General features: G+C 46.7%; 4 protein-coding genes, 1 long non-coding RNA gene and 1 pseudogene across 7 annotated transcripts; 3 read left to right on the top strand and 3 right to left on the bottom strand.

Moving 5' to 3' along the window:
* Positions 1 to 10,254: 10,254 nt before the first annotated feature.
* VAPB (VAMP associated protein B and C) lies at positions 10,255 to 56,641 on the bottom strand. The gene is made up of 6 exons (XM_032461435.1): positions 56,342 to 56,641; positions 32,442 to 32,594; positions 19,752 to 19,855; positions 16,199 to 16,279; positions 14,105 to 14,281; positions 10,255 to 11,687 (listed from the first exon to the last, which is right to left on the bottom strand). Exons 1-6 carry the CDS (start codon positions 56,397 to 56,399, stop codon positions 11,529 to 11,531), a joined length of 732 nt encoding a protein of 243 aa, XP_032317326.1. The 5' UTR covers positions 56,400 to 56,641; the 3' UTR covers positions 10,255 to 11,528.
* Positions 56,642 to 70,950: 14,309 nt separating this feature from the next.
* Positions 70,951 to 120,944, bottom strand: RAB22A (RAB22A, member RAS oncogene family). 2 transcript variants are annotated; one of them, XM_032461433.1, is made up of 7 exons: positions 120,620 to 120,939; positions 119,544 to 119,623; positions 91,474 to 91,555; positions 83,239 to 83,310; positions 83,041 to 83,147; positions 82,312 to 82,421; positions 70,951 to 78,026 (listed from the first exon to the last, which is right to left on the bottom strand). In XM_032461433.1, the coding sequence occupies exons 1-7, from the start codon at positions 120,653 to 120,655 to the stop codon at positions 77,929 to 77,931; spliced, it is 585 nt and encodes a 194-aa protein (XP_032317324.1). In that variant the 5' UTR covers positions 120,656 to 120,939; the 3' UTR covers positions 70,951 to 77,928. The 2 variants fall into 2 exon arrangements, with proteins under 2 accessions (XP_032317324.1, XP_032317325.1); XM_032461434.1 differs by lacking the exon at positions 83,239 to 83,310 and having other exon boundaries at positions 120,620 to 120,944.
* A 137-nt stretch (positions 120,945 to 121,081) lies between these two features.
* Positions 121,082 to 185,234, top strand: LOC102517392 (annotated as a pseudogene).
* Positions 152,238 to 161,585, top strand: LOC116657859. 2 transcript variants are annotated; one of them, XR_004313010.1, is made up of 6 exons: positions 152,238 to 153,314; positions 153,794 to 153,997; positions 154,702 to 154,848; positions 155,061 to 155,192; positions 155,287 to 155,428; positions 158,819 to 161,585. It is a non-coding gene; the product is annotated as an uncharacterized LOC116657859 (long non-coding RNA). The 2 variants fall into 2 exon arrangements; XR_004313009.1 differs by lacking the exon at positions 158,819 to 161,585 and having other exon boundaries at positions 155,287 to 158,804.
* Positions 185,235 to 185,623: 389 nt separating the features above from the next.
* On the top strand, positions 185,624 to 196,437 carry ANKRD60 (ankyrin repeat domain 60). The gene is made up of 4 exons (XM_006186154.3): positions 185,624 to 185,777; positions 190,343 to 190,473; positions 192,033 to 192,198; positions 194,429 to 196,437. The coding sequence occupies exons 1-4, from the start codon at positions 185,633 to 185,635 to the stop codon at positions 194,731 to 194,733; spliced, it is 747 nt and encodes a 248-aa protein (XP_006186216.1). The 5' UTR covers positions 185,624 to 185,632; the 3' UTR covers positions 194,734 to 196,437.
* Positions 196,438 to 227,772: 31,335 nt separating this feature from the next.
* On the bottom strand, positions 227,773 to 235,454 carry C19H20orf85 (chromosome 19 C20orf85 homolog). Its single transcript, XM_006186129.3, has 4 exons — positions 235,330 to 235,454; positions 233,274 to 233,355; positions 231,762 to 231,863; positions 227,773 to 228,178 (listed from the first exon to the last, which is right to left on the bottom strand). The coding sequence occupies exons 1-4, from the start codon at positions 235,395 to 235,397 to the stop codon at positions 228,017 to 228,019; spliced, it is 414 nt and encodes a 137-aa protein (XP_006186191.1). The 5' UTR covers positions 235,398 to 235,454; the 3' UTR covers positions 227,773 to 228,016.
* Between the last annotated feature and the right edge of the window lie 9,299 nt (positions 235,455 to 244,753).

Here is a 244,753-nt window from a genome sequence, read left to right as displayed (position 1 = left end):
GAGTCTCGCCCAGAGTAAGGGGCCCCGTAAACACTGATTAAATGAATACATGCTCTGCGGACTGGTTGGAGGCTCTGAATTCAAGCATCATGATGATAACCACATACTCGAAATACCAGCTAGGAATTTTGATGTGCCCCTTTCTTTCCCCCAGTAAAATGGGCAGAGCAGAACCTTGGACGTCTGTGAACCAGCCAGGCATTCTCCAGGGAGAACACTGGGGACAACGCTGTCCCAGGTTAGGGGGACACAGGGCCCAACATGGGGGCCCCTGAGAGCCCATGTCAGCTTTCTCATACTTCCCGAGGTCAGGGAGACTGGGAGACCCTCAGCCTCATACAGGCACCTGGGACTTTTCGTCTTCTAGCTGTGGGAGCCCCACCTGCAGTTTCCTCACCAGCAAAGTGAGCTGAAGCCTGATGATTCCTGGGGACTTCCAGACTCCACACCTGGGAGGACTGTAACTGGCAAGTGATTCAGGAGGAATCAGCAATGTATTCCAAGAGGAAGGGCTTTAAACCAGGAAACTCTCGGTGAGGGAGGGGCTCTCCTCAGTGAGGTCACATTTATTTCCTAAGGGTCATTAATTAATAGCCTACTACTCTTCCTCCTACTTTTTTTTTAATTCTAATCCTTCAGGAGGAGAAAAATTAACAAAAACTGATATCACTCTTGTTTCTGTTAAAATCAACCACATCAGTTTAGTAAGACCTCCACATGTTGACTTATCACCACCATGAGCTGGGTACTACACTGGGGGCCTTGGAAGGAAGCCTTCCAACCTTCTGGCTAAAGCGACCAAGTGGAACACATGCTATTACCTCCACATCCTTCTGAAGTCCCAATAAATTACGGGAAAAGAATTTAAAAAGCACAAAATCACATGGATAAACAAAAAAGGAAAAGAGAACACAGCCAGCAAGAGATGTCAGCAAAATCCTAGAATCTGGAAAACTGGTGGGTGTCTTACCATCGACAGCAGGCTACAGAAAGCAGAAAGAGAAGGGCTGGCAGGCTGGTCCAGGGGCAGAGCTCAGAAGCAAGCCCACTCATGCCTGGAAGGCTCAGGAATTGGTGGCCCACGGCCCCTCAGAGGCAGGAGAGCAGTGAGGCTGAAAACAGGAGAGCCATTTGAGAGTCTATAAAAGGAATCTTACCCCCAAATCCTCTCCCTACCCCTATAACAGCCGGCGGTTTAATCGGCATCTTTGGCTGTGGAGACGGTCTAGGGCAAGGTTATCAAGACGGAAATAGAGGCAGTAAAGACAGCTCTGCACATGAAACAGTCTCTTCTTTCTTGAGAGATGATGGCCAGGCTACCATCATCATTTAGAGAAATGAACCCAAGCTAAACCAACTAGACACTGACAGCTCGAAATTCGCTTGGGAGATGTCTGTTAGGCCCCTACCCAGTTAGTTTCCAGGGAGACTCACCGTTCAGCAAATCCCACCTACACCCACACTTCCCATCAGCTTTCTAGTGCTTCTCTAGTAAATACCCAAGGACAGTCAAGAGTCACCCGGCATTTGAGGAAAGCCTCCTAGATGATGCAGACACACACCTAGTCCAAAGAGACGAGGAGGCAGCAGGTAATGCAGGAGATGGAGCAACAACAACAAAACTGGACTAGCCTCAGTGAAAAGAACATTAACCTTTCCAAGACCACCACTATTTCTTAGTCCCTCTCGCAAAACAAAAAAAGAACTTGTAGAACAACAACCAAAGAACTGTAACATCCTCAGTGAAAATATTATCTACATCTTCCAAGAGCAAGTTGCTATAAACCAATAATAGTAACTGGAAAAGAAAGAATTCTTGAAAATTACAAATATGTTTACAGGAAAAAAAATCGAAAGGAAGTTGGAAATGAAAGTTCAAGAGTTTCCCCAGAAACAGAAAAAGGGTCCAGAATTAAAATGACCTTTGACTTCTTACAGGCAACACTGGAGACTGGCCACAGGTGAATCTTGATTTTCAGTCTGATTTTTATACCCAGGACAACTATCAACCAAGTGGGAGGGCAGAAGGGAACATTTTCAGGTATGTAAAGTTCTCAGAAAAATTATCTCCCACTGACTCCTTGGTCAGAAACCTGCTAAAGGATGTGCTCCACCAAAATGAGGTAGTAAAACCAGAAAGAGAAATCTAGAGATCTAGAAAACAAGAAATCTAACCCAAAAGAGAACGAAGGGAGCTCCCAAGATGAAAGTGAACGGAGGGCCCTCCTGGGAGGACAGCTGTGCAGAAGGTCTGGGGAGCAGCCAGTCCAGAAAATGCGGTGCGCTTTCTAAGAAAAAAACATAAAAATCACAGACTGCCTGGCGTGTGAGTGCATTGAGGAGAGTTACACTTCCGTCAGAGCCTGGGGCTGAGTTTGTAACAGATCCGTGGCAAACTAAGCAAACAAAACACCGAGATTTAGTTACTCCAGGGGGGAAAAGGGTTACGGACAAAAGCAAAATGTAATCACGGAACATACCCGGCACAGCTGTGACCAATATTTTAAGTAGTCTTAATCATGCAAAAGGGGACCAACATAGCCGGAAACTGACATAACTCTGAGAGGGAGGGGCAGACACACTGTGCTTCAGGGAGGGGCGGAGAGAAAGGCTATTGGGAGCTAAATCCTTATCTTCCTTAGCAGGAAATCAATAGATAATATAGAGATGTGAAAAATCAAGAAAAAGTAATATAGGCACATTATTCAGAAATATAGAGGTTAGAACCCAGAAGACATTAGTGCTAAAACGCATGCCTGTAGGCGTGGAAGCTGGGAGTGATGGGGGTCTGCTGGGCTTCGCCACGTGCCTGTCGATACTGTTTGGTTTTTTATACCGTGCACATGAAATGCTTCAGTAGAAAATAAAATGTAAAATACCACAAAACCAAATCCAGCAACAAAACCTAGAACTTCCCCGCAAATTGCATTTAGTCCAGTAAAGGGCGGGCTGCGGTTAGTTTCACACACACTAGGGGGCACGGGGCAGGGGTGGTGGAGAAGGGAGGGTGTCTTGGAGCAGGGGATCCTGGCTGGTGGGGGCAGCTAACCTCTGAGAGTCCTCGATGTCTGAGACTGAGGGAAAACACGCAAAGTGTGACGGGGCTGTGGGGACTGGATGCAATTCTCTGATGGGTTTATTGTTGCTGATGAAACATGCACCCTATGTTTCGGAGTCACATTTAGGGATGGCAACGTGCCTGCAAGGAGGGGCTTCAAATATAACAGTGGGTCTTGGCTTGACTTTAAAAAGCCTACTGCCTTCCATACACATTTACACGTTTTAAAAAAATAATTTTTAAAGATTTATTTATCATTTTTGTTTTAGTGGAGGTACTGGGGATCGAACCCAGGATCTGAGGCATACAAGGCATGTGCTCAACCACTGAGCTGCTCCTCACCCCAATCTTGACATGTTTGAGTAGCATTAAGGGTACATTTTTCAGAAAGTCCATAACACTGATTTTGTGTTTCTCCAGAGTTTTTCTATTTCTTTCCTTCTTTGAAGGGATCTTAGATTCCTAGTTGTCCATTCATAAATGTGTGAATCCTCAGAATCTTCACTTTTGCTGTTCTGTCATCAGCCCTCTGTGGGTATGCCTTTGTTTCTTTTGACCCTACTTCCCTGCAGACCTGGGTGTGTTCAAATGGCCTTTGCCACACGAAAAGTTGCTCAACCTCAAGCAGAGAAACCGAAATTAAAACTAGGAAAGCGAGTGTACTTTTCAGATGAGCAAAGATCAAAGAGCTGGACAATCCAACGTGCTGGTGGAGGAGCGGGGAGGTGGGCGGTGCCGGGGCCACGTGTCGCTCTGTCCTCTGGAAGACGGTGCCAGAGTCACATGACCGTGTTTTACGTGCAGGCACCCCTTCCTCTTCTGGGAACTGACTTGGGCTCTTCTTGCTCACTTTCAACGGTGTCGGCTGTAGCTGTGTGTGCAGCAGCAAGACCGTAAATGACTTCAGGGCACCTCAACAGAGGGCTAGGTGGGCAGAGCATGGGCGCGTCACAGAGGAAAACCACACAGCCACTGAGGTGTGTGCGGACACGACATGATCTCCAAGACACAGGACAGAGTCAGACAGCAACACTCAGGGCAGGCAGGGAGCACGCACTGCGGTGTGCGTGCGGGAAAGCACGAGGGCCAAGCAGACAGACCCATGGGCGGAGGGCATCCCTGGAGAGTCAGACGGGAAATGGGACACCAGGAGTCTCAGGAGCAGAGAAGTGGGTTTGGGGCCAGAGGAAAACTGACTTTTGAGTTGTCTATCCTTTGGTCTCATATGAAGTCTTAACTGTTGCATGTATAACTTTTCCAAAAGAAGTTAAACTTTTTTCATTAATGTTTTAAGAAGACATCATAAAATTGTAAGACGGGGACTGTCAGCCACTGCTTGAGGACAGAAGCCACCTCACCCTGTGGACCTGGAGGCCCTTTACAGCGGTGAGCACCCTGTCAACCTAGGACAAGTGCCTCCCCCAACAGGAAAACACATGGATGCAGGCCCAGCCCCTGTGCCGAAGGTCTGTGGGCAAAGTTCCCTCATCAGTAAAATGAGGAGGTTGACCTAAGTCATCCCGTAAGTCTGTTTTCCGGGCATAAAATATCTATGATTGTTCATTTAAACCAATTTTATGTTCCTAAGAAGCAGTGAAAGGGCTGGAGGGATGGGATCTACTGTGTTCTCTACAGCACAGCTAAATGCTCTTAAGCCATCCATCGAAAATAATTTTAGACTGAAGCATCCTTTAAATACATATTTGCACAGAATTTATTGAACATAGTATGGAGACAGCCAGTACAAGAGTTCATGCCTCGGCAAGGCGGGCTTCATCAGGCTGACATGGGAACACGTGAGTGAGAACACGCTGTGACTGGCTGGCTCTGTCGACGCGGACGCCGCAGAAACACACCTCCCTCCTTCCGGGAAATGTCAAGTCAGCCACAAACCCGCAAATTTATTACGTATCCGATAACTAGAACGCACGACGCTGGAGTCCCTTCCTGGGCCCACTTTTTAAGTGAACTCCATGTCAGAACAGGGAAGACAACTTAAATGCATAGAAGAAAAATTACAAAAACAAAAGCACTCTGAGACATCCCTTAAAATACTCAGTTCCCAAAATGTTAACGTACACTGAGGTCAGAATAAGAACACGCATCGCAAACTGCAGGGATCTTTTCTCACGACGGGGAGTGAGGTGTGCAGCGTGGGAGGACCAGCATGTGCTGCTGCAGCCACTTCTCAAAGAGGAGAGAGGAGGTGAAGGGAACACTTAAACAAAAACAGGTCATTTTGAGTTTCTTATACGAAGTTCCAAATGACAGTTTATAAATTGTCTTAAAAAAAAAAAAAAAAAGGAAATGCCAGCAACAGAACTGAGAAGCAACTGTATTTTGCATCTTTCTCTCTAGGTAGAAACTTGAACCCCCTTACTGAGGCTGCTTACGAAAAACACAAAAACACAGTCACGCCCACTGATTCATTTCTCAGCAGCTCGTCGAGCATCTAACACGCAGAAGGTAGGCTGATGAACGTTTGCTAATTGCAGAAGTGGTGAAAACCAAGAAGTCATTCTTGTACAGGTGGTCTCAGTATCACACACAATAAACTCGGACCTTGGAAGCCAAGAAAAATTGTCGATGGAAAAAAATTTTTTTTAATGGATGCAGCATTAGAGAGTAACAACTGAATTTAGTTCATTTCTAAAATGCAAAAGAAAGATGGGAATGCAGACAGCCGGTTCATGAAAGGAAGCAGACCTTTTCGTACTACGTGGAGAACTGTTGAGCTGATGTGAGAAGCACACCCACTAACTTATCATCTTCTTAAATCACAAAAAGCTACGTGTTCTCGTTAGCACTAAGCCTTAATGAAATTGGGCTAAGATATCTGATTTGTCTCCCCTACTTGGCAGTTGTGAAGGGAAACAAACAAACAGAAGGTAACCTGTTCTGTTCCGGCCAGGCTCGGCTTGGCGTATCAGGGAGACGAAACCCTCCGGGCCGCAGCTTCACCTGTGGAAGCCCCGGCCGTCTCAGGATGCTGTGGTGAGTGGGACAGGCAGCGAGCATCAGACCTGCACCCACATCCATTAGCCAAATGATTATACATCAACCCTGCGGTATAATAAAGTCATGGTGATAGGGCACTGTCACAGGATCAGTGTTTCCTGGTCTAAAAATAAACATTAGCATTTATCGAGCAGCAGAAAGCTGCTACCCCACGGTGCTGTTTTATTCAGCTGACGTCTTTTAATCAAAGCAATCCATTTCGTGGCAACATTCCAAGGTATCGTAATTGCAAATATTCATGGCAAGTTAGATAATAGCTATATTTTTGTTGCTTTTTCTCCCTCTTCTACTGACTGGATGCAAACACTTCCTAATGAATTATTTCCATTAAGGAAACAACCTGCAGTCATTATATGAATTGAGACAACTTCTCATCCACCGCCACCAGTTTCACTTCTAACTGTTACACACAACTGCTTATGTGCGCTCACATCTTCTAAATTTTTCCAAAGGCCTCTGTCATGAAAATAGATGAATACAAAACCTTGTTTTTCAGTGGAGTAGACAAAGCTAACAGGGGAAGTTCTGGGCCCCTCGGCACGGGGGTACGTGGCCTTGTGCACCCTGACTAGTGTTAATGTTGTCAGAGTGGGATTCGGACGCAGGAGTAAAGGGTCTGTGACTCTCGCTGGAGACCCATCTTCATAGCAGCCCAAGTCTGCCTCGGCGGGCGCTCCTTATCGGGGTCTGCTGCCACCTGCTCTCTTCGGAGATTTCCTGGGCAGTCCGGTGTTAATTCGGGGAGAGGTCCGAGGCCAGCAGCCCAGGCAGGCTACTTCTGTGACAGCAGTTTTAATGAACTGCCGTCGCCTCACATTTAATTTACAAGTTATGTGAAGCCTGCACGGGACGCGTTCCCATCACCACCTCGTTGAGACAGGCTGGTCCTTTTCTACCTCAAGCCCCCAAATTCACTCCCCAGGAGCATGGGGCAGAGATCTTCAGGCAATGAGAAAATGGAAAATGCACACTTTTTCACTGTCTGAAGTGTGTTTAGTTTCAACAAAGAAAAAGAATCTGAGTGAGAGTCCTGATTCCATCTACTTCATCTTTAAAATAACCACGGAAGGGATGAAGGCAGAAGCCGCGAGATGTGAGATTGGTCACCGTGATGAACCCCTCGCCGCCTCCCTCACTGCTCCTCTGGGTGGTTCTGGCGGCAGAAACAGGGTCCTAGAGATTTAGGCCCTCACAGCAGGCTTTCCAGAGGCTGATTTCGTTCCGAACAAGAGGTTCTAGAAAGTTGCCCAATTTAACCTCTTGGAGGCTTCATTTCCTCATGAGCAAACCAGAGCCCTTACCCCCAGGTCATAGGTGTCGTGAGGGTGAAGTTCAATGAGCGAACGTATCGGAAACGCTCTGCACGTGGTTGTGACTCTGGAAGGTTACTGTCAAGCAGCTCTGCAGAAGGTTAAAAAAAAAAAAAGCCTTCTCCAAATCCAGTCAGGCTGGGAAACCCTGAGGGCCCCCACGGCCCCAAGCTGCCCTTTACAAAGGGCAGTGATCTCGGGCCTCATCAGACCTGTGCACTGGAGTCACCCCTCGACTCCGTGGGGGACGCTCTCAACACAACCCCGTTCCTGCTCGTCTTTGAAGTTGCCCACTGTCAGTGACTGCAAATGTGGCCCGAGCGCCGCTGAGGGAGGACTCCTCGGAGCGGGAACTCTGATGACTCGCCAGTGTCACCCTGGGCTCCTCCTACGTGAGCCCTGCCACTTCACTAGGTCCCGAGCCCAGTAACATGTGTCAGGTGGCAGCCGCCACCAGCAGGGGCAACGGTGGCCTCTTTGCCTGAGAGGGTCTCAGAGGTTGTTACTCACGTGTAAAGCGACTTCGAAGCCCAGTCTCAGCTCTCATTTCTTTCTTTTAAATCAAGAATTTCATAAACAAACCATAACCAGAAACGTGTAAATGGTCTAGCTCTTTAGGAAAGGAATGGAAAATGACAAATGGCATTCTGTTTTGGCATGGATTCTGAGTTCGCAAAAAGAAAGACTTGTGTGTGCAAAAAGTATTGGCACCATTTGAAAAATGTTAAGCTACTTACACACGGTACACGCGCGCGCGCGCACACACACACACAGCTCGTTCCCAAGTTAATTTGCAAGGCTACTGCGCTCTGAGCTATCGCCGCACTCGGGCCTATCTGACTCAGCACAGCCTGCGAGTCCGGCACGGACGTCTCCCGATAGCGGTTCTGCTCCTGGGATTTGTTTGGAACCGTTTAGGTTTTCACGGATCACTGGAGGCGCTTCGTTTTTCTCCCTTCTGTGTTATGCAGGTGTAAGCCGTCTCTCTAGGCGTGAACTGTCCACTGGTAAAAATCAATTTTGATTTTATCGGCACTTATTAACGCTGGTGCCAGCAGTTTAGAAGACTCGAGAGGGGAAAACATGCAAATGAGGAGAAAAAAAAATTCCAAGCCAGGTCCTCATACCTCAACAATACAGCCTGCTGCCTTTAAAAGGCATTTTGTCTAAATGATCAGTTTAAAAATTCAATCAGTAAAAAGTTACAGGACTCTCTTACTGCTCCCATCTCCTCCATCTTTGTGGGTGTGGCAGCGGGAGTGTCTAAGACAAGGGCAGCGCTCCCAAGGGGTGCTGCAGACCAGCAACCAAGGGCACCAGGGCAGCCTGGCCGTGCCTGTTCACACTGCCTGCTGGCCGGCAGCCCAACCACTCCAGCCTGGCTCGTTCTAAGCCAGTTTATTCCAATGACTCAACTCTAACCCTCTCAGGACGGAACAGACCATGTGGCGGGACCGCACGTCCACCTCTCCGCCTTACTCTCATTTCCTCCTCTTCTGTCATTCCAGGAAGGACACCTGAAATGTGCTTGCCTCTCCAGGTTCAAGATCTTGAGTGCTTGTGGCCCTTAAAATGGTCCCTGAACCTGAGCAGCGCCTGCTCCACACGTTTCCTTATCCTGACATGCATTTTGGCGACTAGAGTCACCTGTGCGACCTCTGCCACCATCACCTCCTCCTCTTCCTGGGGGTTCCTTCTGCCACGCAGTCAGAAAGCCCATGTGCTCACCCAGTCCTAACCCCTAAAACGGAAGGAGACTTTACAGCATGTGAGTTAGAAAGAAGAGACAACGTTGGACTCAAAACTTTGACTTTGCGGAACATCCTTCAGATGCACACAGAACACGAAGTCACTTTCAAAGACCGAAGACACAAGGTTCCCGGGCACTCTTGTCTGGTACAGGCACCAGCAACTCCAGCCTCCCAGGCCACCCCCTCAGCCGTTTCTGTGAGCAGTGTCACTGGCACACACCACCACATCCTTTAAGAAGTCTGCCAACCCCTGCTCCAGAGGAATGGGACTGTCTGCACTATCTCAGACCTTCCCAGTCGCTCTCCTTTCAAGGCCCTGAGGTATTGGAAGCTATTTAGAGGTTAATCTGCTGCAACTCCTACACTGAAGTAAACTTTAGTCCACTTCCAGAAAACCAGCAGCAGAAAGCACACGCTTCCCAGCCCAGGCTTTTCACTCCCTTTCCTAAGTACCTGGGTCCACACGGAACAGACACCGGAGGCTAACTCACAACCGGGTGGCCTTCTATGTCTTCAAGCTCAACGAAGTTTGAGCAACAGGTGTCTGGCCGGGAACTAGGTCTACTCAGCATTCACCCCTGGTACTTGGGATGTAAACTTCTTTTCGTGAGAGCAGAAAGTCACGCGCTGAGTGCAGCCAGAGGCTTCCACCCTCCCCGCACCAAGTCTCCGGGTCCCTGAGCAGATCACCAGCACCAGGACCTAAGGCGGCTGCGCCCCAGCCAGGCTCAGGAGGAGTGTGACTGCTAACAACTGGCTTCCTCGGGATGAATTTGTCTCCTAAAGCTGCCCACACATGGGAGCCACGCTCGGCGTAACTTTCACTAGTCTTTTCTGCACAGCTCCTTGACTCAAGAGGAGAGGTTTCTTTTTACTGAAGGGCAAAGCGACGGCAGGGCAAGGGTGACCAGCGACTTAAGATTTTCAGTAGTTTTGTTTTTATACTCTCAGCTGAAGCCAACCAAAAAAGAAAAAAAATTTGTATGTTCATATCATTAAACATACATATTTCTCATTGATAGGGCTCATTTTTAAATCAAACTTCCAATGACGAAATAGTAAGGATAAAAATAATAATCCCCTCCCATATTGCAAAAGTGACAAAATGACAAAAGAACTCTTAATTCTGGGGCTTTATTTTAATTTTCCTCTTTTTAAGATGCTACATAGTCAAACAGAATTGGATTGGTCTTTTACGGCATCAACTTAATTCACAGTCAAACTCTCAATCGCTACTTGACGGATTATCTAAGTTTCTCACACCCCGTCCCCACCCCTCCCCAGCTGGTTCCCTCTCTCCGACCCCTCTGCTGCCTGGCTCGCTTGCCGTGACCCCCAGCTAGGGCCACAGGATCACACCTGGGGCGTGTGGGCTGGAAGTGTGAGTGGTGGTTACGGGGCAGAGAAAGGAGGAAGAGGAGAGGAGGGCTGCTCTCCTCCACTTACAGGAGCCACACAGAGTTGACGGCGCTACTGAGAACCCCCTGCCCCCTGGTGGCTGTCACTTACTCACACGGAAGACCCCTTCTGGCAGCTGCTCTCCGTCACTCAGAGAAGCCACACCTCGGCCATGTGGAGCCCGGAAACTCGGGCAGCGCGGCCTGCCCCACCCAGCACTGTCAGGTAGCACAGGCGAGCTTTAGGCCACAGCATTAATTATAGTCTTGTGACGAGAAAACATGAGATGAAATACATTAAATAAGTTAAATATGCATTAAACATCTCTGAGTAACAATTCAACCTCACTACATGAACCGACAGGAATCTAGCTTGGTCCCTGAAGGAGAACAAAGCCTTGACTCGGATTTGCAGAGCACTGGGCAGTTGGCCAACGCGCGCCTCCCTCTCTGGGCGCACGCACCCGACGCGCCGTTCTTTTCGGCTTCAGACTCTGTTCGTCAGTCCCAAAGAACTGATGGCCTGGACAGACCGCGGGAAAGCAGCCTGGGTGAGTGAGCAGCACAGGGGACGACGACGACGGGAGTGCGGCCCTCCCCTCCGCGCTGGGCCGGCGCCCCGAGGACAGCACCCCCAGGCAAGGAAGAGAGTCGTGTTCTAAGAGAGGTAATCCAGCAACAGGGACCAAGGCGACAAACGTTTAGAATGACACGGACAACATGCCATTATCGTTTAATCATGGTTTCCCTTGTCATTAATAAGGATCATTCTTTTCCCCATTTACTATGCATTTTAACTTTCTAAAAGATTGTTATATTATGTTCTACCTGTGTGTTGGGGTGTGTGCGCACACGCGCGCGGGGAGGGGTAATTTAAAGGCAAGACTTGTGAGATGTCATCATACATTAATTCTGTTTACACGTGGTTATGATAAATTTAGACCCCATGACGTGGCGGATCCTCAATCCAACGAGCCGTCGCCAGCATGCTGCCCTACAAGGCGATCTTCCCTATGATCACGCCGACGATGAAGAACAGGACCACCAGCGCCAGCAGCCGGGTGCTGAGGCCCTCCTCCTTCCCAGCCGCGGCTAATGCAGGAACAGGGCTGTTGCTCTGCACTGTCTTCCTCATCCGAAGTCCATCTTCTTCCTACGGGAGCAAACATACATTTGAAAGACGGTACAAGGCACCAGAAGCAGAAGTTAACAGGGCCACTTCGCAGGGCGGGCTTTCGTACCCAGGCTCCATCACATGATATGGCCCAACCTCCTCATTTTGCAAATGGAGAAACTGAAGCCTACCGAGGGGAAGAGACTGGCTTGGGGCCACTGAGAAGGTACTGCCAGAGCCCTTCGTCTCCCTTCTCGTCCATCCGCCCTGCACAACGCTGCTGGGCACCTTTTTATACCACACATCTCAGCAGGGCACTCCTTAGTTCCCCATGAGTTACAGAAAAAAAGCTCTTCAGAGAGAAGAATCACAGGAAACTCCCAAGTGGGAGGCCTGGGAGCTCTGCACACAGCTGACGCCTGATGGGCCACGTGCAGACTGCTGGGTTGAAGACGCTGTCTGGAATGTTAAAAAAACGGAGCTGAACTCGATACAAGCATCTCAGACAGTGTTTCCCTAATGCATGCAGTCCCTACCAGAGACGCAACAATCTCCTTCCTGCACATAAAGCTACTTGGCCACTATTTCCCCCACCGACACAGACCTGTAAGGCTGTAAGTGAAAATTTCTCTTCCTTCACTGCCCCCAAGGCCCAGCCCACATCCCGGAACAGGGCATGCATCAGGGCCCTTCTTCTCTGGATAATTGCCCTCTACTCATCCCTAACACCCCGAGCAACAGCTGCACTTTCATTTCTTCTCCTTCAGCTCCTCTGAATTCACCAAGGGCCTAGTAAGTCCTGGAGACAACAGGCAGCCAGCCCATCGGGCCAACTCTCTACAGCATCATGGCCACCTCTGCGGGACCGCACCACACTGGTTGTCAGTACTCATGTCTGGGTCTCCCCTGCCAGTCTGGTTAACAGGGAGCCATTAAGGGCAGCGGCTGCCCATGTTTGTATCCACAGTGCAGGGTACATGGTAGGGTCTTGGGAAATGTGCTGGCCAAATGAAAGAATGAAACAACACAAAACAAGAGATCAGTGTTTGGCAGGATAAAGAATCTTCTAATGTCAAGATTGGTCTAATAATATTTTAAAGATACTCTGCTCACGGGGCATGGCCAATATCGCTGCACGGTGATAAATGACTGGTGCTATTCGATTAACTTCCCCAAAAAAATGGCCGCAGCAAAATACAGCATTTATTTTATTAGGTTTATATAGAAGCTATTTCTACCTATTTATCACTATAAATGGCACAGAACTCTTTCTGAAGAGAAATACATTCAAGGAGAAGCTTTAGGCATATGTTAGATTTTAGCCAAAGAGCAGAGTGTCAGCTTCATAATTTACTCTGTGCGAAAAGAAGTTACTGCACGAGACAAATCCAGATTACTGCAGAGAAGGAAGAGGATGCCATTCCCCAACCCCGTCAGGCCTCCTACATCTGCGACAGTGTCAGAATAAACGAAAAGTCAAGTGAAATGAATTTATTACATGTACCTGGTGCTATGCAGTTAAACAGTGAAAGCTTATTACACGGCTGGGGACGTGATCAAGATGAAGAGAACAGACTGGCCTCAAAATTTAAGTTGTAACAAAAAGTTCCTATGATCGGATGTTCAGAAATGCTCTTTAATATCATGTAAGAAACAGACATGCTTTTGACACGGGAAGGGGCCTTGGAGGCGTTCTGCACACAGAGGCCGGAGGAACGCTGTGATTAACATAGATTCAAAGCGACTTCAAGTGTGGCCAGTTGTCTTCACAGCTCGCAGCACCCCGGGGCCAAGAGCAGCGCACCGGCCTCCCTCCACTGCCCCCTGCTGCTGCCTGACCCTCCAATGTCGGTGCCAACTGCCTGGTCACGGCCACAGGCTGGAGACCCTGGTTTCTCCCATCAGCACCCATCTACTGTGACAGCCACCTGTCTCCAGTCTCATCACAATGTTAACAGTGTGATGAGACCCTACCACCTAGACCTATTTAGAAGCCTCAAAAATCCAAATTACATCTGTGTTCAAACAGAGTACTGGTCAGTATTTACCCTCTTAAGAAAGATTCTCAACCAGTGGAGATGGGATGGGGTTTGAAAATGTGAATTCCAGAGAACTGTTGCTGTTTTTAGTCTCAGAATCGATTTTCAGTTTACACTAACGGAAGATGGGAGGGATTTTTTGTTTTGTTTTCTTTTACAAGGGGTAAGAGTTTAAATAGTTGAGAAACTTCTGCTCAAGAGACACCAGTTCTTAATCTGGGGTATGTGTGGGAGGTGGGGTGTTCAAGGACTCTTTTGAGAACCTGAGGAGAGCTATGGAAATTTCTGCCTGGAGGAAAAAAATGCACAAATAGAAAGCAGCTCTACAAATTCAGTGGCCCATCAACGTCTCCACCCAAGATGACAGCACAAAAGCCCCTGTTCTCTGCAGAGTATCAGGAAGTGAGATGCTGTTACCTTGAACTGCTTGTTCTCCTCCCGTAGCCTCTGAACTTCACCTTGCAGCCTCTTACACTCCTCCATCACCTTCTTAACTTCAGTGTCATCCAAAGAAGAACTCAGAGCTTTAGACGCCGTTGGTGTTTCTGTCTTTGATGCAGTTGTGGATATAATTTTATTTATCTCTACATCATGCTGTTCAGAGACAAACGAAAGCCCAAGTGTCACCAACTACGTATTAAAGGACTTTTTTACGCAAAGCAGTTCTCAGCAACCACCACACGTGGTAGCGTTTCATCCACACTGTAAAATGTTACATTTGTTTTAAAAATGGATCACTTTCTCTAGTATCTTAATAATCTAAAGCAACTGGGCCCCCAAACTTATGGATAAGGGCAGATGACAAAGTTCGGCTGAGACTAACAATTCAAAGGAAAAGAAAAGGGGCCGTGCACACCGCACTGCTATGCAAAGATTCGCACAGTGTAGCTGTGCAAGCTCAGGGATTATAGCCACAGTTAACGTCACCACGAAGATCTGAATGTCCCCAGGACTGGCTGAGTGGGGGTGGGAGCCGAGGGGGGAAGTGACACTGAGGGCTATTTATTTCATGAACTTAGAGCTCTGAAGATGGGATGAAGGTGCAACAAGCTTAGTGTCCACAGTATTTCAGTCTGGGGCAGCGATACACTCCCCCGTTTCCTCTGCCAAGCCTGTGCTGGGAAACCCTCTGGAGACTGGCTGGGGCCGAATCAGGACCTGGGTGCAGGGCATGGAAGCATGTTGGGGAAAATAAAATAACTGGGGAATCACTGCCCTGGGGGCTCCGTGCAGCAAACAGAAAACTACAAGTTCTACCCTTCGCTTTCCGGGTGAGAAGAGTGAGGCCCTGACAGGCAAGGCCCTGGCCCATGGAAATAATCACCTAGCAGAGAGCCAGGGCCAGAACACAGACGGCACACCGTCCACAACTGCCCTCACCAGGACAGCACGTACCCTGGGAAGAGGGAGAGGAGGGAAAAAAAGAAGAAGAACAGTGCCCACAAGAAACAGGATAATGATAGTGGCCCAGTATTGAGCAGAAGGAAAATACCAATGAGTTTTGACACAAGGCAACAGCATTCCTGGAGATCATTATGGGTAACGTTAAGAGAATGTGAGCATTTCTAGTTCCCAACCCCAGCCACTAACAGCCAGGTAGTTGAATATTCTTCATGTGTTTAAACTGTGTTTTTAATATAATTTTTCTTTTTTTTTCTTTTTTAATAGGTTGAAGGGGGTCCAAATTAGCGTTTCAGATACAGTCTGCTCTCTGGTCACAAGTGAGGGCCACAGCAGGCTCATACCTTGGTTTCACCCAAAGAAAAGTGGGCTTGACAGGCTGGAGGAAGTCACTCCTCGACCTCACCCACTCAGGCAGCAAAGGGGGTGACTCTCAATGGGGAATGATCTTGCGCCCGGGAGGGCATATCTGACAATGTCTGGAGACATTTTTGGTTGTCACAACTCGGAGTGCTACTGGTATCTAGTGGGTAGAGGTCAGGGATGCTGCCAAACGTCCTTCAAGGCACAGGACCCCCTACAGCAAAGAGCTATCCAGCCCAAAAGTTAATGGTGCTGAGGTTGAGAAATCTTAATCTAAAAGCAGACGTTGAGGACAAGGCAGATGGAGGGTCAAGGAGTAGAGAGGTGGTGCTGAGGGAAAGCGCAGACAGGCAGCACTCTGTAAAACAACAGAACCTAAGAGTTCACCAGCACCTGTCCATCAAGCATGTGGTAAATGGCAAATTATTCTGTTTTAGTCTTTCCCACTGTTTAACAGCAACTTTTAACTTTGTCAAGGCAAGGAAGCTCTTTGGAATTTATAACATTTCAATAGCCAACAGGTTGCACTTTTCAAGGGAAAAAAATGTTTCAATTAGCTTTCTGCAAATCTTTCAAAGGTAGATTTCACGAAGGCTCACTTATTTGTCGACTTCAGCTTATTTTTTTCTTCATACATCAGAAGAAGGAAAATAATTTGCCAACTTAAATCTTGGTTTTGCAGGAGATGGTATGCAAATCAGTATCAGCTTGCAACATTCAATTATTGTTAACTATAAATATACTTACTGGTTTATCATTTTCTGCTGGCAATTCAAACACACATCTAAGTTTTGAATCCATAAGGTCTTCCGGTTTTGCCTCCTTCCACTAAAACAATTTAAATTTAATAATCAGGATATTATAAAGCTGCTGGAAGAATAATTTTCTTCCTATAACTGACAATTTCAGAAAAATACTCTTAATGAGAAAGCCCTAATGTATATCAAATAAAGAACTTAAGTCTGCTGAGATTTCAATATTTTTAACATGACAAGATTAAATACACCAGCTCTCCTGAATATTTATACTTCATAAACCCCAGTCTTGCCTGACCCCTCCTGTTGCCGGCCTGCCGGAAGTCATGGGACAGAGAAGACCACCACTGAACCAAGAGGAATCTTCTAAATTGCACCTGGATGGCCAGAGGATATATTGGCTCTCCTTGAGAAAATAAAACTTACTTTGCAGGGCGCATCCTTCTTAGAGAGCGTAAGCACCTACTATCTACTCCCTGGGGGCAGTTCTAGAACAGTGCCAACTGCCAGCGGGGCACGTGAACTAGCAGCCACGCTCTGTGACTGCCATGTCTGGGCAGACAATCCCCTCCCCATCCCCGCCATCTGTTGGTAGGAATATCTTCCTGACTAAATCCATGCTCTGGGATGATGCACTCCTGGCTTACTCCTCCGTATACTCCTCACTCCTTTTGGCAGTGGAGGACAGGAATTCCAGGTGTTCTGAGCGTTATAGATCAGCATAGCAGGAAGATTACAATACAGAAAAAGGAGTGAACTCCCCCACCCCTCACCCCAGGACCATGCAGGAGGCAGTGAGAGAGCACAGGTACCAAGAGCCAAAAATGGGAAATAATCTTTATGTCGAACAATAGGGGACTCCCAAATAAATCATGGCAGATACAGTCAAGGAATAGCATGCCATTCAAGTGATATTGAAGACAATTAATTATATGGGGAAAATTCACAAGAGTATTAAGTGAAGATACCACAAACAATATTTTAAGCCTGTTCCTCTGTACAGACACACACACGAGTGTACGTGTGCCCGTGTGCGGGACGCTGAAAACCTCGAGGGGAAGACTGCTGGCAAGCAGGAAGTTCACACGGTCTCCAAGTATCTGATTACTCTGAGCATCGTAGATTACCCATTAGCCACAGGGGACAAATGTGCTTTGACACCAGAGAGAGCTGGCAGTCACCACCTTAACCAAGTAACGAAAAGTACTGTCACCAAAAGAGGGACAACCTGTCATTAAATGCCTGCTGATCTGATGCATATACGACATCACTGAGGACCACTGAGAGAATATTCTTGCCCCCAAAAAACCAAACCTGAATTTAATCATGAGGAAATAACTGGACAAATCCAGAATATGGGACATTCTCCAAGTCAGCTGGCCCAGACTCTAAAAAGGTTGAGGGCGCTCTACTAGAATCAGAACAACTAAAGGCCATTCTTGGAAGAACTGGAAAATGCTGAATATGGGTTTCTCTAGTGAACAAGACTGAGTTCATGTTACCGTCCTTAGCTGTGATGACGCAGTGTGGCTGTGAAGGGACAGTCCTTGCTCTGAGGCACTTAAGAGGGAAGTGTCACGGACTGCATCTTACAGCCAAGTGGTTCAACAAAACAGAAGGTTTGTAATAGAAATGAAGCAAATGCGGCAAAATGTTAAAAGGTGAATCTACGTAAAGGTTAGATGAGTGGTCACTGTACTGTTTTTTCAACTTTCTGTTCATCCAAATATAAAGAAAAATACTTTAAAGTGAAGTACACACACAAGGCTCTCATTAACAGTGGCCAGTCTAGTAAAGAAATTACAGGTCACTTTTAGTTTTATTTTTGCTCATTTGTATGCTTTTAACAACGTACATTTCACATAACTTTTTTTAACTGTTATAAAAATTTTCACAGAAGGCAGTGAAATTCACCTTTATTGCATCCAGAGTGCCCGGCCTGTAACAGCACTTGGATACAACAGCTGCCAGACACTGTGCCAAGTGTTCTACACACACAGCACATTTAATCGCACAGCAACCCTGTGAACTAGGCTTTTATCCCCATTTTACATGTGACCAAACCCTCAAGAGAGTTAATGCAAATTGCCCAAGGCCAAAAATGTTAGTAAAAGGCAGAACTCAGCTTCACACCCAAGACACCCAAGCTCATGCTCTTTTCAGTAAGCCATGCAGCAGAAGCCAACAGAACACACTCCTGGGTATTCCATGTTTTGCATTTGTGGCACGTTTCCTTGACCACACAAAGTAACATGAAGTGACACGCCATGTTCCCGGAAATAAAAGAGGAAGCAGTGAATGCCTCAACAATCATTCCTATTAGCCTGTTATCACTGATCTCTCTTGAAACCCCAAAATATCTGGCTCACCCTCATTTCCTGCCCCAAAGTTAAACATGCATGAGGTTGAGCAGTTAGACTTTTTCAAGATGAAAAGAAATGGCTGTGTGGTGACAGAGGGACACGAGGCAGGCTGTGCATGAGACAGCAGAGTACAGAACTGTGAAAGAGAAGAAACACAGCGCGGTGTGGATCCTGGCTCACGCAAACCTGCAGGCGCCCCTCGGATGACTTCACTCTCTTACTTTGGGTAGGCAAACTGGAAAGTGATAAAAATGCTGAGGTGATCCTGCCTTTCTTTTTCCAAACCGTGCAGACTAGACAGTCCACCCTCCCTGGTGCCGTGGGTTTTACGTTCATCAGTGTGTGTGGTTCACACTCACAGCACCAGCATGCCTCCTCATTTACTCAGATGTGGGAAAAGCTTGGGGGAGAACTGCCATTATAATCGGCTTCCAGAGAAACCAATACAGTCGTCCCTCGGTGTCCACGCAGGAGTGGCCGCAGGGCCCCAGCCCCACGGACACCAAAATCCGCGGATGCTCAAGACTTCTACCTAAAATGGTGTATACAGTCAGCTTTCCAGGTTCACGGATGTGGCGCCTACAGAGAGGAAGGGCCAACTGTAATATATCCTTTATTTATGAAAATGAAGTCATCTTATTTTTACCAAAATTAGAGATGGAGTTAGACATGTATGTAAGCAGGAGAAAAAATATGAAAGAATCTAGGGGAAAACTGCAAAAAAAAAAAAAAAACCCAAGAATCATGCTTCTGGGGGAAAAGCCTAAAGCGTGGAAGGATATTTAGTATTCAACTCTCACGCCCCTTTAGGTTCTGGGGGGATGGGGAAGACACGGTAGGAAACGGTCTCCATAATGAAAAGTGCCCTTTTCAGGAGAATGGGGTGGGGGGAGACTGGAAGGGAGGTGAAGGGAGAGAATCCTCCGACCATTCAAGACACAATCCATCAGAGCAAGGAACTGAAGGAAACCAGACATACCAGTCAGAAAAGAGGAGAATCCTACAAAGTTACATAAAAATGTTAAAAATCAAAGTTCTAGAAAAACCATAAAGGCAAACCTCCTTGAAAACACCATTCCCTTTAAAATCAGTTCTGACCCATTTTGAAATGCATGCACCCACAATTCTGCGCCTCGTCATTGCTTTAATTACTGAAAAAAAGAAGAAGCATTCAGTACTTACTACCGCTTCCATATCAGAAGTGTCAGTCGGAGCAAACATAGACTGAACCATAAACTTGTGTTTGCTTTTCTCATTGGGGTCATAATCGAAAGGCTGCAACATCACTGAGAAAGAAAATATTTCATTAGGAGGGTCAGAGCTTGGTTACCAGCAGCCACTTGTTAAGTTAATACTTATATTTTGGTCGTAAAGCAGTTTACCAGGATCCCCTCATCCGAGCCTTACGAAGCCCCCGGTGAAGTGACAGCCCAAGATGACCGGCCTCTTCTCCACTCCACAGCGCTCAAGCCTGAGGTCCAGAAAAGTGAAAGGACCTGCCCAAGGTCAAACAGCAGGTGTGGCAGAGCTGGGACTGGGGCTTAGGACCCAGGTCTTCTGATTCCTAGTCCAAGGACCTTCCACGACCGTGCACCCACACACCTGAGCTACAGGCCTAACAGCACAGGCAAACCAGGGAGAACCACCTCGTGCCTGTTTTGGGAAAACACATCCAAATGGTCTCTTCAGGAACCAAGACACCTAAGGCACTGTTTCAGCTTCTCTCTGTCCCATTTCCCATGTCAAGGTCATCAAGGTAATTTTGCCAGTAGAAATGTCAGAGAATGGAGAAGACAATGGAGAGGGCACCACCCGGTTACACCCCACCTCCCCTCTGAGAATCTAGAGGAATCCCACAGAAAGGCTCCCCTGACTGAGCACACCCACTGCCCTGAGGGAGGTGCCGTCCTGCTGTGACTCGCTTCCTTAGGACCTAGCCCCCTGTGAAATGACCGCTGCTTTAAAATATGGTATTTGCCACAAGGCTTTGGCTGAACCACACTAGTTAAGTTCCCTGAAATGTAACTTCCCACATGCAGGAAGGGCCCGCTGTAGCCCTGCCTGTGATGAGAACTTCCTAGGACTCAGGGTTTCCTTTGTGCCTGAAGCTAAACTCTGTACTTCAGGTCTATTATGTCTCAGTTAATCCTTAAGAGGCAGATATTGTTGTAGAAGTTATTTTAATGCCTATTTTCAAATGAAAAATCTGAAGCACAGAAAGGTTAACTAACGTGCCCAAAGTCACACAGCAGAGGCGCGAACACCAATGCAGGTGGAGAGCCAACGCTCTCGGCCACCGTGAGGGACTGTCTCTGTCCTCTGACAGTGCAAGTCCTGTCCTTTTCCATCACCCCTTTTCTGCTGGGCACACATCAGTGTTCTCTTGCCTCTGAACCCCACTTAGGACTTCCCAGGTGCTTAAAGCCTCACAATCAACCGCCTCCTGCAGCAGGTAAAGGGCACCTGTCATGAGCCTGAACTTATAAATGAGTCTGGGACTCAACAAAGCCAAGTGACCTGCTCAAGGTCACAATGTTAGGAAGCAGCAAAACTCTGACAAAGAGCCAAGTGCAGCCCAGCGCCCCCTCTGCCAACCTGGTCACTCCGATCCGAGACAGGTTCACATCCTGCACCCCAGGCCCATCACCGCGTGTCTCAGAGACCCACACACGATGGGGAAAAGAAATACAACACCCCTTCACCCTGGGGATGCATGGGTCCATTCTGTCCTGGGGACAGAGAAAGCCTATTAAAATCAACAATGCCTCTGATGTCAATGCTCTGGTGCGCGCAGCTGCCCAGGAAGCTTTCTGCCCCCATCACCCATCTGAGTGCTCCCAGCTTCAGGGGACCTTACCTGGGAGACTTCTTCAGGACAAAAATCAATAAACATGAAAATCTTTTTTTTTTTTAATTCATGACACCAAGTCTAGTTCCCAATAAAGGTTATCAATAAAAATGTTCAGTCTAAGTACCCAAAATCCAGATTGTGACCATCAGCAGAGAGAACAAAAAGTTACTTAAAACACAGGGCCAGTCTACCAGGAGCTTTACTTCCGTGGGTGCAGAGGCATGACACCATCCTGGAAAGGCAGTCCTTGCTGGTGGTTGTGGGAGCTGGACTGCAGACGGCTCTTCCTCTGGCACCACTGAGCCAGCAGGAGCTCTCCGGCGGACAGACCCGGAGCACCACTGCACACCTGGGCCTGACATTTCACCTTGGGGACAGACAACCGGACTCGGGCAAAACCACAGACTCTTATTCTGAAAGCTAAATTCTCACTGTGCTTTTTCCACCCCCAAGATTGCAATAAGGAAGATGCATACGATAAACTAAGGAGCCGGTGTCTTCACGTGCACTGTGATCTTTCTTGGACAGGGACTGGAGTTGGGTCAAGGTCTTCAAAGTATTGTCAGATTAATGTTCATTTTAAAAAATTAAAGTGAATTAGGTTTTGAGAATTTCGGGTCTTGACTGGCTGTGACAAAATCATGCTTTAGTATTTTTTAGAATGGGAGGGAAGAGAACTTTGTCCTAGACTACACTTGGGTCTGCAGCAGGGCACAGCTGCAGAAGAAAAACGACCTCATCTTTGAGACTGCCTTCCCAGCTGTGAACGGCTCCTAGTTTTCCACCGGGAGGGGGGGGGCCTCTGAGACTGAACCAGGATTATTTGTAGAGAACTACAATACTCAGAATATAAGAGCAATCAGAAGACATGACTAATTTTCACAGAAGTTGGCTCTTTAGCTCAAACTACACTGGATCACACAGAGAACTGACAGGTCCAGAGACCCTGAGACAAGCCCACATCAACAGCCCCAGGAAGACCCGCTGTTCCTTCCGCTCTCCCACTTCCTCCAGGGGTGCGGCCAGAGAAGGGCTTGGGCTCCAGGCATGGCGAAGGCAAAGTGACCCCTCATTTTCATCTCTCCACCTCACCCAATGTTCCCATCCCCAATACCTTCACAATTTCCCAAGAAAGAAAAGGAAAGTAACTTCTATTAGCGCCTGGTATGTACTAGGCACCAGAGAAGGCACATTTTCGTTAGTTCTCCCATTCAGTCCTCACAACAATCATCAAGATGGCCATGTATTCATTTTCTAGATGAGAAGACAAGGGCTTAGAAAGGCTGCGTGGCCTCACGCGGGCCCACAGCCAGCTAGGTACTAAAGGATGGAGCCAGAGCGCGCTACTGGCTCTGCTTCTAGTCAGACTCCCACACCAAGGGATGTCAAAACGTTCTTCACAGACTCAGAGAGGTCCCCCCCATCCATCAGGTGATCCATAAACTCAAAATCGTCGTCATGATAAGATCAAGACATTATACGTCACCTGCCTCATCAGTGGCACAGAAGCAGCGGTGCCAACGGTGCTGGTGTCTTTGAATTAGGCACCGCCACACACTGTCAGGTTTTTTTTTTAAAGGCCGGTCTCACTTAAGAATATCCCCAATAAAGTAATAAAAGCTACTAACTTTACTAAATTCCAACCCTTGACAACGCATCTCTGCACTCTGATGAAACGGCAAGTTCACGTCAAGCGTTTCCGCTGTCCTGAGACAGGCATGTGTGCAGCTGTCTGGGGCTGAGCTGAGCCAGACACCTTCTCACGGAACCATTTACCTGAAAGAACAACCGACTTCAAAACTACATTTATTCACACCTGGGTATACAGCAGATATTTTCTTGAAAATTCCAGGCTTTCAAACAAAAATTAGAATCTTGGAAAAACCTCCATATGCCACCAAAAGCATCACAGTTTCCCAAATGGTTAAAAAGACTTTCCCAATGAGATCAGTGGGAATAGTAATGAATATACTTCTTTGATATTGTACAACAGAAAACACAGTTGTATAATGGAATATTGTCAACAGCTGGACAACCTGTATGACTCAGTTAACATAGAACTACCAAAGCCATTCAAGTGCAAGAGATGTATTTTAGTGAAACAAAGTTGAAACAGTTCACTGACATAGTGTCAGATTCCACATCATAATAAACTTCAAGACAGTGTCATTTGTCAAGTTTTAGGGCAGTACCAAAGAATAATATCTATAATTATTTGAAAGGGCTATTAAAAATACTCTTCCCTTTTCCAACTACACATCTGTGGAAAAATTGGTTTCCCACCAAAACAACACATTATGACAGACTGAATGCAAAAGCATGAGAATCCAACTTACCTTCTATTAAGCCAGAAATCAAGATTTGCAAAACACGTCAAATAATGCCAATCTTCTCACCAAATTTTTTGAAAAGTTATTTTTCATTAAAAACATTACTGTTTACATATAATTGCATTTACTAATGTTGTTATTAAAGAATTAATGCTCTTCAAATTTCTTAGTTTAATTTGTAGTATGATAAATGTTGATACAGCCCACAAACAGCAAAGCCCTGCTGGCCTTTAATTTCTCAGAGCGAAAAGGGGTCCTGAGACCAAAAGGTCTGCACACCATTCTCCGACATCAAGCTGCCTCGCAGGCCCCTCCAGGAGGAAGATGACCTGGTTAAATATTCATGTGAAGGCCCTGGTGGCTTTGTGTAGTAGCCTCCCTGGGAGAACCCACCCCTCCTGTGCACTTTAAAAGAGAAGCCTTGGGTTTCAGTGTGCACCCAGGCGCTGGGAGGGGACAGAGGCACACATGCATGTGTCCCTTACAGGGAGGGGACTGGGGCTCCCGGTGTTCCTCTAACCAAACCACCTGGCAGCCGCTTGCTCCACCTGGCAGAAGGGTGCTGTCTGAGACGCCCTGCTACCCTGGGGCCTTACAGATGTCATCAGCCCAACTGCAGGCCTAGAGCACCTGGCCTGTTGAGGCGCCACAGCACAGAGCTGGAAGAACCTCAGAGAGACGTCACTTACATTTGGCCCTCCGAGCTGACGAGAATGAAAGTGCCCAAAGAAGTGGGTCCTGGTTGTAACCAATCGCCTTAAAGGAGCGCCGGAGACGGCCCAAGGCGGCAGGACGCATGAGACACACACCGAGAACCCGAGCACTGGCGAGGCTGCCGAGCTGGGAGTCGTGGCCTGCCGGTGGCCTTCAGGAAGCGCGGGACATGCAGGGGCGCCTGCCACACTGCAGCAGCTCCCCTTCCACCAAGAGCAGCAGGTGGGAAAGGCGTCTGCCTCCGACCAGCTCTTCTTTCCTTGGGGGCTCCCCAGTCAGTGGGCAGGAGGGAGGAGGCCAAGTGGCCACCCAGACTCTGTGAAACGACAGACTCCTGCTGAGCCTCAGTGTCTCCATCCTGCTCAGCACAGCCCCCAACTACGTCCAGAAGTTTGTATTCTCAGCTACCACCGTCTCACGTCGGATTCAGTTTGCTACTCCCTGCTAGCTGGAGCTTTATGAGAACGTGACAGAACAAATGCTGCTAGCCGCTTGCTCTTTCAGCTCCACGCATGCAAACTGCGACAGAAATGACGTACTTTTTTCATGACAGGCCATAAAAGAGCTTCCCATTAACTTAATTTATTTCACTTGAATACCCGAGACACTGATGATAAAACCCTCTTAGACGAACCATCTATCCTACTTTTAAAATGTATCGCTGATACTACATTAAAAAGAAGCCCGTCACCAGGAGACGGCCCAGAGACCAGGTCACGGCTCAGCCACACGGGCCCTCCGCGACACAGGCCTGCAGTGCTGCCCACGGCGCAGGCGGGGGCCTGTCGGCAAAGGACTCCCGGGGTCAGAGAGCACTGGAGCAGTAAGACCAGACTCTCTTCAGAGGAAATGCAGAATATACACCATTTAACGCACACACACCTCAGAGAAATGACTTGATTAAATGCAGCATAAAAGCCTCCTACGAGAAGCCAAGCAAGCCACAGATCACTTTCGTGTGCATCATAACGGCCACAAAGCAGATGAATAAAGTCTAACAAGCACCACAGCACGTGCTTTATTATTTTTCAATCTCAGAATTTTATCTTCAAAATGCCTCTCTCTCCCTTTTATTTGACCACAATCTCAGCTCAGGCCTCCCCTCATCAAAGTTTCTCCAACTAGATCTTCCTGCCCCCTCCCCCAAACAAGCTTCCCTGCCCAGCTCCTATAACCCTGCAAATTTAGTCTCCCCTGACACTCTATTCACCATAATGATGTTCCTCGGATTAAAAATCTCCTACAAAAAAAAAGTCTATTTCCCAAGTAAAAGACAATCAATTCAACTCCACAGTCTGGATCTCTCAGATTTCCTGGTATGATCCAACAACAGACCTCCCTGCTGGTCCAACAGGTGTGCACATTGTGCTGGCCAACACCCCCATGCCCAGGTGTTCCTTTGTCATTACCAAAGTCTCCTCTTATCACGTTGGCCCTAGGAGGCTGGCACATCCCTTCCGGTCCCCCAGCCCTGCTCACATCTCAGCATCCCACAACTTCCAGGGCTTAATCTGCCTCAACCTCCCACTAGTCTGACTCTGTCACGAGGGGTCTCAAGCCATAGCATGCATCAGAACCACCAGGGGTGCTTTTGTTAAACCACAGGTGGTGGAGTCCCAGCTCCAGTTTCAGATTCAACAGGTCTGGGGTGGGGCTGAGAACAAGTATTCCCAATACGGTCCTGGCTGATGGTGCTGGTCCAGGAATCACACCTGAGAACACGTGCCGCCTCGGTCTGCTAACACTGCCCACCCCTCCCATAACGCTGTTTCACAGCCTCGGTCTTGCTGGGGTCCTTACTCTATCAGCAGGCAGTACTGATACAAAGCTCTCCCTGCATGCCTGCCTTTTCTACACAGTTAAACTGAGACTGGACTTCACGTTCTGGGAGCTTGTATTCTGGGAACTAGTTTGCAGCTCTTCACCGGTTGGAGAGTGTGCACCCTCTTCCCTTCCAGCACTCAAGGGACTCCCTCCAGGATTCTCCCCGGGGCAGCACACACAGGAGGAGCTCTCCTTAACCCTCACCCAGCTGCTTCCTCTTCTGTCCCACCTCCCAGAGCCACGCACTGTTCTCTGCGGGGCTTAAGACACTGGTTTCCAATCTCCTCATCACCACTGCCCTCTCACTGTCTCTCTCGGCTTTCATGCCTGGATGAAAAGACTGCTCCCTACTAAACTGCATTTATGGTGTAGTAATGAAGTCATTGCTCCACTTTTTTGAAAACCAGTCAAAGACAAACCAGGGCTCTGTCACCAGCTGAAGATAAGTAGCGCTACCACAAGGCAAGAGAATCCCAGCCTCAAGCAAAGCAACACGAGCATTCAGTCAGACTGCGCACCCTCAGCACAAGCAAATTTGTTATTTTCTTTAGATTCTCAAAAGGCTGAAAACACGACTACTTTCCTAGAACTCTGCCTATTCAGGGACCCATGCATGGAACTATGAGTCTAGCAGGTAAATAATTAATTTTGTCTACTTATAAATACATGAAATTGAGTTGTCTTTGCGTTCTCCACAGGATTTTCCAGTTCTTTACAGTGCAAGACGTGCCGCACCATCACCGTGAACTGAGGGATACCACACACAGGCACTGGCCAAAGAACAAGGCTCACTCACTCTTTTTCATAAACATCTTAAGAAATATACATCTTTTTTCCAAAACTCCAACATACTTTCCTGTCTCCATGAACACTTTGTAACAGAGCACCACACGGCCTTTCCCGGGTGCTTCCGTGTTCTGCTCATGAACACCCATCACGTCACACACCACCTTAAGACCTACAAGCCAGGGCTCTTGGGACAGATCAACTGAACAAGAAAGGTCTGCCCTGGGGCTTCAGTGAGTTCAGACCCCATGTCACTCCTGAGCTCTCCCATCCCTGTCCTCTGCGGTTCCCGTCCAGCCCTTCACCGCCACCTCCTCTTGCAGCCTGTTCCCTTCACTCTGGCCTGTGATGAGCTGGATACCAGGACAGGGTTAACAGGGAGTCTAAAGGGAGAGTATATACAGGGGAGTCAAGATTAGGGAGCCCGCGTGTGTGAGTGTGCAAGGAACTCTCCCGAGTGAGAAGAACATGACTGTCAGCTACTCCAAAGCTGTGCTTGGTTTTGCTCCTCAGTCCTGCTGCAGAGAGCTGAAGTTGCCTTCAGCTAAGTGAGGTGGACTGAATGTACTTGGTAAGTCCTCCTGGTCATGATCTTTGAAAATGTAAAAACAAGGAAACTGTGTTATAATCATAAAAAAATGAAACAGGATTCTTCGTAAGAAACTTAAATATTACAGTAAACTTTTTAAAAGTCTTTAAAAGCACAATTAAGCTGAATTTTTGTTGATAATGTTCCCCCCCACTTTTTTAAACCAGAATCTCATGTGGTGAAAAAAATTAAGACATCTGTTAAGTGTGAACGTTAAGTTGTTCTTATCTGAGAGTAATAAAACTGGTTCACGAAAACAATTTATAAAAAGGTTTCGTTTATCACAGACTTTCAAAGCAAATGATCAAACGAAGAAGAATGTTGCTGTTAAGATGCCCAAACCTCCCAAATTTAGCTCCCACTATCAGCGCTTGACAGATGAAGGCCTGGCTTCTTTCTCTAAGGACAGCACACTTACGCTCCGGTGCTAATCACCTAAAAGCTGGAGCCCAAGGTTGGCTGGCCCAGGGCAAGCAAGCAGCTCCACTACACTGAGTCAGCAAAATCCTAAAAGGATTAATTACCAATTCCAGTGCTACCCACTGACATTAACTGACCAATGTTTCCATCCAAGAAGAGCTGCTGATATTCATCCCCTGTCTCACGATTTTACTGGAAGAACTTTGTGCTTTACATGTGACTGAAATGCTGAAAAGGGCTGTATGTCAGGAATGAACACTGCTCCTTGATTCTTTGACTTTTAATTTAAAATACAGATTCAGACACTAGAAGATTTATATTTGTTTGTCTTTAATCCATTTTCAACTCCCAGGGTACACTTAGTTAAGAATATCTGTACCTAAATGTTGGTGTCTTTAATGATTCTTTCCAATGCCCCCCCAACACAGATATTTTGCATTTCTAATTCGCTTGGTACACAGGCAACCAATGCGCATAACTGAACTGCAAATGGAAGTGTGCTTGCTACTTCAGTCAAATTAGAATTCAGTGAAGGTTATGAAAATATTAAACTTAATAACGTATTACAGGAAGCGTCAGTATTTTTGATGGGCCCATAATTTTACCACTTCACCTGCTATATCTGCTGGCAAACATGGTTTGGAATATTAATGGAAAATTCCCTCATTATTAATCTGCAGTATTAAAAAAAAAAAAAACACAACCGTTACCACAACAGCTTACCACAAAGACATTTTCAGAAATTATCTACCTTAAAAATATTTCCCCACCAGACAGTTCAGAAAATAGATTTGATTTTGTAAAGCTAGAACAAATGGGGAGACCCCTCACTGCTTCAAACAATTCATTAATTCAAAAAGTTCTATTTTCCTTGCATTTAAAATCTCTGGGGAAAAAAATCCAATCTCCTCTTCTCCAATCTCCATTTAAGTGTGCCTATTTTGCTGAGGTCCAGATTTGAATACTTCAAAATCATCTCTAGTAGACGGTGTGTAACTAGGAGCAAGGGGCCAAAGCCATGGCATGCTGGGCCAATTAATGCAAACACAAAGCAGCCCGCTTCACCCACTGCACTGGCTCGTCCAACAGGCACAGATCCCAGAAGGGGCTATCAGAACGAGATAAATGAGCACCTATCCAGAGGACAAAGAAAAGGACTCAGAGACCCGAGTGACCAGATCCCAAAGCACCCCTTTGGGAAGTTCACACGTTCTCACACACACAAAGTTAAGGTTACACCTGTTTCCAACTGTAACTTTACCACTTGAGTTTATAAAATGGAACTTTTTCTTTCGTGAAGGATCCAACAAGTGGTTTGCCATCTTCTGAAGAAAATGACATGACAGGTCAGAGTCTGGACTTTTGATGTATAAGGTCCTGTGAGTATCAGATTAAGCTGACAGCTGAGAAGACCTTTACAGGGTGTGTCTGAAAGACACCTGACAGCTAGAAAGTCTCAGTCCCCCATCATAACCCTGATTTGTGTGCCTTCAAAACCTCAGTCTCTGGCCAGCTCCATGTGTAGGTACCATCCTCCTCCTCCTCTTTTCCTCCCTCCCTGCCCTTCTATCTCAAAGAATGATTTATAACCTTCTCTAATAGCTAGCACATCCCAAGGGATTTCACAAATGGGAGAACAATGTACTAGTCATGTCCTTTTCAGGTATGCTGTGACATTCACGGTGGTAGGCAGGGCAATGCTAGTATTTTAAGTTGATTTGATGGCCACCTTTTTATAGATTATACTTGAAAATTTACCAGTGACTTTTCACTATAAAACAAATGCATATTATAGAAAGAAGAAAATACAAATTTCTTTAAATGAGAATTAGAAAAATTCCATAAACTAGTAAAATGTATGGAATTAATTTGTTTCCATAAAGGCAACTGAAATATGTACAATCTACCTTTAACAAAAACTAGCCAGTTTTTGTCAATGATGGTGGAAGAAGAATGCAACCCCACTCTCGTATCATGCTTTCAGTTACAATTTCTCAGCACTGGTAAATACTCTGTGAGGGAAATACCATTCTCTCCACTTTACAGGTGAGAGAACTAGAACCCAGAGAGGTCAAGGTATCCGCCAAAGATCAGCCCACAGGTTAAACAGCAGAGTGGCTTCCTGTTTAGGTTTCTGAATCCAGTGGTTCAGAAATCCAGTGATCTCCAAGTGGGCGAAACCAAGCTCGGCCATGTGCGCAGGTGGGGAGAAGGGAAAGCTGCTGGCCTTGGAACCAGCCACACTGCCTGTGTGCTGCTCTCCTCCTCCTGAGGACAGTCTCTCTCCCGAAGGAACCTCTACATACTCACCACGATGTCATCATGTAGCTGCATTTCAAGAGGACTCTTGGAAAAGTGCACCAAGACACGAATGTCTAACAAGTGATATCATGGCCCCTGAGCACAGAAAACTGCTGCAAATGCAGGCTGGCCTCCTCTGCCAACTGGTGAGGCTGTTCTAGAAATGCAATGAAACCTGGCTTCACCCAGGTGCACCTCAAGCATTGAGACCAATACACACCAAACAAAAACAAAGGAGCCCTCTTGTAAATCCACTACACTTCAATAAAAAATAAAATTATAAAAAATCAGAAGAGTCTTTTCTCATGTGTAAACATAACCCTGTCTCATTTAGGAGGACGACCTGCAGACACATGGACATTTTATTATTCAACTGTTTTTTTCCCCAAGCACCCTACATTTTGAGAACCAAGGTATTTTGTTTTATATTCATTTGTAAGTGGGGCCATCCCCTAGCACTGTTGAGGCAGCTCAGTATCACAGAAGAACCACTGGATCAGGACAGACACATGGCTTCAAATATCAGCTCTGACACTAATCACCCACGTGACTCGATGGTCATGATCACACTCTGTACTTTACCTTCCTACCTACAAAGGAAGGCCACCACCTCAAAAATCCCAGTCCCTGTTAAGTAGACAATCATAAATCAAAACAAATGCCCAATATTAAAAAACATTCCTATGATGGGGAAAAACAGAAACCAAATGATACAATCAAGGGGCACAGAAATGCCAACAACCTGGGTCCCTTCCCTTCTCCAGCACGCTGCTGTTCAGAGTCTGGGCTTCAGAGCCAAACGAAACAACTCACGTCTCGGCTCTGTCACCTGCCAGCTTCATGAGCCTATGGCCACTGGTCTCCTCAGTATGACGGGGGCATCCCTCATAGGGCAGAGAACAGAAATTACACAAGATACTAGCAGCAGCAGTGTGGACCCTCTATACATGTTGGCTCCCACCCTCCTGATTTCTCCTGAATAGTAACTCAATTTGAGAGTCCAGACCAGGTCTTGCAGCCTCAGAGAGAGGCACACAAGGGACAGCTGGTGTGGGCACACCACAATGAGAGACCAGTGGACGGAGGGGATGAGAGTTTGCAGAAATGATCAGATAATGAAACACCTTGTATCTTCCCAAAGAGGTGAGTCATTTTCTTTTAGGTGTCAAATGAATAGCCAAATGTATCACAATCAAAATCTGTCATGAAAAAAGCCAGCCAGGTACCCATTTCAAATGAGTCGCAGCTTCTAGCGATGCAGAACCCTCAGTGGGCGACAGCATCTCCTGACCCTTAGAGGATAAGCACACACTCCCTGACTGCTCCTCCACAAATACAGAAGGCACTGCTGGATCCAGAAGTTCTAACGAGCTGAAAGTTTATTCCATTTCTAAAATACGTTTAGACTCAAACCCATCAGTTACATCTCCTTAATTCTGAAATCCAATTCTCAATTTGGGCACTTTACCAGCATCTTTTCAAAAGTTGGACTTTGGAAAATATATGCACTCTCAGACAAGAGGGGAAAAAACCCATCAGACATGCACAAAACTTGCACCCTTGAATATATTCCAATTTCCTCAGCCTTCATCTCCCTTAGCTTTTCACAATCAGTAAAGTGCAGTTACCAATCATTGGAAATGACATGAGCTTAATGTCAGAAATCATTTAGCTTAAATAAGAAAATAACTTCATTTAGCTTTCTCCCACAAAGTAAAATTAAGTTTGTTTAGCCCTGTTTTATTTATTGCCAAAGGGCAGATTTAATTTCAAGGGAGTGAAAACCAAACTCATTCCGAAGTCAAGTCTGAAGCTACCACTGTAATTTTGCTCTAACTCTTGAGGCACAACGGCTGTAAGCATTAAACCAAAGAGGCACTGATTACGGAAAAACCACAGGTGAGTGGGACCCACTAAACTTTTTAATCAGAGGGTGGAGGGTTGGGGAGAGACATGTACCACCTTCTTGGCTCCACTGCAAAAACAAGCTGTGAGAAACCCCACTGCGTCTAGGCGCCTTTTCAGCCACCCTGTTGGCCTTCATCCTCAGGACTTACCAGACACATTGATGGAGGTTCCCGCATCGATGATCCCACTGTTGGGCCTCACACAGTACCTCCGCGGTGCCGTGGTCTTTACTTTAAAGCACACATTTCGGTCTGTCGGGTTGCCCAGCTTCAGGTTGGTGGTGACAACGTCGGTGAAGGGGCCTGTGGAATGACATGAAGACTGACTGGGACCTCATCAGGACACTGAGAAGATCGAGTCATTTATGGTCTGGGGTCAGGAGGGATGTGGAAGATGGTTAAGGGAAGATTCAAGACCCCAAACCAGCTCTGACAGAAGGAGCGATGAGCTGCAGCCGACGCAGCAGCAGGGACAGCCGAGACTCCCCGAGTTCCCCCTTGCCACCGGCACCTCCCCCAGGCAGGGTGCCAGCACACAGTGTCTCACTGAGACCTCACAGCTTCACACCTCCTGCCGGAGGAGACGACTGAGGCTCAGAAGGACACACTGCTTGTCTAGTTTTCATGCTGGTTAGTGGTAGTTAGGATCTGTAACTGGGCAGCGCGAATCCAAGGCCAGTTCTTAACCTATGCTGAACACTGATTTCCACAGTGACAAAGTGAAACCTACCAGGGAGAACGTAAAGGATGAGACCTGGGACCAAAATGATTATCAAAGGCAGAGCGTGCCAAGAGTAGCAGATGTAAGAAAGACTTTAAAGCATTAATGATCTATAAACACCCCCCCCCCAGCAATACAGTGTTGCTGCAGAAAAGTTACTATCACCTTAGGCAGCAGGTTCAGAGCCCTGCTGGGCAGCCCACACCTGAGACGTCACATTCAGTTTTAACTACACAGGCTACTGGGAAGACTGAAACAAAGCTCGGTGCCTTAAGGGTATTTTTTATTATTATTTATTCATTTTCTACTTTATTAGATTTTTTAATTAAAAAAGTAAAACATGCTTCTTAAAACAAGCCAAACAATGAAAGATGTATAAAGAGGAAGTTAATAAGCTTTCCCTGGTCCCCTGAGGTAACCAGTATTAACAGTATGGGGGATCCTCCCACACCATCTATGTGCACAAACAGTACTTACATACGTGCGTGGGGAGGAGGGATTAACATAAATGACTCATACTATTCACTCGCTCTGAAACCTGCTCTTTTTCCACTTACCAGTCTACCTCCAACCCTTGACCACGAGGGCTTATTTAAGGAGTCAGGTGGAAGGGCTGAAGTACAAGGCCTCTTAGGGTCCTTTTTAACCCCTTTCAAACGTACATCTTTTCACTAGGTAAATAGTGATATCTTTGTGCTTCCTCCAGACAAGCTCTTTACTCTTTGTATCAAAAGTAAGAGATGAGTTGGGGGGGTGTATGTGCTTGTGTGTTCACAAACTAAGAAATACAAAAAAATACCTAAAGTTGGTTCATCTGCTCCCTAAGAAGACCCAAAACAAAGACATTTAAGTCTGTGCCTTGAAAAATTTTCAATGAGATTCTAGGTTCTGTAGGACAAGGATGATACCTTACTGGTTTCTGTATCTCCAGCGCTGTGCCTGGCATCTGGTAAAAGTGTGTGTGTGTGTCCAGACAGACAGAGAGATGGAGACTGACTCAGATACATTCACCAAGGAGGAAACCACCTCGTGGGTTACCACTAGCAAAATTAAAATCTCAGGCTGCTTTCTCACCTCTGGAAGTACTCAGGGTATGAAAAATCAATTTGATATGGGCTTAACTTAAATATAAATTAAGAAATCAATAACAGTGAAAAGGAAGAAAGGAAAAGGGACTCAATTTCAAAATAAAATAAACTACAGCCAGTTCTGCTTGAAAGCTTATTTTGAAAATGTGCGTTTGTTCCAGTGTGATTGATGTGCGTATTAGGGGGACAATCTGAGCATAAAACGAATTTCACATTTGCTTATGTGTGATTTTGTCTGCAGGAAATGCTAAGCGAACAGAGAAAACCGCATCCAGCTGAACTGAGCTGCACAGAAACACACAAAACACACAACTGCGCAAGTCTCAGCCACCTAGCAGCTCCCTCAGTGCACACGCGGGGCAGGAGCGCTCCCAGCCACACCTGGAGTACAACGCCCTGTGATTTCAGGTAACCCTCCTTCCTCCACTTCATTAACTCACAGACTGCAACTCTCCCACGGCCACTTCCACAGGCCAATGTCAGGTCTCTGTCAAGGCAAAGTGCCACATCTACGATGGTACTGATGTACTTCCTACCCATTTAACGTGTGCACAACTGTGCTGCTGCTTCCATTAGGTTCCTATCTTTGTGTGCGTGAGACCAACGAAGTCTTTTGGCGTTAATGCACCTAATCTCATTTTCTCCTGGTAAATCCTATGGTTTTATTGTGTTATTTTGTATAGGATGGTGATTTTTAGGAATGCATATGTCAAATTATAGTGGAACCGACTAGACTACTGGATTACCTATTGTTTTGTAGTTACTAATACTAAAAGCTATTCTCATTCTATGAGCAATGACACCTTCAAGAATGAAATGCCCAAGGAGGATTTCTCCACTTGCCTACCTTTCCAGTAAGCCCTGCCTCTGGCCCTCTGGCAGTCAAGCTGGAAGTCTCGACAGGGAGGCATTTTGTAGATGCAGCTGTGGCCAGATGTGGGGAGAAGCAAAGTCTCCGGTATTTCAACTCACCTACGGACTCCATCACACACAACCCCCTCTCTAAACTCTACATCATCTCCATATTGAGAACGAGAAGCTGACACAGGAGCCTGGGTACCCTATGACCCAAGAGGATTTTCAGCTACAGTGAGGGAGAGCCAGATGCTGACCACGTTCCATTCTTGTATCAAGTTTACAGCCTCAAGGGAGAAACAGGACACTCGGTGCTGAGGCAGTCTTTGTGGGATTACCCAGGCAGCAGCTCTCCATGACTACCCTCTTCCACCCTCCAACACATGCCCTTTGACTCACGGTGAAGATGAAGAAAGTCCGAGCTCCCATTAAGTCTCTGCTTGCTTAGGGCAGTGGTTAAAGAAAAATAAGAACTAAACACAACTCTGGTTTTGTGGAGTCACAGAAAGCAATTACACACACACACGCACACAAGCTCAGACAGATCTACACAGGCACAATCCCCATGTGCACACATTCCCCGAAACTCACATAAAAGGTGCCAATCACAAGAACGCCACATAAGCACAGCTCCAGCTCAAACGGCCCCACAACGCTGGGGGAAGAGAGGAGAAAACAGACAAAAAATGTGAGACACCTGAGAAGGAGTAAGCTTTCAAATGTAAAGCCCACGGGGCAACTATACTTCCATAAAAAAAAAAAGAATCAATTAAAAGCAGAGTTTTAAAAAGTAAAAATAAATAAACAATAAAGCCTGCAGGGGAAAACAATATTCTCACGGATAATCTGACAGTGATTTATAAACTTATCAGGCCTTATAGCTTTCCAGTACGTGCTTAAAGTTATTCACTTCAACAAAATTCTGCCTCAAGAACATGGAAACATCTTCATATCAGAATGCCAAGAATTCATAATAGCCCACAAACACATGCAAAAAAACACAGATTTTCTAAGGTGGTGTGAAGCACACTGAGAGCAGAGCACACGGACACTGGCAGGGCCTCACTGTGACGGAATGAAGAGCACGTTTCCAACTCAGCTTCTCATGTCTCTTCCTCCTCACCCTGCCTCATAAAGTGAGGAGTGCGGGGGTGGAGGTAAGTTTAAGTGTGTTTATCCTTTACATCGACCTTTTCTTCTAGGTACTCCACAAAAATAAACCAAATTTAACTGTAAACACTAAGTTGTTTTTAGAAAGTCTACCAGTTAATTTATTACAAAGCAATCTAAATAGTATTTCGATCTACATGATTCACCTAAAAGGTAGCTTAAATTATTAAAAGGCAAATAATATTTGTAGTAATAAGCAAGATAAAATAAATATCCCAGAATTCTATCTACCTCAAAATGCAATCCTGAGCTTTTAAGTGTTAGAGACTTTTTTTGGACTTATGTGGGCTTTTGTTTGTAAAAAATCTGGAGGAAACCATACTAAAAATATTTGAAAGTGAACATCATTGATAAGGCAGCAAAGAGTCATGAATAAAACTCAAAAGGTATTTTATATAAACAGGCCAACCCATTTTTCCCCACCCTGGGCAATTTACTCTAATTTTACTGAAAATAAATTCTATTCAATTTGAGTACTTATAGGAAATAAACCATGTTAGTGGTCTCCTTTTCCCCTGTATTAATGAATCAGAATACACAAAAACCTCAATAAAAATGATGTAAGGGCTTATGAGCATCATTCAGATTTTTACTAGTCAGTTGTATTTCATAAAACTGCCATTTGCATTAAAGCATTATGTAAAAAGTGGGATTTTACTATACCAACATGCATATTTATCACCAACGAATTTAAACATTGCTTATGTAGTACAGAGTCAATTTCACAAATGAAATCTTCAAAAGTAGACTTTTCTCTTTGAAGAGATGAAAAAAATGATTTGGTATCTCTAGATCTGAAGCACATCCTTTTAATCATTTTTTCTTTCTAATCTTCCATTTCTTATTTCAGACATTTATATTGATACTTATTTTAGGAATAAACATCTAAAATGTGAAATAGGTCAAAAAATGAAGCAACATGAATGTGGGAGAAATTAGGAATATTCCTTAAAATTTTAATTTTTCTTCTTTTAAACAATTTGAATAATGTTCTTTATGCCCTATATTATGCATAGTCACCTGTGAAAATTCTTGTGAATTTGACAGATGTTCATGAATAGCATTAACTAATTTGAATTTGAATTCCTTGACATGCTCTAAAATGTATTTAGATAAAGCTAAGCACAGTATAAACTACTTTCTCCACCCAGGTTTGGCTTCCTGTCATTTTAAAGTGTGTATTTTAAGACAGTTAGAAGATCTAGAATTGACCTGTCTTAGAAAGCAAATAATACAATGCCAGCAGAAATACGCACAGCATTAAAAGTAAAAGCAGGAACAGTTAATTATTCAGTCTTACTGACAAAAATGGAGTCTTGGAATTAAAAAGTGCTGGTTTAAAGGTCAAGGAAAGAAGGTCACAATCCAGCAAACTTCTCAACAGTAAGACATCAGGTTCCAGATATTGAAAATTTCATAAAAAATGGCTGGATAAACGTATTAATCAACACAAGAGCATTTTGTAGAAAAAGTATTCCATTAAATGTTTAAATATTTTACCAATCTATGCATGGTTTAAGTACTTCTTTCCTGTAATTATTCATTTAGAGATCCATGCAGGAAAAGACTATAACAAAACTCTACCTTTCACAAATAACCATTTTCACAAAAGGATAACTTAAGGGTTCAGGTCCCAATGACTACAAAAGGTAACAGTGAAAACTCCAACTGAACTCAAAACTCAGTCTTGACCTTACTTATCTATGTAACCTCAAGCATATCTTATCACCCTATCTGTAAACAGCAGGACAGAACTTAAGGGGTATTATTTTATTTTTACTCGGTAGTTCAATTTAACTAGAAAATAAAGATATAGATGGGTAGATAGATAGACAGACAGACAGACAGACAGATTTAAAAAACACACAAAACTATAAAACTCCTAGAAGATAACATACGAAAGTCTAGATAACCTTGGGTTTGGCAATGACTTTTCAGATACAACACAGAAGGCACAATCCACGGAAGAAATAATTGATAAGCTGGACTTCCTTAAAACTAAAAATGCTTGCTCTGCAATGGACAGCGTTAAAGAGAACGAGAAGACAAGCAAGCTGCAGACTGGGTGAAAATGTCTGCGAAAGACACATTCAAAATACGTCATCCAAAATATACAAAAAACTTAAAAAACTCAACACTAAGAAAATGAACAACTCAGCTTAAAAAATGGGCAAAGGATCTGAACAGATGCCTCAGCAAAGAAGATACACAAGTGGAAAATAAGATCTCGCCAACTAAAAGCTGGCACTTGCCATCCACCTCTGCTTGGATTAAATCAGCAGCTGGCCTCCAACACTCCCTGAAGAGTTGAGGATGGAGATCAGGAATGAGGCTGTCTGTGCTCTGGGAAAACTGGCAGAACAGGCCTTTTGATAATTAGGTATTTTCAGAAGATTTTATGAGCCCAAATTCTTGCATCTTCTCATATCTAGAAAAGCACTAAAATCATTAACAGTGACATCTGCTCCTCGTGGCCAGCAGCAAGCCTCTGCCTAAACATGTGCTTGACAGCACGTCCCCCGCTTCACTGAAATCATATATACACTGAGTTTCCCCCCTCCTCTTTCAGAGCAGTTCCTCAGAGTTCTCTGAGATGCTGTCTCCCAGGCTATCGTCCTCATTTTGCCCCAAATAAAACTTAACCCACAACTCTCACACTGTGTGATTTTATTTCAGTCAACAATATACAGATGAAAAAAATACACAAATGAAAAATGTTCAACATACGTCATTAAGAAATTGCAAATTAAAACAACAACGAGATACTGATACACACTTAGTAGAATGGCCAAAATCTAAAACACTGACAACAGCAATAAGCTGACAAGGATGTAGAGCAAAAGGAATTCTCATTCATCGCTGGGGGGAATACAAAATGGTATGGAACTTTGGAAGACAGTTTTCTTAAAAAAACTCAACATACTCTGTCTCCTATCACATTATCCAGCAATCACATGCCTTGGTATTTACCCAAAGGAGCTGAAAACTCATGTCCACGCAAAAACCTGCACACACGTTTATAGCAACTTTATTCATACTGCCAAAACTTGAAAGAAATCAAGATGTCCTTTAGTAGGTGAATAAACTGTGGTACATACAGACAATGGAGTATCATTCAGCACGAAAATGAGCTATCACACCATGAAAATTCAGACAGAAGAATCGTAAATGCTTATTAGTAAGTTAAGGAGACGAATCTGAAAAGGCTATATCTTGTATAATTCCAATTATATAACATTCTGGAAAAGGCAAAACTAGAGAGACAGTGGTTACCAGGGGTTAAGTGGGAAGGGAGGGATAAACAGGCTGAGCACAGAGGACTGTTGAGGCAGGGAAGCTGTTCTGTATGGAGCTATAATGGCACACATCATCATACACTTATCACAACTCACAGAATGTACCACACCAAGACTGCACCCTGAGGTAGACGACAGGCTCTGGGTGATACTGATGTGTCAGTGCAGGTTTATCAGGTGTAACAAATGTACCACTCCAGTGCTGGATGTCAATAGTGGAGGTGACTGTGCGTGTGTGGGGCCAGGGGTATATGGGAACTCTGTATTTTCTGCTCAGTTTTACTGTGGACCTAAAACTGCTCTAAAAAAAATAAAGCTTTTTTTTTTTAAAAAAAAAAAAAGGAAAAAAAGTTATTTGACCTTTATATTAATTCACTTTTGGTGGAACCCCCCCCAACATTTTTGGTATTAAATATTATTGAGTTTTAAACACATTTTTATATTTATATTATATATACATATGAATAAAGATGCTTTTTTTTTTTTTTTTTGCTTTTCTTCCTTTTTCTGGAGTTCATTAAATTCTGGTATTGCAAATACACATCCTTCCTTTGTAATATGTCTCCCAATGTAGCTACAGTACTTTGAAACTCAAACTATATGTGTTACCAAGTTATATACCAATTTGATATATAATCTATCAGGTCTCAGCTTTCCAGATATAAATTTAAAGTTATTAGCTTCACAACAGGTTTTTTTTCACTCTGCATAAAAAGGGCTATATTATTTTATACGCTTGCAAACACAATTTAGGTACATACAATATCTCTCTTTTCTTCAACCCTTCCAAAAAACAAGTTACCATATTTCACTTCAACTCTGAAAAGATTACCTTCTGGGAAGGTAATAATCTGTCTCCAGAAGCCTAGGACTGATGATAGATTTTATTAAGACAATAAAATTATGCTTGAGGTTTCAATACAGTAGACTCTGTGTATGGGAAAAGTATATTAAAATGTGAGGAAATGGACACTATAAAGTAAAAATCTGTTGGATATCTCACAGATGTCTTTAAAATTTATCCTTTGATAGTCTGTTTTCATTACAGGTATCCTATTGCCTCCTGCTTTCCCTACCCATCTGCAATGCACCAATCTTCACATTATTTTTCTTGTTTACGTTAAGTCTTCCACTTTCAGAAGGGAAACTCCATGAACACAGACACTTTTCTGACCCTCTTGTTCACTACTGAGCGTCAGCTTCCAGAACACTTTCAGACATAGTGCAGTCAGTAAATAAATCTGCTGAATGAATGAGTGGACGGCCAGGCATGCTTCTATCTGTTTTAAACAACACTTCCCCTCTTTCTGCCCGCGTTGTCCTGTGCGCACACCGGGCTCCGGATGAACGTCAAGACACCCGCTGCGCCCTCTGCAGCACTTCACCCTTCTTGTCCTCTGCATCTTAGACTTATTATAAGCTGATGGTATTTCATTTGTTCCTTTCCTGACTGCTTCCCACCTACAGCGAACCTCCACTTGATTCATCACTGGATACCCGGCGCCTAAAACAGTGCAACACACGTAGTAAAGGGACCACTGAGTGAGTGTAGTACGAATGAACACCAGGCTTCCTTAGTGGCAACTCACCTCTAATTCTGACCCATACTCCATGTAAATGGACCCATACTCCTTAACTTGGATCTGAAGTCATGATGTTTTTACTGTTCATATACAGGTTGAAGGAACTGAAAATTGTTCACTTGTGTCAATAATGCTCTCATCATTATTATTCTATGATAATATTGTTTAAAGTTGCCCCTCTAAAATATCAAAGAAAGATTTCACAGTAAAAGATATTCAAAGAGAGTTAGCTCTTGAATAACCATGAATTCAAGAGTAAGGACATCAGGACATGTTTTTTAAAAACTATTTTCATGATTTAATTCTTAGCTCACACATTAAATCAATGCTTAAGAAACAAAAATAAAGCTTTGCAACCAACGTGTCTTTAATGGCAGACGCTAGATTCCAATATTTCAGCAGAATGCCTAGTTGTGTATCTCCTCTTTTGAAATAACCACACATAAAGAACTCTACACATACACAAGACTTTCCCAAAGAAATCTCAGAATGCAATGTGTTCTAAGCTAATAAAGTAACCTTCCTGATATCCTCAGGAGACGCCAGTTACTGAGAAACATCACATCCATTATTACAGCAAGAGAAATAAAAACCAAGAATACTCACTAATGATGCCATCAAAAACACACAAGAAGCCAGCTCAACTGAAACAGACTATACCAACCTTAAGGCTGGGCTTATTCAACTCACTAGTTTCCTAGCTCCTTTGAGGCAAAGAGAGAGAAAACTCAGTCCCCCCATCAACTCCACAGGTGGGAAAACTAGACCCCAAGCCACCCTCCTCTAGTAATAAGAACTCAATAGATAAAAGTGCTATGGACGCCCACGATCAAACTCAGGAAAGCTACCTGCAGAAGACATAAAGCTAGACAGCAAGGAGCAGCCTAGGAAGCTGAAGGATATTTGCAGCTTATGTCAACAGATAAGCAATTATTATTCAGAATGCATAAAGTACTCTTATTAACGACAGACTGCTGAATTCTCATGCAGGAATACTACACAACAGTTGAAAAGAATGCACTAGACCTGTACTTCAACAAGAGACAGGTCTCGGAGACATGTTAGTGACATACACAGCGTGATACCACATTAACTAGCACAGAAAAACATGGGAACAGTTCACACTAAATTCCTCTGGACAGTAAAGAAGAGAGGAACACGAATGGACAGATGTGGGGGGCAGACATGTCTTCAAATTCTGAAGTTTATTTATTAAAGAAACATTTAAAACAAGTCTAACAAATTAACATTTAGCTATTCTGTATTTGGGTGTTTATTACATTATCTGTATTTTTCTGTATTTACATTTTCTTCCACATAAAGAAAGCTGTACTTCATGTAAGATCCAAACAACGTTTTGAGATAATTTCCTTCCCACCCAGAATGCCTCGTATGTATAAAAAATACTAGAATCCTGACTTGTGGAGTTGTTGAAAACCAACATATCTATATCAATAGGCATCCTTGTGTACTTTTTATAAAAATCAAGGTTATTATTTAAAATATGTTTAAGGTAGCAGTGCTCTCATTAATTCAAGACAAAGATCCAAACCTAAAACTTTTGACAAAATTAATTTTAAGAATTTTGAAGACCAGAAGCTGTTACCCATCTAGAGATAAATACTATGACTACTTTTTGTGAATGCAACACTTTTTTTCTAAATAGAAAAATGGCTAAAAGTTTATATGAGCGCTGAAGCTGCACACACCGTATTTATGCCCAGCACTAAGGCAGGTCATAGCACACCCATGAAGACCATTTTAAGGTAAGGGCACACCTGACTGGTATCAATTTTGTATCAGTTCTAAAAGGATCTTAGCCTATTTTAAAAACTAAATTTTTTTCAATGCACAATCTTTATTCCATTGACTAACAAACATCAAGTAATTTTTCCCTACTTAGAAGACCAAAATTTGTGATTAGAGTGATCATGAAAATAAAAAGATAAGCAATATTCTACTTCAAAAAAAAAAATCTACCTAAACAGGAGAGTAAAACATGAAGTACTGTTTTCACACAAAGCAGGAGGAAACAAGGCATACCTTATGTCCCGGTGAGGAACATGAGCAATCAGAGAGCAAGGGATCCCCACTTCTCATGGCTGGAGTTAGAATGTGACTGAGTTATAAATGAACAGTTCAGGTCAGGTGCCTAAAGTCAGTATCAGAAGAAGTAAAAACTTATCCCAAATGTTCAGTCTTTAGTGGAGATGACAGATAGCGTATGAAAAGCCTCCACACCAAAATCAACACATTTCAATTCACAGCAGACACAGAGGAGTGAAGCAAAAACACACTTAGCATTCTGCACTTCGGTGGTCCAACTTGAATTTTCAATTAGTGAACACTGAGAAGTAGCAGGATGTGTTTATCAGTTAGTATGTAATCTGCCCTGGTCTCCTTTCCAATAGAGAACCTAAGTTGCTGTACCAGTGAGGCGAGATGATCAACCAGGTCAGCAGCTTCTTAAACAAACTGAACAGGAGGCCAGGAGAAAGGCTGGGAGACTTGGATGAAAACTGTCTTCTATTTTCCCCTTTCTCTGCCTTTGGAAATCATACTCATTCTTCAAAGTTTTGCTCAAATGCCTTCTCTTTTGGAAAGGCTTACCTAATCTCTCAGTTGGAAAAAATTATTCCTTCTAATACTGTGTTCTAACGATAAGCTGATGATTGCCAAATTTATATCCACAGCCTGACCCTCTCCCCTGATCTCTACTTGCAGGTGTACCGAGCATCTCAGGTTTATCATGGCCAAACAGCAGAGTCTCCTCCCCCAAATCTACAGCTTCCCATCTCAGGAAAAGAAACCACCGTGCACCAAAACGCCTCGGCCACAGGCAGTTACCTACGTTTCCTCCCTCCCCCTCCTCCACGTTTACCCTCTCAGCCAGCTCTAGCTTCAAAACAGATCTGGAATTGAGCACTTCCCATCACATCCTCTCCACTGCGACTGCCCTGGGGTCCAAGCCACGGTCTCTCCCACACACTTGGCCTGGACTGAGGGTAACTGTATGGATTATGGATAAAACTGTAGCAGCCATATGGCTTCCACTCATACCACCACCCACACATCTCCCACAGCCTACTCTTCCCACACCAGCCCTAGTCTTTTAAAAACAGACTCCCGCTCAGAATCCACCATAACTTCCCATTTCACCACAAAATCCAAAGTCCCTCCTGTGGTCTGCCGACCAGGAAGGCTCCTTTCTCTCCCTGAGCCCCGTTCCCAGCGCAGCTCCAGCAGGCTGCTGCCAGCACAGTGCCTCCGCTGCTCCCCAAACGCACCAAACTTACCGCCACCTTGGGGCCTTGCACCCTCTGTCTGGAGTGCTCTGCCCCCTAATGAGTGCACAGCTCACACACTCATTTTATACAGGTCTCAGTTCAGAGACCACCTTCTCAGAAACATGACCTTCCCCAATTACTCCCTTTAAAACAGAACCCACCCTTTATCCCACTTAGCCCACCACCACCCCCGCTTAGCACCTACCACCGTCTGGGGCCAGATTATACATATTTCCTGTTCTTTTACTTAGTGCCCATCTCCTCACTAGAAGATGCGTTCCATAAAGCAAAAATTCTGTCAGTCTTTTCATCTTGTCTCTCAAGTACCCAGAACAGTACCTGGCAAGTTGCAGGCATGCAGTAAGTAATGGAGAATGCACAGTCCAGGTACTGTGCGAGGCCCCCAAGCCAGAGAGATGACACCGCGGCTCCTGCTCAGAACTCTGAAAAGACAGAGTGAATATACCCGGAGAACGAACCCAGGACCCTCCCAGAACTAATGAGTAAGAATCTCTGGGATTGAGGCTTTGGAATGACGTATCTTGAAAAAAAAATCATCAGATGACAGTGACACTAGTTAACATTTAACAGGTCTATTCTAAGCATTTTACATGTGTAACTCACTTAATCCCCTAACATACCCCATGGTGAAGAATCTGAGGCACAGAGATGTTAAACACCTTATCCACCGTCATGTGACTTTTAGGTGATAGACCCAGGATTCACATCCAAGCAGTATGGCCCCAGAGTTCACACTCATAACTGCTGGGCTGTACACTGCCTCTGGATGCACTGACTACTGGCTGAAAGGTAACATATAAAGTCTCGTGTAAACACAGGAGGGCGGGGAGGGCGGGGAGTTGAACATCAAGGGGAAGTTCATCTTTGAAAAGATGAAGGAATGTACATTCTGAGCTGTAGGAAAAGCCCTGGTGTCAGCACGGTGACCACCAGGCTACAGGAGAAGGGGAACGAGGGACGAGAACGAAGCCGAGACATGAGGGGAGTCGTGTCTGCCTGTGCTTTTTAAAGCTTACAGTTTAAGTGAAAATAAACTGTAGAAACCTTAAACCTATACAAGTCTGGAAACGAGCTCTGCTTGAGGAAATGAAAGGAAGAATATGAAGAATGAAAAATGATTCTAGGAGGGTAGGTATGAGGAAGGAAATGGGGTTCCATTTTCTCCTCCTGGGCTCTGAAAAGTATTCACTGCCCCTACCCGCTTTCCAGCAGAAACCAGGTTAAGACTGGATGTCCTCACAGATGTCTGTGTGTGTGTCTGAGTGTCTGTCATCCTAAACATAAATATAAAGCTTATAAATATTGCAGTTGTTTAAAATGGAAAATAAAAGCTGAGACTGTTTTAAAAACAAAAAACTGTGGCCCGATTTTGAAAGGTTCTGATGCTGGCCTAAGAATTTTGAACACTAACCTGTAGGATTGAGGGAGTCAAGTAACGTTTTAAAATAAATAAATAACATGATCAATTTTAATTTTTGAAAAACAACTCTGAAAACTATACCCAGGATAGCCTGGAGGGTGAGGGAAGTAGGAATTAAATTAGGGACAGAGAGCTGGGACATGGGGCAACAGTCCTGAAGAGAGAGGCCTACACTCAGGAAACAGCGGGGGGTAAAAAAGCAGAGGGTGCAGAAGATGTCGCTGATTAAAATGGACTGACAGATGTGGGGGGTGTGGCAGAAGGGACAGGGGAAGACGAATTTAGGACTCCTGGTTACCCAACTGGGTGCAAGGGGCATTCCCAAGATGTGGAAGGCACAGTCAATGGGAATGAGAGTACACATCACGAACACAGGGGGATCCGCTGAGTACGAGGTGCTTTCACGACAACCAGATAGGCAGGGAAGTCTGGTGGGCAGACAGCCTCGAGATCAAAAGATCTGCGTGGAGACAGAGACTTGAAATTTACTGCGTAGAAGTGAGAGCTGAAGGGATTACGAGTGAGAAAACATACAGAGAGTGGTTAAATGGAGAAGACTGAAGACAGACACTTGGGAAATGTCAATATTCAGTAAGAGAGACGATAAAGGGGAGGGCAATTCACCAGAAAACTCAAAGACAAATGTGGCAGAGAGAAACCTGGTGAACTGAGACAGGTTTCAGGGGAGGGGTATGGTCTGAGAATTGAAAGGAAAGTGAAGGCGTAAACAAACCAGTCATTGAGATTCACTGCTTCCAAAGCTTCAGTTGTGATGTAAGACCAGGCGCTTGCCTAAGTGCGGGAAGATCTGGAGGATGTGATTTCTCTTTAGGAAGGGGAAACTTCAGCATGTCTGCAGGCACTGGGAAGGCATCAAGTGGAAGAGAAATCTGAGACGCAGAAACAGAGAGGCTGACTAGCAGAGCAAGACACCACAAGCGACGGAAAAGGAATGGGCCCGAGAGCACTGGGTGAGGAGGGGTGCTGACTCTGCGAGATCTCTCTTCCACATACTTACAAGTTTGCAGGAGAGAGAGAGGAGACCAGCACGGCATAGAACATCTTTAAATATTTTCTGAGTGAAACACATGGTGTCCACACAGATCAGCTGCACACAGCAGGGCTTTTCAATGGGTTTCACCATTTCTTACCACACAAAGCTTTCTTCTTTTTCCCCTCTCTCCTTAGACCCGGACACCATTAACCCCCTGAGAGCGTGCCATGTGCCACGCACTGTACTAAGCACTGGGCTGGGGGATAAAAGACCGTCCAAAGAAGGCAAAGGGCTTGCTGATTAATAGGGAAGAAAGTCAAGGAACCCAACACAGCTCACTGTGACAAGTGCAGGCGCACAGGGGACAGGCACAACACTGAGCGGGCAGCGTCAGGAAGACGACCTCACAGCAGTGAAGGAGGGTGCAGTGAACAGGAGGAGGAATGAACTCATCCTGTGTGATGGAAGCACACACAGCAGCTCTGTGACCAGGGGGACCCAAAGGCTGGAGCACAGGCATGAGGAAAAATGACACTGGGGAGACCAGGGGTGACAGGCACAAATGATTTCCCACGTCTTGTTAAAGAGTTTACACTTTTTTTTATTTTGGCAGTGGGCACACACTTAGAGATTTTAAGCAAGCACGAGATAAGCTCAGATCTGCATATCTGAAAGTGCTTTCAGTATGGAAAAGAAAGAGGACTCAGAGAGACCAGTTCAAAAGCTACTACAGTCATCCGGGGGGGAAATGGGGAGGCAGCCACAGAGGGGACAAGGAAGAAGGGACAGATGTGAGCCACGGGCCTTCTGAGTTCGAGTTGCCTAACCGTGTGGATGTGAATACCATTCAAGGAGATGACTGCAGGAAGAGGGCGTTAGGAGAAAAAAGGAAGAGGGAGCGGTGAAGAGTACATCTGGGGTGCGCTGCACTGGGAGTACCTGCAGCCCTACACACGGGGTGGGGCGGGCCTGGGGTCACTCGTGAGTGCTGTCAGAAGCCAAGGGTGCTGGCAGAAGAGCCCCCAGCAGGGAGGGGGGGAACTGAGAGACAGAGAGAGGAGAGGAGCAAGAAGAGGGCGAGAAGGAAAACCTGTACCCCTCAACATGACCAACAGGACTCCACGAGGAGTGGGCAAAAGTGGCCACAAGGGTGGAGAAAACCAAGAGGGTAATCAGGGTGGGGAAGGGAAGAGCGTCCAGCAGCACAGTGGCGGCAGGTGTCAAACGCTACAGCAGGCACACCTGAGGGGAAGGAGACAGCGCAACAACAGGTGGGGGAATGAAGTGATAATGAGGCTCCCAGGCAATGACTTCAGGACTGAATGGGTGGTGAGAAAATGGGGACCACAGCGACTTCTAGAAGCTTGCTAGGATAAGAAGGAACGTGAAGGGAGCAGCTAGAGGGGGCAGACACACTGAGAAAGCAGCTGTTCTTTTTTAAAGATGGACAAGTCAACACTCAGATGTTTACTGAAGAGGACTAACTGCCAAGCACGGTGCTCAGGCATGCAAGGGGGAAAAAAAACCCAAAAAACGATCTTGCTTTGGAGGGCAAAGGCAACAAAGGCATTCATTGAAAAAAAAATACAAATAAAATAAAGACACCCAAATGAACTGACTAAGTCCTCTCTGCACCTCCCTAGATGACCCCTCATGTTTCTCCCACCTCTGCGTTCTCTGAGCAGGACCAGAGGTCAGCGAGGCACCCACAGGAAACTGTGATCCTCCTGTCCCCAAATTACTTGAGAAGTTTTGAATGAGTGCTTCTGCAGATTCTCTGAGGAGTGATTCATGGCTTTCCTTCATCTAATTAGTAAAGCAGTGTCTGACTTTAAAAAGGTCAAAAAGCACGGATTTAGATTTTCAGGGCAGTCCATCAGGATACATTTATATGCCAACAAATCAATTTAACCAACAGAATGAGAATTCAAATAAGCCTCCACAAGGACAAACCTTTGGTTTTTCAGCAAATTCCTCTTTTTATTCTTGTGTATGCTTCTATTTCAAATGAGCATACCAAACACTGAAAAGATGACCAAGTCCAGGGTTGTAGCCCTTCTTTGGGGTTACGAGAAGAAAACAATCGTAAGAGAAGAATATATTCTATGAGTTACTAACAGAGGAAACTAAAGAAACAAAACCTGTCGAAGCCTGCATTCTAGCACAGAAGACAAAGCAGCCAGCAAATAAAGCACACGCAGAGGAGAACATAAGCAGCATGCAAGTGACACACAACCTGTACCGTCGGAGGTGATGCAGGAAAACTAGATGAGAACATCTCCAAGAATACGCAGGGAAAGTTAACAGAATAGTAGAGCTTTTAAAAAGGAACAAGACAGCTCATTAATTAAAGACTGGAGAGCCCACTAGTGCACAGCAGGGACAGGGGCTAAGAGAAATACAAACCCCAGTTTCTGCCCTCCAGGGGTTTTCCATCTTTCCTCTTCAGCTAAAATAAACTTTAATCTCATGTTCTTAAGATCAGAGCTGGAAGGAACACCAAGGATGCCGAGTTCATGCCTCCTCATCCAACAGAAGAGGAAATCGAAGCTGGGTAGGGAGGTGAGCTGGGTGCCCAAGGACAGCAAGGTTAGGAACAGAAGCCTCCCTCTGTACAAAGCACACAGCTTCAACCCTGCATCAGTCACGTTATGTTCCTTCAGACAACAAGGGGTCATCTGTCCATGAGAGAAAACCTCAAAGACTGAGTTGTGGAAAAGGAAGAAACCCAAAATACTCCCAGTTGGACAATCATTTATTACACACACAAGCATCACATCTATGCACGCCTCTAAGCCCTCTCCCTCCTGATTCGTATCATCAGATGTCACCATCTGGGGGAATGATGGCTTCCCAAAGTACACCTTGTACAGGACAAAACAGCACTTTCGGTTATTCACCTTGAATTTATGCCTTTCAACATCTGAGAAATCTCTAGTTATATACTAACTTACCCATATTTGTTCCTCTCCCTGGTAGGAGCAGTCGGGACCACAGGCTTTGCAGCCCCACTTGTAAAGTTTAAGGTAGCACCTCTGGAGGTCATTTATTTCAGACATTCTTATCTTAATAAGCACCCTTCTGGGCCGCTCTAAATCCCCACTTTACAAATCTGCAAACCTGAGAAGTCTCTACCACTCACAAGTTTCACCCAATCTTCCAAAGACACAACAGCAGACTTGCAAATTACTTGAAAGTTAATGTGCTCTAAATACACAGAATCATTAAACACCAACAAAATCTGTTATAGAAAGTGAATATTCACAAGGTAAATCAAAGAATGCTTCAAAGTCACCAGTATAAACATAAAAAAAAAGTATGGTAAGAAATCTCTCCTAAAGTTCCACAAAGAATTATTCTTAATTTATTAATGTTCTTAAGAAATTATCCTGACAGCTCCTAACACTTCCTTAATGGTTAGAAATTCACTGCCTCTCTCCCTCCAAAATGAACCCCTTTATAAGTTCATGCTAGAGTCAACGTGGTATACTGGGAAGAAATGGGCTCTGGCGCTAGACAAACCTGGGTTCCGTCCCTGCACCACCATTCACCGCTGTGGCCTCATCGGGGGCAGGCTCCCGAACCACTGAGTAACGCATGTCACAGGGCTGGGCTGCAGGCTAAGTAGTAAGATGAGGGACAGAAAGCAGCTCCTGCAGTCCCTGGACTTTGCGGACTACCTTCTGGAAATTAAGCACTTACCTTCTAGAAATGTTCACTCTTCCCCTACCTTTTCTTTCCCCTCAAATTGCAAAATGAATATCAGTACCACTACGGCCACTGCTTTTAACTCCAGACTCAACCCACTGCGTGTGTGCAGAGGAAGTCCACCACTTCACCCCTTACTAACACGCCCTCTGGTCCCAGCTCCCTAATGTTTTCCATTCCATTCCTCTCCAATCTAAGCGCCCTCTGGCCTTTAAAGTCAACCCAAGGAACTCAGAGTCATAAAGGTTACAAGCCACATCACAAGCAATTCAAACCTAGGTCAACAGTCCAGGGGTCCATTACACTGTCTTAAAGTACAATCCAAAAGACACAACAGTCTCAAGCTCTCTCTCCCCAAAAATGCCTATTTCCCTACCCCCTTCCCAGGGGCATGTGTGCCCTCCAGCAACACTCCAGGTGCCCACCTGGGCACGCACATGCACACACATGCACACACACACACACACACACACACACAGCCAAAGGCCTGACTGAGGACACCACCTGATACAGATGGAGAAAAATACTAACTTGTTAGTCAAAAACTGGTAACAACCCTTCTGAAAGGATGAAGGAAAATTCTAGAAGGTATTTCTAAGCTTTATAGTTTGGTGCCATTAATGCTAAAATGTGATTAAAAGAAAGCACTTCAAACACGATTTTTCCCAGGGGACCAAGGCATTTTCTCAATGTTTTTGCATGCAAGAGGGGAAAACTCAAAAGCACATTAAGGCGTTGTTTCTAGATGTCAACAGCTTTTGTTAAAAGAACATGTTTAACATTTTGAAAAATAGATATTCTAGAGATACTATTTTGCCATATTGATTTTTTTTTAAATAATCTTAAAATGACTTGCCAAGTACAGTAACTTTGTTTCCATAACAAAGCTCTTTAAACAACTCTTGTTTTTGAAAAGCCAGCAGCCTAGGTCTACTAGGTAAAAACTTCAAGAGTGCACATATCCACTGAGCAAGGGAGCAATCCTTGATATGCTATGCTGTTGACAGCCTGAAAGGGCCTAAAATGACAAAAAATGAAGAAGTGAGCCTGGAAACCACAATGCAACTTTGTTTTTAACACAATCCCCAGTGCAAAATAACTGTGCAGAGGCTTTTATTTTATTTTATTAAAGACACTCAATGGCAACCTTGTCTTGACTAATGGAACGCAGCATTCTTTGTGTCTTTCTTGTCCTCTTGCTGAAAGCTGTGCTCATATGTTCCAAATCATGGTCATCCTTCAGATGGCAAATTTTTTCAAATATAAACGGCTGATGTATGAAGCAACCTTGGAGATAATTCCTTATGTAAAAATTCAAGTTTCAGGTTCTAAAAATAGAGCTGAAGGGTAGTATTTGAGTATAACCAATACAGTTTACTCCCTTGATCCCTGCCCTAATTTTCAACTACTTAGTGGTAATATTGTAGGGTCAGGGTTCTTAGCATTTTAGCTTCAGCACTAGAAGGAAAGATGCTACATAATTTTAATAAATAAAAGATAATGTTAATAATGTTTAAGAGTTCATTTCTTTAATAAGCATCAATTCATACTAATTATTTTAATAAATCCACACTTGGATGCAAAGCTACCAGGTAATTATGAAGATAACTGTACTCATGTTACAACCACACACAACAAGGAACTATCACCATTTTCCAAATATAAGCTCACAGCCAAAACTATCCATTTCTTCCCTAAAGATTTAACTGTGAAGAAAAGAACTAATAAGGGTAAAAGTAAGTTACCTTCTAGTTCACATTTTTCTCCCAGGAACAAAAATTCAGCAGTAAATAACACAATCTATAAAGATTTAAGTTTGACTAAAGCTAGGTAAGTTTAATGCCACTTGCCTCTGATGAGCAAGCTGGTTAATAATTAAATAAATGAAGATAATCTATTCAGGATGGAGTTAAACTACTATCATAAAGAATCTTAAGCACACTGCTGACATTTTGTTGTGCTGTAAAACACAGTCTGCTCTCTGTGATCATGAAATGTTAAGGAAATCAGTGCTATACTAAAGCTAAAGAATTAATGCTGTAATTAGCATCTGAAAGATAATTACTGCATTGAACTGACTATATCTACAGGGTTTTATATTTTTTAGCTTCCTAAACAATATTAAATTACACATTAACTTAAGAGGGTGAACTAATGATTCTAAGTATGCTTTCCTTATACAAAAGAGAGTGTCCCTAACCTGTCTACCTAAGTTCCTATTTTCCCCCCAAAGTCATAACCAAGCATGCCAGTCCCACAGTGCCATCCCACCTGTGATCCATACTGACCAACAGCAGGACCATCTGAGACTTCTTGAAGGCCACTGGTCTAGTCTCAGAATAAAGCAAAGATAAATGGGCCCACGTGGGTTTAAACCTTAACTAATCAGCTTATGAGGATGGTTAACTGACCATTCTCACATGACCGTGTCATGGGGGGGGAAAGGTGCCAGAATATGAAGGATTAAAAGTGTTGGGCAATGACCAAGAAAATGCAAGACATACTGCTTACCACGGATGGGAGGAGAAAGAAGAGCTACATAACACCTGACAGTAACCCTCCTTCAGGAAGGTCTCTGAGCTGGGCAACAAGGGGACCTCAGAGTGAGGAGATGGAAAGAAAAGGATGTGGCCTTGGAAGAAGTGAGCTCAACAGAAAGAGCAATAATGCAAAGCACACATTTCACAGGTTTTAAAAACCCTTAACTGTTACAGAAAGGTCCCCCCAGTCCAAAAGAGATTCTACCATTTCACCGTGGCGAACGTTTCAGGGTCATGCTTGCAGAAGGCCAGGAGTCTTTCCCCTTCTGATACTTAACACGACGCAGCATGACATCTTCCGTAAAGCAGGTCCTGTAAGTCTGTGTTCCCAGTTTTCTTCTGTAACACCCTTAATGTTGACATAACCACACAAAATACCCAAGGCGAAAAGGAACCCAACACAGGCAATCCACACCATCTTAGGCTGCACTTAAAACATGATTAATTTTTTTTCCTTTGGATGACACAGATCATAATTATTATCTTCTCAAGCAAAATTAGCTGAGTTTGATTCCTGTAAGTGAACCACCCGAAGTCAGAGTTACTCCCCTGAGTAACCTGGAGGAGACCAGTTACACATGCCAGTTCTCATCCTGAAATGAGCGATCTCCATCCAGTAGGCCAGGGTGTTGAGATTCTATTCTAATTTTACTAACTTGGTGCTCAGATCAAAACAAACCAACAAAAAAAAATCTCATAAAGTGGTTTACACATGCCTGCCTGCAGATGCCTTTTCAGAAGCCATAAGCTAACAGCCTTCAACAATTTGACACCATGACTTTCCTGGACCACTTTCCTAGCAAAAATATCCACTGACCTTGGCCGTCCTCACTTCAGCCAATCCAGGGGCAGATAGGTCACTGTTCTCTGCCATTCCTTTCAGGTAATGAAGTTGAAATGATGGAACCAGTTGTCTAAATACAACCACCAATCGCTGTGTAATACTATATATTTACAAAGCAGCTGAACGGCCAAAATACAAACAGAACTTTCTACAGGAGGAAGACAGATATGAGCACCCTTTCATGGACTGAAGAGTGATCCCAGGCTTTGGGGAGTGAAGTGGCCAGCTCAAGGTCAAACATCTTTAAGTAAAAGACCTGGGCCAAAAACTTTAATTTTCTCCAATTGGTGCCTCTTTCTAAAACATCACATTAGAGGAGAGTATGTGTACGAGGGGTGGGGTGAAGACTGCAGGGGATCAATCAACAAAGAACGAGCTGAGGAGACACACAGTGTGAACCTGGTCACTGGCTGCACCTGCGCACAGAGGCCTTGGAAGACCTGACTCCTGTCTGCTAGCCAGCCTCAGCTCCTCCTTTGCTCTGTGACCCCAACACACGCTCATTACCACTGTTATTCAGAACTACAAGCAGCATCCCACAGGAGCTCAATCACCTCAGCCTTGGTGCCTCTACAGTTGCCTCCCCCTGACACGCTCCCCACCTATTTCTTCTTTTAGCCTGCTTCCACTCAACCTTTAAACTCAGCTCACATGACACCTCCTTCAGGTCTTGACCACCTCAGTGCTCTTGGAGCACTCTGATATTAAGGTATCATTGCACTGTCCTGGCTGATTCTGTCGTCTGCCCCCTTCCCTAGGCTCGACTTCCTGGGTGGAGGTGGGGGGGAGAACAGGGGCACACACGTGATGTGACCAATCTCCTCCTAGTACCTGACACACACAGTGGGCACTCAGTAAATGTCTGCGGACCAAATGAATGAACATGCCAGTTCCCAGGAGTAGCTAAGCCAGGCTTCCAGGGTAGAGAACTTCAAACGACTCAGGTGGAAACCATCACCCTCCACATTCACTTTAGCTACATGGATTCCTTTCCTAGCCTGGCTCCTAATAAGGCAGCCATGAAAACATCACGCAAGCTAAAGAACTCTCTTGGAATTATAACCCACATTAGGTTCTTGTGGTGGTTGTGTTTGTTTCCACTGAAAAATTTTTGGTCGTTTATACATTTGGAGTCACTTCAAGTTGTGAACCTGAGGGGCAGAGTGACAGGCACAGTTCTGGAATATTTCCCAGGGATCAGACTGGGACCAACAGCCTAGTTGTTAAAGAATGTGAGTTCTGAAGTCTGGGTTCAAATGTGCCATCTGCTGACAGGTAACTCTGGGCACATGACCCTACACAACCTCCTGCTGGTACCTATGGACTGGGGTGCATGTGGCCAGCATACCTTCCAAATCCACAAATATCTACCGGGTACCTACCGTGGGCCAAATGCCCGTGATACAGTGGTGACCCGGCTGTCCAATCGAAAGCACACTCCCCTCACGCCAGCCTGTTCTGTTTCTTCACAGCACTCACCCCTGTCTGAAATACTGTGTGCTAGTGTGTCGGCCCTCGTTAGAAGGTAAGCTTTACGAGAGCCCGGGACTCGTCGGTCTTGTTCGTTCGTATCTGTCACATGCCAAGCTTACGTTCACCACAGTTACTCAACACGTTTGAACAGAAAGAATGGGCGAGTCAGACGAGGTCCCTCTTGTCCCACTGCACTTATATTTCAGTGGAGAAAGTAGTGGGGAAAAAATAAAAAAGGTACACATCACAAACACACGCGGCCCACTGGGCTTTCTCTGCCTCCAGTTCCAGGCTGCTCTGGGGAGAAAAAGGCTCTCACCGCCCTGGCAGCCCCGCCCAGCGGCACAGACCTGAGCAGTGGGCACAAGGAAGGCAGAAGGAAAGCCGGGCCACGTCACCTCAGAACTTCTGCGGAGGTTCCTTTCATTCATTGGCTCAACGTGTATTTATTAGGCTCCTAATACGTGCGGGGAATAAAGCAGAGACATGACAAGGTCCTGTCCTCATGGAGTTTCCCTTCCAGTGTAGAAACACAGTAAACCGGCGGGTGAACGGTCCTTTTCGAGCTGACCACCGACAGGGATGTGACAGGTGTCCACGGTGGGGTGGCCGGTCAGAGGGGGCCTCTCTGGGGGAGGTGACGTCTGACCTAAGACCTGACCAGGCCAAGCTTGCAGAGAGCAGGGGAAGAACCTTCTAGGCCACAGCGGCCGCCGCGCTCGCACTCAAGGGCGGAGACCGCACACTGGACGGCAACAGTTAAGCCGGCCACTGTGCGAGTGTCTCGAGGGCGAGGGCGCGGGAGGCTGTGGAGGAGCAGGCCCTGGACTCCCGCACACGGACGCCGGGGCCCTCGGGTCCCCGCGGCCCTCCGCAGCCCCGGGGGCGCGGGGCGGGCGCGCCGTCGGGCGGGGGCGGGGCGGGGGCCGCGGGCTGGTGGGGGCCGACGTCACCGCCGCGCCCGCCGGTCCCTCTGGAGCGCGGGCGGCGGCGCGGCGCGGCGCGGCCGGGCCGGGCCCGCGGCCGAAGATGGCGGGCCTCCGGGCTTACCTCGGAATTTGAGCTCGTGCTGCGGCTCGAGGCTCAGGACCTGCTCCACCTTCGCCATGTTCCTCGGCGGCAGGGCACCTCTGGCGGGGAGACCCCTGAGGTCACCTGGGGCGGGAGGCGTTAATGCTGCGCCCCCTTTAAATCTGGGAAAGGGGGGGCCGGCCGGGGCGCGGGCGGGGGTCGTCTACTGGGTGCGCGCGGGGGGGCGGCCTACGCGGTACAGGCGCAGGGGCGGAGGGTGAGGGCGAGGCCGCGGTGCCCGGCGAGCGCACGGCACGCACGCAAGCACGCACGCACGCAGCGACGCACGCACGCAGCGGGCTGGCCGACTCGGCCGGGCGCGCGCTCGAGCGCTGGGGAGCTGAGCGCGCGGAGCCCCTGTCGGGCACTGCGCAGGCGCGGCGCTGGCCGCGGGGGCGGGGCGTCGCGCAGGTCCGGGGGAGTGGCGGGACTGGGACGCCCATAGTTGAGGACTTTCTCTGCCAAGGTTGTTTATTCAGGGCCGTGGGGGCCGGGCTTTGTGTTGACTGCTTTATTCAATAATAGTAATTAATCAGAATGAACTTCCACTTTCCCTTGCTTATGTACTGCCAGGAAACTAAGAGACTGAATAATAATGAATGACTATTCTTACTATAAGCGTAATATTTATGGGTGAAGAACGAAAATGGTGAGCCATGTGTGCTAGGCACTGTGACGTATGGTAAGCAATAAATATAAATTCAGTCAGCTACCAATGATCGCTTGCTTATTTTGTGCCACTCTGGTGAACGCTTTGGATAACAGCATCAATTATAATAAATAAAAGCTACTCTACAGTAAACGTTTATTATGTAAGAAGCACTGTGCTGAATCCTGTAAGACTAAATGCAACAAATATTTAGAAATACAATAATCAGAAAAGTGGACCTAGTTCCTGCCCTCTCACTAGAGCTCACTGGGGAGAGAGCCTTTGATTAAGTAAGCACACACAAAAAATACATGATTAAAAATTACTGGGAACCCAGATCTGCTTGGCCTCAAAAGTGAACACTCCACCTCATTTTTGACCTTTAAATTTTATTTTATTATGCAATGTTAACTACATGAAATATGTTATTAATAGTCTCCTTTTAGTGTTTATAGGTGAAACGCAGCAAATAGCAACTTTGACTCTACATGGCAGGCATATGGGGAATTTTTGTACTATTCTTCCCACTTGTCAGTATACTTGAATTCTTCATAATAAAAAAGGTTTTTGAAGATCATCTTTGTCTTTTAACTAGAACATTTGGTCCATTTATACTTATTATATTTACGATATATCTGGATTTATTCCTACCATCTTATTTTGTGTCTTCTCTTTGTCGTGCCTGTCTTTTCTTTTTCCTCTCCTTTCATGCTGCTTCAGGGCTGATTTTTTTCCCCTCATTCCATTTTTCTTCCTCTTATATTCTTTGTTTCTATTGTTTTGGTGATTACTCTTTACCTTGCTCCCTGAAGATAAAAGGCCTTAACAGATACTTTAACTTGAATCACCCATCCCCTAACTTATATGCCTTAATTGTGGTATATTTTAAATTGAATCTTTTCCTTTTTCACCCCGTGAGTCATTACTAAAGTGTTTTATACAGTCAGTGTTAGTTTAGACTCAAGCGCACAGTTAAACCAATTTCTTTCCTCAACTTTCCTTCTTGCCTCTCAGATTTTACCACTAGGATCACTTTCCCTGTACGTGAAGTACAGGCTTTAAACTCTGTTTCAGTGAGGGTTTGTTGGAGCACACGCAGTCGGTTTTTGTTTGTTTGAAAATGACTTTATTTTGCCCTTGTTCTTGCCAGATATTTTGGCTGGTTTACTAGAGGGACAATTGTTCTCTCTCAGCGCTGTGAAGATGCCACCACTGGTTTCCAGCTCCTATTGTTACTGCTGAGGTTTCAGATGACAATCTCCTCATTATTCCTTCAAAAATATTCTGGTTTTTTTTCACATACTGAGGTTCTGCAGTCTTACCACAATGTATCTTTTTATTGTCTTAGCCTATTTAGCCGCTGTAACCAACCACCATATAGACTGGATGGCTTAAAGAACAACATTTATTTCTCACAGTTCTGGAGCCCGGGGAGTTCAAGGTCAAAGTACCAGCAAATTCCGTGCCTGGCGCCAGTCCACTTTCTGGTTCATAGTCAGCTGTTCTCTTGCTCTCTGGGGTCTCTTTTTTAAGGGCACTAATCTTATTCATGAGGGCTCCCCCACCATGACCTAATCAACCCCAAAGGCTCCAGCTCCTAATACCATCATTCAGAGACTGGCTTTCAATATATGAATTTGGGGGAGGATACCTTGGTTCAGTCTACAGAATTTATCGTGCTTAAATTCTCAAGGGTTTCTGAATGTGTTGATTGGTATCTTGCATCATTCTGGAGAATTCTCAGGCAGCATTTAAAATGTTTTTTTTATTTTTAAAAAATACACATAACATATGATTTGCTATCTTAATGATTTCAAGTGTACAGTCCAGTGATGTTGAATACCTTCTTTCATCCTATGAAACCCAAAAGACTGAGCAAATCAAAACGACTTCAGCAGTTTCCCAGGACAAAATCCAGCTCCAGGATTCGGCTTATCTCTAAGGGTTTCATCTTCTCCTTCCTTTTTGGCACCAGAGCACTCCTTGTACCAGCTCCTCGTGCTTCCGAAACAGGAGTTGTCTTGGTTGGGAGAGTCACTCAGAAGACTTGGTCCTCTGTACTGCCAGAAATAGGAGTCTCATGAAGAGAGTTAGAAACATTATCCTTGTTAAAAACATTTTCATTGCACCCAGCTCTCAGATCTTCCTTTCTTGTATCATTCCTCATAAAAGGAACCATGACTCCAGGGAAACACGGCTGATTCTAGGTCGGGAGCAGGGAATATACAAGAAATAAATGTGGAGCATCTTAGAGCACCAGGAAGTGAGGACAGGCTTGAAGACAAAACTCAGTGCTGTGTCACAGGGACACAGGACCCAGTGGGAGAGTCCCCAACTTGAGTCACAGCAATAAATAGCAATAGTACTGGATTATAACACAAAGAATAAAATAAATATCCATGAGTCCACACTCATATAAATGCCTTATTGAATAAATAGATTGTAAAATATAGAAGAATTTCAAATAGTTTATGTTAGCTATTCTTCCCTCAAGGAGGGAGGACGTAACCCCCTGCCCCCGAGCAAGGGTTATGCTTAGAGATTTCCTTCCAGAGAAATAGTAACTCTTCAAGGAGAGACAATACCTCAGACAGGTGACCAGGGACAAGTCACACTGAGAGTATGGACCTTGATACGACATTCTGAGAAGGGCACTTCACCTCTGGGGTCTTCCCCCCAGAAGCCACAATCCCAGGCTAATCATAAGAAAAACATCAGAAAAATCCAAACTGAAGGATATCCTACAAAATACCTGCGCCAGACTCTTCAAATGGTCAAGGTCATCAAAATCAAGGCAAGTCTGAGACGCCGTCACAGCCCAGATGAACCTCAGGAGACATGAAGACTGGAAGTCACGGGGTGTCCTGGGTGGGGTCTTGGAACAGAAAAAGGGCATCAGGGGCAAACCAAGGAAATCAGTATAAAATAAGGGCTTCAGTGAACAGGAGCGTATTAACCACCTGAACAGCGGTTCATTCGTTGTAACAAACGCACCAGACTAATGGAAGACAGGAACCACAGGGGAGACGGGGCTGGGCACACAGAAACTCTCTTTCCTGTCTTCACAACTTTTCTGTAACTCCAAAGCTATTCTAAATTTGAAAAGTTATTTAAAATATTTTTATTGGACTTTCAACCTCCTAAGTTGGCGTTCTCTGTAGCACATCCTGGGACTGTTGCTCTCCGGTCCTCAGATCTTTTGACAACGAGAATTCACTAGGCTGAGAACCACACTGAGAAAACGGGTGGCTTTGCTGATTGGTTGTCTCGCCCCATTTCCTGCTTTGGAAATGCCCCGATCCTGGCTGTCCAAATCCCAGCCATCCTTCATGGCCTCTCTCCCTCCCTCCCTCCCTCATTCTCTACTTCCTTCCTTCACTCATCCAAGCAGCATTTCCCAAGAATCCACTGCCTCAGCATCCTGCAGTGGAGAGTTTTAGCCTTGGCTACGAAGGACCTCACTGTCTAGTGAGGGGAGATGAAAAAAAAAAAAAAAAAGCCCACCAAAATACTTACGATCTGTGATAAATGAGAAGTAAGCTACCAAGAGACAATGAACTTTACTCTAGGGGCTGGGAGAAAACTTAAAATCTCATAGTGTCTTAGAGAATAATCTTTGAAAAATAGAAAGATCTTGCCAGAAAAAAAGAGAAGGAAGAATTCTCCAAGTGGAGGAGCAGCACATGCAAAGGCCCTGGGGTATACGGCCTGTCCAGGCCTATTTGGGGAAAGGCAAGGAATCATATAATACTTTGGCAAAATTTTTTAAGCTCCTGCTGTGTCAGACAGTAGATTGGCATATTAGCATCCTTAAAATCACCACAAAAGCGTGGCTTAAAACAACACACATTTATTATCTTATGGTTTGGGAGGTCAGAAGTCCGAAATTGGGGCTTACAAGGCTAAAATCCATTTGCATTCCATCAGCAGGCTCCCTGCCTTCTCCTGCTTCTGAAAGTTGTCCACATTCCTTGGCTCCTTGCTCCTTCTTCCGTCTTCAAAGCCAGCAACACAGCATCTTTGATCTTCATCTCCCTTGGGCCTCTACTTGCTTCGCATTGAGTGTGTACCTGTGGGCCAGATACTGCGCCAAGTTCTTTGTGTATGTTAACTTATTCCATCCTCACCCTGTCAAAAGGGGTCATTTATCCCCACTTTACAGATGAGGAGCCTAAGGCACAGAGAAGTGTACCAGCAAGGGCCAAGGGTGGTGTTGTTCTGTTGTGCAATAGAGTCTGGATGTCACCCTTGGTTATCCTCAGCTATACCAGAGGATGTCCTATCCCAAGGAGTCACATGATCAAATGCATGGATTCTTTTTTATTTTTTAAGTTTTTTGTTTCTGTTTTGTTTTGTTGGATTGTTTTGTTTAAAAATTTTTTCCATTTTTTTAAAATGTACTGTTATTATTTATTTTTTTAAAATTGAAGTGTAGTTGATTTACAATGTTGTGTTAATTTCTGGTGTCCAGGAGTGATTCATTTATATATATATATATATATATATATATATATATATATTCCTTTATTCCTTTTCATTTTCTTTTTCACTATAGGCCATTACAAGATATTGATTATAGTTCCCTGTGCAGTACAGTATAGGACCTTGTTGTTTATTTTATATATAGAAGTTACTATCTACAAATCCCAAACTCTCAATTTATCTCTTCCTATACCCTTTTTCTCCTAGTAACTGTGAGTTTGTTTTCTATGTCTGTGAGTCTGTCTCTGTTTTGTAAATAAGTTCATTTGTGTTATTTTTTTAAGATTTCACATATAAATGACATTATATGGTATATTTTTCTCTTTCTGACTTATCTCACTTAGTATGATGATCTCTAGGTCCATCCATGTTACTGCAAATGGCATTATTCTGTTCTTTTTTATGGCTGAGTAGTATTCCATTGTGTATATATACTATATCTTCTTTATCCAGTCATCTGTTGATGGACATTCAGGTTGCTTCCCTGTCTTGGCTATTGTAAATAATGTTGCTATGAACATTAGGGTGCTTGTATCTTTTCAAATTAAAGTTTTCTCCGGATATATGCCCAGGAGAGGGATTGCTGGATTGATCATAGGATAAGTATAGTTTTAGTTTTTTAAGGACTTTCCACACTGTTTTCCATAATGGCTACACCAAATAAATGTATTGTTGTAAAATAAACTTTGTATTTTGCAATAATTTTAGACCAACAGAGACGTTGCAGGGGTGGTATAGAGAGGTCTCTCTGTCCTATACCAAGTTTCCCCAGTGTTATCATTTTACATCATTTTACACAACCATGGTAACAATGTTGGAACATTATTGTTATAAACCCCAGACTGGGGGTTTTGGATGTCACCAGTGTCTCCACAAATGTCCTTTTTCTTTTCCAGGACCCGGGCCAGGCTATCACATTGCATTTAGCCGATTTATTTTTCACAGGGAAGCTCTGGAAGCTGACTAGGGGAGGGACTGACGTGAGGAATGACAGTTATCCCCACGGGCCAAGTGCCACGTGCCCGCATCATCCTGAGAATCACGTGTGTTTCTCATACATTCTCACAACAGTCAGTAATGACGTTATTTTCTCTGGTTCGAAGCTGAGGAAACCAAGGCACAGGGAGGTTTAGAAACTTGCCCAAGAGGAGTGAGATACTGGAGATGGAGGACAAGGACTTGGGTGAAAGAGACCACAGGGGCAGGGGAAGGGGTGTATTTCTCAAAAGTGGGGGCCGTGGTGAGGCATGGGGGTGGGGGCTGACCCACAGAATCCCAGTGGCCCTGCCACAGGCCTTTTGCACTGGCTGTTCCCTCTCCTATAGTGGCCTTCCCATGGCTGCCTCTTCCTTGTCAATGAAAAATTACCTATTTATTTATCTGTGATCTGTCTCCGTACTAGGATGCACACTTCACGAGTGACCCGTCTCTGATTTAAGCGCCTAGCAAAGGTCTGAAGCACAGCAGTCAATAGAGGAGTGAGTGATGAAATGATGAATGAATGAAAGAATGAATGAAGACCGGGGGTCACCAGGCGCTGGGGTTTCAGGACTAGCTTGCACAGGGGATTTGTTAAAACCCACGCAGACCCAGCAGCTCAGAACCAGCCTGGGTGGAGGTGGGGGTCATAGAGTCAGAGCCACCACACCTTTTTGCAAGCAGGGGTGCAGTCACATGGACTGATATGGCCTAACCCTTGTTCAAAGAGGGGGGCCCTCCAGGCTCAAGCAGGAGGACTTGGGAGGGGCCGCCTACTCAGTTGAGGGGCTCAGTGAAGGATGTGGACATGGGGAGGCTTGGGGGGCAGAGGAAGGAGACCCATGCTTGCCCCTCTCCCCGCAGAAGCAAGCTCTCCCCGCCACCCCAAACTCCTTTGGTTCCTCATTCCTGACTGTGAGCGACCTGGGGTTGGGGGATGGATTCGTGGTCCCCATCTCTGTGCCTGGCATGTAAAAGGTGCTCAATAAATGTCTGATGAATGATCAAAATAATGTAATTAAGAATTTGAGAGTAGGGGTAGGAGGGGGAAGAGTCTTTTCAATCCTTCAGGCCTTGTCCCCAAGCACCCAGAAGGCCACATTTGCATACAAATAATTGATATTCTAATTACAAATCATTCGTATTGATTTATTAAGCAGATCCCCAAAGGATCTCTAGAAGATAATTAGATTCCAAGCTCCGTAGGGGTAAGGAAGGCATATTTACCTTGCCGTTCCCCCCCACCCGCGGCAGCATCGTGAGGCAGAAGAGCCACAAGATAAATATTTGATGAGGCAGGAGTGAGCAGGTCCTGCTGAGGGGAGAGCCCACAGCGGCCTCGCAGACCCCTTCCAGTGTGTCTGGGGTTCGGGGACAGGGGAGGCAGCCATTCGTGTGTTTGTACGTTCATGTGCATGTAAAATCTGCAAACCTCTCTTTTGCCCAAGCCCTAGTGATTTTCCACTGTGTGAGTGTCCTTCATTCATGCAGGGGACACGCTGCCTGAGAGCTGGGGATGGAGACAGAAGACACGCAGACCCCTCTTCCTCTGTCCAGCAGGGAGAGAGAGAAAAGCGAACCAGTACCTCCAGCGGCCCAGCCGGTGGGGGCAGGGCAGGAGGCGGGGCGTTAGACCTCTCCCCAAGCCACCCCAATACAGTGACATTAGTATATTTAAGGGAAAAAAAGCAACTGGTGAAGGAAGACATCAATAGAAAACTTTGTTGTTTTCACTGATCTGATTAAAACCTGTGCTTGCTGTGTGAACGCAGCTTCGTGCCCCCCACCCCTGTCTTACCTACCCCTCGGCCATCCCCAGGGCCCCCCGAGGATAGAGACTGTGCAGCGGCAGCCACAGGACAGATGTCAGCGTCAGAAGAAGAGGAGGAATGCCTGACCTTGGAACCCAGGGGCAGAGGCACTATGTGCAGGGGCTGGGAGGGCTCAGGGAGGGAGGGAGGTGTTGGGAGGAGAGAGGGAGGGAGGCAGGCAGGCAGGGAGAAGTGATGGGCTGGAGGTGTTTTAAGGTTCAATTTCTCCATTTCCATTTTCCCGCATCCGCTCCCAGGAATGCTTAGGGCCACGGATTCTCAAGTGAGTGTCACGACTCTGCCCTTCTATCTGGGGGGAAAAACAAAAACAAGCGATTACAATATGCAAAGTGAAGGCAGTGTTCTCATGAAATCCAAATTGTTGCAGCAAACTCCATCATTTCACGCTGGGAGAGGCGTGATCCTATCTGGGCAGGGGAGCCTGCTGCCTGGCTCACATCCCAACTCAGCAGCTCTGTGATTTACTGGATGTGTTAGCTCCACAGGTTACTAAGCTGTGGGCAACGTGCTCCAGCCAAAGCCCCCCTCCCCCTCCCCGAACACACACACACACACACACACACACACACACACACACTTGCAGTTGAGAGGAGGGAACTTGCAGAGCACCTGGGGGAAGTGATTTGGGGGAAGGTTTAAGGAAGTGGGGTTCTGCTCTGGGTTAGATGCTGCCAGGACCAGGACTGAGCAGTCCTTTGATCGGGTGGGTACGCAGGGAGGGCAGACGAGGGCCAGCTGACAGCTGTAATTGACAAAGCAGCAGCCTAACCGCGGCTCAGATTAGCTGGGAGAGGTCAATTTGGGGGAAGGGGGTCTGGACAATGTTCTGGTTTTTGTCTGGGCTCACAATGACTACAAGGGGGCTTACTGTCTTGACCCATCCTGGTCATGGAGTGGCTGTGTGATGCTGGTGTCCTTTGGAATTGTTTGTTCAACAGGAGAGAGGCCCCAAGACCAGCTGAGTGCCAGGCCAGCTCCTGGCTGCCGGGAGCTGCCTTTCCCCGACCCTCTATGCCTCACCTGTAAGGAGGAGAATAAAGAAGTTTCTCTCTCTAAGGTTTGGGGAGGATTCAGTGAGTGAACCTGAGTGAAGTTCTCAGTTCCATGTGGCAGGCACACAGTGCCTGCCAATAAAACATTAGCTATTATGATGAGGGCAGCATTTCTCAGAGCTCCCCGTCTTTCGTGTTCCAGCTAGGAGACTGGCATGGTGTGTGGGCTTGGAAGCTGCAATATTCCTGGAGATTGTAGTTACTGCAGGGCGAGTTTTTTTGGTACTCTGGGAAGGAGACAAGTTCATCCCACAGATGAATCCCTCTCACCCCAAATACAGCACATCAAGGAACCAGGGCATGAAAAACTGGCTCCTCCTCATCAGCTTGTAACCTGGGGAAGACATCGCCTCTGCCCGTCTTTCCTTCAATAAAAGCAAACGCAGCGATTAGAAAAAGGGGTGTGGAGTAAATACCTTCTGTTCTTTCCTCCCATGGGAAAGGTATCACCAAGAACCAGCTCTGTCTCTCAGAAGATTAATTCCCCCCCGGGGTCCTAATGTACTTGTGCTGATAATGTATGGTGTGTGATCGGAGTCATAAAACCCTGTTGTGATTTTTCATCTGTTTATTCCTCTATGTCTGAGATGTAGGGCTTTGCTGTGGCAGGAGTGTTTTAACATTTGACGATACAGATAATAAATGATGATGGATCAGCCTCTGAAAGCAGGTACCTGGAAGGGAGGGGGTAACATCTGTCTGGCCATGGTCCTGGGCTGCAGTGCCCACGGGCACAGGCACTCCGCCTCTTCAGCTGTCCTGGTCCATCTCTACCTTCTCTGTGCTCGCTGCTCTCAGCCTCAAGAGTTCTCCTGTTCAACCCCTTCTGATCTCAGGCTACAAGAAGCCTTTTGTCTTTTTCTCATTTTACTTTGCAATTTAAGTCATTGCCTTTTCTTCATTTGGGGTTTGTGTATGTGCTCACAGGCATGTGTGGGTGTGATTTTATTTAAACTACAGCATTATGAAAAACAAAGACAAAACTGTTATCACTTTTAGGCTGTAATATAGAAACAATAAAGAAGTCCCTAAGGGAACCATGGTGAAAAAAACCAAGGCACTAAATGTGTGTGGTTTTGTAACAGGCAGTAGGATGCTAGGGCTAATAATGGAATTTGTATGTTTATCACTGATGCAATTAATAATATTGATTTATAGAGCCTGAGTGCTTGCCATCATTAGCTATTCACAGTAGCCCCATGAAGTCTGCATCATTATCATTTAGGAAATAAAATCACACACCGACTCACAGAGGAGGTAGCCCAAGTTGAAGTGCAGTCACTGAGTCGGCAAAATAGTAAATGTCTTCTGGTTGGCCTTAGAGCCCCCTTTGAAAAATGGGCCCCGAGTCATTCATTTCAAAGAATATCTCAAGTGAGCGTCATTTTATTCCCCTTCGTGAAAGGCTGTTTTCAAGATTACTGGATCACTTAAACCAGCACATCATTTTAACGCAGCCAATGCCAAAGAGCCTTTCCGTGCTGGTCTTCCCCTCAAGGTGGCCGAGGTTTTTTGTGGGGGAGGGGGTCATTCGATACACACGGCAATCATCTCCATATTTGTACTGTAAGAGGCTGTCCTTTCAGCACCACAAGGTCGTTAACCGGCCATTTATAAAAAGGGCCACTTGGCCACCCACGGTCCCATCTCCGATTACATTCAGAAGATTTGTTTCTGGAGAAGTAATTTAAGACCAGGGAAAGAAAACCCACAGGGATCCTACTTTTCTAACATGGGGTGATGACACTGGAAATAAGACATGTAAAGATAAACTTTTTAAAAATTCAAGCAAAACATTCTTGGTGCAGTGTTTTATGATTTGACAGCCCGGGTATTCGTAACTGATGATTCAGACCTCTTGTCACCCTGTTGGTAAGGCGGTCCCATGTCATTACTGTAGTGTCTGCTCAGTTTTTTGTTTTTTGTTTTTTTTTGCCTTTTTTCAAAAAACTCTTGTGTGTTCTCATTTATATGCAGAGAAGACGTGACCTGACCCCATCGCTGGAGCGGCTGATTGAAATTCTAATGTTGATGATGGTATGCCTCGGGCATGGATTCTGTGCCCTAATACTGTGCATTAGTCTCACATTTACATTCAAAACCCTACAATTTTCTTCTTAAAAATGACCTTTCTCTAATGGAGTGGAGTCTTGGTAGCTTCGCCATCACATTTCCCATATATTTTATGTAACAGAGGCCCGGAGGTAACATTCTACCCAGAGTATCCATAAAGAGGGTTCTGACCCTCTCATCCTGTTTACCGCCCCTCCAGCAGTGATACCTGTGGTTCTACCAGCTTTATGCACACTTCTTAAAAGGTGATCTCTGCATTCTTGTGTTGTTTCCTGGAAGATGCTGAAAGGTTAGGCTGAAAATAAAAACTCGAAGTGACCAGAGGTCTGATTAAAATCATTATTAACACAGTGATTCATTTTGACAAGGTGTTAGCTGTAAACTCTTTTTTTTCTTTTCTTCTCTCTTACAAGCTGCAGCAGGGGTCCCTCAGAAAGGGTATAAAGAAAGAGAAGTGAGGGAGAGGGTCCAGCTCAGTGGTAGAGCACGTGCTTAGTATGCACGAGGTCCTGGGTTCAATCCCCAGCACCTCCGTTAAATAAATAACCTAACTACCTCCCCCACCAAAAAATTAAAAATTGAAAAAAAAAATTTTAAAAACTGAAAAAAAAGGAAAGAGAAGTGACACTTGAATATTGGTAAATTCTGGAAGGCCGATGATGCTTGACTTCCCAACCAACAGTGACATTTTCAGTGGAGAATCATGTTTTTGGCTGGTATTATTGTAAGACAAACAACTGAAAATTTTAAAAGGCTTTGCATATTATTTCATAATTTACCACCTTAATGGAAATCTAGTTCTTAAATTCTAACGGGAAAAAAATCTGCAGTAAACATTAAGGTTGCTTAGAAACCTGGGTCCATGATTTAGTTCTTCTGTGCTCTAAGGCAAGCAGCCAGTTGCTTGTGGGAAAATAAAGCACAGTTGTTCCGTGCGTGCACGTGAAACACCCCTGTTTGTTTCGGCTGTGTGCTAATTTGTTTCTTCCCTTTTGGCACAGAATCTTCTCTTCTTCTTGGCATCTGTAAACCAGGCTGGCTTCCACAGTGGTACTATTTTGACAGGTTATAGACTAATATTCTTCTTCTTAACATGTATTTATTTACAGTCGTCTCACCAGCCTTTCTTCTAGGAGGATTTAGGGCCGCTTGAAAAGATGTATATCAACATCAAAATAAAATCAACGTGGACTGTAATCTTCTATACACTTTTGCTCCACATCTGGCTCTGAGCTTTTTACTGGCCAAATTGAAGGAGGGTGTGTGTGTGCGTACGTGTATTTTAAAAAGGAAAAATAAGACAAAGGCAATTTCAGTCCATCTACTGAGCCAGTGTTTGTGAAGGACCTGAAGACAAGATGAGAGTGTGGGAGTTCCTGGTTTTTTTTTTAATTAAAGTATAGTTGATTTACAATGTTGTGTTGATTTCTGGTGTATAGCAAAGAGATTCAGTTGTATATATATTTCTTTTTCACATTCTCCCTCATTATAAGTTATTATAAATTACTGAATATAGCTCCCTGTGCTATACAGTAGGACCTTACCGTTTATCTATTTTATATACAGTAGTTTGACTAATTTATCCCTCTGCCACCTCCCCTTTGGGAACCATAAATTTGTTTTCTATGTCTATGAGTCTGTCTCTGTTTTGTAAATAAATTCATTTGTGCCTGAGTTTTTCTTTTCAATAAGAGAAAATCCACACCTACACACAGTGAAAAAATTTTAAAAGTACAGAAGTACAGGTAAAGTGGAAAGTGAAGAAAAGGCGACAGTCCTGTCTGCGAGCGTCTCTCCTCAGAGGTCCACAACTGCTGCTAACAGCTCAGAGTGCGCACGTCCCGGTTCCGCAAGCAGGTGCACGTACGAGTGTGTGGATGTGCAAACTCTGTTTTGCAGAAATGGAGGCATCCGATTCTGCCCACATCCGGATCTTCCACTCCGCGGTGCGCTGGGCGCGTGCTCCACGTTACTGCGGACGTGACGGCTCGGTTCCCTTGTGCCCCTTTCCCAGAAGGTACAACCAAGGCTTCGTGTTCACGTGTGAGGTTCTCTACAGGGTCTCCGGAGGGCGGTGCTTTCAGACGGGATGGAGGAGGCGGGGAGGGGCTCGTACCCAAAGGGCTGGGTGTGCCTCCCCCACCCGCAGGCCACACACCAGCTCACCGGCCTGGCTGTGCGTCAGCGCGGCTTATCCTCTTGTAGCTGTTACTCTGCTGTCTGTGTTTTCTTTCTTGTGAACTGTCTTTTCATGGAATGGGTCCTTCTGTTTCCCTTTTGGAGGGTTGTTCTTTTTGCTTCCTATAGATGGTAGATGGTAGCCCTCTCTGTCAGAGGTGCGGCTAATGCTTCCCCCCAGCTTGTGGTTCGCTTTTCAGGTTTATGGCCTTTTCTGGTCTATCCTCTCCAGGAGCCAGATTGAGGGCCTGGGAGTTGACCCCGGGTCTGGGGCGCCCAACACCTGGCAGCGGCCTCCTTCTCCTCCCCACATACACAGCTCTCGCCGTCTGCAACACTAGAGGACGCGCACCAGAAACAGACCCCCTTTCAGGAACAATTACAAAGCCCTGCAGGGGAGGGTCCAGCTCAGCGGTAGAGCGCATGCTTAGCATGCACAAGGTCCTGGGTTCAATACCCAGTACCTCCATTAAAAATAAATAAATAAAAACCTAATTACCCCTCCCAAAGCAACCAAAAAAAAAAAAATTAAAAGTTAAAAACAAGTGGAAAATGTTACAAAACAAAACCAGATTGCATGCGAGGACTTATTCTCGTTGATGCTGTGCTGAAAGCCGGTTTATACAGGCATCTCCCCGAAGAGCCACATGTGGCTGACTCTCTGTTATCGTCCCATTTTACAAATGAAGGCAACAAAACTCAGAGAGGTGAAGAACTCTGTCCGGGGCCACACAGCCTAGAAAGGGGCTAAGCTGAAGCTCAAACTCAAGCCTGTCCTCAAGCCCTCTCCGCTCTGTCTGGTTCGCCGCTGGAAGACATCTGTCCTGTCAACACGACCACAGCACGTGGACAGATGCGCCCGGAGGGACAGCAAAGGGAAGACGAGCCTGTGAAGGTGGGCTTCCGCAGGTAAGGAACGGCGCCAGGGGCTCTGGGGTTGAAGTCCTCATGAGAATGGAAATGAAATGCCGGCACCTTTGATGAAATCCCCTCAATGACAGAAGACCCCATACACCTTTTTGCCCACCTACCTTATTCGAGGGGGGAAGCGACATTCCCGCCAAGTGCTCGTTGGAGGCTTTGCAGGCTGGCCTCCGGCATCGTCCCCATCTTAACTCTGGAAGGACACGGACAGGGGAGGGAGCTGTCTAAGAGAAAGAGGCAGGAAGCTGGGAACCAGATCAATGGACATGAAAACTGCAGGGCTCGCCGGACCCTCCAACCACCCAAGTTCCGGCGCTGCGGTTTTCAAATATCACTTTAAATGACTTCTGGATATTTGGTTAAGAAAAACGTGTGATGAAAACTTTCACAAAGAGAAACCAATTGAAAGGCAAATACATGTATCTGTAAACATAGCATTTTATTAACAAAACGCTTACACCCTCCTTACAGTAACAACAAATGCTGTAGTGACTTGTCACGTCATACTCTATAAAAGTTCAGTATCGGATATTCAAGCTAAAACAAGATAGTTTAAAAGTATGCCAAATCGAACACCATTTGCAAACTATCTACTACCAGCCTAAGTACAAAAAGAAAAATCTTACAACAAAAATCAAAAGATCTAGTTTTCTTTCGTCAGCATCTACAACAGTACAGACATCATATGGTTTATATATACACTTAGGTCCAGCCCAAGGTTAAGACTGCAAAAATAAGGTCTTCAAACATCCATATAAGCTTGGCAAACCATCATTACAATATTTCACCACAGGTAATCAAGCGACGCTTCATGCAGGGAAGCCACGGCTATAAATCTGGGCTGTTTATAGTGCTACAAGCCGGCCTAAACTGTAAGCAACTTAATTTTTTTTCCATAATAGACGCTATTATACAAAGGCACAAATACTCCTTGCATCAGGTGTTGAAAAGGTATGACATTCTTAGAAGAAATAACTGCTGGTACAACAGCTTAGCTTTTTTTTTTTTTTTTTTGAAATGTCAATGCTCATCTCAGCTGTTTCTCTTTAAGACTTTAGACTTGGAATTTTACACACTGTAACAAATGCTCTATTACAAAGGAAGTGAAGTTCTGACACTAAAACTGTCTCATCACCAACTGGTAAAAACCACGTTGTTAGGCAGTTGGGTTGCCGCTGTAAGCTAGTGCTTGCTGCCTCTCCCCACTTTGGAAATACCGGATTCTTCACCTAAAATTAGCCTTTGTGTTTTCTGACAGTACTGGTTGTCTCGGGCCTCCCTTGCCGGACGTGGTGGGCAAACCCTACTGCTGCCACCAGGTGAGGCGGCACGGGGAGGAATGTCACGTGTGCCGACGAGGCGGCTGGTGCCGTGTGTCTTTAAGGGAGTGCCTGCCGCAAAGTGAGGAGGAGCGGGAAGTAAGGCAAGAGGTTGGCTTTGATCACCGAGAAGGCCAGACGTCAATTCTTAAGAAGGTCAGAAGCATGACTGACAATTATGTGAGTGACTCATAAAGAGAGATGACAGTATGAGCTGGGTGAGAGTGAAAAAAAAATCTCTTCCAGGGCAATAAAGCTCTGTCTACACAATACAACAAATGGTTTAAAAACAGAGCCACCGGTCCGTTGCTCTGACGAGCCAGCTGCCGGTAACATTCCTCGCACTGCACGGGCCGGTCACTCCGACATCACATGCATGATCTGAATTAAGAAAAAGTTCCACGAACTGTGTAATAACCTCATTCACAAAGTAAGCGAAGGTGCACAAATTCAAGCCCTGCTTATGACATTTTCCAGGGGGTGAAACTGATTATTCAAGGACAAAGTTAGTGAAAAAATGAATGAAGACTGAGGAAGGGTTAAGCCTCAAGGTGAAGCCACGTGCCGCTGGGGGCTGGCGACGTTCTAAGTGGGAGTGGACTCGCCGCACACCCGCAGGTGCTCAGCGGACTCTGGGCTTGCCTCGGGGAAGAAGGGAGGCCCAGCTTCTCCACAAGACGTAAGACAGGGGAGTTTCCTGGACAGTTTCTCAACTCTGAGTGAAGATTATCAGCCCTACCTGTGAAATGCTATTTTAAAGACGATTTCCTCTGAAGTACTGCATTCAACAATATGCTTCCAGAAACACGAAAAAGTTCCTGACTCAAGAAGTTGCATCAAAACAAGCATGTTTTGTTTCTTTTGCAGAATTAAGGAGATCACCAAGGGCTACAGTTTAAAACTGCCAACTAGGGAAGGCTCTTTCAAAAAATCATTACTATCTCCGGATTTCCCATTACTTGGCTGAATTCTTGGCACCTGAATTCCTGTTCATGGAAAGCTACCCAGAATTTTGTTTGTTTCAATTATGAAGCATTTGATGAGGGACTGGACACCAGGACCACACAGGTCTGAAAATGAACTGGCGATAAATGTTCAAGTTTTTGTTAAGACCCCATGGTTGTAATTCTGGTATCTACTGATGACAGATCCTAATCTTACTATCTATCTAAAATGTTCGAGGTAATGAAAGGAAATGATGGATGATTTAAGATTTTCCTTTTTATTAAATGTCTGAATCCATTTGTTTTGAAGCTAAAACTATTCTAGCATGTCTATAATGGATTATACTCTCAAAGGAAAGAACACAGATATTAGTTCTTTCTGAGGGGACAGACCATCAAATTAAAGCTGACCTTATGCTACTGGAAATCCTTCCTTCTAGATTTGGAAAGTAAATCATTTTCCCATAGACTAAGAGAATCCTGAAGGACAAACGGAGACATATGGAGATTCCTGGTTCTACGCATTCACTTTCTTCATTATGTCTAACGAAACTTGATCACAACAGGTCTGTCTCCCTTTTCATTCTCTTAGACTGAAAAAGGGGAGGCTCCTGAAAAATGTCATACCTGCCTAATATTTTTTACACTTTCATTTGCATATAAAACAGGATGAATGCCCCAGAATTCCATTAATGTTTCTTGCAAATCAGATAATCACACTGCCTGGATGTGTATCACTGGAAGTCAAGACAAGTAACTCTGCTGTCAGGGGAAATTGCCAGAGGTTGTTTCTTTCAGTCTGAGGCTAAACTGCACCCCCACGTCCCTCTTCTAAAATTACACAGTATAATGCTTATCTCCTGGATATATCTGTTGCTTGGACTATTTTTTTTTTTTTTTTGGAAGGGGAGGTAATTAGGTTTATTTATTTAGTTATTTTAATGGAGGTACTGGGGGTTGAATCCAGGACCTCGTGCAAGCTAAGCATGTGCTCTAACCACTGAGTTATACCCTCCCCCCAGACTGTTTTTTATCATAGTACCACAGGAGTTAAAACACATCCCTTAAATGTTCCCTCGAATTATTTGAACAGTTTTGATGGTCCAAGCTAATTGAGGGCAGGTATATAGTAACAGCTTGACCCTTGAAGGTACCTTCCGTTTCTTCCTTTAAAAATTACTGTTAAGAGGCAGACTACCTCTTGCAGTCACACCATCAACAGATGTCATGCGGCTAGTCCCTTTAAAACAAATTCAAATAACGAAGACGTTTTACAGCTTTCCACCAACTAGCTTATCACTGTCATTTAACTTTCATTACGGAGACAGGAGGAACATTTGCAGCCTAATGAGTTTAGGGAGGAGAGCCAGCCTGAGTTTGTGGGCTGTCATTTCCCCCCAGATGTTCTAAAGCAGGAACCTGGTACAGATCAGAGTTAAGGGAATTCCAGTAACTTTTCCCCAGAAGGAAAGGATTCTCTCATGACTTATACAGGGTCTTGCTAAGACACCTGAATGTGTGGGAGGCGCATATAAAACATACTGTGTACGTATTTCTTATACACCAAGGTGCCATGAATCACATTCTTAGTGTATTCTGAAAAAGAAATGAGTGAAAAAATGCTTATAAGAATTTATATAACCTCTTTTGCAACTTGCTTTCAGACTATAGAAGATGCGTGTAACAATGAACTGATGCCTTTTTGAGCTCTGAGGCTGATATGCCAGTTGGTGCAGGGTAGCCTGCATCACACCTGCCCCACCTTAACGCAGCGCTGTAACGGCACAGACGTTCTGGCCTGGTGACTCCAGGAAAGCCCCGGGCCGCCCATTGAAGGACATTTTCATTACTCTCTCTCCCAGAGCTTAATTCAGGAGGTCTTCTAGGCCTCTTTTCCTTCTTAAGAAAAGAAAGAAATACAAAACTTTAAGAGAAGTCCTGAAATTAAGTGTGGTTTTCTATCCCTTTTTATATACTTAAAAATAATAAAAAAAGACCTCAAGAAGGACACCAGCCCACAGAGAGGAGGAGATGAAGCCTTCAGTACAAAAGGCTCAGTCCTTTCGGATGTGGGGAGGCATTCGGGAGGGGCGTATCAGGGGAGGTGGGCACTTCAAACAAAATCATAAACAGGCGACAAGGAAGTGTGTTATTTTAAAGGAACCAAATCTTTCAGTTGCTGTGTGTTGAACTTATCCTGACTACGGCTGAAAAGCAGGTGATAGGGGTTTCATCTGGAATCAGAAGGGCTTGCGATAGGTACTTCTCCCTAATCACTTCTTAAAGAGAGTTTAAGATGAAGGGCACTTAATCATACTCACACTTTATGATCTTTAATCACCAAATGATAGTTAATTAGTTATCACAGAATCAGAAAAACCCTTGTGTGAAAGAAGAGTTCTAGAGACCAATGGTTACTAGGATTGGACACCTGCAAAGAGCTCATTTCAATTTCTCTGAGAGGAATCAATATACACTTGCAGCTAATTAATGATCTTTCTCTTTTTCAGTCCCCAAAGTTTTAAAAAATGGCCCTGCGTTGTAAGAGAACCAAAAGGAGATTTTTATGGATGGGCTATGTCTCAATTCCTTTAAAATCTAGCCTTTTCTCGTAAGAAATAAGAATGAAGAATATATAAAATATGTATCAGATCACTGTTTAGCCAGGTTAATAATCCGAAATGTGTTTAAAACACTGCTTCTGATTTTAATATTCATCTTTGCATTTTAGAAGCAAAGAAAATCACTGGAAAGCAACCCCCCACCCCGCTCTCTCTCGAGTATGGATTACGGATCTGAGACAGCAAGCTGCAGTTGCTGCTGAGCGTCAGAAACGACATGAGAAACAGGACCACGTCAGCTCCCGAGACAGACGGAGGGAACCGGGAGAAGAGGCCCTGGGGGGGGGACCCGGGAAGGGGAGCGAGAAGTCAGAAGAGAGAGCAGCTGCAGAGGGTGGAGAGACGGGCCGTGCAGGGCCACAGGCAGCAGATGCCACAAGGGGATCAGAGGCATTCGGAGGCCGCACCAGTAAGATGAGGCACGAAGCACCCTGCCTTTCCCTGTGCACCCAGATACCGTGAGATCGTCCACACTGACCAACAGGTTTGATGGAAAAAGCGTGAAGGTCATAGATCTGCGTCATGTTTTGGGGAAATAAGACAGAAAGGGCCACACAAGCACTGCCTCTTCGGTAACGAGTCCAGCAACCTTTGTTTTTATTTTGTTGTCATGGAGATAGAGGCCCAGCAGTGGGAACTTTAGGGACAAACCAGGGCAGTGGCCTGATGCCCTGATCCATTTGGATGCACATGAAATAAAGTTAAACCACCTTCGGGGTAAAGAGCCCAGCCTCAAAGCTCGCTGATTTCACGCCGGGAAGGGAGTACAATGCCAGGGGAGTACAGAGTCCACATATATTTTAAACAAAGCAATGTCAGAATTTTTGCAACCTATGTTCCTTCTGTATGATTTCAGTAAGAGGATAAACAATTCCAAATGCTTAAGAGACACACCAAGGAAAAGGGAGTTGTTACTTAATTTGGATTATAATTTTCCCATTAAAATCTATCCGTATCAAGTGGGGGGCACAAAGAAATAACCATTATTTTTTAAAGTTTCGACTGTTCAGTTTAAGGATAGCTCAGAAAACACAATTTAGTTCAAAATTCAAGCTGTTTCATTTCCTATTTAATCTTGTAAATTTCCTTCTCTTACAACACTCAGGTTGGAAGGGTGCCAGATTAGACCAGGAACAAATTTTCACCAACTTCACTTCAGTGCTTTATTTTTATATTATATTAAAAACCTCATTAGGCTCCCTGAGGGAAAAGAATGTTAACCACTAACAGAGGCGGGGAAGTAAGGGAAAGGGAAAGACACGCTGAATTGTTAACAAGGAAAGCTCCCTTAAAACCGCCAGTCTGAGGTCTGAGGTCGCTGTAAAAGCTCAAAGAAACTTAGTACCAAGACCAGGTAAATGATGACCTTGATCTTTTACCCCAAGGCTAGGGAGGGCTGGTCTGGCTTGTCATAGTGGCATCTGTCTTTCCAAGGACTTCCAGCTGGGTGTGGAGGGGGTGGAAGGGAAGGCGGGACTGCAAGCCACGGGCACTTCCAAGAGCCTCCTGTGGGCAGGCTGAGAAACGGGTGGGCATGCGCGAGGCTGGGTGCAAGACTAAATGAAGTGTTGAATGAAACATAGAATTTATTAATGTATTTACATAATTTATAACCTTTAAGCAATGGTCTCATAAATACAGACTACAACTTTACATATGCTAAGCAACAGGTAATTGTTTTCCCCACCAAAATATTTCGGTTAAATAAAAATGGACAGCATTTACACCACTTCCTCTTCCCTCTTCTTTTTTTAAACCATTGCTCGTCAACTTAAACATATGTGGTTCCACTTATTCCAGGCAGCTCCTCCACCATCACCATCTTGATCATCAGAGCTTATTTTTAAAAAGGTGCCAATCGTATGCCTGGTGACACACACATGACCGTGTCAGGCGGCAAACCCAGGGCAAGCCGCGCACTTGCTGCCGTGCGTTTCCTGTGCGGGTCCGGGGCTGATGCGAGCAGTGGAAAGTGCTTTAGAGATGGTGGGGGTGAAACCATCTCCTCAGCACTATAAACAACACACTTTTGCTGCAAATAGTAACTGCCACCCCTCCGCTGATGGTGCCCACATCTTAAGTGACACAGCTCCCTCCAACAGTGGTCACGGGAAACCAAGAAAACGGTCATCTCCACAAGGGTCTTTTTTCCCTCAAGAACCACCAAAGTGCGAATCTTCCCTTTACAAATGTTACATAAAATCTGGGTTATAAAACTACGCAACAATTAAGCCCACCGTCCATAAGATTATACGCTCCTTCTGAGCAAGGTCAAAAGCCAAGGATGGAGCAGTCCCTTTGTACACCAGAGAGTCTTTACATGATCCAAGTCCACAGACTGAAATATTATTGCTGCGGTCTCCAAAGAGGAAACAGAACCGGCCAATATCTGGGAATCCTTTTTGCCCGAAGAAGATCCAAGACTGGCGAGGCGACACCTGGCGACAGGGCCCCACCCTCCTGCTAACTTTCAGGACCACCTACTTCATCATCAGCCTGGAGGCCGAGGCTCGGTCAGCAGCAGCTCCGCTTCGGCTCTGAAGGCTGTCTTCGGAGTTTGAAGCCCTTCCCGCCAGACGGCGGGTTGGCATCAGTGGATGGAATTCTTCGACCTAAATCGACAGGAGAGAAGGGAATGAGCTTTAACTTTCCAAACCTGTTCATTCTCAGACACAACCACTTTGCAGATTCAATTTGATGGGTTTCATTAAAATTTAAAAAATTTAAAATTTTGGAATAATTTTAGATTTACAGGGAAGTTGCAACAGTAACGTGGAAAATGGCTATACCGCTCACGCAGTCTCCCCTGATTTTAGCATCTCACATTATTACCTTGGGAGCTGTCAAAATGAACTCAACACTGGAACATCACTCGTAACCCCACTCTAGACTTTTTCAGATGCCACTTATTTCCTATTTCTGTTCCAGGGTCCAAATAAAGGTAGCACATGGCATTTAGTAAAAAAAATTTAATTAAAAAAAATTCCACCAGAACATGCCTGTCTGTCTGTCTGGTGGCAGAGGCCACCTTCCAGACACATGTGCACAGACATGCACAGCACACACCCCCTCGACCTGTCCCTCTTCATAAAACCCAGATGGGGGTAGATACTGTTCCTTCACGGCATTCTTTTCAACAGCTCTGAGGCTGCACTGTGTGGATGTACCACATCTAACCGTTCCCCTATTGATAGGTATTTAGTTTGTTTCCAATATTTTGATATTATTAACAATACAAAGAGTATCTCCGTGAACCCATGAGCTCCTGTGCAGGATAAACGAACAGGCTGTCCCCCTCTTCTACTCCTGGGTATTTATGTGACATGTACACTGCACTCCCACGGTCTGTCCTGCACAAATGCAAGAAGGATGAGCGATTTAAATTTTGACAGATGCTGCCAAATTGCTCTCTGAAGAGGCTGTGCCACTTTATTCTCCTACCAACAATGCAGGAGAACGAACAGGCTTCACTTTACTGCTCTGTGAAGCACAATGTCAATTCTGAGAGAAACCTTAAATCTCCCATCCACCCACCGAGGCCATAACTCAAAGGCTGCTTCCTGTATGCTTTCTGGACACCTTCCCACTTCCTAACACCGTACAACGCCTCAGACACTAAAATCGGCCAGAAGCACGTTATCACCTATTTGTTTATGCAAGTGTCTCCCTGAGCTCTTCGATGGATGGATCCTGTTTCTTCATTTTTATGTCTCCAGTATCTACTTAGCATGCTACCTGGCACTGAGGTGTTCTGAAAATACGGAATGAACTGATACAAAGCTCTTCTGGCATTAACAAGGCCAAGCTGGAGTCCATCAACTCCCAGGTCCTTGGTCGCCAAGCGTGGAGTCTCCGGCACGTGCAGCAGCCTGCAAACCTGGGGCTGGAGGGTGGGGGTGTACACAGCATGGTGCCTGCAGGGCTAGAAAGTGTCCCCCCAGTGTGTCCTGCAACCACTTTCCAAATGCCCAGAGATGCTGTTGTGAATAAACTGCAAATTTATTTAAAAGTTTTACAGAAGCCTCTTGTCATTCTGTATTTCTCAATATATGGATACTAAAAACATAGCTGGTATCAGAGCGCCATCTCTGAAACACTTTTAGGAGAAAGCAGAGAACACCTTCATGACCTGGGAATAGGCAAGGAGTTCTTAAACAGGAGCCCCAAAGTGCTAACCAAAAGGGAAAATAAGGATAAACTGGATTATATTAAGATTAAAAGCTCCAATTCATTAAAAGAATTGATTCCAAAGTGAAAGTCAAGCCAGAGCAGAAGGTCTTTCCAACAGGCATAGTCAGCAGCAGACTCATGCCCAAAACAAGCTATGAACAGGAAGAAAAAGGCTGATAAACCCAACAGGAAAACAGGCAAAACTTCACCAAAGAGGATAGCTGGGTACTATAAAAATATAAACAAACATCCAGAAAAGTGCTCAACTTCAGGAACCGCAGTGAGTGCAGACCACTGCCCTACCCACCCAGGCCGGACTCCGGGCATCCTCAGCCACCACCAGCGTGACTGTGGCCGGCAGAGCCCCTCGGGGGCTGCTTGGCGGGAGACTGTTCTGAACGCGTGCCTACGCAGTGACTCAGCAATTCTCCCGAGTATAAACACACCTAACAAAAGTGCGTTCATGCTGTGCACATACTGGACACGAAGCAGAATGTCCACAGAGGTTCTGCTCATAACAGCTCTAAACTGGAAGCGACCACCTAAACACCTCTCGACATCATAGGTAACCACACCGTGGTCTTCTCCCTCCCGCCCACCTCGGACACACTCCAAAGTGATGAGAATGAATCACCCGCTGATGTGGACACACCTACCAAATACAATGGTGCGCTAAAGAAGCCAGACACAAAGGAGTAAATCCACTATGTTTTAAAAAGCAAAAAAGTATAAAACCCGGCAAAACAAGAGGAGTTAGCAGTTGGGATGGCAAGGCTCCTGGCCTGGGTGCTGGTTATAGGGGTGCACTCGGTCTGTGAAAATCCCTTGAGCTTTATACTTCTGATATGAGCACTTTTTTGTTTTATTTTGTTTTGGTGGAGGGGAGGTAGCCAGGTTTATTTATTTATGTTTAGAGGAGGTGCTGGGGCTTGAACCCAGGACCTGTGCACGCCAAGCATGCGCTCTACCCCTGAGCTCGGCCCTCCCCCTGATGTGAGCGTTTTTCTGTGTGTGGCTTATGCTTCAACAGAGCGTCAGTGATTTCACAACACCTAGTAAATAATAAACTCATTTTACATCTCTCTAAACTTTCCTAATCTTTTTGAACATATATTTTTTATTTTTCACAGTTAAAGTGAGTATGTAAGGGCTAGTTTTTATATAAGAATTTTCATTGTTGGTAGAGTTCACTATCTTCCAGTTTTTAATGCTGCTAAAGAGAACTTTAAAAAAATAGTGAGAACTTTAGTACTCATGACACCACACACTTAGATATTTTAGCTTGAACTGTGAAAAATTCCTGACTGGCTTCGTGTTGCTTTTCAAAAATGCATCTGGGTAACTGCTATTTACAATCTAGGAAGACAATGAATATCATGACTTTTTAACGTTGAAAGGAAGGGGCTGGACTTGAGCTTGCAAACCAGCCGTCCAGTGGCCACCCTGGAGGCAGATGGGCTTGGGAGGCCTGCACGTTACTCTGAAAATATTTGAATTAGTGGCCATTCTAAACAATGTGACGTGTTACATAAAATTCAGATCTCTGGTTCTCTGAACAAACTAAAAACATCACAAAATAAAAATAAAAGCAAAAATAACCCCAGCAACTGAGCAACCAGGAGCCTACATTCTAGGGTGTCCAACTGCTGGGGCCGGGCCTGCGCTTGCCGGCCATCAGGGTCACCCGGACTCGCTGCAGCCCCCACGTCTCAGCGCTCGCCCCGCGCCTGCTCCACCGGTGGGTCCCTGCCTGGCCCTGCAGAGCGCCAGGAGTTCACATTGGCCAAGTGCCCTTCCAGCTTCAGTCACCTCGGATCCCACCTAGACGGCGGCTCTCAATGAGCAAGGTCATGGTGCCTTGCTGGCTCTCTCCTGTTCTCCAGCCAGAAGTCTCATGTGTTCAGTTAACATGGATCCCAGGTCTTTGCACACATGCTCCATCAGATCTCAGCTCCAGTATCACCTCCTCAGAGAAGCCTTCTGATTGCCTGCAGAAACTCTTTCACTTCGCCCTGTGTTAGTTTCTTCCTGCAACTGCTCATCACCTGAGAGGATCTCACTCATCTTTGTGTTCACTGTCTACCTCCCACAACAGAATGTGCGCTCCGGGGCAGCGGGGGCCGCGCTGGTCTCATTCACCGCTGTCTCCCCTGAGCCCGGCACAGCTCTCAATAAATATTTTGATGAATTTGAATGAAATGAATAAACATAGATACAATCTGTAGAGGATCCCAAAGGTACCCAGCAGCCGCTCTCCCATCTAATGCCATCATAGCAACACTTCTGGAAGGGGGGAGCCGTCTTACCTTCATGAGCGAGTGCCTAGTATTAATTTTTGAGGGTTTTCTTACAGTGGAATTACACACGCATTTCATTTCCCTTTACTTATTTTGTTCATTTTAAATGGCTTTGGATGACTAATAGAAACACATTTAAAGAGAGAAAGACGGAGAGGTGACAGCTTCCAGGACCTCGAGGCCCTGCACGTTATTTATTCAGCAGCAAGATTCTTTCTAGAAGGGCCACAGCCATCAGCAGCGGCTCTCCAGCAATTACAGCGTGATGTGAAAACCCGCCGTCACTCTTAAATTCTCAAATCTCATTCCACTGGGAACAATATCAGAGACCAGAAACTACTCCACATATGGGGAAAATTCTACCCAGCAAGCTAATTCTGTTTTAAGCCGCTCTGCACAGAGGAAACCCATAAAGCACAGAGATACTCACTAATTTCTATAAAGAGTTCATTTATGTTTATCGCATTTTTCGCGCTGGTCTCTACAAAAATTGCATGGATGGAGTCGGCGTAGTCCTTAGCGTCTCTCTCCATGACTTCTCTGCAAGGCAACAAATTGCAAATCAGAAATCCTACCCATCAAGAGCTTACTGTTATCCCATCGACCCAGTAAGGAACCAGATTATGATGACAAAGGCAGTCATGAATGGCTGGCGAATGCGTCTTGACACGTGGTTCTCCCAAATGTACCGTTTCTGTTAAACAGAACAGAACTCGGGACTGTAAGCAAGGCATCTAATGAAATGATCAGAGAATGACCGAGGTGTTCCTCCCCTCAAAAGTAAAGCCCTTGCTCTGGAAATCATGGAAGTGGTCCAGAGAAATTGCCAATAAATGTGCTTTTCTGAAAACATGCTTTCCCCATTCAAGTATCCTATGTCACGGGAGCTGAGGGGTACACTGATCTCAGATAATGTCAAGTATGATGCAACCGACATTGAAATAAATTACACACCTGTCTTGATATATAATATAACCTAATTAGCTCCAAATGTCTAAACTCTTAATTTGAGTTTGAAACTTCAGGACTCCAACCAAACAACAAAAAGGAATTTTTCAATGTCAGAGATAAAATAAAAGCAAGATTCTTATATTGGATACTGCTCTGCCAGAAAAGGAACACATAATCAGCGCTGTAATCTCCCGTCCTGGGGACTTACCTTACATCGATAAGATCGCACTTATTTCCTGCAATGGCAACTACAATATTAGGCGGGCCGTGCTGTCGAAGCTCTTTTACCCAGTTCTTTAGTGTTGAAAACGTCTCCTGCAACACAAAGGAGGACAGCAACTGGAGACCGACGCCACCAGAACAGAGCTTTCAAAATAATCTAAAGAAAACGGCATGCAGGTCTTACTTCTTTTGTGATATCATAAACAATTATAGCCGCGGCCGACCCTCGATAGTACATGGGTGCTAAGGCACGAAACTGCAGGGGAGAGGGAAAAACAGACAACAAAATTGGGAAAACTGGTTAAATATGTTTTCTTACTAGACTTTTAAGCCCATTATCCCTACGCAAAAGGTAATCTTTCTCTTAAGCCAAAGAAGATGACATGATGCTTTAAAGCAAATGAACCAGTAATTACCAAAAGGCAAAAACTTTCAATGTAACACTGAAATGCCTCTCAGAAGGTAGTTTAGAATACAGTTTTATAGGAATTAAATATGGTGCTACAAACAATTGTTTCAGCTAAAAAGGCTTTTTAATTGAACTCAATGTTATAATTCCCAAATTCATTTGTTCAATAGTCCTTTAAACTTTGTCTTCCCAAACTATCAAGGAGATAAAAATGATGTGGTAAATAGTTCTCCAGAGAAGTGGCTGCATTTGGGTGTCATAAAGACAGCCCTGCAATCTAAATGCTGATTGTGCTACAGAATTGAGGACACATTTACATGCACGACTCGGATGAGCTTGTAATTCGCTTTTTTGATATCTCTACGCATGTGGCAATTCCCAAGTGCAGGCCCATATCTCATCTCATTTACATGAATCTAACTTCGTACGCCGGGCGCCTTCCCACCAATTGCCCCCCACCCCATCCACGTCCACGTACAATAGGGAGGGAGGCGAAGGAACGTGAGAGGAGGCACCATTTGAACAGCGAGGCTGACTTAGCAGGCCGTTTCCCTCGATGAGTGCGGGGTGGAAAGTGGGAGGCTCTTCCCAGCCAAGCTCGGCTCCCGGGCACGTGCACGTGGGGAGGGAGCATCCTGCTCAGTGAATGCGACGCCCGTGTTTACAGACAGGAGTTTCACCTCCGCCTGATCGCTGTCTTACACTCGACCTTGACACTTCAACCCTACGTACGATGTGACAGATACCACTGGACTCCCCTCCTGCTCTCTGTTCTGTGTCTTCCCCACCAAAACACAGGGAGGAGCTGCCATCAGAAGTGAGCTCAGGACAATCCACATACAGAATTACAGATTCTGCAACTTCTTATCCAATAAGCTTAACTTCTGGCTTTTAAACTTTCCTATTAATCTGAATTTTATGAATGAAAGTGAAATTATGACTGTGAACTCCAGGAGGGAAAAGCGCATGTCTATTCAGTACACTGTTTTATCTCTAGGCCAAGGGCCTGGCACAGTGTAGATAAGCAAGAAGTGGTGAGGAAGTGAGTAAGAACTGTTTAGGGACAGGGTGACGTCAATCTAAATGCGAGACCCAGACATCCACACATAGGGAGTTTTACTCGTCTCAGTGAGGAAGATCCCTGCCTCTGGCATGAAAGCCTGGTGACTTTCAACAAAATGTTACATTTCAGAGAGGAAAAAATAATAATAAAGGTTGTGAGCAACTTTAAAAAAAAAACTAGATTATTGGGGGAGAGGGTACAGCTCAAGTGGTGGAGTGCATGCTTAGTATGCACAAGGTCCTGGGTTCAATCCCCAGTACCTCCTCTAAAATAAGTAATAAAACCTAATTACTTTCCCCCTGCCAAAAAAAAAAATACAATAATAAATAAATAAAAATTCAAAAAAAACCTAGATTATTAGGTGGAAAAGACTTTGGATTGCCTTCCACGGGGTAAGAGCACCAGGAGCCCACGGATGGAGCAAAGGAAGTGATGTCAGCCTTCACTTCCGATGCATTATGCTGGCAACACTGTTTACAGGGTGACTGGTTGGTTGGTCTGTCTGTTTGGTATTCAAATTTGTAAGTTAAAATTCAAGCAAAAAAGTGCAAAGATCTTAAGTTTGATAAAAGGCCTTACATTTTGGTAAAATGACAAATGTGTATGTATACATCCATGTAAGCACCACCCCATTGCGACCTAAAACATTTCTGTCAACACAGAAAGTTCCTGGGGATGGGGAAAAGCTCCGTGGTACAGGGCATGCTTAGCATGTGCAAGGTCTTAGGTTCAACCCCAGTGTCACCATTAAAATAATTAAAAAAAATAAATAAAATAAAGATGAAAAAATTATTTAAAAAAAGTAAAAAAGGGGGAAGTTCCCTAATGCCTCTCTTTTCATGCCCCTTGTTTATCCTTGATAATAACTCTTGTCTTCAAGTCTATTTTATTGGTATTTATTGATATTGATATAACCACAATGGTTTTCTTTTGCTTACAGTCTGCATTCAATATCCTCTTCCTCTCTCTTATTCTCAAGCCACCTCTGGCTTTATATGTAAGGTAATCTTCATAACCAGCACGTTGCTGGATCCTGGTGTTTGATGCAACCTGACAACCTCCGCTCTTTAAGTGGAATGTTCAGTCCCTTCACATTAAATGGACTCTCTAATATATTTGGTTTTTACTGATATTAGGCATACCATTTTGCTATTTGTTCCATTAAAAAAGCAAAAGCAAAAGCAAAAACAAAAACAAACCTTTGTTCTTCCTTTCTTTTTGCATTAACTGAATACATTTTAGTACTTGACTCTAATGTATTAATTTGTCCACTGGCTTTTTAGCTATACTTTCTTTTATTACTTTTTAAGTGTCTGCTCCTGTACATATAATATACTTTTCTCACAGTTGACTCAGAATTTAAAATGCACCACCTCACGTAAAAGACCCAGAACCTTGCGAGGGGCTAGCTCTCTTTATTCCACTGTGCTGCTGTCAGATATTTTATGTCTACATATTACACCTATATATCTATACTACAAGCCATACAATCCAGTATCACAATTTTCGCATTAAATAGCCTGTAGCCGTTGAATTAAGAAGAAAAAAGACGGCTATTTGTATTTACCATTTCTAGTGGTTATTCCTCGCTCTGGATCTGACTGACCATCTGGTGTCATTTCCCTTCAGCCTGGACAACTTTCTGGGATTGTGGCTGCTAAATCCTCTCAATTTTTGTTCTTCTAAAAGTGTCATTTCTTTGACTTTGTATTTGAAAGAATTTTGGCAGACTTTTTTTCTTTTTTTTTGCTTTCGGCACTTTAAAGACACCCCCCCCGCCCCCCCCCCCCCCATCCTGGCGGCCTGGAGGGCCTGGAGGCCGCAGCTGCGCTCGCTGGTGGTCCCTGTGTGCGATGTGTCTATGCGCTCAGCTCTGATTTCAAAACTCTTCTCCCTAACTTTGGCTTTCAGCAGTTTGACTATGATGGACCCAGATAAGGTTTTCTCCGTACTTATGGGTTTGCTAAACTCTTAGATTTGAGTTGATACATTCCTTCAAATTTGGGAAATTTTCAGCCATATTTCTAGAAGCATCTTTTTTCCTGTCCCCCATCCCCCTTCATAGCTGCTGGGTCTCCAGCTACACGTTAGACTGCTTGACTTCGTCCCTATGCTACTAAGACTATGTTCGTAGTTTTCCACGCTTCCTCTGTCCTTCTGATTGGTTAAGTTGTTTTGTCACCTATCCAGTGGATTTTTCTCTTTAAGTATTACAGTTTTGAGTTTCAGCATTTCCATCTGATTATTAGTTGCCATCCTGTGCGAGATTCCCCATCTGTACTTAAGTAGAGGAGACTACTTTTCCTTTAAATCTCTGAACATATTTAAACTGTCTAGTTTCGGTCATCTTCGCTGAATTCAGTGTTAAAATCCTGGCTAATCACCCTGAGGCTGGTTTTACTTGTGGTTAGGGTGGGCGGACTCAGGTCTGCCTGTAGTCCTAGGACGTGGTCTCTCCTCCTAAGACACAGCCCTTCTGAAGTTTCAAGGGAAGCCCAAGGTGAGTGTCAACCCCTCCCCACGTCGGGACTGAACTCCACAGCCTCCCCAGCCGGTGAGGGTCTCCGCTCGGCCTTGTACCGCCTCCAGCTGTGCCTTCTGCTGGGCTCAGCACCTCTCCTGTGCAGCCATAATTTGGGGTGTTGAGCAAAGCCTTGAAGAGAATTTATAGGCAGATTTTGGGGGCTTCCTTCCTTGTTGGATCCATCTTCTCTGGGATTTGCCTCCTCTTTTTCCGGCTGCTCTCGCAACCTTAAACTCTGTCCTCAGGTTCCGCAAGCTGTGAAGTCCCAGCTACCCTGCACTGCGAGGACGAGGGAGAGGCCTCCGGGGAAAAGCCACAAAATGCGAGCCTCACCCAGTGCTCTTGTCTTTTCCATCTCTGACTGCATCTGGTTTCTTGGCAGTGCCTTCAGACAGTTATCTTTTAATGTTTTACCCAGAGTTTATATATAACTGTTAGCCTGTTACAAGCCATTCCACCATTACGAATCTCTTTCCATGTCCTTTTGGTGTAAAGAAAGAAGGTGGCAGCTTAAAAAGACACTCAAAGGGTGTCAGCACATTTCTGTTCCCACTCTGGCTCTAGATCAGGGGTTGGCAAACTTTTTCTGGAAGGGACCAGACAGTAAATATTTTACGCTTTGTGGATTATGTATCTCTGTCGCAACTACTCAGCTCTACCATGAAGGAGTAAACGTAGCCATAGACAATATGTAAACAAATAAGCATGGCTGTGTTCCAATAAAACTTTATTTATGAAAACAGGCAGCAAGCTGGGTTTGCCCTGCAGGCCACAGTGTTGACTCAGGCTCTAGACATTAAGCTACTTCTTCCTGATTTCAAACGTGAGAACCACTCCTTACATGGCCACTATGACAATGAACAAGTCCATGTCTTCCTGGTGCTCTGACCTCTAGAAACAGCCATCAGGAAAAACCACATTAAGATTCAGGGACATAAATCTTCAAGGACTGGATGCAGTGTCTAATAGACTTTGGTTAAGAAGCTTTCTCTTACACGATCACAGACAGCTGGCACGTATCTGAGATGCTGCTGCTACACTCCTTGTGTATTAATGACACGGACCCGAGGTGCTTGTTTGTGCACGAGGCTGGGTCTGTCTCCATACTACCACAGGGGTCCCTGTTAGTGAAGGATGACTGGTGGGCAAAGGTCACTTAAAATGAATTCATTTAGGATAGCCAACAGGGATGAAGAGGTCTGACAAAGGCTCTATCTAAACAAAAAAACTATGAAAACAGTTTCATTTTATCTGATGTTAGAAAAAAATTTAGGTTTAATATTGCAACCAGGAGCTAGCTTCCTGAGTGAACATGGAATCAAAGGTGATTGATCACTTGACTGTGATTCTTCTGATAAAACCATATGCCAGCACAATGTGATATCTATCTTTCATTTCACGTTTGCCTCTCCTAGTCCTATCACAAAAAGGGAACTTTTACAAAATATTTGAGGACTCCATCGGTTTTCCCTAGGCCTCACAATCTTTTGATACACAAATCATTATCTTCTGAAGCACGTGTATCATCATCCTGATCAGTAGCTTTCCCTTCGTTTAATTTAACAGGATCCCTACCATCAGTGGCCTTGTGTGACATCTGTGAAGCTCTCCTAAGTTATTTTCATGGGCTTAACGAAATCGCTTTACAATCAATGTGACTGGACCATAGGAAAGACAACCCACATGTGAAAACTACACACAGCAACAAATGCCAGGGTCAAATGGGGATAAGGTCTGAACAGCCAGTTCATCATAAGGGTTGTCATTTTGTGATGACTTTTGGTGTCGTAATAAACCTTATTACTATAGAGAACTGAATAATGAATATGCAAATACCAGAAATGTTTAACTTGAGGCATGCAATACTCACATGGTAAAAGCAGGCGGAGGATCTGGCCCTCCTTACCTGTGCCAAAGTAGGGCTGGCCGTCAACTGACATATATCCGCTGGCAATAATATTGTGCGCCAGGGGCTAGGAGCACAGACATGAAGACAGTCCCTGCCCCCAAGGAGCTCACAGTCTAACAAGATAAACAAAGAAGGGGACAGATGACAAGCCCGTGGGTGAGGCAACCACAAGGCTGTTCAGGATACAAAAAATATGCTAATTGGTCCAACCAGTATCTGAGCAGCAGCTCTGGGCCAGGCCCTGTGCTGGTCCTGGCTCCTACAGTGGACTGTCCCTGGGGAGAGCGTCAGAAGGGGTATTCCCAACTACGACTTGGAAGGAGGGTCCCGAGGAGACTGAATAAGGGGCAGTGGAATCAAAGAGGAGTCCAGGCTCTGGTCTGAGCAAGGTAGGCGTATGGCCCATGGTGACTTGTCTGAGAAAAGCAGGGCTGGTGAGGAAAGCCCCCGAGGAGACATCTGCCCATGTGTTTTCTAGGCTGACGGTGGGAGGGAGGGCACTCCAAGCAAAGGGGACAACAGGACGTGGTGTGAGGGTGGGGCTTGCACGGCGCATTGGAGAACTCTAAGCAGTTTGGTCCTAGAGGATAAACTGGTGGGAGAAGGAGGGATGGAGGGCCTGGCCGAGGTTGGCACAGCCAGGGCCCATTTTAAAGGCCTTACCCAGGACAAACCGGCAGGACGAGCTCACAGATGCGCCTGCCATGACCCTCACAGTGTTTCAAACAGTTTGTGAGTAGCTGTCAGATGTTTAGCTCTCCTTAAACACTGATCTGGCAATCTTGGACGTGAACTTTTGTCTGGCACCGACCAGCTGGAGCGAGGGCTCGCCGCTGGCGCCCTCTCCTGACTGTCCACGATGCGGGGTCCTGCCGGGCAGTTCTCGGGAACCTGGCCAGCCTCGTGTGCATTCCCCGGGCGAGCCCCTGGGGGGTTAAGGGATGAGCTTCAAGTTGGGGTGAGGCAGATCTGCGTCTCCGAGCAACTGTTCCTGGTACAGAACCAATTAGGAGCGGGGAAAGAAACAACAGGCAGGCAAACCAGCTAATTACAAACCTTCACAGAATCCTGCTATTATGGTAGCAGGTAAGGGAGAGGCATAAGCCTCTGTTATTCTTTTTTTATGTTCCAGAAAAAAGAGATGTTACACCTCACGTGTCTACCAGGAGGGACAGACTCTCATTCAAGCATAATGGAATCTATATCAGAGCATGACTCTTTATGATGAGGGTTTTACTGCATCATCAAATATATGGGAGGGATTCAGTGAAAGGGCACAGATATTACCAGTGTGAAGCGCCACGAGTTCGTGGCTAACAGGACAGACGCCAGGGCTGGGTCTGCAGATAAATTCAGGAAGACTCTGGGAAGCAGCCCTCCTGAGGGATGGAGGAGTGATGGGCAGCAAAGGCCCAGCCCCACTGGAGAAGCACGTCCAACGACGCAGGGGCAGTGGGGAGCTAAGCGGACGCACGGCAGGTGAGGAACTGGATGCAGGGCATGACCTCAGGCATTTTAAAAAAAACAGAAGAAACTAAACAGAGCAAACGTAAGAGATTAAGTCTGTACAGATACACGCTGTCCGTCTAGGACAGCAGTAATGGCTTGTTCTGTTTTCCTCCCTTTGTCGATGATTCTTGTCAAACTTTACACCGTACACAGCAGCTACGCTGTCTTAGATAAGACCGTGATGACAGACGGTCTCTCCTGATCACTCCTGCTATACTTCTAAGAGCTTAAGATAGTGCCATGCATCCATCAGATGTTCTGTTCTGATAGCACTGCTTGAAAACGAAATTAAACAGCAGCTGAGTAATGGGGTAGCTGCCAGACACACCTCGACAGGGAAGTCAGACTGAGGACCCAGAGGGATAATGAGGTAGCAGGCAAGTGTCTGGTTCCTTTCCCGCCTTCCCAGCCCGTCTGACTTGGGTGGGCGTCCCCAAACCCCAATCTGCGTGGTGCTGCAGTGGCCTGGGTCCCACTTCTGGTCCAGGCCCTTCCTCAGGCAGATAGCTGTCACGGACAACTTTATCATCAGGCAATTATTAGGTATCCATTGCACGGCACTGTGTTCGCTCATTCGTTTTACTTAAATCTCAAACTTTATATGCTGTAAAGTTCCCTCTTTAGCTTTTAAACGGCAGCTATAAATGAGATGTGCTTAACTCTTCCTTTTTACCACTAATTCTTTTCTATCTTTGCTCGAGGGTGGAGCCCTGAAGTACAAACACAATGCTCTGAGCAGGGTTTTATCAGGCCTATTGGTCAGCATTTACTTGAAGACACTGGAAAGTATAAAGATGCCCTCAGCGCCCATTTTCACTTTCCTCATCAGTGGATTTTGTGGCTCTGACGGAAAAGATAAGGGCTGGCCGACGCAAATGGGAATCAACGTGCCTCTGGCGCAGAGAAGAGCCGCGAGCGATGTAGAGTGACAGGAGTGTCGGCAGTTTCACTGGAGCTGCAATTTGGGCCTCAGAAAAACACACAGCAAATGAAAGAGTGACTTACTCGTTCTTGTCCAGCTGTATCCCAGATTAGGAATTTATGTAGCTCATTTTGGTACTGGACAGTCTTGGTCATAAAAGATGCCCTATAAAGAGAGACCTAAATGATCAGAATACAGTTATTTAAAGCACGTCACCAGCCCCCATCGGAAACACCAGTTAGACTTTATGCTCCAACCCCGACTCCACACTCTATCCTACTTGTGGTCCTCCCTGGAGTATTTAGGAGATGCTCAGATGCTGGCTGCATGTTCTGTGTCAAAATTCAGCATTGGGCACATCTGTCCAGCACCAAGAAGGAAGGGTTCTTTGGCTTGTGATTGCCTATGTGCCATAGCAAGGGACCAAGAGATGATCTGACCCAGACATCAGCCTCCTTTGTAATATACAGAAGCCGTTATTTAAAAAGATGGCACCACGGGAAAACTTTCTAAAAAAAACTGTGTGTTCAGGAAATGAGTGCACTAGTAACAAGTATTAGGCCATCTGGGTTTGTCCTCACCCCATTCCCAAGCCACATGACCACAAAAAGAGCTAGTGTAATACCAGACTTCTGCCAAACAAGAAGCAGGAGACAGCTGGAGAAGCGACCCCCCCCCACCCCCACTCACCACCTCTGTATTCCAGGAACAGAGCAGCCCCTCAGCTGAGCTGTCCCCATCAGTCCTCAGGGCCTGTCCCGCCCTCAACGGGGGCAGGAACAATGACACGCAGGGCTTACTGCTCACTCTGAGGGACCACTCTACTCGGGGGCCTTTGAAGGCAGGGGTTCCTATTATTTTTTGGGGGGTGGGGGTCTGGAGACTCTCTGAGGAGCCAAGTTGACCCGGAATACGTGCCTGGACATTCTAGGGGCTCCTGCGCCCGGCTCCAACACTATCTTCTATTTCTCATCCTACCCACAAAGTGCTCTCCCGGAAGTCCTTTGTCTCTCAGTCTCCTCAACGCATTCCAGTCTGGCTCAAGAACCCGGAGATGATTATGTCTTCTTTTCCACTGAATAAGTGTCCTGGGGCCAAGGGTTAAATTGTACTCTTGGAATCAGACCCTAATCATCCTAATCATGACAATGAACTCAAAGGATAGACATTTTCAAATATGCTGGATATGAAATATTTTCGAGAGTCAAGTGACAGATACATAATTTTCAAGAAAGTGCAAGTAGAAAATGACTTTCTGAAGTACTACTGAGCTTAGAAAAGTATCAGAATCCTCAGTTTAAAAAGCAAACTCTGATACAATAAATTCCTATTAATACTTATATAAATTTGTGGGTGACTGTGATAAAGAAGAGGAAGTGAAGTAGGAAGCAAGATCACAGTTATCAGATAGCAACTACTTATTGGATATTTATTTACTGGGAACTTACCCCTTGGTATCCTTAGCAAAGTGCTTTATGCACAGAAGGTGCTCAATAAATGGTTACCGCATCAAGAACTTTTGGCGACTCATTATGATTAAATCAGGATGAGCAATATAATTTCTCACTTAGGAAAGACTGAAGCATTTCAAAAAGTCTTGTTTATTTTGGAGATTAAATGATATGATGTACGTGAAAGTGCTCTGCAAACTGTAAAGCACTAACTCTATGCAAGGTATTATGATTATTTTTTTAAAGCAGCTTCAGGAAATGTTTTAATTTAGACTTTGCAATTAGTCCTAAAAGCTTGCAACTCAAACCTCCGTCAAGTACGGCTGTGGTGTTAGATTTAAGAGTGACAACGGGCATCTGACAGAGACCTATTAACTGAGCCAACGCATCCAACACGTCTGTTTTGGCTGCTCAAAGAACAAGAGAAGAAATATGCTTCAAGTAGACAAAAAGCTGACAAACCTATAGGCAACAATGAAAAGGGAACGCTTCATTACTGGATCAGAATTCACTGAAGTTCAGTCTACCTGCTAACCGTTTCCCCTTTAATGCAAGCACAAATTCATTACTCAAGAGAAAAGACAAAATGGCAGCTGTAAAGTAATGAAAGTATCTTAAAGGATTAAACCCAACTTCTTATCTCTGACCCTAGAGCATCCTTCCACCTCCCCTCCATGGTCACTCTCAACACAACTCCTTGCTGTCAACGCTGAGGTCCTGTTGTGTCCAAAGCTCTCCACGTGGGTCTCCTGGCACCAGCGTCTGTTGGCCGCTTGTCCTTTTATCCCCAACACCACTTGCCCACGCTACCAGTTCCGTAGGAATCTCGTCTGTCCTGTCTCAACCACCCAGAAAAAACTCTACCGCCTTCTTCTGCACACAGGTGGGGTGGCTACTTTGCTGGAGGAACGTCACAAAGCTACGTGGACCAGTGTGAAGACTGCTTCAGCTGGACCTGCCTCAGACCTCGTATTCCACACAGCAATTAGTCCACATTCTTACGACTTTTTTCCAGCTCCCTGCTGCCTCCTGCTACCCCTCTTTTCCGGGCAACAGCTCTTTTCAGCCTTCTCAGAGAAAACAGAGGTTATAAGCCCTAAGTCCCCCAAAATATCCCCCAGTCACCCCTCCCAACTTGAGAATAAACCAATTTCTACTCATACCAACTGTGATTTCCACTTTCTTGACTCTGCTGAGTCAGAGATGTCTTTTCTCTGATTCACCCATTGCCACTGCCCTGCTCATGATCCCAGCACAACCTCCCTGGGCCACTGCAGTCATCAAATTGGTCTCTGCCTCCCAGACTCAAATCCTTCCAACTGTTCCTGTTTCTACCTCCATGCCGACTGTCCCATCTCCTTGAATACTCTTCCCTTGGCTAAATGCTTCTCATTCTTTAGGTCTTAGCTCAACCGCCAACCATCACGGAAACCCAAGCTGGGCAGCCCTGCACCCCAACTTCACTCTGCAACACACACACACACACACACACACATTTTGACTTTAGGGCCCCCGCTGCGAGGTCTGTACCATGTCTGAATGGCTTATTTATTTTAATATTCACCTGTTCTATGCCTGACTCACCCATGAGGAACGCACGCTCCCTGAAAGCAGAGGCCTCGCTGCCCCGCTCCTCATCTCCCTGCCTGCTACCCTGCAGTTCTGACAAGACGTTCCCACGCCGCCATGAGCTACTCTGTGTCCTTTCCCTGGTCCCAGGGTGCCCCGGCTGAGCGCTCCTGCAGGGCAAGGTGAGAAGTGCTCTGAAGCGCAGAGCTGAGGTTCCCGGGGCTCCAGCTCTTTATCGGCAGCCAGGGTGTGAGGGGTGCGGTTCAGCCTGTAGGGCCGACGATGTCCGACGTCCCGGGAGTCCCTGCTCCCAGCTCCTGCACAGCCACCAGCTCTAACCCAACGCGAGCCAACATAACAGGCAAAGTCTGGAGCGGCAGTGAAGAGCTCCCGGGTCCCTCCATCGCCCAGACCTCTGCGCCCCTGCCGGGGCAGGGCTCTCTGCCACTGGCTTCCCGACCTCCGGGCCCCAGCTCAGGCGGCCACAGCGAGACGTGCACACGCCTCCCTCACCTCTCCTCTCTGAGCCCTGTGATGCCTCCTTACTGCGACAAGCATCCCTGCTGATTTTTTTTTAATGGAAGTAGTACTGGGGATAGAATCCAAGACATCATGCGTGCTAAGCATGTGTGCTACCCCTGAGCTGTAACTGCCACCCTCACCCCCCAGCACTGAGAACCTGAGGCCTTGGGCCATCACATCTGCGAGAACCATCCTCCCTCAGCCCTCTTCAGCTGCTGGATTCGGCCAGTGTACACAGCGGTGATACCTGGACTCAGGGATAACACGGGAGGGGGTGTTGCCCTCGTCTCTCCCAGGCAGCTCCTACGGCGCCCTGGCCCTGGCCAGCCCTGGGCAGAGGCCTCCTCCATCACTCACCGGGATGAATCCCGTCCCATAGTTTCAGGTTTCGATCTGAGGAGGACAGCTCTCTCCTAAACTGGACCGACCTCAGCACGAGTGTATAATCTCGACACTTCATCACCATCTCACTCGGAACATGGTAAAGACAGGGCTTACTTCCACTCCATCCCCACAACAGTTCTCCGTCAGAGCGCTGTGCCTGCCTTCCACAGAACGGAAACTGGCCTGCGACCACTCTTCGTCCTTTGTTACTTCCATCTGACTTGACAGAACTGTCTGATTCTTCATTTTGTATTTAATCTACACTTGAACCACAACCTCTGAAATAAACTCATAAATTAGACCCTATTCTTTGGGCAGGAAGACTACAATTTTCCATCCTGCTGTCACTCCAACTCCAGGATCACTCCTTTAAAGTTCACGTTAAATGATGCGGAGGGTATGATAACTTCAACATCTTGCTTTTTGAAAAACAGGCGACGGCTTCCTGCCATCCAAATGATACATTTTTATTTCCCAGCCTGCCATTCACTTGTCTGATAACCTTATTTTTCACCCCTAAACCATCTCTCTTCACTGCCTAGGCAGCTCCTATTGCCTCTTTAATCTGAAATCCCTACTAGCATTACTTCCTAAAGCTAGAATGCCTTTCATATACTTCTCCATTTTTCATGACACTCTAAAAATACGACTTTCCTGCACACCAAGTAGTCATGATCCTTGGTCAGAGTATGGGTTCCCAATGAGAGTCATGGCTACAAGGGGTTTTAAAATTCTCGTTCCTTCAACTGCAATAGACTTGTTTAGTGCTCCCAGAGCATCGGTGTGCCCGGCCATCACACTCCACAACCTCCAAGCCCTTTTCCCGGAGTGACACGTGGGACAGTCATCCCCATCATAGTATGTGGTTCCTTTTGAGGAAGTCTCTGAGGGTCCACAAATCCAGTTACTCATGTGGCTTCCACAGTCACGCATATCTTTAAACTTTCTCAGACTAACAAGATGTAAGGGTTAAGGTGCCATGAATGGGCCACTCTGCACAGCTCCTGCCCGCTTCGCGGAGAAGGGTGCACACTAGATGGTTTGCTCCACAGGTTCATGGTCCCTCTAAGCAAATCCTTTAGTGCTTTCTACATCTTTGTCATTCTAAAAACTTCTCCAAAAATATTTAAAGTTGAGGAGAACATTACTTTAAACTTAAAGATAATTAAATTTAATAAGAGTTTAGCCTTTCCTAAGTTTGTCAAGAATAACTTATGTAATGGAAAAGCCTTTCCCATCATTCACAGTAAAAGCAACCTTCACACGACGGGGCTGGCCGCCCGACCGCGCTCCTTATCAGCAGGTGCTCTCCCGCTTTACCCCTGTGCCCCACAGCCCTTACTGTGGGCCTCCAGGTTGGGTTCGATTCTTCATCACCACTTGGACCACAAGACATGGAGGGAACAGAGGAGTGGGTGGCACAGCTAGGATCCACACCAGCGGCCGGGCCCCAGAGCCTGTCCCTGAAATGCAGCACCCCAGGCCATCTGGTCCTGGGCGGCATACTCCCACAAACGCCTCCTGCTGTAGAGACAAGACGAGTGCAACCCCACCCCTGCCCCCAGGGAGGCTCACAGTGGGAGGACGGGTCAGGTGAACAGATGATTTCAGGGCAGACACTCAATGAGATACGAGGAGGAGCAGAGAGCTGCAGGAGCAGAGGTAAAGCCAAATCAAAGCGCCCATGAGGGTGGCGGCGCCAGGTGCGGGGGGGGGGGCTGGGTGATGCCTGGCCCTCCCTCCCAGCAGGATGTCCACACCCCAAGCCAAGAACCTGTGAATATGTCACCTTCCACAGCAGATGGGACCTCACGGATGCAATCAGGTTAGGACTCCTGTGACGGGGTAAGGCTTCTGAACTATCCAGGTGGGCCCAATGTAATCACAAGGGTCCTATAAGAAGACCAAGGGAAGTCAGAGCCAGATAAGAAGGTGGTATAAGATAGAAGTGGAGACCAGAATGACATGTCCTGAAGATGAAAGAAAGGCATCTTCCAGGGTGCTGCTCCCTTCCTTCCTCTGTGTTGTGAGGAGCCCTCCTGCTGGGGAGCTTGTTCTCCAGAGGGTGCTGGGCCCAAAGTGGCCAAGGACAAGTGCTCCCACTCTACTGGCTTAGTTTCAGGGCCGTCACATGGGGAGGGAGCGCCTTCCCCATCCCTCTGGATTTGTTACTATTTTGCACTTTTAATGCCTGCCAATAGAGACCGTCTACACTGGGGGGAAAAAAGTACCCGGGAGAGTGGTAATGCCAGGGGCCAGGTGTGGGAGGCTGGATGAAAGACAGCCCTGAGAAGCTGAAAAGGGCAAGGAAGCCTATTCCTTGCTCAGAGCCCCTGGGGAGAACCAGCCCGGCCAATACCTTGACTTTAGACCAGTGACACTGATTCCAGACTTCGGACTTCCAGAACCATTAAACAATAAATTTGTGCTCTTCCAAGTGACTAAGTTTGCTGTAATTTGTTGCAGCAACAACAGAAAACTAGTACCCTAGGGAGGACTTAATGAGAAGCGGTGAACTTTGAGCTGAACCCAGAAGTTTAAGGAGGGAATCTGCCCAGCAGATGCTCAGCAACAGGACTGAGGTAGGAGTGGGTCACAGGCCACAAAGAGAACCAGCAGCAATCAAAACACAGAACGGTGAATGGCGAACACGCAAGGAGAATCTCTGGTCTGCAGAGTGAGACTGGGCGCGGTGGGGCGGGGCCGGAGCGCAGGCAGGTAACCACAGAGAAGGCTCCAGGCAGGCCGGACAGCCGGTGGGGAAGAAGGTCAGTGCAAGGCTGCGTCTTCACACTTATGAGTGTGTGCTCGGGGCGGGGCCCCGTTTCCTGTAAGTCAGCATCTCCTGGGAGGCTGGGCCTCACTGTCACCAGTTCTGCCTTATCCATCTCTCATTTCTGTTACTGCTGAATACTGTAAAAATTCACTCTTCTATATTTTTTAACTTCAACTTCTGTAAGCAATAATATCGGTTAATATAAAAACCCACAGGGTTCACATGGACTACTTTTATTTTACCTAACAGATAATAAAATACTTCACAATTTAAATGTAAAATGTTCATCTGGACACCATCTAAAGTCATCTCACAGACGACGTTTTGGGAAAGACAGCTGAAATGAAGGGGAGCCCCTGAGGGGGGGGAAGGGATTGTGTCATCAGCCTTGTTTCACAGGCGTATTCTGGAGGCACACAGGCCTTCAGGGGCCTCCTGCCAGACACTAAGCCCTTAATAACCCAGGGATGAGTGAGATGAATGTCTGTCTGAAGGACCTTACAGGGCAGAAGTGGAAATGGATTTTGAGGCAAAACCTGCGGAATGCTAAGTGCTGTGAGAGCTCGGACAAGATGGAACAGGAGAGAAAAAAGAACTGGGGAAGGGAGCGAGCTCGGAGGCCCTGAGGTGATCATGGAGAAAGACAGGCAGGCCTGACACGTGGGAAGGGACACTCTGAGGCTGACACACCCAAGCCACAGGCTGTCGACCGGTGACAGGGCGGTTCTAAGAAGTCTGAGGCAGGCTTCTGTCAGCTCAGGCAACCGTGTGTGTGATGTGCTACTTCAGTCATTTCCACATTGTAACTGTAGTCATTACTTCTCTGAATAGACAACACGTTCATATGCTGCGTTACCCACAATGCACGGGACAGGTATGCTGCACTGAACGTCTCCTCCCCACCCCTGCCCCGGCCACTCAACTCCTCTTCCCGGAAACCATCCCATCTGTGGCTTAGGTCTCCTCTCAGACACACGTGAGGTTTCTACAAGCGTATGTGTATAGTTTCCCCTACAACCTCCTTTATTTATTTTTAACACAGATGGTAGACTATGGTACATAGCTCTGAGTTTTTTCATTCTGTACCCCATGAGGTCATCCAATGTAAGTATATAAAGTTTTCTCAAGCGGGTCCTTTCCCCTGTATTGTAGTGTATTGAGAGGCTGCACTATGATACAATCAGACCCCTACTAATCCCCAGTGCTGCATTACTGACCTCGTACAGTTACTAACCTTGCTGCTTGGATCTTATGTGAGCGTATCAGAAGAATAAAGCCCTAGAAGTAGAATTTCTGGGCAAGGATATGAGACAACAGCACACTCACTAAGACTGAAGACTTCTAAGCCAGACTACCCAGGTCTGTTTATTAGTTTTGCCACCAACTGGGCAAATCAATTAACCTCTCTTTGCCTCAGTTCTCACTTGAAAACCAGGAATAACTTCAGTACCTGTAACACAGGGCTTTAAAATGTCATATATAGATGCATATAATATTGCATATATATAAATGCATACACATATATTTTACTGAAGTATAATTAACAAATAACAAAATGCAGTATAGGGTTTTGATGTTTCATATGCTCGTGTAACTACTGCCCAAAACAAGATAAAGAACATTTCCATAACCCCAGAAAGTTCCCTTATGCCCATTTCTAGTTACGTCTTAAACCCACCCCAGGCAAGCCATTTCTGACTTGTACTTCATAGGTTAATTTTGCTTGTTCTTGGATTTCATATAAATGGAGTAATAAAATATGTGCTCTTGTATCTAGCTATTTTCACTTAACCATGTTTTTGAAACTAAACTATGTTATTTGGTAGCTAATCCTTTTCTACTGCTGTATGGTGCTCCACCGTGTGACCACAGCACACTTTGCCCACTGCTATGCTGAGTGGTATCTGGGTTGTTTCAAGTTCTTGGCTATTATTAATACAGCATTTTTGTACAAGTTTTCTCTAAACATATATTTTAATTTCTCTTGGGTGAATACCTAAGGGTGGAACTGCTGAGTTACAAGGCAGATGTGTGTTTAACTTAATATGGAAATACAAAAGAGTCCTCCAAAACAGTTACCCCATTTTCTCCTCTCACCAGAAATGTGTACAGTTCTAGCCGCTTCAGTCTCACCAACACTTTGGTTGTTATTCTTTCATTTTAGCCATGCCTGAAGAACTCTTACCACTTCCATTCCACACCGTACTGGAGGGTCCAGCCAGCATAATACGGCAAACAAAACCAGAAACTAAAACCAACAAAAACCCCCCACAAAGACTGTACAACAGTAAAACTGTCACGGAGACCATACTCAGAGATATCAAGACAGTGTATGACCTATGGAGTCTGTAAAATATGTGACCACTAGAGATAAGAAAACTGGCATTCAATGCAGTTACTCACATGGCTGGTTTTAAGTTTCCCATTTTGTTATTTGTTGCTTCTTTGCTCCTCCGTGTCTGCATTCTTTTGGATAAACCACGCTTACTTTAGTATTCTGTTTTTCTCTCTAGCGTTGACTTTTTAGCTATACCTCTTTGTGTTATGTCTATTTTTCCCAGGGTTTCTCTAGAGATTACAGCACGTGTCTTTAAATGTCCACGTACTAGGATGCTATTTCATGAATGCTGTAAGGCAGATGACAGTCGAACTCCACGTGCTCCTCTCGCACCCACTGTACTCCAGCTGCCTTATAGCTAACTTCTTCATATGTAATAAACACAATAATCCGATTGTTATTTTTGTTTTAAAAGCCAACAGTCTTTTTAGAATGTCTTGTAGTATTTCTTATGACATGGGTCTGCTGTAGGCAAATTCTCTTAAACTTTTGTCTGAGAATGTCTTTAATTCACCTTCATTTTTTTAAATTTAAAAATTCTTTTTAAATGGAGGCACTGGGGACTGAGTGCTAAACATGCACTCTACCACCGAGCTATACCCACCCCTTCACCTTCATTTTGAAGAAAATTTTTGCCTGATACAGAGTTCTTGCCTGGCAGTTCTGCTTTCTCCCTGCTTGTATCTACTACGTTGAAAATGCCGTATTGGCTTCCGGACTCCAGTGTTTCTGCTGAGAAGTCAGTGGTCGTTCTTACTACGGTTCTTCTGTATACAAGTATTTTTTAATAGCCTTCTGATTGCATTTAAGACTTGCTCTTTATTTTTGGTTTCCAGCAATCTGACTACAGCACATCTAGGCTACAGTTTGTTCTGTATTTATCCTGACTAGAGTTTGGAGATATTCTTGGATTTGCGTCTTGATCACTTTTATTAGTTTTGGGAAGCTCTTGTCCTTTATCTCTTGAATTATTTATTTTGTTCCATTCTTTTTCTCCTTTCTTCCTGGGATGCCAATGATGAGCATGTAGGTGTGGCATAATAAAAAATACATACTTGCCCTTTGTTCCCAGGTCCTGACACAGAGCTCCTAAATCTCCTAGAATTCCTGAGTGAGAGGAGTGGTTTTTGCTCAGACGAGGTGACTCCTGGCAGGCTCCTAGATAGTTCCAGAACGGGGGGTGGGAGGGCCAGTTACCAGGAAGACCAAATCTGATTAGAGGGTTGGAACTTTCAGCCCTACCCTCCTCCTCCAGGGAGAGATGAGTTATTCAGTCAGCCAACAGTAATCAAGCCTCTATAAAAAGGCCTTAACGATGGGGTGTGAAGTTTCTGGGTTGGTGGCATACCCCGATGTCACGAGACAGAAGCTCCCTGGGACCCTTCTACCTCTATGGACCTCTTCACCTGGATGTTCATTTGTATCCTGTATCATAAGCCAGTAAATGTAAGCAAAGCATGTTCCTGAGTTCTGTGAACTATTCTCGGAAATTACTGAACCTCAAAAGGGCACTGGGGTAGGTGTGTCTGGGAACTGTCAACTTTATAGCCACATCAGACAGAAGTGTGGGTACCCTGGTTCTCAACACTGGTGACCATCATTGGAAGAGCTGACAGGCTCGTGGGACTGAGCCCTGAACCTGTGAAGTCTGATATAACTGGGAAGTTAGTGTCAAAACTGAACTGAATTGAAGGACGCCCAGTGGTTTTCTGGAGCATTGGAGAGCTGACTGCTAATGTGGAAAAAACCCTCACTTTTGGTGGAAGAAGTGTCAGAAGTGAAACCAGTTACAGTGAGCCTGCCTTGATAATGCCCTCCAGGTCTCACGCGTCCTCTCGCTGCTGTTGGTAACTCTTCTCTTCCCTTTGTGTTTCGGTTTGGATACTTTCCACTGACCTGACCTGAAATACAAATTTTATCAGATGAGCTTCACGGCTGACTGGACACAGAAGAGGGAGGATCAGCAAATATGATCAAGACTCTGCGGCACTCTCCGGGCTTGCCAGGTCCCACCCTGGACCCTGTGTGCTGGCTGCTGTCGCCCCATGTCCAGTGAAGGCGGGGACTCCCTCAGAGAGGGTCTCCTGAGTCACCTGCTGCCTTGAGCATCCACAGCTGACAGCCTGAGGGCCCCACCATGGCGGTGTCTCCCGATCCCGACTCCGCAGGGAAGGAGGGCGGCCGAGGATCACTCCTCTCCTGTGAGTGGCTTGTCACCCACTGACGTTCAGTGCGTTTAGGTTTCTCTGTGAGTGCAGATGTCCAACGGGCTTTTAAAACCTTAGCTTGCTTGTTTTGCTTTTTTGGATGAGGATCTTGTGACTTTCTACATCCGAATTGAAAGTACACAGAGTTGTTTTAGGGATTAGATGATATACTTAAAGCATAAAAGATGAACAACACTATTACCACTCCCCGAACCTCACAGTGGTTGTACCAATGCACGCTCAGTGGTGGACCTATTGACGAGAAAGGATGGGGTCTCTGGGGATGGGAGGAGTCAGTGGCAGGTGTGTGGATTCCCAAGGGTCTCTCAGTGACACAGCAGTCATCTGCAGTCACTGCAGAAGATGGCCCTCAAGGCTGTGAGCATGAATGAAATCACCTGGGAAGACACAGGGCTGTGGAAGAAATTCTCACTGCTTCAATATTTTAGGGGCAGGCTTTGCAGGAAAAAAAAGAACATCAAAATAATGCCAGAAACTTGTAGAGAGAACAAATATAATAAAATGGATTACACTTGGTCACTCACAAGTTGATGTTAAACCCTATGACTGGTTTCAGTGGAACAGTAGGGCAGAAGCTGATGAGAGGAGGATCTGAAATGAATGAGAGACTGGTACACAGAGACAATGATGTTTACAACTGGAAACATCTCCTAATTAAAGAACAATTTTTTATTGAGCACATAACCATGGGCTAGCACTGGGATATGTCTGTGGTCATTTCAGATAAGGTTCCCTTTCTCACAGAACTTAGAGTGGTGGTGGGGACAGACAGTAAGTAAATAAATAAATAGATAAATGATTATCAATTTTAATACTTAGTATGAAGATAAAAAACACTGCGTGGTAATAGTGACTGGAGTGGTAATCTTAGCAGAGAAAAGGAATCCAAACCAAACAAAACCAAATGGATATTCCAGAACTTCAGAAAAATAATAACTAGAATAAAGAACTTAATGGATAGGTTTAAAATAAGGTTAGAATTAGTTGAAAAAAGTGATTAAAGAACTGGATGAAGGGCTACAAGAAAATGCCTAGTCTAAAGCATGGAGGAAGAAATGATGGGAAAGAGTGTAAGAGATACAGAAAATGTAAAACTTCTAACGTGTATGTAACAGCAGCCTGAGAATGCGAGAGAGAAAATGGAGCAAGAGCAGTATTGAAGAGACAACGGCTGAGAATTTTCCAACCTGAAAGACATCAAACTACAGGTTCAAGAAATACAAGCAACCCAAGCGGGATGAATACAACAAAAATCTCACCCAGGCACATCACAGTAAGGCTGCTGAGATCCAATGATGAAAAAGAAATCTTGAAGGCCCTCAGAGGGAAACACGACATACTAACATCAAGAGAGCAAGACCGACACCTGACTTCAATAAAAACAGATGAAGTCATAAAAAAATGGCATACATATTTTCAAAGGTTTGAAAGACAATAACTGAAAACCAAGAATTCTAGGTCCAATGAAAACAGACCTCAAAAATGATTATGACCTGCCAAAACAGCTAAAATTAAAAACAGCTGTTGACGACGTGGAGCAAAGGGACACTTCATGGATTGCTGGTAGGAATGGAAAAGTGTGTGCAGCTCCTTCAGAAAACAGCAAGTTCTCGTAAGGATAAACACGCCTTAAAACGTATGCTGGCAGCCAGCATCCAAGATGGCCCTAAGGATCCTCACTCCTGGCATTTATGTCCTCGTGCAGTCCCCTCCCACAGTGAAGAGAGCTGACCCGTGTAACCAGGAGGAGATTATGGAAATGAGAAGTGAGGTCATAAAGACACTGTGGCTTCCATCTTGGGCTCCCATGGATAGATTATCCGTGATGAGGCAGACGGCTCCCATGTTGTGAGGACACTCAAGCAGCCCTAGGGAGAGGTCAACAGGGCAGCAGCCAGAATCGCCTAGTTAAGCTGCTTCTGAATTCGTGACCCACAAAAAACTGTGTGAGACAATACGTGTTCATTGTTGTTTTAAGCTGCTAAGTTTTGGGGTAACCTGTCACACGAGAGACAACAAACATGCCTGTCAGCCAGAAACTCCACGCGCAGGTACATGCTCAAGAGTAACGTGTGCACATGTGCACACAGCAGTTTTATTCACGACAGCTCCAAACTGGGCTCTAGCAATAGAAGACTAGATAAACAAACTGTGGTATATGCATACAACACGATATTGCTCTGTAATAAAAACGAACAAAGATATATGCAAAAACACAGATGAATCTCGAAAACCAGTATTTTGAGCAAAAGAACGCAGCATAAATGAGTACATATAAGACGACTCCATTTACATGAAGTTTAAAACCACACATAACTAGGGGCAGGGTATAGCTCAGAGGTAGAGCAATAGCCTAGCCTCCACAAGGTCCTGGGTTCATCCCAGTACTTCCCTCTAAATAAATAAATAAACCTAATCACCCCCCCAATCATTTAAAAAAGCCCCCCAAACCCACACATATCTACTCTCTGGTGATAGAAGTCAGAATGTGATTGGGTGGATACACAAGGAAGGGGCTTTCTGGGGAATGGAAATGTTCTGTGACTTAATGGTACTTAAACAAGAACAAGTAAATATTCACTGAACCACACATTGTACTGTATATAAATAAAAGCTCAACATTAAATAAAAAAGATAAAGTTAAGACATTTTTCAGACAGATAGTCCAGCACCAGAAGAGTATACAAAAGGAAATAAGAAACAGTGTTCTTCAGAATGAGGTAAATAATCCCAGATGGAAGGTCAGAAATGGGGGCAGGAATGTAAAGCAATGGGAGGAGTAAACACGTGGAGAAAACTGACAGGAATGTTGACTGTGTAACAGTAATAAATGTCCTGCGAGGTCTAGAATGAAAATGCACTGTGAGAGCATAAAATGCAGGAAACAACTGGATCTTGAGAGCCTCGCGTTGTTGGAATGTGGTGAAAGTTAGACTTGAATAAGTCAAGGATGCATAAGGTAATTTCTAGAGTAAACACTTAAAGAACAATTAAGAATGCATAATTACCAAGATAACAAAGGGGGAAATATAGCATTAAAAACAAAACAAAATTCAAACACACAGAACAAAGAGGGTAAATAAAAAGCAAAGTGTAAAATTCTAGTGTTTAAACATAAAGACATCAGTAATTATATTACACGTGAAATAATGAAATACTCAAAGGGAAAGTCAAAGCTGGGGAGCTCCGGGCCCAGCCCAGCGGCGGGAGCCCGCACCGGAAGGAACTCACAAACTCAAGCCGCAAAGCAGCGCCGCTGGCCGGAGGATGAGGTTCCGGGCTGCCCGCGTGGCCGGAGACAGTGAGGGAATGTCTGGACAGGAAAGAGCTGGAGAAGGAGCCTCAAATCTATGCATAAAGTCCTCTCAACCCACGGTGACTTCGAGACCACACATGCACGAGGGAGACTCCCAGGACAGCAACACTGGAAGGCTGAAAAAAGCTGAGTGGAGATTTCAGCTGCTGCTAACTGCAGGAAAGGGAGCTGGAAGTCTGAATCCTGCCAAGTTACAGGGCCCCGGGAACATCTTGAATGAAAACCCAGAGAGGTCTTTAGAAGTAAAGACCGTGTTCTAGGAATAAGGATTTGCCACGAGGCTAAAGGAAACACTCTAACAGAGTGTAAAAGCAAGCTTCCACAAGTTCAAGGTATTAGCCCATCGTTTAACTGTCTGCTAAAACAAAACTTAGTGCTCCTCAGAACGTAAAGAGAATCTCAAATCTCTACAATGTATCTTCTGCAGTATCCAATATACAATAATAATTAAAAACTATTAGATACACAAAGAAATGTGACCCAAGATCAAGAGAAAAAAGAGTAAACAGCAACAGACCCTGAGCTGATTCACACGTTGGCATTAGCAGATAGGTCAGACCGGGAGTTCAAAATGTGTAGATACTGACAGGCATATGCAGAACAGATAAACAAGATTATACTGTATAGCACAGGGAAATATATACAAGATCTTGTGGTAGCTCACAGTGAAACAGAATGTGACAATGAATATATGTATGTTCATGTATAACTGAAAAATTGTGCTCTACACTGGAATTTGACACAACATTGTAAACTGACTATAATTCAATAAAAAATGTTTAAAAAATAAAATAAAAGCTATTATAAATATAATCAGGACTTAAAGGGTCATATTGAGTGAACAGATAAGCATGTAAAATATAAAAAAACAACCAAACAAAAATTCTAGAATTAAAGATAGTATCTGAAGTGAAAAAAAATACACTAGATGTGCTGAACAGGAGAGGAAAGGGTCAGTAGGAAAGTCAAGGATCAATTGTAAAGACATCAGTAGAAATAATATGATCCTAAGTAAAGAGAAAAGGATGGAAAAACCAAACCAAATCCAGGCCTCTGTCACCTGTGAGATAATATCTGAGAGTATCAATACACGTGCACCTGGAATCCTGCAGGTAGAGGAAGAGAATAGGGTAGACAAAATATTTAAATGGCTGAAAATGTCCCAAACATCCTATTTCTAACCAAGCAACTAAGTGAACCCAAAGTATATTAAGCACCGAGCATATTACAGTGCATTGCTGAAGACAAAAGACAGCCCTCAAAAGCAGCCAGATAATAAAAAGTTACCTTATATCTAGGGGAACAATGTTAAGGATGACAACAGACCACTCAGCAGGAGCCATGGAGACTGGAACAGAACAATGTATTTCAAATGCCTAAAGAAAGAAAGTGTGCCTGTACACCACTCCTCCAAGTCATAACTGGAAGGATGTACCTTTGGTCACCTTCGCCAGCTTCATGTACAACATGGTGATTATAGTTAATACTACTACGTATTTGAAAGCTGCTAAGAGAGCAAGTCTTAAATGTTCTCATCACAAGAAAAAAACTGTGTGCGGTGATGCATGTTAACTACACCTGTTGTGTACTCATGTCCGAATGTGTTCAAACATCAAATCATTTGTTGCGCAAAACAAACAAAAAACAAGAAGAAAAAATCCAGAAAACTTTATCTAGCAAAAATATCCTTCGGAAGTACGGATGCAATACTGTCCTTTTCAGATAAGCAGAACCCGAGGGCATCGGCACCCGCAGCCGGGAGTTCACGGACCGCTGAGGCGGTTCTCAGGCTGAAGGGAATGACGTCAGACGAGGACTCAATTCCACAGGAAGGACTGAAGAGCAGTGGAAATGGTAATACGTGTGTAAAATAAAAAGAAGTGATTTTTGCACTTCCTCCTTTTTTTCCTGCTCTGAATAATTATTCAATCTCATGTCAGCCACTAGGTGGGCCAAGCAGGTGGGTACACATGGCTGGGGGATGGGGTGGCCCAGAGTGAGGTATCAGAGGCTGACCAAGACAAGGAGTCCCCACGCCAGGAAAGCAGGGCGGCCCAGGCTCACAGAGGCGGGGTGACGGGCAGAGGGCGTCAGTGCTCAGTGCTGCAGTGTTCTGCACCCAACAGCCAGCTGTCTTTTAATGACATTAGCGGGGGAAAGTTGGTTGTCTTTTACTGTGTTTCCTTACAGTAAAATAGCCATCGTTAAAAACAATTGTTTTGGAAGCAGTCTTTTATTTAGAGAAAAGTTACAAGTAGAGAATTTATTTATCCTGACCCATTTGAGAGTAAGCCGCCTCATTACCTCTGAATATTGTGGACATTTCCTCCTGCACACACAGAATAAGACAACGGAATCTGTGAAATTAACACCGACACATTAATATCATCCATTCCTCAGAAGCCATCTGAGTTTTGCCAATTGTCCCAATGATACCCTTTTTGGTAAAACATCCAGCTCAGAACACATGCTGTATTTAGCTGTCATGATTCTTCCTTCTCCTTCAACCTAGATCAGCCTCCCAGTCTATCCTTGACTTTTTAGACCTTGAGACTTTTGAAGACTATCAGCCCATCATTCTGTAAAATGTTTCTCAGTTTGAGTTTGATGTTTATCTACGATTAGATACAGTAAGGATGATTAAACTTTTGGAATTCAATTGGTGTAACTGTGGTTATAGAACAAGTTCATTTTTTTGTTTTCTGATATTCTTCCCTTCAAGAGTGAAGCTTAATTCCATACCCTGCATATTTGGGATGGGCTTAGTAACTCCCTTCTAAGGGTCATAAAAGATACTGCAGATTCTTCCTTGCTCTCCCTCAGATCACTTGCCCTAGGGAAAGTCAGCTGCCTTGTTGTGAGGACACTCACACAGCGCTGTGGAGAGGCCCATCCGGTGAAGATGTAAGGAAATGAGGCCTCCAGCCAACAGCCATGTGAGTGCACCATCTCGGAAGCAGATCCTTCAGCCCCAGTCAAGCCTTCAAATGACTGCAGCCCCAGGGACACCTTAACTGCAACACCACAAGACCCTGAGCCACAATCATACCAGCTAAGGCACTCTGACTCCTGGCCCATAGGAAATGTGAGAACAAATGTTTGTTGTTTCAAGCAGCTAAGTATTGAGATGATTTATTACTCAGCAATTTATAAAGAATACAGTTATCCACAATATTAACCAAAAAAGGAGATAAACTTTATTATCAATCTAAATAGATGCAGGAAAGAATTAAGACAAAATTCAAGGACCATTCTTGATTTTAAAAACTTTCAGCAAATGAGAAAAAAGCAGCTTTCTTATCTTAATAATGGGTAACCTATGACTAGCATCATACTTGATAGTATAATGTTGAATGTTTTTCCACTAAGAGTGGGAAAAGGCAAGGACATTGGTCACCACTTTTATTCAATAGTACTGGAGGTCCTACCCAACGAAGCAAGGTATGGAAAAAACCAAAAGGAAGGGAAGAAATCAAACTGACTTTATTCTCAGACAACATAATCATGTATATAAAAAACCCTAAAGTCTCTACAAGATAGCTGTTAGAATAAATTTAACAGGGTTAAAGTATACAAGGTCAATATACAAAAATCAATGGTATATCTATTACACGTAACAATTAACTGTAAATAAACTTAAAAATTACAACTCCATTTACAATAGACAAATATTGGGAGATTTTTAACTCCCAAGTCTCTAGTAACTCATGGATCTGAGTAGGCCAAAAAGCCAGCGAGGATAACAGAAGAAATGAATACCACAATTAATTAACTTGACCTAATTCCTTTCACAGAACATGGAACCTCAGAGTCGCAGAGTGCACAATCTTTTCAAACACTTATGAAACATTTACCCAAATCAACATATGCTGGGCCACAGAGCAAACTGTATCAGATTTTAAAGGATTTAAATCATACAAAATGTTCTCTCACCTCAATATTGTTATGCCAGTAATCATTAACAAAAAGTTAACTAGAAAATTTCCCTAACTTTGGAAACTGAGAAACACATCTAAACAACACTTGGATCAAAGATAAAATAATAAGAGAAATTGGAAAATATTTTGAAATGAATGATCATGAAATGATGATATATAAAAACTTGTTGGATCCAGCAAAAGCCATGGTCAAAGTTTTAAAATAAAGGGAATATAACTGAAAAGAAGGACTGAAAATCAGTGATATAATCACCTATTTCAAGAAGGTAGAAAAAGAACAGCACATTGAACAGGACAGAAACTAAAGATAAGAGCAGGAATTAATGAAATAAAGTAGAAATACTGTAGAGCTGATCAAAGGCAAAACTAATAGTAGAAATGTAAAAGGGATATATTGTAAAATGTAAAAAGCATAAAGTCTTAACATCTTGCCAATAAATCAGGAAAAGTATATGAAAAAGTCAAAATGTTTAAAAAAAACAAACCCACAATCTATCAAAATCAATACAAGAAACAGAAAATCTGAAAATGAATAAACTATGAAAGAAATTGACTCCTTAAACTGTAATACACAGGGTCAACTTGAAGCCCAGATGGCATCAATGATGAATTTCACTAATCATTTAAAGAAGAAATGAGAGCAATTTTATACAAACTCTTCCACAGAAGAGTATCTCAACTAGTTTCATAAGGGAAGCAAAACCTTGACACCAAACCTGACATGCACATTATAAAATGGAGTATTACTTAACAATCTTACTTATAAACATACACAGAAGTCCTGAAAAGTAACAGTAAAGCAAAGCCAGTGATCTATAAAAAGAATCATGTATCACGATCTCAGTGCATTTATTCCATGAAAATTCAACATTGTTATCTACCACATTGACAGCATAAAAGAGAAAAACTACATGATCAAGCCAATAGATGTAGAAAAATCTTTCGGTAAATTTCACTTATTCATGTTAAAAAAAAAATCCCAGCAAATGATGAAAAGGAGGACACTCTGCAATGTGATAAGGGGTATGTACAGAATACCTACAGCAAACATATTTAGTGGTACGACAGTAACAGCTTTTCTGCTAAGATCAGAATAAGTAAGAATACCCAGTACCATTATTTCTATTCAACATTATACTGGTGATCCTATGCAATTCAATAAAGCACATAAAAGGTTTAAGAATTATAAGTAGAGATATTTCAAAGCAATACCATTTAGCACATTAACAGCATAAAACTGCACTGAAACATCAAACCCTTTCTATTAAATCTAACGAAAGACGTACAAGTCCACTACACAGAAAAGCAGAAAAAAATACTGAGATAAAATAAAGAAGCTAACAAATGGAAGAATAATCTATGTTCATATATTAGAAGATTCAATATTATACAGATGTCACTTCTCTCCAAACCAATCTGTAAATTCCATGGAATGCCAATCAAAAACACAGTGGGCATTAGTGGGTTGGTGTGTGTGTAAATGGAAAGATGATATTTAATGTTTATATGGAAATGTAACAGGCCAAGAACAGACAAGGAATTCTTGAAGAATAACAGAAGCCCTCACATCACTGGACATTAAGACTTATTACAAAGATGCAGGAATTAAGAAGCTGTGACACCAGCACAAGAACCCAGAAAAAAAGACTCTTTAAAAGATCACTGACTAAGGCACAAAATAGTAAGTGCACTGTAGATTTTATAAGATGTAGAAGTAAAATATGTGACAATAATAACAAAGGATGAGAGAGGGGAAATGAAAATATACTCTTGTAAGGTTCTTAGGCTACATGTGAAATTGCATATTGTTTGAAAGTAAGCTGGTAAGTTAAAGAAAGACACTGTAAATTTTAGCACAACCACTAAAATAATAAAATGAAGACGTACAGCTAACAAGTCAACAGTGGAGACAAAATGGAACCATTAATATGGGGCAAGTAGAAAAATACAGCAAGATGGTAGATTTAAGCCAAACCATATGGATAGTTATAATAAATAAAAATGGCCTAATCAATACTATACAATGGAGCTTTCTACCATGAGGACTTGAAAGGTAGCTAGCGTGACTGAGGAACTGAATTTTGATTTTCACTGAAATTCAGATAGCCACATGTGGCTACTGGCAACTGCACTGGACAGCACAGGTGTAAACACTCCAGTTAAAAGGCAGGACCCATGATGTTGTCTGTAAGAAACCCACTTAAATATATGGATATAAACTGGTTAAACGTAAATGGATGGGACATTATATGCAAACACCAACCAACAGAGCTGAGGAATCCGGATTCATACAAGACCAAGTAGAATTCAGAATTGGGACTGTTGCCAGGGGGAAAAGAGGGACATTTCACGATGGCGAAGGGGTCAAGTTATCAAGAAAAATAACAATGCAACATGAAGATACAGCCAATAATAAGAGCTTCAAAATACAACAAACACTGATTAAACTAAACACAGAAAGAGACAAATCTTCAATTAGGGTTGGATTTCAGACATCTTTTTCACTTCAAATGAAAAGGGTGAAAAATCAGTAAGGATACAGAGGACATGAACAGTGCTACTGGCCAAGCTGATTTCTTTAACATTTACAGAACATACCACACAACAATAACAGAACACATTCTTCTCTGGCACACGTGGAACATTCCTGAAGACCATATCCTGGGCCATGACACAAATGTTAAATGTAAAACGTTTGAAATAATAAGTGAATATGCTCTCTGACCACAATGGATTTAAATTAGAAATCAACACTAACTGAAAATTTCTGGAAAATCGCTGAATAAGTGGAAGTTAGAAAACATACTTCTAAACAACCAACAGGTCAAATAAGTCACAAGCGAAACAAATACTTTGAACTAAACAAATATGAAAACACACTATGTCAAAACCTGTGGGATTCATTCAAACCAGTACTCACAGGAAAATTTATAGTTCTAATTGCCCCCCCATATACACACACACACACACAGAAATTAAAGGCATTAAAAAATACCCCAATATTATAAGCTTCCACCTTAAAAAACTAAAAAAAGAAATTAAGCCAAAATAAGCAAAGGAAGGAAAAAAATGAAGATAAAAGCAAAAATTATGAAAAAGAAAATAGTGAAATATTAACGAAATAGAAAAACTGGTTCTTTGCGAAGACCATTGGTAAACTTATAGCTGGACAGATCCAAATGACATTAAAAGGATACTAAAGGAATATTATGAACAACTTTATACCCATAAATTAGAAAACAGCTACAATGGACAAATTCCTTGAAAAACACAAACTATCAAAAGCTTATTCAGGAAGAAACGAATAGCCCATTTCTATTAAAGATACTGAATCTGTAGTTAAAATTTTTCTGACAAAGAAAACTCTTTGCTCATACGGCTTCATTTGTGAATTACACCAAAACTTTAAGGAAGAAATGCCAGTTCTACCTGAATTCTTCCCCAAAAGTAGAAGAGAAAACACTTCCCAACTTATTTTATGAGGCTCTGATACCAAAACTAGAAAAAGATATTACAGAAAACTACAGATATCAATGTCCATCATGAACATGGAGGCAAAAATCCTTAGCAAAATTTTAGTAAATCAAATTCAGTAACGTATTAAAAAATGCACAATAAGCAAGTGAAATTTATCTGAGGAATGCAACATTGGTTTAATTATTTTAGTACTGACTGTTGTAATTCACTATTTTAAGACTGAGAAAGAAAAAGTGTAAGAACAGCTTAAAAGATGAAAAAAAACCACTTGGCAAAATTCAACACAATTTCTTGATTTAAAAAAAACAACAAAAACTCATTGATTTAGAGAAAGACAAGAACATTCTCATCCTGGAGGGGGCACCTACAAAAAACACCAAGAGCCTAACCAGCCATCCATCTTAATGGAAAAGACAGGCTGCTTTCCCTCACAATACTGGGAATAAGGTACAGATGACTGGCCTTACCACTGCTCAAAGTGCTGGAGGTCCTAGCTCATGTGATAAGAAAAAAAAGGCATACAGAGTAGAGAGAAGAAATAAAACTGTCTATTACAGATGACATGATTGTGCACCGAAGAAAATCCCAAAGAATCTATTCAAAAGGTGCCTGAACTAGCCAAATTTAGCAGAGTCATAAGACACAAGGTCAGTATGTAAAAGTCAACTTCATGTCTATATATAAGTAACAACTGAAATTTTTAAATTCCACTTAAAATCATCAAAACCCATAAAATACTTTGGGATAAATTTAATAAAACCTGTACAAAGACTGCACAGTGACAACTGAAAAACTGTGTTGACAGAAGTCAAACATCTCAAATAGTGGAGAAATACAGCATGTTTACGGGTAAGAAGAGGCAACACTGTTAAGATGTCAATTCTCCCCAGATTAATCAATAGCTTCAATATATTTCGAATCAAAATTTCAGCTGGTTCTTTCAGGAATTAGACATTGTGACTCTAAAATTTAAACAAATGCAAAGGACCTAGAGGAGTCGAACAGTTCTGAAAAACACGAACACAATGAGATGACTTACACTACCTGATATCAAGACTTGCTATGAATCTAAAGCAACCATATATTGTACTGGCACAAGGATAAACAAATAGATGAATGGAACAGAAATAAACCCACACATATATATCAATTTATTTCGGAAAAAGGTACCAAGGTAATTTAATTAAATGAATGCCGAATTCAACATTAACCAATGTTGCCATAATGACTGGATTGATAGATGAAAAAAAAAGAGCCCGAACTCTTCTCTCACATGGTGAACAAAAGCTAGTAGAAACATCATAAAAACAAAATTTAAAACATAAAGCTATAAAAATTTTAGAAGAAATACAAAAGAAAATTTTTGTGACCTTGGATGTATGGGACTCAAAAAACATGAACCACAAAAATAATCGGTAAATTGGATTTGATTGAAATTAAACATCTTTGCTCTTCAAAAGATACTCCAAAATAAAAAGGTGTAGACTGGGAGAAGTGATAAACAACCCAATTAAAAATGGGGAAAAGATTTGAACAGACACAAATAAGCACATGAAGAAGATCCACAACATTATTAGTTATCAGGGAAACACAAATTAAACCTAGTGAGACACCACCAAGCACTTGGTAGAAAGGCTAAGATGCAAGGCTGACAATGCAAAGCATCAGCAAGGATGGAGAGCAACTAGAACTTTCATACATCACCAGAGGGAACGTAAAATGGCCCAACCAATTTGGAAACCAGTTTGACAGTTTCTTACAGAATTAAACATATACTTAGCAGATGACCTAGCAATTTCAGAAGAAAATATACGTTCATAGAAAGATGTGCACATAAATGTTTACAGCAGCTTTACTCATAATAGTAAAAAGTTGTAGACAACTCAAATGTTCATTAAATGGTGAATAAATAAAAAAATTGTGGTATACCAATGGAATACCACTCAGTAATTAAAAAGGAATGAACTACTAGTGTACACAATCATATAGATTAATCTCAAGAAATTATCTAGATACAGGAAAGTACGTAAGTGGTAGCTGCATTTATATGAAAACTCTAGAAAAGACAAACAGAATCTATAGTGACAGAAAGCTCACCAGCGGGCCTGGAGCCAGAGGTGGGGCAGGCATGAACACAGGACGGGGCAAAGGCGAACAGACTGAGTGAGGAAGTGTTCTGTATCTTGATCATGGTGGTGATCTCACAAATGTCTAAATTTGTCAGAATTCATCAAAATGTTCACTAAAATTGAGTGCATTTTATTGCATGTAAACTAAACTTCAGTTAAGTCAATTAAAAACACAGATCAATGGAATATAATAAAAAAAAATCCATAAAAAGGGCACTATAAATACAGATGCTCAATTTATGACAATCGTGGCTCAGTATAGAGCAGTGGGTTGCAGGCGGTCTTTTAAAAAAAAAAAAGGGCACGAGGGCTATTGATATCCCTGTTGGAATTTTAAAAAAGCCCAAACCCCTCCCCCACAATTTAATCTTTTTTTACGTCTCATCCAGAACTCAATTCCAGGTAAAATTTAAATCTAAATCTGAGAAGTGAAACAAAATCTCTACAAGATAACAGGACAGTATTTCCATGACCTTGGTAAATCAAAGTTTCTTAAACAGGATATAAAAAGCACTAACCATAAAGGGAAAGATTGATCAAATGGACTACATTAAACATAACAACAGTTCCTTAACAGATCCTTTCAGAGAGTGCAAAGATCAGTCACAGAGTGCAAGAAAGGACCTGCAATCCCCAGAAGCAATGAATGACTGGCGTCCAGAACACATACACAACACCTACATATCGCTAAGAATATGACTGGCAACCCAACAGAAAAGTGAACAGACACTTTTACAAGCTGATATCCAAATGACCAATAAACATATGGAAAAGTGTTCAACAGCTTCAGTCATACGGGAAACAAATTAAAACCACAATGAGATACCACCATCCACCCTCCAACACAGCTAAGATGAAAAGACTGATAACACCAGGTGATGCAGAGGATATGAAGCAACTAGAACTCCTGTGCACGGCTGGCAGGGATATAAACTGGCACAATACTTCAGAAGACACCTACTAGAGTTAAGATGCATATTCCTTCTGACCCAGGAATTCCACTGCCAACATCCCCAAGAAATTTCATGCATATGGGCACAAAAGACACATACACAAATGTTCTTGGCAGAATCATCTGTAAGAGCCCCAAACTAGAAACAACCACAATGTTCAACAGCAGAAGAAATTTACCCAATGGGATGCCTACTATACAGAGATGAAAAAGTATAAACGAGTACGACATGAAACAACATGGATGACTCTCACAATGTTTGAACAAAAGCAGCAGACACAAAACAATATACACTAATTTGATTAGGTAAACGTAATACATAAAAGAAACCATAGTGTTCAAAGTTTACCAAAAAAATAACTGCTAAGAAACAGCAAATGCTTACACATGCCAAGTATCATCCTAGGTAATTTTTATGTGCTTTAACTTGATTTTCGTAACTCTAGAATAAGCTGCAACTTTATGCAAATTTAGTCACAAAGAGGTTAAACAATTTGCTTAGGGCCTTGGGCAACTGAGCGCTGGACCTGGGAGGCAGAGGCAGCCAGCCAGGCTTAAGAGCCTGCACTCTAAACGCTACCTTAGCGATAGAGGCTGCGTGGAAAGCTGGAGGGAGAGCAGACGTGCAGAGGGAGGTGGGAGAACAGGATGAGTGAATTCCCATTTTCCAAAGAAAATAAGCAGCAGATAATGTCTAAAATTGGAGGGAGGGGGCGAAGAAGAGAAAGGGATCAAGAATTAGCAGTATATGCATGTTATGAAAAAATCTGGAAGAAGGATCAGAGAAAACAGTTAAACGCCATCACAACGGTAAGGTGAGCAGTGGACACGGGACAATCATGGACTCAGGAAGAGAACTAGGGAAGACAGGGGTTTCGCTCCAAGATGTCCTGCAGTAGCGATGTCAGAGCCTCCCTAAGATCTCCAGGGCCTGGCCCTACTGCCTCACCAGCCTCCCGGCCACCCCTCCAACATGCCAGGTCCCCTAATCTATATTACCGAAATATAACCCATTCATCTTTCAGAACTTAAATGTCAGGGCTGCCAAGTGCCTTGTACCTTCACAGTTTCCCTGAGGAATCAGTCAATCCTCTGAGGCCTAGGCCAGGCCCCGGTTACACGCTCTCCACATTTCTCCTTTGCAGCACAGAAAATGGTCAAATACATCACTTCCTGTATGTTAGTTACAGAATGGCTCTCTCTTCCTTCCAGGTGAGACCCATGAGGGCAGGAACAGAGTTTATCTACATCAGGGATTGGCAAGCTTTTTCTGAAAAGGTCCAAATAGGAAATAGTTTTGGCTTTGCGGGCCACAAAGGGGTCTTGGTCACAACTCTTCAACTCCGCCACTGCAGCCTGCAGGCAGTGGAGATGGTATGTGAAGGAAAGGGTGTGACTGTTTCAATAACACTTTATCAAAACAGGAGGCGGGCCAAAGGGCCAGGGCTTGCTGAGCCCTGGACTAAATTACCAGCACCCAGTCTAGCATCTGGCAGACAGTCGGCACACAATGAGCGAACGAATAAAGAAAAAAGCTGCTGGCTTTAGCAATGAGATGGAAACAGGTGCCGAGGGACGGTGGTTTCAGTGGAATGGCGGGGGTGGGATGCAGACAGCAGTGGGTCCAGGAGAGTGGGTTAGTAGAGGAAGTGGTAACTTCTCTTTTGAGAGCTCCACAATGTGCCCTTAAGGCGGGCCTGGGGGACAGACCTGCCTTAGTGGAGCCGGGAGACTGGGAGCAGGTTTGCAAGTTCCGACAAGAAGGCAGGGCTGGGGGAGAAAGGGGAGACCTGACGAAGGGGGGTCTTCAGAGCTCAGCTGTGGGTGTGGGTGGTCAGGAAGGAGGAAGACACCTGATAAGGAAAGAGAAACCAGGCAGGGCGGAGGTGATGGGAAAGCCCGTGTTCCTCCTTCCTGTGAAATGTCAGCCTAGACTAGTTGGGAAGAGAGCGAGACTCACTCGAGCAGGTTAAGAACCCCAGCACCTGCCAGGCTGGGAGGGCTGGACGCCCAGGAAAGGGCCACAAGCCTCTCAGCATGACTGCCGGAGCCGGACCGCCTCCCCCTTCCCCTCATCTTCCCCTCTTCTTCTCCGAGCGAGCACTTCTAACCACGAGCGAGCACTTCTAACCACCGTGGCATGTGGGTTTTCAACACTGGCTCAGGGTGAGGCATGTCAGTCACTGAGTCACCAACACTACTTGCTGTCACTTCCTGTCCTGTCACCTCACGCAGGTAATAACAGGCAGGCCCTGAGGAGGATGAGTTCACACTTTAAACATGTAGACAGACCCAGTTCTTTCTTGAAGGCTACTGAAAGGCATTTAATTTCACAAAGTAAGTGACTGTTCCATCTTGATGCCTTCAAATGTGCATGTGGCTACTGTAAAATATTTCCCTATTAGGCAGAATCTTTCTTTAAATGGAAGAAACTATTTGGGGGTTTGCAATATAAATAGCATAGCAGCTATTTAGTTTTACAAATGTAACAAAGTATTAAAACCTATAAAACACAACTTCTCACAGACAAAGTGTTAATATTATGATATTTAAATACCCTGAAAAGTTTTCTCACAGAGTCAAAAACCTACAGTCTGTCACTTACCCTAAGAACCAGATACCCCCCCAAATCTTACATCTTGACATTAATTTCTTAATTCATTATTATTACCAGCGCAGGAATGTGGGAGAAGAGTTCAGACCCCAACCTACTTTTCAAGAAGAACTAAAACCATCTAAAACATCTGTCAGTTGACATTCTGGGGAAAAAAAAGTATTAAAACCTGTTTTCTTCCGTCTTATTTCAAGGTCTAACTAGGTATCTTCTAATAAGTAAAACTTTAATTCATACTTTCATTTTGAAGTTTTTCCTCCTCACAAATCAAGAGAGAATTTTCCTAAAACACTTCCAGTTCTCACTGTCTTGTTTCAAGTCCTTCCAGAGATGATGGGAACCACTGTCTTCAAATTCACTAGCATTTAACATGGCGACGCCTACCCCATACCACACTTTTTATTTGAAAGAACTTTCAATACACCTTTAGATATATATTCAATAAACTTAACCTCTTACCCTATTGTTGGGTTGATGTTCGGATCAAAACTGTCTTCCACGAATCGCCATACAATACTTGATTTACCTACACCTGTATCCTGAAAGAGAATGAGACAGGGAAATAAGAAAAAAAAATTACCTGCTTGCAGACACCAAAAACTACCTTGTGCCATTCCTTAAGAATTTTAGAAAAATCATCCTAGATAAGTAAACTTTAAAAGTTAAGGAACATGAAAGAGGTTTTCATAAAAATTCAGTGGAGGAGATTTCAACATGTATCGTAGGAGAGGGGTTTTGAGTTTTTAAGAGATCTTAGCACCTTTTGAAAGACCCAAACTTTCTGCTTAGTGTGAAAAGTGACACTCACTTGCTTTCTAACATGTTTAAGTAAACTATGAACTCTTGAATTACTTCTGAGTAACCCCTGATAAATCTCAGCCCCACCCTATCTGAGAAGGGGAAGGGCTAGTTATGGAAATCTTTTTCAGTATTTAAAGCAGCGACTCGGGCAAGAGTCAACTTCAGAAAGTATGCTTCCAAACAGCAAAGCTGCCTGGACAGGACAGGAAGCTGAAGCTTCATACTAGTCTTGGCGCTTCCTGATTTGAACGTCGCCCCCAGGAAAGTAACTCTGCTTTAAGTGTCAGGAGTATCCCACAAGTTCAAAAACACCACGCAGACAGGAAAGAAGACTAATGCTGCTTGTAAAACCTAAAGACCTGTTACTGTATTTACTTTGGAACACTTGGCCAACTCCTAACTAGTACCTGGATAGGAATCTATTTGAGAGTTGCTCTTAACCTAGATGCAATGGAGAGGCAGGTAGGGCTCTTCACCCTTTAGGGGACAGGCAGAGTCCTTGAATCCAGGGAGGGACAAGGGGGAGGGCCCCTGGGTCCCACCTGCCCGGAAAACCTTCGGGAGGGTGCGGTAAGGTGAGCAGGACGACCCGGGGTCTAGAGGGAGGGTCCCGGGGCAGGTACGCGGTGTCCCGAACCGACGCTGGGGGAAGGGGCGGAGGGGACGTGGGCACGCCTGGGTCCCCGGCCCGCCCGGCCTCCCGCGGCCCTCCCGGCCGGCGCGCGGCCACTCACCCCCAGCAGACACACTTTGAGCTCCCTCAGCGCCATGGCCCGGGAGCCAGGGGCGCGGGCCCGCCGCCGCCCTAAGTTGAGGAGGGAGAGGCCCGGCCCAGCACCAGCATCCCCCGGCGCTGCCGCCGCCGCCGCACGGCCTAGTCCCGGCTGCGGGGACCGTAGAGGCGGCGGCCGCCCGTTCGCCGGCTCTCGGCCCGGCCCGTCCGTCGCCAGACGCGAGGGGTCCGCCTCAGCAGCCGGGACGGTGCAGCGGATTCCCGGGCGCCACCGCTGCCGCCATCTTGGGACGACGATCCGGTCACCTGACCTCCCCGCCCACCTCGGCAGCCACCTTCGCCGCGAGGGCGGGGCCGGCCGGCGCCGCTAGGCTCGCGAGGAGGCAGGGCCTACGGGGCGGGACCGGAGGCGAGGGGCGGGACCCGGAGCCCCAGGCCCCGCCCCTATGCATCAGGCCCCGCCCCTCACGCGCCGGCCCCGCCTCCAGGCCCATCCCAAGATGGCGGGTGAGTGGGGCCGAGCTCCCGGGGCGCCCCCCACCCCCCTAAGCCGGGACCACCCCGAGAGCCCCGGTCTCCCCCCCCTGCCACACCCCTGAGCCCGTCTGCCGCAGCCCCCTCGTAACTTCTTGTGTGTCTCTTGGTTTTCAGAGATCCCCCTGTACTTTGTGGACTTGCAGGATGACTTAGAAGATTGTAAGTAACAGTTGGGGCGTCCCCTCCCCTCCCTGGGAGCCGCTTACAGAATTCGGGTGCACGGTACGCGGGGGTAGGAGCTACAGGTTGGGCTTTCCCTGTTGGGACCAGAATAGTGGGACCCCCCCAACTGCCTTGATCACTTGTGGCGGCCCCTCCTCATTGGGAGGGGCGGCCGAGGATGGGGAGCTGTCCCCACCGCAGGGAGGATTTTTGTTGTTGGGATACTTATGACTTCCTGTCACTTTCTTTATCGTCGTCGTCGTCCTCCTCCTCCTCCTGTGGAGGCCCAGGAGGAGGAGGAGGACCAGTCTCAAGTCCTAGTGATTCTGGGCAAGTGGAGGCGTGGCCACATTGAGGTGGGGGGTTTTCCACCTAGGGTCTCCACTTTTTCCCTGGGACTTTTCAGAGTGCTGAAGAGTTTGAAAGATCCTACTCTCTCTGCGTGTGGCCGACCACAGAGCTGCACAGACTTCTCAAGTGTCCTGGCCACAAGCCCAGCTCCGTCTCATCCCAAGGAGCCCACTGGCACCTGCATTTCCCGGGTGGGGCTCCTTCCCCTGACCCTTCCTGCCCTCTCCTTTAGAATCACTTTAAAGACTGATGGCTAAGGGAGAGGTTCCTGGAAATGCAAGTTCGCATTCGTGGTGAATGAAGTATTTCCTTTCCATCCAACAAACATTTCTTGAGCACCTGCTTATTACGGAGCACCTGCTTATTGTGGGCGGGGCCACGTGTGGAGCCCTGGACCTACAAAGATGAATCGGAAACGAGGACCCGCTCTCAGGGAGCTCATGGTTCAGGGAGAAAGCAGACTTGTAAACAGAAAATCACCAAACCCCAGGATGCCTGCTGGTGAAGGAGGCCTGTACAAACCATCAAAATAACTACCCTTAATCAGGGGCTTACTGTTACCCTTACCCATCACAAGTTTCCTACTGATGGGAGCTGGTGTTTGCTGAAAATGCCAGAGGTCAGGCACAGTTTAAACCCGTTACACACATTATCTCTAGGAGGAGACAATTTTATTAAAGGAGAATGACACTTGAAGGGGTCAGTGGTTAAGAGCCTGGGTTCTGGAGTCAGATGGCCAGAGGGTGAAGTCCTGAGCAACTCTTTACCTGCTGTGTGATCCTGGCCAAGTCACTGAGCCTCAGTGGCCTGATCTGTAAAATGCACATATAGTGGTCCACCTCAAAAGGCCTTGGCGAAGGTTAAATAATAAAAGATTTAGTGTGAAGCCTTGGACATAAGAAACATTTGGTAAAGATTAGCTGCCATTATTGTTATTAATGTGATCATTATTCATAACATTCTTTTAACACTGTGGAGCAAGGTACAGTGTAGGCTTGGGGTTTACAGAACTGACTGTTTTAGCCAATGGTGTCTTTGACTGGAAGGAATGTAGCATTTCTCTTGATAAACAGCAGTGAGCTGCTGTTAAGGCACCTCTCATTCATCGATTCGATATTGGCCTGGCTGGAAAAGCTGACTTCTGGCTACTTCAGTTACCTAACAAACCACCCCCAACCTTAGTGGCTTAAATCAACAGCATTTTGTTATTTCTAACAATTCTGTGCATTGACTGTGTGATACAGAAGCTTCGTGTGTTGTCATTGAACTCTGGGGAGGTGAGAAGGTCCAAAATAGCTTTACTCATGTGGCTGTTGGCCAAGAAGTCTGCTGGGTTGGGGCCTCAGTCCTCCTCCTCGTCCTCACCCACTTGGCTACGTCGGGCTTGTCCATGCATGGCGGCTGCAGGCCATTGGACTGCTCTCCTGGTGGCTAGCTTCCTTTTGTCTTTTTTGCATTCCTGTTCGAAAAAGGAAAGGAAATTATGTAGGAAAAAATATTTCTGATTTTACTTTGGTCCTATTTGTACAAATGTTTGAGACTTGTAATAAAGAATGCCTTAAATACTCTTTAGCAGACGGCTGTCCCTATAAGGAGGGAAACCAGCATTTTGGCCCTGAACATCCCCATGCCGTGCATGGGGCAACTCTGGGAGTCTCCTGAGGCTTCCTTTGTGAGCACGGATGGGGGCTTCCAGACGCTGTACCTGTGGCTTTTAAATATAATTGTTCTAATTAATAACTGTAATAGGAGGCCCCCCCCAATTATTTATGCTGCCCTGGGTCCCACTTGTGCATTTATCCAAATATGTATTTGGGAGGCATCGTCATGCCATGATTGACAGCAAGAACCACGAGGTCCTATGACCCACTTCCTGCCTTTAGCTGTGTCAGCGTGAGCAGATCACTTGCTCTCTCTTTTCACCTTCTTTATCTGGAAAATGACATAAGGATTGTGATACTTCATAGGACTAATACGAGGATTAGATGGAACAGTACCCACGAAACATCTTAGCCCAGTGCCTGGCATAATGAGTGTTACATTCAGTGATTTTATTATTACTGTTTTAACCATCATCATTATTGCTAGGCGTTCGTACAAGGTTTCCTGATTCTGTGTTGAGGGTTGCTTCTCTGTAAAGGGAGGTGGGATTATTCCTATTTCACAAATGATAAAACTGAGATTCAGAGAGGTGAAGAAAATTATCTAGCGTGGTACAGGTCGGAAATGGCAGAACTAGCAATCAAACGCCGTTGCTTCTGACTTCTGTTCTTTTTATTCTGCCGCACAGGTCGACCTCACAGGTATTCCTAACCTGATGGTGGAGGCGTCAAGGTGATTCGGTTGGTTCTGAGTCTATTGTACTTCTGGGGCATTTTTGTCTAGATAATGGAGTAACCACTCCATTTAAACTTTACGTCGCTTTGGGCAGGGACACAGGTCATCCTTCTATAACCCAGAGACCTGCATGATCTAGGTGTTCCGTTAATATCATTACTGGTGACAATAGTGGATTATGAGGCTTGTCTGATTTACTTTGTGATTCTTGATCAAATTTAGCTAACTTCAAAAAGAAGCCACGATGAATGGATGCCTTGATTTATAAAATCAGTCAGAGACTTGGGGCCATCACAGCACAGAGAAGATTTAATTTTCAAGAATTAGCTCACTGAAGCAATTGAAATTCCTTCTCTTGAGAGTAGAAAGTGTGTGGGATGGCCCCGCGCGGGGTCCCGGTGCTGGACTGCACGTGCAGTTGGATGCGTCTGTGCTGCAGGGGTTGGAAGGCCTCTAAATGTCTGGGTCGCTTAAAGCACGTGGAGGCTGAAGAGGCTGAACTCCTCGTAAGGTTTGCTTGACCAATTAGAATTTAAGTGTGTGCCAGTGATGGGTGAAAAAAAAATGAGGGCAATCTTTTGCAGATATTAAGAGACCTAAGAGACCTATCAACAGAATACAATATGTGGTCATATTTGGATCCTTAGTTGAACAAATCAGCTATAAAAAGACATTACTGAGGCAGTTGGGGAAAATTAAACTTGAACTCGGTATTAGATTATATTAAGAATTATTACTAATTTCTTCAGATGTGACAGTGGGTGTCACAGTTTTGTTCAAAGGAGAAGGGCCTTATCTAACAGAAACAAAAAGCATTTACGGGTGAGATGATCTGATGTGCGAGGTCTGCTTTCAAATACTGCAGCAAACAGTAAACAAAAAGTCGGGAAGAAGGGCGAGGGGGAAACATGGCAGAGTATTGATCCTTGTTCAAGCTGGTTGCTAGGCGTGTGGGGGTTTATTGTACCATCCTATTTTTGTGTATGTTTGAAAATTTCCCTAATCAAAAGTTTTTAAAAATTAGACGAATGTTTCGTATTTCGTATATGGTACCATCTACATGAAGAGTTGGTGAGCTGGATTTCAGTTCTGAAGTTGGCTGCAGTGCTGTTGTGAGATGCATTTAGCTTCAAAAAACAGACTCAGAGAATCTATTAGATTTGGGGGGGACTGTGTATTTCTTTTCAAATGTTTCATTCTTAAGAGGTGTCTATGAAAGAAGTTGGAAGAAGGTGCACTTCTGTTGCTGAAAAGAGCTAGGTGCCAACAAATGATGTCTGGACCTTGGTTGAAAATTGGATTAGCTAAGTCAGAGGCATATAGAGAGACTCCTCAAATCTTAATGCTCGAAGAAATGGTGTCCAAGCTTGAATAAAAGACATTCTCCAGAGCAAAATGCATTTCATCTCACTTGCCCACTTTATTCCCGGTTTGTGAAAATGTTGTGCTTGAGGACCACAGCTGAGTTGTCTGCCCCCCAAAACAGAGAAACTATATTAATTGGAGCCCAAAGCCAAACCAGTGAACTTTTCCTCTGAACTATAATATTAACTTGAAGCGAAGATTGTCAGTTTCTTAAAAAAAACATAACTGAAAACCTCCCTGTTGAGTGGTTTGACCAGGAGTAGAAACTTGAGTGTGCTGACACTTGGGAGATGGAGCAAAATCCGGGCATCAGACTCATCTCTAAATCAGAGATGGGCAAACTTTCTGTAAAGGAACGGGTAGTAAATTTATGGGCCCAAAGACGACCACTCAAGCCTGCCCTTGTAGCCTGGTAGCCCACACAGACAGATGTAAACAAGGGAGCATCACTGTTTTCTAATAAAACTTTATTTACAAACACAGGCAGTGAGCTGGATCTGGCCCTTGCGCCATAGTTTGCCAACCCCTGCTCTAAATCAAAGTTGATTTCATGCTCTCAGAGCCCAGAAGTCGGCCGATGAGCTGAGCCACCCTGAGAGGCTGTCTTTCCCACTAGGCTCAACTTGAAGAGCTGAGCTTTTTCCAGGACAAGCTCTGCTTTGTTGAGTGACCCCTGAGAAGCAGCTCGAACTTCATGTCTCATTTTTCCTGTTGGTGTGTTGGGAATTAAAAACACATACCTGTCTCCTCCCAACAGGATGAGGGTGGCAAGGATCAAAAGAGTCAGAGTGATGGAAGCAGAATCAACTGTGCTTCCCCTCTGACATCGTAACGCATTTTACTTTTGTTGTTTTGTATTTTCCATTTCCTGTGAGACAAACAGATGAGCCTCAGAGATTCCCTGAAATTGTCTCTGCTTAAAAAGAGAGTTTTGTATGGCTTTCTACATCACAGGTTAGGATCTTTTAAACAGAAATTTTGCAACAAAACCTAGCTGATGAGAGAAAGTGGTTAAAATTTTTTTTAATTTTATTTTTTTCCTATCTTTTGTGGGGGAGGCGGGTAATAGGCTATTTATTTATTTTAATGGAGACACTGGGGATTGATCCCAGGACCTCATGCATGCTAAGCACACCCTCTGCCATTCAGCTATACCCACGGCCCAAGAAAGTGGTGCTGAGTTTCAAAACATCACTTAGCCTTAACTCTGATGGGGAGAAAATAAGAGATGAGGGCAGGTGGTTGCTTTCCCCATTTGGGAAATTATTCATCCATGTAACAGGTGTTTCCCCAGCTCCTCCAAGGCACCAGCCTGGGGGGAGACGCTGGGGACAGAGGGATGAATAAGCCTTGGGCTCTGCCCCGGAGCTGCTGCCACCTTGAGGTGGCACAGGCTCGGGCAGAAGAGCGAGCAGAGTTGGGCGTGAAGAAGATGGAATGACTGCATCTGCCGGGACCAGGAGGGGAGGGGCCGGCTGAGGTGGGTCTGGCCAAGGAGGGCGATGGGGATTCCAGGCAGAGGGACCTGCGTGTGCAATGGGAGAGCTATAGTGAAAGGTCAGAGACTTGGGAACTTGGGAACAGAGTCATGGGGTGGAAGTGTGGGCTGAGACGGGGAACGTAGGGTTGGGGTCTGTCAGTGAAGAATCTGCCTCACCAGCTGTGGGGTTTAGACTTAACCCAAGAGGAAGTAGGGCATCTCTAGGTGTCTTACTGGGACTTACATCTTAGGAAGGCAATCTAGGCAGTGGTACAAATCTACCATTTATTTAAGGCTGATAATGTGCTAAGCTTTGTTGTGAGTGCTTCTAGTATTTTGACTTAACTATGAAACCCTATGAGGCAGGTGTTTTCAAATCCCTTTTATTGCCAAACAAGGCTCACAAGGGGCACAGAAAGGCTAAGCGACTTGTCGAGAACAACATAGCTAGTGAGTGGCAGAGACGGAATTCAAACCAGGACGTCTGACTGCCACATTTAGGCTCTTAGCCACTGCACCTTGGAGGACTTGCCTGCCACCTGTCCATCCGTGTGGCTAGTGTTTGTTAAGGACCTATTAAGTCCCAGGCACGACGCTAGTCCTGGTGAACACAGCAGTGAGTAGAGCAGACCTGATTTCTGCTCTGCTGGAGCTTCCAGTCCAGCATCAGAGATAGCCAGTCACATCAGCACATGTGAGCGAGGTACCTTCAGGTGTGGCAGGCGCAGTGCAGGGCACCTGTAACAGGTGTGATGAGTAGTGCCAGGACAGGGCTGCTGGGTGGGTGGAAGTGCTGCTTCACCTCGGGTGGCTGGAGGATGCTTCTCTGGAGCTCTGAGAAGTGTGCTAGAGTTAAGCTTTGAATAATGTAATGGAGCTGTTCCCATGAAGAGCCAAAGAAAGCATCCCAGGTACAGTGAATGGCAGGGGTGAAGGTTCGGAGGCAGGATGAGCTGGTCATTGTCAAGGACTTGTGGGTCTGCAGTGTGGTGAGTGATGGACACGGTGGGGAGAGAAGCAGGTGGGGCCACATCACGTGTGGCCGTAAGTCCATCGCCAGATGGAGAGCTTGCCTTCCATTCAGTCATGGGGAGCCACTGGAGAGTTTCAGCCAGGGGAGTGACGAGAGCAGAGTTGCATTTTAAAGAAAGGACAGTCTGCGGAGGAACAAGCCAGAGCTGGGAAAACCAGTGTGTCCCAGGGATCCAGGCAAGGGCGGTGGGGTCTCAGGGAAGGCAGTGGGTGTGAGCGCAGGGAACGATGTTGATAGGTATTTCTGACGGTCAGGGGAGAGTCAACTCAGAGACAGCTCCTGTGGGCAGCGTCCCTGGTCCCCTCCCAGCGGGCTGGGCTGGGCACCCCACCTGTGTGTTCCGGGCCCCTGAGTCTCCCTGTGTCAGCATTTAACACCAGCCTGGCCCGATGTCTGTTCTTGTCCTCCAGACTGGGTCTTACTTGTCTTTGGATCACTGTGGCCTAGCGTCGCGAATGGCACCTAACAGATGTGCAGAAATGTGTATTGAGTGAATGAACCCGTGTTACCTGAGGAATGTGCTTTGGGAGGTGGGGTGGAGTGGGCGGAGTTCATACTTTCCATGTGAGACAGTTACTTTTGGGACACTTACAGTAGAGCCTGGGGCACGACCTAGGAGGCTAAAAAGCCCCTTCTGTAGGGCTCTGGAGCAGAGTTAAGACCAGAGATTAGATCTGAGCATTGTGAGTGGTGGATCGGATCTGGAGGCAGAGGCATAGATGAGAGTGGCAGGAGGAAAGAAAGGGAAGGGGGGAGAGGCCTGGAGGATAAACATCCCAGAGGGAAGAAGCCAGGAGACCCTGGAAGCCAAGGTTTTGTTCGGATTGATTGTTCACGCCACCCAGTGCAGAAGGGTCAGGTAAGAAGAGGACAAAAGATAGGCTTTGGTGTTAGGAGGTCTTCAGTGACCTCGGCGAGAGCTTTACCAGTGCAGCCAAGGAGCAGAAGCCAGACCAGAATGAGTTGTGAAGGCACTGGGAGTTGAGGCAATGTTGCCTGTAGTCCAGTAGCTCAGTGGTCATGCATTGAGCGCCCATGGGATTCCAGTCCCTGACTTGCCATTGGGCATCTTGGGGAATGGTGGTTGTGCTTGGGAGCTCACAGTCTAGCAGGGAAAGCAGACCCTTTCAAGAAGAAGCAGCTGGAGGGGTTCAAGGGGTTGAGGTCAGTTGATTTTCTTCTTGAACAGAAGATCCCAGAACATATATGCATTACTTATATCTACTCTGTAAACCTTAAAGGAAAGGGGGAGAGGATCTGAATGGTCCAACAGTTCCACTCCTGGTTATTTGCCCAACCAAATGTGAACACATGTTTTCAAAAAGACATGGTTGTGGTGGCACTGTTCTTAACAGTTGAAAGCTAGAACCCATCCAAATGTCCATGAGGAGTACAGTGGATTATAAATTGTGGTTATGTTCACACAATGGAAAATTATGCAGCTGGAAAAATGAATGATCTACAACTCTACTCAACAGTGTGGATGAACGTCACAGACACAGTCGTGAGTGAAAGGAGCCAGACGCAACGGAGGACAGGCACGTGATTCTGTTTATGCAAAGGACAGAAACAAGCCAAGCTGATCTGGGCTGTTAGAAGGCAGGGAGAGTCGTCCCCTGTGGGTAAGGTAGTAAGCGGGAGGGAGCGTGGGGGGCTTTTGGAGATGCAGGTAAAATCGTCTTTCGTGAGCAGAGTGCTGGTTTCACAGGCATGTTCAGTTTAAAATTTCACAGAGTGGAACACTTAATATTTGTACACTTTGCTGTGTGAATAGCATACTTCAATTGTTTAAAAAAAAGCATTGCTTTTTAAGATCAGGACCCAGGGGAGAGCATAACCACGGACTGGGGAGGACTTGGTGCACAGGGGAAGAGGGCGGAGAGCAGAGAGAGGGGGTGACAGTGGGGTTGGACCGTGGAAGGCAGGAATGGAACTCGGTGCATCCACGGAGGACTTTGCTTCTTTCCAGAAGGAGGAAGGTGACCTGTCTAGGGTTTTGGCCAAGGTGGTCATTAGAAAAGTGACTTAATGTTGGTCAGCATGGCTTGATTGTCCCAAATATTTTAATAGTAACCTACGCTCACCCCAGAGGTTGTTGGTGTTCTCTCGCAACCTTTTTTTCTTTTGAATCTGCGTCAAGTCTGCCTAGAGAAGTTGCTGAATTTTTAAGTGGTATTATTCTGTTCATTAATGTTGTGTGGAGTCTGGCACCTCCTCGCCTCCCTCCTCCAACTCTGTCCCCAACCAGGTGGGTCGGCAGGAAAGTGGAGATATGGAATGTCACCACAGAGCACACGAACAGCTGGGAGCTGCAGAGTTCTTGCCTCTCAAGTAACCTGAGTAAATGTTTCCCATTGACCGTCAGTGTAAAAGTCAGAGTCATAAATAATGACAGGTTTTGGAAGCTGTGATTAAAGCCACAAATCAAAGAGGAATCTCCATGTATGCATGGTGTAGAGAGGACGGCTGCTGATGAATTAGGTTGGTCTTTGCAGCCAGCCCATCGTGTAGTGCTAGTAAAAGCCATCAGCAGCCCGCAAAGATTTGCGATAGAAAACATTATGCATTGGATGGATCTGCTCATACAAGAGCTAATAAATCAATGTGGGTCTCGTTAGAGAATGGCATTTATAGAGAGAAAGTTTGCCTGGCAACCTGCTTTTGAAATTTAGTGAAGTCAGCGAGGACCTGTGGTGTGTGGGGGTCAGTTTCTCCCCAAAAGGCAGTGAAGAATCACGAATGTTCTTTATCTTTCGGAGGGGTCAGGTTTGTCCTGTCTGTCTTTTAGAAGTAGTCCCAATTTCAGAGTCTGCATTAGTATTTATTAGCCTGTTAGCAAGAAGGATGAAACCACTTTAAATAATACATTAATGGATGGTTTGCTCCAGTTTTCCCCCAAATCACTTAAGGCCTTATGAAGACTTAGTTATTGTTCACCGAAGAGTGGCTAATGAGAAGCGCTAAGAGTGATGAATTATGTAAGTTCTACATTAACATGTTGTTCTATTTTTTAAAGTACACATTTTGCAAATAAGGCTAGACTCCTCCTCAGCCACCATCAACCAATCTCCTAACATTTTGAGACGGACACGGAGGAGGCCACGTCCACCATGTTCTCCCAACCGATGTCCCTAGTGCTGTGTTAGAGACAGAACATTGGCTCGTATGGATAACTGGACTGGCCCAGGGTGACATATCTCACATGGAGTTACAGTGACAGGATGACACGTTGAATGGAGCATCGTAAATATTGGGAATGCCTGGGGAACGGATTCTTAATGAAAACACTTGCCAGGATAAACGTGCTGTAACATTCTCTGCCTCCGTCTCTACCTCCGTCCATGTCTGGGCCAATAAAGGTATCTCATTGGGCATGCTATGTTGTGTTTATTTTTTCTCACCTCCCCACATACAGCCAGTTCTGGTGTGGCTGCTCAGTCGGGGCTTGGCGGCTTCCCGTGAAATCTCAGGTTTCCTGAAGCACTCGCAGGCAGCAGGCACCAGTGCACTTTGCTGGGCTCTTCCCTCCCTCTGGAATGTGCTTTCCCCCTTTCCCAGATCCTCTCTCTCTTCCCATGTGGTGAATTCCGCCTTGGTCGTCAAGGCCCGACTCAAGTATGTATCGCTCCTGTTCCCAGGAAGCGTCTCCCATCACCTCCTCCCTCCTCCGGGCAGAGCTGGTCCCCTCCCCGGTTTGTTTATACCCGTATCCCGTGGCTCTTGCCACCGGATAGTGCGGGTGGTTATGTGTGGGAGGCTCTTTGTTCTCTTGGGAGCTTTTGGAGTCTGGGGACCATGCCTTTCTCACCTCTGAAACACCAGTACTCTGTCAAATGTTGAATGTTGGTGTGCTGTTGTCACCTGGCATTAACCACGGTGGTGAGTGGGTATTTGGCATGTGTTTGCTGTTAACATGCCTTCTGTTTCTGTACTAGATCTTTTGATCCTTTTCTGGATGCAAAATGACCTGTAAAATTTCTCTTCTTTCTCTTTTTATTAGATTATATCTACTGTGCTTTGAACCCATAAAGAGCATTCACCTAACATTGTGCTTAAAATGTTAATTGGTCATCAGTCTGTTTTAATACAGATTGGTGTCTTGTGAAAAGCACTGACACACAGGCACGTCCTCAGGGGTCCATCGTGTGTTTTCTCCGGTTTATTTCACGCCCCAGCCTGTTTTAAATGACAAGTATACTGAGTGTCCGTTATTTTTGGTAGATAACCCTTGAGTAACCAGCATAGAGGAGGCTAAATCCTCCCCTCCTCCCAGAGTTGTAGCTTCCAGGAATATATGTAATGAGAGAAGAGTTCTTCTTCTTCTTCTTCTTTTTTTTGGGAAGAGTTCTTTTTTTCCCTCATTTTTTACTTAGTTACCTAGCATCAGGGTTAAAGGATAATAATTCTGTTTTACTTTGCAAACTGATCATGGCCTCACTGAAGAGGAGCCAGCCTCACCTCTGGTTGAGTGAGCTCAAGGTTACTGCTTCAGAACCACTCTGCTTTTGTTTGGATGGTGAGGTGAGCTTTATACCTCTTGGTTGTTTGCTGGGTTTTTAAACTTGGACTGTCCCCCTGGAGGGCAGGTAGCAGCCACCACTGTCGACTGAGATGCAACAGAGCCACCGGGACATGGACCCTCCAGTTCAGGGAAGCCTGTCTGCACGTGGGTGTGCGGCACGGGGGTTGGGTGCTGAGCAGGAGGTGTGGTGGGAGGGGCCACCCCCCCATCACATTAGCACTTCTCCTGAGCCCATCCCCTATTGGCCTTTGTTAGCTTTAACCTATTAGTCATTGTTGGTAAAGGGCCAGTGATGCCCCGTGTAAACTTGCCCGTGAAACTCGCACATGAAACACGTTGCAGAGACTTCAGGAGCAGCTGCTGCTCGAGCATGCATCATCACGTGCAAGGCAGCCATGATGAGTGCTGTTCTTAGATGTTTTGGTGGCGCCAAGGAGGCTTGAAGGTATCAGAAACTATTTTCTTAAGAAGGCTTTGCTTTTCTGTATGACATTAAGCTTTCATGAATGCAGTAGGTCACTTTTTTTTTTCCTGATGTAAGAAAATATAATGAAAACGTTTAAACAAGGAATTCTCTGTTGCCTACTTCCTACTTCATTTCTAACTCGAATGCTTAAGGCTCCTGATGCTTCTGGGGGACCTGGGCTTTGTGGGGTCTCAGGATAATCGACCGCTCCTGACATCACCACGTCAGTAGACCTTTACTCCTTCTTCCCGGGGACGGTTGCCAGACAATATGCCCCTTTAGCAGTGGCTAGAAATGTGAATTCTAGAAAATTCTTTTTTGAGAGCAAGAGTCACTTTATGTGTTACTGCCACTGTCGGGAGGTGCAGCAAGCTAGCTGGACAGATCTTATTCATTCATTCATTCATTCAGCAGCTTTTACTGATGGCCTGCTGTGTGCCAGGTACATCAAGGAGTCAGTAAAAGAGTTTTGCCGTGGGCCTGGCGGTGGGGGTGTGGGAGTGGACCAGCTGCTAAACAGTGAACGTAGGAAGTAAACGTTTTGTGTGTCGGAAGGTGATAAATTCTCTGGAAAAATGGAAAAGTCCATCAGGGTCAGTTGGGGTGTCGGTGGGAGGCCTGCAGTTTCAAAATAAGGTGGTTGGGGGGACCTCTTTGTGAGGATGAATGAGCAAAGATTTCAGAGAGAAGAAGGGAGTTTTCAGAGAGGACATCTTGGGGAGCAGAGTTCTAGGCAGAGGGAACCGCCAGGCAGTGCGGTGGCCCCGAGCCAGGGAAGTGACCAGGGTGTTTGGGAAACAGTCAGGAGCTGTGTGGCTGGAGGAGAGGGGAGAGGGAGTCATGGGAGATGAGGTCAGAGAGGCCAGGGTGGGCCCGGCCATTCCTGCTGATCTGAAACCCCCTCATGCGTGGGGCCGTCCCCTCAGCAGGGGCTGCCCAGGTAACGACACGTGCTGCGTCATCGTGTTTCACGGCGGCGCTCACCTGGGGCACGCGGAAGTTTCTGGGGACGGCTTTGATTTTCCCAGGTCGGGGAGAGGATGCTCCTGGCATCCAGTGAGTTGAGGCCAGGAGCGCTGTGGTGCTTGGCCCGCACGACAGAAGATGAGCCCGTCAGTGGTGCCAAGGGGAGAGCCCCGGCTCTGTGATCACGTGCTGCAGCAGCTCTGCGCGGATCTAGCTTGTCTTTGAATACTTAATAAAAAAAGCCCCAACAGTAAAATGTCACGGGAAGAGGTTACTGATCACGGCGTCTGGTCTGAATGCCCTTGCAACTGACAAGGGGGATAGTGCTGGCAGCTCTCGCTCGCTTTGTGGGACGGGGTTCCAGATCTTCCTGGCATGTACATTTTAGTAAACTGGCACTTTTAGGGAGCAGTTCAAAAATTTTAATACACCGTTTACAAGTAAATAGTAATAATCTCACTGATAATCTCATTAATTTGGATTCAGGTAGGATTTTGAAAGGGGACAGGATGGTGACCTACACAAGGGATAATGTTTATGTATGTATGTATGTTTATATATTTCAGTATTTATTCAAAAGTATTCAAGATACTTTGAGTATTTGGAATAAAAGACACCATTATTTGCATATAAATGTGATGCTGCTAATGGGAGTATTTTCCTTGGCTTACACCAATCCAGTATTTCTCAGAACTCAGTCATTTGTGTTCTACTTTTCCTATTTTTGCTTTGTCTATATACCACCTGCATTTTTCTTTATATCAAATAATTTCTTTTATTTAAAAGCATTTTGGGAAACTTGTATGCGTTGCTGGGCGTGAAACGTAACTGAAATATCATAAGACAAAGAGTAAAATAGCGTTATAAAATTCTAGTTAGACACCGTGGTCTGCTCAAGACTGAGTGTGAGAGCTGCTCTGTATTCCAAAGCAAGAGTAAGTAGCTTTAGAGAAGGGTTCAGGCACACTAGTGCCAAAAGGAAACTTATCTGATTAATTAGAGAATTAAGAAGGGAATAAATAATCTTCCCATTCTGTGGCTTAGTGATATTTGATGTCCCTTCCTTGTGTCATACTGGGAGGCACCCTGTCCCAAGCTGTCCGCACTGAGGCCAGGTGACAGCTGTGCCTTTGCAGCCGAGCTGCTGGGGTCAGAGCTGCAGCCTGAGATGTGGGACCAACCTGTGATACAAAGGTGGCCGCTTCTCTTTGGCTCTGATTGGCCATCAGCATTCTGTTAATGCAGAACTCCCAGAGGGTAGCCTTCAGATAACCTGGGTCTTTGCTCTGTACGGGACTAAAATTGTAATTCTATTTCTTAAAACGAAACAAAACAAAGCAAAAATCCCTGTAATTCAGATTTCTTATTCTTTCCAGTGAGTTTTATACATATTCCTTCCTTCCGCCCCTGTTTCCATACTTAATAGGAATTACCAAAATTTAATTTTAGTGTATCCATCACTGGGATCCATCACTGAAATTCCTGTATTTTGTTTTAGTCATTCTGTGATAGTTTTTGACCTGCATCTTTTCTTGAAACTAAGATCTCTTCATTTTTGCAGGCAGAGGTGAATGGATTAATGTCTCAGTTTCTTTTTTGGGGGGATAATTAGGTTTGTTTGTTTAATGGAGGTATCAGGGATTGAACTCAGGACCTCGTGCGTGCTAAGCAAGTGCTCTACCCCTGAGCTCTACCCTCCCCACAAAATGTGTCCGTGTCTTCATAACTCATGTTGTAGGTACAGCTCCAGGTGGCTTGAGGTGAGCCACTGCACCTCACGTTTGTTTGTGTGGAAACTGGATTTTCTCAGTTTTCTCAGGGGCTGTTGGACTCTCATGAATTGAATCCAGGTAATCAAAGTCTCAGGAGACTGATTTCTACAGAAACGGATATTTATTAAGTACCTGCTGTTTGCCAGCCGCTATGTGACACGGTCCCAGGGTTGCAAGGGCCTCCAAGTCTAGCTGTGGAGACAGAAACAGTCCACGTAAAGTTAATAATGTGCTGCGTCATGGAAAATGTTGAAAGCTGACACCTGTGTCGTTCCATTTATTGCCCTCCTATTTGATGTTACAGTTTTTACTGTATCGTCCGTCTGCACGGACTGATGCAAAGTCTGGCGCATGTGAATCTGTGGACACCGTCAGGGCCCAGAGTTAAACTCAGTGCTTTCAAGCCCGCGCTAGGCAGGGCCTGCAGTGTTCTGTAAATGTCTATGGGATGGAGGCCTCGTGTTCCTCCTGGGCCCTGAAATGCTGTGAGAATAGCTCGTACCAGGTGACTGTGGGTGGGGGCCTCTTCATCCCCGGCAGGGACCCTGCAGAGAAATGATGGATTTGATTGGCCACACACATTTTTTCTACAAATATAGAATTCTTTATTTAAAGTGTCTGGGTAACTTATACAGTGTACATTTTTAAAACTCAAATTACTAGCCTAAAAGAATTAGTTGAGAAAAAAATGCAGTTAGTGTTTCAAAGAAAAGTGAGCACCTGGGCATAAACTTGCCATCTCTTGTTTTCAGCCCTTGTCAGTTACTGCCGGGAGGAACCGTGGTTTTCCTGTCTGCCAGGTAGGACCCCTCTGCTCTTTTGCACCAGTAGTGCTTCTGGCACAGCTGTGTCAGTGCAGGGAGAAGGAGGGAAGCCTGGATGCCCCTGAAGCTTGGGTGCATAGAGGGTGGTCTCCAGGGTCAAGGCCAGAACACGAGGGGCCAGATCCCGCCAGTCAATGTGCACAAACTCACTTCTTCCAACATCTGGACAGAACAAGGGGAGGGTTTCATATCCGTCCTATGGATTAGAACATGGGAGGAGGGAGGGTGTAGCTCAGTGGTAGAGTGGGTGCTTAGCGTGCACCAGGTCCTGGGTTCAACCCCCAGCACCTCCATTACAAAACACAACAAAACGAAAAAACATGGCAGTATAGACAGGTCAAGTCACTTACTTTGGTCACACAGCTAATAAGTAGTAGTTGGGGGATTCATTCCATTCTGGTGACTCCAGAGCCCCTGGGCTCAGCCACCCTGCTCCATCAGAGAGAAGGGGATGCCTGCTTCAGTGGGGGTACAGGGAAGAGCAGCCTTAAGGAGGGAGAGTCAGCAGGCCTGCTGGCTCACCTGTCCAGAGTGAGTTGGAGGACCTTGGGATGGGAAGGATGCCGTGGAGTGGGGAAAGCTCTGTGATGAGGGCACGGAGGTCAAGACAAGATAATGGGGTGGACTTTCCATCAGATTCTGGCTTAGAGGTCAAAGTTTTTTGCTTTTAACTGTTTTAAATCTGTTGGCATGGAGCTCCCTGGCCATTTTTCAGAGGAGTGAGTGTCTGTTCTCTTGCTTCTGTGTCCCCAGTAGTGGGAAGGTCCTGTCCACGGTGGTGAGAGACGACTCAGGCATCAGACCAACAACACTCAAAGGAGAGGGTTCTTCTTGATGGCTCTGGTCTTAACCCCCTCCCCTTGGGTTATAAACATGCCCACTTCATTTTCATGAACGATCAAGCCTGCAGCACTCGGAGGAGGCCTCAGCTGGAGAGGGCGGCCCAGTAGAAAGCATGCGACCCGTCAGAGGTGATGTGCACTTACGAGTGTGGTTTCCCCTCTCCCCCTTAGATGGATTTGAGGACTACGGTCCAGACTGCGACAGCATGAGGGTAACAGCCTTCTTGGACGCCCTGCACCAGAACAACCTGCCTCCACTCACTTGCCTGGAAAAGCACGCTTTCAGCGGTCACGTCTTCAGCCGGTAAGCCCAGCCCGCCCCTTGCGTGGGTACAGCTCTCTGCTGGGACCAGCTAAGCAGACACTGGTGGCCACGTGTCTGTGACAGCTTTGCAGGGACTGGAGGAGGGGTTGGAATGGGACTGTCTCCAGGATGCCGGGAGCCTGTCTGAACAGCACTGCGTTACCAGGCTTTTCCAGTATTCTGGTTACTGTTTTACTGACCGCCCGGTAAGCCAGGAAAGAAGCGGCGATGAAATTTAATGGTGCTTAAAGAATTAGGGTTGCTGCCTGGGCTTCCTTCACACGGGGAGTAAGGATTCGAAGCACCGCGCGTCCCCATCATTGGGAAGCATCGGTTGGCGCCTTGCTCGCTTGTTTTGTGTCCTGACCATGCCGGGCTTCAGGGACGTTGATGCCACATGTCCTGCACATACCATTTTCACTCCTTACGGTGCTGGCGGGACCCTCCTCCAGGCTCAGACCATGCCCCTTACCTTCAGCAGATGACCTGGACTCTATTTCACGAAGAACATAGAATCTAAGGCATCTCTTTCAGTCCACCATCCGCCCAGACCTGCGTCTGCCACTTCTTCCCCCCGTCTCAGCGCCTCCCTCGTGCCATCAGATCTGCCTTCTGTCTCTTCTTCCCACCTCGTACATGCCCTTCCCTTCTGCTTACAAACCCCTGCATGTCTCTCCCTCTGAAGGGTCCTCAGGGCTCTACCTGCCGCCTCCCCTCATCTCTTCCCTGAAGGACACGGTTCTGTCAAGACTGGCTCATCCTCACCAAGTGTCTTTTCTTACTTCCACTACTCTTTTAAAAAATTATCCTCTGTGCTTTTACATCTATTAAATCATAGAGGGCTCGCAGCAGTTGCTGCTGAATGAGCCCAGTTATTATCCCAATTCTACAGATGGGGAAATGATGGTACTCTGAGCAGCGTCTTTGATGAGCAGTTTTTCATTGAAATGTAGTTCACGAGTTATCAACTTTCTCTTTTATGGTTGGTACTTTTTTGTGTCGTGTGTAAGAAACATCTGCCTTCCCCAAGGCCGCCGGGATATTTTCTGACATCGTCTTCTTGAGGTTTTATTGTTTACCTTTCCCATTTGGACCCACAGTTTACCTGGAACTGTGTTTCTTGTTTGTATATGATGTGAGGGAGGAATCAGATTTCATTCCTCCCATACGGTATCCGGTCGATCCAGGGCCATTGACTGAAAATGGCATCCTTTATCCATCCATTGTCTTCAGTCAGGTGCCCATTTCTGGACTTCCTAGTCTACTGCTTCGGTCAGTTGGTCTGTCATTGCACCATTACTACAGCTTTGTCATCAGATTGGTATCAGGGAGAGTGAGTCCTCCCACTTTGTTCCTTAAGATGGTCCTGGCGGTTCTTGGCCCTTTGCATTTCCAAATGTATTTCAGTACCTGTTTATCAACTTCTAGAGAAAAGAAACCTGTTGAATTTTCATTGGAATTGCATTGCATCTATAGATCAAGAGATAAAGAATTGACATCTTTACAGTATTTAGTTTTCTACTCCTTCCATTTTTTAAAGATTTTCTTCAGCTTCCTTGTGTATATGTATATCTGTGTACACACACACGTAAATAACTAAAACTGTAATACGTTATAATGCAGAGTTTTCTGTCGTAGAGATCTTCTGTATCTTGTTAGATTTAATTCTAGGTATGTGATTTTTATGCTACTGTAGATTATATCTTTTCTTAAGATTTATATTCTAATTGTTGTTGACATATGACAATGGGATGGATTTTTAGATTTTGATTTTGTCTCCATGGATTATGCCAAGTTCACTTATTAATTTTGATATCTTTTCTGTATCTGGATTCTTTGGTTACTACAGCGATGCTGTCTGTGAAAAGTGATAGTTTTATTTCTTTCTTTCCTATCTTGTTTTGTTTTTTTTAGTAGTGCCTCTTACCAGCTTAAGAAAATTTATGTATCTATTTTGCTAGTAGATTATTTTTAAACTTTAAAAAAATTCCACACTTTTAGGAAAATTTCAAGAATAATATAAAGAATTCTTGTATATCTTTCACTGAGATCTGTCAATTTGTTAACACTTTGCCACATTTGATTTATATCTCTATTTTAATTTTTCCTTTTTTCCTCCAACCATTTGAGAGTTGGAGACTTTCTGTTGCTTTTCCTTTAAATACTTCAGTGTGCACTTTTCTAAGAACGAGGACATTCATTATTCACTTACATAATCACAGTACAATGATTAAAATAAGGAAACTTAACTTATACAGTACTGTTACCCAATATATAGACTTTAATTGGATTTTACCAATTGTGCTAATAGTGTCCTTTAAATTAGGTTTTTTGTTTGTTTGACTTTTATGTCCAGAATCAAAGCCAGCATCACATATCGCATTTAAGTTTCGTGTTTTTTTAAGTTTCCTTTAATCTCTGACATTTTCTTGGCCTTTCTTTGCCTTTCTTGATAACGTTGGCATTTTTGAAGAGTACAGGTCATTTATTTTATAGCATAAAATCACTAAGAGGTTTAAAAATCCCTCAGTGAGGTCTGAATTTTATGTAATGCTTCTTCATTATCTGTTGAGATTATCAGATGGTTGGTCTTTATCCTTTCATCTCTCTTCCAACTTTCTTTAAAACTTCTTCTATTGTGAAATATAACACATACAAATAATTGGATAAAACAAACATGTGAAGTCTAAGGAATTTTTATGAAGCAAATGCCTACATGCCATTGCTCAAGTCATCCCAGAAGTCTGGACTCCCCCAGTTCCCGAGGGTAACCATCATCTGATTTTTATGCTCCTTACATCCTCCATTTTCTCCCGAGTTTTAACACCAAAGTATCTACTTCCAAATAATATAATTTAATTTTATTGTTTCTAAACTTGAAATTTATGAAATCATTTAGGATACGTTACTTTGTGGTTTGCACGTCGTTTTGAGTTTGTTCCTTTTGTAACACTGTTCTGTTGCTTATCGACCTTTACCTGCTGCTGTTAGAGGAGTTGAGGTTTTCTCACTGTCATGAACCATTTTGCTGGGAACAATCTTGTATGTGTTTCTGGGTGCACATGAGGATGCATTTCCTTAAGGCACGTATCCGGGAAAGGATCACTGTGTAATGGGCTATGCTTATTTCCGACTTTAGTAGGTGGGGCCAGTTTTCCAAAATGCTGGCCACAGTTAACACTCCCCCCTTTGCCCTACATTTTATCTGCCAATTGGTATGGCCAGATTTTAAACTTTTAGCCCCTCTGATAGTGCAGTAGTGTGTATAACGATACCGATTCATTATTTTAATTTACATTTTCCTTGTTTATGAGTTTGAACTCCTTTTCACATATTTGCTGGACACCTGACTTTTTCTTTTCAGTGAAGTGCCTGTTTAAGTCTTCTGTTGGGATGTAGGGGGGAAGATGGACTGTCTATCTTTTTCCTATTGATTTGTAGGCGTTTTTTGTAAATTCTGGATTTCAGCCCTTTGTCAACCATGTGTGGTAAACACCCTCCCTCTTTCTTTTTTGGCTCTCTGTGGTGTTCTTTTGGTGACTGGAAGCTCTTCACTTTAATGGAGTTAAATTTACCCACATTTTCTTTTATCCTTAGTGCATTTTGAAGTTTCTCTAAAATGTCTTTCTCTACCCCAAGATCATAAACATGGTCTTTTATATTGCTTTAAAGCTTTAAAAGCTTTAGTTTAGATTTTTGTTGTTGTTTTTTTTTTTGTTTGTCTGTTTACATTTAAGTCTACAATCCATTTGAAATTGATTTTTGTTCATTGTGTGGAAGAGGAGTCCAGTTTCATTTCCCTGACTGTCACGATACCACTCACCAAAAACACGTCCTTTCCCCGTGCTGGGGGAATGCCCCCTCTGTCATAATCCAGTGTCTGTTTGTGACTGGACTGGCTCCTCTTCCCGTGGTCGGTTTGTCTTTCCCTCCGCTGCTACCACACTGCCGTGATCACTGTAGTTTTGTAGTGAGCCTTGATATTTGGTAGAGTAAGAATTCTCACTTGGCTTTTTTTTTTTTTTTAACGTGGCTTGTTATTCTTGGTCCTTTGCATTTCCATATAAATTTCAAAATCAGCTCTTCAGGTTCTAATACAACAAAACAAAAACAACACCTATTAGACTTTTGATTGGCTTTGCATTGAATCTGTAGGTCAGTTTGGAAAGAATTGCCCTCTTCATAGTATTTAGACTTCCAGTCCATAAACATGGTGTATCTTTCCATTTATTTCGGTTTTCTTTAATGTCCCAATACAATTTGATCATTTTCTCTGTAGAAGTTTTGTGCTTTTTTTGCCCGTGTATTTTAAAGGTAGATATTACATCATTTTATCCAGCTAAAGACTTAACTCTTAACTGCAGTATCGTTATCACACTCTACAAAATGAACAAAATTGCCTTCCAGCCTACCAATCTATGTTCAATTTTCCCTGATTGTCTCAAAATGCCTTTTTATGGTTGGTTGGTTTGAATCATGATCCAAATAAGATCCACACATTTCATTAGTAGATGTGTCTCTTAAGTCTTTTTTTTTGTTTATTGTTTTTTTCCTTTTGATCTTAAATCCCTTTTGCTCTCTAATTGATTCTCAATCTCATCTTTCCCCCACATCATTTATTTGTTGACGGGGTCATTAGTCTTGTAGAATTTTCCACATTCTGAATTTGGTGGTCATTACTCTCATGGTGTAATTTAACATGTTCCTTTGTTCTCTGTATTTTCTATACACTAAAAATTATACTTGGAGACTTGATTAGATTTTGCTTCAATTTTTTTTTAAGAATACTTAATATGTTGTTTTATATACTTGTTACAAAACATCAGGAAACAATGTTTGGTTGTCCCAGTTTTAGAGCTGTTAATATTGAGCAGTGGGCACAGGTGTTCGATGTTTTCATTATAAAATTCCTCACCAACCTTTCCTTTAATCATTTTAGTGGTCACAAATAATCAACACTTAGATCTGTTATTTCATTGTGTGTTGGAAAATGGTAATTTTCTTTTTATTGTCTGTGAAATCTGTAGTATGGCTGCATTTTCCATCCTGTTTTTGGTTATTGTTGCCTTTTTTTTCCCCTAGATGATTCTTACTAGAGGATGATCAATTGCATTAGTTATTTTGAAGACCCAAGCTTTCCCTTTGAATTTCTCTATTGTATAATTATTTTCTAGTTCAATAATTTCTGCTCTAATCTGTACTATTTTCTTCCTTGGAGTTTTTTTGGGGGGGAAGATTTAATTGCTATTCTTTTTCTTACTTTTTGTGAGGGATGCTTAACATTTTATTTTTTGGCCTTTCTTTTATAATATTTGCATTTTACATTTTAAGATGGCTATCAAGTACTGTATTAAGTATTATAAATACTGAAGTATTATATTAGCTGCATCCTCACGTTCTGATATGTGATATTTTCATCACCTTTCAGTATAAAGTATTTTTAATGTCCATAATCGTTTCTCCTTTGACCAATGAGTTATTAGAAGTGTGTTATTCAATTTCCAAATATTTGGGGGTTTTTCAGATATCTTTCTGTTATTTTTATTTTAAGTCTTTCATGGTCAGAGAACACATTTTTTTTTCTTTTTTATTGTGATTTCTTTTTTGAGGGGGAAGATAATTAGGTTTGTTTGTTTGTTTGTTTAACGGAGGTACTGGGGATTGAACCCAGGACCTCGTACATGCTAAGTATGCACTCAATCACTGAGCTATACCCTCCCCTAGAGAACATACTTTGTATTATTTCTCTTCTTTAAAAGTTGTTGAGATTTATTTTGTGGCTCTGAATCGGCTCTAACTTGTTGGATGTCTCATGTGCACTTGAAAAGAATGTGCATCCCAGTATTTTGAGGTAGAGTATCTTATAAATGTCAGTTTGGAAAATTAGTTGAAAACATTGTTCGCGTCTTCTATATTTTTATCTATTTTCTGTCTTCTTGTTCCGCCAGTTACCAAGAGAGGAACATTGGAATCTGCAGCTACAATTATGGATTATCTGTTTTTCTTTCAGTTCCAACAGTTTTTATTTTGTGTGTTTCTAAGCTTTGTTCTTGGGTGCATGCACATTTAGTGTTGTTCTGTTTTCTAGAATAAATTGGCCTCTTTATCACTGCGTAATGTCCCTCTCTATCCCTACTAACAGTCCTTTTTCTGAAGCTTGCTATGTTTAATATTAGTATATATACTCCCGCTTTCTTTTGATTAGTGCTTTGTGGTATAGTTTTGCCCATACTTTTATTTTAAACTTATCTGTGTCTTATAGTTAAAGTGTAGTTATTGCAGAAAACATATAGTAGGGCCTTGCTTTCTCATCTAGTTTATCAGTCTGTCTTTTAATTTGAATGTGTCAAGTGTTTACACTTGATGTTATTAATGATATGGTTTGGTTTAAATCTACTGTCTTGCTGTTTGTTTTCTATTTGTTTCAACTCTTCTTGCCAGTTTCCTCTTTTCCTGTCTTTTTAAGAAAAACTGGATGAGTTTTTTAATAATTCCAATTTATCTCCACTATTGGCATATTAGTTATGCGTCTTTAAAAAATGTTATTGGTTAGTCTAGGGATTGTGGTATATTTCTTTGACTTATTACAACATAAGTTCAAATAAAATGATCCCACTCTGAGTCTAGTGCAGGGCGTCGTGTGAGAGCCTGACGTCAGTGCCCGTCTGTTCCCTCACCCCGTCTTCCGGGCTGCTGTTTCCCCGTATTTTACTTCTATACGTGTTATAGACCCGACAAAACCATGTTCCTGTATTTGCTTTAGACCATCAGCTACCTTCTACAGCAACAGAAACAAGAAAAATATTTTTTGTGTTTGCTGTCATTTTTACCGTTTTTGTGCCTTTTCTTTCTTTCTGTAAAATGTCCATTTCTGTCAGGTATTTTTTCACCTCAAGAACTTCCTTTAACAGTTATCATTAGTACAAGACTGCTGTCAGTGAGTTCTCCCAGCTTTCGTCTGTTGGAAAGTTTTTATTTCACTTTAATTTTTTTCTTTACTTAAGAGGCTTTATTTTTGAGAGCAATTTTAGTTTTGCAGAGAACTTGAGCAAAGTGCAGACAGCTCCTGTCTTCCTTAACTGTCCGAGCACGTCCAGCTCTTCCAATGGACCTGTGATTTGTGAATCATACTCATTTTAAAGTCCTCATCTGATTGTTCCCACATCCGAGGCCGATGTCCTCACTCCTCCCCGTCTCCCTGCCTGGCGCCCGCTCATCCTCCCACCCATCTCCCTCCTTGTTCCTCCACGCCCTTCTTCTCTGGCTTAAGGATCTCATTGCTGTTCGTCATCATTGATTTTCCTGCCTCCTCAGCCTGGACTGAGCTCCCTCGGGGCAGGGTCTGGAACCTGCCCAGCTCTGGCCCCGGCTGCTTGCCCGGTGTCTAGGGCTCGCGGGCTAAACTGTAATCGACGAGAGGGTGAGGGAGGACGGGGCAGGAAACAAGGGCTCCCTCCGAGGTTCCATTTCCAGGGAACGTCACTGTGCAAAACTGAGCCATCCTCTTTCTTTATATTTTAAAACATCCGCAAAAATAATAACAAGCTCTTTGAAACATTTAGCACTGTCAGGAGTTAGTGAGATTTTCCTTCCCTTTCCCACTACAATCTCCGACAGTGACTGTGAGCCGCTCAGGGTGTGTCCTTCCAGACTTTTCCTAAGCGAGTGTGTGTATATATGAGTGTACTTTTGTGCACGTGTGCTGCACAAATATGCACAGACATAATTTGTGTTAAGAAATGGGCTTGTATTATAGGTAAAATTCTTCACCTTGCTTTTTCCAGTTAATGTATCACAGAATCTTTCCTACTCAGTGCACATCGATAGGTTCCTTTAAAATGGTCGTCTAGTGAGCCGGTATATAGATCTATCATAATTTATTTTCTTCTTTTGAGAGACATTTCTTTTAAAATGGAGGTGCTGGGGATTGAGCCCGGGACCTCATGCATGCTAAGCATGCACTCTACCCTGAGCTGTTCCCTCCCGCCTTGATAGGCATTTGGATTGGCAGTTCTTTGCTTATATCAGGACACTGATGGCTGACGTGCTGGAGGGCCTCCTACCTGTGCCTGGGTACCGCGCCCTGAACTTCCTGGGCACCACCTCACAGAGCCTCAGTTCCACTGCTCTGAGCCACCTGGTCATTCTCTCGTCTTTCATCTTGTCCTCTCTTTCATCTTGTTCGCATGGCTGACAGTGAGAAGTACCAGGGCCGATGCTTCTGGACTCTGCACACCCACCGTGACCTCCCCAGGTCATTCCAGTGTCAGGCAGCCAGGTTCTCCAAGGTGTCGGTGCCACAGTACTGGAGTGGGTTACCTCGCTCCCATTCCGCATTCACAGTGGTGGATTCGCGCTGCCTGCGGGCCCTCTCACCCCATTCCTCACTTTCCTTAGGAGGGCGGGCCCCCTGTGAGCACGTGACGCTGGATGCAGCTCTGTCTCTCTGTTCTATGGCCCGACCAGCAGACTGGGGATCTTAGTTGCTTGATTTCCCAGGGGAGGTTGACATGAATGTGGTCCAGGGAAATGTAATCAGGGACTTTACCGTGTCTGTTCCAACTTCCCCAAACCTCCTGGCCGCCAGGTCGTGACCCTTCATCCCGGGGCGGGGTCAGCCCCTCCGTGGACGGGCCTGAGCTGATAGATTTCTCCCCTGTAGCACGCCGGGCCAGCACTGCCTCTTTGAATTCCACATTTCTAGTCATCTTTTCCTGAAAGGCAAGGTGGGTTTTCGACTTCAGCTTTTCCTCCTGCTGCGTAGCCAGAAGTGCCGTGTACACAAGTATTGTTCCTGGACTGTCAGGTGCTCAGAGGACCAGGCAGAGGCCGGCAGGGTCTCTTTCCCATTGGCTCAGAGAAAACTTTCCGGGGGGCCAGTCCCTTGTCCCGGGCACACTGAGGCCTCCAGGCCACCGTAAGCCTCTGCTGATCAAGTTTCCCCTCATCAGTGTCTTTGCTTAAAATAGCTTTATTGAGGCATCCTTTTCATGCAATAAAATCCACCCACTTAAAGCATCCAGTGAGATGAGTTTGGGTAAATTGAATACACTCAGCCAACCCCACCGTCAAGTTTGAACATTTCCGTCATCCCTTTGTTTCCTCGTTTGTCCCTTTGTAATCAGTCTCCCCCCTCTCCCGCCACCACTGGTCCAGGCAGCCACTGATCTGTCTTTTGATACTTTTACCTTCTTAAGAATTTCATATAAATGGAATCATCTGGTATGTAGTCTTTTCTCTCTGGCTTCTTTTACTTAGCAAAATGCACTTGAAATTCCTCCCTCTTGTTACCAGTAGTTCTCCCCTTTTTATTGCTGAATTGTATTCCATGCACTCCCCAGGTGACAAACACTGAGATTTTTGCATTTGGTGGCCATTATGAATAATGCTAATATGAACATATGTGTACAAGTCTTTGTGTGGACATATGTTTTCATTTCATTTGGGCAAATACCTTAGAGGGAATTGCTGGGTTGAATGATAAGTGTGTACTTCACTTTTCGAGAAACTGCCAAATTGTTTTCCAAATCCCCTGGGCTATTTTCCATTCCCACAAACAAAGTCCGTGAGTTCCTGTTGCTCCGCATCTTTGCCGGCACTGTGTGTACAAATTCAGTTCGTCTAGTGGGGGCGATGTTACCTCATTGTGGCTCTTTTTGGTCTTTGTGTTCATGCTGTCTTTAAACTTGATTTTGAGGTACCTTTAGACTTGTAGGAGGGTTGTAAAGCCAGTGCAGAGAGTTCTATTACAACTTTTTCCCAGTATCCTGTACCGCAGTGGTTTTTGATCTGGGGTGATTTTGTCCCAGGTGACTTTTGGCAATATGTGGAGACGTTTTTGATTGTCACATCACGGGGATGGGGTAGCCAGGGCAGTGCTACTAACACGGAGCAGGTAGAGGCCAGTCGAGATTGAGATGGCTGTCGGCTGTGCCTTTGGACCTTTTCCTTCTGCATTTGTTGGTCACTTCGTCTCTTCCCAGTGTAACGGGGCCTCTTCCAAGTCTACCTAGGCCTTAAGAATCAGTCAGAAAAGGGGAGAATGGTTTTCTTCTGTCCAAGTGGACAGTTTCCACCTCCAGTGACTGCCAGGCTGAAGAACATGGGTCCCTTTCCTATAGGATGTTGGTCCACATTGGAATGACCATCTTTGGACGTTCCTTGAGGATCTCTCCTCCCTCTGGTTGGAGGGGGCTGACTTTCCTTTGCCCCCGATTGTATTACCTGCTTGTAGCACATGCCGGAATCAGCACACGTGGCTCTGTGGGTCCTTTCTTGTCTCCACAGTTAGATTATTGCCAGGGGGCTACTTGATAGCTTCCGAGGCTTCAGCAACAATGAAGAAGACTTCACAATGGTAATGGAAATCATGGTCCGATTGTCAGAAAATGCAGGTTCTTAAAAGGATCGTATACTTTTATTTTTCACTTGTGCATTTTCAAGAAACTGCATATAAGCTTTGATAGCTAATTGCAGTAAAACTTGTTTATTAATCGGTCAGTTTTAAGCAGTGTCTAACCATGAATGGATTTTGTCATGAAGAATGGGCATGTTACTTGACATCAAATTATCCTTGTTTTTAGAAAATTAGAATGACTCAGGGCTGTGAATGCTATTTGCCCTGGCAGTTAGGCCCTTTGTATTTTGTGTTTTTCCAGACTATTGGTTGCTAAGAAATACCAAATCAGAAGAAGTCCTTTGGATTAGAACAGTCCCAGTCGTTAGTTGTCCTCACCTGTGATCTCTGTGGGCTAATCTTGATTTCTCTTTCTCTTTCTGCCTCTCCAGGCTTGTTCTCTTGGAAGAAAAGCACACACTGCCTTACGGTAGCCACTAAGGTGCTGTCCGTCCCCCCGCCCCCCACCACACACAGAGTCAAGGTGGGTAAGGTGAGTGACTAGCGGGGGTGCCAGTACCGACGGCCGCTCTGCACCCCCCACACCCCGCATTTACAGCGACCGGTGAACAGCTTCAGACAGTTTCTGAAATCTTAGGCTTGCTTTAGCTTTTGGTCATTTTTAACTGAAAATAGAAAAATAAGCCTTCCACATAGCTCCCTTATTCGTTTAAAATATTCATATGACTATGACACACCGCTTTTAAAAAGGCCCAAGTGGATGCTTTGAGCCCTTAAATGGATTCTCTTGGTAAATGAGTCACCATTTACAGCGCTGAAGCAATTATATATTTGTGTTAAATTTAATGTGGTCTATTGGAGCCCGAGCTGCTCTTTTGTTTAATGCTTTGCCTCAGAAATAATTGGGGTGCGTGGATTGTGGGGGAGTGCATTTATGAAAGGATTGTTTATAATGTATACATTCTGGCTGGAATTTAAATAAACACAGCCCATAGGTCTGGCATATATGCCGTTAGTTGTAATGGCTTTTGGACGCTGGCCCAGCGTGGAGACCTCTTGCCCCCTCCTGGATTTATGTATGGCTTGTTATAATAGAGTTGTCGTTCTCTCTTCTTTTTATGTTTTTATATTGCTGTATAGCTTATTAGCTTTTTAAGCTTGTCTGTAGCATAAATACTCTAAATGGGAAATGATTTTTAAACTGCGTTTGTGTAATTTCCTTGATGAAGTATTTTAGTAAGGAAAGCTAGAAACTTTCAATACATGCTATAGAAGATGCTTGGCTTATTCTTATATAATTCTTTTCTTCCTTTTTTGTTGCTGCAGCGACCACAGTGCGGACTGAACTGACGGAGCAGATCCCTCCCATTGGCATTTTTTTTTTTTTTTTTTACAAGAAAATAGATCCTAATTTCCAATATGCTCTCCGAATCTCTCCCACCCATCGTGGTGGGGTACCTCACAGATCCAAACAATCAGGTGTGAAAAACGGTAACTTTAAAGATCTCTGGAGCCAATCCTCTTTTGTCGTATTTTAGCTAGTATTCATAATGCAGAAGACAGCTTCTTAGAGTTAAGTGATTCAAGAACAAAAGGTCTGTTTGTGCCCAGTTTCTCTAATCACAGAGGATGGTAGCCCACACTCATTCTTCTTATCATGAGATATTTCTTTTTTGAAAAAAAACCTTTCTATTATGGAAATTTTCAAGCACACCTAGCAGTAGACAGAATATTAATATGAATGTTCATGTACTCTTCACCCAGCTTCAACTATCATTAACACTTGACCAGTCTTCTCCCATTTATCTTGCCTAGATAAATCAAAGCCAGATAAAAGCATTTCCCAGACATTTCAGCTATAAATGCTTTAGCATTGCTCCCTAAGAAATATAGGCACTTAAAACAAAAACCTATAATGACAGTACCATTATCACAAGTATAAAAATTATCAGTAGTTCCTTAATGTCGCCTAATATCTCTGGTCACTGTTCACATTTTCCCAGTTTTCTCAGAAATCTTTTTTTTTTTTTTTTTTTTTTTTTTGCGAAAAGTCTGTTCAAATCAGAATACGCACAAGGTCCACACGTTGCCTTTGGTTGACGTGTCTTTCACATCTCTTTTAATTTCTCACAGTTCTTCCCCCTTTTCTATCCTGCTATTTGTTGAGGAAACGGGGTCACTCATCCTGTAGGATCCCCCACATTTGGGATTCGGCTAGTGGCGTGTCCAGCATTGTTTGAGATGTCCCTCTGTTCCCAGTATTTCCTCCAAACTGCTGAAGTCCAGAGGCTCTGTCAGACTCAGATTTTTGTATAGTATAGCGAGAACGCTTTTTCGGTGCTGCTGGGTTTCCCTGCTGCATCAAGTCAGGAGGCACAAAAGCAGTGTGGTCACTGACTTAGGGACTGTCAGCCTTACCTGTTTACTATGAAGTCCCTCCTCAGCCTGTGAGCAACCACTGGTGATCAGCACCTGCATGCAGGACTTTGATGGAGGTTGCAAAACTGGGATACCCTAATTCCATCATCCCTTCTTAATTTAGTAGCTGGAATTCTTCCATAAAGAACTTCCCCCTCAGCTATTTGGTAACCCCGAAAAACTTTGTCTGGGGAAGAGAGCTTAAATGCTTTACTTTTCCCCTTTATTCATCAGTTGCTGGAATAATTAGTTGGTATCCGAATAATCTACAGTGTTACCGTTAGGTTTCAAAAATTTGTTTGAGTGTGATTGTGAACTCCTGAATTTTAGCATATTAGATATGTTTCAATCCACTGTAGTTGTTATTCTTCTTTGGGGTGGGGAGGGGTGGTAATTATGTATTTATTTACTTGTAACAGAGGTACCAGGGGTTGAACCCACGACCTCATACATGCTGAGCACACACTCTACCGCTGAGCTGTACCCTCCCCTCCATGTAGTTGTTAATCTTTGTGATATCAAATTGTTCCAGCTTTGACCGGTGGGAGCCCTTCAGGTTGGCTCCTGAATCTTCTTCATGTGACTGGGTAGACTGATAGCTCACCTCTACCTGAAATCAGCCATTTCTCCAAGGAGCCTCCATTCCTTTATGAGAGAAATGATAATAAGAAACCAGAATGTGGGTAGCAGGGGTGCTTATTGCTACGAGATTGGTCATGGCTTCTATCCACAGAGCAATTTCTTTTCTTAAAAAAAAAAATTCCTCATGTGTTTATATTGATTTTTCTAACTCAAATTTAGGATTATAGGGCTTTTAGTTACTTGATTTTATATTTGTATCTTTTTTTTTTTTTTAACACAGTACAAATCTTCCTTCTTAACGGTATTGATGTGTGTGGTGTGTGTGTGTGTTTATCTAAAACAAAAATACCAGTGTTACACTAACAGCATGGTAGGGTTACTGAGTCTAGTTCAAGATTTCTTGGCAGTTCTTTTTGTTTTAGGCTGTCTCCCACCAGAGACGCACAGTCATGGTAATATTACTGTGTTTCAAAGTCACTTACATTAACTCTTCTTTCTGTGGTTAAGCTGCCAACTTGATACACAGTTGGGCACATTTGTTTTAATTTATTTTTCATTTTTAGGAATTGCTTTCGCTTTTGCATTTTGATTTAATTTAGACTCATAATTGTTTAAAATGTTTTTACATGATGCTAAAGTCAAAACTGTAAGAGAGAGTACATTGAGAGAAATCTGACTGCTGCTCAGGTCTCCCCCACTGCTCTCTCCTGCCCCCACCGCTGACCCTTTTTATTGGGTTTGGGTTTGTTCTTACCTTTACAAAAAACGCATGCACGAATAACTCCAAGCGAGCACATGTGTCTTTGTATCCTGGAAGCTGAGCTGCGAGGGGGCGTGCTGTACCCGATGCTCGGTCCCTTGCTTTTTCTGTTGTCCAGGGTGTCCTGGAGATGAGTCCATAGCAGTGAAGGGAAGGCACACTCGTTTCTTTTTCCAGCATCCTACTGTCCACTTGGCAGAGGCAGCACTGTTTATCCAGAGACCTGAGGCTGACGTCTACTCTTTGCCATGTTAAAAATTTTTTTTAAAGGATTCAGTCACTCCCACTCATTCATTTGTTCAGCTGTCTCTTTCTTTTTTAATTTTTATTTTACTTACTTATATATTATTTTAATTTTGGGGGGAGGTAATTAGGTTTACTTATTTTTTTTTTTTAGAGGAAGGACTGGGGATTGAACCCAGGGCCTCGTGCGTGCTGACGTGCGCGCTGCCGCCGAGCTGCCCACTCCCGCGGTCGGGCGGCTTCTGAGCGCCCGCGCGGACCTGAGAGCGGGGCTTCGCGCCGGGGTGAGGAGGTGCGCAGGGCCGGGTTTCCGTCCCCGAAGCTCGTCTCTGCGTCGTGCGTGCCGTGTGCCTTCGTCGTCGGTGTGTTTTCGGTTTTCCTGAACGCTTAGGTTTCTTTCTGGTTTTTTGTGCGGTAGGTGCAGTGAGTCTCACAAAGGATGCGGTTTTTACCTTTCCACTGGCTTTTCTTTTTTCCTCTGGATGTGTTCTGAGAAATGAGATTCTGCTGGGTGGGGGGCTGTGACATTTCCTTGACCTTTGCCATGTATCATTGTCATATGCTTGATTCCAGAAGCAGAGAGGCAGGAACGGTGGTTCTGCTCCCAGGCTGTCGCATGGTTCCTGACAGTCAGCCTGCGTGGCCCCGGCCGAGAGCAGGCCCTCCCTGCCGTCAGCCTGTGCAGCTTATGCACCCCCGCCGCCCCCCAATCCTGACACCCCCGCCACCTCGCCGTGTCACGGTCACTCCTCTCCTGGTGTCTCCAGAACTGAAGTCCGAGAGTTGGCCTTCCATTCTCTCACCACGGTTTGCCCTCCTGTCCTCGCTCCCACTGTCCGGAGCTTGCCCCTGGAGATCTCTGGTTCCCTGACTCCTGTGCTCCCTCCACTTCACTTCTCTTGCTTCCTTAGGTCCTCCCTGTCTCATCCTGTGGGCCCCACTGTCACTCTCCATTTTTTTCCTTTTAATGGCCCTTCCATCATCCTGACGGCCCACCCGTCCCCAGCCTAGCCACTTCCTCCATCCCGGGTGGCCGAGCTTGGGAGGGCTGCCCCGTCTTGCACTGACTGGTGCCATTGCCAACGTGTGGATCCCAGTCGCAGTGCTGCCTGGCAGTCGTTTACTTGTCCCTCATCAGCTGCTTTTCACATTATCCTTGGCAGCTCTTTGAGACCTTTGCTACTTTCATCGAGCTTCTTCACCTCGCCCGGCCTCACGCCTAGCTGGTGACCTTGACTTTTACTTCGCTGAGAAAATGGAGGCCTTCCATCTTCATCCCCTCCCTCAGTGAAGGGAACCAGCGTCCACTTGATTTAACCCCACAGAGCCACACCCTGGGGACCATCCAGAGCCTTCCTTCTCTCACCTCCCACATGTACGTGGACCCATGCCTCCTTTGTTTCCATAACAAATAAATGACCCTTTGGGGACACCCCCTCTTCTCCCTTCCTGTCATCTTTAAACACAAAAATGTGATGAAGTCACATCTTACTGGACAGTCTTCAGACTTCTTTAAGGCCTTTAAGGCCCAGATGCCTACATGGGCCACCTATCCCCATCCCGCCATTGACACCCTGGCTCCTGCCCCGTCCCTTTCGTTCTGCTTACACCTACCTCCCTGCGTCTTCCAAATGCCCCACCTCTGTCACTCCTGTCCGCCCCCACTTTGCTCTGCTTGATGCCCACCCTCCCAGAGATCCACAGTGTGGGCTGCAGGGAATGCCGGCGGGTCCCCAGTCAGTTAGGACTCGTACTTTGGCAGAGATGGGGATTTTGTCGCGTGTGAGTGTGAGTGGGCCACGTCCCCCAGCATCTGTATTTCAGGCCAGCCTGTCTCTCTCTGTTCATCCTCAGGTACTTTTCATGGCCATCGAACACATACCTGTGATTTTCCTTGAACACCTTCAGTGATGCGCTCGGCTCCCTGCAAGGCAGCGTCTCTCAAACCTGCCCTCTCCTCTCTGTCCCCTGCCTTGAGTCCGTGCCTGGGTCAAAGCCGGAAGCGTCCCTGCCCAGGAGCCCTGTGCCTGCTCTTGGAGCTTTTCAGAAACACTGGAGGTTTCTCAACTGTCACCCTTACCAAAGCCGAGACAATCTTGTCACTCCTCTGCTTTTCAGCCCTGACAATGGGGGTTTCCTGGGCCCTCACTTCCCCAAAATGGACTGAGGAGCCTGCGTTCCTGGGTCCCGCCTTGGAGGGCTCTTCCTTCGCGGCTGAGAATTCCCGCTGGGGCTTTACGAGGGGGTGGGAGGATGGACCTGCTTTTCCCATCCCTGTGCCTACGGAGGGGAACTCGCATTCCAGGCCCTGCACTGGCTGCCGGGCCCTGTGGGTGTGCTGGAGGATGAAGGGTAAACCAGACATGGTACCCACCCTCCAGGCTCACTCTCTGCAGCAGGGAAGACCACCAGAAATGTTCAGTCATACAGGGAAACGGTGCACGCGCGTGTGTGTGGGAATCTGGAATATGAGTTGCAAAGGAAAGTCCAGGGCTCTGTTACGCTATCAAAGTACAGATGGGGAGCCTGACCCGAAATGGGGAAGGGGATGTTCGGCTCAAGAGCAAGGGAACAGTACACGTCCATCAGCGGTATAATCTCGGGGAGGACATGTGACTGACCCAAGTCCCAGAAGATCTGAGTGATTCTGGCGCCACCAGGGACAGGAGACAGGGGTCGGCTTGGCACTCGGCCTAGGGGGTTTGGTCTTGATCCTGAAAGCACTTTGGCTCATTGTGTGTTTCACCTTTGGCCTCTTCCAGGTTAGAAAATCAAGTCAGGAGGTGCTGTGGATTCTCCTGGAACAAGGTCTCATTTCCCAGCAAGATAATGAAAACAAAGTGTGTCCAGTCCTGCTGGCGCCATCCGCCCCCGACAGTGGTGACGAGCAGAAAGCAGAAGCCGTGAACGTAAGTCTGTTTGGGAAGGGCAGCCCCATGCCTGGGTGGCCTGCCCCTTACTGTGGCGTGTGCGTGACTTGAAGTGTCACGTGCGCTGGGTGTTGACCAGCACTGTTCCCGTAAATGAGGTGGCCGGAGATGTGGACTCGGTCAGAGAAGGCTCACAGCTCAGATGTGAGCTGGTGTCGCAAGTGGTTATCCTTACACCTGCTTGTCTCAAGAAAGTGCAGCCTGGAAAATCCGAGCCGTGTGCGCAGAGTTGAGACAGCGGGCCTGGACTTCTGCTGGGCAGGCCGCGGAGATCTATAGGTGAATCCTGGAGCCACCTTGGAACACGGACTCTGTTTCCCAAAGTAAGGAATTGTGTGTGGTAGGGGAGGTGATTTTCAGAGGTACTTGGACAATTAAAAAAACCTAATAGATGCATATGTCTGTTTTATAAATTAGGACAAGACTAAACTAGGTCTGTGAGCAGATAAGAAAGAGTCACTATGAAGAACTCGGCCATCATGCTTACGGCCGCTTGGGAAATGCTGTGTTCAAGTGTTTGTGCTCTTATCAGTTAAAGGTGTACAGTGAAAGGAACAGTGTAAGGACTGAGTTTCTTCTACTTTTAGTACTTAATTTTGGGGTATCCTTGGGTTGGTAGGATTTTGTACCCACTGGAAGTGGTCATATAATCAGGGCCTTTCTACCTGCTTCTGGGACCCTTGTTCACAGGGTAGCTGTGGATGAGCCAGTGCAGGCCTCAGCGTGTCGCCCTTAAACCAAGACCCCCAACTTGTCCCCATGCTTGTTCTTCATGGTTCAAGGGAAGTTCATCCAAGGCCACCTTGTGTTCCGTGCCTGCTGCCCCCTCTCCCCGCCCCCACGCCAGTGGTGCTGCACAGCCGGGCCCTTTGTGTCGGCGTTAGAGAGGTAAATAGCTCCAGGACTGTTCTAGCAGTTTATTATTTGAGGAAAATAATAAGGATTTAAAAAATCTAAGGCCTCATTTATGAGTACAGTAAGATAGAGCAGACAGTTGTTTTCTTGGTTGGAAAAAGATGACGTTCGAGAAAGAACTTCTTTTCTTTTTCAAAGTGTGGAAACATTTTGCACCATGGAGCTAAAACTGTGTAATGCAGCACCAGAACACTGGGCAATTATTCTTCATTTATGTGAACGTTATCCTCAACTATGAGTTAAAGGCTTGGCTTTTTAAACTAATTTAATTTTTTGCATATTCCATATGTTTATAAGATGAATCAGACTGAAGAATAATTGATTATTAAAATTCAAATTCTCCAGGGTTCTTTTATAAATTTCAGGTTTCCCTATAAGAAATTAAATTTATTTTGCAAAATGAACCTGGATAATATCATTTGGTTGGAATATTTGGCAGATGAGCAGTGAACTTTGCCAACTGGATCTTCTTTTTTGTTGGAAAGTTGGTTTGGTGAGTTTCCAAGGCTGGAGCTGACAACCCAACAGCTTATCCCGAAAGCCTGAGAGTAGCTGTGAAAGATAATGCTAACGGCATTTTTGCATGATTTCTGTTTTGTTTTGTTTTGCTTCCAACCACTCCATTCTTGTCAGCAATATTGTTCTTCGTCTTTTTTTTTTTTTGGTGGTGAAAATATTTGGAAAATACAAGTCTTCCAAAACCTCTGTCTACATTATCACTTGCAGAACAAATTAGTTCACGTAAATTGTATTTTTCACGCAAAGCGGGTTGCCGGTATCATTACTTGAAATGTATAAGCTTCCACGTGTGGCTGCAGTGAGCAAAAATGGTCCTGTGCCTTCCCAGGTGGAGGCACATCCATGTTTTGGGGGTTTCTGGAGGAGGGCCACGTCTCCTCCCAGGGAACCCCGAGGGAAGCAGCAATTGGTGTGCCTCTCCTGGCCCATGCATGCTTGGGTCACGTTCAGGAGCTCTTCTGTCCTTCTTCCCTGGTGACCTGGAGGCCAAGGAGTCTGGGAGGGGTCTCCCTCCTTGGGCCACCAGAGCCCTGGAGCACAGAGGGCGCTGTTTTCTCTTTAGCTAAGAAACGACTGTGTGGGTAGAGTGTGGATTTCACACTTCAAGAAACAGGGGCCACGTGTGTGATTGGCAGAGCTCCCGCGGGAGGTTGGGGTTCTCTTTTAGCTCGTCTGTGACGCCCCAGACACCGTGGCCACCAACGTGTATTTGCGAGGAGGTGTGATGGGGAGAAAAGAAGCCAGCCACCCTGTTCCGATGCCCTCGTGTTTGGGGCTTCTTTGCAGCCCGTGTTGTGTGGTTGTTGCTTTGTCTATATGTAAGTAAACACACACACTCCAAACAGTGCAATTTAAAAGGAATTGCTTCTTGCTCCGAGGAAGTGGCGAGCCTCTGGAGACAAAATGTGTGTCTGTTCATTAGATTTCTCATTCTCCCTGAAAGTTGCAATCAGTTGATTTCTGCCGCCAGCAACCAAATCAAAGCCGGCCAACTGGACATGTCCTGGGCATTTTGAAATTGAGTTACGCAGGCTGGATTGTGTGTAGTATGTGTTGGTTTCTCACATCCTGGTTTCTCACATCAATGCGCTTTGTTTCGTGAAGTCTGGCTAATATGCCAGGTGACACTAGTGACTCCCTCCTTCATGCGGCCAGAAGGCCCGGTTCGTATCTGTCTGCTGTCACTTAGCACTTGAATAGCGAACTTCATTTGTGTGTCTATTTCTCCTTCAGAATGGTGAGCTCCCTAAACACAGGTGTCTTTCCACCGTTGGCGCAGCACAGTGCCAGGCCCAGAGTCAGTACTAAATAAACGATAGTTTTTCAATGAATGAATCGGTAAAACCTGGAAGCGCTGTATCCTGTAATTATATCTAGACAGCATAAACAGGCCACCGGAGACCAATTATAATTCCTCTTGCTTGCAGGAAGGCCATTAGCATTCTGAGATTATAACTAATTGTCAGAAGCCTATTTTTCTCTCCCAACACGTTTTCACATTAAGGCTTCCTCATTTTTTGTTGTCATTCCTATTTTTAAGCTCATTTTTATTTGTGCATTTATTTAAAAAGAAGGTTGTGGTTATGTGCTATGAAGAATAGTTGGCTCTCAGCAGCTCAGTGAAGACCATCATCCCACACAAGTGGCTGCCAGGGCCACGAGAATATCATTTCTTGTCACTCAGTATGCCGACTTCTAATGATTCTGGATTTGTTCTATATGGGTAGTAATAAGGTCAGGTGGGTGTGGCAGATGGAGAGGGTCGATGGAGATGCGGGGCACTCTGTAGTTGCCCGTTGCCCTGGATACGGAAGCTTCACATCCTCATTTATTGTGGCTGTCACTCTGTGCAGCTCTGCCTAGCATCAGATCAGAAATCTGTGTCCTCTGAGTTCGGAAGACACAAGCCTTTCCATTCTTCGTGTTGTGGGGCTGGTATCCCCTCCCTTCACCCCAACTGTTCTCTTTCCCCTCTTGTCTGCTGTTTGCAGATTCCAAATAGAATAGTGGGTGAGCTGCTAACTGGGAGCTTACTCTGCTCTGAAGAAGAGGCAGTGCTGGGCAGTGGGCAGGACAGGCTTGAGAGATAGGAAGTCCTTCCTTCTTTCCTTTCCTTTTTCAGTTGTGGGGGTAATGGATGGGTTCTTTCAACATTTTGGGGGGGGGTAATTTTTCATTCTGTCTTCATTTCAAAGTTGTAGAAAAGTTGTGGCAATGAACTCCTGTGCACTCTTTATCCAGCATCTCCAGTGGTTTATATTTACCTCTGTGTGTTTAATGACCTCCTCTTGTTCTTTGCACACGTGCACATGTGTGTGCACACGGATGTACAGATACACGTGTATGTATTTTTCTGAACCATTTGAGAGTAAATTAGATACACTGTGCTCCTTTATCCTTCACCCTTAAATGCTTCGGTGCCTATTTCCTAAATACAAGGGAATTTTCTCTTAAACAAGCATGATACATTGATCACAATCAGGAAACTGATGCAATGCCGCTATCTCATCCACAGCTCGTGGTCAAATGTCGTCATCCGTCCAGGATCTCATGTGGCAACGAATGGTCACATCTCCTTGGCCTCCTTTAACCTGGAACAGATCTTGCTTTTTTCTCTGAATTTCATAACATTAACATATTGGAAGAGGACAGGCCAGTTCTTTGGTGGAAATTCAGGTTTGTCTCCCAATTTAGGTTTGTCTGATGTTTCCTCATGGCTGGATTCATGTTCTGCGTTTCTGGAGGGATGTCATGGAAGTGATGTCACGTTCTCACATTTCACATCAGGAGGCCCAAGGCTGCAGTTTGTCCTGCTGTTGGTGACAGCTCTGGTGACTGAACAGATATCGGTGGTCTCCGCACTCCTTTCCCTCTGGAGCTAACCAGGAGGGTTACTTTGCAGCCACACAAGTTTGCTTTTCATCAAACTTTCATCCTCCAGTGTTAGCGTCCAGGGCTGATTCCAGTTGGCATTTGGCTGTAATGAGTGTCCCCTTCTCCATTATAGGCTATCATTTCGTTGAGATTTTCACATCTGTATTCAAGAGGACTATTGTAGGCAATTTTCTTTTCCATTATGTTTTTGTCAGGTTGTAGAATCAGAGTCATTCTGGCCCCACAAAAATGAGTTGGGAAGTATTCCCTGCTCTTCTATTTTCTGAAAGATTTTAAGATTGGTGTTATTTTTCCCTTAAATATTTGTTCGAATTCACCAGTAAAATCTTTGGTTCTAGGGTTTTCTTAGTGAGGTGGTTTTTGATAACAGATTCAACACAGATATGGGGCTCGTTCAGATTTGTTATTTCATCTGGGTCATTGGGTAAGTTGTGTATTTTAGGTGATTTATTAATTTCATCTCAGTTGTTAACTTATTGGGGTCAAGTTGCTTTCAGTATTCCCTTACCCTATAATAGAATCTGTGATGCCTGTAAGATCTGTGGTGTTATCCCTTTCATTTATTATGTTGGTAATTTATATTTTCTCTCTCTCTCTTTCTGTCTTTATCAGTCTTGATAGTGACTTACCAATATTAGCAATATTTTCAAAGAACCAGTTTTTGGCTTCGTTGATTTATTGTTTGTTTTCTTTTTCACTGATTTCTATTGCTCATTATTTCCTTCCTTCTACTTACTTGAGTTCAGTTTGCTTGTATTTTTCTAGCTTCTTAAGGAGGAAACAGTATTTTTCAGCCTACCTTTTCTTCCACTTCAGGTATTTAAAGGTGCACAGTTAGTGTTTGTATCTTTGTGACGTATCAACTCTTTTACCGAGAAGTGACTTTCTTTATCTCTGGTGGTGATCTGTATCTTGCAGTCTGCTGTGATGTTACTGTAACCACTCCATCATTCTTATGTTTACTGTCTGTCATTGTATATTTGTTTATATCTCTTTACTCAAAACCTTCTATGTCTTTACGCTTAAAATGTTCTTGCTTCGTTAGTGTAGAGTTGGGTCTTGCTTTTATATCCGATCTGATAGTTTCTGCCTTTTAATTGGAGTGTTTGGTCCATTTATGTTTAATGTAATTATTGATGTATTTGAATTTGATTCTGCCGGTTTGTTATTTGTTTTCCATTTGTCTCATTTGTTCTTTGGTTAATTCTTTCCTACCTTCTCCTGGGCTAATTGAATTGTTTTGTAATATTGCATTGTAATTTCTCTATTGAAGATTTTCAAGAAATATAGTACCTTGCAATAGTGTAGTTCCATTCACCCCCCCTCCTCCTCTGTGCTATTGTTTCATATGCATTATGACATATACATTACATTATGAACCTGATGATACAGTATTATAATTTTCTATTTAAACAATTACATCTTTTGAAAAAAGTAAGAAAAGAGAAAAAGTACGTAGCCTTTTATACACACATTTTTACCATTTTTGGTGCTCTTGCTTCCTTTCCTGAATCTGTTATCTGCAAGAGGATAGATCTGACCAAGCTACTGTGCTAGTACCGGAAGTCTTGATTCTTTTTTATAATTTCCATTTTTAAAAAATTATTTTTTAGGCAAGGGAGGTCATTAGGTTCCTATTTATTTATTTGTTTATTCATTTATTTATTTAAATCCCCAGGACCTCGTGCATACTAGGCAGGCACTCTACCACCAAGCTATGCCCTCCCCTTAGTTTCCATTTCTTTGATGAGATTTCCTATCTGTTCATTTGGTATGACCTTATCTTTCTTTTAGTTCCTGAGCATATGCATAATAACAGCTTTTAAGTCCTTCTAACATCTGGATCTTCTGTGGGTTTGTTTCTACTGATTCGTATTTTTCTTGAATGTAAGTCACATTTCCCCATTTCTTCTCATGTCTGTGAATTTTTGTCGTCTAATGTCTTGTCTTGCTAATATTTTTTTATTAATAGAGGGACTGCGGATTGAACCTGGGAGCATGTTCTCTACCTCTGAGCTACTGCCCTCCCCACCATGTATCTTCTTGATGAAACATTGCAGAAACTCTGGCTTCTGTTTGTCTCCTCTGAAGAGTGGTTGGCTTTGTTCTAGCAAACAGTTCAGATTCTGTTTCCTCTGCAGTCCCCTGAGGTGAAACCATGTGGTTCCTTCTGCCTTCAAACTATTGCTTTCCTCCAGGAACCTCACCCCCTCCCCTGTGCCCACACAGTGCCAAGATCAGCCAAGGATTACAATAGGATTTAATCACAGTTTGGGGCTGTGTCTTCTTTAGCTCCCTCCTTCCTCTTTCCCTCCCAGGAGTTCTTTCCTCATTTATTTTCTTTCTTTCTTTCTTTCTTTCTTTCTTTCTTTCTTTCTTTCTTTCTTTCTTTCTCTTTCTTTCCCTTTCTTTCTTTCTTTCTTTCTTCCTTCCTTCCTTCCTTCCTTCCTTCCTTCCTTTCTTTCTTTCTTTCTTTCTTTCTTTCTTTCTTTCTTTCTTTCTTTCTTTCTTTCTTTCTTTCTTTCTTTCTTTCCTTCCTTCCTTCCTTCCTTCCTTCCTTCCTTCCTTCCTTCCTTCCTCCCTCCCTGCCTCCCTCCCTGCCTCCCTTCCTTCCTTTCTTTGTTTCTTGAAATAGTCAGTTACAATGTGTCAATTTCTGGTGTACAGCACAATGTCCCAGTTATGCATATACATACATATATTCATTTTCATATTCTTTTTCATTAAAGGTTGTTACAAGATATTGAATATAGTTCCCTGTGCTATATGGAATAAATTTATTTTTCATCTATTTTTATATATAGTGGTTAACCTTTGCAAATCTCAAACTCCCAAATTTATCCCTTCCCACTCCCTTTCCCCTGGTAACTGTAAAACAGTTTCTGTTTTGTAGATGAGTTTATTAGTGTCCTCTTTTCTTCTTCTTCTTCTTTTTGTTTTATATTCCACATATGAGTGATATCATATGATATTTTTCTTTCTCTATCTGGCTTACTTCACTTAGAATGACGATCTGCAGGTCTATCCATGTTGCTGCAAATGGCATTATTTTATTCTTTTTTTTTTATCACTGAGTAGTATTCCATTATATAAATATACCACAGTTTCTTTATCCAGTCATCTGTCAATGGACATTTAGGTTGCTTCCATGTCTTGGTTATTGTAAATAGTGCTGCTATGAACATTGCGGTGCATGTATCTTTTTGAATCGGAGTCCCCTCCGGATATATGCCCAGGAATGGGATTGCTGGATCACAGCATAAGTCTATTTTTAGTTTTTTGAGGAATCTCCATACTGTTTTCCATAATGGCTGCCTTCCCTCACTTTCCAGCTGCCCTGGCCACCTCAGTCTCTGCTCTTTGACTTCTCAAGCCAGCACAATGGTAGCTTCTGCTGGAGATCCAGCTTTCCTGCCTAGCCGTGCTGAATGAGGGGTGCCCAGGGCAGAAAGGCAGCAGCAAGCTTGTGGTACCCGGTGTGGTGCACCCTCTCGGGGATCTGTCCCTCTTGACTTCCACCAGTGCTTAGTCCCTCTCCAGGGACCACCTGCAGGCTGACTTTGGTGACTTGTCCAGCTCCTGCTGTGTGTCCCACCTCAACTGCTGTTTGGTTTTAGCAACACTGAGCATTAGTTTCCTCACCCGGAAAAATGAAGATGATGAATCCTCATATCATAGGGTTTGGAGAAGGGAAGAATGCACACAGATTGTTCATTTACATGTTGGGCACGCTGGGCAAATGGTACCCTTGAGCTTTAGACAAACCGTATCTGAATACAACTTGAAATGTATTGCCCTTCTATTGATATAACTTGACAGAACTCAAAAAAAAAGGTATTCTCTGTTTTGACCTCTTGGGTGTCTTGGCAATATGTTGAATATTAGCTTTTGGAATCTAGTTAGTGATATGTGCAACATCTACGCTTTGGTATTTCAAGTGACCCTAGTTTTCTGGCCGTTTATAGATGATCTACAGGCTGGTTTCGGTGCTGAGCTAAAGCCCCAGCGAACGCCTGCTGCTCCCTCGCTTCTGCGAATCATGCGGTGATGGGGAGTTCTTTCAGGCTCAGAAGGTGGGAATGGACAGTTTCAAAACTCGAAACATTCAAAAAGTTAAAAAAAAGTTTAGAGTCGATTCCTTTAAAGTTTCCAGACTTCCTTAGGAGACGCAGTCTGGGAGGAAAATGTGGCCGGCGTGAACCGTGCGAGGGAAACAGTGAACAGGCTGCCAGTTGTCCCTGCAGTTTGGGCATTTGTGGAGATGTGGAGAGAGGCTGATGAGAGCTCTCAGGCGCAGGAGGAGGAGGTGTGGGACCTTGTGCATTGATGCTGTTGCCCAGACATGCAAGGCCTTTCATTACCCAGCTGATGGGCTCTCGGTCCCTCTTACCTTTGCTGTCTTGTCTTGCTTATCTCACCTTCCAACTGTAGCCCCTCCCCCACTCTCCCCTTTCAGTCATTTGTCCCTCGGTTGTCAGATTTTTCCTTCTGAAGGCCGTTCCCACCCCTCCCCAAACACCTTCCACCTTGCTGCGCAACTGCCCATCTCCCCTCTGGTCTCTCCTGGTGACGCAGAGACAAGGAGGTGGGTCTCATTTACCAGGCAGAAAATATTGAGAGTCTCTTTTCCTCTATGGCTAACCAAATGCATTATGTATTGAGATAATTAGGAGCCAGAAAGTCCGAGAGTGTGGTCCTCTACTGTAAATCTCCCGTTTCCAACGCAGCGGACGCACCTGGGCGGTGCTGCGTGGGCACTGGGCTCGGTTAGTGCTTGTTAGCTGCCTGACTAGAGGAGTAATTGCTCTCCAGGTTCCCACTTGTTAGTTTTCACAGTTTGTTAACACAAAAAGAAAGCTGAGAAGAATGTATGTGCCTTTTGCCTTTTTAAGGTATGTGCCACCAATTTTGACGAAATTTGTCGCACGGTCGGACAAGAAGCCACTGAGAAATTTTTGGTACGTGAAATTTTGCCAGCCGTCTTGCTGATGCGCTTCTTAGGGCACTTTGGAAATTAGCTGTGAAGTTTTGTATTTATGAGCCTGTTATGTTGGAGTGGCAGCTCGATTTTGCATGCAGCAGTTTCAGATTTCTTGACTTCTGCAGCAAATGTTTCTCATCAGCATTCGGCAGCTGGTCTGTGGGCCAGAGCAGAAGCAGCCCCAGCCCTTCTTCCTGTGGACTGATTAATTTTTGGGGGGCGGGAGTAATTAGGTGTTTATTAATTACTTGTTTTTAATGGAGGTGCTGGGGATGGAACCCAGGACCTCGTGCACACTAGGCATGTGCTCTACCACTGAGTTAGACCCTCCCCTCAAGTCCTGTGGATTTTTCTGTCGTTTCCTCACCGATCGCTTTCCCAGTCTTTTCTCAATTCCCAAGTCACCCTGTCCTTTCTCAGCTGCTTTTTCTCGAACTCAGCTCTGCCGCCTCGATCCTGGGCTTCAAGCCAGTGGGATTTTTTTCTTGGTGACAGATTAAAATCCAGACCCTTGTTGGCCTCTCAGGCCCCTTTATAAGTACCTTTCCTACCTCACCTCTGGTCACCTCCCTCAGGTCCCAGTGCTGCCCTGACCATTGGTCGTGCATCTGCATCATGGGGAGGGGAGGGGGCAGGGCCCGGGGCCTGTATTTTTGATAAAGTCCCTGGTGATTCTGTGCACAGCAAGGTGGAGAACCACGGCACTAGCCAGCTGGGGGCTTTCAGCTCTTGGGCACCTCCACGCCCCTGCTCATTCCTTCCGGCATCTCCCCTTCCCCGGGGGTCCCTGCTCACACGTCAGACTCGGCTCTTGCCTATGCATTTGTCTCTGTCAAGTTCTCTGCTTGTCTAGACTCACCTCCCTACTGTGTCAGTGAGGAATCGTCTCTCTCTTTTCAGCATTCCATAGCATTCTGGTCCTAGTGCTTGTATGTCCCTGAGCACACCTCGCTCGTCCCGGTGCTGCTGATGGGGCGCGGGGGGGGGGGGGTGTGTCTTCACATAATCGTGTCCACCTCTGTTTCTCTGCAGCCCACCCAGTCCCTGACACCCAGACAACTGTGCTGAGGAAGCACTTGCCTCTTTTACGTGACAGGATGTGCTACCTGTGTGGTTGGAATTTAACCTCAAAAAGTATATTCTTTAAGTTGACTTTTAGATTTCAGTTCAGAAGCTCATTTCAATTCTATTTAAAATCTAAGCTATTCAACAGAGTTCTAATCCCAAAACAATTTGTAGTGGGCTGTTGCTTTGAACACACAGTGTTACCCTCTACTTAACGTGTCTGAATGAAGAACAGCAGTGACCAACATGCTAATCTCTCCGTAGGTGGATATTTCCACGATCAGATATTTCTGTTTGTGAAGCATTTTGGCTGATTCTTTTCTGTTAGGACATTAAAAACAAAGCCTTATTTTTAAAGGATAAATTTGAAAAGAGGACATAATCACGACCTTCATACAGAAGTAAAATGAACACAGGTCAAAGATTTCATTTAACACATTAATTAATGAGGGAACCAGTAAGACGCAGCAACTGGCTTAACTAAAGCACCACACGTTCACGGTCACACCGGGGAGAACTGACGTGAACTTGTAAGTGGATTCCAAACTGTCGACATCCAGGGTGAGGATCAATCGCGTTCCACCGCACATTTTGCATTCTGTGGACAGGAATTACTTGTGTTACTATCAATTTTTAATAGTCTGCTTTCCTTTGCCAAAATACCCTAGTCAAAGGCCTGATACCTGGGTTGGTGTGCTAGCTGGGAAATCCAGAATCTCTCACAATAGTTCACATAACGAGTATCAGTCATTCAGAATCCTTTGGGGGTTTCTCTATAATCTTGTTAAATTTAACCAGGTTACTTCCCAGAATTAAGAGGTGAAGAAAATTACCTCTAAATTCTGCCTGTTTCAGATGATTCCTTTTGGACTCATATAGATTTCTCTCTTCTGTGTCATTAATTTATGGAAATGCCTTAACTCCACCATGGAAACAGGTCCGCGGGGCGACCACGTGTGAGTAACACGATGTTGTTTGCTCTGGTAGCTCCTGAAGTTTTTTGAGCTCTGCGCGGATAGCGTGAGGGGGGTGAGGAAGGCCTGTGGGGGGTGCTTCCTGGCGCTGTCCCACAGCGCACCCCCGGAGGTCCGCAGGGCCAGGCTGCCCCCCGCTCTTCATCAGGCTGATCAGCGTCCCCTGTCGGTGGGTGAGTGCAGCAGCCTGTGGGCCTCAGCTCAGCCCCTGGACTAGTGACTTTCAGTGTATTTTGTCTTTTCGGTAACTGCCCGGTGTATTTAGACTTCGTGAGGGTGGTTAGGGCACCTATAATAGAAGCCTGTTGCTTCTTAAGGGGGTGGCACCCACCTCAACATTGGTGGCAGATGAATATTAACAGAAATGAGAACTGGGAAGAAGAAACTAACTGAATTGTTCTCTTTTCTGTTCCTGTCATAAACATGCCTGTAGTGATTAATAAGGTCTGCTCAGATGCTTTACAAAGCCCGGAATTGTTTGATATAGAATTAATATTCTGGACGAATACAAACTGTATGACATATATGACAGTACTAAATTTTTCCTGATTTTTCTATTGAAAAATTGTTTATTTGGAATTTAGGGACTGCTTTAGAAAGCGATACGTCTGCTTAGACATAATTTGGCGGACAGTGAATTGTCTGGTCACCAGCCATCTGTTTAGCCCTGGATTAGATCTGGCCGATACCTCATTCACTGCGATGTTCCCTCTGGTTTCAGGTGCGCCAGGCTGCCTTCCTGTCCCTCGGCCCCTTCATTTCCACCTTTGCAAACCCCTCTAGGGCTGGCCTGTATGTACAAGACGATGGCGTTCTGGGCACTGACCACCGGCTCCAGATTTGGACCCTGATTTCACCTCCGAGTCACCCAGTGCAGGCAGCTGTGGAAATGTGTCCTCAGCCTGGTAGGTTCCGGCCAGGATAATTAACAGGATCCCCGCTTTACCTCAAGCGTCCACCGAAAATTCTAGCAATTATCTTGTCTGGAGTTTTAGTTACAGTGACCTTCTGGGCAAGATGGAATATTAGAGCTTTAATTATGTAAAGAAGCAAAAAGTAATTGCAATAATGATTTTGAAACATGACTACTGGGTTATAAATAATGAAGCTACCATGTCTCCTAAATTTAGATAAAATATTCATTGAGAGTAGTGATTAAATAACCTATAAAGAAAATTTTCTCTTACTTTTTGATTAATGAAGTCCTTTGATAATTTACATAGGGAGAATGTGAAGTCTCCCCAATAGACTTTTGGGCCATCGGATTTTACATGCATGTCAAGTGGGACATCCCTGGCCCACTGTTAGTAGACCCTGGGTTGTTTTTCTGGTAAGTGCTGGTGACTGAGCTGGGAGTTTTTCATATCCTTCCCCGAAGATGATGGGTGCACACTAACCAGACCATTGGGGGTCGCTCACCAGCCTCTCTCCATTGTCACTGTTATTCAGGAGTGTGAGAGGAGGTAATTTACTTTGCAGAGGGTACGAGTCCTTTTAAAGATTGGGGCATCCTTCCCTCCATCTTTCTCTGTCAAAATTCATTGAGTTCTTGCTGAACGTCAGGCCTGTGTGCAACGTCTTCCTCATGTGGACCTTGCAGGTGATTCACGAGGAGCCGGCACTCACCAGCTGCGGCATCTTCTGTTTTCTAATGCCCGCCCCCTGGTGGAGGCACTGATGCGCAGTAAGTGCCTGGCATCTTGCCCCGGATGGTGTGTGAGCAGCAGCCTGCGCTGTCGCACCACTTGAGTATAATGGGCTGAACCTTCACCTGGCATCTCAGTGCACAGGGTGCTCCCCATGGGGCAGAGGGGACAGACTGCACCTCTTACCCTCCCGCGACGTCACTGTCTCCTGGCCTGGCAGACACAGGCAGTTGGGTGGCCGGGGAGAGAGGAGGACCGGGCTTACGGAGCTGTGGGTTCGCGTGTTCCCATTTTTCTGCCCGTCTATCGCCTGATGGTAAAAAGTTGCTTCCCTCAGTTTAAGCTGGTTGTGCAGTAGAGACAGAGCCAGATTTACCCAGGAAAGGCACATTCCACGGACTCCAGCAAGTTCCTGCACGCCGGCGCTTCTCCAGGGGCCTAATGGAAAGCCCAGTGGAAGACTCTGTCGTGGCTGGAGCCGAGATGACCAGGCTTTCCCCAGAGGCCAGGGCCTTCGCGCAGCTCCCCAGTATCGGTGCCCTCCCCACCCACAGCCGTCCCGGACACAAGCAAGGCCTTGGAGCTGCTCCTGAGCGAGGCGGGGCCGCGGGAGGAAGGCTGCCGCACACTGAGACGGTGCTCGGGAGCGGTGTGGCCAGCGGCAGGATTCAGAGAGTCCTGGGTAGTTCGCAGGAGCACGTGATGCATGACCCAGATGTCCAAGGTAACTGCCGTCCATGGTGATGGAAGGGAAGACGGGGTCCTTCTGGGTTGTACCTCGCACGGGCCTGTGTGTTGCTGCCTGTGTTACGTCCCTTTCCTGATGCTGAGGGGAGAGCCTTGCCCAGTCTCCCCACGGCCAGAACAGCAGCGATCCCACCCTGCAGGTGCCTGCCAGGATTTTCAGCCGTGTAGGTCTGCAGTCGGTCCCCAGATAAAAGCAGGTAGTTCTTGGGCGTGTCTGCAGCAGTGGAAATTTTATTAGCTCCGTGGACACTGTTATATCATTTCCCATTTTTTTTGGTGGGGGGGGAGGCAATTAGGTTTGTATTTATTTATTTATTCATTTATTAATTTAATGGAGGTACTGGGGATTGAACCCAGGACCTCGTGCATGCTAAGCACGCACTCCATCACTGAGCTATACCCTCCCCCCACTTCTCATGTTTCAGTGCCCCTTGCTGGTCACAGCTGAGGACAGCGCTGGTTTTGGAGCCTCTTATCTCAGCCCTCACCTCAGCTGTAAGGGTTTTGCCTCCCTACAGCCAGGAAAAGCACATCTTCTTCTTTGAGGTGTTTTTCCTTTTGCGGCTGGTGTTCCCACTGAGCCAGGCCTGGCAATCCATATCCATCATCACGCCTCTTCTTTCTCCAACCAGGGCTCTATTTGTATTCTTCCCTGAGTTGGGGAAATTGGAAAAAAACAACACTTGCTGCTGTTGCCGGGCAAAGATTTGTGACGCTTTCGGGAAAGGAAACGTGAAAATCCAGCTAGCCCTGTGATTATTCTTTGTCTTTACATTTATAAAGGAAATTAAGCCAGCGTTTGCTGAAGGAACGGGCGCATGTAACATGTTGCTTCTAAAAGTTATAGACAAAGGTCTGTTTTTGGAAAACACGTTTCTCAAGCAGCATTAATTCCAGCTCTTGGACCTGGGCTGGGTGCTGGGCCAGCGATGACCACACGCGAAGCCCTTGTGCTCTGGTTGAGGGGACTGGGGGACAACCACCCGGCACCGGGAGTGGCAGGGCTGGGGCTCAGGGCAGGAAGCCGCTCACGCCCGGGGGCAGGGGAAGTGCCTGGGAGAAGCCCTCGCAGAGCAGTTGGCAGCTGATGTGGGCTCTCGCACTCCATCACCTGGAGAAGTCAAGGGTTGGTTTCAGGGGTTCTTTCAGTTTCCTGAAACCGCTTTTTGTAAAATCTTGTGTCCCTTAATTTGTCAGAAAGGGCCCACAGCTTTCATCAGAGTTTAAAGGGATCTGTGACCCCAAAAGATTCAGCAGTAAACTGCACGTTGGGTATCTGTGAACTGGCCGTGACTGGAAATGGCACTCAGACCCCTGGAAAGGTGTCATGTGCTGCCCGAAGCAGGTGGCACCTTGCCCTGGGCACAGGATGGGGCCGTTACGAGCTCTAAGCATTTTAATGAATCTTGTTGAATTTAACTAGTAGAAAACAGGACGCAGGAGGTATTGTGTGTGCCTGTGTTTGGAGGTTGGGGACATGGAAACATCGGTTTGTTTTTACAGAAAGGCATGGAAAATATGTCATCTTTACCGTCAGGAGGGTCTAAAATAGCCGTGCTGTGGGCAGAAAGAACAAGGAGCCCTTGGGGCTCGGTGAGCGAGATCTTCCCTCATCTGTGCGGACGTAGATGGATTGATTCTGGCTCCCACGTGCACACGTACGTGTGTGACAGGGAAGGCAGCCGCTGTGCTTTGTAACTGGGGGATCAGGCCCCTCCCCACGTTGCTGGGCCTCCCAAGCAGCGGCGTTCAGGCACATCGTGTTGTCTTTCCGTGGAAGATGTTGGCATTGAACCCCGCTTTTCCTAATTGAGGCTTTTCAAGTTCAGATTTGATGCCCTGTGCACGCCTGGTGTTTAGTTGGAACAGTTAAGGTTAATGGCTGTAGACATCCCCCACCTTGTGGGGGCGTGCTCCGGAGGGGCCGCCGGGCGGATGCTCGTGTGGTGCATCCACGTCCAGGCTGTCTTGTTATGACGTCGGTCCCCACGGTCCAAAGACAGTTATTAAAATTCTTGAAGCTTCTCTTCCCGCAGCTCAAGTTCAGGTTTTATCCGCTGCCCTGAGAGCCGCACAGCTTGACTCTGTGAGTCAGCCCCAGCGCCAGCAGGCAGCAGGTCTATACCGACTGTGCGCTCCAGACTCCTGCCCCTCCTCTAACGGTCAGGCGGCCCCGCCGGCCCCGTCATCCCAGGCCCAGCTCCCCTGGGCCAGGAGATTACGAAGCATGGTGAGTGTTTGCCCCCTCCCTCAGCCACGGAGGGTGTGACAGAAATCACAGAGCTGCATTTTCTTGTATTAATATATCCTGGCAGAGATGATAAATGGCAAATTTAATTTTCTTCTTAAGGTCATGTTTTGGATAACTGGACAACCAATCAATCCGGTGATTGATAACCCTGAGTCTCCTCCACCAAAACAAAGGCGGGGAGACCAAAAAGCACCTTCCTCCTCTCTGAAGACCACAAGGCCTGTTTCTTTGGGGGGCGAACCGTGTCAGCGCTCTTTCCCCGCTAACCGACGTGGACATCTTTCAGTAACAGGGGAAGGTGAATCGCACAGCTCCCAGGATGTAAAGGTGACAAAGGGGACCAAGCACCACAGCCAGCCCTCATCCTGTGTGTGCTCTTTGGGCACGTGCCTGCTCCAGGAGTGGCCCTGGAGGCCTTTTCTTGGAGGAGAGCATTGGAGAAGCTGACAGCTCACGACTTTTTATCCTGCAGTCCAGAGCCAGCCCCGTGAGGCTGGGACTCTGCCTCTGGGGCGAGGAGAAAGCCAGACACTTATTTCTTACTTTGAGTTTCTCCAGAAGCTTTTTAGTGCCCTTGTGTTTGGAAGCTCTGATACCTTCCTGATTTCTCCTGAACCTGCATGTGGGCCATTTTGAGCTGGGGTCCTTCCCAGGTAGGGGTAAGACTAGCAAATTAAAATCAGAGAGAGATCCAGGATCGTAAAGGCGTGGGAGTGTTGGCACCCTCTCATTTCCACGTGCCACAGGGGAGACTCACTTCAAACTTGTGGTCCCTGGAGCCAGAATACCAATTGTTTCTTCATTCACACAGTTTATGTTTTGATTTTCATGATTAAATGATCACCTCCTTTTACCCCCTTGGTCTGCTCCAGTAAAGCAAAAGATGAATTTCAAAAGCCTGAATATAAAATGTTTAAGAGTTAGTTAAGGTTGCCTTTGGTTAGTAAGGAGTGAGATGATAGCCTGTTTTGCTGATTTGTTTCAAAAAATAGGCCAGAAAACATGCGTTGTTACTCTGGAGTACAGCTGTCGTCTGTGTGAAGTGGGAAGGTGGGGCCTCGTTTACTGTGACGGGAGGTGTAATGGTATTCAGTTTCCTTTGTCGTCTACAGAAGTGAAAAAAGAGAGAGAGAGAGAGAGAGAGAGAGAGAGAAGAGAGGCCCCCAAGCTGGCTCTCTTGAGCAAAAGCTCCGGAAGGGCCTGTGCCATTGGGCTTTTGGTTTGTGGCGAGGGACGTCGGGGCTCTTGAGTGTGACTCTGAGGTCCCTCTGGGATCAGTCAGGATGCTCCTACTTGCAAAAGAAGGAAAAAGAAACAAAAAACTCGAAAAGGCTTAAGCAATGAGGACAGAAGAGGAGGTGAGGCTGGGAGGCTGATGCCTCAGCCCTTGCGTCGACCTGGGTCCAGCTTCCACTGCGCCGTCCTGATTAGTGTGCCGTCTCGGCCCTGGAAGGCCCGGGGCACGGGGGGACCCCTTTCTTACTTGTCTCTCTTGACTGCCAGGTGCTTTTTGCGGGGAGTGACCTCCCAGTTGCTGCTGGGCTAGTCTTGACTTGGGGTGGTTTACTTAACCTTAGCTTGGCTCCTGAGCCAAAGACTCTGGAATAAAATTAATTCCCGAAAGAAGAATAATGATTCATTATTTATTAATATATGTGAATGTATTAACTTGGAGAAATGGAGGTCCTAGGTTACCATACCAAAATATTTCTGTTTTGTCATGTCTGCTATTAAAATACATTTCAGTGAAAACCTTGGGAATGGAAGGTTCTGGTCATGTGCCTCAGTGCAAACAAAGCGTCTGTCAGTGTGCTAATCGACTTTCCTGGATCGTGTATTGAGCTGATTTGTCAGAATCCATTAAGCTGGGAGACAGTATGGCATTTCAAGTGCGAGGAGGAAAATCCGTGTTTTGTTTGAAGGAGAAGCTCAGATCCATCTCAGTTAACGCTGATCAATGATCAGAGGCCAGTATGTCACCACAGGATAGTCTGGCTCGTTTTAATTGTTAACCTAATGGAAAGGTTCGGCAGCAAACGTTAAAAGTATTTGTACGCGTGAAAATGGAGAATAATTTTCCAAGGAAACACTCCGTTATCAGCCACGTGTTCGCACTCAAGTTAAATGAGCCCCCCCTGCCCCTCCCGCCTCCCCTCTGGAGTCCAGCGTCGCCATGATCCCCAGTCACCCAGAAACGCTGGAGGAGCTGGTTCGCCACTTCTTGCAAACCTCAGCCTGCCTTCTGGAGTGGCCTGTGCTTTAAGTGTGTGACTAGTACTTGCGGGCATTAACCATAGAGGGGCCCTGGACCCTGGGGCTTCAAGAATGGTAAATGCAGACTCGGGTTGTTGGTCCTCACCAATGTTAGTCTATCTTTTGTGAGGGCCTCAAGCAGTCTTGAAATTCAAATGTATGAAATCTGTTTGCCTCAGCACTTAAAATGACTGACCTATATACAATGTCATAAATAACTGCAAATGTATTTTTTTTTCACATCTGGAGAGAGACCATTGACTTCAAGGGAAGCTCTGGTCTTGGTTTGCAGAAGTCATTTCTGGCCCTGAAAGAGGATTTTCTGAAGGGGGTGCGATAGGACAGCTTCCTCCTTCAGACTAAGTTGGTAATGTGCCAGATCAACCCTGCAGGACCCAGGCCAACCCTGCCGTGGAACCTGCGACCATTTGAGAAGACTGAACAGAGGCAGGACCCCACCCCACTTGAAGAGAATAAATCTAAGTTACTGGTTTGTTCCTTGAAAAGAAAAGCAACTCAAAACTTTACATTTTCTGGAGGTTAAGTTTAAGAATGCCTGTTGGAGCCAAATGTTTTCCTTCCATCAATATTAATGACATATCTTAGTTCATAATCTGTGTTGATAATATTTCCTCTCTAACTTAAGAAGAGTAAATTCTAAAGTAGTGTTTGAAGTCTTCTGAACAGTCTCGAATGGTATTTTAATAAATCAAATAAGAGAAAAGAATTTGACAAGTACACATTAATATTTAGTGTCTATTTATACAAGTCATTTAGTTTCTTTTCGTCTGGGAAGTTTTTGACAGCTTCTTTGGTTGAATCGTGTTTAGTTTTGTTCCTTCTCATGGCTTAGCTTCTTGTGCTCTGTAAGTTCCCTTAAATGTTTTTAATTATTGTATCCCCTTGTCCTTGCAGTGAAAAAGGTAAGTGGGTGATGTTTGTGAAGGCAGTATCCCGTTAGTTAAAGACAGTTACGATGAGAGCGTGGGGCTCCGGCCGCGGGTGCTGGGGGTAGTTGTAAGAAAAGCTAGTTTGCGTTCTCCAGAGCTGTGTGTGCCAGACTCACCAAACACTGTTCTAGACTGTTCTCTGTGGGATCGAGTGTTGGCCCAGTTCAGAAAAGATCAGTGTGGACATTGCTTTAATGTTAGTCCAGGCTGAAGGCTCACTCCCTGCAGAGCAGAGGTCGCCAGTCTAGAGCCGGAGCTTTAAGAAGGCCCTTTGCTCCTCGTATGTTTCTCCTTTGCTGTTTTCAGCTCCCAGTCCCAACCTCCTTGTTTTTCGTGACTGTTCTTCTCCCCTGCGAGCATGATGGTTTCCCTTCTCTCCTGTTTCCCAGGATATAATACCCCAGCCCCGGCTAGATCAGGACGTGTCGATGCCCGACCCAGCTCGAGCCCAGACTGTCAATACCGACAGAGCCAAACACCACGCCTGCAGCCTCCTGGGCGTGGCTGGCCCTGGGCAGGCAGAATTGGCGCTGTCTGAGAGAGATGTTCAAAACCCTGGCTTCCCACGTGCAGGTAAAAGGAGCCTTTTCAGAGGCCTGCCCAGGATAGGATGGGCCCTCTCATTAGGAAGAAAGGGGAACTGCAGGAAGGCTCATTGACCCGTGTTTTATGTGGCCGCAATTGGCATGTTTACTGGCCTCTGGTGAAATAAAGCTGTAAGTGGCCAACACCTGGCAACATCAGTGTTGCTCCAGAAATGCCACTCACGCTCTCGATAACACTGGACTATGCTTGCCTTTTGCAGTTTGTGTGTGTGCTGTGCGCAGTGGAAGGTACGTCGGACCCTAGTCTTCTCTATTGGTGAGCTGGCCGTGATCCTTGGGCACCAGTTAACAGCAGCTGACCTGGTGTCCGTCTTCAATGGCTTTTTAAAAGACCTGGACGAAGTATGAATAGGAGTCCTTAAACGCCTGTGTGATTTTCTAAAGGTAGAAAGAAGGATTAAAAACAAAACAAAACAAAAAAGACAAACCTCTTCTCTTCCAAACAAATTTTTAAAACCCTAGATTGTAAAGTATCAGTGGGAAAAAAAAAGCAGCTGTCTGGATTTCTTCCGGGAAAACATACCATCCAAAATCTTAAAGTGGGTATTCTTTCAGGGATGGTTAAATATTTTTGTATCTTTCCTCCTAATCTTCCTGTCCCTTAGAGCTCAAATTCTCTGGAGGATGGTAGACAGATGGCCCAGCATGCTCCGGGAGAAAGAAGGAACCAGGGTCCTGGGCTGTGCGTGACTTGCCTGGGGTCACCTAAGGGAAGAGCCCAGCTGAAATCCAATCTCAGTTCTGCACGAAGGGCTTTTTCTTTCAAGATGTGGCTGCTTCCCTTTTTCCCCTCCCCAGAGGTATGATGAGCATAAAAAAATAAGAGTTTAAAAATGACCTCGAGAAACTAATTACTCGCATACAAGAGCTGCCCTTGGCGGAATCTGGCGCGTGCTGCTCGGGGGATGGGGGAGAGATTTTCCTCTCGTGGCGCAGGGGCACCGAGCATGAGGGGGCCGGCTCCCTGGGAAACAGCCGTGGCATCATCTTCCCAACACACGTGCCTGTTTGTTTGTTTGTTTTTTTTCAGGCAGGAAATTATGAAAGAAGGCAGAGTAGGGGGCATATAGAAACAGACAGGCACATACACTGGCCAGGGGAGAAGGTTCGAAGCAGTCAGTGATGCATTTGACGTCTGTTAACAGCAAAGCTAATTCACAGCCACACTGGGTAATGGAGAATCAGACGCCAGGGAATGCACGGTTTTGCCGGTGACAAATGTATAATCTGGAGTGTAATAAAACACTGTGTTTGGGGACCTTTTGAAGGATTATATGTTTTTTATTGATGTATACAATTTTAAAAAATAGTTGCTTCATGAAGACCAGAGGAGAGAATAACTTTATCAGCTTCAGGAATTTGTAGTGACTGCTAACAGCAGGAATTGGAGGTTTCCATATGAACTAGCCGACTAACACCTGTCTGGGGAGATGAGAAGGCAAATTAGATGGAATAATTCTTAATTTTCCTGCCTCCTAATTGATTTCTAAACCAGCAGTAATAGTGTTCTTTTGGTTAAAGAGATTATGTTTTTATTAAGGGATAAACTGAATTCCAAAGCTCGAAGTTACAAATGCCTCATTCTCCGGGGAGACATTCATTTTCAGAGGCAGACAGGGCGCGAGTCACTGTGGAACGAGAGTGCTGTGCTGTTCTGTAAGGCAATTTATTCGAACCAAACAAAAGATGAATCACCCGCTCTGCAATGTTTTCCTATTAATCGGAGCAGTTTTTGCCCGAGCTTTCTTGAACATTCTGCGTGTAGCCTGCTCCGTAAGGGCACAGCGTGGTTTATGCACTTCAGCTCCTGAAGAAAATTATGCTCCAGCGAGAGAGATGAAAAGGTCTCACCCGGCCGAGACGTTTATTAAATAAAAACGTCCCCCAAGGTGGCTCAGATCTGTACATCATTTTGTGCGTGAAGGAGTTATTTAATTCCATTTTGTGCCGGTAAAAGGAATGTTAAAAGATGTTAGTGATTCTAAGAGTGAAAGCGTCACGTTAAGTAATCCTCCTTCCTGGGGAGGTGCACAATGTGCTTTCCGCGGCACGGAGCGGGTTTGTTTGTGGTGGTGGTGTTTGGGTTTTGGTTTTCACCTTGAGATTTATTTCAGTATCTGTAGTTTTCATTTTTTCTCGCTCTCAACTAGAAATCTCGCAAATTATTGTCTTCCCTGTAGAAATCCATCAGGCTTTTGCAGCTATTCAGGATATGATTTGGCCGATGCCAGGAGCAAACTAAAAGATTTTCTCTTTGCTGTGATCTTTAATCATTACGCTTAATTTGAGAAATTGAGGTTTCAGTCATTATGCCATGTTCCGGCGTATATTCTAAGAGAACAGAGAAAAACAGGCCCACGTTTTTTCCATGAAGGCATCGCGCCCTCTAGCGGCAGAGTGCGGGAACTCGGCGAGGTCCGCCTTGGGCGGGTTGACCCGCTTCCCAGGGCCAGGGCTGGGGCTGGGGACTGGGATGGAGACGGGGATGGGGTCGGGACCGGGGGTGGGCATGGAACCGGGGGTCCGGGACCCGGGTGGGGACGGGGCCGGAGACCGGGGATGGAGTCGGCGCTGGGGACAGGCCGACCCGCTTCCCGGGGCCGGTTACGGGGATGCGGACGGCGCCGCTGACGGTGTGGAGCTGGAGCCGGTGCCGGGCTGGGATGACCCGCTTCCCGGGGCCGGGCCGGGCCGGTCCAGCTCGCTTCGCCCGACGGCGTTATCTCCGAGCTCGGGCTATCTAGGTTATTGAAGCCAAAGCCGCTGATACGAATTCTGTGCTTCCGTGCCCATGATACTGGTATCATTTTTCTGAAAACAGTGCTTTTTGATATCAAAGTGTTACCGGCACTCCTGGCTTCTGGTTCTAACTTCCTTCTAATCTCTTTTTCATTTCCTTTCTTGGTCAGTGTGGAAATAACGCCATTTATTTTCCTACCCTTCTCCCCATCCCCAGTTAGAAAATAGTGAAAGCTTTGGCGGTAGGTTTTTCCAACCAGCCATCTTACGAATTTTTTCCCCGGAGTAAAGGGCTAGCGCTCCGAGTGCTCTCCAGGCCGACCTGGCTGGGTTTGAAAAGCCTCGTGCGCCGTGCGTGAGCCGCCAGCGAAAGCAGAAAATGTGATTTGCAGCGTCGGGAGCACCGCGGAGACCGGGAAGTCGCATCTGTGTTCCCTTGATCTCTTGATCTTTGGGAACTTAAATGTTCTGGCTATTTTTATGTTATCTGATTTTTAAAGTTTTATGTGCTTTCGAACTGATAACCTAAAGTTGAAATATTAAATCCCTATTCATAAATTTTTCAGCCTCTGTTTTACAAAGTTTATTTCCTTTTTGTTTGATTTGTGTGTGTGTGAGAGAGATGAGGAATTAAGATTTTTTTCTTTTTTCCCACTTTTCTTTGTGTGACCATTTTCACTCAGCTTTCTGCTTGTGAAATGAGAGTAAAGAAAAACTAATAATGTGTTTTTCACCCCAGAACAATGTCTTTTTAAAAACTTTCAGACAGCTGATGCTGATTTTGGAACTCTATAATCCCAGTGGTGTTTACGATTACTTAATGCAGATTCCTTAGAGTTGTGTGCAGATCCAGCTTCTGAAGTTCGGCGGATCTCCTTCAAACTAGTAAGGAATCCTGGCCTTTTCTGTATATGATTTTTAGAAAAAGAAATATTTATATTTCTTCCATTTTTAACTCCTTTAATTTTTCTGGGCTTAATTTATTAATTTACCCATGAGAGCAACTTTTAAATTGTGAAAATAGGAACTGAATTTTAGCTTTATCAATGTGCAAGATAGCTCTTTTGTTCAGCTGTATGCTTGAGTGACGCAAATTGTGGGTAAATCACTTTATGTATGAAACCCTGTAAACGATGGCTGAGTGTTTCTTTTAAACTCAGATTGGGTTTACCCTCCAGCAGAGCTTTGTAGAAAGGTAGCTACCAAGCAAAGACTCCAGCACAGAAAAACCAATCCCGTTTTATGTGGGCTTATACCAGCTGAATACCGAGGGGAAAAAAAAAATCTCATTTGAAAATACTGATTTAGTGAGGTACTCTGATGAGTTAAAATTGTATAAAAGTGACATGTTCTGAAAGGTAATGAGTTAGTTACTCTGCGAGGGGGCATTTTCTAAAATTTGGAATCTTAAGATTAATGTATTTTTCTAACGCCAGTCCCTTGTAAAATTTCATTTTTTATGAAGGCATTTTATGTGTATGAGTATGTATGGCCGTTTATTTAAACATCTTTTTTTCTCTGTGTTCTAATGATGACTGTGACAAAAATGACTTTCTCCTGTGCTTATAAATTCATTTTAAAGATGGAAGGGTGCATACAAATGTCTCGTTTCCAGGTAGAGTCGTATTCGTAATTCAAAGAGATGGCAGCATTTAAAATTTGCTCTTTTGATATTTTTCCCAGGTTGTGGCAACTCTGCAGAAATTCTGTTCCAACAGCAAAAGTGCACTGGGTTTAAATTTCATCAGTGAACTCATCCTGAGGCTCTGGCACTGTTCTAAGTGGGTCGGAAGGCGAGCTTTTGCTTTCCTCGGTCAGGGTAGCTTGGCTGGGGGGAGCATCTCCCCTGAGCCTGTGTGTGCCATGTGCTGCTGTCAGGTGCGCCTGGCAGAGAGTCGCAGCCCTGGAGGACTGACTCGCCGGGAACTGGGGGGCCAGGTGACCAAACCCCCTTATCTCACAGGAGATCGGGTCCAACCCAGTCGGGTAGAGTGACTTGCTCAGAGTTCCCCAATCCTTCCAGGCTTTCATCCTCTGGATCGGATTAGGCGCGCAGTGCGTACCGTGTGCCCAGTATGCTCTAGGTGTTGGAGACAGAAAGTGAACCGCCGCTCTCTTGGCACCTTCCATCTGGTGGGGTGAGGGCCAGGCCCAGACCCTGCTTCTGTCAGGGCTGGTCAGCACTGCGCCTCAGTGAAGCCGGGAGGAAGGTGGGGTGAAGGACAGAGCAACAGACTAGGGCAGAGACCGTTTCATCTCTTTAAGGTGAAGTTCATGTCAGCAAAACTTTACCTGTTTAGCAACTCGGGTCACCCTCTCTCCCTGGCATCTCGGAAATGAGGGTGTGATGTGTTTGGCTGGGGACCATGGTTGTCATTTCTTGAACACCTCTCAGTACCAGGCATCCTATCCTGTCTCTGATCCTCAGGAACAAGGCCTGCCAGCATAAAATGTCAACCTCACAAACCACAGGCCCAACACTACAGACTTCTATGAAGAAGAATTCAGTGCTCTGAATTCTTTTGTGGAGAAAGGGTAAGTGAGCTATTTTTGCTTGTATTTTAAAATTCTCTTTCTCATAGATTAGAAAGAGAATCTTCTGAACAATCTGAAAGATTGTTCAGAAGATTTGAACAATCCATGGTGAAACAAAAGGAAAAGGCACCAATTAATTTTGGCCAAGAAAAATCATTTTTTTAATGTTTTCACTGATTATTAAAGATTTAGAAAAGCCACAGTAACTAACAGAAGGAGGGGCTAAGGACGCATGCCAAGGGGCATATGGGTTATTTAAATACAGGGGGAGGTTATAACCTGGACGTTCGGGGCCTGATTTTAGAGTCAAACCGGCTAGTTTGAAGCCTGAGTCTACTGCTTCCCTGCTGAGTCGCCTTGGGCAAAGCACCCTCTCTGCACTGCCTTTCCATCCTCTGTGAACGGAGCACCAGTGGTACAGGCCTGCCTCCTAGTGTGGTCGAGAGGCTTTGATGACATGATGCAGCCAGGTCACCTAGCGCGGCACCCGGCACCTGGAAGACACTTAGTAAATACCAGTGGCTGTTGTTAGTCACCCTGTAGTGGGAGGGTCCACAGTCCTGACTAGGAGTCTCCACCCCGCTGTGGCTTCCTGATCATGAGATCTTTGGGTGTCACTACCACATGGGACTCACCTGTAGAGCCGGGCTCATTCTGATTTCCACGGCTGGTGGTGAGGATTAAATGAGTGAACACGTGAGACTCTGTAAGCAGAGAAGCGCTGGGCAGATGCTGGTGGTCATTACAGAAGCAGTGTTTCTACTTTGTTTGCAGAGCGCCAGGCACTGGCTTGGGGTCTGGGCTTCGGCTGCCGCATGACAGGCACGGCCCCCGCCCTCAGAACCTGAGTTCTGGTGAGTAACAGAGCTGAGGGTTCCTAACCTGTATTGGTGGGCACTCTGCTCAACTGCAAAAATGATCTGCCATCCCTGTCACTTCTCCACTGCATAGATGAGGAAACTAAAGCTCAGAAAGTTGAAGCCACTTACCCACGGCCACACAGCTAGTAAATGACCAGGTTTAGGTTGTGAATGTAGACCTCTCTGGCTCAGAAGCCTTTGCCTTCTCCATCGAATGTTATCCCAGTGCTTGGTAATGAATTGTAACATGTTCACTGCATTTTTAACCAGATCCAGTGGTTGAGATTTTCAAATTCAGACACACGAGGTGGGGAGGGGGTAGCTCAGTGGTAGAGCACGTGCCTGGCATGCACGAGGTCCTGGGTTCCATCCCCAGTATCTCCATTAAAAATCATAATAATTTTAAAAACCTAATTACCTCCCTCCCAAAAAACAAACAGAAACCCAAAAACAATTAAAAAAAAAGTTCCTTAAAATTCAGACACACACACTCCTCAGACCAAAAGATCCTGAAATTACTTCTCTGGAATTACAGAAGTGTATGCTGTTAGAAAAACCATGCTGATCACTATGGAAAAATGTCCCTTTTTGGGCTGTGGCTTTCTCTTCATCACAGGCAGTGGTGAGTGAGGAGTGTATCCCTGTGGACCAGTTTGTCGAAAACTTACTCCCCAGCCTCTTAAGCTTTGCATCAAACCCTGTGCCAAACATAAGGGTTTTGCTAGCCATAGCTCTAAGGCAGATGCTACCCTTGGAAAAGGGAACATGGACCATTTTTCTGAGCGTACAGATTTTAAACTTCATCAGGTGGCAACTCGATTTTCTCTTTAGGAAATTGTGGCAAATCATGTGAGAGCACATTTCAGATTTGCTATATAAATTGACCTATTAATTTTTATGCATAAACCTTATTTATAAAATGACAAAAGAAATTAATATAGTTCACTTTTATATTTAATAAACATAGACTAAAATGTAAAATGTTAATAGTCTTCTAGAAATGAGGGACACTTTTATAAATTTTGTTATGACATAGAGATTATGAAACAGCAAATTTAAGCCTTAATGGTGAGTATATCTTAATGGTATTAATTTTGTAGTCAGTCAGAAAAAGTTTATGGCCCAACCATGTCACTTACTTTAAACCTGCACAGGACTTAACGTGAGACTGTGCCAGTCGGACCGCTCACTTCTGCATCACATGTGTAGGAAAGCATCTTAAATCCTGACCTGCGCATACCTTTCTTGCCACTGCCCTCCCATCCTTCACCCCATCTTGCCAGCAACTTGCTCCCCATTTCCTGTGTTCTCCATGTTGCCAATTCTTTTGTATCAGAGGGAGGAAAAAATAGTATTAGAAGATTTTTAGTTAGAGTTTTAAAAACATACATACCTATTCTTGGAAGTCTGTCTTTAAGATTTAGGAAATACTCTTTTATTAAAGCAATTTTATCATTTTAAAGGAATTTTGTATATGATTATTATATGAAAAATGGCTTATTGTCCCTGAGATGTGGTTTTAAAAAAAAAAACCCTGAACCAGAGTATGTTTCAGAACACAGTTCATGGCTCATGTGATTCAATGTCGTGTTTTTTCCCTTCAGCATAGTTTAGAAATGCTGGTAACCCTCATCTTGAAGTCGTTGAAGAGACCATCTTAGCTTTGCAGTCAGACCAAGATGTGTCTTTTTTCGCCACTTTGGAGCCAAAGTGGCAGACTATTATAGACACTTCTGTGCTAGAAAAACAGAGTTCACCACTCTATGGTCACTCACATTCTGCCCGTTTCACGTTTGGCACATGTTCCTTCCTGTGGCTTGAAGGGAAGCTGCTTGTGTCATACCTGCCAAGGGAGAAAAGATGTCTGGAACTTTGTCGGGCACTCAGGTGACTGGCTCCATTTGCAGCCACAGGGACCCCTCCCAGGATGGGCACCAGCTCTGGGTGGCCGGGCCTGTGCTGCACCCCTGCGCCCCTACCTGCCTGATCAGGAGGTCTGAGAAGAGGCTGTAGGAACCAGGTGGCTAACAGGGTCTGGGGACTTCCGCGGCGTCAGAGTGCCTGGGAGCGATGTGTTTTCTCTACTGCAGGCTCTATTATTTGGTCCCAACCCACCCCCAAAATAAAGTACTTTGTTAGAAGTCTTTTAAGTCTTTAACAGACTTGCGTATTTGACTTCCCTTATGCTTTCCTACAAAATACAACTCATGGTATAATATTTCATTTTTAACTGAAATACTGTATGTGTGTAAATAACTCTTGACAGGAAGAAAATATATTAATGTCCTGTTAGCCTCCTATCAGTGAATCGAACAAATACATCATTTAAATTTATGCTCCACTTTGAGTTGCTGCAAATATAGCTCAGTTTGTTTACTTTTGAAAAATGTGATAAAGAAATCTACTAAACAGTGATTTATGGTAGTCTTTCTAATATTGTACTTTGTTATAAACTGTACTTGGAACTTTTCCTCAAGCCGTCATGCCTCCTCTTCCTGCCGGAACTGTTTCTATAAAGATGTGTATTGGCCTTTGAGAGAGGCATAGAGCAGAAAGATTTTTCATTCTTCTATGGTTATATTATCATTTGTTTAAGAACTTGGGAGGGAAATTGATCACTGAGACATGCGGATAGTGACTTTACATCTAATGCTTTAGAATCTTAACAAAAAACAGGAAGCCATAGTTCTGATCAGCCCATATAATTGCCCACAAATACGAGTGGTTTGGGGGCTTAAATGATGATGCGCTTCAAATTGATCCAAGTACACAGAACTTCTATGTCATGCTTTTAAAATTTAGGTTAAGAGAAAGAGACTCTAGAATTTAAATAGGTTTTACATTAATCAATAACTCAAGGCTCTATCAACATTTGATTAAATTCTGCATACATGTATGCTGATGTTATTTTTCTTGTTTCTATTTTTATCTTCTCAAAGGCAAGCATAAGGGAAGGAAGGAGCAGCCTCTTTGGGGTCCAGGAGCCAGCTGCAGAGGGCACGCTGGCTGTTTCCAGTCTTCCCCTGCATCTTTTCCTTATCTTTCTTTTTTTATAAATAAAATTTCTGGAGCTATATATTGAATTTCCTGGTATACAGGATGTCCCCCCACCCCCAAATTCCATTTGGCTGAGTCTTTCAAAAATAAAGGAAGGAGTCCATACTGTGCCAAGGAAAATAAGGCACATGTATGAGAATTTCAGTTGTAACTCAGGACAGCATTTTGGCAACTTCAGCAAGGAGTGAGTTGATACATCGGAGGCTACGTATTAAGAAAAAAAAATCAGTCCGTCTTGCATTCAGTCCTTGCCAAAAGTCAATAGAGATATTGTTTTGCTTCAGTAACAAGCAAATTTTTTTTATTGTTGTTGTTGTCTTGAAATTGAGATTGTCATGTTGTTAAAATCAGTTGATCTAGCAGCGATAGAATTATTCAACTGGAATCTTGTATCCTGAGCAGAGCTTAATTTTCCGTTAAGGGGGAAAAATTAGCTTCTGTTTGTGTTGTGATGTGTGAGATTTGCTGCCGAATCAGATGTGCTGGTAAAGACTGTCGAGACTTTTTGGTAAATAATCACCTTTAAAATATCAGTTTATGTCTTAAGATTTTTCTGTCATATACTGTGGATGCCTTTCCAGTGCGGAGATATTTTTATGACTGTAACTTCTCTGCAAAAAGTATGTTTAAAGTTCCCATTTTATTCCTTTTTTTTGGTAACAACTGGGATTTCTCTAAGACTGTCCTGGTTCCCTTTGCTATTCCCTCCTGCAGCTTTGCCTTCACTTTGGCTCTTGGTCACAGGTAACGGAGGTGAGCGTTTGTGATGGACCCCCGCACCTCTGCTGCCTGTTTACTTGAGCCCTCCGCCTCCTCCGGTGAATTAGTGGAGAAGCACAAGACGCCCTGTCACAGACAGCGCTCCTTGGAAGGACCTCAAGGACTGCGTTTTGATGCAGCTTTGCACGTGTTCACAATGGTCTCTCTCCTGCTTCCGGAGTGGCCCAGTACTGGGGTTTTTTTCTGTCAAGTTGGGCCCAGATCTGCTTGAAAAAAGTCATATTTCTGCAATGTTGGTTTTCTCATTCACGCTAGCAATACGATTTTTAAGCATGACTAAAGACTGTGCTTGACAACAGCTCTCTGTAGACGATGCATGCAGGGTGATTTAGAGCTGTTATTCACGCATAATTCGTCCAGGTAGTTGGCCCTGAATTGTGCGATGAATGTATTTTAAACTGACATGGAGAAGAGGGCAGTTTTCCTAACCACGGCCACAAGCCGCCTCGTTCTCCAGGTTCAAGGCGCTAACATTAAGAGCAGCTTGGAAGCTGCCAGGAGTTGGGGGTGTGGCCGGAGCCGGGCCTGCGGGGACGCGCGGCCTCTCAGCGATGCCAATTGTATCGATCGCAATAAACTGACGCAGCGCCTGGGTCCTTTCCTATTACTTAACGCGCGTCACCTGCGTCCACGAGGAGCGGCGCCTTGGTTAGCTGCGGGGCCGGTGGGCGCCAGGGGCGGGGCGCGGGGCGCGGGGGCGGCGGGGGCGCGCGGCCGCCGCGTGGAGGGGATGACGCGCGGCGGGGGCCGGCCGGCCGGCCGGCCGGCCATGCGGAGGGCGGCGGCGGGCGGCGAGGCGCGGGCGGCCAGGCAGCCCGGGGGCGCCCTTGCCCCGGGCCCTGCTTCTGGCCGGCGCGAGGGGCAGGGGGCGGGCTCGGCGGGCCCGCGACCCCTCCCCGCGCAGCCCCGGCCCCGCACCCGCGGCCGGACCCGCTTCGGGGACCCGCAGGCCACGAGTCTGGCGCTCAGCGTGACCCCAGACGTCTTCGCCATGCGGGTGCTGCTGGAGGATTCCGAGGAGATGTTCCGAGTGACAAACTGCCGCAGCGACATGACCGTGCGGGAGCTCAAAGAGGAGCTGGACCTGATGGCTGGCATTCCCTTCAACCTCCAGCGGCTCCAGTTCCTTGACCAAGGTGGCCCCTGCCCAACCCGTTTCCCGGCCACGTGCGCTCCCTACGCGCGGGGTGCCCAGTCCCTTTCTGAACCCAGACGAGGACCCTCAGATGTCAGAACAAACCCCAAGCCCCTGAAACCCCAAGTGGAAAAGCGAACCCTGGCCACACAGGGACTTCCCAACTCCAGACAAACCAGGTTCACATTAGACCTCAGATCTCAAGCAGACCCTGCCCACAGCAAGACCCTAATCCACAAGACATTCTGCCTGTGCTGGCGCTCTGATCCCAAAGCAAGCTGTCCAGTCCCACCTGCCAGCCTGAGCAAACCCTGCCTGTGACAGGACCCCAAGTCCCAAGACAGATGGTGTCTGAGGGTCTTAGCAGGACTCTCAAATTCCCATGTCTTCATCAGGGACCCAAGTCACCAAACCAGCCTCACAAGACCTCGAGCCTGAAACACCTGTCCTCAATGGGACCCCACAACCTAGGACAACCTTGCTGGTGTCAGGACCCCAAATGGAGGCAAACTTCAAGTCCCGGTGCTGGGCTGTGGGACATCAGAACCCTCAGTTCTCCAGCCAGCCATGTCCATGCAAGGACCTCAAGCCCAGAACAAACCTGCCCAAGATGGAACCCCAAATCTCCAGGGTTACCATGACTACCTCAGAATCCCAAATCCTCAGGCAACTGTGTCCACGCAAAGGACTCTAGAGTTCAGAACAGGCCCTGCCCACTTCAGGAACCCCAAACCAAGGACAAACCTGCCCAAGACTGAACCCCAAGTCCCCAGGCTAACCATGTGACCATCAGAATTCTGTGTCCTCCATAGCCGTGTAGACTCGAGGACTCTAAAGCCCTAAACTAACTCTGCCCTTCTCAGGACCGTGTGTCTGTCCACAAACCATACCGATGTCTGAACCTCAAACCCTATCCCTAGGCAAGCCCCGCTTACAGCAGAAACCTAAATCCCAGAGCAGACTACCCGGATCATGACCCTGAATCCCAGAGCAGACGACACCCAGTTCTGAGCCCCCAATCTCTACCCAACCAGCCGTGCATCTGAACCCCAACTCATCAGCCATCTCTGTCTACATAACGATGCCAGCGCAATGAACACTTCCCACACTGGACCCCATAATTCAGAGCTAACTCTGCTCACATCTGAAAGCTACCATGACTACCCCGGAACCCCAAGCCAAGTGTCTTCACAAGGGCTCCAAAGTATGAGAGAAACTCTGCCCACAGTAGAACCCCAGAACTCAAGTCCAATCTACCCATATCTGAGCTGCAAACCTCCACAGAACCCATGTCTACACAAGCACTCTAAGGTCTGAGCCAGCCATATTCATGTAAGGAAAAGTTCAAAACAAGCCTTGCCTGCGTGAGGACCCCGAAACTTAGAGCAAACTCTGCTTGTATTTGAAACCGAAATCCCTCATCAAACTTATCCACACTGAACCCCCAATTCTAGACCAAACCCTGCCTACATCAGGACTCTAAATCTCAGAGCCATCAAGACCCCCACATTCCAGGGCAGACCTGTCTGATTCCTCACCCCCAGTTGCCACACTACCCAGGACTCCATCAGAGCCCCCAGTCCCGCAGCAAATCCTGCCCACAGAAGGACTCCGCATCCCAGAACAGACCCTCCCCCACCAGGACCCCCAGGCAGAAAGCGAACCTTGCTTTCACCAGAACCCAAAATCCAGGGCAGAGTGCCCTAATCGGGACCCCAAATCTCAAAGCAGGCACTGTTCACGTTAGAATCCCGAATACTGGCACTGACCCAGATCATATCAGGACCTCGAATCTCAAGCTGTGTCCTTGTCCACGTCAGGAACTCAAAGCTAGCCCAGCCGGAATCGGAACCCAGAGCCTGAAGCTCACGGTGGCTGAATCAGGACCCCAGCGCCCCTTTATCCAGACAGATCCCACACGAGAGGCACCCAGTGGCAGGCCAGGGCCTTAGGGCCCCACCTCTCCCTCCGTCAGTCCCCTTCCCTCAGCCAGAGGACCTGGGGTGTCCCGATCCCTGCAATATTTAGGATATGAGGACAGAATGAAAGCCCCTGGCTTTGTGAAATTAACACAAAAACACTTCAAGAGAATGAAGATATTAAAAGCTCTCTAGGCTGCTGTACAGAGAAAGTGAACAGCCGATATTGCAGAGAGGCTGGTCATCCTGCCAGGGCCGGGGAGTGATGGGGGCAGGTCTGAAAGCAGCCTGTCTCCGGGAGCTCTGTTCTCCCAGGCCCTGCCCTTTCCTGACCTGTGAGACAGAGCCCTGTTAACGCTAAAATTCTCAGCGCCATTCCACTCCAGGCAGGAATGACTTGGGAAGCTCAGAATGTATACTGAAGGCCGAAATCCTTCCCTTTGCCGTCCTGGAAACGAGTTCAGCATTTTTCATGATGTATTTGCTTTGCTATGGGGGGATTTGGAAGAAGTGTGGGGGGCATTTTTGAGGCTGTCTTTGGAAAGAAATGTGCCTGAATTGAATGTGTTAAGAGTGAAGTGAGCTGGGCAAAGAAAGACTTAGATTTCAAAACAAGAGATCTGAAAATTACCTATCCTGAACTACCAATGCCTGGCATGCCTTCTGTTAATTTATTTTCACTGGTGAGTTATGCTGAGCAGTAAATTTGAGAAAGCTAGGAGGGAAGGGAAGAGCTGGGACAACTTAACACTGATGTCACAATCCTATCACTCAGCAAGCACTTAGCAACTGTTAGAAGCTTGACCTCTCTCGGGATTGCCATCCTTCCTGCTGATGGCAAACAAGAAGGAGACAAGGGGCCCTCTGCTGATAGAAGAAATTTGGGCTTCTGCCGATAAAGAATCAGTCTGACGCCTTTTTCCCCACCTCCAAGGTTGCCAGGGAGGTTGAAATGAGATAATGTGTGTGAAAACCTTGAGTGAGGCAAATCTGAAAGGGAGTGAGCGTGTTCACGGATGGGGTCGCCTTTCCCCTGCTGTCGTCAACTCTTATAATTTATTTAGCTGGTGATAATTAGTATTTGTCTAAGCTGAAGGCAGTTGCTGCCTGGCTGCAAAAAGAGAATTGCTCTGATTTCTCTAAGAGCTGTTTAGCATGTGTGAACTGTACCCTTGTCTTTCTTGGGGAAACACAGCCTGACTCCGTTTTTTCAAAGTTGTTAGGAAGTCAAGCTGCCTTACTTAGACTAATTACTGATTATCCTCTGTGTTAGAACCACAAATAAGACCTTAATTAACAGATTTTTCTAATCACTATACCGAGTTTACATCCACCACCCGGAACTGCGGGGAACCATCGGGGGGGCAAGGAAGTCAGGACTGAGAAGCGCGCGGTGCTGGCGGGAAGGCGCATCTGCCCAGCTCTGCCGTCCCCTGGCCTCGAGAGCCTCTGTTTGCTCCTGCGGCAGTCAGAAGTGACCAGCCCGGCTTGTTGTGAGGGTTAAAGAACGCAGGAGCTGAGTAAAGGCACTTAGCAATCACTCACTCAGGAAACCAAAAAAACTCATGAATTCTACTCGGAATAAATGATAATCCAACCTGGGCAGCGCTGAGACATGATGTTTTGGGCACTGCTTATTGGAGAGAGCAAATTAGTCCCCTTATCCCTAAGCAAGATTACAGGTGGCCGGGTAAGAGGGGGTGTGTGTGCATTTAAAAAGGTAAGCCCAAAACAACTTCGTTTTCTTAAAATGTTCTATAGTCCTAATCTACTAATGCTGACGGTCTTCCCCCAAAAGTCTGAATTTAAGAAGGGTGAATAGATTCACCCACCCCTTTTTTTTCATGTGAGTCAGGGGCTGTTTTGGGTGATGACACAGAAAAGGAATTTTCCCATCCAGAGTCCAAATTCTGGTGGATGTCAATGTTACGATGCGTGCATTTCCAGAGGTTCTCCTCTGGGGACAGTTTTGTCCCCCAGGGGCCATTTGGCACCATCTAGACATTTTAGTGATCCCGACTAGGTGGGTAGGCTACTGGCATCTGGTGGATAGAGGCCAAGGATGCAGCTAAACACCCTACCGTACGTAGGACAGACCCAAAGCAGAGACTCAGCCAGTCCTGCATGTCAGTAGCACCAGGGTTAAGAAATGTTGCCATGGATCAGAGTTTAAAACATCCAACAGATTTTTGTCATCATTACCTCTTTAAGCTAACTGATGACAGCATTAACCAGAATTAGTTACTGTTTCAGCTTAACGTATATAAGTTGTATAACCACGTTGCGTCATGTCTGTAATATACAGTTACTTCAAGCTCAGGTAGTTCTACTTAGAGTTTGTCTCCTAAATTGACTTTATTTCACTCATGTACTTTTTTTTGCAATAGGACAAGTTATAAGTACAGAGTTTATAAATCGTTGCCTTTTTTTTTTTTTTTTGGTTTGGCTTCTATTTGAGCTAACCCAAATTAATTTTCTAAAAAGCATTAACAACCACAGACTGAGGCGGAGTTGTCAAATGAGATTAGTGCTTGAGGTTCTAAAATGATCTTTGTGATATCCAAGGTCAGATCATCTCCTTAACTAATGTAATAGTTTATCTTTAATATTCAATTTTTCTTTTTAAAGAAAAAATGACTCCCCGCAGGAATTTCGATGGATGACGCTCCACTGAAGTTCTATGGTGTTGTTCCCGGTGGAATTATTTCATTATGTGTCTGGCACTATGATGGATGGATGGACCTCGTTCTGGCGGCTGTGGAAGGAGATTCCAGTAAGGTGTCTTCACGCTTCTTTAAATGGACCTTCTACTTCGTGAAGCAACTGTAAATTGTGTGTGTGTGTGTGTGTGTGTGTGTGTGTGTGTGCGTGTGCGCGTGCGCGGGGGTGGGGTGGGGGGCGGGAATCGCTTAGTCTTTCATGTGAATATTTGAGCAAAATTTTCTGAGTAGAGAGAAAAGATAACAAGGACTCGTGTTACCACAACCAGATACTACAGTGAGTGTTTCCATTTGCTCTTTGGGTTTGCGATTTTACCGCGTTTGCCTAGTTGTGATTTATAACCCACTCTCCCCCACCCCAAAAAGAATCAGGGCAGCACGTTTTCTATTCGCATGTATATTTTGTAAAGTTGAAAACCTAGTGTAACAGTGGAGAACCCCAGATAACTTGCAAGTGCGCGGCCCAGAGCATGGGATGCTGCAGACCCCCTCCCGGGGGCTGCCCCTGCCAGAGGGGGAGAGACCTCATACTGCCTGGAGACAGAGCGGGCGTCTCCACTCGTGGCCAGACCTCGAGCTGGGCTCTGATCAGGATGTCCACCCCACAGTGAGGATGAATCACTCGGACACGAGGGGGCAAGTGCTTGTTCTTTCTGGAAAATAAATTTGGATGAAAAACTGAGCTTGCGGAGAAGAGGAGACGGAGTTTACTTCTGGTGGGGATGGGGATCAGGTTGGGGGAGAGAGAGGGCTGGGATTAGGTCTGGGGAGGGCAGGTGGGCTCTGGGAGGCAGGGAACCCCACTGCCTGTCCTGTGTGCCTGAGCCTTGGAAGGATGGTTGGGTTCCATCCCAGCTGTTGGCATAACCCTTTGGTCCCTTCTCCGATTTTCTCCCCCGCCCCTTCCTTGCTTCCCCTCTGCCTGGGGCAGTCGGGTCTGTGCCTGGGCTCCCACCCTGGACATGGGGTGATCCCCTCCTGTCTCGAGCCAGAGTTTTGCCATCACCCTCCCTGGGGGCCCTCACTTCTTTCACCGCCCTGTCCGGGATGCCCCGCGTCTGGGACAGGGCTCCTCTCTGCTGGAGCCCGCGGTCTCTCTCCTGTGCTCAGAGCCTTAATTCACCATGAGATGATGACATCGCGAGGCTATCATTCATCTGGGAGCAGAGTTCAGAGTGTTCCAAAAGTTAGTGGAGACAATGGGCCCCAAAATAGCCCGGAAGACCAGAATTCATCAAGTCTCTAGGGAAGCCTGCGCCCCTCTGGGGAGGCTGTTCTGTGCCGGCCGGGGTCTTCCTTGTGCTCGCAACCACCTTCCTCTGGACACCCAGAAAAGCTATTTTCTCTCTTCAAAACATGGACAGGAAGAATTTCCTGCCTCCCCAGCCTGCCTGATGGTAAATTCGTATTTCCTGACCATGTATAGAGCGTTACACAATGTCACCCTCTGGGCGGCTTCCAGCTGCGCCGTCCGGGGCTGCCCCTCTCTGATCCCAGCGTGAATCTGGCGTCTGAGCGAACTTTTCCTCGGGAACGTCAGTCGCCCCCCAGCCAGGTGTGTCTGCGCTCCTGCCGCCACTCAGGCTCACGGGGCTGGTCTCTGTTTCTCTTGCCCAGCTGTCTTTCCTCGGTGTTACTGAAGATTCTTTCTACCAGACTGCAAATTCGCAGCGTTTTAACAACCAGCAGTGGAAGACATGGGTGTCTCAGAGAGCATTCGTGGCTTTGTACATCGCCTCGCACCGAGGTCATGTGGAGGTGGTGCAGTACCTTCTAGAACACGGTAATTCTGATTGAAGCTGAGTATGTTCAAGAGTGGGGGGAGCCTTTTGCAGGGAAAGGGGACAGCGTGGCTCGTCCTCCTGGACCTTCAGCAGTGGCTTCCCTGGACCCAGGTTTGTCAAGCACCATTACGGGCCACTCAGTCCCTGTCTCAGGGGACTTAGGACCTGTTAATCGGAGGCTGTGTCCCCCCTCTTGGCCAGGTCTCAGGAAGATGCATTCTGTTGTGGGGCGACGGAGCTTTCAGGACACCAAGACCAAGGAGCAGCCGAAAGCGTTTCCTGGCTTGTTATGTCCAAGCAGACACACTGCTGGGGAGATCCCCAAACCGCCTGTGTTCTTCCTTCCCTACTTGAAGTTCCATGTCTGCAGTGACCCGAGGGGCCTAACCCCAGGCCGGCATCCCTCTCTTGGTGGTTGATAGGCTGGCCGATCTCCTTTTTCTCCAAGCCTTCGAAATATTTGCCCCAAAGTCTCTTTTTCTCTCTCCTCCACCAAAAGGCAATTTCTCTCTCTCTCTCTCTCTCCATCCATAGATAGAAGCCTTAGCCCACCTGGTGTCTGAATTAAAGGGCTGTGCCTGAGGTTTTTGGGTGTATACTTTATCTTCCTTGGATGGAAGATATTTTGGGGGGAAAGAGGCCACTGATTGAGATGTAGACCCTTCACGAGCCATAAGCAATAGTTGCCGACAGCCCAGGTTTCCTGGGGAAAAGGGAGAACGTAGCATTCGGTCAACAGTTTGAGGCTTAGGAGGGAGCCTCCTCTGAGGGTCTCCCATATCAACTTGTCTCCGAAAGAGACCCCCCTCTTCCCAGGCTTTGGGTTTGACCCCAGGCTCTCTGTGCTAGTTCCCCCACTTCCACCAGCCAAGCTGGGAAAACATCTCAGAAGCCCGGGCAGGATGATGGGACCACGTGTCTGTGATGGGTGAAGGTTCTCCCGACTGTCCTCCCCTCTTCCTCCCCTGCTTCCTGGACTTTGCCTGTTGTACGATGAAATATGGGCTTTTCACAGCCCAGCAGTCCTTTAAGCTCGTAAGAAGTCATTTTCACTCTGATGGAACTGGGATGTATTTGGAAGCACCAGTTAAAAAATTGCAGCCAGCTTTGCAAAGTTTTCTGTCCTTTGCAGACAGTGGCTGCAAAGAGGCGCCAGGGCCGAGGCTGGGCGTTGTGAGAACCTATTTAAAACTCTACCTCACAGACCAGCCATAGCTCATAAAAACTGGCTACCAAAATGTCAGCTGCCTGTAATTGAATTGCCTTGTTTTCTGTGTCATGATATTTGTTACCCAGAATTTGATTCAATTCAACAAGTCCATATTGGACAACTGTCATTAGTCCATCCATCTGCAGAAGGCAGGGAGGAATTCAATCGAAGTGAAATCTGTCCATGAGACAGGCTGCTGGTCGTCTGTCATATTCCAGGCGGCTGTCCTTGCTGGGCATTGTGCTACGTGCTGAGGGTGAAAACAGCCGTGATCAAAACAAGTGTGTTTTCTGCCCTTGTGGAGTTTATGAAGGGAAGTCAGCAAATTATTACAAATAATTAATTCCATGGTCAATGGTGCGTGGCGTGTTCTGGAGACACAGAATGTCTACTGAGCAAAGGCAGGGGATTCGTGGAGAAGGGGGGTGGCTAAGGAAGGTTTTCCAGGGGAAGTGAATGAAATCTCAAGAAGTTAGAGTTAGCCCAGAAAACAAAATACAAACAGAAGGATATGAGAGTGGTGTTAGCAATGGGAACAGCATGTGCAAAGATCCTGGGGCAGGATCAGGGAGCGGGTATACTGAAGGGATAAAGCCAGAAGGCTGGTGTGAGTGGAGCATGGAGGAAGGGAGGAAGAGCACTGGGGAGGGGGCTAAACCTGGAGTGATAAGGGGAGGTGGGGTGAGACGGCGCAGTAAACACCTAGAATATGGCCCCAAGTGTTGTGGATGCCAACAAGGGAATTTGAGCAGCAGAGGGAGTGATAAGGGCATTGTAGGAAGATCACTGGCTGGCATCAGAGGGACACGGGAGGTGAGGCAGTGCTGGATGCTGAGGGGAGCAGCAGTGCCCCCCTCTGCTGCATTGGGTGCCAGGGGTGGGGGGCAGTTGTTAATTCTCCCAGGCATTCTGTTCCCAGCCTTGGCCCCTCCTGTGCTTCTCTTCTTGGATAGGTTTCTGAAGGTGTGGCTCACAGCCAGCATGGTGGTCCTCCCTCAGCCAACTTTCTTATTTCACAGGAGCCAGCTGTCGCGGCAGGACCCCCGTGGGCAGGACCCCCCTGCACGTGGCCGCAGCCATGGGCCAGCTGGACTGTATAAGCCTCCTGCTCAACCATGGGGCCTCCATCAATGCCAGGGATGCCAAGGGCGAGACGCCCATGTCCGTCGCCCGCCGCCTGAGCGGCAGCCAGAGCGAGCGGCGGATGTTCCTCTTCTACTGGATGATGAAGCTGGGGACCAAGGGCCTGACCGACCCCACCATGAACAAGGGTTTTCAGAGAGTTAAGACCGGGTTTGGCTCCAAGAAGGAGAGCAAGAAGTAGCTCCCGCTGGGAATGTCTGGGTGTCGGCACTTACTCGGGGCTGCTCTCCAGAGTTCACGTCCCCCGCGGAGCAGGATGGCAGGGAAACATGGCAATTAATCTGCATCAGATACGAGATGACCTGTCCTGTTGGCAAATGACTTGGGGAGGGGACTGACGGAAGGGGGTGAATTTGTGTTCATTTCCTCATCCATTACAGACTGAACAGGCTCCCATGCCAGCCTTTAATTCATTGTAGCCAGCTATTTGTTCATTGTAGCCAGGAACGCTGCTTGGGGTGATGGGAACCAATTACCTCCCCTCCCGTCTGGACACCGTCTAATGCATTGGCGTAACAGGGGTAATAGCGATAATGACAATGGCCCTGTTGTTCCGGACAAAACGAGGACGGGCAGATGTCGAGAGGTCAGTGTGCAGGGTGACCTGAGAATTTCAGTTTGTAAAACTCATGGAACTAGGTGCTCTCACAGCTAGCAACGTTCTGGAAGTTTTCCTGAGCCTTCCTGGACGGGTCTGCTGCCTGAGTCAGTGGCAGGACTGGGGGAGACATGAGGCTGGCGGGGTCGGGGGTGCTGAGAGCTTGGTTCTCCACGAGGGGTGCCTGATAGCTCTTGGTTTCAAGGTGGTGAGTCAGCACTGGATTTGGAGGACATGGCATAAAAGAAGAAGATGAGCTCGTAGGGGAGGGAATCAGAGCTGGCAGCTGCTTTTTGCCTTTCTTTCCAACCCCAAAGTTCCAAGCACCCTCCTCTCACTAGCTCCCGCCTTTCCTGCCAGAAGTAGGGTGGCTTCACCATCCTTACTGCAGGGCAGTGTCTATGCTTAACTTGAGGCTCCATGCCCCACAAAAGCTGTAGACCTCCGGGTGGCCTGCCCTGTGGGTGAGTGAGCTGGTTGTGGGAGACAAGAGGGAGAGGTGAGGACTGGGGCAGACTGACATGCGCACCCTTGTCTGACCAGGGTGCCATGACTCAGCTCCAGCAGAAAAGTGAGCCAAAGGCAGCTAGATCTTTCCAGAGCTTTCCAGAGCTGGAAATCCGGCTTTTTGATATGATAAGTTCTGCTTTTTTAAAGCATTGGCTTGAATTTTTTGAAGATCAGCCCAGGGTACAGAAGGAGTAGGAGATCTGAGGCACACGAATGGGACTGTCTGCCGTTAACAGACTAACTTGTCTCACTGAGAAAGGAGGTGGAAACAACCTGAGGCTCGCTGGAACATTCCATGGCTCTGAAGCCACAGGGTGGGAATGGGTGTTGCTGGGTGACACGCTTTGCCCACCCTCCCACCCCGCAGCCACGATGCTTCCCTAAAGCCGTCCATCCTGACCCAACTTCCAGAATCAGTCTGCGTGGCCACAGTCTCTCCACTGTTGAAGTTCTGTTTTTTTAAGGTGCTGGAAAATGGGACTGTCTGCTGACCGCCCTTCTTTCAGACTTGCATCCCAACCACTGGATTCTGCTTTCACATTAATTGGCTGCATTTCCTGCTGTCAGTGCGAGTGAGATCCGCGTTGATGACACGGCTTGACACTCGGTGGACTGGCTGCACCCAGCTCAGCAATCTGTTTGACAAAGAATAGTCAGGAAAAAAAAATACAGCTCAGTATCAACTGTGTCACAACAGAGAGCATGTGTTTGGCAGACGTTCTCCAAAGTCAATAGGCAGATATTAAATCACTTCGACCAGTGGGGTCAGTTCATTTAGCTAATGAGGTGTGTTTGGCAGGGGGACCTGGGCACCCTTTTAACTTAACAAGTGGCATGACTCAAAGTCCTGTGTTTTCCGAGAGCTTTGCTCTGCTGTCTTTATCGCCGGGCGAGCCAGCTGCCTGACACTTGTCCCTAAAACTTTGGAGGGAGAAGCACTCTATCTTCACATGCCCCCAGTTCTGTGAAACGTGTGGTCAGGAGCTGGGTGAGTTCCAAAGTGTCCGTGGTGAGCTGCCGCTCAGCCCGGGGCAGGGTCGTTCGGACACCTTTGTAAGTCCTGGGGGCTCTTCATTTTAGACGATCTTAACATCTTAGCTATTATATTCAAACAAGTCTGCGTCCCCTATTCAATAAAATATGTCCACAGCCACAGAAGACTGGACTGACAGTTGGACTGCTCATTCTAAGCGGATGATGGCTGCTGGGTGCCCCCGCACCCCTACAGATTTCCACTTACCTTGGCTCTGGGATGCTTAGAGCCACGGTTAGCACCCACCTGGGGCAAATGCCCAGCCCCGCTCTCCCTGCCTTTTCTCTTCTCCTGAATGAATTATAATGAGTTTCCATGTCTTGTCCAACCACTTAATTTTTTTTGGGGTGGGTGGAGGTAATTAGGTTTATTTATTTTATTTTATTATTATTTTTGTAATGGAGGTACTGGAGATTGAACCCAGGACCTTGTGCATGCTATGCATGTGCTCTACCCCTGAGCTCGACCTCCTCCTTTATACATTTAATTGTAAGTTGCCTCCAATCCTTTCTGGAAGCCACTGCGGTGTTGATTAGAAAGAGATCACAGCAACTGTGGGGTTCGGAGGGTGGATGACTCAAACATCTTGCCCAAGCCTGGTCTGCCTGACCCTGGCTCCCCGCCGTTCAGCCTCTGGTCCCTCCTCCTGTCCCCACTGTCTCAGGGGTGGCTGAGTTTTCTTCTGCATCCGGTCTATTGGCCTGGTCGCCAGCATCCTCTGGAACCTGGGGGTGGAGGGTGCCTTGGCTGCCCCTCTGGACCCCTGTTCACCGGCTGGGTGTCTCAGCCCTATCCAGGGCTTGGGCACCTTGCCTCCTCTCTCCAAAGACTCGTCCCTGAGGTTTTAGCTGCGCGTCTGGGCTCTGGCCGCTGATTCCTCCCTCTGTCCCAGACCCAAATGCTCCTTTACAGAAGCGTATTCTCCGACCAGAGTTTCCTAGAGAGGCAGAATGGCACCCACTGGTGGCACCTCAGGGGACTTCAGGTGGCTCCCGATGCTGTGTTAAGTGACAAAGCAACACAGGGTGAGAAAGTGATTCCGTTTACGAATCCCGCTCCTTCCTTTTAATTCCAACACGGAGAAAGTCCCTGTGTGATGTTACTGTCTCAGATCCCTCCCCGACCCTCGCTAATCTCCCTTTTAAAAATACCCAGAGCGGTCTTCTGTAGGCAACAGTGTTTTGCTAGGATTTAATAATATTGTCTGGTTTTCAGTATATTTGTGGGCCAGGAGTCTCTTCCATTTTTCACTCCTAACTATGTGAAGTATGTGAACTTGGGGCAAACGGTCACCTCCCAAGGGCCCCAGCTTCTTTGTCCATCGAGGGCGCCCTTCACCTCCATCCCAGCCTGGCTGAGACGAGAGACATGACTTGTGCTCCCAGGGCCTGAAGCCCCGTCGGCAGGACCCCGCAGCCCCAAGGCAGGGCCCAGGCTTGCAGTCTGATGGGTCTGGTTTAGACTTTTCCTCTGCCACCAGCCGTGTGGCATGGGGCCAAGCCCTTGCATCTCTCAGAGCCTCAGTTTCTTCGTCGGTAACATTTGGGTGATAAAACCCGCCCCGTCATCGTTGGAGGAATTAAATGCTTGGCACAGAGCAGACGCTTGAAAAATAGTAGCCATCATCACTACGATTACTGCCACCACTTAATTTGCTTAAAATGTTTACTCACTGGGAATCAATACTTTCCCGGTTTCCAGACAGGCTCATCAATTTTCAGCAAATCTTCTACAATGAGCCTCCATCCAGAACTAATCATTCTCAAGCAGGAGATAAATAATTTTCCTGAAACTTGCTGATTTTAGTATTAAGTACAGGGCTTCCTCAGCAACTTCCAGAAAGTCGTTCTGAACCCAAAACTCTAGGACCAGTTCTGCCGGAGAGGGAAAAAAAAAAAAAAAACTCTGAGGCAGAGGAAAATTCCAGTGTCTCGGCTCTCCCTCCGCAGTGCGCACCGACTGCACCGGCATCCAGCAGAGGGCACAGAGGCCCATTAACATTTAGCAAAACGCTGGTGTTTGTGTTCCCCGGAAATGTCAGAGCTGCCGCAGTCTGCGCCACGCTGTACACTCAAGAGCGGGGCTCAGCGGTGGGGGCTCCCAGGTGGGCTCCTCTGCCTGAGCCCCTGGAGTTGTCTGCAAAATGTCTGCGCACACACATTTTCTGGGGAGAGCTTTCATAACTCTCGTCCTCTCCTGGGAGGGTCTGTGGATCCCCCAAACCTGGGCACAGACGGGGAGACTGACCACCCTGGTTGTCAAATCAAACCAGAGCAGCAATGCAATATCCCCTTCGACCCATTTGGTGGGTGTGCCTTGTCAGTTTGCAACTGGAAAAAATTATAAACACCGATAACGCCTGGTGCTGCGACGTGCGTGCGCGTCCCCGGGTGTCTGGGACGGGGCTGTCTCTCAGGAGCGGGGCCTTGCAGAGTCCCACAGCCTCGCAGGGCTCCTCTCTGACAGTAGGTATTCTGAAGGTCTGGCTGCCTGATTCTGTAAATCCGTCCTATGGAGACAAAGCCCCAGGACGTGACGAGATGTGCGTGTGAATGTTCACAGCAGCTGTTCCTGGTGGCAAGTGCCTGGAAAGGCTCCAAATGCCCACCAGTGGGAAGGAGGGCCGTGCATTAAAAAACTGACTTGATTTGTACATCCAGGCCAAGGGACGGCCGCGAGGGGTGTCTGTGATGTGTCATTAAGTGAGAAAGAGCAAGTTGCCCAGGAAACGTGTCTGAGCTCATTGAGTTGCCATTCTAAAAAGGAGGCAAATCCGATAACTGTGCACATAAGTTTATTTGAGCAAAATGGATGATGTCAAAGATCTTCAAACTCTTAGCATTGCTTACTTCGGGCAGCAGGCTTGTTCTACAGATTTCCAAATGATCACAACCTACCTGTCTTTTCTTTTTTTTTCATTGTTGTAAAATACATGTAACGTACAATTTGCCATTAATGACATTTCGTACATTCACAGTGTTATGCAACCATCACCACTGTCTAGTTTCAGAGCATTTTCGTCACCCTAAAAAGAAACCCTGGACCCATGATCAGCCCCCTCCCACACCCCTCCCTCTCCCCAGCCCTAGACAACCACCAGTCCACTTTCTGTCTCTATGGACTTGCCCATTCCAGATATTTCTTATAAATGGAATCATAGAAGATGTGGCCTTTTGTGTCAGCTTCTTAATGTAATGTTTTTGGGGTTCAACGACGTTGAAGCATGTATCATTACTCACCCCTTTTTATGGTTGAATAATGTTCCGCTGTTTATCCATTCATCGGTTGATGGGCAAAGATCAGTTATTTCCATCTTTGATCGTGAATAATGCTGCTACAAACATGGGTGTATAAGGATTTGTTTGAATGCCTGTTTGCAGTTCTTTTCAGTACGTACCCAGGAGAGGTGATAGGAAATTCTGTGTTTAATAGCATATCTTACATCTGTAATTTTAAAAAATATGAAAAAGGAAAAGAAAAGAATCCTCCAACCCGAGCTCTCCAAAGTTTGAGAATTAATCATTTATTGAGCAGTTATCTTGGGCCAGACATTTTGCATGAATGATCTCATTTTATCTTTTCAGTAATCCTGTAAGTCAGCAGTTTTCAACCTTGAGTTCAAATCAGTCCCTGGAAGGGCTTGTTAAGACATAGATTGGTTCGCTTCACCTCCCATAGAGCCTGGATTCAGGAGGTTGGGGGTGCAGAACCTGAGATTTCTACCAAATTCCCAGGGATGCTGGTGCCGAATGGCACTGAGCAAGGTCTAGTCCGTGCCTGTTTTTCGTTGAGGAAACGGAGGCTCAGAGAAGTCAGCAACTTGCCCGGAGTCACACAGCGCGCACATAAATGGCAGAGTGAGGATGCCTGACCCTAGACCATGGTTTATAAACAAGCACGTGATAGTGTTAAGCTCACCAGATCACAAACCACTATCCTTCTCTGGGGGCGAACCAGCCTGCCTGGAAGGATTTCCTGGAGGCTCTGACCTCGGTTACCTCTCTAAGCACAGAAAATACTGGCACTTTTTTTTTTTTAAAGGAGGTTCTGGAGATTGCACCCAGGACCTCGTGCGTGCTAAGCATGCGCTCTACCACTGAGCTGTACCCTCCCCGCTGAGCTATACCCTACACCCTCCCACCCCCCACTCTCTCTCACTCAGAGGTGCCCACGTAGCACCTTGCCAGGACAGATACTGGGCTGGGCACCACCAGGCAGGGCAGAGCACAGGATGGAGAGCAGGTAATCAGACCTCACCCACACCTCCTCCTCACCTCTGCGTGTATCAGAGCGCCCAGCAGGACAGGGCCCCGGGGGTCCTGAGTATTTTCTTCCCCTCTCAGGCTCTGATTCAGTTAAAGACCCTCCCCAGCCCTCCCGGGAGTCGGCTCGATGGCTCCCGCCAGGTGGCGCTGCTGCGCGCTGTGGCCGCAGATGGGCAGATGCGGCGGCCACCAGGTGTCGCAGCGAGACCGCGGATCAGTTCTCCACACCGACAACGTCCTTTGATCCGAGGAGAGCACATTTGTACGTGAGCCCCTGGTCCAGGCGGTCGGTCCTGGTGCGTCTAATCTTCCCCTCTCCCTTTAGATATTACACCCCAAGGACTCCCCGCGCGTTTCTTTTATTCTGTTTTGATCTCTGTATCGTATGGAATATTTTAAAAATCTAACTTTATGTGGGTAGTATTTTCGCATAAGATTAATAGTACAAGAATTTTAGAAAGAAATTAAGTCCTCCAAAGATTCTTCCTCTAGGGGCTCACGAACTATGGTCTTAGGGTCAGGGATAAGAGCCAGCCAGCTTTAGCGAGCAATTCAGTTCTTTTAAACCACCAAAAGGAGGAAAAGTCTAGGACCTCCTTTGCAACTCTCACTAACATTTAAATTAATGTCTTATCACCCAAGAGGGTCTGCGACAGGAAAAGCAAGAAAGAATTTTGCTAAATTAGGTATTTATTTTTCTCTTTCTTTCTCTCTTTTAAAGATAGAAAAACACAGCTTTATTGCTTTGCTGGGCAAAGGGAGTCACGGCAGGCTAGTGCCTTCAAGACTGTGAGCCCCTGAATTAGGTATTTCGAAGCTCAAGATCCTCAGTATCACATCCCCCAAGCACAGTATAAGCTGTAGTCCACAGAGAAGGGCTGAGGTTGAAAACAAGCATGCGTCAGTATTGCTGCATTTTTTTTAACCAAATTACACCTTCAAAGAACTTCATGATTTATCTCCACCTTTCAGCAACCTGTGGTTTATTTCCTACCTGGTTCATCTCATGCATGGTTTAGAAATTCTATTTAAATAGTGAAAAAAGAAATGTGTCCGATCCGGTCTTGCCAGCGCTATAAAGTACCTCATTTGCTTCTTGTAAGGACCCCATAAGGCGTTACTGTTCCCGCCCCAGGGTGACAGAGGCTTGGGGAACAAAGTGCTCGCTTTTGAAAAGAAATGAATCGGTCCCCTGCAGCTGTGAGCGCTGGAGGTTTAGACGGACTCAGCACGTGCCGGCCCCGAGGGGAGGCGTCTGACCTACTGCCGCCACCCCTCCTTCCACAGATGCGGGGTTGAGCCCTCGAGTGGGACAAAGCCCCGCATCAGCCCCCATCACTCTGCACACCCACCCCGCAGCTTCCTCTCCCCGCCTCGGGTAGTTACAAGATCCTTTGACCATCTGCAGCTGTGACTCAGTAGCCATCTTTTGCAAATCTCAGGAAGTCCAGCCTGGCCCCAGCAGAGAGGCCGCCGGCCCCACTGTCCCACCCTCGGCTCAGGGCTGGCCAGGGCTTGCTGGTGGCTCCGTGGCTTCAGCCCTCATGCTCTGTCCCCCACGGGTCTCCACTTATCCAGCTGTTTCTGTGCCTCTGGTGGGGGCCTGGGATGCAGGGGAAGTCGGAGGGGCCGCGCGTCTCTCCCCTGGCCGCCCAGGCCCTCTGTCGGGGGGTACCAGGTACTGAGTGGGTTTGGAGTCCCCCACCTGGGACTGTCACAGGGGTAATGTCCTGCTGACCGCTAAGCGCCACCCTCCTCCTCCCCCTGCCTGTTCCCTGGGCGGGGGCTGTGTGGCACCACAGGTGGCACTGGTGGGGAGGGAGCGGCTGTCCCTTTAAGACCGCACCTGCCCCATGACCCGCCTTCCGTGGGTCCACTTGGCCCCTGGGAAACTGGTCCTTGTCCTTGTCCTATGGGAATCTTGAAGGATGGGCTGCTCCCAAGGTCCTGCCCTGGATGCAGCGTGGAGAACACTCCCCAGGCTGAGATGTCAGGTTCCCCGGGGGTAGCCCCAGTCCCCACGGAGGGTCTCCTGTGCTCTTCGCCTGGCTGTGGGCGGTGACAGGGACGGTGGGGAAACACCCAGCGCGCCTGCGGGCAATAACTCTCTCCAGAGAGGTCCTCCCTCCCTACACTGAGTTTCTAATGCTCTAGAAAGCAGTGGCTGGCTGTGCTTTGGTGGGGGAGGGGTGTGTGTGGGAAGAGGGTGTGGGTCTCAGAAATGGCTTTGGCTGGATTAGCAAGCACGGATGTTACCTGCATGGTAAATGCCTCTGTTTGGAAGATGGGAGACACATCACTGGTTCTCAGCACGGGCTTCGGCTGAGATTCTGAGAAAGCAGGATGCATCCTGACATCCTGAGAAATGTGGTGGGCCAGCCGGTCCCTGCCCTCGTGAAGCTGCCGCCTGCTGGGGGTGACACAACAGACGCAGTAGAGGAGGTTGCGCAGCTGGCTTGCACTAGGGAGGAAATCTGCAGACTGATGTGGCAGAGAGTGACCACAGGGGACAACTTAGAAGCAGTCATCTATCTGGGTGGCTGTTCAGAGGAGGTCAAATGCAAGCTGAGATTTGATGAATGAAGAAAAATCTGGGCAGGTTTAGAAACTTCCAGAAACCATTACCAACTAGGTCAACAGAGTAAAAGATGGGGGTGGGAAGGCAGGCAGGGTCCGGGTCAGGCAGGGCACAGAGGCTGTGTCCGTCAGCCCTTGCCACCACAGTGCTGGGTAACCACTCAGAACTCGGTGACTTGAGCCAACAGACATGGATGTCTGCGAGCACTTTTCTTCTGTAGGTCGGCTGGGGTTTGACTGCTCTAGGCTGAGCTTAGGGGCAGGGGGAGGGGCGCAGCACTGCTCCACGTGCCTCTCAGCCTCCTTGGACCAGCAGGTTCCTGGAGTGTGGTCTTGTTGCAGCACTGGCAGAGGCGCAGGAGAGGGAAAGTAGAGTCACGCTGAGCTCCTTAGAGTTCTCTTCCTGGGCAATGACTGGCACAAGTAGCAGCTGCCCCCTTCCCGAGTTTGCCCCAGTCCCTACCAGTCCCTATTGCCTCTCCCACCCAGCCCTGCCACCCATTTACATGACTTGCCAGGCTCCTAAAGGCATTTAGTACTAGATGAATGGTTCAGGCTTTTAAAATGTTTTCTCCCTGCCTCAAGGCATTTCCAAGTCTACTGAAAGAAAGGGGAAGTGAAAAACGTGAAGATGTCAAATCATTTAATATCTTCATAACGGCTGCTGCCATGACCTGCTGGTGATTTATTTTGAGAAAGGCTATAGATTGAGCAAACCCTCCCGCTGCCCCTCCTCCAGGAAGTTTAGAATTAGAACCAGAGGATATGATTCTATTGAACTCTTGCCAGAGCAAGTTCAAGAGGGAAGACCTTGACCTCTTCTATTTGGTTTCAGACCCCATGACCCTCCTTTTGGAAGGGAAAAAATCCTTCTGGCATCTTTTTCAATTTTTTTTAAGCAAAAGTTTTGCTAAATCCTTGGGAACCAGAAACCCCAACATCCTGTTTTTATATGTCCAGAGCAAAAGATAAGGATCTAATTTAAACTCTGATCCTAGTGCAATAAGACACAATTCATACGAGACATGCGTGCCTCCCTCTTCCCAGAGCCTGTTTCTGCCCAGATTAACGCAAAGCCTGCGTAGTCTGTGAAACTTTTTTTCCCCCCAGGGAGTCCTGAGGTCAGGGCTGGTCCAGGGCAGGTGCAGAGCACGTTTGTGAGACTCTTTGGGGACGGGAGAGGGCGTCTGTGGCACCCAGAGGGTCTGACAGATCTCAGGTTGGTCCTTTGGATGCTGAGCTGGAGGCAGACCCATCCATTTGTGGGTGAGGGGCAGTGGGCTGCAGCGTGGCATCTCCAGGCATCCCGGAGTGTGTGTGTGGGGGGGTGCTGCATGCATAAATCAGACGCCTCTGCGGGCTGAATCCCAGCCAGTATCGATTGGATCGAGCCCTGGTAATGAATTGGGTAGATAAATCAGTTGGGAATTAAAGCAGGCACAGGGTGCGCTGGTTATAGAAAACATTTAAGTTTAATGCATGGACTGAGAGTGAAGCATGATTTCACAGCGGTGCCAGTTGGCCAAGGACATGAAGTAGCGAGGGGGTGGCCGCTCAGAGGAGCAGGCCACGTGCATCCTGAATCCTCTGCAGCACAGAGGGGCTAATGAGCAGCCTTAGGTAATGAGGTTGGGGCCTGCAAGTCACCAGCTGCTGTGGCCGAGAATCATGCGGAATACAGATTAGAGGGTGTCCAGCCCTGCATGCCCTGTGGCTACTGTGGCTCCATCCTATCTCAGGATGGAGCTCTATTCACCCCTTCTCCTCTCTTACCCCTACCTCCAACCTGCCTCCAAGGCCTGCGGCAAGTCATCCCTCCCCTTCCACCACCAGGTCCCTCATCCAGCCCTGCAGGGCCCCCCGTCTCCACCCAGCCTTCAGAATGATCTTGCATATGAAGTTTGTGATGACATCTCTCCTCCATTTTGAACTTTCAGTGGCTCCCTATTGCTCTTCAGATAAAGTCAAAGCCCCCAATTGAAAGCTTCAAGGCTCCCTGCCCTTGTGACTTCTTGTGGATCTTTCTGGGCCATGTTCCTTTCCTCTGGGTCCCAAGCATGTGGCCTTCCTGGAGCAGGCCCTTTGCATATACTGTTCCCTTTACCTGGGGTGCCCTTCCTGCCTCTGCTCGTCCAGCTAACCCCACCCACTCTCCCGTTTTGCAGCCTCATTGCTGCCTTCCCAGCCCGCTCCTCCTCATCACCCTGACACACTCCTTAGAGCAGCCCTTGGTTCTTAATTTAACACTGTCATGAATTATAGGGGTGTCATGACTCTTCTGTCTCTGCCTCCTTCGTGGAGGTGGGCTGCACGAGGGAAGGGACCACCTCTCCTCTAGGTTTACATCGTGTCTTTGTGGGCGGCATCTAAAAGGCAGAACCTCAAGAACACGGTGCTGAGTGACAGGAACCATCACCCTGTAGGATTTCGTTGATACACAATGCCCCAGACAGGTGAATCCAAGGAGGCAAAAGATAGAGTAGTGGTTGCGTAGAGCCAAGAGGAATGGAGAATGACTGCTGATGGATTGGGAGTTTCTGTGGGGGGTGATGGAAATGTTCTGAAATGAGGTTAGGATCCTGCTGTGTAATTCTGTAAGAAGACTAAAAGCCATTGAATTGTGTACTTTCTGTGGGTGATCTTTATGGTGTGTGAGTTACATCTCCACAATATTGTATATATTTAAAGCATCCTGCAGATACTTAAACAAATGAAAGGCTGTGAAGTTCAAGAGAAAAGGAAATTCTCTTTTGCAGAGAAGCAGTCGACTTAATCCGTGAATATTCAGGACAGCGTGCCAATGGCGTGGGGAAAGCAGTGCAGGAGAGGTCCACGGCCTGGTCGGGTCCTCAGAGACCTGCCGACCCAATGGGAGGAAGGGAAAGATGCGAGAAGGATGTTGGTGATTGGTGAACGGGTGCTGCTGGTGAGATGGGCGCAGTGGGAGGGTGGCGTGGGAGGCGTGGGGACTTGCTGAGTCTCAGGCCAGCGGGACACTGGGGCGGCAGCATCCACGTTGGGTCTCTGAGGCACATGGGTGCAGGACCACAAGAAATCCTACAGGGAACCCTGGAGGGTGAGGAGGAAGAGGCCGAGGGAGAGAACTGAGGAAGTGGGTTGGGGGCGAGGTGGAGCGGAACGCGGGGACCAGGTCTTGGAGAAGCGGACGGTCTGCTCTTCTGTTCTCTGTGCTCCTGGGCTTCCCCTCCCCCGCTGCTCCTGCACCCCGGGGCTCAGAGCTAGGGCGGGGGTGAGAAGGAGCAGGGCAAGGCTTTATTCTGTGGCCAGCAACGTTGCACACCCCGTGGAAGTGTTCGCCCTTCCTGGCTGTTGAGTGCTGTCGCCTGGTGGGCACCGAATTCTGCTCTTGATTGTCCAGGCATCACTGACACTCTCCCTTGTCACCTGGTGCCCCTGGAGAGCTCCCGTCCCCTCTCCAGCCCTGCATTTCTGCAGGATTCCAGTTTGTCACACGTGTACATGTGGACTGGTCCATCTGTTGGCCGTGACTGCCCTCTGCTGGTGTTCCTGGGAGCTGCCACATCAGCGTTAGGTCTGGGGACAGCTGTGATGCTGTCGGGGGTCCCCAGCGATGCTGACTGAGCCCACCGCTCACAGGGTTCGGGGGGAGCCCGCCACCTCTGATGTGACTGTCCAGCTCCCCGTCCTCTCTCTCTCTGACTCCGACGTGAGGTTTCTTTCTCCTTGGTGACCCCTGAGGCTGCGTTTAGCTGTTCGGGACTGCACCTCGCTCCGCGCCAGGGGCTCTGCTGAAACCTTCACGGCCCACATTCACTGGGGGCTCCCAGCCCCTGCCAAGGCGGCGCCGTCATCTCCACTCATCACAGAAGGACCCCCCGAGGCGCGGGCGGCTCCGGGAGGAGTTGGCAGTTGAATCCTCTTTATGTGTGCGTGTGGGTGCTTGCGTCTGCGTCGGTGTGAGAACTGTGTCTGCGTGCGCGCGCGCGTGTGTCTGTGCGCAGGCGGGTCTGCGCGTGCCCGTGCTTTACCTGTGTGCGGGTGTGTCTGCTTGTGGGTACCTCCGCCTGTGTTTGTGACCGCAGGTGAGGCTGCGGTGTGTCTGGAAGACCTCCTCCTCCGGAGGATCTTCCGGGTGCGACCCCCGGGCGGGGTGGGGGGACTTCCCAGCCCCCGGGGGCCCGGGCCTCCGTCCAGGGAGCCGCTGGGCCGCGCGGTCTCGGGGCGGGGCGGGGCGCGCACAGCCTTCCACGCATTGTTCGCGCCCCCCGCCTCCGTGGCAGCGAGGGGAGCGTTTATCTCTGTAGGGAGGAAGCAGAGGTTTCCCTCGGGACAGAAGAATGGCAATGTTTGTTTTCCCCCGGAGGCCTGAGTATCCGTGATGACTTTACAGCCCAAAAAAGAAACTCTCTGAAACAAAAGCAGAGGGTTGAGAGCTGCGGTCAAGTCTCCTGGGTCATTTCTAGGGGACGCGCCCGGGTTCCCAGCCGGGGCTGGGCCCTCCTTGCGCACGTCCCTGAAGACCCCAGCTTCTCCCGGGTGGCGCCGGCAGCCCCGGCCGCGGCCCGCTCTCCGGGCCGCTCCTGTCCGACGGCTGCTGCCCCCACCCCGCCCTGCGCCCCAGGAACCAGGACGGCGCCCTTCTCGTCCGAGCGAAGCAGCGAGTGAGCGCAGGACAGACGCGCTCCGCGGCGCGCAGGGTGTCTGCGTGCGCCGGACAGACAGTCAGCCCGGACTGGCTGCGGCCCGCGGCGGGCGGCGCTGGCTCGCCCAACAGAGACGCCCAGGGCCGCTGCGGGGCTGAGGGGCTCCCAGGAGCCAAACGGCACCGCCCGGGTCTCTCTCTTCTGCTCACATCTCCACACACCTCTGCTTTTTTTTTTTTTTTTTTTTTTAACGTGTTTGCGTCGCTCTCTTCTCCTGCAGTCGGGCCCCGCCGTGTGTCAGGGGACAGCAGTGGCGGGAAGCTGCCGCTTCCGTGGGCCTCAGGGCTTGAGAAAGAGCAACGCCCCCCCTTGCGCTCCGTCCCAGGGAAGCCCCTGATTGGTCTGCTCTGGTCACGTGCCCAGTAGGATGGCGCCTTCTAATTGGCCAGCCCGGTTCATGGCCCGCCCCTGCACACGTGCTGGGGGTCGGGTACCGTGACTGGCACACGGGACCCCCGGAGCGCGGGAGGCGGTTTCCTGAAACGAGATGCACTGAGCAGAAGGAATACATCTTTCTATTCATTAAATTCTTTGATAATTAAACAAAGGCGACATCTCTGTCCTTTCTTAGATTGACCTGGTTTGGAAAGCAAACTTGGTGTGTGGCTTTTTGTTTACCTTTGAGAACTTTCACAGTTCTTGTGACACAAGGAACTTAAAACAAAACAAAATTAAAGTGGAAAAGGAGGATTTGACAGTAATCTTCTAGCCGCGGCGTTTTTTGCTTTTAGCCGTCCGCACACTCAGGTAGTGTGTATCGTTACCTCAAAATGTGGCCCCCAAATGGCTTTTCTCTGCCATTATACACTGAGCATCAGGTTCCGGGACACATTACCCCAAATCACACTGGGGACAGTAAATGGACAAGGTCCATTCCCCCGTGGGCTGGCGGATGACAAATGCATGACTGGTCATTAAAAGCCTAAGTTCAGGATATTTTTTTTTCCATTAACACGGCTGAAATTTTGCTGAAAGCCAAGCTGTTATTCTGGGAGGCAAGGGAGGTTCAGGTAGGAGCTGGCCAAGAGGCGTGAGTTTTAGCACCTAAAGTGGGAAGTCTGTGGGAGTCTGGGGGGGCCTGTGACCGCCTGTGATTCCAACGGACGCGTCTTGGCCAACAACTCTGGCCTCCGCAGTGCCCGGGGCCACCTCGGCGTCCCTGTCATCTGGGGACTCCTGGGGGCCGAGAAACTTTCTTCTCCCCACGTTCGTCTGGGGTAATCTGTAAAGGATGGCCTTTGGGTCAAATGTGGTTTTTTGTGTCCCTATTTCTAAGCTCTGTGACCGTCCTCCCGTCTGGGAAACGGATGCCCATGAATTCATTTACAACAAATACCATGAATGGCTGAATATGTGGGGACCCAAAACAGAAGGAGATTCTCCCCACTTTCCTAATAAGAATCAAAAACAAGAAGCCCAGGGAGGGTGGGCACAGCTCAGTGGTAGAGTGTGTGCTTAGCACGCACGAGGTCCTGGGTTCAGTCCCCAGCATCTCCTTCCTAACTGATCTCGGGCTGTTACGGTAAGCAACCGTGCTCTGAACATTCCCCTGCTGGGCACCGGGCCACGATGGCGTGTGAACTTGGGAGAGGCCCCCTTGAAGGAGGGACCCTGTAGAAACTGCAGAATCAGCGGCTGCAGGGAGGGCCTTTTGAGGGCGGGAAACAGGGCCTCTGCCAGAGGGGAGTCAGCGATGGGCTCGCTGAGGACCTGCACTGAGCAGGAGTTTGGGGAGATGGGGGGGTGGCAGAGGCAGCTTTGGCCTTCCTGTGTGGTCTCCAGGCAGCCACATCCTCCATGAGCCTCAGTGGCCCCACTAACAGCGTGGGCTGAGGGGTTTGAAGGTGTTGGAGCAGGCTGCTGGCCTTCTACACTGTCTTCAGGAGTCCCCCGGACTCAGGAGGGCCTATGGCTCAGAGGGCTCCAGTAATTCCATTTGAAATGCCTGTGCCAGATCTCAGCTTAGGGTGCGCTTGGCCTGTCTTGTGAGTTGTGTCTCCAGGGTCCTTGTCTCAGGCAGGTTCAACCGGAGAATAAATCAGCTACAGGCAGGTCTTAGGGGAAGGAGCCAGCGCAGGTGGCCGTGGGCTGGCTGGGCAGGCCCAGAATCGGCAGGACAGGCCTGAGGGAGGGGCTGGGACCCCAGGTGCAGACTGAGACTGCTGTCTGCAGGCAGAAGTTCCTCTCCACCAGGGAGCGCCAGGCCTGTTCTTAAGGCAACTGATTGGACCAGGCCCACCCAGACCATCTAGGATAATCACCCTTACTTAAAGTCAACTGATAGTGGATTTTTTTTTTAATTGAAGTATAGTCAGTTTACAATGTGTCAATTTCTGGTGTACAGCACAGTGTTTGTCGTATGTACACACACATATGCTTGTTTTCATGTTCTTTTTCATTACAGGTTACTACAAGGTATTGAACATAGTTTGCTGTGCTATGCAGTAGACACTTGTTGTTTATCTATTTTATGTATAGTAGTTAGTGTTTGCAAATCTTGAATTCCTAATTTATCCCTTCCCACCTCCTCTCCCACAAGTAATCATAAGCTTGTTTACTATGTCTGAGTCTGTTTCTGTTTTGTAGATGAGTTCATTTGTGTCTTTTTTTTTTTTAGATTCCACGTATGAGTGATATCACATGGTATTTCTCTCTCTCTTTCTGACTTACTTCATTTAGAATGATGATCCCCAGGTCCATCCATGTTGCTGCAAATGGCATGATTTTAATCTTTTTTATTGATGAGTAGTATTCCATTGTATAAATATACCACAGCTTCTTTATCCAGTCATCTGCCAATGGACATTTAGGTTGTTTCCATGTCTTGGCTATTGTCAGTAGTGCTGCTATGAACATTGGAGTTTATGTCTGATTATGGATTTTAATCACAGCTACAAAGTATCTTACAAGCAACACCTAAATATCTGTTAGATTGAATAACTGGGATTGTAGCCTGGCCACACTGGTACATCAAGCTGTCTGTCCTTCACAATCTTCCCTTGAAAATACATCCTTAAATCCTGGGAGGTTGGAGGTGGTGGGAAAAAACATAAATATATGTATCTATAGATGTGTACATATGTGTATACATGCATGCATAAATATATGTGTTTCTGTGGGTGCATGTGTAAATGAACGGATGTCTGTGTATGTGTAATACAGTCCTATGAAGTCTCTGCTGAGCCAGATGGGCCCGTTGACTCTTTTTTCTTTGGAAATCAGCTCTGCACAAATGATTGAGATATAATTTATATTCTCCCCTAAGTGACAAGGGTTTGCCCATATAATTAGCAATAATGATAAATAAAAATAAAATGTGGGCTTGTACATGACCAATTATACATAATAAAGCTGTAATTCCATCTGCAGGGATCATAAACCACTGAGCATGTGTAGGGAGCCCTGTGAGTTTGGTTCCTGTCACCAGAAATTGCATGAAAAGACAGCTGATCATGTAAAAAATGGGACAAATCCAAGTCTGAAGGACGTGGATGTGCTGGGGTGCAGGGGTGTGGGGCTGGGGGCTGAGCCACCGAGGAGAAGCTAGACCTGGACGCTGGTTCTCCCATCAATTCTCCTGGGGGTGTTCTCCTTCTGCGGGCGGTGGGGTGGGGGCAGCCCTTTCATGGGCCAGGCAGAGAGCGCAACTTTCAATGTGTATTGTCTCAGTTTCTCCAATGAATGTGTCATGTGGTCATAGTCATCACCCCATTTCACAGACCAGGTAACTGAGGCTGGGAGATGTGAGGCCATGTGTGCAAGGCCACAGACCTGGCCTGGCCCTGTGATCCATCCAACACTATCAACTGTGGTGCTATTACTAAAGACAGTATTAGCTGGTATGTACCGAGGGCAGACCTGGTGCCAGGAACTCTCCAAGTACTTGTTCCTGGGACAGCATTCCCATTGTACAAAGGAGGAAATTGAAGGTCAGGAAGTGAAAGTCACTGTCCCAAGGGTCTCAATGAGGGAAGGTGGAGCCGGGGGTGGTATTCAGGTCTGAGGGACTCCGCCTCCTCCGGGCCAGGTAATGGAGGATTCAGGGGGACAGGTGTTGGGAAAGGCATGGATGTTTTGCCCCAGGCTTCGGCTTCTCCACAGGCATCCTCAGCAAGTGGACCGTCATTCCTTCTGCTGATGGGCTACATGTACACATCCTTCTAAACCGTCACTGGGTTCTGAATCGCGTCCTGTGAAAACAAGGCTGTCACAGTCTTCTGCAAAGATGCCAGCCCAAGGCTCACTGCCTCACATGCCTTAGTGGCTCACTTAATGCCCCCAACAACCTGTGTGGCAGAAACAACTGTGACCCTCCCTAGGGAGAAGATGAGGAGCGTCAGAGAGATTGAGTAACTGACCCTAAGTAGCACATATGTGAGAAGCCATGCTGGGACTTTACCAGGTCTGCCTGCCTGCAGAGCCCAAGGAGAGGGGACACATGGCAGCAGATGAGAATGAGGGTTGGGGGGCAAGCAGGGCTGGGACTAGGGTGAGGCCAGTGTGGCATTCACCTCTGGTGCAAAAATTCAGGGGGACACCAGAAACAGTAATCCAGATAAGTGATATTTTCATGCAATTTGCAAAAAATTAAAATTAATGCAAAAATTCATGATGAACAAAGTATCAAAGCTTTAAAGATGGGTTAGTCACAAGGCTGTGCGGAGCCACACTGGAGCTTAAGGCAAAGAGAAAATCCATAATACTGATCCTGTCTTCACTTAAAAATTTTGTTCATCATTGGTACGCTTGCACTAATTTCGAATTTTTACAATATTTATCTTGAACACTGTTTTCCCCCCCTCCCTTAAAATTTGCAGCCCGTTCATCGCGCTCTCGGCTTTGGGGGAGCAGCTCCCAGCAGTCAGTCACACGGTAGGAACTGATGTTGGCATTTTCAAGGGCCACCGGCGGGGCTGTTTTGACGCGGGCACCACCTTCTTCTCTGATTTGGGGCGGTCCTTTGCCAGGATCCCCGCCATCGGCGCTCCCCAGCCTGTCAGCACCGCCCTCTCTTCTTTAAGGCGTCAGATGGCCCTGGTGAGAGCCCGGTGCTCAGCGGAGGACCCCAGCTCAGAGCCTCCCCGGCAGGGACCCAGGCAGCGGCCGTCTGGGCGCCCAAGTCCCCGCGGCCCGCGCCTCTGCTCCTGCAACGCCACATCTGTCCAGAAGGGGGCGGTGTGGGCACGTGCATTCCCAGCCTGCGACCTGGGGGCGGCGTTTCCCCCGACTTCTGCTGCTTTTCCTTCTTTTTGCAACAATCCCAAGTGACAGCCCACAAGGCTGCTTTTTATCCCCCTGCTGACAGTCCTTCTCCTGGGGATGGATGACGAGATAGAGGAGCCTCTGAGTTCTGTTTTCGGGAGAAGCTTTTGTTTTTCTTGGATTTGAGCTTAAAAAAGTTCACATGTTCACACATACAAAGTATATATGAATGTTTACCACGTGCCAGGCTCTTCTCCCACCGACTTTGCACAGCAGCCCTTAGAGGCAGTCACTACTTAAGTCCCACTTTGTAGATGTGCACCTGCCCCGGGCTCGGTGGGGTGAGGGTCTCCCAGGAGACCCCCAAGCTGGGATCCAGCACTTGATGGCGCCTCACTGGGAGTCCTGTCTGGTTCTTTCAGTCACTCACTATTCCAGTACAGGGCCAAGTGCCAGGAGTTAATGTCCTCCCCAGAGTAGCCGCCAGCCAAGGCTTTGGGAGCGGAGAACCACTGCCCAGCCCCTGCCCGCAAAGTGAGATGGCTGGAGGGTCTGGGGCACCCCTGCCCCAGTTTCCAGGTGGGTTGGAGCCTCAGGGGCCCATGGTGGTGATTGGCTTTGGTAACACCTCCCCTGTCCCACCGTCACGCCCACCAGCAGTAACATTTATGAGTATTGTCTATTGAGCACTTACTGTATGCTAGGAGCTGTGTAAAGGGCTTTGCAGGGTTTTCCTTATTGGATCCTTACAGCAGCCCCACTTTATGGATGAGGAAGGGGCCGGGTCACAGACCCCGGGAGTCAGACCCAGGTCTGACAGCCTTAGCTAGTTGAATGAACCTGAGAGTGGAGAAGTGACAGGTAGAGGTTTTCCAGGCATGAAGGAGTGACTAAAGAATGGGGCCTGGATTCCTCCCAGGACAGTCACTTCTGGCTCCAGGAAACGTGACATCACGGGTGTGTCTGGGGGAGCTGGGGCTCGTCACAGGCTCTGAGGGTCACACCTGGAGGGGGAGGCTTCCACTCCCACTCGGGGCCACCTTGGGCGGAGGGATCTTTGGTTATCTCTGTGCATTTTATATTTTACTCATTTTTTTTTTACCATAGGCAAGAGTGTATCACTTTTCATAATTTGAAAAGAAAACCATAAAAAATTAAGGTTTTCAGATAAAAGCACATTTAGACATAAATTAACAGCAAATGTAGCTAAAGTGAGCTCTTAGCAGCATGCCTGGTCAAAAGTGGTTTCTGGGATGAAGACGAGTGACTGGGTGATTGGACCTGGATGATCAGTGTCTGCCCACTGTCCCCTCCTGAAAGGCAGGGTGCACTGCCTGCCCCCCCTTCCGGAGTCCTGCCCTTAGGGACATGACAGTTACTAACACTTTGTGATGGCCATGTGTCGTTAACCGTCTTCATCTCCGTGGTAATACCATGAGGTAGGTTTTACTATTATTATTATTCTTCCCATTTTTCAGGAAAATTGAGGCCCAGAGAGGGTAAGTAATTTGCTGAAGGTCACAGAACACAAAAGGGGTGGATCAGAATTCTTGTCTCAGAATTTGGCCCCAGAGCCAGGTCCTCACCCCAGTGGAATGCTGCCCCATCGTAGCTCCCTGGCAACCCCCGCCCCACCTCGATCAGGACTCCAGCATGGTCTCCATAAAAAGCAGACATTTCCAGAGCTAGTGAATTCACTTCGGACAAGCCAGAGACTTTGAGGTCAACAAAGATAGTGTGATGTCCTCCGAAGAAGCTGAGGGCCAGCCGATCAGGGTGTGTGAGGCCCTGCAGCCCCACCCCTGCCTCTGTAACCTCGGAGGGGGAAACTGAGGTGCAGAGATGCCGAGCCCTTGCCCGAAGGGGGCCGCCAAGGAAGCAGCCCTCCGGCACCTGCCGGGTGTGGACTCTGTGCCTGCCGCTGGGTCTGCAGGTGGGGGCACCGTGGTGCGCCTCTGAGCCAGCAGAGGCCGGGGCAGTGGTGGTGTGCCGTCCCTGACCCTCTAGTCTCCCCTGGTGCCACCTTCCCCTGCAGGGGCCTCCATCCACCGCCCATCCCAACCCCTGTCTGCACATTCCACCTCGACTCCGCCATCTGCCCTCTTCTGGCCAAATTCTCAGCTTCATCATGACTTTCCCAGGGGTTCTTCCAAGATGCCCCCTCTCTATGTCAGGTTCCCCTTCCCCTATGCTGGCGCCCCTGGTTGCGCTGGTCCCAGTTTGCTGTTCTCTCTCAAGGTCTGAGGCTGTTGGGGTGATGTCTTCACGAGACCCTCAGGCCCCAGGGCCAGGACACTCAGCCTTGCTCCGGGTGGCGCCGGCACAGACTAGGTTCTCAGCCAAGTGCTTGATGAGTGAGCGAAAGAATGAACAGAAGGGAGGCAGGTGCGCACGCCAGCCTGGAGAGGTTGCAAGGTGGCCAGGGGAGGGGCAAGGCAGGGTTGTCAGCTGCGGCGGGCCTTCGGTTCAGTTTTCTCTTTGAAGAAAAACAAAAAATGTGTGCCGATCATGCAAGGAGCCCTTGGTTTCCGTTCCCCAGGGAAAGCAGCTGAGCTCACGCTTTGACTGTCCCAGCCTGCATCTGGGAGAAGCTCTTTCTTCCCTCTGGTGGGTGAGGGGCTGCGGTGCCTTGTCCTGGACTCGGTCCCCCACTTCCCTCTGAAGCAGGGTAGGGGAATCCAGACTCTCAGTCCTGGGCCCGGCACCTTGGCACGTGGCAGGGTGGCCAAGGCTTGCAGATGGCCCGGGGGACAGACATGGGCTGGGACAGCTGCTCCGCCATTTCTGTGACAAAGTGAGGAGGTAATGGGGACCTGCGCAGAGCCCAGCTGGGGAGGGGTCTGCATTTACTGCACTTCCACGAGGAGTTTCCCTCCCTAGGCCTTCACCTGGGGCTGCGGCTCCTCCAGGTGCAGGGAGGGGGCCTTGTAGGGCAGCCCACCCCGTCTGATTCAAGGCAGAGGGGAGCGTTCCAGGCCCAGGAGCCTCCTAGTCCCGACAGGCGAAGACAGAGACAAGCATCTCCCACTGCCCCGTCCCTCGGCGGGGGAGGGGGTGCCAGGAATCGGGAGGGTGACAGTCCTGGCAGGTGGAGGCCTGGGCTGGTGCCCTCCCACCTGCGCTGGGGTCCCTAAGCCAAATAGACTGGGGAGGAGGCGGGCTGGAGAGACACCGGATGGCAGGGCCGCCGGGTGGGTGGTGGCCACGGCTGGGTTTTCTGTGGGAGTCTGGCTGGTGACCTTTGGGAGGAATGGATTCAGAAGTGACTGCTGTTTGTCGAGGCCTAGTTCAGAGACATCTTCGGCATTAAATGTCAGGCCCCTACTGTCACTGGGAGACAGGAAGTGCATCCCAGCAGGACCAGGCTGGGGGACACCTGACAGACTCTTGAGCCTCGGAAAACAGCCGTGTGACCTCCTGGTAGGTTGGGATAGTCATCTGTGACTTGTTCTTGCTGGAGTTTGCCCCCTGTTCTTCCTCAGAGTTTCGTGGCAGGGAGCAGAGAGCCGACTGTGCCGAAGGACAATGCCACTCCTGGTTTTAATTTTCAAAAGGAGAGCGCCTCAGCAGGGGGCGGGGCGGCAGTGGGGGAGCCTGGGGACAGGTGTGGCATGGCCTGGACCCTGCATGCTGAGGGCTCCAAGTTTCTGAAGATCCCTCTCTCCTGGCTCTTGGCGACCACCCTGAAGGGACCCCTAAGGTCTATGTAAATTGATGGCTGGGTTGAGTCTGAATGGACAGGGTTGAAAGCAGGCGCCCCTACTTTGCTGGGTCCCCCTTTCAGCCCTTTGTGCCTCAGTATTCTCATCTGCAAACTGGGGCAGCAGCACCCACCTGTCAACTTCAGTGAGGATGATTTAGTCACACAGGAGTTGAGCAAATGCTCATTAAGTGCTCACACATTGTACAGGGAGTACACAGGAAGCACTCAATAAATGCTTGCTCTTGCTGTTTGCGTAAGTAGTGACTCAGCAGTGTGGACTGTGGGTCTTGTACCCCCCCGCCCCAAAAGTGTGGCTCTGAGCCCACCCCTGGGGCTCCGAGGAGGAGTGGGCTGGGGTCCCAGGGACGGGGTCTTGAGGCATTTCTTGGGGGCTTGAGGACAGTGTGGGCTGGGAGTGTTTGGAAAGCCCAGGAGGAGTCAGACTCCCTGCTGTGTTTTGCAGGGGGCTGGCCTGCCAGCTGGTGGGGTGGTGTCCCCAAGGGTAACCCAGTGACAGGAGGCCCCCCTAAGGCAGCCCACCCTGCATGTCATCTCAGTGGGTCTCCTTGGTGTTCTCTGAGAGGAGCTACATGCACGCCCCCCATTTTGTAGCCAGAAAGCTGGGACTCAGGGCCACCATTGGGGACTGCCCCTTGGTCATGGCTGACAAGCTGAGGCCAGGGAACAGGAATGGGATCTGTCTGCTTCAGGGACCATGGACATTGGACTCAGCTGCTCTTGTAGGAGCTCTGACTTCCTGGGGGCCCCCAGGCTCCGATCTCCAGTGCTGAAACTAGCTGGTCCCAGCACCTCTGAGCTCAGGGACCAAGCCCTTTGAGGGATGTATCCCCTGCCCCCCCCACCTGTGAGCCACGTGTGTGCTCAGGAGACAGATGGACGACTTTGTCACGTCCTGGCTGTGTGACGGGGCCCCGGAGGGCTCTCCCCTTCTCTGAGTCTCAGTTGCCCGCCTGCCAAGTGGTCTGTGAAATGGGCGTGTTGGTCCGCAGCTCTACCTCGCGGGTTCCAGGAGGGGGAGACAGGCCTGGTGCTCACGCGGTGGTCAGATCCTCCGTCTGCTTCCTCCAGGAGCTTTCGCTCTTTTCTCCTGGGCAGGGGCTGGGGAACACCTGCAGATCCCAAGCCTCACTCTTGTGCTAAACACCCTCCCGAGTGGTGGCAGAATCCCCTGCTCCCCACGGCAAGCTGTGTTCCCCAGGGAAGCCTGGCTGGTTCTGGCGTCTTCTCTAGGCACAGGGACCTGGTCTCCATCAGGTTGATGTGTGCTGACTGGCCCTGTGCTGAGCCTGCTCCTGGCCTTGTTCGCGACACGCAGCTGCAAGGCCACCAGCACAGGCTGGTGCGGGGTCAGCGGGTGCTGCGGTCAGCTGGGGGAGGTGCCTTCGCAGATGTCCGGGTGCGAGGCCCTGGGCTTTGAACGAACGACCTGGAGCGGAGGGGCGGCTGACTACCGAGCTTTGCCGGGCTTCAGGTGCTACACCTGGAACCGCAGGTAACAGGTGGGGGCTTCCTCCCAGCAGGTCTGAGCCAAGCCCCCCATCCCGAGTCCTTTCTACGCCCAGACGGGTGCTGCCTGCCCGCAGCGGCTGGCCCAGCTGAGCCCCCACACTGCTGGCTGGCGCTCCCCCCTCGGCCAGGCCACCTGTCCCTCGGCTGGAGGACTTGGAGGCACCTAGGTGAGCTTGCTTGGCCTCAGGCTGGCCCAGCCCCCAGCGGGGAGTTAACACCTGGGGCCTCCCTCGGTGGTGGGGCGGCTGCTGGTCAGGTGCCCAGCATCCGGGTCCTCCAGGTTCCTTGCTGAGCCTCCAGCAGGATTAAGCCCAGGGCCCTCTCATCACGGCGCCCTCCTTGCTGCTCTCTTTCCATGAGCCCCACGCCCCCGATCCCTGCTTCCAAGGGCTCCTCAAAGGCTCTGCTCCTCAGGGACCCTGACAAGGCAGGCCCCTCAGGTGCTTGGTCAGGTACGAGGCCTGTGCGCTCGGGGAAGGTAAGTGCCTCCGTGGCTGCAGGGCTGGGACCCGAGCTTCTCCTGCCTCATGGTCCACGACACTGACCCTCAACACAGCGTCAGGCCAGAACCACTGAGCCCTCGTCCCACATGTGGGGGTGTCCCCGTCACACAAAGTAAGTGGTGGAGGTGGGACGTGAACCCAGGCTGGCCCTGGCTGGTGACCAGGGGGGACAGAGTAAGTGACAAAACTGGGATACTTCTGTCTGGGGCAGATGCTAACCTGGACAGTGGGGTCACCGGGGGCTGTCCTTGGGAGGGGCGGCTGGTGTTGGATGGACGACCTGTGCCCGCCGCGTGCAGACACCGGGTGGGGCGCCCTCTCCCGGCTCCTGGGGGGGTCACAGGCAGACTGATCCCCCGGAAAGCAGCCTGTCCCCGGGGACTATGCCAGCAAGGGGGTCCAAGCTGGGATCTGGTCCCTGGGCTGGTCGCTCAGTGCACATCATGGCGGCTTCTGGGGAGCAGCCCTTTCCTGGGAATGCAGGCTCCTCTCCTGCTAAAACTTCAAGGAAAGAAAAAGAAAGAAAAGAAACCAAACCAGCCTATCCATCTATCCACCTATCCATCTATCCATCTATCAGTCTATCAATCAATCTATCTATCTATCTATCTATCTATCTATCTATCTATCTATCTATCTATCTATCTATGTACTATCTAAGGATTTACTATGAGGAATTGGCTGATGTGATTATGGGGGATGACAAGTCCATGATCTGCCCTTGGCAAGCTGGTGATGCAGTCCCACTCTGAGTTTAGCAGATGTTGTAAATCCCAGTCCAAGGACAGGAGAACGTGAGACAAGACGTCCCGGGTTAAATGGTGAGGCAGGAAGAAAAAGGCACAAATCCCTCATTCCTCTGCCTTTTCTTCTATTCAGGCCCTGGGATGGATTGGCGGACGCCCACCCCCTTGGGGAGGCGATCTGCTTTACCCAGTCCACCAGTGCAAATGCTCATCTCACCCAGAAACACCTGCACAGACACACCCAGAAACAGCATTTAATCTGGGCGCTCCTGTGGCTCAGTCAAGTTAACACGCACAACCAGCCATAACACGTGTCTTGGACAACAGGGCACATCCCCGGCCAGGTGGGAGCTCATGCCAAGGGAGGCAGATCTGATGGTTTCCTGCTCAGTCTCGGAAAAAACAACAACAGAAAGTGGCAGGAACTGACTTTGAACCCTGGCCCTAAGTAGCACATCCAAACGGCAAAGGGTGGGTAGGGACTTGGTTAAAGTAGTTCCACTTTCTGAGAAGAGAAACTTCCTTACGGCACGTAAAGCGACTGCTAAGATGTTAAACATTTGCCTTTCGCGTATGTGTTGAGGAGAGCACATACTGAACACCCACGGTGCCTGTGCCTGGATTAGAGCTCTATGTTAGGAAGATTACTTTGGACCACGACTCTCGGGGCTGAACGGCCGTGACTCAGTATCTCGAGTATCTTCCTTTTTTCAACAGATACCAAGAACCTGTTACGTGCTGGGTATTGTTCTAGACACTGTGTGTGTAATGGTGGGAAAGACTAGACACAGATCCTGGCTTACCAGGAATAGCAGGCCAGTAGGGGAGTAAAATCTTAGTGAAAAATATTACACAAACAAAGGTGAGCCTGCTGGCTGCTGTGTGTTTCTGACAGCGTCAGGGGTTGGGGGGTGACCGGGCAGAGAAGGCCGCCCTCAGGCAGCGCTGCCAGCTGAAGATGGAAAGCAAGTTGGAGATGAGTAGCGAAAGGGAAGGACGTGCTGCCGGGTCTGGGGTTCGACTGGACTTCACTCCTAAGCTGAGAAGTTACTGACGTACGAACGCTGGCAGCAGACACGGGACGCCTGGGTCAGGGACGAAGGACGTGCTACCTGCTCCTTGTATGACAAGCTGCGTGAACGTCATCATGTGTGTCACTCACCCTCAGGCTCCACGGGGGCACCGTGCTGGGTCTGAGTCACGGCTGAGGAGCCCTGAGCCTGGGAGCCAGGCCTTTCACAGCCAGTAGCGAGCAGGCCTGTCCCTCAGGGCTGTTTGCTGCAGCTCAGCCCTGAGAAAGGGTCCAGGGGCTTGCCTTCTGGGCACACCTGGTGTCATAGGTTTTAGTTTTCCATTGCCGCAGTGCTCACTGACCATGCTATTAGGGGTTTTAAATAACGCTCCTTTATCATCTCAGCTCGGCGGGTCAGAAATCTGGGCTGGCTCCGATGCTCTCTGCTTAGCATCGCTCAAGGCTGCCCGAGCTCCTCGAGCCCACCCTTTCCTGGGTTAATTCAGGTTCGTGGCAGAACACAGTTCCTTGCGGTGGTAAGACCAGGGTTCCCGTCTTCTTGCTGGTTGTTGTCCAGCTTCTAAAGGCTGCCACCTCCCTTCTCACGTGGCCTCCTCCGTCTTCAAAGCGTTGACGACACATCAAATCTTTCTCGTGTTTCAAATCTCCTGACTTCCCCTTCCACCTCCACGTTTTCTTTTTTTAAAATTTCACAGTTAGTTAGTTATTTCTTTTTCAGTTGAAGTATAGTCAGTTTTCAATGTTGTGTCCACTTCTGGTGTCCAGCGTCATGTTTCAGTCGTACATACATATATTCCTGTTCATATTCTTTTTCATCTTCATTCTAGGTTACTGCAGGATATTGTGCTATATACACATTATGAGCTTGTTTATCTGTTTAATCCACCTCCACTTTTCAGAGCTCATGTGATTATGTTGGGCCCATGAGATAATCCAGATGATCTCCCCAGTGTGAGGTCAAAGATGCCGTGAAATGTAGTATCATCACAACTGTGATGTCTCCGCAGAGCCACAGGATCTGGGGATGAGGGGTGGGATCCTGGGGACGGGAGGGAATTTTCGGGTCCTCACACAGGTGTGCCCTGGCAGAGGGAGCAGCTGCGTCCGGCATGTGGACCATTCCCAGGGCGGGGTTGTGGCATCTCTGGAGTCACGCAGGTGGGATTTGAGATCCGGCTCTAGCCTGGGCAAGACTTCACCTGGTGTAACTTCTGTTTCTCCTCCTGCAACAGGGTTGCGTTTGCCCGATCGCTGTGAAGATGACGTGATCTCAGTGTGGTATCTGGCTGCCGTGGTCAGCCAGTCAACCTGCAGAGATTTGGTCCTACGTAGAGATTGATGGCGTCACGCACACCAAGACCGCAGGAACAAATCTATCACCTGCCAGACGAGGATTCCTGGGGGAGCAGGGCAGGCTTCCCAAGCTGGTCTTAAAAAGGGAAGTTGGGAAAGGAGACTGATCTGGGATTTGGATGGTGGCAAGGGGCTGGGGTGGGGGTGAGGGTTCCCATGCATGGTCTGAACTTCCCTCCGGGGCCAAAGGAGCTTCCTTACCAGTGTGCCCAGATGTGCTCGGCAGAGGAGAGGGAGGGGTGAGGCTTACAAGGAAGGCGTCAGCAGGCAAACAGCGAAAGTGGGGTCTGACTTTTCCGCTGGCACTTAGCGGAGACCCAATAAATGTGATCAACATTAGCCCTGGTTTTATCCTCCCCGCCTCCAGTGGCTCTCGACCCTCCCTTTTCCTATAAGGGGCACCAGCCGGCTCAGCTGGGGCCACGCACCCCTTCTGTGGGCACCCCATGCCCTGGTTTCTGTCTCCAGGGCTGGTTGTGTTTTCTGCCCTGTGCCCAGATCAACATTCTATGTGCATCCCCATGGGAGTGTTACAGTCAGACACTGAGAGCAAGATTTATTTCCTAATTAAAAGAGCTTCCCGCACAGTCACTCACACCCACGCGCAAACACACAGACCACCGTTGTGTCCACCAGAGCCTCATTTCTCTGGGGGAGCAAGCGGGCGGCTCTCTCGGTGCCTGGGATTCCAAAAGCCGCGGCCTCTCCAGGAGTCACCGTTTGTGTCTCATCTAATCAGAAGCATGACCCACCCAGGCAGAACACAGCCTTTAACCTCATGATCGTCTCCTAAAACGCAAACCCGATCAGGTCGCCTCCTAGAACTACAATTACCTGCGGCGAGTGTAAAATCCGCGACTACCCTGGGCTTCGCTTATAAAGTTTGGATGAATGGCCCCAGAAAGACATTAATTTTTTTATGGGGGTACATAGGGAAGGTTAATTGATTCATGGATTTTTGAAGGCGCTCCCAACTTCTGAAGCTCCGGCAACAGCCAACCCTTAAACACGGCAGGTGCTGCAGAGATGTTGTACACGTCACCGAAAAGCCTGAGGACAGCCTTACTTCGTGGAGGGAGAGGCGTTTCCATCCACAAGGACGTGAGTGACAGGAGCAGCACCAGCCCCCTGGCTGAGCCGCGCGGCCGGGCCCGGCGCCTGCGGACTCCACCTCCACCCCGCGTCTGCGGACTCGATCCCTGTGCAACGAGGGATGGAGCTAACATCTGCCTTCTGTCTCTCCTCTGCCAAGCCTTTCCATCCTCATCCTCAGGAATCCTCACACCACCTCCCGTGAGACTGAGCTTGTGTCCTCACCTCACAGCTGGGGAATCAGGGATCTGAGTGGTCCGGCCTCCTGCCCAAGGCCACACGGTCTGAAAGGTGATGGTGGGGTTTGGATGCAGGCCAGCCTGAGTCCTGAGCCCGGCTCTCACCCAGCCCACACCACCCCGCTTGACTTCCCACTGACACAAGGGAAGTGACCTTGGCCCTTGGTGGACCTGTAAAGACAATTTTAAAGTGTCATTTGGAGACAGAGGGATTGTGAATTACTTTTCTGGCTTTGTCCCTCACACTTAAAATGGTGACTGTCACCTGGAATGCTGATCCAGCTTCTGCAATTTTAAGGAAGAGCTTCATGAAGGATGTTTCATGGTATTTCCCGTGATCGCTGGCAGAACTCGGTTCCTTGTGGGCTGTTGGAGTAAGGCCACAGGAGCTGCTGGACAGGGGTTTCCCTCAGTTCCTTGTCAGGTGGGCATCTCCACTGGGCATCTCTTGACATGGCAGCTGGCTTCATCAGAGAGACAGACAGGGAGAGGGAAGGAGAGGAGACAGTGACAGGAAGGGAGCCACAGACCTGTGTAACCTCATCCAGAAAGTGGTGACAACATTTTACGTCCAAAATAAATCTATTACCAATTCCAAACTCCCGAACACTCCCAAGTCCAGAAATACTGGTATTTATTGGACAGCAAAGCTCATTTGGTGGCAAAACCTGAACCAAACAGATCAGTGGCTCCTTAGAATCTTGGTTCCATTTCGTGCGACTATTCAGATGTTCTGCTACAAAACTGCGGATGGATTTCACTTCGTGGGGCTGCCCTAGACCGTACCAGTGCATGTATACAATACAGGACATGTGCCACCTAAAATCCGCGGAGTTCTAAGTTCGCAAGCACATCTGGTCCGGGGCGTGAGTGTTCGAAGTCCAGTGCCACGGGGACCGCTGTACTCAAGAGTCTTATTTTCCAACAGATTTATTTTATTCGATCGTGTCATTTTCTTGAAACTCAAACTTCAGCGTTTCTAACTTGTCTTGGACTGAGCTGTGCTTGTGACAGAATCCGTTCTGAGTCCCCAGCCCGCTTATGCCTGGCTTCATTCTGGGGGTCACTCACTGAGGCCGAGGCCCTTCTGGACGTTCATGGCTGTGATATGTTTCAGCATTGGGTACCCAGGTTCACCAGCCTCGTCTTGACCTTGGAAATGTTGTGGTATTTCAGTGTGTGGTGACATTTATGAGCCCATTTGGACACCCACAAAGAGGTTGATTTCCACAGATTAAATGTCAAGTTTGAAACTGTCCAGGCTAATGGAATCCCCCAGTGTTGTCCACCTCCATTCTCAACGGAAGCCCTTGACTGGACGTAAGTGTTCATTATGAGCCCACCAGTGCAGCCCAAATTACTGAGGTCAGGCTGGGTCCCAGGGGATCCGTGGGAGCGGGGAGGACCATGGCAGCGTGATTTGATACTTGCAGAAATGTTGCCTTATTTTAATTTCTAAATAAAACACAAACGTGGTTAGTTGATGAATAAATTATTGGAGGCAGGAAAAAAAAATCCCACCAACTAATGTTTCCGAGATGTTGGTTAGTTTAGAAAACCCAACTATCTGTGTATTGACAACAGCGAAAGAGCAAAAAAGGATCGGAACCTCAGTGTTTTAAGTCGAAGTAGTTTTATGGGGCATTAAACACATGTACAGAAACTTGGAGTGAGTGCCGTCTAAATTAAGGGGTAGAAAAAGCATTCAATTATCTCCTAGAAATTGAAATGCATTTGTGTTCTCACTGCCTGAGGGGGTGTGTGTCTTTAGATTTTGATCTGAGTCTCCCTCTCTCTCTTTTTAAAGAAATCTAGAAACTTAAAGTATTCATACTGTGCATTACATCCCCAGGATTCACTTATCTTACGACTGGAAGTTTGTGCCTTTGACTCCCGTCCCCATTTCCCCACCCCCACCTCTGACAACCGTCTGAGTTCTCTGTTTCTATGAGTTTGGTTTACTTAGATTCCACAGGTAAATGAAATCATGCAGTATTTGCCTTTCTCTCTGACTTATTTCACTTAGCCTTACGTCTTCCATGTCCATCCATGTTGTTGCAAGTGACAGGAATCCCTTCCTCTTTATGACAATAATATTTCATTGTAATATATATATATATATACATATATATATATATTATATATATATACACACACACACACCATATTTTCTTTATCCATCCATCCATCAATGGGCACTTGGGTTGTTTCCATATCTCGGATACTGTGAAAAATGCTACAGTGAATATGGGGGTGCAGATGTCTCTTTGAAACAGAGATTTCGCTTCTCACAGCTATATACCCAGAAGTGGGGCTGCGGACCAGATGATCGTTCTCTTTTTAATTTCTTGAGGAACCTCCTTTACTGTTTTCTATGGTGGCTGCATTAATTTACATTCCCACCAACAGGGCACAGGGTTGACCTGAGTCTCTGGAGCTTTCATTCTCCCAAGGAACTGGACTTAACATAGATCAAAGTAGAGATGGGCTCATTTCCTCCACTGGTACGCGGTGGCCACAGGGGCCAGGACAGCTTTGAAAGCCCTTACAGCCCCGACCGCTGGTCGCTGTGAAGGTTCCGCTGCTCCCCCCGGAGCGTGCCCTGCTCTCCTTCGGCTCACCATCTCTGTTGACAGTATCTGCTGTCCAGTCTCCCTAAAGCCAGGCTGCTGGTCAACACAGACCAGCCAGATAGAGTCAGAATTAAAGTCAACCTACCAGCAAGTTTCAGGAAAGTCAAACCGGACATGCTGAATTCCGGTCCAGGCTTGGTGTCCAGACAGTTCACAGGAGCCCATCTTTTTTTGCTAAGCTTTTTTGTTGTCAAACTGTTGTGGAAGATGGTGCTCAGATTCATTTTATGATTAGGAATTAGAACAAAAAACAATGTCTGAGCTCAAACTCATGTCTGGGGCCACGGGTTTATGTTGCCTCACGCACGGCAGCCAGATGGAAGTGTGATCCTGGTGGGGCCGAGGCGACCCTCGGAAGAGGTTCTCCTCTGCTCAGCTGTGGTGGCAGCATCTGATCATGACAAGGAGCATGGGTTTCTTCCGGGGTAGGTGCCTCGCCTGCAGCGATGACCAAGACACTGAAACATCAGGATGTCAAAGGGATGGGCTTGGCCGAGCACCCTGTTGTTGAGTCTAGAACAAGCTAGACTCCTGGGTGGTGGGAAGCACCTCTGGAGTTGAGTGAGCCACGTGACCTGGTCTCTTACAGACATAGTCTGGGTCAAGGTCAGTGAAGGAGATGTGCTCAGAGGAAACATCTGGACAGATGGGCCCTGGAGGTGGATACCACCAGATTCAAGTGTCCCCAGGCCCCCCTCAGTCAAGCAAACACAGGGAGAAACTCATCCTAAGAACAGTGATGCTTGACCAGCCAAAGGGAGGGAGGAATGCATCTCTGCGGAGGGCAGGTAACTGATGTGGCTCCTCCCACCCTGCACATCCCAGGTCTGAAGAAGGAACCAGCCTCTGCTCCTCAGATACAAAGCACAAGCCAGCTCTCACAGGCCGTCTGCTGCCCTCCTACTCCCTGGGGTCCAGCTGGCAGGGGCTGTGTGCATGCTGACTGGTCTTTTCCACCCTCTTTCCCCAGCTGGACGCCCCACTCCCACCCCACACCCACATTTGCAGGAACTGAAGCATAGCCTCAGGGACAGGCAGGGGCTGGAAATAAAATGTTGACCAAGGGGCTAATGTCAAATGTCCGTGAGGGAAGGACAGTGGCCTAGTTGGCCAGCTGGGCTGCCGTCTGTGTTTCCATGGGGTGGCCTGACCAGGTAGGTGGGGAAGGGATCCTATGGAGCACTTGGGAAACCCGTCCCCTCCAGGGACTCCTCACTCAGTGGCGAGTCTTCGGCTCATTTCTGCTCTAACACTGTTGAAGTATAGCACCTATTCTGGGAAAGGAGTGTCGAGGGATCCTTAAAACGCTTTATTCTTCCTGAACAACAGGCTCAGGGGTATTTGGGTACAGAAACAGCTGGCCACCAATCTTTTTACAATCGGGATGGTGAGGGGTAGGGGGTGAAGGTGACATTCGAGGGTTTAGACAAACACTTAAAAATGAAATCACACTGTTTTTTTTTCTAAAGCTATACCTAGAAATTCCCAAAGTGTTAAAAAAACTTTCAGAGGCTCTACTTTGCCTTATTCATTGCATTAGCCCAGAATGAATATGTTACAAGAATGTTCTGGAAGGGAGGCATTGATGAGTTGAAAATGTCTGAGCGCGATTCTGTGTTTCCTGCAACAACGTCCCATGAGCAAATGTGGAGGAGAACGTCCCTCAGGGGAGACCGGGGAGCTCTTCCTTCCCTGAGCATGGGCAGCAGGTGCCCGGTGGTCTAGCCTTCCTTGCCCCAGGGGCCGGAGTCTCCACCTGGACTCAGTGAATGCCTTGCTTCGGCCAGTTTAGCTCCTTGGCGTATGCCCCTTTGCAGCTTCTGATCTCACTGTCGTGCTCCAGACACTTGTTCAGGCCTGGCACCCCGGATCTCCAGCCGATGAAGCCCTGCGTCGTCTTTGGGAATGGGGGGGATGGAAGCACCTGGAAGATAAATGCAAGGGGTTTGGTTGCCGTGGGCCACAGAAACATGATGTGTGTCCACGGAGGCGTCAGGACTGGTGCATGGGCCTGGTGTGGAAAAGACAGAACCACAGAACTGGCACAAAAATAGACACATAGCTCACTGGAACAGAATACAGAGCCCAGAAATGAGCCCACACACTTGTGATCAGTTAATCCCTGACAAAGGAGGCAAGAATATACAATGGGGAAAGAAGCCTCTTCGGTAAACGGTGTTGGGAAAACTGGACAGTTACAGGCAAAAGAATCAAACCGGACTGCGTCTCACATCGTACACAAAAATGAACTCAGATGGATTAAAGACAAATGGAAGACCCGAAACCATAAAGCTTCTAGGAGAACTCATAGGCGGTACACTCTCTGACATCGGTCTTGGCAATGTATTTTTTGGATATGTCTCTGCAGGCAAGAGAAATAAAAGCAAAAATAAACCAATGAGACTACATCAAACTAAAAAACTTCGTCTGCACAGAAAAGAAAACTATCAACAAAACGAAAAGGCCGCCTACTGAACGGGGGAAGACATTTGTGAATGAAGTATCCAATAAAGGGTTAGTATCCAAAATGCACAAAGAACTCTTACAGTTCAGCATCAAAACAACAAACAACCTGATTTAAACATGGGGAGAGGACCTAAATAGACATTTTTCCAAAGAAGATATACGAGTGGTTAACAGTCACACGAAAAGATGTTCAAAGGCATTAATTGTCAGGGAAATGCAAATCAAAACCACAACGAGGTATCATGTCACACCTGTCAGCATGGCTATTATCAAACAGGTTCCCTTTTCTCCACATCCTCTCCAATGTTTCTTTGTCTTGTAATGCTTAGCACATTTAATTTACGACATCCAGTAAAATATATTTTTTTCTGGTAAAAGAGCAAAAAGGAGGAAAATTAATGTGCAAAAATACCAAATATTACGGTTCACAGTGCCCTTTATAAAATATATGGCACTATTGTTAGATGGTATCCTGGCAGTTAGACATCTTCCAGCTTTGATTAGAAAGCTTTATAATATGTGTGTACATACTCACATACCTCAAACCATAGACACCATAGAAGTGAAAAGCAATCAAATTGAATTAAAAACCAAAAGGGAAATGGGACTCCATCTGAATGGAAAAAAAAATTGCATTTGTCAATTCCTTGAAATTTGGAAACATTTTGGAAAAAGAGGATAAATGTTTATGCAGGTTTCCTCCCTCTGTTTGAAATAACCTCCTGATCTGCTCTTACAGGATGATTTGAACCAAGACCGCAGTGAGGAGTACTTGTGGAGCAGAGCTGAGATGAACAGGTTTAATATGCTTGGATTATGAGCTCACGCTTAGCTTGAAGGCTGTCTGAGTGAGGTGGAGGCGGGAGGGGACGGTCCTAGTTGGCCAGCTGCCACCGGAGGATGAAGCCCCTTAACATCTGTTCTTGATGAAGTATGAAAATTAATCTCCGGAGAGGCCACATGCCGGGAGGGTCAGGAATCAATGCCAGCGGGGCCAGCGTTCCTCCAGCCAGCAAGGTCTCCTGGGTGCTCGTCCAGGGGAGCCCTCAGGAACCCACCCACTAGCTTTCAAGTCTATCCCCAACTGGTAAGAGATGTGCAGTCAAAAACCACCCTGGATGTCACATTTCTCCCACCAAGTTGGCAAAGAGATGAAAATAACTGCCATTAACAAAGGCATTGTGGGAACACCCTCGTTCATTCTCCGTGATGGGCAATACTGTTGTTATCCATGAAAATGAAATCTACAAAAAATGAAAACGCAAACACTCTGAGCTGACAGTCCATCCCTGGGCATTTATGCTAAGACATTCCGACACCCACATACGTACACACCAGTGTGAGTGTCGGGGAGGCAACACAGCCCTATCTGTAATAGCAAGTAACTGGACACCACCTACGTGTCCATCCATGGGGGCTCATTCAGCCACGGCCCCTCTGAGCTGTGGAAGACTGCTCGGCAGCTTAAAAGAATTAGGTGGCTCTGTGTGTTCTGAGATGCAACAACTTTGATGATAAACCACTAAGAGAAAAAAGATGCATAAAAATATGTACAATCTGGTATAATCTGTGGACAAAAAAGAGGCTAGAGACCCACATACCCACATCCCATCTTGGAAGAGTGTGGAGCCACTGGGGAAAACGGCTCCTGGGAGCCGGGGAGGGAGGGGGGCTTTTCGCAGCACGCCCTTTGGGTACAAAATACCTATTAAACCATAATTGTATTTTTTTTTGTAAGAACTTTTATTTTTCTTATTCATTTTTTTCCTACATTTTTTTTCTTTTTAAAGCCCAGTATTTTATCTTTGTTTTTTCTTGAGGGGGGGGATGGAATTAGGTTTATTTATTTATTTATTATGATTATTTTGTAACAGAGGTACTGGGGATTGAACCCAGGACCTCGTGCACGCCAAGTACGTGCTCTACCACGCCCTGCCCTTCTCCTAAGCAGAAGCTCACACAGGAGGACACCATGTTCCGTTTCGTTCCAGCCCCAGGGCGCTTCCTCTCTTCTCCCTCCAGAAGGAGACTCCGTTCTGATCTCCAGGCGGGGATGCTTCCCCTGAAAGGATGCTGATTCTGGTCGCAGCTGCCTGGCTCGAGCAGGTACCAGGGCAGAAGGAGGGGTCTAGCTCCACCAGGGCAAGGCACTTATGGGGACCGCTGGTGGCTGGAGAGACAGAGGATCCCTCACCACTGTGTCCCCTTCTGGGGTGGAGATGGGGGTAGGGAGTTGGATTAAAACCCACATTTAAAACCCAGCCCTGCTTCCCATCCCTCCTGGTCTGTCTGCTGGGCAGCTCTGGGGGTCCAGTCAGGGTGTCCGTGAGCAGAGTGAGCTCCCTATGTATGTGGGGGGGGTGTGTATTTCACTGAACAACGACTACGTTTCTGGGCACCTATCCCAATAAACTTATCGACGGGGAGCAAACACTGTGTCTACAAGGGTGTTTCTTAAAGGTGTGTCCTCATCAGACCCTGAGGGCGTGTGAGGAGCCTAACTTCCGCACCCCTGGCCACCTTCATCATGAGTTTTTGTCCCCTCTCCCCATCAGGACACAGAACTGCGTCGTTCTCCAGGGCTGGGCAGAGGGCAGAACTCAGGGTTAAAATAACAGGCCCGTGAGCCTAGACCCAGGGATGTACAGAGCTCAGCAGTTCCTCGAGGCATCTGCCCCAGGTCCACAGCTGGCTGGCTCAGGTGGGAACATCACCTGCATCTTCCCCACCAGGTGGTCCCATCGCTCACTCAGCAACCAGAGCGATCTTTGAACAAGGCAATTCTCAGCACACCGCAGCCCTGCTTCTCCTGAAAACTGGGCTCAAATCCCAGCTCCTTCCTCTGGCCTTCAAGGGCCTGCATGTGTAGGGACCAGTGACCGGCCGTGTCTCCCGTGGAAAGGGCGTGGAAAGCGGCCTCCCCACGGGCCGGGCACTGCTGTTATCCATCCTGTGGGGATGGCTTGGCCCACCTGGAGCAAACACCATTCCTGGTGGGGCGAGTTCTTGCTTAAACAAGTATTTAAAGAATCTTTTCAAACCTTGATGTGTTTCTCCACTGGGGTCACTGGCCGGATGCGGAACCGCCCGGGAAGCTCGATTTTGGGCTTCGGGGTGCTGGGCTCTTCACCACACTGGATCAACTGAAACACAATCCCCAGAGACGGGCCCCGCAGGCTGAGGCCAAGGAAGTGTCCCCTCATCCTCCCCCCAGAACAACACACTTTAGAGGTGACAGAGGCAGGGCTCAGATCACAAAAGGGGCAGAGAGGGGACTTGCACTCAGGCCAGCTCAGCCCCAAGCTCCTGCCAATTTATATTCCCAGCACATAATTTGAGAACACTTTACAAGTTATGGACGCAAACTAAAAAATGCTAGCAAGGTTCCAGGACCAATCTTTAAAATATCAGCAGAGAGTGCCCATCCCCCACCTTTTAATTTTTAAAGCAGTTTTGAACTCTTTGAAAACCTGATTTAATTACACATAAAGAATATTAATATAGACTCTTCTGCATATTACATTAATAAGGACTCATTTTATGCATAAAATTTCAAATTGCGTAACTCTCTAAGTATTTAACAAAACTCTTTAAGAATGGCATAATTTCAGAGCTAGTGGGATGGGGTGAATTACAAATGGAGTTTACGCTGCCTTGAATCACGAACGTTTTGAATGAATGATGTGGCTTTTATGCAGTTCTGCGTCTCTCCAAAGAAATGTGGCTTCCTCATGTTGTGTCCTGGGGGTAGTTTGAAAGGTTGCAAACCGCCGGCCGCCATCTCAGGGAAGCCCACACAAGCATTGCGTGGACCTGTGTGGTGTTTTATAAATCTGAGCCACTATTCTAGACTCAGAAGATTTCACGAAAGCATGTGGGTTTCCGGACTCTCCTGAACAATCAGAATATGCAGCTAGTTTCTTTGCCTGGGATTGTTCAGCTGGGCTGGTAGTGGCTGCCTCTGGATGGGGTCAGTGGTCTCTTTGCTGGCGTCCCCACCACGCCCTATTAAGTACACCAGGTCCTCTCCCCCGTGTCTGTTACCTATTTCATGCAGGAAATACCAACAGCATTTTCCTAACAATCCCTCAAGTATTCATTTGGCTTCTCCTCTCATTCTGTCTGAACCTCATAGTCACTCAGTGAGGCAGTGAGGACCATCACCCCATTTTACAGATGGGAGGTCTGAGGCCAAGTGACCTTGGGATTGGCTAGAATGGCTTTCCCCTTGGTGCCTCCCTTTATTAGCTGTGTGACTTTGTACTTCTTTGAGCTCAAATTCCTAACTTGGAAAATGGGCATCCAACAGCACCCCCCTCTGCACAGGGGTCGTCATGCGGATTAAATGAGCTGGTTCAGAGGAGGCACCTAGAACGTGCCTGGCACATTCTCAATAAATTCGTGAACAGCAGGAACCTTCAGGGGTCAGAGCCAGCCGCCTTCGCCGACAGCACGCTCCTTAATTTTATTCTTGCAAATTATATACTTCATAACCGTTTATTCTTGGAAATGATTGATTCTATAACTTCTGGGCTCATAAAATGTACATTTACCTCCTCAAGGGGGGTTGTTAAAAATCCCCAGTTCTGGGCCCAGTTTTGCCGGGCTTCGTTTTCAGCCTTCAGGCGATATTTCCTGCAAAAGAAAGTTCTTAAGTGCTGGACAACATTTGAAAAGGGTTAAAGTCGCAAATCCTGAAAGGTCCACTGGGGAGAATTTTCCACTCTTCACCGCACGTGGACTGGATGATGATTTTGTGCGGGGAAGGGAGTGGGAGTGCCTGTCGCTGAGGACGTCTCACCACTGCGGGGCAGACACGTGCCTAAGAACCAGAGATGCTGGTTGGATGGTACCTCTGGGAGCAGACAGGACTGGGCTGATTCTGCATGAGGGGTCCTCTAGGTACTAGACTCCTTATTTGGGGGGCCCCTGTGACTCACAGTGATGGGCATGTGTTAAATCATTATGGAGGTACCTCTGTTTTCAGAGCAATGACCAGGGTAGAGGGAGTGAGGCACTGAAGTGAAAATTTAAGATGCCCGGTCCCGGGTTCCTGCAAGTGCAGAGCTGGCACTTGCATGACCTTGAGATCGAGCCCCTCTTAAATACTGTACCCCAGGTGCCTCACTCACCCCGCCCTAACCCGGCCCTGCTTTTGCTCCACATTAAATATAATTTATATATAACTACCTGTGAGCTGATGGAGTTGCAATTGAAGAGCAGGTGTGTTACATTTTGCAAAAATATAATTAAACATTTATTCACTTTGATTTTCAAATTTCCTTGCCTATTTTGGAAAAAATATCTGCACCTCATCCCCCGCTCCCCCCTCCACCGCCTGCCCCATGTCTCAACAGTTTCAGATGCCCCAGCCAAGCTCTTTCCCTGGGCACTGAGCATCTAAAGCAGAGACTTTCCAATGGAGATGTAACATGAGCCAAAAATATGAGCCATGTATGTAATTTCAAATTTTCTAGTAGCCAGATTTTTAAAAAAAGTATAAATATACAGGTAAACTTAATTTTGGTATCACGTTTTGGGCATATGAAATTTTGGAAATCTGGCATTTTATGTTTATAGCTCATTCCAGTTTGGAATAGTCACATTTCAAGTGCTCAAAAGCCACTTTGGACATGGGATAGAACAGGGTAAGGGCTTAACTGGCTCTGTTCACACAAGAGAGGCTGTCTGATTTGGGTCTTGAAGGATGAGTAGGAGTTTGGTGGGAAAGGGAGAAAAGGGCATGCTAGGCAGAAGGAACAGACCCTGCTATTGTAGTATTTCCTACTGCAGGTACTAGGATAAAGAATTAAAAAAAAAAAAAGGCTATGTATTTTATGGCAAATAATACTTGCTTTCCATTTTCAAGAGTGATGTAAAGTTTCCTATAAAAATAAGTTTTTTAAAGTGAAATAAATCCAATTTAAAGAAAGATATTAAGTGACTATTACAGGGTTTATAAGGAAATGGTAAGAGTCATAGCGATGACATATAGGATAACTGAAGTTTAAGAGGTTAGCAGTGATGGTTTGTTGGCGCTAATATTCACTTACTTGCATCTAGATTAGTAACTTCCCATATTGGTTAAAACTTCAAAGAGACGGGATACTATTCAGCAATGGGATAGAATGCCAAATAAAAACATCCATTATAAATGTCCACTGAATAGAAATCTTTTAGAAAATTGATCTATTCTTTACATTAAAATTTCTTGTTACTTGAAACACCAAGACAAGCAAGAATGTAAAGTGCTCTCATTCGAACTGAACAAATATTACGATTTTTTAAAAAAAATTGATAAATCTTAAAAATAAGCACACATCAGTCGGCTCTCAACAAGGAAAGCTTTGCAGAGGGTTGTAAAGCCAGATGCAAAATCTTTCAGGCCTTTGTGGTGTGCGTAAGAGAAGAGAAAGAAAGGCTCTCTTGTGTCCCTGGCGTCCCTAACACTGCTCCCTTTCCGCGGGTCCCCTGACCACCTCCAGCGCACGCTCCTCACGTGCAGAGGACTACCTCCAGGACTTGGTGGGGAAAAGCGAGGCCTCCAGGTGCGCGCACTTCGGGTAGGGACGACCCCTGCCCACTGGGTTACCGAATCCCGGGCGTTACCAGATCTCGTCCTGCGCCACGAGGTTCATGCGCTCGGCCGCCTCCGTGCCGATGGGTTTCTGTGCCATGGGGCCTGGGGTCTTGGCTCGCCGCGCGGGCTCCGGCCCTGGGCTCCGCGTCTCGCGTCTCGCGTCGCCTGGGAGACCGGTTGCTAAGCAACGCGGGACGCGGAGGCGGAGATGGCGCAGCACCTGGCGGGGCTGGGGCTGCTGCGCTCTCGAGGGCTGTGTCTGTGCGCCCGCTGCCAGTCTGTCCGCAGCTGCGCTCTTCGCCCGCCTCCCAGCCCACCTGCCTGGCACCGGGATGCAGCAGCCTCCTCCTCTGCACAAAACCTTGAGGAAACTTCAAGACCTTACGCCTTCTCCTTTAAAATTTAGACCTGCCACGTGCCTATACACGCCAGGTGTACCCACCCTAGAGTACCGAGCTTAATGGATTCTGTCATGGAGAACACACCCCTGTAACCACCGCCTGGGTTAAGAAATAGGACATTCCAGTCCACCCCAGCTCCGCCTTGTCGACTTCTCTTGGCAGAGATTTGTTTCACAACGTGAGCTTTGTGTAAGTGGAATCATCCCCGTGTCGGTTTTACTTGGCTTTCTTGGCCCAGTGCTACATGTGAGAGGTTCATCCATCTCTCTGTGAGTAGCGGGAGTGTGTTCACTTCCATTCCGGAAGAGTGTTCCCTTCTGATGCTGAGGGCACGGGGGTTGAGTTCCGGGCCACCACGACAGTGCTGCTGCGATTTCCCGCACATGGCTTGTGGAGAACACACGCCTGCCCTTCTGTTGGCATCCATTCTTTATAACCATCTCCAAGTGGAATTCAAAGATAATATTGCCTCCGGACCCCGCACCCCACACTATCTCTTTTATGCCTGTCAACACTAATCCCTCATCACTGGGGTGCTCAATTGGTGTTTGTTGACTGAATCATTGACCCCCACCCCCCAGGCTTCCATCACATCACTTGTCATAGGTCTGGGACTGGAAAATGTGTCTAAAAGAAAACACTAAGAGCATCAGCGGCATGGGCCGGGGAGTGTTCCTCTACTCGGGCAACCATGGAATGTGCAGCTGTCCAGAGCCTTGTGGGCCTGAGAGGAGGCAGCATGCTTCCGCTGACCTACAGGCTATGTCCCAGATACTGAGCAAGACCTCTCTAGAGGACATGGCACTTTCATCTCCTCACTGGGTACCGGTGACTCTCCCGGCTTGTGTCTCCATCTCCCTATCCCTGGTCTCCTCCCTCACCTGCAGGTCTGTGCTTTGATGGGGGTGTTGGGAGGATGTGTTTTCCCCTCTCAATGACATTCCCCATGCTCCAGGTGTGTGATGCTCTACGTGGCTGCTGGAAACGCTGGGTAAAGGGCTAGAACTGGGATGGTCCCAACTGCTGCCCCAGCCCAGATAGTGAGGGGGCAGGCAGGGGCTCGAGTGGGAGCCGCGGGGATTCAGCAGTGAATGTGTAGCATGCCAGGGCCACGGCTGAGCAAGCCGGCCCGCCAGGCTGGACTGCCTCAGGTGGACAGGTTTTCAGGTGCGCCTGGGGTTTTCTTCCCAGCCTTTTCTCTGAGGCCGCCATTCCTACAATAGGAGGGAAGGTATCCTGGGAAGGACTGTGAATAGTGGATGGCTGGGAAGAAAAGAGGAGCCATCGTGCAGAGCAGGCAAAGTGCAGCTCTTTTGGGATGCTTCTAAGATGATTCTGTTAAAATGATTAATTAAGAATAAATTTGTAGCAGGGGAGGGTATAGCTCAGTGGTAGAGTGTGTGCTTAGCATGTGTGTGGTCCTGGGTTGGATCCCCAGTAGCTCCATTAAGAAATAATAAATACATGGATGAATGAATGAATGAATGAATGGATAAACCTAATTGCCTCCCTCTTCTCAAAACAGAAAAAAAAAAAAAAGAATAAATTCGTTTACTGAGTGTCCATGTGCCAGACACCAAGGGTTCGTTCATACTACAGATGCTTGCTGAGCACCTCCCACGTGCCTGGGGTTGCAGGAAGGAACAAGACTGACAGAGTCGTTGCCCTCCTGGGGCTGACTTGTCTGGAGGGAAGACAGACTATGAAGCAAATGAAGACAGATAAACAAAGGCACACAGCACAATGCCAGGGAGAGACGCTTGCTGCCCAGGAAGTGAAAACAGGGAAGGAGGCTAAAGGAGAGTCAAGTGAAGGGGTGTGGAAGGGACTGCTCTAAGTTGGTGGTCAGGGAAGGCCTCTCTGTGGACGGAATGTCTGAGCATAGATCTGGTGAGGGAGGGCCCTTTACGGAGGGATCGGAGGAGTTCTCTGTGGAGGAGGGAAGTGCAGGGCAAAGATCCTGAGGTGGAACCAGCCTGGGGTGTTTGAAGACCACTAAGGAGGCCGGTGCAGCTGGAGGGTTCTCTAGAAAGTGCCAGGTGCAGAAATGGAAAAGCAAGCACGTCTTCTAAGAGTTCAGTTAAGAAGGGCACATGGGTATGAATGCAGCCACATGATAATGCAGCCTACAAGATAAAAGCATGAGCGAGCCCCAGATGAGGCAGAAAAGTGCAGAGGAGGTGATGAGTGAGTGGGGTTTTGAAGGATGAAGAGGCATTTGCCAGTCTTGCCCATTCTCCTTAGAAATATCTGCACAGGGCACCCTGGAGGACGGGTCCAGGGTGAGAATTGGGTAGAGAATGGTGGTTAAGTTTACAGGCTTTGGGATTGGATGTGGGCTCAAATCCTGGCTCCGCTGTGGACCATCTCATTGATCGTGGGCAAGCCGGGTAACCTCTCCGAGCCCCAGTTTCCTCACCTGTAACATGAGCTGGTAGGGATCTTAGGAGGCTGTGAGGAGCAAATGAAACGGGCTCCACACAGTGGCTGGAGGACTGGTCCTCACCAGGAATGGAGAGTGCCACCCAAGGAATGGCATGCTGGTAGCCTTTGCTCGGGAGGGGGTCCTCAGCCCAAGAGACAAACACACAAAAGTCCGGGGGACAGTGTGGGCAGATGGAAATGGGGCTTTGAGTGGAACTGGGGTTGGCTTCTTGAAGATGTCAGTTTTGAAGACGAGGCTGTGGACGGTCAGGGGACTGGGCTGGAAGGCAGGGTTCCTTCTTTCTTGAAATGCGAGAGAGGAACCAGCCCTACGCTCCCCTGGGACTGCTCCCGGGGCCCTGCCCTGAGGCCCCTGCAGTGATGTAGTGACCATCATGGCGCCAGCATTCACTGGCTGGATGCTTCCCACAATCTAACTTCATGGAGATTCATGAAATTCGTGTAGGAGGGATTCATTTGTGACCGTTTCACAGAAGGAAAAACTGGCTCAAACCATAAGTGGAAGAGAAAGGATTTGAACCAAACCCCAAAGCCCTCCCCCCACAGTCTTACCATCAACTTTTTCCTTAGAGGATGGCTCCACATTCCCAGGGGTAGGACCCTGCAGGAGGGTGGGGGAGTCAACATATCCTGGTCTTCCTGTCTCCCTTGGCCAGTCCTCTTCCCTCTGGATGCGTTCCAAGTGGCTGAAGCTTAGCTGTGCGGGTTGAAATGATCAGCAAACGGCAGGTGGGGGAAGCAGCTCAGTTCTGGCTTCTCCAAGGTGACGTCTGCAGAAGGCGAAGTTTCTCCTTGCTGTGCTTCAGGCAGGCGGAGCTGGTAGAAGACCGAGATCATGCAGGACCCCGAGATGCCAGCTCCCTGGACTTTTCTGAAGGCTCCTTCCTGACTGATGGGGACCGACTTGCTTCAACTAAGTGTGAACAGAGCCTGGACTCGCTGTCAAGTTGGAATGTGCATTATTAATCCTTAATTAGCATAACCACCAGCACCTTCTATCAGTAGGGTTGCAAGATTTAGCGTATGGAAATACAAGACTTCCAGTTAAATTTGGATTTCTTACAGCATACCTATACTATACTTATACTAAGAAATTATTTATTGTTTATTAAATTCAGCTGGGTGTCCTGTACCTTACGTGACCACCCTACCTGCTGTGAACTTCTTCATCAGTGTGCCTACCATGCTCAGCAAATGAATGCATTCACATAGATGAAATTCTATTTATTTTTTTATTTCTGGTGGTCTGTTTTTCTGTGCTTTATATAGATCCATATCCTTCTGTCCTGGTTCTAGGGGTTGAAACCTCCTCCCTATGATATTTGAAACACAAAATTCATGGACACAACTTCTTCCCCTGATGCTTTGATTTTATTTGGCAAAAGTGTTTTGCAGCATAGATTTCCAACAGGAAGTTTGAAGGGAGAGCTGAGGGAGAAAACAGACTTGTTGATTATATGTGGGAAACGAAGGCAGTGTTTACAGCTTGCAGAAGGCTTGCCATGTTCCTGGATATTAATATTTTTGGCCCTCTCTCAGCACTCTGGGACCATCGAGTTTTTATTTTTAATTTTTTTTCCCTCTTGCTGTTGCTTTACAAAACCTTTCAACAAGGGAGCCAACTGCTTTCTTTTAGTTTTTAAGCTTAAACAATTTTCTTTTTTATTGTATACATTTTTTTTTTTAACCAAAGAAGGCTTTGTGCGGCGAGCGGTCCCTGCCAGCCAGCGTGCCTTTTTCTCAGCATGGGTGGTTATTACCCCGACTGCACCACGAAGACGTGGAGGCTTGAACTGAAGGTGCCAATTTGCAGGGAATGTGCTTGATGGCTTCACCGAGCTTCAGAGTAAGAAGCTCGAAAGTTCTAGCCTTCACACACCCATCATGCTCTCCTTAGTCACAGTGAAAAAAACGCTTCTCTTATTTCACAAAGAGTCTACACTCCACACACCTAAGGTAACAATTAACATTATTCTCTGCATCTTATTGTGGAAGCAAGCAAGCTCCCGCCCCCTGTCCCCGCCCCCTGTCCCCGCAGCGCCCCGGAAGCCTCCCTCCCGAGCCTGTCCTTGTCTGGGCTTAATTACCCATCACTGCTCCAGTTAGAGACCGCGCGCCGCGCCGGGGCCAGGGGTCTGTCCTGCTCTTTTACTCTCCCCTGCCCCCTCCTCCCCAGCCTCTCTTGTCCCAGCTCTCAGGAGGCGAGAAAAGCCCAACCACTGTGTGAAAAGAAAAGTAAGTCTGAATGCAAGGGAAAAGGACCAGCTCTGATTTCCAAGTGTGGATGAGGCTCGCCGGCCTCGGTAACGCTGGTGGGTGAGGCGCCTCAACCCCTCTTCCGGTGGCTGTTGGGCCTGGAAGCAGAGGGTGTCCGTGCGCCTGCAACGAGGCACTTGAGAAGGATTCTGGTCAGAGGGGCACATGAGCTGAGGTTAGAGGTGTCGTCTCTGAAGGGTTTGGATGTAGCTTTGAGTCACAAACACTGAGCCTGAGCGGGCGTGTAAGTGCTGCGATGATCCGTTATCCCGGAGATGCTTTATGGAGCTGGGTTGGCCACATGGAGGGCTCTGCTCCCAGAGAGGCCCGGCTGCCCGGGGTTCTGCCGACAGAGGGTCAGAGAGTTTGGAAGGGAAGGCGGATCGCTGGGTAGGGCGGGGAGGAGGGAGCCGGTTTCCTTGTTCTGCTCCACAAGATTACAACATACATTCATTAACTCACAGGGTGGCACCAGGCAAGCATCTTCCATCCTCTGTTTGGTGAGGCTTAAGGCAAGACAGCTTTGAATGACCATTCATTCGTTCATTCCTTCAACCAGCAACTATTTATTGAGTTTCTTCTATGTCCTGGGCTTCGTGCCAGGCTCAGGGGACCCAGCAGGGACAAGCCAGTTCAGTTCCAACCTCAGGAAGCTTCCAGTCCAGTAAACAAAGAAACCAGGAGCTTTTCAGGCAGGGACAAGTGTTATGGGAACATATAAAGGGAGGTGTGGGGTCAGGGAGTTCTCTCGGCAGGTGGTCAGGGAAGGTGGCATTTGAGCAGAGACCCGAGTGAAACATGGAGCCCCCCCCCCCCCCCCGGAGACAGCAGAGGCTGTCCTCAGGGGCTGGGCCCGGCAGGCCCTGCAGGTGCGGGTCGGGAGTTTGGACCTTATCCTGAGTTCAGTGGGAGATCCTTAGTGAGTTTGGGTAGCTCTGTGCAGCCCAACACACAGGCCTTCCTGCCTTGGGCTTGGCAGAGGACACCCCGTGTCCCCGCCGCCGCCCAGACGATATCCTCTGCTGTTCTCATCGCTGCTTCCCAGGTTTGGCCTGAGGCATCAGCGAGCTCAGGGCTGAGACCCCGTGAGAGAGAGGAGAAAGCTTGAGCTCCTGAAACCTACGGACCATCCCCTTTGGTGCTTGAAGTGGTTCTGGGGTAGCAGCCAATCTGACTGCCCCGCTCCAGCCCCCGCCCCAGGCTTCACTCTCCTGGCGGCAGTGATTGGTCCTGCAGGAGGACACGTGATGTAAGCAGGGCCGCTCAGAGTCCTTCCCTGAGATTTTATAAGCAGACACCAGGCTGGGATGGGATGACAACTCGTCTCTTTTGTGTCTGGGGTAAGGAAAACTTAGAGCTGCCTGTGGCCGGTCCCCTCTCTTCCCACCCCTGCAGCTACTGCTCCCCACCCCCTTCCCGCCCCCGCCTCATAGAGAAGAAGCCTAAATGCTGTGGGAAAAAACTGAGGCTGGAGTGCAGAGGGGAGAAGGGGGAAGGAGAGAGAGAAAGAATCTTACGATGATTTGAATCCCACTTGAGTTTTGTTTGTGGTAGGTTTTCATCTCTTACAACAAAACAGATTTCACTCTGGAGTGTCCTCTAACTTCCCTGCCTGGGGGAAGGTCATGTGGTTAACTGAGCGTCTTAAGATCCTTCTGGTCAAATGGTCTTTGTTTTAATTTGCTTGACCCGCCCATCCCCCGCTTGCCCTGCGGCTTCAGCTGCCTCCAGGGACCAGGCCCTGCTTGGCTACAGCTCACTGGCTCTCTCTGCAAGTGTTCGCGGAGCCGCTGCCCGTGCCAGGACCTGGGCTAAGTCCCAGGAGTGCCCTGAGGAACTGCCACTTGGCGGCTGGGAGAAAAGTCACTGCTGGAGGAATAAGGAAGCAGCAGAGAGGAGCCGCAGGGGTGGCCTGAGGACTGCGACTGTACTCTGAGAGCTCTGGGGACACCCTCATGTCTCCCCATGGCTCCAGGCAGCACCTGGAGCTACTCTGTGGCTGTCCCTTTCCAGAGCTTCGTTCCTCTATGGTGCTGGGAGCAGGGCTTCCTGCTTCCTTTACCGCTTAGCTGCCGATCTGATGACGATGATAAATCATAGCTGAAGTGGATTAACACTCGCTTCCCCAGCACCACAGCATTTCAACTTCACAACAGTTGGAGGAATGATGACATTCTTATTTTACAGAATCAGAGAAGTTAAGCGCCTTGGCCACGGTCACACAGCTGTTAACGATAGAAAGCCAAGCTCCAGGTGCACTTAATCATCAACATGGCAAATTGCAAGGAGAAAGATCACCTGGAATGCCTTGTTTAGGCCTCTAAGAGGGATAACAGTCAAGATGACCTTTCCCATGTTACCGTCTGAACACGCAATGCCAATAAAGGAAGCCAATAGCATTGCACGCTTCTGTGTCCGCCCCCCACCCCGCACGCCCCGCCCCACAGGCTTGAGTGACAGGCCCTTCAGATGAGTAGCCGCTGGGCATTTGCTAGGGACCTACTAGGCGCCTGCTTAGGGTCTAGGTCTCATTCCTCCCCCCAGGCCCAGCCGCCGGCCAGGGCCCAGCGCACAGTAGGCCCTCCGCAGGTACTCGTTTGGTTGAGTGAGGGCTGTTCCAGCCACACTGCCGCTAGAAACCTCACCCAGGACGTGAAAAGGCAACACGAGCGGCTAAGAAACGCGGTCCCCCATCTCTGTGTCAAGGAGCGGCCTCTCCCATCCCGGACGTGAAGGCTGGGCCCGCCGGGACTCTGCAGGTTTGATCTAAGAGGCAGGTTGGTTTTGTGCACTGATCTCTCTCTGCCTCCGTCGTGCTGGCGTCTGGGGAGACATCTCGAGGAGGCCCCCATTGTTCATGTGCGGATAACTTCTTATAAAATGGATTTTAAATGAAAGCTTGGGGGCTCTATGAAATCCGGAAGGCTATGCTGGGAATACCTATTATTTCAGAGACTTGCTACCGCTGTGATCACTGAGGGGCTGCATGCCTGCCAGGTTTTTAAAAGCTGGTTGGTAAGAGCAGCAGCTGCAGCGGCTCCCAGCTCCTGCCCGTCTGTCTCGTCATTGAAGAGGTTTTAAAAGGGGGCATTCGAGTGGGAATCTGGGGAGGCCACCCAGCACACAGCTGAGGGGCCGCTGTCTGCAGTCGGTCTCACGGCCCTTTATTGCTTTTTCTGTGATTAGGGGAGGGGGGGGAAACAGCCAGGATGGAGTTTATGAAATTTTTGTGGTCCTCCGATGCTGTACGTTGTGGAGGTGAGATCCTAGTCTCCAAGATACAGGGAATCTTCCAGACTCACCGGGGAAGCTGCTGGTCCCCCCTGGATGAGAGGGAGCTTGGAGGAAAGGGAAGCCCACTTGTGAAGACCCCCAAAGCCCAACTGACAAGTGTAAGACCCCTGAATGCCCTGAAATCAGCTTGGACTTGGTCCTAGTTTTTGCTCTGAGGAAGGGGGTGCCATGCCCTGTTTTGTTTAGGATGCTCTGGCCTGGACAATGGATGGTGAAGCAGGCTGGAGGCCAGGGGACCCGTTGGGAGGTGGGTAATGATACCTGGACAAGTGGTGATGAGGCCTGGGCCCCGAGAAGTGGCATTTGGGATGGGGAGAAGGAGTTGGTGGGATATGGGAGAAATTACGAGGCGGTATTAGCCAGGACTCTTAGTTGAAAATGTTAGATATTTAGCTCAAATCACTTGAATAAAAAAGGAGAGTTGTTTAGCTCCTGTGTTTGAAGAGTTGGGAGGCTTCAGGTAAGGCTGTATCCAGGAGTTAGAATAATGCCATCAGGACCTGGTCTCCTCCACTCCTGGGCTCTGTGCACCTCCCTGCTGGCTCATCCTGGGCAGGTTGTTTTTGGCAGTGGCCGCTGGCAGCTCCAGGCTTCAGGCTGGATGGAAGCTCCTCCTTTCCCCATTGATCCCACACCAGTCTCATCATTCTCTCTGACTGGACTGTCCCTGTTGTGTGCCGATCTCTGGCAGGATCACCATAGCCAGCAGACCAAATGAGCTGATGGACGGGCTGGAGCCATGTGTTCACTGAAACACCTGGAGGGGCAGGGAGGCACGTTGGTTCCTGGAGAAGTGATCAAGGTGCGGGCAGGCAAACCCAGCGAACGTCCACTGCACAGGGCGTGGAGGTCTGGTGGACATGAGGGAGGAAGTAGATGTCACAGGTGACTTTGAGCATCACTCTGAGGTGTGACCCCGGGCTGGGGCTCAGTACCGTGACCTGGGCCCACTGACCAAGGGGTGAGGGAGCAGCAAAGACAGCAACATTTGGACCAAATTAAACTAAGTCTGGTTCTGCCTTATTTAGGTCTTCCTGATTTAAAGATTTGTGATGAC

This window comes from Camelus ferus, chromosome 19 (genome assembly GCF_009834535.1).
Source record: "Camelus ferus isolate YT-003-E chromosome 19, BCGSAC_Cfer_1.0, whole genome shotgun sequence".
Taxonomy (NCBI): Eukaryota; Metazoa; Chordata; class Mammalia; order Artiodactyla; family Camelidae; genus Camelus; species Camelus ferus.
The sequence above is the reverse complement of the archived record's forward strand: the minus strand, read 5'-3'. Positions and strand labels throughout refer to the sequence as shown.

Excerpts from the sequence above, each read along its gene's own strand:
- RAB22A (XM_032461433.1), bottom strand. The coding sequence starts at position 120,655 with ATGGCGCTGAGGGAGCTCAAAGTGTGTCTGCTGGGG. Across the intron at positions 91,556-119,543 it reads AACATCAACCCAACAATAGG|GGCATCTTTTATGACCAAGA; the intron begins GTAAGAGGTTAA and ends CTCTCTTTATAG. Across the intron at positions 82,422-83,040 it reads TGCGATCTTATCGATGTAAG|AGAAGTCATGGAGAGAGACG; the intron begins GTAAGTCCCCAG and ends GTTGCCTTGCAG.
- VAPB (XM_032461435.1), bottom strand. The coding sequence starts at position 56,399 with ATGGCGAAGGTGGAGCAGGTCCTGAGCCTCGAGCCGCAGCACGAGCTC. Across the intron at positions 32,595-56,341 it reads GCACGAGCTCAAATTCCGAG|GCCCCTTCACCGACGTTGTC; the intron begins GTAAGCCCGGAG and ends GTCATTCCACAG. Across the intron at positions 11,688-14,104 it reads AGGAGAACAAGCAGTTCAAG|GAAGAAGATGGACTTCGGAT; the intron begins GTAACAGCATCT and ends TTGCTCCCGTAG.
- C19H20orf85 (XM_006186129.3), bottom strand. The coding sequence starts at position 235,397 with ATGGCACAGAAACCCATCGGCACGGAGGCGGCCGAGCGCATGAACCTC. Across the intron at positions 231,864-233,273 it reads TAACAACCCCCCTTGAGGAG|TTGATCCAGTGTGGTGAAGA; the intron begins GTAAATGTACAT and ends ATTGTGTTTCAG. Across the intron at positions 228,179-231,761 it reads CAGTGGAGAAACACATCAAG|GTGCTTCCATCCCCCCCATT; the intron begins GTTTGAAAAGAT and ends TTTATCTTCCAG.
- ANKRD60 (XM_006186154.3), top strand. The coding sequence starts at position 185,633 with ATGCGGGTGCTGCTGGAGGATTCCGAGGAGATGTTCCGAGTGACAAAC. Across the intron at positions 190,474-192,032 it reads TGGAAGGAGATTCCAGTAAG|CTGTCTTTCCTCGGTGTTAC; the intron begins GTGTCTTCACGC and ends TCTCTTGCCCAG. Across the intron at positions 192,199-194,428 it reads GCAGTACCTTCTAGAACACG|GAGCCAGCTGTCGCGGCAGG; the intron begins GTAATTCTGATT and ends CTTATTTCACAG.